Genomic DNA, 232,704 nt, shown 5'->3' with positions numbered 1-232,704 from the left:
CTGAACAAGTGTATGTAAGTGGCTCCCTTGCACCACGTGGGCTACAAACACGATGCACTTTAGGAATCTACCATTTATTATTCAGGTAGGCTAGGGTACTGATTTCATAGAAACAGGGTACTATTTTGATCACTGCTTCTTAACATGCCAGTAGTTCTGTGAAAGCCAGAAACAAACAGAACATCCAGCAATTCCATCATACAATATAATTTTTGTGGGGAAAAACAAATGATATTTTTTCTACTTATTCTGAAACAAATTATTTAAAAATAAAATCCCTGAATATCAAATGGTTGGATTATGCAAAACACTGAACCAAGTATTTCTCCCCTCTCGTCCAAGTCAAATAGTCCAACCTTGGCACATGCACATACATGGTAGTTACAGAGAAGAAAACCTGGACAAAACACGCCCAGGTGGTGTAATTGAGGAAGACCAGAGGGTGACCAAACAGCTGACAGACTGTTTGTCCGATGCCTGCTGTGTCTCTCATACGAGGTCCACCAATTGTAGAACATGGGGGTCGGCTGCCTTACTTGCTGGCTGAACGTTTCATACTTAGTCGTCCATCATCTTTGGACTACAAACTATTTTTGTGAACATAAATACATCTTTCAACCAAAGTTCACTTGAAAAGGTAACAGAAATATCAGGGAGTGATTGGTATTTGTGCAACGGTGAACAGTATTTCAGCTGTATCAAAGCATGTCAGCTTCTAGGATAGACTAGCCAAGACAATCTTTACTGGTCAAAATAGTCACCGACACAGTTGTGACAACAGAGGCTCTGTAACTTAATGTGAAGAAAGCATGTTAAACAAGGTGCCAGTGATTTTATGCACAAGTCACTCTGCAGAGTTGCCTCCCTTAACAATATGAGGATCATGTCAACTCCAGATTATACTATTTGAGCCAGCAAGCCCATCTTGGTAATATTTCGACCAACCAGTCTATCTGACTTGTGCTATATTTACCAACAAAACCATCTTGCCAGTACTGTTTTGACAAACCAGCCTGTGCTATTTGACCAACAAGCCTGACTGGCTTGTACTAGGACCAACAAGACCATCTTGCCAGTACTGTTTTGACAAACCAGCCTGTGCTATTTGACCAACAAGCCTGACTGGCTTGTACTAGGACCAACAAGACCATCTTGCCAGTACTGTTTTGACAAACCAGCCTGTGCTATTTGACCAACAAGCCTGACTGGCTTGTACTAGGACCAACAAGACCATCTTGCCAGTACTATTTTGACAAACCAGCCTGTGCTATTTGACCAACAAGCCTGACTGGCTTGTACTAGGACCAACAAGACCATCTTGCCAGTACTATTTTGACAAACCAGCCTGTGCTATTTGACCAACAAGCCCATCTTGCCAGTACTATTTTTACCAACAATTCTGTCGAGCTAGTACTCGTTTGACAGCAGGCCTGAACAACTTGTATTATTTTGACCATGAAGCTCATCTTACCAGTACTATTTTGACCACGACCATTTTTTTAGTACTAGTTTGACACCAGCAAGCCATCTTGCCAGTTCTAGTTTGACCAAGGTGAGCTTGTACCTTGTGTGGTACTGCAAAACTTCATGAAACCTTGATGTAGTGAAAAGCTCATCTTACCAGTACTATTTTGACCAAAACCATTCTTTTAGTACTAGTTTGACACCAGCAAGCCATCTTGCCAGTTCTAGTTTGACCAAGGTGAGAGTGTACCTTGTGTGGTACTGCAAAACTTCATGAAACCTTGATGTACTGAAAAGCTCATCTTACCAGTACTATTTTGACCAAAACCATTCTTTTAGTACAAGTTTGACACCAGCAAGCCATCTTGCCAGTTCTAGTTTGACCAAGGTGAGAGTGTACCTTGTGTGGTACTGCAGAACTTCATGAAACCTTGATGTAGTGAAAAGCTCATCTTACCAGTACTATTTTGACCAAAACCATTCTTTTAGTACTAGTTTGACACCAGCAAGCCATCTTGCCAGTTCTAGTTTGACCAAGGTGAGCTTGTACCTTGTGTGGTACTGCAAAACTTCATGAAACCTTGATGTAGTGAAAAGCTCATCTTACCAGTACTATTTTGACCACAACCATTCTTTTAGTACTAGTTTGACACCAGCAAGCCATCTTGCCAGTTCTAGTTTGACCAAGGTGAGAGTGTACCTTGTGTGGTACTGCAAAACTTCATGAAACCTTGATGTAGTGAAAAGCTCATCTTACCAGTACTATTTTGACCACAACCATTCTTTTAGTACTAGTTTGACACCAGCAAGCCATCTTGCCAGTTCTAGTTTGACCAAGGTGAGAGTGTACCTTGTGTGGTACTGCAAAACTTCATGAAACCTTGATGTAGTGAAAAGCTCATCTTACCAGTACTATTTTGACCACAACCATTCTTTTAGTACTAGTTTGACACCAGCAAGCCATCTTGCCAGTTCTAGTTTGACCAAGGTGAGCTTGTACCTTGTGTGGTACTGCAAAACTTCATGAAACCTTGATGTACTGAAATACTCTCACACGATGCATGATCCAAGTTGCTGAACAGATTTTCTGGTGTTTTCTGTTTGAAGTTGGTGACAAAATAATCTTTGTATAAATATTTATTAGGCAGATGTTCAAATGTTAAGCAGTTTGTCTGTGCATCGTTGAATCCTTCAGCTGTCTGTGGATTCATCCATTGTATCCTTGGTTTGTCAGCATCATACCGATGATTTAGAGTTTCACTAAAGTAGCAAACATCTGACCTGACCCGCTTGGCTTTCTTTGGTTGTGTAAATACGCTGTTGTAACTGAAAGACTGTTTTAAGTGACCTTTTGCAAAACTTATTTACCTACAACTATCCTACAGAAATATAACATACCCTCGAAAACCAAAGATGAGACATCCAAGCCTGCGACAATAGGCGACTTTGGTTTCTACTGTAGTCGGCAATATTACAGCTATCAATATTAATTACATGCTGGCACAAGGGCCTGTGTACAACCTCAAGAGGCCCACTGAGGTCTCTTGAGGCTTAATAACTTGTATGATGACAGCCAAAGATGAGGACATGAAGGGATCTCGAAGCATCGTTCTCTCTTTCTCAACTCTACAACACAATCTAAGAGTCTTGAGTGTTACTGTACTTACACCAAAACAGCACAAGGATCCCTCTGAGAAAGCGTGGCTTCTTGAAACTGATATCTTAACTTCAACAGCATCAGTACAGAACAGCTACATCAGCCCTGGCTGGAACACTTCCCATCAGCCATTGATCAACCGAGAGGGAAGATAACTATTGTCTATATAAACATGGCCAGATTGATCAGGACAGACGCTGCTTCACAATCATCAGTTGCTAGCCTATGTGCAAACAAACTATACATTATGTTTTTTGAGCCGAACCTTTTTGCAGGGATTGCCAGACTTCAGCACTATGTTGTCAAGCTTTGCATTCCTCTCTCGACAACACTGAGACACTGACAGTGTAGCATGCAGCACTACATTCACTACATTAACGATAAGGCTCCTTCTCGGGATTCATGCCCTTGCCATTACACATGCTTTCACCCGAAACAGTGCATTCTATATGCAGACAAACTGTGAACTGATACAACTAGTTGACATTACACGTCCTGGGGTATACAAATAAGTTTGTCTGTTGGAATAAAAAACAACAAATAAAAATCACATATTACATGTAACTGATAACTCTATTGTAAGAAGAACACCGAAGTTCGGGCATCACTGGTTGATTTTCTTTCATTTAACATTGAAATCACCATCTAAAAATAGGCTGAAACTTGAGCATGTGCAGTTCTATGAAACACATCAGTTAATACTTGTTGAAGTCAAGTGAAGCCTGCCACACAGCCAGCCAGCGTCCCCCCATGTTCATGTTCTGGCCCCCCACAAGTTATAACTGAGGCCCTTGGACTTGAAAATAGTCTTTGACATATAAGTATGGTTTTATCCCATTTGTATTAATAGTCCTTCTGTATGGGGAACACCAAGGACGTAGGGACGGGAAACTCGGCCGGGTGGGTCCTGAGTAGGACCCATGTCACCACAGGACTACCTGGACCCATGGTTAGTTATATGACATATTGTTTACTGACAAACATTCACTACAACTCCATGGTTCCACAACAAGCAAAAATGTTAGAATTTCTTTCTGACAATGCATGCATTCCTTCTGACTTCAATATGTTGAATAAAGATAAAGCTTCAATGTATGCATGACCAGATCATTTGATAATTGTATCTAAATACATTTTTCGCCAGGGCTGCAGTACCACTTCCCAATCAGTCATTTTGTCCCCAATTCTTGAGACCTACAGTGGGTACCCGGGTTGGGTCGGGTAATAGGGGGGTGGTGTACCCAGTAGTAAATATGGACTCGTCCCAGACCTACCACATTGTACCATGTGGGGAATTGAACCCAGATCCTTGTCACTTCAAGCAGTAGGTTAACCAGTCCCCTCCAGTGATACATACACTGCTTGGCATGTTGGTAAAGAAAGAAGTCTACACTGGTTCCAAAGGTTAGAATAATAAATATTTATGCCAGGTGTAAATAGTTTCCTATACTGTGTATAGCTGTAACCGACTCACGGGTATACAACAATAACCTTTCTTCATCTAAAAATTCATAATGATCTTTCCCTATATGACAGGTCAGTAGGTTAGCCTGGTGATAAAAGCATTCGCTCATCACGCCGAAGACCCGGGTTTGATTCCTCACATGGGTACAATGTGTGAAGCCCATTTCTGGTGTCACCCGTCATGATACTACTGAAATATTGGTAAAACGGCATAAAACCATACTCACTCACTCATCCATCTATATGAAGTACTCAACTTTCCCACTAGCATAACAAATTTCTTGTGTTGGTTGTTGGTTTAGAATAGCATCTTTTGTTTACCCTGCAACAGGAAAACAAACTGACAAGATGGAAGGTAGTGTAAAATTAAACATGAAATACTTTGTATCGCCCTGGCCTGTTCAACACCACAAAGCAGCTGGCATGAATGGGTACCATCACATCAATGAAATATATTACAAACTCCCTTCATTCATCAACCCTTTGTGTTGCCCGTGACAATAACGTCCACAGTCTGTGTGGGAGTTTGTAAAACGATCATCATTTTTAGAACATGGAAACAACAAAGGCTATGATCTTTTGAAATTCACAAAGAACTTTATCTGTTGTAAACATCTGATCATTGTCAATGCAAGCACTGCTTGTAATTACTCAAGTCAATGAAATTTAAATCATTTGAAGTTCGCAACATTGGTAATATAGTTTTTCAGACTGAAAACTGGTAAGAATTTTGCTTTGATTTTTAATTTACTGGATAAAAAAGTGTTCTGGAGTGTACTTAAATTATCAAAAATCTAATAATAAAAATAGAATGCTGACACAGTGTATCATATTTACTGATCATAACCAGAAAACAAATAGCAATAGCCACCAACTATCCATACAACAAATTAATTTATGCAGCAACCATATTACAAATACCAAATGGGATTTCAATCTCTTTATGTTAAACGATGAATTTGAAACATTATGCATACCAGCATGATAAAGATCTGTACCTAACATATATGCATCATGTATTTAATTACATCATTTTCTGATACCCCAAGAACAAATATCGAGTCTAAACCTTTTCAAAATAGTTACTAGGCATTTATATACCCCTTCAACACTGCTATTTTCTGCAAAAATATCTGCAATATACCCAAGAAATACGGACTAAGATGTAAATGTTCAGTTTTATTTGGGGGTGCTTATAAACATTACTTGAGATTCATCTAGAAGTGGATCAGGGTTTACGTCAAATACGGTAATAGAGTCAAAACGGAAGAAAGTCTTCCCACAACAGGAAAAAGTCTCCCTCAGCAGGGGAAAGTCTCCCACAACAGGGAAAAGTCTCCCACAACAGGGGAAAGTCTCCCACAACAGGAGAAAGTCTCCCACAACAGGGGAAAGTCTCCTACAACAGGAGAAAGTCTCCCACAACAGGGGAAAAGTCTCTCACAACAGGGGAAAAGTCTCCCACAACAGGAGAAAGTCTCCCTCAGCAGGGGAAAGTCTCCCACAACAGGGGAAAGAAAACGAGAAGATGACTATCAGCTCAGCTATTTTCACACATCCGACATTGCCAGCAGGGTAATCTAGCGAGTGATCGCCGAGTGATCTTGTGTGCTGTGGTGTAAACTACGGGAGTATACAACCACTGACTGAGATCAGATTTCTGCACTACCTGAGTGTACTCACATCATTAGGGGGTAAAGAAAAGGATTTTGCAGATGAATGTTAAATCTGAACTGCTGAAAATTACTAACCCAGAAAAGGCAGTGAAAGTTTTCGCTTACTCAGCAGTAACAGCGAGACACTGGCTGCAGCAGAGATCCAGCTTCAGACACAATATACATGTATTGCCATACAAGCTAAATACTTCACATGCTGGCCTCAAACTAGAAACGCTCAAGGCTATTTGTGATTTCTAAACATGAAAACCCACCCCTCCTAATATCTTTGTTTGTTTGTTGTTTAACGCCGAACTCAGCAATATTCCTGCTATATGACGGCGGTCTGTAAATAATTGAGTCTGGACCAGACAATCCAGTGATTAGCTTCGGAGCATTGATCCACGCAATTGAGATCGATGACATGCATCAACCAAGTCAGCGAGTCTGACCACCCGATCCAGTTAGTCGCCTCTTATGACAAGCATGGTTTGCTGTAGACCTATTTTACCCCGGATCTTCACGGGTGTAATAAAATGGAGATCAACGATCTAGTCACAGATATTAATACTTACAAGTATAGTCGCATGGGTTTCCTAATATCTGCAACAATGTGCTACAAATTCCCACTAACACCATGTTGTCTGCAAGTGAATTTGGAGATAAAACATCTTTTTTTTAATTATTAGATATGTTATGGTGATTTGATGCCTATAAACTGATTTGAAACCCTTAGGTTTATCTCTTTGAGAACTAATGTGACAAAGTGAGGTGAAGGTCATGAGTGAGATGACATTCCATTAAAATAAATAAATTAAAGTAAAATAATTAGAATAAGATCTAAGGGTTACCGGGAATCATGTTAAATAAAAGCCGTTTATCTTTATTCCATTACTAAAACCACTGTCATCGATAAACCTAAATGGTTAGAATTGGTCTTCAGCAACCCATGTTTGTCGTAAGAGGCAGCTATGCTTGTTCTAAATGGCGACTAATGGGATCAGGTGGTCAAGGCTGCTGACTTGGTTGATGCATGTCATCGTATCCCAGTTGCGTAGATCGATGCTCATGATGTCAATCACTGGATTTGTCTGGTCCAGACTCAATGATTTAAAGACCGCCATCATATAGCCAGAATATTGCTGAGTGTGGCTGATTGTAAACAAACTCGCCTAAATGAACCAATGAAAATATGCAAGTGAATGAGTACAAAGTTTTATGTTGTATTAGCAATGTTCCAGAATCACATACAAGAGCTTCACACATGATCAGCCTTGGTCTTCTGAGTGGGGAGCCAGACAATTATCCACTCAACTGCCTTACAGACCGCAAAAAATATGTGCCATAGCATCAGGTAATGCCTATGCAGCAACTGAACTCCCAACTCTTTTTACAAGTCACTGCTTTAGAAAACAGACCACAAACAAAATTACTTCATAAAAATACTTTTTTTTAAATTAGCAATAAATTGTGTTGATTTGCTGACTGTTGACACATTCCGTATGTTTGTAGCTGCTGGTTCAAGCTGTCAGGTATGTTGGTAACTGGTAACTTGTTGCACATTTCAAGGACACAGTAGAGCTGTTTACAATTTAGTCATCACTGCTGCTGCATCATGTCGGTGCTGCCAAGTGTGATGTCACAAGGGAAATACCATAGGTATGACTTGCAGGGGAAGCCATACATCCCCATGAATAGATGCACTCTCACAACATACAGCACACAGATAGGACTGGTAGGGGCAGCCATACATCCCCATGAATAGATGCACTCTCACAACAAACAGCACATAGAAATGACTTGCAGGGGCAGCCATGCATCCACATCAATAGATGCACTCTCACAACATACAGCACACTGAAATGACTTGCAGGGGCAGCCATACATCCACATCAATAGATGCACTCTCACAACATACAGCACACAGATAGGACTTGCAGGGGCAGCCATGCATCCACATGAATAGATGCACTCGCACAACATACAGCACACAGATAGGACTTGCAGGGGCTGCCATGCATCCACATCAATAGATGCACTCTCACAACATACAGCACATAGATAGGACTTGCAGGGGCAGCCATACATCCACATGAATAGATGCACTCTCACAACATACAGCACACAGATATGACTTGCAGGGGCAGCCATGCATCCACATCAATAGATGCACTCTCACAACATACAGCACACAGATAGGACTTGCAGGGGCAGCCATGCATCCACATGAATAGATGCACTCTCACAACATACAGCACAAAGATAGGACTTGCAGGGGCAGCCATGCATCCACATCAATAGATGCACTCTCATAACATACAGCACATAGATAGGACTTGCAGGGGCAGCCATGCATCCACATCAATAGATGCACTCTCACAACATACAGCACACAGATAGGACTTGCAGGGGCAGCCATGCATCCACATGAATAGATGCACTCTCACAACATACAGCACACAGATAGGACTTGCAGGGGCAGCCATGCATCCACATGAATAGATGCACTCTCACAACATACAGCACATAGATAGGACTTGCAGGGGCAGCCATGCATCCACATCAATAGATGCACTCTCACAACATACAGCACACAGAAATGACTTGCAGGGGCAGCCATGCATCCACATCAATAGATGCACTCTCACAACATACAGCACACAGATAGGACTTGCAGGGGCAGTCATGCATCCACATGAATAGATGCACTCTCACAACATACAGCACACAGATATGACTTGCAGGGGCAGCCATGCATCCACATGAATAGATGCACTCTCACAACATACAGCACATAGATATGACTTGCAGGGGCAGCCATGCATCCACATGAATAGATGCACTCTCACAACATACAGCACATAGATATGACTTGCAGGGGGAGCCATGCATCCCCATTAATAGATGCACTCTCACAACATACAGCACATAGATATGACTTGCAGGGGCAGCCATGCATCCACATCAATAGATGCACTCTCACAACATACAGCACACAGATAGGACTTGCAGGGGCAGCCATACATCCACATGAATAGATGCACTCTCACAACATACAGCACACAGATAGGACTTGCAGGGGAAGCCATGCATCCACATCAATAGATGCACTCTCACAATATACAGCACACAGATATGACTTGCAGGGCAGCCATGCACCCACATTAATAGATGCACTCTCACAACATACAGCACATAGATATGACTTGCAGGGGCAGCCATGCATCCACATCAATAGATGCACTCTCACAACATACAGCACACAGATAGGACTTGCAGGGGCAGCCATGCATCCACATCAATAGATGCACTCTCACAACATACAGCACACAGATAGGACTTGCAGGGGCAGCCATGCATCCACATGAATAGATGCACTCTCACAACATACAGCACATAGATATGACTTGCAGGGGCAGCCATGCATCCACATCAATAGATGCACTCTCACAACATACAGCACACAGATAGGACTTGCAGGGGCAGCCATGCATCCACATGAATAGATGCACTCGCACAACATACAGCACACAGATAGGACTTGCAGGGGCTGCCATGCATCCACATCAATAGATGCACTCTCACAACATACAGCACATATATAGGACTTGCAGGGGCAGCCATGCATCCACATGAATAGATGCACTCTCACAACATACAGCACAAAGATAGGACTTGCAGGGGCAGCCATGCATCCACATCAATAGATGCACTCTCATAACATACAGCACATAGATAGGACTTGCAGGGGCAGCCATGCATCCACATCAATAGATGCACTCTCACAACATACAGCACACAGATAGGACTTGCAGGGGCAGCCATGCATCCACATGAATAGATGCACTCTCACAACATACAGCACACAGATAGGACTTGCAGGGGCAGCCATGCATCCACATGAATAGATGCACTCTCACAACATACAGCACATAGATAGGACTTGCAGGGGCAGCCATGCATCCACATCAATAGATGCACTCTCACAACATACAGCACACAGAAATGACTTGCAGGGGCAGCCATGCATCCACATCAATAGATGCACTCTCACAACATACAGCACACAGATAGGACTTGCAGGGGCAGTCATGCATCCACATGAATAGATGCACTCTCACAACATACAGCACACAGATATGACTTGCAGGGGCAGCCATGCATCCACATCAATAGATGCACTCTCACAACATACAGCACACAGATATGACTTGCAGGGGCAGCCATGCATCCACATGAATAGATGCACTCTCACAACATACAGCACATAGATATGACTTGCAGGGGCAGCCATGCATCCCCATTAATAGATGCACTCTCACAACATACAGCACATAGATATGACTTGCAGGGGCAGCCATGCATCCACATCAATAGATGCACTCTCACAACATACAGCACACAGATAGGACTTGCAGGGGCAGCCATACATCCACATGAATAGATGCACTCTCACAACATACAGCACACAGATAGGACTTGCAGGGGAAGCCATGCATCCACATCAATAGATGCACTCTCACAACATACAGCACATAGATATGACTTGCAGGGGCTGCCATGGATCCACATCAATAGATGCACTCTCACAACATACAGCACACAGATAGGACTTGCAGGGGCAGCCATGCATCCACATGAAAAGATGCACTCTCACAAACATACAGCTCACAGATATGACTTGCAGGGGCAGCCATGCATCCACATCAATAGATGCACTCTCACAACATACAGCACACAGATATGACTTGCAGGGCAGCCATGCACCCACATTAATAGATGCACCCTCACAACATACAGCACATAGATATGACTTGCAGGGGCAGCCATGCATCCACATCAATAGATGCACTCTCACAACATACAGCACACAGATAGGACTTGCAGGGGCAGCCATGCATCCACATCAATAGATGCACTCTCACAACATACAGCACACAGATAGGACTTGCAGGGGCAGCCATGCATCCACATGAATAGATGCACTCTCACAACATACAGCACACAGATAGGACTTGCAGGGGCAGCCATGCATCCACATCAATAGATGCACTCTCACAACATACAGCACACAGATAGGACTTGCAGGGGCAGCCATGCATCCACATCAATAGATGCACTCTCACAACATACAGCACACAGAAATGACTTGCAGGGGCAGCCATGCATCCACATGAATAGATGCACTCTCACAAACATACAGCACACAGATAGGACTTGCAGGGGCAGTCATGCATCCACATGAATAGATGCACTCTCACAACATACAGCACACAGATATGACTTGCAGGGGCAGCCATGCATCCACATCAATAGATGCACTCTCACAACATACAGCACACAGATATGACTTGCAGGGGCAGCCATGCATCCACATGAATAGATGCACTCTCACAACATACAGCACATAGATATGACTTGCAGGGGGAGCCATGCATCCCCATTAATAGATGCACTCTCACAACATACAGCACATAGATATGACTTGCAGGGGCAGCCATGCATCCACATCAATAGATGCACTCTCACAACATACAGCACACAGATATGACTTGCAGGGGCAGCCATGCATCCACATCAATAGATGCACTCTCACAACATACAGCACACAGATAGGACTTGCAGGGGCAGCCATGCATCCACATGAAAAGATGCAATCTCACAAACATACAGCACACAGATATGACTTGCAGGGGCTGCCATGCATCTTCATCAATAGATGCACTCTCACAACATACAGCACACAGATAGGACTTGCAGGGGCAGCCATACATCCACATGAATAGATGCACTCTCACAACATACAGCACATAGATATGACTTGCAGGGGCAGCCATGCATCCACATGAATAGATGCACTCTCACAATATACAGCACACAGATATGACTTGCAGGGGCAGCCATGCACCCACATTAATAGATGCACTCTCACAACATACAGCACACAGATATGACTTGCAGGGGCAGCCATGCATCCACATCAATAGATGCACTCTCACAACATACAGCACACAGATAGGACTTGCAGGGGCAGCCATGCATCCACATGAAAAGATGCAATCTCACAAACATACAGCACACAGATATGACTTGCAGGGGCTGCCATGCATCTTCATCAATAGATGCACTCTCACAACATACAGCACACAGATAGGACTTGCAGGGGCAGCCATACATCCACATGAATAGATGCACTCTCACAACATACAGCACATAGATATGACTTGCAGGGGCAGCCATGCATCCACATCAATAGATGCACTCTCACAATATACAGCACACAGATATGACTTGCAGGGGCAGCCATGCACCCACATTAATAGATGCACTCTCACAACATACAGCACACAGATATGACTTGCAGGGGCAGCCATGCATCCACATGAATAGATGCACTCTCACAACATACAGCACACAGATATGACTTGCAGGGGCAGCCATGCATCCACATCAATAGATGCACTCTCACAATATACAGCACACAGATATGACTTGCAGGGGCAGCCATGCACCCACATTAATAGATGCACTCTCACAATATACAGCACACAGATATGACTTGCAGGGGCAGCCATGCATCCACATCAATAGATGCACTCTCACAATATACAGCACACAGATATGACTTGCAGGGGCAGCCATGCACCCACATTAATAGATGCACTCTCACAACATACAGCACACAGATAGGACTTGCAGGGGCAGCCATGCATCCACATTAATAAATGCACTCGCAAAACATACAACACATAGATATGACTTGCAGGGGCAGCCATGCATCCACATCAATAGATGCACTCTCACAACATACAGCACATAGATATGACTTGCAGGGGCAGCCATGCATCCACATTAATAAATGCACTCGCAAAACATACAGCACATAGATATGACTTGAAGGGGCAGCCATGCATCCACATCAATAGATGCAATCTCACAACATACAGCACATAGATATGACTTGCAGGGGCAGCCATGCATCCACATCAATAGATGCACTCGCAAAACATACAGCACACAGATAGGACTTGCAGGGGCAGCCATACATCCACATGAATAGATGCACTCTCACAACATACAGCACACAGATAGGACTTGCAGGGGCAGCCATGCATCCACATGAATAGATGCACTCTCACAACATACAGCACACAGATAGGACTTGCAGGGGCAGCCATACATCCACATGAATAGATGCACTCTCACAACATACAGCACACAGATAGGACTTGCAGGGGCAGCCATGCATCCACATCAATAGATGCACTCGCACAACATACAGCACACAGATAGGACTTGCAGGGGCAGCCATGCATCCACATGAAAAGATGCACTCTCACAAACATACAGCTCACAGATATGACTTGCAGGGGCAGCCATGCATCCACATCAATAGATGCACTCTCACAATATACAGCACACAGATATGACTTGCAGGGCAGCCATGCACCCACATTAATAGATGCACTCTCACAACATACAGCACATAGATATGACTTGCAGGGGCAGCCATGCATCCACATCAATAGATGCACTCTCACAACATACAGCACACAGATAGGACTTGCAGGGGCAGCCATGCATCCACATCAATAGATGCACTCTCACAACATACAGCACACAGATAGGACTTGCAGGGGCAGCCATGCATCCACATGAATAGATGCACTCTCACAACATACAGCACACAGATATGACTTGCAGGGGCAGCCATGCATCCACATGAATAGATGCACTCTCACAACATACAGCACACAGATAGGACTTGCAGGGGCAGCCATGCATCCACATCAATAGATGCACTCTCACAACATACAGCACATAGATATGACTTGCAGGGGCTGCCATGCATCCACATCAATAGATGCACTCTCACAACATACAGCACATAGATATGACTTGCAGGGGCAGCCATGCATCCACATTAATAGATGCACTCTCACAACATACAGCACACAGATATGACTTGCAGGGGCAGCCATGCATCCACATCAATAGATGCACTCTCACAACATACAGCTCACAGATATGACTTGCAGGGGTAGCCATGCATCCACATCAATAGATGCACTCTCACAACATACAGCACACAGATAGGACTTGCAGGGGCAGCCATGCATCCACATCAATAGATGCACTCTCACAACATACAGCACACAGATATGACTTGCAGGGGTAGCCATGCATCCACATCAATAGATGCACTCTCACAACATACAGCACACAGATAGGACTTGCAGGGGCAACAATGCATCCACATGAAAAGATGCACTCTCACAAACATACAGCACACAGATATGACTTGCAGGGGTAGCCATGCATCCACATCAATAGATGCACTCTCACAACATACAGCACACAGATAGGACTTGCAGGGGCAACAATGCATCCACATGAAAAGATGCACTCTCACAAACATACAGCACACAGATAGGACTTGCAGGGGCAGCCATGCATCCACATCAATGGATGCACTCTCACAATATACAGCACACAGATAGGACTTGCAGGGGCAGCCATGCATCCACATCAATAGATGCACTCTCACAATATACAGCACACAGATAGGACTTGCTTTTTTCTACATGATTATGACAGCTGATGTATTGTCAGTGAGTCAACTATTCCTTCTCCAGTTGACATATACCAGATTATAGATGGTCATTGTTGCCCAGTCACAAGAAATCCAACTTGACAAACCCTCCCAATCAACACCAGTCAGACGGCATAAAGACATTTATTGAAATGGACAAAAATAATTCACAATACATTTCATAGGGTAAAGGGGTAGATACCAATAATACCAGCACTCAGGATATTCACCCAAGCCAAGGAAGACTTCAGCCAGGATCTTCCACCAGGCTTGGTAGGATTTCAGCCAGGATCTCTGGCCAGGCCTGGGTTGACCTTCTTTTCCCCATTCTACACATATTGCATCAAAGAGGACACATGGTGTGACAGTGGCAATATTTTGGAGTTTCCACAATAACGTATCATGCTAAGTAAAGATTTTCTTAAACACAAAAGTATGTGTGATTAAAAGCTAAATACACCCATTCTCATTCAATAACAACAGCAACATTTACGAAGACACACAGAAATCTTAAACAGTAGCATAACCTTTACCTGTCCAAACACGTGTGTTGCATGCTGTACAGAAGGCTTCTCATACAGGCCAGTTACCAACACTCTTTACCGCCGTCATATAGCTGGAATATTGCTGAGTGCGGCGTAAAACAACAAACAAACAAACCAACACTCTTTACTCTGCAACATCCTTATCACTCTGGTGATGGAGTCACAACACATGCCATGACTCTTATTTCACCCATCTTGAATCTAGATTTCCCTTTCATCTACATTTCTGGTGGCCTCCTCTGTGTCACTGCTGTAGTATTGCTAAAAGTGGTGTTAAAAACCTATCCACGCTTTCGTCTTACATGAAATATATTTTACCCACAAGTAAAGTGTCACCTTGTGATCTGTTGTCACATATCTTGAACCCTTAATGACCCATCAGTCTTTGGTTCTTTTTTTCCCTAATCTAACAGATTGTCAATTTCAAAATAACAATTTCCTCAAACAAATTCATCCATACATGCCACATGCCACTCAGATGTCAGTGCACCCCATTGCCAAAGCCTGATTCATGAAGTTCACTGTGCAGTCCTTCACAAAAGTTCCCACAAAGCTTGGCTCCAACAGAGTAGTCCAGGAGTTACCTCCCCTCATCTGTTACTGCAGGCACTTTTACACAAGTCTCTAGCCAGTTTGACCAGTGTCTTCCCCTTCACTCCCAGGCCTTCCTCATCACTGAACTCCTGGGCTTTGGTCATCCAGTACTCACGCGTCCGCTCAAAGTAGTCGGAAACCGACTCACCCTCCGTCAGCGCTGGTGCATCATCGAAACATATATCCATGTCAGAATCTGAAGAGAAGATTGAAATTCAAAAAATAAATGTAATACTCGAGTTGGTCAAACTTCTGAACTTATTGAATATAAGGTTACAAATGTCTGCCCACTTCATATACTGTATGGATGTTTCAACGTTAGTGATATGATATTGATGCATATCAGTTAATCACACAGATAATGTGCATCAATGTGATCTTGAACTTTTTCACGTGACAATCCTTCTAAAAACACCATGTCTGAATACAAACCGAGAATACAAACAATCTACCTAGGGAATGCCAGGTTTAACAGATCTGCTGGACACGAGACCAAGCCAGCGACATATAATCTCAGCCTTCACAGGTAGCCACTGAGTGATCATTTCGAACAGCTAGAGTGGAGGTTTTGTGTAACAAACATAAAGGACACTACAATTTATATTTGAATAATTACAGTGTTGCAAGATATGTTCAATCAAGATGTTGTACTGCTGACGTCCTGAAATGGCGTTCCACTGTGACCTAAAGACAAGTGCACTTTGTAGAACTCCATGAGCATCTTCAAGTCCACACTGATGTCAGACCTACTGATGCTAAGGAACTCAGTGACTTCTGTAAGCTTTCCTTACTTTACAGTCAATGATATTTATTGAAAATATCTTACTCTTGCTCTATATATATTACAAATACTGTGCTTTGATATAGCCATTCTGTGTTTTCAAAAAGAACTTGGCATATAGTAACGGTTTCATTCTCCAAATTAGCTACACAATACTACACACTCAAAGCAATTGTTTGTTCAAGTTGGGAACAGAAGACTAAGATTGTGGTCTAATTTCTACAAAGGTATGTTCCTATTAATATATGTTTTTTTGTGTTTGTTTGTTTGTTTGTTGTTTCATGCCACACTCAGCAATATTTCGGCTATATGATGGCAGTCTGTAAAAAAATTGAGTTTGGACCAGACAATCCAGTGATTGACATCATGATCGTCGATCCACGCAATTGGCATCAACCAAGTCAGCGAGCCTTACCACCCGATCCTGTTAGTCGCCTCTTACGACAAGCATAGTCGCCTTTTAAGGCAAGCATGGGTTGCTAAAGACCTATTCTAACTCAGATCTTCATGGGTTGCTATTGAATATACCATCATCATCATCGTCATCATCGTCATCATCATCATCATCATCCTCTCCCCCACAGGCCTCATCCATCTTCGCATCATCCTCATCATCGGAAGAATCTGAGTCCTCCCACACCTGCAAATAAAGTAATCAGTGCACATTGACACAGTTGAACACTGAGCAATTATTGACGATCGGACGAGAGCAACTAAGTTTGTAATACTCACTCTGAACACCTCAAACATGAAAATCATTTGATGACACATGATTTGTTGGGGAGCACAGACCAACCAGCCATTGACACCCTACATTAAATGATTCACACAGCCAGACTTGTCCATGTTGTCTGTGTCCTCGGACTCGCCGTGTAAGTGACTTGCATCCCCTCTCAATGTGTGTTTAAGGGATACAATATTTTGCTACTAGCTGTAAGGGTACTGACATAACTGCTTTGTTGCTGTGTTGAACCAGCATTTGAAGTCAACTGAAACTGTTTATGGTTTGGAAATATTTTATGTCCGTTTCATCTACTTCTGTTTGCTGGAAACAACAACTTTACATCAGTTTGGTTTGTTTTTGCTTTTTTGTTGCTTAACGCCGCACTTAACAATATTCCAGCCATATGACAGCGGTTTGTAAATGATCGAGTCTGGACCAGACAATCCAGTGACTGACATCATGAGCATCGATCCACACAATTAGGATATGATGACATGCATCAACCAAGTCAGCAAGCCTGACCACCCGATCCCGTTAGTCGCCTCTTACAAGCATTGTCCCTTTTACAGCAAGCAGGGATTGCTGAAGACCTATTTTAACCCGGATCTTCACAGATCAACTTCACATAAAGGTCAGATATTTTGTATTCTTGGTTTACAGAAGCAATGGTGAAAACATCCTGTCCTGTAGATGAGAAAAATAATAAAATATGAATTATGTTTCAGAACTATTTTCTGTTGTTCTTGAAACTATTATCCAAATATGTCACCATGTGTGCAGTGTTAGTTAAGCTTGTCCCTTCTTGCAGCATGCACGACTGTTTTGTGGTGAATCAGGAAGAGTGCATTCAACAACAACAACAACAAAATAGTGCTTTTCAGATTTGATATATTTTCCACTATCATTATTTTAAGGTCAAATGAATCTGAAATTGTTTTGTTTCAAACAGCAGGGTTAAAAGTACCAATGATAGTTACAATCAGATTGGCACATTATGTTTTGTTTGTTTGTTTTGATTGTTGTTTAATACTGCACTCAGCAATATTCCAGCTATATGACGGACTAATCAAGTCAGGACCAGACAATCCAGTGATTGACAACCTGCCCATGCATCTACACATGCAGCAACCAAGTAGGCTACCCTGACCACCCATTCCCGTTAGTCGCCTCTTATGACAAGCATGGGTTGCTGAAGACCAATTCTAACTCGGATCTTCGTGGGTTGACTGGCATATTGAAATAACCTGAAGGGCACACTTGTAGTTTGTTTGTAACAAAGATACTTTTTGACAGGGCTCCTTATATGAAACAAGTGATAAACGTACTTTCACACAAAAAAACGAAACATTATTTTCATATGACCACAAGTTACACACATCAAGGAGGGGAGTCAGAAATGGAAATGGTTATCATGACTCTCAATGTAAAGGAAGGAGGCAAACTTTCTATATTAAACAGCTCATCGTGACATGACATTAACCAAGTTTGATGATGAACCTAAAGCATTCTTTTTGTTGATATATTTAAACTGTAAAAGGAATACCTGAACAAATTAACGAGTGCCCTGCGGCTAGCTTCCTAACAATAATATTTCCATAATCTTTACCATTCTTTCCCCAGCCAATACAGTACTGTTTGTATAGCTTCCTCTGATAATGCTTCAGAGAAAGGGTGTATCTGTGCCAGATATGCCTCCAAAACAAACATAGAAGCTATACCTCATTTGACCTCCAAATCCCCTGACCTCACCTGTAATTTCTTGTCCTCAGCAATGATGACCTTCCATTCATCGACCTTGTTCAGGTCCAAGGAGTAGAAGTCCGCTAGCGTCAGCTGTTTGTCTCCGTCCTCGTATATTCCCCCGTACATGTACAGCACACCGTTCTTGACAGTCATGAGAGGATTCATCCGCGGCGAGGGCTTGAACAGATCCACATCCATTCCACTCTCTATGGGCTCCCCATCTTCATCAACAGCGCCCCCTTGTGGGCCGATCGTCACTTTGAATATACCATCATCATACGTAGTCTCTGAAGCCTCGGCACCATTGTCCCCAGATTCATTCTTGAGTGACAAGTTCTCCAGACTTTCCTCTGCAACCTCCATCTCCTCCTCCCCCTCCATATCTTCCTCCCCCTTCTCCTTGCGGCGCTTCTTCTTCTCCCCCTCATCCTTCTTCCCCCTACAGGAACACAAGTGAGGAATGTTCATGCCCCAGTCACATCCTTGAGGATCCAGTGTATCATATCTCTATTCTATATAGATAAACACCCTCGACCTAGTCACCACCTTAGCTTTGTTTTAAGTCCAATTTGAAAGACATCCATCAAATAACCATCATCATAGTTAAGTAAGCAGCAGCATCACCAGTCCTTTGCCCATCTTGTTGCAACTTCCCTCCCTCTATCTTATACTCACGAAAACACTTTTTTCCAGCTATAGGATCATTAATAACAGTCTGCTAACTCAAATATATCTTTAGAGGTTCACTCATACACAATTTGTAATTAAGATCTAAACTCGAGTTCAAAAGAAAACTTTGATTGGTAACTGATTTCATTCTTATGAGCGAGAGAAATTCTGGGCTAAGTTGGTGATGAAAAAATGAGGTTCCAGGGCATTTATCGTTTGTTTGTTGTTTAACACCACACTCATCATTATTCCAGATATATGACGGCGGTCTGTAAATAACTGAGTCTGGACCAGGTAATCCAGTGACTGACATCATGAGCATTGATCTACACAATTGAGATAAGATGACATGCATCAACCAAGTCAGTGAGTCTGACCCTCCGATCCCGTTAGTCGCCTCTTACGACAAGTATGGTTTGCTGTAGACCTATTCTACCCCGGATCTTCACGGGTGTAATAAAATGGAGATCAACGATCTAGTCACAGATATTAATACTTACCCAGGTATAAGGGTTAAGTGTCTGAAACTCAGCAGAGTAAACTGAGAGCCTTAAGGGCCAGCACATTTCAAAAACTGTAGGCCCATTGGGACAACTGTAGGCCCAAACATTTTAGCTGAAGCAGGGCGACATACTCTTGCAACATAAATTACAACACACAACCAGTCAACCAGAAGCTTTTACTGCTATCACATCAAGTTCCCAGAGACTCCGTGGTGATAATGAAGCCAACATTCATCAGGAATTTGTCAACTTGTAAAACATCTTTGTGACTACATGTCATACACCATTTAAAAGGTCTAATCCTACTGTTTATAAATATAAAAGTTATGTTTATCACTTTATGCAAATAATGCTTAATAAATAATTACTTAAATAAACTGCAGGCTGTAAGGCATGTAAATTAAAAATATCAGCCTGAGAACAAATCTGTTGGCCTCTGACCTACGAGCTGATGTCTGTTTCGAACACTGTTAGGGTTGTCTGTTTGAGGTGAGTGAGTGGGTGGGGTGGGTGGGTTGGTGGGTGAGAGAGAGAGAGAGAGAGAGAGAGAGAGAGTGAGTGAGTGAGTGAGTGAGTGAGTGAGTGAGTGAGTGAGTGAGTGAGTGAGTGAGTGAGTGAGTGAGTGAGTGAGTGAGTGAGTGAGTGAGTGAGTGAGTGAGTGATCAACACTGCAGGTAGCAATATTCCAGCCATGTCACAGCAGCCTGTGTATAACGAGTGTGGAGCACACACACCTGACTAGAACCATGAGCAACAACATAAGCCACCAGAGCACGAGGACACCCAGTCAGGCATGTGATGGAGCAGGACCACCCAGTCCATAACAGTGCACTCCCACAACAAGCATCAGTCACTGAGGGCCCAGTCTATTACAGTGCACTCCCACAACAAGCATCAGTCACTGAGGGCCCAGTCTATTACAGTGCACTCCCATAACAAGCATCAGTCACTGAGGGCCCAGTCTATTACAGTGCACTCCCACAACAAGCATCGGTCACTGAGGGCCCAGGCTATTACAGTGCACTCCTACAACAAGCATCGGTCACTGAGGGCCCAGGCTATTACAGTGCACTCCCAAAACAAGCATCAGTCACTGAGGGCCCAGGCTATTACAGTGCACTCCTACAACAAGCATCAGTCACTGAGGGCCCAGGCTATTACAGTGCACTCCCAAAACAAGCATCAGTCACTGAGGGCCCAGGCTATTACAGTGCACTCCCACAACAAGCATCGGACACTGAGGGGCCAGTCTATTACAGTGCACTCCCATAAAAAGCATCAGTCACTGAGTGCCCAGTCTATTACAGTGCACTCCCACAACAAGCATCAGTCACTGAGGGCCCAGTCTATTACAGTGCACTCCCACAACAAGCATCAGTCACTGAGGGCCCAGTCTATTACAGTGCACTCCCACAACAAGCATCGGTCACTGAGGGCCCAGTCTATTACAGTGCACTCCCACAACAAGCATCGGTCACTGAGGGCCCAGTCTATTACAGTGCACTCCCACAACAAGCATCGGTCACTGAGGGCCCAGTCTATTACAGTGCACTCCCACAACAAGCATCAGTCACTGAGGGCCCAGTCTATTACAGTGCACTCCCACAACAAGCATCCGTCACTGAGGGCCCAGTCTATTACAGTGCACTCCCACAACAAGCATCAGTCACTGAGGGCCCAGTCTATTACAGTGCACTCCCATAACAAGCATCAGTCACTGAGGGCCCAGTCTATTACAGTGCACTCCCACAACAAGCATCAGTCACTGAGGGCCCAGTCTATTACAGTGCACTCCCATAACAAGCATCAGTCACTGAGGGCCCAGTCTATTACAGTGCACTCCCACAACAAGCATCGGTCACTGAGGGCCCAGGCTATTACAGTGCACTCCTACAACAAGCATCGGTCACTGAGGGCCCAGGCTATTACAGTGCACTCCCAAAACAAGCATCAGTCACTGAGGGCCCAGGCTATTACAGTGCACTCCTACAACAAGCATCAGTCACTGAGGGCCCAGGCTATTACAGTGCACTCCCAAAACAAGCATCAGTCACTGAGGGCCCAGGCTATTACAGTGCACTCCCACAACAAGCATCGGACACTGAGGGGCCAGTCTATTACAGTGCACTCCCATAAAAAGCATCAGTCACTGAGTGCCCAGTCTATTACAGTGCACTCCCACAACAAGCATCAGTCACTGAGGGCCCAGTCTATTACAGTGCACTCCCACAACAAGCATCAGTCACTGAGGGCCCAGTCTATTACAGTGCACTCCCACAACAAGCATCGGTCACTGAGGGCCCAGTCTATTACAGTGCACTCCCACAACAAGCATCGGTCACTGAGGGCCCAGTCTATTACAGTGCACTCCCACAACAAGCATCGGTCACTGAGGGCCCAGTCTATTACAGTGCACTCCCACAACAAGCATCAGTCACTGAGGGCCCAGTCTATTACAGTGCACTCCCACAACAAGCATCCGTCACTGAGGGCCCAGTCTATTACAGTGCACTCCCACAACAAGCATCAGTCACTGAGGGCCCAGTCTATTACAGTGCACTCCCACAACAAGCATCAGTCACTGAGGGCCCAGTCTATTACAGTGCACTCCCACAACAAGCATCAGTCACTGAGGGCCCAGTCCATTACAGTGCACTCCCACAACAAGCATCAGTCACTGAGGGCCCAGTCTATTACAGTGCACTCCTACAACAAGCATCGGTCACTGAGGGCCCAGTCTATTACAGTGCACTCCCACAACAAGCATCAGTCACTGAGGGCCCAGTCTATTACAGTGCACTCCCACAACAAGCATTGGTCACTGAGGGCCCAGTCTATTACATTATCGTGTGTTTAGTCCATGTGTGAATGTTGTGATGATATTACCAAATAGTTGAGAATATCTGTACTTGGAGGAAACCGGACCGCCGCTTTGTTGTGTACCGGGGTTACCTATGGTGCCACAGGAGTACAAGATAAATGTCCGAAGAACTCGATTCATGATGAGGATGCAACTTTCAGTTCTTGTCACAGATAGTTGTCTCAAAGTCACTATACCCTACACTGTCAACCATTGCAAAGTACACAAAATGAAACCCAAAGGTCAATGTATTCAGAACACTCTGTCTGATAACTACACAGACACAACTATCATTCTTTGCCCCTGATATCCACACATATCTGAGTGGAATGCTCTGCCAGATACCCACACATACCCAATTTTAATTCTGCGTCCCTGGTACCACAAATACCCAAGTGGAAAGCTGCACTAGGTGTACACACATACCCAAGTGCAATGCTGTGTTAGATACCCTCATGTACCTGAGTGCAATGCCTTTCTAGATACCCACACATACTCGAGTGCAATGCTGTGCAAGATACCCCTACGTACCGGAGTGCAATGCTGTGCCATCTTCCCTTCTCCACCTCCAGCAGGTACATATCATTGTAAAAGGCACTCTTCATTTGTTCATCACTTTCATCCTGGAATATTAAGTAGATATGAAAATATGTGATTACTCACAGAATACACAGACTTCATAAGCAGTTACCCATTCTCATTCAACCATACATATTGGCAGAAACAGTACTTGGGCACCAATAAATTCCTGTGCTTGCCTCATCAGTGTGTGATGTCTGAACTTCAGGCTCTGAAGAATGTACATTTGCCAATTGTTCCAAAATAACACTCGCGCTTTCTTATCTTAGTTGTTCTGTGTAAGCAATGTTAGCGGCAGTAGAAACTGTTGTAAATATATTTGTAGTAATTGTCAGTAGCAGTAAATGATTACTGGTAAAAATATATCAAGTTGATCTGCAGGCAACAGGGGCAGATAGAGCTTTCCAGAATTAGTGCAAACTGATTTCTGGGATACTTGAAAATCACCTCTTAACATTAGTAACAAAATCAAAGAGATACCTCATCGAAAACACCTCCAAACAAGACAGCTCTGTTACCAGGGGCAACAGTCAATGACAGGCCACATCTGGTGCTGGGGTGTTTTCCGCTCTGCTTGACTGTTGTCCACCGCCACTTGACTGGCACAGAGCCATCCTTGATACGCCCTACAACAAACCCCCATTTTCAGTCGGAGTCTAAATGTTGCCATGGAAACTAGATTTTTGTTGTTGTAAATCCCTAACTATTAAAAGGCACCACTAGACCTATCTACATAGAAAAGAAATATTTTACAATATTTTTCAATATCTGCTTCAGAATCGACATCTTGCATGGACCAACACACAGATGCACAAATGGAGAGTCCATTTTAATACCCCCCGCAAAATGTGTTGCGGGTATAAAAATATATTCTTACCCTGTATTGCAGAAAACAACCAATTATTTTTACAATATCAAAATCTCAAATTGCTTATCATCTGTGAGTGAGTGAATGAACGAAGATTTACAGTCCTTTTAGCACTACCACAGCAATATCATGACTGGGACAGATCGGTGGGCAAATGTCAAAATCAATCTGGTGTCTGTGGATGTAAAGCCAACACTCAAACCACTAGGCTACCCACCCAACAACAAATCACCTGTGAGTGAGGTAGTCAAGGTTATATGCTACTTTTAGCAGTATTCCAGCCTTATTGCCGCTGTGGACACCAGAAATTGGCTTCCCACTTTGTACCGATGCGATGAATCCAACCTGGACCGTCAGCATGAAACCCAACCCTTTAACCACAAAGCTACCTCACCCCCGTATTAAGTCTGATGTACTGTCAGTGCTATCTAAGTGAACTGGCATGCCTACCTTCCGGCATCAGGGCGAACATGTCCACGTGGGTCACCCCTCTGTCCACATCTCGCTTGACCTTCTCCTTGCTGTACCCTCCGTAAACAATGACCTTGGAGAGTTCAGGAACGGCAGCAATCACATGACCTGATCGAGGGGACGGGACAGTCCCCGACACTTCCAGCTTGGCCCATGTGTAAGTATCCATGTTGAAGGCATAGGCATCGTTGTAGTACTTGTAATCTCTGGTAAAATATTGGACTGACGTTACAACATGTCTCTTCACAACAATTTTCTAATAATATTCAATAAACATCCAGTGAATGTAATCCATGTGTAATGCCACAGCCATCAGTATTCCAGCAGCCAGTAAACAGTCAAGCCAGGACAGTCAAGCCGAGACAGTCAAACTAATACGGTCAAGCCAGGACAGTCAAACTAATACGGTCAAACCAGGACAGTCAAACCGGGACAGTCAAACCTGGACAGTTAGGGCAGGTAAACCAGGACGGTCAAGCCAGGACAGTCAAACCAGGACAGTCAAACTAATACGGTCAAACCAGGACAGGCAAACCAGGACGGTCAAGCCTGGACAGTCAAACCAGGACAGTCAAACTAATACGGTCAAACCAGGACAGGCAAACCAGGACGGTCAAGCCTGGACAGTCAAACCAGGACAGTAAAGCCAGGATGGTCAAACCAAAACGGTCAAACCAGGACGGTCAAATCAGGGCAGGCAAACCAAGGCAGTCAAACAAGGACAGTCAGGGCAGGCAAACCAGGACAGTCAACCAAGGACAGACAAACCAGGACAGACAAACCAGGACAGTCAACCCAAGACAGTCAAGCCAGGACAGTCAAACAAAGACAGTCAACCCAAGACAGTCAAGCCAGGACAGTCAACCCAAGACAGTCAAGCCAGGACAGTCAAGCCAGGACAGTCAAGCCAGGACAGTCAAACAAAGACAGTCAACCCAAGACAGTCAAGCCAGGACAGTCAAGCCAGGACAGTCAAGCCAAGACAGTCAAGCCAGGACAGTCAAGCCAGGACAGTCAAGCCAGGACAGACAAACCAGGACAGTCAACCCAAGACAGTCAAGCCAGGACAGTCAAGCCAGGACAGTCAAACCAGGACAGTCAAACAAAGACAGTCAGGACAGTCCGGACAGTGACTGTAAGCATGAGCAAGTATCTACAGCGCCTTGGCACAATCCCACTCAGGACACCCTCCCATGTAGCTGATGACCAGATGAGAGTGATTATCACCTTCTGTATTACAATTGTTGTCAACTGTCAAGGGGGTTTCTGATATCACCATAAAGCAAATTATTCTAATACCGTTAAACGAGTCTGGACTAGACAATCCAGTGATTGACACCACAAGCATCTATCCACGCAATTGGGATACGATGACATGCATCAACCAAGTCAGCGAGCCTGACAATCCGATCCCGTTAGTCGTCTTTTACAGCAAGCATATGAGTGAAAGTGTCCACAGTGGAATGTACAGGAGTTGATGATCTGAATGGCCCAAATTGTGACATATTTGTGTGTGACATTATGATCCATGGTGAGATGACCATAGGACTCCCAGTATGTTAACTCAAAGAGCAAACAGGCTCAATTGTGCTGGGACAGGCAAGAGTTGTCACATCAGACATAACTACATCATGATATTCGTATCAGCCAACTTGTGTGGGTTTTACAAGATGGCAGCTGTCCAATTACATAGCTACATTCTATAACGAGTCATCACAAAATGTTCTCCATGCTTCCTATGACACAAGCAGAGTGTTGTTCAGGGCCAACAGATGCGACATACCAGGGTGTTAATCTCTTGATAATGTCAGTTGAAAAAGCAGCTTACTTCCGCTTAGGCTAAACAAAATTAATAGTCTTGGTTCTCGGGCACCACCCTCATCATTATAAAGTCTGCCACACGTTTTGTTTTTATTTCCATTTTCAAAAAAATATAAAAATCCTAATACTTAAACACAATGCACACAAAAAATTGAAAATGGAAACAAAAACAAAATGTGCAATGAACTTTATGATGATGTGGACAGTGCCTGAGAACCAAGACTATTATTTTTTTAGCCTTATTAACGTAATGCTCATTAGTCTCACCTGGTGTTGTCATGGAAACCACCAAACACTATCAGCTGCCTCTTGACCGCAACCATTCTGTGACCGCTCCGAGATGTTGGACCCCCTGGGGAGCTGGGAGATAATGGACATTATCTTTCTGTCACCAAGTTACATTTCAGCTGCTGACACTGACTGTCTTGAATTAATCTTTACATTTACTGATTTCTTGAATTTTGTGAAATACAGATAACACAAGACTGGTTGAGTGCAATACCACTGTTGGTTTGAGTCATGACCAGGGGAGCTAACTCTATCCTAATATTATCCAACTAAATGAAAGGCCATACTTGTTTACTTTAATAACATGACATAATTTGGCCACACTTCTTTTATTTCTTGGTTGTCAGATTGTTTGGTAAAAGATCCTGGTCGGCAATCATGACATATGATCAGTGTGGAGTTCATCATGTTCATCACAAATAATTGCGAAAACCTCTGATTTTCCATTAATTCATCTGAATTTCCTGATATTTGGACTAAGTTTCAGAATTTGACCTCCAGAAACCTTAACCTTATATGGAGGTCAGCTAAATACTTAAGTTACCTTGTGCACATCTACAATCCGTCAACCATTATTTCAGCACCCACTTTTTCACCAATATTTTCCATTAACACACAATCATGCAACGAAAATTGGTTATTATGGTTAATGATCATTGACCTAACTAAAAAATTCCACTTTTGTAATATTTAATGACCAAATAAAATATTTTCTCCATTGTTATGTAATTTTGTGACATGGTCATACAAAAATGGTACACGTCTGCTGCATGCATGACCTAAGGTCACCTTAAAATCCAACCTGATGATGAGGGAATGTCTCAAAGACATGTTAATACACAAATATCAGTTTTAAAATAAAATATGATTTAAAATACCTTAGTATATAAAAGCTAAATATTATACAAGAATTGGGGATCAAAACATCTTCCGAGTAGCTGAACATCTGGACAGATGCACAGTTGTCGGAAAATGTGTGTTCAATGTCTGTGTCATCAAAGGTGGAATGACATCTCTCAATACCCGCTTGTCAAAACAATCCAGCTCTTCTATTTTCTTAGGATGTGGGATGACCCCCTTTGGTTTGACATCTGCATGTTTAACACCCCTAGTAGGGGAGATAATTCCGATTTAAGTCATCCCTGACATGCTAAATGCATGCAATGTTTTCTTTGAGAAACAACAAAGTAATATCAAGGGTGTTTCTCTATATGATTCACTTTTGAAAAAACAATACACCTTACAAATGATATCACGTTATCCTTTGACAACATGTCTCATTGTCACAGGAGATTTCTTGCCTACACCGATACTGTTGGTACAACCAGAGGTGTTGGGTGACCTACGGTCATGCATGCAGCAAGCATGTTAAAGACACACTATGTCATTGTTGTGAGACATTAAATCATCTGTTCTTACCCCCCCAAAACAAGGCCATGTCAACGATCACAAAATAACATGTTAACAATAAAGAAAATATCTGCAAAATGATGGTTGACGGACTATAGTTCACACTGAGTGACCTTGAACTTCAATGTCATCCAATCATATGTCAGAAAAATACCCCAGGGTTATATAGGAGGTATATATATCAGGTAAGAAGCTGCTAACATCTGTGGTTGAGAAAATTAATTGCTGTGGCTGTGTTGAAATGCGAACTAACACATTACACTTGATTCATTATGTTGTTATGTCAACAAATATCATGTAAACAACATGAAGAATGTAAACATGTGTTTAGTCATCATGCAAAATGAATACATTTGAAAGCAATATGGCCTTTGCATGCCACAATCGATAATACAGTTTCACACATTTATAGATACATGTTTTCTGTTTAAAAAAAAGATCCATCCTAGTTAAACTCTTATAAAAATGACAAATATGCTGCTTTGAGAAGCTCTCACTTGATCATTTCCCAGTGCTTGTTCTTGAGATGCAGCACCCACAGGTCTTTATAGTGGTAGAACTGGGACTGCGTGTGGCTGGAGAACTCCCCGCCGAACACCCACACCTGCCCCCCGCCCTGGTGGAGACTCACAGCCTGGAGGAGGAGGAGGAGGTCAGTCTATAGACAACTACATCAGTATTCACTGTCAATATCTGTACCATCAATACTTCACCGGTTTGTACATGTACATTCCCACGTCCCCCTGAATACATTGGGCTGACATGCTGGGTAGTGTGACATGTATCCCTGCCAGGGTGGTTGAACAGCTTGCTTTCTGCAGGTCCGCCATTTGGAACTGCATGCACTTTACTCAAAAGCAAACACAAGATACGGAGGCGGTCAGATACTTCAGTGCACTTCCTTCACCCTACATCTGTGCATGCATGCGCCTGTGGGTGTGTTGTCTAATGCTGCACTAACCAACATTCAAGCTATATGACAGCAGCCTGTAAATCATCGAGTTGCGAAATGAAATCTATTGACTTATTATTATGACCAATGAACCATGCCGTTGGGGTGCGCTGACTCCATTAAATCATCTCTTACAACCAGCATAGGTTGGTAAGGACCAGTAGGGACCGGAATCCCAATGGGTTCCCAAATTAGTCCCCTCTTACGACCAGCAAATGGGGTGCTGGGGATATACCAGTATTCTACCCTGGGTCCCCATGAGGCAGGTACAGTGAGTGAGTGCAGTGGGTTTAACACCCCTTTTTAAAAGTTTTCCAGTTACATCACAGCATGTCAGCTTGATGTGGGAGGATGAGGTACCTAGAAATGGAAAGGTGTTTTTCCATTATATATAGCGTGTATAGACCTTATTTCTTTGTTGTTTAACGCTGCACTCAGTAATACTCCAGCAATATGATGGCGGTCTGTAAATAATCAAGTCTGGACCAGACAATCCAGTGATTGACATCATGAGCATCAAACCACGCAATTGGAATATGGTGACATGCATGAACAAAGTCAGTGAGCCTGATCCCGTTAGAAGCCTTTTACGACAAGCAATGTCGCCTTTTATGGCAAGAATGGGTTGCTGAAGAGCTATTCTAACCCGGATCTTCATTGGTTCATTCCCTTATGCGTAGAACAAGTTATAGGTTAGGTCATTAGTTCGTGTTGATCCTCTACAACAGGAGTCTCACCTGATGGGCGCTGCGAGGAGGGGGCTGTTTGGGGGATGTCACCTTGTGCCAGTCATTCTTCCTGATGTTGTAGAAATACAAGTCATTGTACAAAAACATCTGAAACAAATAAGATTTTACAAAAAAAAATGAAAATAGTTAAAAGGATATTGATGAAGTGGTGATGAGAGAAAAATGCCTCAAACTGCATGTCCCTCAAGATTTACAAGCCATTTGACTGTGGAAATTGTGCTAGAAGTGCTCACTTTATTCTGTACATGGACATTGCTATTTGTTGTACATGCCCATCTTCCCGAGGCAAGGGAGTTAACTGACTATGAAAGCCCAGTTTCCACCCTTCCCCACTAGGCTGGAATTATGGAGTTTTATTTTGGCTGGACTAACAAGTCTGTGCATAGTCCAATCAATATCGAGTAACGAAATCGACATCTCGTTCATAAAACAGCCATGCAGATTTCCACCGATTGCAGGATTTGCAAAGCATGTGTACCAACAACTCAGCGTCAACAAATATTTTCCAAATCTTTTCATGTTTTTAATCAAGGAGCTCATGTGATTTGATGCACTATGCAAAGTAAGACCCGTATTATTACAATATAGATCTTGATTATCAATCAGATCATCTTGACTGGGCGCTGCCATTTTGTTTGAAGCAAATGCAAGTAATATGAGAAGTTGAATCTGATTGGCCTATAGGAGGGACTGAGAAGGGACAAAACTCATAATAGCCACTGGTGGAGTTATGATCGAGACCAGAAATTCCAGCCCAGTTCGGCAAGGGTAGAAACTAGACTTTTACAGTCTGTTAACTCCCTTGCCTCAGGAAGATGTTGTACATCTCTAAGACAGATAGATGACTTTCAATTATATATCCAGGTTAAAAGGGATAGGCTCATTGATAAACAATTGCAAGAACATAGGCTCAGTGATAAAAGTACTCACTTGATCTAATCCTTGGTACCAATAATATTCTTTATCATACCTCCATGTCAGAATGATGAGATCTGATTGGTCCACGCAATCATGATAAAACACTATGTATCCCGCCTTGGAGGAGAATACATTTCTCAGGAGGTGAATAAATCCCTTATACCCAACAACTGCTGCACGTGGATTTCTGAGAAGCAGAATAATCCTTTAAACCCCTCTTCTAATAAAAAAGCTGCATACTTTTTCCGAGTCATGCGACTGCACAAGCTAACCTCAACTAAAATCAAACAACTATTTTGAATTTGTTTTAATTCATTATAATTAAATTTTCGTTGTGTTCATGGAAATCCCTGCATTCTGATTAGCTGAATTGGTCACGTGTTATTGCATTCATTTCCCAATGAAATGTAAAAAATTAAGCCACGCCCACCGCGGCGCACTACTTTTATTACTGCGAAATGTCGGGGAATCCCAATATTACAGTCGAGGGAATTCCCTTTCTGCTCACGTGTATCGTCATGCACAGGACATTTAGCGACTTTCATGCATATTCATTGTCCAAACTACCCTTTGAAACTGAAGGCCGAGGATGAATGAAACAGCAAACGTGCAGGCTCGCTCGCCTGTTTTTTCCCCGCTCGCCTCGGTTCAACTTTCATGTCTTCGGGTTTCATTTCTAACTAGCATTTCTCCAACTGTGTTTTACCGTAATCAGGGAAGGAATGTTTGAATCACGCAGTAAATGACCATGTTATTTGAAACAGCCGCCTTCTCTCGGACATATTTCTTCCGGTTCGTTACAGTCTGACTGTTGCAAGTCTTTTCGCCTCTTGCCTTGATTGACAACATGAACATGAACATTCTTTTAACCCCACTCTCCGTTGATTGGCTACTGACTGTGTAAGCGTGTCAAGTTATGTGCATAAATTAAACGATCACCTGATTCATGTCACGCCACTGTATGTATTCCTACACCTGGAATGTTTATCAATGTCGTCATTTTTGTCTTTTTTGATGTATGCAACTGTTTTCTACTATTGTAGATAAAACATTTTTTACGTTGTCGAATTTAATTATAAGCATTGACTGTGTTGTTTTTTTCGGTTCATTGAGGTATGAATCGAAAAACCGATGTGCAAACTTTTGTAAGAATTCGCTACGCGGATTCATACAGTTTGCACATTGGTTTTTCGATTCATACCTCAATGAACCGAAAAAAATACACAGTCAATCCTTAATACAATGTCATATTAAAACATGTTGGGAGGATAAATTTGTCCAGCTTGTGGTATAAAACCCCATGTTCCCCTAGTGATCACGCTACAACTATGTATTAGAATTTGTATCAGAAGCTATTCCAAAACAAGAAATTAATTTTTGAATATAAGAGTGGTCATCAGGTATCAATCAGAAGGTGAGAGCTGAGAAGTTATAAAACCCCATGTTCCCCTAGTGATCACGCTACAACTATGTATTAGAATTTGTATCAGAAGCTATTCCAAAACAAGAAATTAATTTTTGAATATAAGAGTGGTCATCAGGTATCAGTCAGAAGGTGAGAGCTGAGAAGCGTTGCGGTCCCCTCAGTCCCATGGAGTGTAACTCATAAGAATCATTCTCCAACATTCATCATGTTCTGTGGCCCGGAGGCCCACAGGTAAGAAGTTACAATACCTGATGACAATGTGAACTTGTGAGACCAATTTGACTGTAGCGGGCTGATGTGAATGTCAACCATGGCTGCCATTTTAGCATGTTCATTTCATATTACAAAAATATTATTTAACTACACATACAACATTCATTTCAAAATCACAGTCTTAACATCATATATCTTAAATTTATTGTGGTTTTATCAACCAGTCAATCCTTAATACAATGTCATATTAAAACATGTTGGGAAGATAAATTTGTCCAGCTTGTGGTATAAAACCCCATGTTCCCCTGGTGATCTCACTACAACTATGTATTAGAATTTGTATCAGAAGCTATTCCAAAACAAGAAATTAATTTTTGAATATAAGAGTGGTCATCAGGTATCAGTCAGAAGGTGAGAGCTGAGAAGCGTTGCGGTCCCCTCTGTCCCATGGAGTGTAACTCATAAGAATCATTCTCCAACATTCATCATGTTCTGTGGCCCGGAGGCCCACAGGTAAGAAGTTACAATACCTGATGACAATGTGAACTTGTGAGACCAATTTGACTGTAGCGGACTGACGTGAATGTCAACCATGGCTGCCATTTTAGCATGTTCATTTCATATTACAAAAATATTATTTAACTACACATACAACATTCATTTCAAAATCACAGTCTTAACAACATATATCTTAAATTAATTGTGGTTTTATCAACCAGTCAATCCTTAATAATTAAATTTTCGTTGTGTTCATGGAAATCCCTGCATTCTGATTAGCTGAATTGGTCACGTGTTATTGCATTCATTTCCCAATGAATGTTAAAAATTAAGCCACGCCCACCGCGGGGCACTACTTTTATTACTGCTGAATGTCAGGGAATCCCAATATTACACTCGAGGGAATTCCCTTTCTGCTCACGTGTATTGTCATGCACAGGACATTTAGCGACTTTCATGCATATTCATTGTCTAAACTACCCTTTGAAACTGAAGGCCGAGAATGAATGAAACAGCAAACGTGCAGGCTCGCTCGCCTGTTTTTTCCCCGCTCGCCTCGGTTCAACTTTCATGTCTTCGGGTTTCATTGCTAACTAGCATTTCTCCAACTGTGTCTTACCGTAATCAGGGAAGGAATGTTTGAATCACGCAGTAAATGACCATGTTATTTGAAACAGCCGCCTTCTCTCGGACATATTTCTTCCGGTTCGTTACAGTCTGACTGTTGCAAGTCTTTTCGCCTCTTGCCTTGATTGACAGGTCCAATGAACATTGTTTTAATCCCACTCTCCGTTGATTGGCTACTGACTGTGTAGGCGTGTCAAGTTATGTGCATAAATTAAACGATCACCTGATTCATGTCATGCCACTGTATGTATTCCTACACCTGGAATGTTTATCAATGTCGTCATTTTTGTCTGTTTTGATATATGCAACTGTTTTCTACTATTGTAGATAAAACATGTTTTACGTTGTCGAATTTAATTATAAGCATTGACTGTATATTTTTTTTGATTCATTGAGGTATGAATCGAAAAACCGATGTGCAAACTTTTGTAAGAATCCGCTACGTGGATTCATACAGTTTGCACATTGGTTTTTCGATTCATACCTCAATGAACCGAAAAAAATACACAGTCAATCCTTAAATACAATGTCATATTAAAACATGTTGGGAAGATAAATTTGTCCAGCTTGTGGTATAAAACCCCATGTTCCCCTGGTGATCTCACTACAACCATGTATTAGAATTTGTATCAGAAGCTATTCCAAAACAAGATATTAATTTTTGAATATAAGAGTGGTCATCAGGTATCAGTCAGAAGGTGAGAGCTGAGAAGCGTTGCGGTCCCCTCAGTCCCATGGAGTGTAACTCATAAGAATCATTCTCCAACATTCATCATGTTCTGTGGCCCGAAGGCCCACAGGTAAGAAGTTACAATACCTGATGACAATGTGAACTTGTGAGACCAATTTGACTGTAGCGGACTGACGTGAATGTCAACCATGGCTGCCATTTTAGCATGTTCATTTTATATTACAAAAATATCATTTAACTACACATACAACATTCATTTCAAAATCACAGTCTTAACAACATATATCTTAAATTTATTGTGGTTTTATCAACCAAATAATTTGATGTTTGGTAAACAAGGAGACTTTGAAAACTTCTGAATTATTGTATATGGGCGGAGCTAATATTTACTTTTCTACACTCCAACTTCAATATAAGGCAAATGATAATATTTAACATATTTTGATCATGAAGGACCCTGACAAATCATCATATTGTGATTAGAGTAACGAAGTCTTAGTTAATGTAAAGAGAATTTATTTAAATGACTTATTCAACATTTCCCCTACATAGTGTTATAATGGGGCACATGGCCACCTCCCCACAAAATAAAGGAAGGTGCCACATTTCAACACTATCTCACATGCAAATCAACATACACCAGTTCACATATAATTAATCTAATCACTGTCTATCAAACATATCTCTGGTGAAATCCCCATATCAATGCTTTATTTGAAAAAAATTACAATTGGTGTTATTTCTAAGTTATGGTGACCTACTTCTGCACAAGTGGTTCATGCTGTGGAGTTATCTCCCTTGCACCATGTGTGGTTAGGTGCCCCTACAAACTATATACCTGCACATGCTAAAAGCCATGATGAATCATTACCTAGACTGAGAAATAGACACTGGATTTAGCATTTGCAGTGATTTATCAAGACCTCCCCAGAGGTTAATATTCCACCCCTAACCTGCAGCAAATGTCAGTAAATATTCCCCAATTAGATTTCATAATGTCTCCCTTTCATCATTGTTCAAGTTTATTGTAGATTCACAATTGATGTTTTGTGACTTGTTCTTCTCTGATAACAGGACCACTGAGAGACCTGAGTGCTTAGCTTTACATTACTGAATTGCATGCAATGTTTAAATACTTCTGAATTTAAGAAAATATTAACCTAAAACTAATGACTGTTCACAATTTACTTAGTTGGGAATCCTATATAAATCTCTGTTCTAGCTATCAGTGACATGTGGTTGTTGCAGCTATGACTACAGCCAGTGAACAGTGATCCTTCACTGAATTGTTCCTACAACAATTTCCTGTCTAGTTTAATGATCAAATCCTGATGGGGACGCGACTTCAGGGGACAGGAATCTTGATAGGGACTTGACTTCAGGGTACAGGGATCTTGATGGGGACGTGACTTCAGGGTACAGGGATCCTGATAGGGACGTGACTTCAGGGAACAGGGATCCTGATGGGGACGTGACTTCAGGGAACAGGGATCCTGATAGGGACGTGACTTCAGGGGACAGGGACCCAAATGGGGACTTGACTTCAGGGTACAGGAATCCTGATGGGGACATGACTTCAGGGGACAGGAATCCTGATGGGGACGTGACTTCAGGGGACAGGAATCCATGTGGGGGACGTGACTTCAGGGGACAGGAATCCATGTGGGGACGTGACTTCAGGGGACAGGAATCCTGATGGGGACGTGACTTCAGGGGACAGGAATCCTGATGGGGACGTGACTTCAGGGGAGAAGGAATCCTGATGGGGACATGACTTCAGAGGACAGGGACCCAAATGGGGACGTGACTTCAGGGTACAGGAATCCTGATGGGGACTTGACTTCAGGGTACAGGGATCTTGATGGGGACTTGACTTCAGGGTACAGGGATCTTGATGGGGACTTGACTTCAGGGTACAGGGATCTTGATGGGGACTTGACTTCAGGGTACAGGGATCTTGATGGGGACATGACTTCAGGGTACAGGGACCTAGATCGGGACTAGGGACACCATCAGGCTCATCCACAGCTCAATTCGGATAACTGTTTTAACCTAACTACATGTACATCATTGAATGTTTAAAGAAAAGACAACTAGACCCTCCAGAATTTTAAGTAGAATTGGGCGGACAGACGTTTGTCATTGTCTACCCTGGATGTATTTCTCTGCTCCTTACCTTATTCCCTGTGTAGTATTCCCCTCCAAACATGATAAGTTCATCCTTCTCTGGATGGGCCGTCAGTGACATATTGCATCTGAATATCAAGGTTCAAAGAATAGACTAAACCATGTTCAGAATCCACTACAAGTCAGACACTAGGTGCAAGAGATTCTTACAATTTGAGTCATCTGAGTCAACCGATCCAGATTCAACCTGAGGTAACCATTCATAACCTAGAGCAGTATCCAAAATGCATAAATGCAGCCTTAGATATAATACAGTATGGCAGTCCAGAGAGAAACACAACAGCCATGTGTATTGCCATAACACACAACCACATGAGGTTAACAAGTATTACACTGCTTGACAAAGCTGCCATTTTACCTTTTCTATTTAATGCATGTAAAATGACTTGAAAATTCAAAATAAAACATAGAACATCAAACATCAATCAAGCAAAATCATCATCAAAGATCCACTCATTCGAAAGTTTTTAAATATTCAATAATCAAAATTTAAATTTCCCTGATGCATATCAGAATACATATATACTATAAATACCTAGTTAGTTATATTCATTAAACTGCTGCTTTTGTTCATGATTGAACTGGGCGGTGGGGTAGCCTAGTGTTTCAAGCGTTTGCTCGTCACGCCGAAGACCCAGGTTTGATTCCCACAATGGGTACAATGTGTGAAGGCTATTTCTGGTGTCCCCCGCCGGGATATTACTAGAGGGTTGCTATAAGGGGCGTCAACCATACTCACTCACTCATGATTGAATCAACAAATGAAAGCAACAGCTTTAATGATGACATCACTCGGACACTGCTGACCAGAGTACTGTCCTCAGGGTTTCTGTGGGTATGAGCAGCTTAGGTCAACTGAAGTTGCACCTCAGTGACTTAACCTGTGCTAACACTGGTCAACCAAGGTTAACTTGGGTTATACACTGGTCAAGGCTGGTTCACCCGGGTCAACCAGGGTTTTGAAATCGAATGCAAGCACTGACGAAAAGTAAATGCTGGATGTCACATGACAGGCAGTGGCCTTTGACCCTGCAGGGATACCTGGTTAGAACTGGTCCACAGCAACCACTGCTTGAAATGGAATGGACCAGGTAGCCAGACTCAGTGATGGGTGTGGATGATATTACTCATAATATGAAACGCGAAACACAAACCAGTGGTCAACAGTGTGAACAAACAAACAACCAAACAAAATACACTCCATACAGAAACACTGCCTCAATCTACAACGCACCTTGGTGAAGGGGGACCACATTTTTCTTCTATGACTTGTGTGAGTTTCTTATCCTTTGACTGAAACTCTGCAATCAAACTCTCGATGTCCTCCTGTGAGATAACATGAAACCTGATTAGAAGCTGCATGTAAGTGACATGTATTATACTGACGGTATTTGGCTTTTCTTGTCAAATAAAATCTTTATGTTTCTATCTTTGACTGATGTGACAAAACATCTTCCCAAGGCAAGGGCGTTAACTGACTATAAAAGTCCAGTTTCCACCCTTGCCGAACTAGGCTGGAATTATGGAGTCATATTTTGGCTGGACTAACGAGTTTATCCATAGTCCAATCAAATTGCGTAACGATATCACCATCGGGTTCGTAAACAACATGGCAACTGCCGTTCAGATTTCGGTCAAGCAAGAGCAAGTGTACCATCAACAAGGCGTCGACAGATATTTTCCAAATCTTTTCATGTTTTTTATCAAGGTGCTCACATGATAATGAGGAATGAACCATTTTATTACAATAATCCAGTCTTGACTGGGCGCTTCCATTTTAGTTTGAAGTAAATACAAATGATATGAGAGGTGGAATCTTATTGGTCAATAGGAGGGACATAGAAGGGACATAACTTGTAATAGCAACTGTTGGAGCTACGATGAAGCCACGAAATTCCAGCCTTTTTGGCAAGGGTGGAAACTGGACTTTTACAGTCAGTTAACTCCCTTGCCTCGGAAAGATGATAACTATAACTATAAGTATTTCATCCCCAAAAAACACAACAAAATCCTCATATCTGAACTAACTTCAATAAAGGATTGTCATTGTATTTGTTGATGTTCATCAGCTGATGAAGACAGTTCCTCAAATGAGCAAATTTACCATGAAGCCCTTGAAATACAACTTCAATCCTTATATCAACAGATACATAAATCATAACAAAATAATCCATTAAACATCAAACTTTAATTATTACAAGCGAACTATATGAATGTGGAGAGTCTTGACGTCATCCGTCCCAAACATTCCATTTGGAGCGACATCCCTTGGTTTAACAAACGGCAGAAAATGGCGACTACAGCAATGTCATTCACTTGAAATAAAAGTAAAGTTAGTGTTGGAAAGAAATCCAGACCCTGTTGAAGCTGAAAATGGATTGATATTAAGGTTTCTGTGACCTTTGGGTGTGCGGTTGGATTTCCTAAAGCAATACACGACAGTGTGGAGCTCAGGGAGTTCTTTTGGTAAGTCGAGCATTCTCTGTTATAGCTTCAAATGGACGCTTCATTTTTGTGACACGACATACACATGATCTGTCTGGCTTCAAAGCCTGCATCATTCATAACCTGAATCGATGTCACTCTCAGTTTTCCCAAATGATTTTAATGTTATTTTTAGACATTTAGGAATCCCCCTAAAGTAGTTCTGTACGTCTCCGCTCGATTGACGAACGTAATCATGTGACATTCTGATGTTCATCGGGGAATGAACGACAGTCAGCTTGGTAGTGTTCACCTAGGCGAGGTCACCCGCTACTGTCAATATTTGAAAATATTCACAAATGTGTATCCAGCTGAATCGAGTTATATTTGATTAATTATCTGCATGATCATACATTTATCTTATCTGGTTTCTGGTTCATAGCTCTATGGGTCTTCTACATGATAAAAAAAGACATTTTTCAAAAAGTAATAAATCAGAAAAATACTGTATTTTAGAATTCAACAATAACAGTATAAGTACATTAATGCAACAGATTTATTTATGGCTTGTACTTTGGGATAGTTCTTTGTCAATATTAGACTTGTCAGATTTAGTGATTGCAACATATGAGAAGACTCAAAGATCTGTCTCCAGATTGGGTAAAACAAATATTTGTCTGCACACCTAGGTACACATGGTTTGCACTTACATCTAACATGTCTAGGTTTGCTAAGATGTCTAAATTACACTTTCAAGATTTTGACACCTGTTAGGTCCAGGTTGTAACTGATGCACAGTAACTATGCTTCTCTTAAGAGAAGACTAAATCAATTAGGTGGTCATGAGGGTGAGGGTCTTTAAACACGTAGTGAGTTATTTATTTTAGTAAGTGTATGGTCTTGTATCGATACAGAAAAAAAATATATCCTGTATCGTATTGTCACATGAAAACTCACGATACACTGATGTATAGTTTCACCCTTATCGAATGTAGCCTGGCTGATTTTCTTGGCCATTTTCTTACCTAGAAAAGTGCAATGACAACATAGATTGATGATCAGACTCTCTGACTGGACCCATATAGATCTTCAGCAACCCATGCTTATCGTAAGTAGCGGGGATCGGGTGGTCAGGCTCGCTGACTTGGTTGATGCTTGCAAGTCATTGTATCCCAGTTGTGTAGATCAATGGTTATGATGTCACTGGATCATTTACAGACCGCCATCATATAGATGGAATATTGCTGAATGCCACGTTAAACAACAAACAAACAAATATATTAATTCTGGCAAGACTGCAGTTAACCCTTAACAGTTTCAGCTTACTGGCCCTGGTGGCCGGCTGTTTCTCTTGTTTCAGTAACCTCCAATGACGCCGGTCCGATCCTTTGGGTTAGTTGTCTTGGGGTTAGGGTAGGATACTCCCTTCTACCGGGTGCAGGCTAAAACGGCACCTCAGCAAAACGTCAACAATTTCTCTGGCGAAAACGGCACCGCATTTGGCGAAAACGGCTACTATGTGATGTGACGGGCGAAAACGGCACCTCTGTTTTTAATAACGATAAGAACAATTTACGTTGTAGTATATCTGATTTATGTTATTTGTTACATATAATTTGATGTATTTACATATCATTTCCTGTTTTCCAATTGTTCACAGATAACTACATACATTCACATATACACAGTTCTTCACAGTTTTCATCTTCATCTCACGTTTACAATATCAGCCCATGTACCACCGAGCATTGCGATAGTAGCTGACTCAGGGGGCTAATTTCTAATGTAAACTTGTTTGAACTTTTCACAATTATTGGTGTTTGTAAGAGACGATGTAAGTTTAATTTCATTTATTTTACTTCAAAGCATATAATGTTTTCACAATAAGTTAGTTGCGCCTCCCAATCAGAGTCGGCGAGTAAATTGGAGTAGGGGGCTAATTTCTTATGTAAATTTGTTTTAACGTTTCACTATTATTGGTGTTTGTAAGAGACGAGTGAGTTTAATTTCATTTATATTACTTCAAGGCAATTTATGTTTTCACAATAAGTTGAGTTGTGTATAGGCTAAGTAGGAATATAGTTGGAGTAGAGGCTAATTTCTAATGTAAACTTGTTTTAACAGTTCACAATTATTGGTGTTTGCATGCGACCATGTAAGTTTAATCTCATTTATTTTACCAAGGTAAAAAAAAATAGGGTGCCGTTTTCGCCAGGCAATAGTAGACGTTTTCGCTTGAGGCGAGTTGACGTTTTCGCCAATCGGTGCCGTTTTCGCCAGGTGACGTTTTGCTGAGGTGCCGTTTTAGCTATAACCCCTTCTACCCCCAGCTTGTTATGAACTGTTATACAACTGTATGTTTGTGTGCTCCAGGTTCCCCAGGTCAGATTAGGTTTGATCATCAGTCTTGGAGTTACACCAATAAATCATCACCAATTCGTGCACGTACAATTCCTGACACATCGAACTCTCACAGCAGCCACAACCCCCCTTCCAATACCTACTCATGAAATGATCTTATTTACCTCTCCCTTCTCAGCAAGCTCTTTCTTGGCTCGTTTGTCTGCCTTTTTCTGCGTTTTCTGAGCAGTCTTCTCGATCCCCTTGCCCTTCTTTTCCTTTTTATTCTTTTTTCCCATGCTGTCACACAACTGTCAGTCCACGATCGTTCTAAACAGTCTAAACTTCGCTGTCACTACCCGATCGTTTCCAGATCCAACACGTGCACCTGAAAATACCCAAACACAGTTTTTATACGATTATCTTCGCGACACATTACTAATGGAAAGTGCATTGTGACCTACACTTCAAAATATTTAAAAAGAAAACAAAATTTAAACGGGAGTTATGAATGCATATTGTATTCATTATGTCCTGTCGGAAATGTATGTATGGTACTGGAACATGATATTCCTAAACGTAATAAATGTTTGAACGTGTATTGCCTGTAGTGAGGGAAATATGCTCTGCTTTCGGCTATGTTCGGTTGTCACCGGAAAATGGTTGACAGATAGACTGGGCACCCGGTGGCGACGTCGGATTCCAAGAGCGGTACCAGTTTGACAATATTAAATGATTTGATACCAATATTATATAACTAAGGGTGTTATTAACTGTAGTGAACACGAAATACATTGACATATCCGCATTTGACATCGCATTTGTCTGTTTCTGAAAACTATATTTATTTGGCATAAATAGATTCTACATTTCTTTCGTAAAATTGCTGACGCTGCAACAGTCCGCCTCAGACAGAGCCTTGCTATTTCCACTACTAAGATTGTCTTATGCAAGCTCTAGTGAATGTGAGTGTAGTATTGTGTAAAAATAAGTGAAACTCGACGTTCTTGAATAAGATATTAGTTTGTTCACATATAATACAACCCTTCTTGCATTATTTACTTGGAATATCACAATTCTTGCAGTATACAGTCATTATTTGAATTCTTTTACGTTCGTCCATCCAACGGTCTATCAATATCGAGTCACGATAACAAATTAATTTTGTGTCACAGGGAAAAGTTAGCATTCACGGAAGGTCGCAAATATACAATGCATGGGCGGATAAAGAGGGGTGGGGGTGGGGGGTGGGGGTGGGGGGGGGGGGGTGGGGGGTGGGGGGGGGTTGCGCCCCCCCCCTTTTATTTCGAAAAAAAACTTTATTTCTGTATAAATTACCACCAAAGACAATAAATAGATCTTAATTGTGCACACACACACACCCCACACCCCACACCCCACAACCCCCCCCACACCACCCTCACACCCTTTTCAAAAAAACTGTATCCGCCCATGCAATGTAGGGTAGCTCATCCTCGTGTATCCAGGGTATTATATCTCCATCTTATTAGGACAAATACCCTGGACCCATTTTTTGCTGCATTTTCTCGCTTCGTTTGGTACATGAAGCAGAATTTCTCTCGCTTATTACAGTCACTTGATTGTCCAGCTATTTTTAACATAATGTCAGTATAGCACTCGAAACTAGGGTAGCGAATATATTAGTCTGTCTCAGAGTCCCTGAAACATATTTTTTCCTTCTGCCCAGGCCTTTCTGTAATGCAAAAGCTCTGAATGAAGCAATTCTAGATTATCCCCAGATGAAGGTTCTGAATTTCCCATCTCACTGGGGCTTTTCAAGTTTCAAGTTCAAGTTTAGTTCAAGTCGAGAAGGATTTGATTTAGCATTGTTCTGAGCTCCATTTGTAATTTACTTCTTATTGTGTATAGATATATATATTTTATATTTGATAACTTTACTTCTGGGACTAAATGTTGGTCTAGAACGTTGCACCCTGTCTTACGTGTTTGGGTTGCAACCCCTCTGTAGCGGTTGCTTCGACGTTTACAGGACTATCTGAAAATATGTCGTGCACGTACTTGTCACTTTATTTGCACAAGCTGTTTGGAAATAATTATTAGTTTAAATCATAATTTCTACATTATATGAATAATAAGAACAAGTTGTCCCGACAAAAGACTGGCGTCCTAAGACTGTCCGCTTATCCAGACTTGCCTATTATAAGGACAATAGAATTACTACATATCAAGACGAGAGATTTCTTGAATTTTATTCACGCACGCACTAATTTTATGATACCAGATGAATTACAGGCAAATCTGTAGGAGCAATTTGTTGAGGAGTAAATTAACGTTCTGTGTAGCTGATTGGGGTGTTGTAGACTTAACACTGGTGTTGTGTATTCCAGCTACATGACAGCGGTCTGTAAATAATCGAGACTGGAGTAGACAACCTAGTGGTTGACATCATGAGCATCTATCCACGTGATTGGGATACGATGACATACATCAACCAAGTCAGCGAGCCTAACCCCGTTAATCGCCTCTCACAACACGCATAACCTCTCATATACGAGCTAGGCGGCTTGCTGAAGACCTATTCTAACCCGGATGTTCACGGGTGGTTCAGGTTAGGTGTTACTGTAGGTCTTCCAGCCTTTGAGTGTCGCTCCCTGGCTTCTTTTGTTCTACGGTTTGCCCTCGGCCCATTGATACATAATTATGCTTATTTTGGCGATGATCATGCAGACACAAACATCCGACGCCATTTGTGATGTGCTAGAACTGTAGCTCTTATATATTCCTATCTCACCTTGGAGTCCAATTTTCGTATTAGCTGTAGGCTAACATCTAGTCTCTGAAATGAACAAATTTTACAGAAAAAACCAGTTGTTAACTTATATTCATAAAAAAAAAGAAGGAGCCCAGAGACTCTCTTCATTGTCATTTCTGAAACTGCAGTAATCTAGATTTGCCCGCTATTATAGACATGCATGGACTGATTGGACATATTTGTTTCAGGGTCTGCAGTGTATGCCTGCGGTAATCTAGACCTGCCCACTATTATAGACTGTATTGGATATATTTGTTTTAGAGTCTGCAGTGTATGGCTGCAGTAATCTAGATTTGCCCACCATTATAGACTTGCATAGGCGGTCTTAGATATATTTGTTTCAGGGTCTGCAGTGTAACGCTGCAGTAATCTAGATTTGCCCACAATTGTAGACTTGCATAGGCTGTCTTAGATATATTTGTTTCGGGGTCTGCAGTGTATGGCTGCAGTAATCTAGATTTGCCCACTATTATAGACTTGCATAGGCGGTCTTAGATATATTTGTTTCGGGGTCTGTATGACCGACTATATAAGCTGCTACAACTGGAGTTGCATGTCACACATGTAAATGTGCAACATCTGTCAATATATAGGCCCACGCAATGTATTCCCCCATACAAGTCTGAAGTTAATATACTGGACTGCCATGATCATAGACCGTCTAGCAGATCATTTTTAGATCAAAGCGGTCTGTTGTTGGCCTCAACATAACTAAATGGTTGAGTGAGTTGGGTTTAACGTCGCTTTGAATATGTCGTGTCAGCTTAATGTGGCACGAAAGCCCACTTCGGTGAAACCCGCGAGCCCGGATACGGTGCTGACGAACCTAGAAACTAAATCAGGGCGAACCGTGATTAGAACCCACGATCACAGGTTTCTGGCGTGCACAAGGGACGCAACTCTGTCCAGCGAATTGCGGCGCCTCAGACCACCGGGCCAACCGTGTCCACAAGCAAATATAAACTGGGCGGCAAAAGAAAGTATAGGTCGAGTTCCATGATCGATAAAAAAAATAACAAGAAGAGGTTTTGTTGTGAATTATAATATAATCTAGGGAGGGGTAACAAATGATTGATCAACCACAGTTTGAATGAAATTGTGCAATCACAGGTAATGTGAGCTCAAGGTAAACAATGGTGGGTTAAGAAATTTCATTTTCAAAAGTTGTCTGAAATGTCACCAAAGAATTGTCAGACACACTACAAGTTCATTGTCGACACAGTTGCCTTCAATAGCATGTATGACCTCCAGCTGCCTCAATGCATGCTGTGATACGCCGCCTCATCGATGACGTCAGTCTTCTGATGACTGATGGACTGGAATCCGTTGCCACTCGTCTCTCAGGGCCTGCTGCAATTCTTGTCTGTTGACGGGAGGCCGATGGCGTGCTCTAATCTGTGTCAAGATGGTCCCACAGATGTTCCATAGGATTCATATCTGGTGAGTGGGCAGGCCAGGGCAAAACGTCAACGTTCTGCTGGTTTAGAAAGTTTCGAGTCAGTCTTGCAGTATGGGGCCTGGCATTGTCGTGTTGAAACAATGTCCCCTGCTGTTGGTTTTGTAAGGACGGAAGCACAAGTGGCTGCAAGACTTGGTCTCTGTACTGCACAGCGTTCAGGTTTCCCTGTATAATCACCAAATCAGTCTTCTGATCTCCACAAATACCGCCCCACACCATGACACCTCCCCCGCCGAATGGATGGACCTCTCGAATACACGCCGGAGCAAAACCTTTCCCTCTGCGTCGATAAACTTGTTCTCTGCCGTTATTTCGAAACAAGTTAAACCGACTTTCATCAGTAAACAGCACTCGACGCCAATTTCTTACTTGCCAGCGTCGTACCTGCCTCGCCCATCGCAGTCTCAGGCGTCGATGTTGAGCAGTCAGTACCATTCCTCGGAAAGGACGATACGCTCGGATTCCAGCAGCACGAAGTCGTCGTAGTACTGTACGTTGGCTAATGGGATGTCCTAACGCTGTTGCTGCCGTCGCCGTTACGAATCTGTTTCGCAGGTGAATGAGCCGTATCTGACCATCTTCCAGTGGTGTTGTCACTCGGGGTCGTCTGGTTCTAGACCTGTCCTGTGTCCTCCCTGTCTGCCTGTACCGTTGAATCAGCCTGGTTACTGACAATGGTGTACAACCAAACCTTCTGGCAATTTGGACCTGTGTTGCCCCCATTTCGGCTATACCGATGGCTCTCTCTCTCTCTCTCTGCTCCCGTGACAGTCGTGGCATTTCTTTTGTGTGCTTTCATCACGTGTGGTTATACCCTGCGGACGAACGCATTTATACAGCTAACATGCACGTGCAGTTTATGCCATAGGCGGGAAACCTGTTTCACCATTATTTTTGTCACCGCACGAGCGCCGTCAAAGGTGGCGCGTTCGGGTGAGGTGTTTTTTGGTAAATGTTCCTGGGCAGTCATATTCCCAATACCCACTTTCCACTAGTTATCGCTGTTTTTAGGAAAATTACACGCGTTGACCCTCAACGAGCCTCTTCAGGTCATACATAAGAGAAGAGTCTGGAGAGAAATACTAAATGGTGTTGAGCGAAGGGCGACGTGAGTTTTACGCAAGAGATATCGATCGTTGCATGCATTGGTATTTACTCATTCTGTTACCATCGGCTTATTCCCTACCGACATTATACTTCGGGTAGCAGTTGAGTTTATTGTATAATTACAGTGTTGACAGATCCCATCGCATATAGTTCGTACATGTTCGTAAAACTTTACCATTTGGAGTAAATAGAAATTAGGTTTACAATTTGCAATCAGACTGCCATCAGATTATGAATTTTTTTAAATGTCATAGTCACGTAAACTAATGAAACTAATAAATCCACATTCAATATGGATTCCTCCCAATGTCAGCTGAGATTACCTATGGGATTGGGGTGAGCTTCTAGCCACTCGTTGGCACTGACGTATTTCGCAACTTGGGGATTTTGTTTCGTTTCACAGTTTGTATACGGACAGCCAGCGAAGATTACCCTCCCCAATGTATGTCACTGTTTGGCAAGCTCCCCAATGTGATTGTCCATTAATTTCAAACCGCAATAGTAGTATTGTCAGAAGAAATATCACATGACATTTTATCACTGAAATACCTCACCAATGTATTTATTTTATTCACGAGCATTCCCTTGAACCTGTCACTTTTGTTACAAGTAACCGTTCTTGAAATAAAAATCTGCTTCTTCTTCAGGTGAAAACCTTCGATATGTGCTTGGAAATTAAATCAAAACGAACGGGAACGAATGTGTGGTAAATAATGTACACTTTCACGATTGTCTAATAAAGAATGTAATTAAGATCGATCTGTACTGGCGCTCTACCAGAAATGATTAACTCATGCTTTACGGGCTCCGTGATAAAACCTGTATAGTTATTACAGTATGCTACAATACTATGACTTGAGGGGGGTCGATTGCAATGAAGGCGTGGTTTGCCATTGTTGACAGAGGGGAAACCTCCTAATGATCAACCAGTCTAGATTACTTCGGAAGAAATATGAGCCTGAGGAGAGGGAATATGTGTTGTCTCTGACAAAGGCAGCTCTGAGATACTCTAGTCTAATAAACACATTTATTGTATTTGGTTTATGCCGCTTTGAACATTATTTCTGTTATATCAAGGCGATTCTGATTAAAATATCTGAGAAAAATTCAAAGTCACAAACGTTCACTATGTAGTTGAATGCCTACAGACCAAGGGTCCCCAACTCGGGACGAATCTACGAACAGCAGATCCTGGTACAGCTGAGGGATGCAACTGTGTATTTGACCAAGACGCGGCACCTTATTATACATGCAGCGGGCCTCGTCTACAAAGCCCTATAAACGTAGACACCAATCACACATTGTTTTTTTCATGACTGATAATGCACTTATGTAGGACCTGGGAATATCCGGGAAGAACAGGTCTTCAGCAACCCATGCTTGCCGTAAGGCGACTGTGCTTGTCGTGAGAGGCGACTAACGGGTTCGGGTTGATCAGACTCGCTGACTTGGTTGATGCATGTCATCATATTCCAAATTGATGCTCATGATGTCAGTGACTGGATTGTCTGATCCAGACTCGATTCTTTACAGACCGCCGTCATATAGCTGGAATATGGTGGCATTAAACAACAAACAAACAAATTTATGCAGCGACGTTCATGCACGTGTGATTCCGTGCACGTGTGTACGTGTGATTCCGGACTAATACCGGTTTTATAGTGCTAGCCTACTGAGGTACCATGCCGCAGTTTAACACGAATATCCCATTCAAACACAGTAAACTGACTCCGAGCCGACTCATCCCTGTTTTATCCTTAATGTCGAGCGCCAGGCAGTGTAACAACAACTACTACCTTTTGACGCCTATTGGTATATGACGCGGCCTGAGATCGAAGCCACGACCTTCCGCTCTCCGGGCAAACGCTCTATCCACTAGACCACGGAGGCGGTGTTCGTGCCGTTTCAATCACAATTAGACAGTCTTAAAGCAAAATGACTCCTCCCTCTAGTGTATTAGTATACTCAGGGAAATCTGCATTTTGCTGCACGTGACGAACGTCAAGTAGTTTCTCGCTTTATGCATTACGGCATCTTCCCGAGACATGGGAGTGAACTGACTCTAAAAGTCCAGTTTCAGTTGAAACTTTATCACCACCATATCGTGCTACGGGTTTCATAAAGTGAAAACTGGACTTTTACAGTCAGTTAACTCCCTTGCCTCGGAAAGATGACATCACGGTGTCACAAGACAGAAATGAACCTCTGGCAAAGCCTGCACAGCTGGCGACTTTGTCTCTAATGCGCTAAAAATACGTTCCAGGGAGCTGCGTGCATATCCATTATACAGACTTGTATACAGCCGTAAACACAGACCGATGTCGTAATTTCTCATCAGTTTAGCATTATGGACATTCAGAACGTCTTCCGGCGTGGAAATTGAGACATCTCCAGCCTGGTTCCCTGGGTATGCTGCGCTGGTGCAGTGTAGCGCCATGCAGCGCAGCATACCCAGGGAACCAGGCTGAGACATCTCCAACTGGAATGCCCCGAACTGGAATGTCCCGAACATGCATGCGCTGCAGAAACAGATCCGGAAATCTCACTGACATATACTGTGTCTGGATTTATTATTTATATAGTTTTTTATATAAGTATTCCTATGGTGACATTAATTATGTTGTAATAACTAAAGGGTATATTTCGGTGGGGGGATATCGCTATCTCAAATAGCGGAAAAGTTGTACACAGCATCTTAAAGATATCGTGTCAGTGAACCGTCAGTCGGGGAACAGTTGACATTAAAACAGGAAAAGCGGAAATATTTAATGCTATCAATAAATTAAGAAGGAAGCATATAGAAATCTAGACTTGCAAAGTATTGTAGACCTGCTTGGTATTTTTGTATCCTGGCCTATATGAGGGAGTATCGGGATTTTACGTTGTTGGGGAACCGATAGACTTATGCCTAGTCTCTGAAATTATAAAATTTTACAGAAAAAAAACTTGTTAAATTATCGTAATAAATATATAATAAAAAGGACCACAGAGACTCTCATCATTTTGAGCCTGAAACTGTAGTAATCTAGACTTACAAACTATTATAGACTTGCATGGACTGTATTCGAAATGTTTGTTTCAGGGTCTGTAGTTGACTTCGGGGTAAACACTTGTTCCATGCAGATGACAAGAAGTGTCATGTTGCATGAAAAATGTTATACGTCGTCATCACTTCGAATAACATGCATTCCCAAAAGGAAAGAGCACAGAGGGTTTCTGTCACAGTCATTTGTTGGATTCATAAACTACAACATTCTCGATATTATTGCCACGGCGGGGAACACCAGAACACCACCCGGGGCTTCGGCGTAACGAGCAAACGCTTTAACCACTGGGCTACCCAATCGACCCGGTACAGAACATGTCTTGTAACAAGTCAAAAGTTTACGTCATTACCTGCGTTCTGTTTGTGTCGGCAGTCTCCCATCTGTGAAGGGCTTCAGCTGTGACAGATCAGTCAGTGTCACCAGGTTCACTCATATACGTTTTATTGAATAGACGCTAGGGTTTTAATCACTACTTACTTACAGTATAAAACATGACTCATTAGAAAATAAGTAATATAATATATGAGTAAATATATGGAATTTTTTACGAGACGATGATTATGGTTTATATATCCCGAGTGTATTAATCATGTAAGGATCGAGCCGTGACGAGGGACTTTTCAACGTAAATGAAGAAAGAGCAGATAATCCGGCAAGTATCAATGCGAAGTTTAGTCGATATATTAGGCTATGCCGTATGCATCTCCTATATTTTTCTTCTTCTGAGAGAATGTAATGAAACATGTGTTTCCGCTCACAAATAGGGCCTTCGCGTTGTCTCGGCTCAGTCAACATATTGTTGAAACCATATCAGAAACCAACGTCAAGGACAATGGATGGCGTCTTTTTTCATTGGCCTTGGGTTGCAATGAACCGTTTCGCAAGCAATGAAGAAACGACCAATGGCGCGAAGTAGCTAATCAGCGAAACACAAATATGGGACTTGAAAATATAATGCTTTCACTGATATCCGTGCCTATATGGGTAATTGTACGAATATTTTTACGTACAATTTGCTTAATACTCATACATATGTATTACATGCACTGTATTCTGCGCCTAATACATATGCAACTATACCTTTGCCGAACATGCATGCCTTTAATTATCATTCAGATCTTGCGTTTATTCAGTCTGTGTGCATTATACTGTTTTCAGAATTATCCAAAATTCAAATCGTGCTTTAAAATATCTTAACATGAGGTACATTTGTAGGAGGTGATTGCGTGGCATAACTATACACAGTATCAATATGGCGAATGGAAAAAATATCGATTGATAGAGATTATAAATGTGTAATGAAATAGGTAGGTATTTGACAAACAATGCAAAAGGTCATTGTCAGGGCGAATCGCGGAGGCCTAAATCCCCGGAGCCTGGCACGTCTTAAGGACGCAACTGTGCACAACGAGATGCGAAGCCCCCTAAAAAACAGCACGCAGACTCGACGCCGGCCCGGTCGTTGAAATTCAAGCAAGTCAAGCAGCGGGAACCCGTTTTAACCTCCAGAAAGGGAATTCACCAACAATGTGTACAACTATTACGATGCCTAAATGTTATCGTGCATTAATAATGATATCAAACTTACAATAAACAATAGATGGGTCACCCATCACATCATTATATTACCAAAGGCCGAAACACGGAATTATTGCATGGAATAACACTTAATCTTCGTTTATTATTCACAGAATAAATAATAAATATATACTAAAACGGAAACCAAAAAATAGAGAATATATGCATCTAAAACGGTGGCAGATGTTGCAGCCTCGTTAGTGAAATGGGAAACGGACATGGTCACACTCAACAGCAGCTGAGAACCAGCCAGACACCAAACATACAACCAACCACAATGGAATTGAAACTATGACAATGTAACAAGCCACCCACTACAATGGACTTGAAACTATGCCAACGTTACAAGCCATCCACTACAATGGAGTGTAAATGTGACAACGTTACAAGCCACCCACTACAATGAAGTGTAAATGTTACGATATTACAAGCCACAAACTACAATGGACTTGAAACTATGACAATGTTACAAGCCATCAACTACAATGGACTTGAAACTATGACAATGTTACAAGCCACCAACTACAATGGACTTGAAACTATGACAATGTTACAAGCCACCAACTATAAGGGACTTGATTCTATGGCAACGTTACAAGCCATCCACAACAATGGAGTGTAAATGTGACAATGTCACAAGCCACCCACTACAATAGACTTGAAACTCTGGCAATGTTACAATCCACCCACTATAATGGACTTGAAACTGTGAGAATGTTACAAACCACCTATTTCAATGGAGAGTAAATGTGACGATATTACAAGCCACCAGCTACAATGGACTTGAAACTATGACAATGTTACAAGCCACCAACTACAAGAGACTTGAAACTATGACAATGTTACAAGCCATTCACAACAATGGAGTGTAAATGTGACAATGTCACAAGCCACCCACTACAATAGACTTGAAACTATGACAATGTTACAAGCCACACACTACAAGAGACTTGAAACTATGACAATGTTACAAGCCATTCACAACAATGGAGTGTAAATGTGACAATGTCACAAGCCACCCACTACAATAGACTTGAAACTCTGGCAATGTTACAATCCACCCACTATAATGGACTTGAAACTGTGAGAATGTTACAAACCACCTATTTCAATGGAGAGTAAATGTGACGATATTACAAGCCACCAACTACAATGGACTTGAAACTATGACAATGTTACAAGCCACCTACTACAAAGAAGTGTAAATGTGACAATGTTACAAGCCACCAGCTACAATGGACTTGAAACTATGACAATGTTACAAGCCACCAGCTACAATGGACTTGAAACTATGACAATGTTACAAGCCACCAACTACAATGGACTTGAAACTATGACAATTTTACAAGCCATCCACAACAATGGAGTGTAATTGTGACGATGGTACAAGCCACCAACTATAATGGACTTGAAACTGTGACAATGTTACAAGCCACCCACTACAAAGAAGTGTAAATGTTACGATATTACAAGCCGCCAACTACACTTCAATGGAGTGTAAATGTGACGATGGTACAAGCCACCAACTATAATGGACTTGAAACTATGATAATGTTACAAGCGACCCACTACAAGGAAGTGTAAATGTAACGATGTTACAAGCCATCCACTATAATGTACTTGAAACTATGACAATGTTACAAGCCACCAACTACAATGGACTTGAAACTATGACAACGTTACAAGCCCCCCACTACGTAACGATGTTACAAGCCACCCACTACAATGGACTTGAAACTATGACAATGTTACAAGCCACCAACTACAATGGACTTGAAACTATGACAATGTTACAAGCCACCAACTACAATGGACTTGAAACTGTGACAATGTTACAAGCCACCCACTACGTAACGATGTTACAAGCCACCCACTACAAGGGAGGGTAAATGTAACAATGTTACAAGCCACCCACTATAATGGACTTGAAACTATGACAATGTTACAAGCCATCGACTGTAATGGACTTGAAACTATGACAATGTTACAAGCCACCCACTACAAGGGAGGGTAAATGTAACGATGTTACAAGCCACCCACTATAATGGACTTGAAACTATGACAATGTTACAAGCCACAACTACAATGGACTTGAAACTATGACAATGTTACAAGCCACCAACTACAATGGACTTGAAACTATGACAATGTTACAAGCCACCAACTACAATGGACTTGAAACTATGACAATGTTACAAGCCACCCACTATAATGGACTTGAAACTATGACAATGTTACAAGCCACCAACTACAATGGACTTGAAACTATGACAATGTTACAAGCCACCAACTACAATGGACTTGAAACTATGACAATGTTACAAGCCACCCACTATAATGGACTTGAAACTATGACAATGTTACAAGCCACCAAATACAATGGACTTGTGACTGTATCAATGTTACAATGGACGTGTAAATGTTACAAGCTACCATCTGCAGTTGACTTACAAATATAACACGAATTGCAGTGAACCTATCAACATAACAATGCTAGATGTCACCAAATACACTGTACATGTAAACGTCACATTATGACATGACAATGACTACAGGCTTGGACACGATGGTGTCAATTTAACTCTACTACAATTTCGGGTCAATAAAATGAACTGCCAGGTAAAGACGTCTCTTCCGTATCCAGTTAGCCTCGAGAATATCGGGTCGAGACTGACCTTTACATTGACTGTCTGCAGTCATGAGGTTGGCACCCGTCGTCTCAGGTACCGCAATTTGCTGTGCAGTTGCGTCCCTTAAGGGTGCCAGAAACCTATGATTGTAAGTTCGAATAGTAGTTCGCCCTGATGTTTCTATGTTTGTAAGCACCATACCTGTGCTCTTTGGTTTCACCAAAGTGGTAGATGTCTGAGATCTGCATCACTTCGGGTGTTCCTCCTACAGTTGTCACGCCGTGATATAAATTAAATACTGTTCAAATCAGCCAAACCAAACTCACTTACACTTATGTATATATACATAAATTCCAGAGTAATTGCGCAGGACTAATATACGAGCAACCAATCGATTACTTACTGAAAGCCTGATTTGCAGACTGTCTTATTATATGTAGATAGTATATGTTAGTAACTATATATACATACCGCGTAACACCCATAAACTCACTCTTACACTCACATAGCTGACAAGCTGACAAAGATAAGAGAAAGTGTTTGCTCTTAATGAGAGCATGCGACAAGACCAAATTCCGTGTCAAACATTCATTATTAATACCATGCGACTCAAACGATTAAGGGCGGGAACTATATATTTATAAATGTCTGCATCTAAACAGTCATCGATAGTTCTTGATTATAAGACTCATAATTGACCTATGATTGTTTTACAAATGCAAAACCCTGGGAGACATGTATTTCAAAGGTAAATACGGTCATGCCATCTTTGTCAAGTGGGAGGTGGCCCTGAACGTCCTTGGCCCGGTTCCACAAACCTACATTAGCGCTAAGACTCCCATAGTTAACATGCATATCATGTACATATATATGTGGACTTATATTGGGAGCAACAAGGTGGCGGATATGCACGAAATGTATATTTACAATCCCCTTTATCAACAAGTTTCATTCAGCAAATTAGTTTGGTATTTATCTGTATATTCGTATGATGAAGCGATCGCCGGTCACGTCGAAGACCTGGGTTCGAATGTCCACACCTGTGCAATGTGTGAAGCCCATTTCTGGTGTCCCGTCGTGTTTTTTGTTGCAATATTGACAAAAGCGACGGAAAGCTATACTCACTCGTTAACTCATGTGAATGAGTATGGTTTAACGCCACTTTTAGCAATATTTCAGCAATATCATGGCGGGGGACACCAGAAATGGGCTTCACACGTTGTACCCATGTGGGGAATCGAACCCGGGTCTTCGACCTAGCGAGCGAACGCTTTAACCATTAGTCTACCCAACCGCTCCTAATTTACATGCAGTGCTCATGGTAAGTTGATGGAGTGGTGTGTGATGGAAGCGATTTCAAGACGAAATAACAGAGTACAAATGCAGTTTTAACAGTTTAATCTTTCATATTAATATAAGTTGTCATTAGGTTCACTTAAATGCATTTGATGTGGTTAATTGTGACGTTCGAAAAAAATCAAACACGCATTGTCGTAGTGCAGTTTGTATAAACACAAGCATGCTACATACATGCTGCCATATAGTTTCCGAGCTGTTCGTTGAACAGGTGACTACACGAAGACATGCACTCCGGCGAAGAATTGCCTTGTGTAGTAGACTTGCGGTTCCTTGTTATTTTGGAGAACCGAAGCATTCCTCTGACATATGCTGGCGTGAAACTGAGGAATTACAGAGCCACTCTTCTCTCTCACCACTAGGCACTATATTTACCTCAACCTTGCTCCTATTTAGGCTGAATTCACAACATGCTCTATCGGATGTGTTGCCAATGACCCAGATAAAAGGATTTTGACCCATTTGACTTTAGAAAGAGTTAAATTGTTTACATTTTAATGAGTGTAATTAAACAATTTTAGTCGGACGTTGCCATATGTGGAAGTTTAAGGTGTTAAACTGCATGTAGGATGAAACGTGATGGGATTTAAGCCTTTACGTAGCACTGATATCAGATATCTAAAACTTGGTGATGCTTATCTGGATATCATAGAATTACCAACGTATATATGTCATTATTTGTTACGTAGATTAATTCATTTTAAGTCTTCCTGTCTGTCCTTGGGTCCTGTAACGAACAGTTTTTATCAATTTCTATACGTATAAGTTCGCATATATGCAAAGTGATTCAAACAACATGTCATAATCGCACAGAAGATTTTCCGACACAAGTTGACAGTGATTGGCTACCTAACATGGTATTATACTAGTTTCTAGAAAACAATCAATTGTAAAGGATCAGTTACTGAAATTTATGTAATTTAATGTACAACATTATCACAGAAACGTTTCTTTATGTTTTGTAATATTATAATCTAGAAGCTAACATATTGTTCCAGTGTCTATTTTGCTCTATTTGCGTAAATACCTATTTTTCTTGGTGTTGTAAGTTAAAATATCGTTGTTTAAATATGATATTTAGATTGATTTAGTGTTGAATCTGTAACCACAACTTACTCGATATTTATATTTAAAAACAAGTAGCATTTTCTAAGGACAAAAAATCACAAACGCTCCTTTTTTACGATAAATAAAATGAGTACGGGTTAGGAATAAGTGTTTATTGTAGAATAGTTGTGTTGCAAGTACTCTACAAATCCAAAGTGCCCGTATGACCATTACTCGTACTGTTTCGGAGAATTTTACATGGCGACTTACTGAAAATTGTGATCTATTACGGCAAATTTAGGAAGTTATGAATAACTGATAGTCGCCTAATTGGAGGAGGACGTGCTTCAGACAGGCACCTCACTGTACGATGGTGTGTAAGGAGGAATTATGTAAATGGTTCAAGAATCTAAGGCCGCACCAGCGGATAGATTACATGTGTGGACTGCTACATATGTGCCTCCCACTGGAACTTCGGTTTCTCGGATCTGTGCTTGAAGACCATGGGAAGAAAAACTACAATTTCCTTCGTGATGCAGAATTAAAGGCAAACAATAGTGCAGAAATATCAAAGCTACAATCGGGAACGGATAAACAATTGCGTGCAACAGTCAGTGTTTATTTGTCGTTGTTACATTCGTCCAACACCCCGTGCGCTCAACTTCTCTTCGAAGTGTTGGAGAAAAATCTTGAAAGAGCTTTCACATTTGGAGCCGATCCCAATGACAATGAAGAAATCTTGATGGCTTTGACCCTGGCCATCAATCATCCTGCGTTTCAGTTTCACCAAAAGAACATTCTCTATGAGCATTATGCAAGATTCGATCCCGGGGCAAGTGACAGACGGAACAAGGTATGAGTTTCAATGGTTGACACTCGGTGCTGTTTATTCCAATATGGCGGACACCAGTTTTGAAATTCCATTTTTTGCCCAAAAAATGTTAATATTAGGACACAGAGTTACTTGAGAATGTGTGGTATTACTTACCTAATCAATTACGTATTCAGAACTGTGTTGTCATAAATGTATTCATAATTTTATTAGAGATAAACGGAAAACTCTGTTCTGTCAAAAACACGTTCTGTGTCCTTTGACAGTACAGATGTGTTGTAATTTCTGTAAACATTGAAATTTTCATGAAATACATATTAAAAATACAATCCACCAACACTGAGTTAAGACAGACTTAAATATGAATGAGTATCTCATCATTACTTCACATGGCGTGTGTACATAATGCCCTGTTAAAAGATGAGTTCCAATACTTAATATTGGAATCAAAAGAAGTACATGCCATAGATCCTTACTTATAAAAACGTTTGGTGTGTGTGCTAATAACCTTGGTGTCTATATGATTTTCAGAAGGTTTTCCTCTAAATGTACATGATGGGTAGGACCATGAAGATCTGGGTTATAATAGGTCTTCAGCAACCCATGGTCAATCCGGGTAGTCAGGCACACTGTTTTGGTTGATGCATGTCATTCATGATTGTATCCCAATTGTGTGGATCGATGCTCATGATATCAATTACTGGATTGTCTGGTTCAGACTTGACTATTTTCAGACTGCCGTCATAGCTGGAATACTTCTGGGTGCAGGAGTTTAACAACACACAAACAAAACATGATGTGTAGATTGTCATAAACAGTTTGCCATTTGGATTAGTAGTATCACTAACAACTGATTAAATAATTTGTAGACTGCTTGGCTTTATTTCCGAAATTGCTGTGAATGCATCACAATGTCAACAACACAAATGACATTCTTCTAAGGGAAATATTTACATGGGTTGGCTAAAGGTTCCAGTGGTTCATGGTATTGTTGTGAGTCAATTGAGTGTTGTATGATCTAGCAGTCCGCTGTAATCCAGCTATATCAGAAATCAACTTGTTCTGAAAGTAATCATGTCTGGATCAGGCAAACCACTGACTGAAAACACAAGCAGTGATGCACTTTATTGGAGCATCATCATGATACACAATCAGACGTGTCACATTTCAGTCAGTTCTTACAAAGAGTATGTGCTGACAGTCTCATTAACATGATTAAGCTCAGATATTTTACTCCAATAAGATCTGAGGACACCTCCACGGAAGGTCGTGTCGGGTGAACCCTGAGATAACTTTGACTGCCAAATCTAACTGAAGGCTGTGTAGGTTCTTGAGCCAATCACCTGTCAGCTTCCTAAAACGATAAGGTTTCATTTTTTTCACCAATGTTCATAATCAACTAGTTCTACGGGTCATTTTGGACTAGTGCCGAGATTGCTTTATATTCGGGAATCAACAAATAGTCCTCCTTGATTTTCACTAGCCTTTGACTAACTGACTGATCGTGTAGACATTTGTGTATGACATGTACAGGATGTATGAGATCATCTTTTGAAAGATTATTTGTGACTATAGCATTGATTGTATCAAAGCCATAATATTGTTTCAAACTGCTCATGGTGCCTACAAAACATTGTTTAACTGATCGTGCTTATCATTGTTTGACCTGACATTTAGTTGGATCCAAATAGGTTAATTATCATGATTATTGGTCTTCAACGTCTAAACATATATTTAGTTTACTTCACTGAAGTTTCCAATCTCATGTCTAATTGGTTCAAAACTGGCTGAATGCACATCTGTATAGCTTCACTAATCTAGTTGAAATTGATAATGATTTCAGGCAGTACACAAGAGTACTTTAACACTATCAGACTATAGCACTAATCAAGTGCTAATTGAGTAGAACTCATTAAAAATAATCCTGTAGTTCGGCGTACTGACATGTTGGACACATATAGTTGTATGCAAGTACATGTGTTTTACATGGATCAAAACAGGTCTTTCCTCGCGAAGTGCATCAAAACACGTGAGCACCTTGATTAAAAACGTTAAAAGATTTGGAAAATATCTATCAACGCCCAGTTGACAGTACACATCATTTGCAAATCCTGCAGTTGATCAAAATTTCCATGTTGAAATCAATGTTGTTTACAACATGTACAAACCATATGTCGATGTCAATTTTGATTGGACTATGCATAGACTTGTTAGTCCAGCCAAAATATCCTCCTTAGTTCCAGCCAAGTTTGGCGAGGGTGGAAACTGGACTTTTACAGTCAGTTAACTCCCTTGCCTTGTGAAGATGGATGTCTCACATCAGTTGTCCAAATTAGGCATAAAAGTCAAGAAGTCTTTGTCATGACCTCAGTGTTAAAATATTTAGGGGTCCCTCAGTTCACATACTACAACAGCAAATCTCAAGGACACCAGGACCCTCCTTAACTTTCAACACTGCACGATATTGTTATGTTCGTGGAATGGAAATTAACCAGAGTCTTCTTAGTGGTCAGATTCGCTGACTTGGTTGATGCATGGCGTGTTATCATATCCCAGTTTCGTAAATCGATGCGCATGATGTCAATCACTGGATTGTCTGGGCGACAAATGATTATTTACAGACTGCCATAATGTACCTGGAATATTCTGATTTCGGAGTTTAACATGTTAAACAACAAAACAAACAAATTATATTTTTTTTATTATTACAATGTCATTTCATATGTACCAAAGCTCCTTTTCTCGGGGTAATCTAACTGGATCTTGATATGTCCACTGTTAAACATACTATATCATCCAATAGTCCCTTATCTTGTATTCAATTTGACCAGAGGTAGCCCAGAAGTAGTGCTGTTTTCATGGCTGTCATCTCTTTGTAGTTGTTGAGTGGATAGTTTAGGGTATTGATGATGGTTAAATATCACCAGTTAATTAGCATATTGGTGGAAGGTCACCAGACAGGTGAAATATGTGTGAGATGCCTGTTAGTATTAAGTAGGTCCTTGCTTGCACTGCTTTGCTGTGTATACTAGTATAGCATGTTTCCAGGGGACAGTTGTCTATGTGCCGCAATTCACTGTGCAGAATTGCGTCCCTTTGGCGTGACAAACCTGTGATCGTGGGTTCAAATCCCGGTTTGCCCTAATTATGTTTCTAGGTTTGTCAGCACCATACACATGCTTGTGGGTTACCACAAAGTGGTAAATGTCACTTCAAGCTTTCTTCCCACATAAAGCTGACACGATATTACTGGAAAATGTCCAAAGTGGCGTTAAACCCAACTCACTCACTCCATTGTAGATGTCCCCCCCATTTAAAGTCATATGTTCAGTGCAGTTTCAATTTTCCTCCTCCTCCTCAGTTGTTATACAATCAGCAAATACCTGGTAATCAGTGAGTTTATTAGTTATTTAGACCATAATCTGCAGTAAGTGATCTTGGGAAAGTGGAGACACTAGTTATGCAATTAGTTATAATTTACAGAATAAAAAAACATTACTTTGTTCTTGGTTTGATTGATTATGCCTACAATTTTCAAAATTAAACAGGGCTTCTGGTGTCCTTGAGGTATTTCCAGGAATATATGTACACATTCTCAGAGGCCGATATGCGGCCAAACGGGAATGAAACATTTGCCATGTTTGCCAAGTCATGTTACCAGTATGATAGTAATACATGTAATAGATGTTATTGCTCTGCAGCAGTGACTTGCATTTCACTGATAACTGGGCCTTTAAACAAATATAGGGCACTAAGCAGTCAGAGATAATATTGTAAATAGTATTTCATTTAGGGATCCCAAAATCTTGAATATGTACCTTTAAATATTTGGTTGGCATGCTAAACCAAATATAGTAATTCTAGACAAGGGGTTTGGACTAGTGGCTGAAGTCCAACAGTTACTTTTGTGTTATTAAACCTGAATAAACTTTCAAGGCAGAAATATTTTAATAAAGAAGTAATGTCAGTGAAATGTTTCTGTTGTTAGTCATTGATACTGATAGCCTTCTTGGAAATGTCATAATCTACCTTTCCAATGAAATCTAAAAATATCATTAACGGAGAGTTAAACAGAAAGTAGAGACTTGTACACATGGTATATGGCTGTTTGGTTTGGGCCATGGATTTGATCTGTCGACAGGTTGTGTTGTTTGCTTGTATTTAGCCAGCGACTTCAACAATTGAAGGATTTTATTGTAATTTTCTGTGGCATTGGTGCCATTGCCTTCTTTGAAGTCTGCTCAAGGATGTTGTTTAAAGTTGCTTATTTGGTACTTGATGAACATCTGAGACCTACAACTTTGTTGTAGTTACTTCACCACCTCTCCCTGATTCTCTTCAAGTTTTGCACTATTGTTGGAATTAATAAATTGATGGTTGTAACTTGTGCAAAGAGTTCCATTAAGTACAATCAGGGAGTCAACAAATATGTATTTGTGTTTCTCAGCCTGAATTTTTTTCAGTCTGACAGGATGTCGCTGTGAACACCACTTTATTGTTGTTGACTGTCCAAGAACACAATACACATTCTCCTGTTCTCACCATCTCTCTTCCTTCATTTGTTCTTTGCATGCTAAATATTGTAAGTTCTCCTCCCATGTAATATGTGCTGAAAATGTTGGACATCTTTTTTAGCATAATATGAAATAAATTATTAACATGATTAATGAGGAGGATCTCTTCCATCATGATAGAAGATATTTGTGTAACTGTTCGTGAGCCACATGGCATCTGCACCTCAGGTCTTAGACCAGCACTCGGCACAGCTGTCAAGGTCAAATGTTGAAGTGATCTTTAACATTGATTATGTAAGTAAATATATCTGCAGTTGACTTCAACTCAAGCAAACTGTTGTTTGTCATAAGATGATAAATTGCTAACCTATAAAAATATTATGAACCTGCATGTATTTTCCTTCAGGTACTTCAGATAGTGTAAATGGAATAACTTAGCAATCAAATAGAAAATGGGAGGAGCAAGATGTCAGTGATAGTTTTATATATAAATGTTTGTTTTGCATTCCAGTATACAAAAGTTATACCATGTATACAGTGAGCGCAATAACATCATGATCATGCTAGCAGACATCCATCATTGTCCATAGGCAATAGATTCCTATTTTAGCCTTTCATAAGTTTGCACCCAAGATTTAGATAATGTAGTGTCGCTAAGCTTGTTAGGTACCTTGGAGATTCTAAATATTTTGGTGTTATATACATCATGTGCATTTAGAGTTCTCTAATCAACCACTGGGATCTCATTCTCACTAAAGTGATTGGATATCTTTACTGCTTGTACTGTTTGTAGTCATGTTTTCACTTTCTACTTTGGGTGTATGTGTCTAGCAACCATTAAAAGACACCAACCATGAACAGAATGGACATGATGGAGGTGGTCTGGTATATTTTATAGGTTTGACCCACCAGGGTTTTACGCGATGCACAAATCATTAATGTCCATCCAGTAATCACAAATGTTGAGATTGGGAGAATATTCTGCATCCCGAGGATGTACAATATATATTGTACCTATAGTGCATCAAGAGTAGTTATGGGTGTCATCCATCAGTCATGACCACGAGGGCTGGCTATCAATACAGATCATAAAGATCGATAATCGTTAACTATATATCGATCAATTATTGATGAATATCGGACAAGTAACTGAGCAAATATGCAATAAAGTCAGAAAGAAATCAACACACTTCATGCCATGGGTGAGTGGTGACACATTCAAGCATGGATTACTCTGTGGACAATTAAGTTATACATGTAACAAAAACAGTTGCGTTCCATCTTTGGCAATTGACATGACTGATCATAACAGTCTGTTTTGGTAAATTTTAACTTTCATCCCAGTTGTTTATGTAACGATTTTCAATTTGTTTTTCAACCCTAATGACCACTGTCCACATCATCATTGATTCATTCCAGGCTCTTACGGTAAATATCAAGATGTACAGTACACTACACCATTACATTACATTACATTACCTGCAAGGACCCTTAAAAGTATTATTACTTTTGTAAGTCAAGGTAAAATTCTGACCCACCCATTCCATTCTGGATGGTTTTGAAAATTATGACATAACTGAACTTTGCAGATGAACTCTGTTTAGGTTTAACTTTAGACATTAAAGAATTAAGCAATACCTGATGATATTGAATTGATAAAATTACTGGCCACTACATAATTTTTGATAATAAGGACAATGTTGTCTCTGACAGAAGTGAATGTTTGATGCCTATTGTCCTGGTTGTAAAACTACTACAGTTTAAGCAGATTAAACACTTGGAATATCATGCCTTAAAAAAGATAGAAAAATACACCAGGGTTAAAATTTAAATTATATCATGTTATATTTCACTTGTCCACAAAAATGACCTGCTGCAGAGTTACCATCTACCTGATGGTAAAAGTGGTAGTCTACAAGGAATGTCATATTCCTTCCTGGAGTTACTTATCTAGCAGCATACCTATTGATTTTGAACATTGAATACAGATATGTAGATCTGTTTATTTTGACCTACCTATCATGACTGTTTTAATGATAGTTGCAGAGTTCTGAAGAAAAATTCAATTAGAGGGAGGTAGTGGGGACACCTGGACATTATGTGAGGGGTGAACAAATCAACTGTGGAATGACAGGAATGAGGATACATGTATCACTCTGCGCCGTCAGCTACTAGTCCACTACTCCACTAGTCCATGCTCAGTCTAGTACATGTAGTAAGCTCAGCTAATAAGAGTTCATATAACAACACTACAAATCACCTACTGACAGCTAAGTTTGAGCAAGTAGACAAAAGTAGACTCAAAAGATATATTGTAAACAAACACATGCAGTATTCAATTTGACAGATGTCTTATTTCTATCATCATGTGCAGCCATTATTTGGAACACCTGGGGTTAGGCCTGACGTACCAGGCCCTTAATAGGACAAAGTCTGTAGTTAAGCTTGTGCAAACAAATACAATATAATGTTCGAAAACAATTGATTTGTTTGCATTTTGATTACATTGTTAGTTGTAATCAGGAAGTTAATTTTGAAATTGATCATAATATTTGTATAAATAACTATGATGTATCATGATTGACTATAGGAGATGGATGATTGATACCCCATTAACTTGTGTAACAAACGTAATGAAACGTTTCTGTTGCTCTTTAAATTTACTGATCATACTGATTATGGCTACCCATCATTAACTACATTCAGTCTCTTCATCATGTTTAAGGTATTCATTTTGTGATGGAGTTGACATGTCGTGTTAAGAATACAGTACATTGAGTATGTCACCACTACTCACTATACACTTCATTAATCTAAGTGGGTTTGGTGGATGTCAAATTCTAATTATTTCTTGATGAATGTTCTTGACCCATCAATGTTTGATCATTTGTAGCAAACTTAGACATGTTTGACATGATCCCTTTTAGTGATAGATTACAGTACATTAAAGATGTAGTAGTTTTGGATTAATTTGCATTTTGTGTGCACATGTAAAATGTGGCTTCATGTTACACCAGAATTTCAAACGCTCAAGAGATTGGTTCATGCTCTTAGCTTTTGGTGATGAACTGTAGGTATTCCTATCATTATGATAACATTTGATAAAGATGTACATGTTTCAAGTTATTTTCTTTTAACCATGATAACAGACAATGCTTAAATTTCTTCCAGAACACTGAAGCATGTGACCTCTTCGAAGAGCCAAGTTCAGTTGAAGCAGTTGAAGCAAGACTGAGGGAGCAGCAAGGTAACTCGACATGGAGATTCACTGCATGACATGTCAAAACCATATATTTACCTGAAAGTATTAACAACATGGATTCAACAAGCTTGACTCCCGACAGTTTCTAGGGATTTGGTCCTGTCCCACACATAAGCACATGTAACATGTGATGTCTCCTTCAGCAGATGTCTTTGAATGAAATATGCTTCTGTTCACCCGGCAGTAATTGGGTACTTGGTTGGGTGAGATGATAATCATGATAATGTTGCTGTTAACCTTCATTCGCCTCACAGGCAGCTTGGGTTTCATACTCCCCAGGTGTAATAATGGTGTGCTTCCAGCATGATATCTAGCAACGAAAAGTGCAACACTAATGGACTACTATAATAAGCAGATTTCTGGTGTATGACATTGATTAGTTGCTTGTAACATGAGGAATAGAGTGTGTATCTTCAATGGGAGGGGTACCTGAGGGGATATTTTGTTACATTATTATGAAATAACATTAAATCGTCTCTCAAATGATTCATTTATGACATTTTTTTACAGACTCCATTTGCAACGTAGAGGTGAAAGAGTTCTCCCCACGCAAGCAATCTGGAAAGAAATTTGAGTTTAAGGTCCATGTGAGTAGAATATGTTTTGCTTTTTCCTAATGCTTAGGTTATGAAATTAGTTCAATCTTAGGATGATTGTGACATTTTGTAATGTGTTTAGTTTACCTTATTTGATACCCCCATATGTTTGTAACTCATTAAGTAAGTGTTCTGATGTACCTACAGGTTACCTGGTCAAATGGCAGTGTGTTTGAACTCACCAAGACAATGCGGGAGATGCACGATTTTCACATTCGAGTAAGTATAGCGATTTCCACCCAAATGAAGTGTTCCATGTGGAACCATATCAGCCTAGGCGTGCCTACAGAGATCACAGGAGTGTCACAGATTGTCCATGTTGGGATATAGTTTAATATGTGTATCATGATTCATATATATTGATGCTATTTCTATATTCACCTAAATATAAGATACATGAATAACATGATACATCTACCTGTGCATTCATGTTATATTTCTGTATCAATTTTCCAAAAGTAATAACCTGCCTTAACAACTTCTATGGCTAGCATTACCTTACTTACTGTCATTGTTCAGAATGCTATCTGATTACATAATATTATTTGAATGAGACTAGATTAAGCAGGCCACATGGAACATGGGAATTTCAGTCAAAAATGAGGCAAATTACCAGCAGGTATTGCAAGACGTATCATATCATGACTCAAATATCACGATTTATGTCGAGTTTTGGGGCTACTAGTTAAGTGAAATTGCTATCTTTCTACAATATTTATATTGTCCAGAAAGGTTTGGAATATGATCTGTGTAATATCTGTTTTCACATTCTCTCCCCTTTGCAGTTGTTAAGACTTTTTCCTGATGAAGTTGAACTTCAAAAAAGAGAATGGAAATCCGCCTTTTCAAATCACTGTAAGTTGTGTAGCTAATCTTTCTTCTTATACTACAGCTTATTGCTGTGTAAAACAATAATCTATAAGCATTGTAGTTGCTTAGATGTTCTTTGCCCTGATTATGTTTCTAATATGTAGTCACTATATGGTCTTGTCTGTCTCACTCTGTATTTCATTTCTGGAGCAAAAGTTGAAAACCGTTAAAGATTTTTCATCTAAACCTGGTACATGTATTAACCAGGGGCTGAAGTGGTGCCTTTAGCTTTTGTTGGGACCGGGGGAGTTGTCATCTTCTGATGACTCTTGGTATCATTCGTATCTAAAGCATTACAATTTGCTGTTCAGAGTTGCATCATAAACCTATGATAGTGGGTTCAAGTCCCAGATTCACCTTGGTCATATTTCAGGTATCTCAGCACCCAACTGTTCATGGGTTTCGCTAAACTTGCAAATGTCTAAGACCTGCATCACTTTGGGCTTTCCTCCCACATCAATCTGACGCCACGATATGACTGAAATACTGTTCAGTGTGGCATTAGACCAAACTTGCTCCCTCACTTACAGATTCACATCCTACTGTTGTTATGACTGGAGTTAGATTATGCAAAATGTGAAGTGCAACCTCATTGCTGTTTCAGATAACCATCACTACCACCAACACAAGGAGGAGCTGGCCAGGACCCTGACAAACTACATCAGGTGTGCTAGTTAGCTTTGCTTTCACATCTTTTATATCACAGAGGATTTCAATCTTAGGACACTGGGCAACTTTACAAGTGTGATTCTCTGAACAATCCTGTGGATGTTCTAATGACTTTTGTAACTGCTTTCCAGAATGTGGGGGGGGCATTCGGGTAGGCTAGTGGTTAAAGCGTTCGCTTGTCACGCCAAAGACCCGGGTTCGATTCCCGACATGGGTACAATGTGAGACGCCCATTTATGGTGTCCCCAGCCGTGATATTGCTGGAACATTGCTAAAAGCGGCGTAAAACCATACTCACTCACTCCAGAATGTGGCTATTGTGTGACCTGGCTGTTAGTGTATCTCTCTGCGGTGCATCTTTACTCATGCTACCAGGTACCAACCCTGTGGTTTGGCTGATTCAGACTCAGTTATTTACAGCCACCTGACTGAGGCATTGTGGTGGATTCACTCAGTCAATTTAAATCCTAATACCTAGGACAGATTGGGCAGAGGGGTTAAATCAGTATGCCAGATTTGTCCGACCCTTGAAAATTAAGTGCCGGGCAGATGGGGAAAATATAATTTAGTTGCTAGTTGCCGTCGTATGAAAAGTATGGAAATTGGTGTTAATAACTTTGAAACTTTGAAGAAAACTTGGCTGGAAATGTACCTTACTCAATTGTATGCAAATGTTCCTGAATGATTTTCCCATCCCATTCAAAGATAGGATATTTATATAACATTCTGCAACTTCAGCCTTCTTTCTGTCCTGTAAGTCTCAGCTCACAATTGCCCACATATTGATGTTAAACTTTTTACAAATGCTGCCAAAAGATCAGTTTGGACTGGTAGACTCAAATGTTTTTGATATAAACTGATAATATGGGGTCTTTTTTTTCAGCCTTCTTGTCAGACAGTCTGCTATACTGAAGCATGATCAAGTTGTAGAGTTCTTCAAGGGAGGCAATCAGATTCAACAAGGTCAACAAGAGCAAGTTATCCCTCCTGCACCTCCTCGTGTAGGCTGTGGTGTAACCCTCTCCCCAATGTCTGTAACTACAGGTAATGGACGTTTCAACCAAGCAATGATATGGTTGAAATATATGTTTGTATTCAATGAAGCACTGCTGCTGTATTTGTAAGATGTTATTTTTGATGATCTGGATTAGTTTGCTGCACATATCCTTTCATACATTGCACACACAATAAGAACATTGACTTTCAACCAAGGGTGGATTCTGGTGGAGAAAAGACCTCGCCTCTCACATTTCTTGTAAGGGCATATAACATACTATAACAAGAATAGAGTGGTCAAAAGGGGACCAGCATAGAAGAATATGCTTCAGTTTTAACCTGGCTTATAGGTTGTCAGTGTACCCAGATATCATGGGTAGTGAAGGTATGTTTTATCCCACTGTCAGGCGGGACTTGTGGCCCAGTTGTCTCGAGTGCCACATTTTGCTGTGCAGAGTTGCATCCCTTAGGCGTGCCGGAAACCTGAGATCGTGGGTTCATATCCCGATTTGTCCTGCTTATATCTAGGTTTATGGTTCTTGTGGGTTTCACCAAAGTGATAGAGGTCTCTGACTTGCATCACTCCATGCATTCATCACTACATTTCCTCCCACTATAAGCTGACATGCCATGATAATTGAAATACTGTTCAAAGCAGTGTTAAACCCTTTGCACACACTCACACTATCAACCACTTCTTTGTCAGATTCAGATTGCATTTCTGCCGTGAAATAGCTGAAATATTGCAAACCAGGCAGCTGTTCTACAAAATGATGTTAGTGCTACGACTAGTGTAAGCCTATGTTAAATTATAGGGGTCATGATCTCCATAGCGCTGAGATTGCTTGGTGGAGCGGGCCACTGGACATAAACAAATTTCCAACTTCCCCCACCTTCACAGTCAAGTTCTTGTTTGTTGCACAGTTCTATTTAGTTCTATAAATGTTGTGAGGACTTCTTTTTGTTGTCTGCTAAAGTGTTCATTTCTATGATACTTGGTTCCATTGTTTTGTAGACGGGGAGCAGATGATACCTCCATTTCCACTGAAATCCTTGACAGTATGCAACTCGCAACTGCATCCTTTTCCTCAAAATTATCTTGGTAAGCCTCAGAGGGGGTATCTAACTATGAGGCTTTGGTGGTAGATTTTGTGAAGCGGGAAGGCATTTGTATTTGCAAGGGATTCTATTGCTTTTGTATTTGACTGTTAATTTTATGGTTTAATATCACTGCTAAGATACTTGTACTGTGTTTATTCTGTTATTCTTTAGAATATTTGTTGAATGTTGCTGAAATAAGTGTATGTGCAAAAAAAATAACCATTTTCTGGTTGCATGACGTTATATTTGGTAACATATTATTCTTTTAATTCTTTTGTGTGTTGTAGGAAATATGGTCTGGAGTAATAATTGTCAAATATTTCAGTAATCAAACCCATAACAGTTTTCAACCAGTAAATATCAAGCAGTAACTTCTGTAATATATTCAGAAAATACCAATTTTCTAGGAACATAAATATCAGTGAAATCAGTTGCAAGCTTTCATTCTGTTGGGTTCAGGCCTGATCTTTCCTTGCTGTCGTCATCTTTCTTTGTTTATGCTCTCTAGCGTTTTATATGTTCCATATGACATGTTAACATAATGAACATTTTGAATGAATACGTTGTGCATTTTGAATCTTTTATCAATATTTTAGTGCTAATTGCTGTTGATGTGAATGAAACTTTGTCTCGTATGTACATTAATCAATTTTGACATAAGGTTGTTTTGGTGTGGCTATTCCAGTTCCTATAGACCCGAGGTTGGCGAGATGTAACTCTGCAGACTATCTCCCTGTCCCTAACAACCAAAGGTAGGTACTGATGTTTGAACTAACTACCATAGTTCAGGATTAGATTACCTATATTTTTCATCTGGTGCATATTCTCCCAGTTTCTCTCACTGTTGAAGTCTCTAAATGAATTGGGTAATTTTTTTGTTGCACTTAGTATAGGAGAGATATGACGTATATCACTTAACTTCCTTATTTTAAATGAGTCTACATCACAGGGAGAATTATCAGGATTCATACAGACTTGAAAAGGCCTTGACATTTCATTTTAGGTCCCTCTTAAAATGCCTTGATTTTTAGTGTTAATCTTGAAAAACCATGAAAATCATCAACATAGCTTGAAAAGCCTTGAATTTGTACAAAAATGACATGTACTGGGTAGTAAAAATATTAAAGCACTCAAAAATATGAACAAAGTGATATCACAGTAATAGATTGTGTGCCAAAGACAATGAAGAATTCATGACAAACCTAATTTATTTTTTGGTTGGATGTGAAAGTAAATCTTTTTGGAAAATGTCTTATGGTCATACTGCTTTAAATAGTATCATTTAATGGTATGGCATGCTGGATTAAATAAAATATTGACAGACTAATAACCCAACTAAAAAGCCTTGAAAATGACAGTTGACAGCCTTGAAAAGGCCTTGAATTTTAGTGTTCCCTTTCTGTATGGACCTTGATTATAGATATTGTAAATATTAATCTGGCCCTGGGCTCACCATCTTCAAATAGAAAACTGGAATGTTGGAAAATCACTTACATATACTTAGGGGGGTTGTATTGTATGCAATGGCTGATTGCAATACTATTATTAAGACCCAATGCATTCACACCTACATGTCTAGAATCAAGAGGATATCCTGCATGCTCTTTATTGTGTAGTCAGTTATGTTTTGAAGAGACATGAGATTCTTTCTTTCACTTGTTACAGGCATATCTGTCCCCATGGAGTTGTCTCCCATCATGTAGACTCTCCCTCACACTCCTCCCCTTCCTCAACAAATGGGTCCCCCCTGAACAGCCGCTCCACATCCCCCAACCAAAGCTCTGATATGTGCATGGAGACTGTTCAGCTGCTGAAACTCCTCAACCTGGATCAGTACTCAGACCTACTTGGGAAACTCACCCTCAAACAGGTACTGCCATCAACTGTCTGCCCTATTTCTGTCTTTATTCTGATATAATACTTACTAGCCACCTTTATGTATGTTTTCATAACTGAAGGTTTGTTTTACATATAAATTGCTGTAAAGGCAGTCAGTCACTTTCACTGAAAAAGTGAAATCAAATAGAAATTCATTTTGTCATTTTTGTAGTTGCCCTTACTTTTGACTTCTGTAATAAAGGCAGTTCGTAATCATTCATTAACTCAATTGTTAAATTTAGCTGAAGTCCCAGTCTTCAGAAGACTTGACTAAAGCTGGTTTACCAAAGGATGCCCAGAACAACCTCAAGTCAAAACTGGAGACTATCAACAGGTAAATGTAATCAAATCATGTGAAACCACTCATCACATGTAAGATGTGAGAATGAAAGCTATGTTTTGTTACTCGAATAACACTACAAAAACTTTGAAGAAAATTTTGTACTTTGATCACAGACTTGCTGTCCCTTGGTGGAATCTGTCTGCAGTAACCTATTCTTGTTGTAATAGAAAAGAAGTATCAGTCATTTGCACTGTTTCAATGAATGTCATAATATTGTTTTGAATTTGGTTGAGCCAAGAAAGACCCTTACAATATGTAATTCTTAGTTATATACCAATTTCTATATGTACACAAAAAGTTGGAGGTTTTCTATGTGCAGTATGTTTTGCTCTTGTTCCAGAGAGAAAGGAAATCCTGCATTGAATGGTGTAGTAGATGGTTCCAGTGGGACATTGTCCCCTGCTTCTCCCAATAACATCCCCTGGCCCACAGCCCACGCTCCCCCTATTGTCCCCATCCCCTTCTTAACTGGCCCCATCTATGTCACCCATTCCCCTGCCCCTGTGGTACCCCCACCCCAGCCAGATGGGGTTGGGTCGGACTCCGAGGTATCAAGTGCACCTCCTAGTCCAACACAGATGTGTAATATGAGACAGAGACAGAAGACAGACAGCTCGGGATCAGATGATAATGACAAAGGTTGGTTATGTTATTATTGTCATGTTTTTGTCACTGTATTATATGTCAATCTTTAACTTCAATTACAATGTGCTTCAATCACCAGTAAATCATCTATTTCCTGAACTTACCACTTTGTAGAATGAAATGGCAGTCAATGACGTAGGCACCTTCTGTTTTTTTAATTACTTTTTTTCATTTTGAACTATGTTAAGTGTAAATTTATCTAATATTTATAAATGTCTTTGTACATATTTCCTTGAATGTATTTTGATCAGTGGTTTCTTTTTACAGACAAACCTAATGGTAGTGAGTTTGATAATCCGCGAACAGATGGTAAAAGAAGGTTGTATCCAAATCGCCCAGGATTACTTCCACCAAGGTCAGGAGGTCCTTATCCAGAAGAGGTGAAGGGTGGTTTGGTGAGACAGCCTTCCCCCCATAACGTCTACTCCGACACCAAGCCTGACCTGGCTCCTGTTGCAACTGCTGCTATGTCCACACACAACGGGTATCAGTCGGACCCTAATCCTAGTCCTGGGACATCGTCAGGCTTCGCACCGCGCCATGCCGTCTTTCCCTCCATCCTTCGTCCCTACGTGAAGCCAGCTCCAGCACACACAAACTTAGCTCTACACAACAAGAATGTCATCAACATGCCGCAAGAAGGTCACGTCAAGCAACAACCGCATATGATGATGTACTACCACGCCGTGCGCCAAGACATTCCCATGACCACTAGTGTGATGCCATTGAACCTGAACAACAATACAGTTACCAATCAAACATATAGTGCTAACAGTGAGGGTGTCAGTTCTCAAAGGATTATGCAGCCGTATAATATGTCATTGTGTCAACGAGGCCCGATGGTGCCTCTGCATGGCCCAAGATCTGTGCTTACCAATGTTAACAGTGCAACATCTGTGACTGTTTCACAAGGGGGGTCCCCACAGTCTATTCCGGCAGGCCACTCTGCCGGTCCAGCTAACCTCAGTGTGAAACCTGCTAATGGCGTCCCCGTTCCTATGCCCAACCCGTCTGGGACGCCACCAGAATCTGTTCATTCTGGCAGTGACTCTCCACTTCAGATGATTCACAATAGTCAGAGCGCTGCCTCCACCACTATCACATTCTCAACTGCAACGTCAACATTCTCGGCCGCTCCCCAGACAGTGTCCACTACCACTCATGCTCAGTGTAGTTCATGTGGCTGTAACTGTAACAGCGGCACCCCCTCCTCTACTAACTATCAGCCTCAGTACAATGTCATACCGCCATACCCGTACTACATGCAGGCAAGCATCTACCAAAATGGCATGATTCCACCCTTCTCCAACCTGCCCACGTACGGGCACCATGTCCCTCCGCCAGCCTATCCCAATGGACTAAATCATGAAATGTATGTGAACCATCCAGCTTTTCCACAAATGCATCCAGCCATGGCGGCCCCCCACTTGGTCCAGAGCTTGTATGGGAACCTCCACCATGGTCAAGGCAACCCCGGGGCCCATGTCAAACACAAACCTCAGGGCTGCTACAACTGTGGCTCATCCTCGCATAAAGCACAAGACTGCAAGGAAAATTCAATGGATGCTATGTCAGGTGAGCACAATTTATATGAGCAGTGCTTTATCCTAGTTTTTGTCTGTTCTCAGAGTGCCGTCAAGATGGATTAAGTGATCTTGATTTCTAAGGATAGGTTGACACTGATTATGATTGGTGATCCGTGAACACTATATCTGTGTACTGAGGTAGTTATCATCTAGGACCTGCATCACTTAGTACTTTCTCTCCTAGCCGAGGTGACATGCTGTGATATAATACGGAAAGTGTTCAAAGCAGCATTAAGAAGAACTCACTCACTCTATCTTGTGACTATATATGAGTAGTTTGAGGAAAGTTCTGTAATTGTTGGTCACAGTATTCCATATCTTGTTTAATAATGTTACAAAAAGACTAACAACTATGATAGATCATTGGCAGATTAAATCAGTTGTCTCTCAGTGATAATCGATAGTGATTTTTTTAGTAGTCTGTATTTGTATTCGCAAAAACATGGTTTCAGTTCTTCAGATGAGTACGATCAATTTCGCTTATACATTTCAAGGGTTGAAATTAAACATAAAAGTCAATGGTTCCTTATCATAATGATATAACAATACAGTAAATTATAGTTATGACGAACTTGAAGGAATCACTAATTTTAGTTTGTAATAACCGTAGTTCATTATAAGCTTTTATACAGCATCTATTCAACAAATGGTCGGGACTAAAAAATAAGGTTGTTATATCTGTCAGTTCGTTACAAGCGTGTTCGTTATAAACGTAGTTTACTGTATCAGATTTGGGTGGTCTGTATGTTCAGATACCAAAGATCTCAAGGACCCCCCCTTAATATCAAACTCTGAATTTAAGTAGAAATGTGTCCAGACCTATTTTGTTGCAGATATAATCAGTCTGAAGGTTGACTCTGTGTAAAGAATTATGCTTGTCCTGAGAAAAACTAACTTTGACATGTTTTCTGCAGGACACTACCACCTGGACTACAAACCCAAGTCCGACTCTGACTGACAACGACTCAGACCTGGTCGGTATGGACGATCAGGACTAGTGCGTGTCAGCTGTGTGGCTTCTCGGTGAACAAACCGTCAGCACAAGTTCATTGGCTGTCTTTCATGATGTTGAAGATACAAAGCTGACGATAGGCTGTGTGCAGTTTTCTGTTCAACCTTTTTGATGAAGTTTACACAGTTGACTTGAGTAGATGTTTCTGAAATGAAGTCCAAATGGCAAGCACTCAGATTAGACAGTCTGACTTTGTGCTGAATAACAATATTTGTCATGTTGTCAAGTTGATTTTGATACAATTCATCAAGGTTTTACGAGTATATACGAGCCATGTCAGTTAGTGATTGAAAACTGTAGAATTTGGACGCTTGTTGAGGTCGTGAGGTCACAGTGGTGTGTTGTGATACTGGTATGCTGACAATTACTCCCTAGCTTACAAACATTATCTGCCAAGTGCTGAAGCATCACAATTTTCCTTGGTGTTATTTCCTCTTTTAGTCCCTGTTCATTGATGTGAATGAGGATTTTTAATATCATATCTACCAGTCTTTGTACCTGTGCCCTATTTTCATTCTCCTATCATTTAAGTATTACTTCATCTTAAAATCAGTGAAGTCTTCTCAATGGTGTCATTTATCATACAGTATATTTCATATGTTTATGTTAATATTGAGAAGAATGGATATAAGATATAAAGCTAGATGACAATTTATAAAAATGCTTCGGATTAATCAGTTTTTGTCAGTTTGCAAGACAGTGGGCTTTAAGAAATTCCTGCTGCTTGGTTTTAAGGGCAGCAATGAAAGTAACAAAGTTTTTTTTTAGTTTACTTATCTGGCCATCAGTGTTTATCTAGGATGAGAATTAGCTCACAGTCATAACACAAATGATCACTGTATTCGTGTATTCTGTATGTCAATTGTGCACACTTCATGCCTCTGAGCATTTGTACTTAGCAAAAGCGACAGACAAAAGGATTGATGGCTTACCCTTCTCTAGCTGTCTGTCCTGCCTACGTGTTTGTGCAATGATGAGTTGGTAGTTGATGACTGTCAATCTGTAGCAGTGCTACAGGGTGCCATTTACTGTAGCCGTTTTACGTAGCTTCAGTCACACATAATTTCACCAGTAAATTATTTTAGCTATGGAGATATTGATTGTCAAGACATATCTAGCTAGCAATGATCTTATTGCCAATTCATATCTAACTGTTGAGAGAAGCTGTTGTATGTGGCTTATACAAGTTGGTCATATCTTTCACTGAGTAGCTGTTTAGATGATAGTATTTACTAGTGATATATTTTTAAGGAATTGAAATTAATTCTCGACAAAAATCACTGTTATCAACTTAGCGGTTTGCACTTTGATTGCAGACCTATTTCCAGTTGGAACTGGTTATTTCTGGTTTGTCTCATGTCACACTAGTCATGTCATACATCAAAACACTTCGCCCAAGTGCTTGTTTATCATTATGATATTTATTTTTATGAGTTTATTTTATGATGTATGTATATTTCCCAACGTATGTGCTCAAGTAGTGTGGTGTCCACTCCTGTATGTTTATGTATGTACCATTGTCTCTTCACTGCATTGCTATGACAGACTCACTCATGCAGGTATCAAGGTCACAGGACAGAAGTTACTGCAGCTGAAATTACATTTGAGAGGAAATTACCGGTATCCTTCTTGATGACAGGAAATTATCCTTCTTGATGAGAGGAAATTATCCTTCTTGATGCTTTGCATTTCTGTTTTGGTAGATTTTTTCCAAAGCAATGTGCAGTTGGTATTTGCATTTAAAACAATGTTTATCAGGTTGAAGGATGGACTGTGTGTAAAGTAGGCAAAGAAATAGACCTTAGACCTTTTCTTTCTGATCACTCATCATCATCATTGTCTTTGTGTACCATTCAAGTCAGTTTCAATTAATATCTCTATCCAATAACTCTAGTCTTGGATGTATACAGGTGAGGTTCATATGCAATATTTCATAAATTGTGTTTCAGTACCCAAATGTTTATCAAGTAGTTAAACCACATGGCGTTCCTGTTAAGCAGGTGTGTCACACTAATTTATTGTATGAAGGAAATATATTACAAACTTGCCACTAGGGTAACAGTATGACATGCAGACTTAAGTACCTGTTCTCGTGCCAATACATGAATGTTTATTTATATATGCTCATGAAGAAAGTATTAGCAATGTCATGGATATAAGTTATTGTTTTTCACAATTCAAGAGGCTGGTTCCACAAGCTGATCTTAATGCTATGACAATCGTAAGTCCTACTGAATAGATACTATGATAGGCATTGGCTTAAGATTTCCTTATAGAACAAGGCCCTGCTTTCTGGTCATAATGGTACCACGATGACCATAGCTTTAACATGTGTTGTTTGTATGGTTATCCTGATAACAGAAATGACCTTTTGGCAAAAATGAGGCATAGACTAATAGCTGTAAGTTGAAATGTTTGTCATATCCTGTTGCTACTGGAATGGAATTCTTGACAGATTGATCTCCATGTTAGTACATGTTTGTGTGTGACAAGGACAAGCTGACAACATTAACAAGGAGTGGACAGATGCTTAGGGTTTCAGTCTAATCAGACATTGTCCTCCCAGTTCCCATCTAAAATCACTGTACATATTTTTTGTATGTTAATTGGTTTGCTTTCAAGTGTGCTGTTTAAAAAATTGTGTGCCAAATGTTTTTGTTCAGAAGATTTAGAAAATCTTGGGTCATCCCCAAAGAAAGTCACCTGGCTTAATATTCCCCATCCCATTATCAACCCTTGGCAGTCAGAGATGAAGCTGTGACGTGTGAGCATCACTTGCAGCTGTTTAGCAGAACATGGGACCTGTAATACTGAGGACTGTCAAATATTGTCCCTGTGTGCAGCCACACTTGTATTGTATGGATTGCAGACTTTTTCACACCAATTAGCTTGGTTGTTAAAAATATGAATAAAATCGTAGCTCAATAGTTTTTTATGTTTGCCATGAAGATGTTTCAGTCAATCAGTTTTGACATAAAAAAAAGTAGAAACATGATACTGTTTAATGTGCAGAGTTTTTGGTATTTTACTGTAACATGTCCTGTATATAACTTCAGAGAAGGCTTTGTTCTCTTGACAGGCTTGCAAGGGCCAGAGATTTTTATCAAGCATTATTTGAAAAGTTAATAGTTTCTTTCCTTTTGAATTGTTTATATTGTTGTATTTTTAATGTTTCTTATCTGTCAAAATTAGAGTTGTCAGGGAAAATAAGACTAATATGATTACAAATATGAATAAAACATTTAAGCTGTTTTCATTTAAATTTTGGCGAATCTGTAAACCCAAGAATAAATATAAGTGGCCTTATTATTTGTATTATGTCAACATTGATGCTATGTTAGAACTTCAAAATGAAACCAATTGTTGTCCATTAAGGCTCAATTTATTACATGGACTTGTGTAACAAATTTAGTATGAAGGATAATGCATTGGGACATGGATAAAGTGCTGAAGCTATTGACACTGGTAATCTGACCTTCATTGTGAATCACATCCTTATTCATCAAAGCAATAACATTGACTGTCATAAGTTAAGATTTATCATTAAGACTCATGTTAGTTGAAGTTATTAGGTGGCTTTGTAGACCAGGATCCTTGCTATTAGTTGGCAGTAATCAGTTACTTGTTTCACAAAGCGATCCTAGTGCTAGGACGACAGTTGCAACTCCTATAATGTAAGATAGTCTTACGATAGTTGTAGGGCTACAATCATTGTATGAAATGAGCCCCAGGTCTTTGTTTGCTTTAGACATCAGCCCAGCAGTATATTCCACATCTTACTGACAATTGTACTCAAGTAGTCTGTTCATCTCTAGGATTCATATGAAATCTATGTCTTGTGTACCTTGAATTTTATTGATGAAGAGAAATATTTCTTTAAAAATACACATAGAACACTAGAGCATGTCATTCTAAATATCCATTTGTGCCAGATTTGCACATTGATGATAATTTACTGCCATTGTGCTCCCCACTTGTCTAACCTGTCTTGGCCTTGGTGGCTATAAGGTCTACTCTGCACAGCCAAAGATTTATTTTTCTATATTAGACATTTCTTCATTCAAATACATGACATCTTTTACTTAACCTGTGTGAGTGATTGACAGATAAAGGATGTTTTGCTTTAACCAAACATTTTGCAAGCACTGCTATGCAAAGGTGTAAATTTCTTTCTTGTATGTACATAAGTGGGTGAGAATGAATCTGAAACTTGTATCAAAATCAAGGGCTATATATATAAAACTGAAAAATTTTGTGATCAAATTAGCTTATGTGCATAAATAGCTGAGGTTAGCATGTTAGTATCTTACTATGTTTCATGACAGGGTGCAGTTCACATAGCAATCCTGGCGATCCATACCCCATTCACACTGACTCGTGGTAGTCATTAGACTAAGTTTGCTTTGAGTAATGGAGCCCTGGTCACCATGAATTTATTTCATTGGATAATTGTATATGTCTATCAGATAGGTACATTTTTTACATAATAATCAGTAGCTCTGTGATGCCAGTCACCATAAGATACTACAAGATGGATACAGTTTCATGAAATCCTTGACATTGACATTGAATCAATGTTGATTTTATGAGATACTGAGAATGAAATGTACATAATTTCTGTACAGTGTTATTTGCATGGGAATGAAGTGATATTTATTCTCTTGTAGAAAGTCACAAGTATGAGATCAGTCACAAATAGAAACAAGTACTGTGATGTCCCAATGCTGCCCTGCCCCTCCTTTCTGTAAATACAAGATCAAGTTGTGTATATTCGAGTTATATGCTTACTACAGCCAAAATAGTTTGTCTCATATTTCAAAGCATATCCGCCAGCCAGTTACTTTTTTGTCAACAAATAGAATTCTGATGTTTCACGTTTGGGTTAAAAAAGTATGCAGTATGATTTGAGGAATTTAGACCTTGCTTTAGCTGCATTTTATTGACAGAGTCCTTGTTTGCAAGTATAATCACTTGTTGAGGCATTGTTCTGACATATGGATCTTGTTTGAGTGCTTATTGTTGCGTATTGACATCCCGTTTGTGCTTTGTGCTGGAGTGAGGAGTTGTCTCAGCACTCAGTTTCCTTGTGGAGTTGATATGGAACTTCACCAAATCACCTTGACTTTCCTTGTGGTCAGAGTATAGCCTTATTGAGCAGCCTTGGATTGACTGAGAATCATGCCGAATAGTGACATGTTTCATCTATTAGAATTTACCTATTAATGCAGTTAAAACCTTTTATTGTATTTGACTCGATATTTGCAATTTTGTTCATAACTTATTTCAGATTAACAGTGCACAGTACTCTCAAAAGTAAGAATGTGATGTACCATGTATTGGGGGAGGGATGAGGTATTAGGCGACCCCCAAACTTGTCCCTTGAAATGACTATCTAAATGATATGCAGTGAGGAAAGACCAACTTCTACCAAGAGCAACATACAGATGATAACATACATCATACGTAGGCCATGTTTTGAAGCCAAGCTAGAAAGGCCTGGCCTGCTTGTCTTATCTTATAACTGAATGGGAAACTATGCTATATATATATTTGATGAACGAATAACATTATCTGTAGCAAGTTGATGTGTAGGCCTAGTGCAGGTGTACTGTCTGTCTGGTGTGGTGCCGTCATTCCTTATAAGTGCTGTTGTTGAGCATTGTTTATACACATACACATACACATACATCCTAGTGCATACATCTGTACATTGTTTGGCCCTTGGCTGTATCTGTTTTGCCAATCTCCAACACCCACCATTGTCAAGCTCATCACCTGTTCAGAAACATGTGTAAACTATGTCACCAGTATTTTTTTAAAGGTAAATGTATTTTTATTGAAATTCAGAGCAAGATGTTTTCTTTATGTACAGAGGATTATAAGCAACTGGTAGTTATTTTAGCCAAAGTGTGAGTGTGGAAAACGCCAAAAAGTGTGCGCGAGTGTTGCTGTGTGTAGACTTTTCATGAGTTTGGTGCCAATTTTACTGTTTTGTCTGCAGTTGTGCCATGAGAGTTAGTGTGTGGTATGGCGGTGACGATGGATCTTGTGTTGGAGGCTGTTGTCAGTGCAGTGTTAACATGGTTGATAATGAGTTGCTCCATTGAAAGTCATCAACATTGTATCAAGTGTTTCTTTTAAAGAATGGTTAATATATTTCCCTTTTTTGTTTCCTAAGGTATTATTGTATGTCATATTGATCAATTTGATATGAATTGTTAACAATTCATCTAAAATTCATATTCATATAAAAGTTGTTGTACATAAAAGTTTTGTGTGTCCAAATAATTAGGATATCTTAAATGCAATCAATATTCAGACTAGTTTAGTCATTTATCTTAACAGGTTCCCAAACATACATTTTTCATGGCGTTCTATATTTCAGTGTGGCATATTTTCATTTTTGTATGAGGTTTAAGCAATGTCTAAGCCTTCTCTGACCATGTTTAAAACACTCCACAAAACAAAGTACTGAAACCAAATGGGATGTTGCCAAATTGCTTCTTTCTTCCTATAATGTAGAAGAGAATCTGTGAAAACCTATAGAACATCATGTACTGGTGTGAGTATTTTGACAATGGCCAAGTACAACGGAAATTATGAACATGTAGCTTATGAAGAGGCCTAGTTTGAAATGTAAAAAAAGTGAATTATTATGTTTGTTACACTGAATTTGCAAGAAGATCCCTAAAGAACAGTTTTATCTTATGGTCACTTGTGAATTAGAAATAATGAATTTTAGATTGGTAGTGGAACATGGAATTAAGTTAATTTAATAGTATATTCATCTAAATTATTGTTTGAATACCATTCCCCATGTTATCAGTGTAACAGCATCCTTTTAACAGAATGAATGAGAAGCGTTTTATTGTGTGTGTCTGATGTTTGTTGATCAAAAGTGCAACACTTAATTCCCAATGTCCATTACAATGGAAACGAGATAAAAATGGTTTGGTCTGTTTCTTCACAACGTTATTCAATTCCAGTGACAAATGTGATGGCTTTTAGAATGGTTTTATAGGTGCTACTGTTATTCTATGGGATTTTATTTATTGGATCACTTGTTACAGATTCAAATTATTTTATGTTCTTTGATTTCCATTAATGTCATTACTTTTAGACAATCCAATGACATGGCTGTTTGACCATCCAATGACAGTTTGTATATTACGACACTACCGGATATTATTGTACTTTTATCTGATATTAGTTGACTTTATGGAAAGCAGAATTTCCACAAACACTGACTAGATTCGAAACCTTTAGGTAAGTGTCAAGTCTTGTTAGTAGGCAGAGAGTATTATCTTCACACATTTCACCAGTAGTCACATGTTAAAATTCTCCAGTTTGTCTTACCGTGTATACATAGGACTGTTGGTAGGTTGCTGTAGAGTAGGAGCTCTCAAGTATTCCATGTTTATTCCAGTTGTGAGAAAATGTTGAAATGTTCAGTGCGACTTATCGGACATTTGACACAATATGATGTATGCCTTGTTGAATAAAGAAAATATATATATTTTGTTAGATAATTTTCATATCTTCGCCAACTTCCTTGGCTAGATTTGTGGTATCGTTGCTCAAAGATACAACCCGATCTGTTCAAATGAGAACTTAACATTGTGAGTATCATTATACTAAATTTTGTGGATATTAATATAAACAGCTGTTTGCATATGGAAGTTGGTCTCCAAGACTGTTTGAAAGCTTGCTTGGAAAGTTGACTTTGTACATATTTATCAAATCACTGTGTTCCTGTACAGAGAAAGAATGGTTTTTAAGTTAATGTGTGTATGAAATGCCTCCTGTGTTGTTTATGTTGAAATATTTTTCATCAGCATGGGCTGATGCTGCAAGGTTGATATATTTGTAGCCATTGAACACGGAGGGAAGTGTCAATTGTATTTTATGCATCAAAATAACTGATCTTGTAATAGGAAATCATGACAAATAAAGCCAATAAAAATGGATAAAATGAACTCCACATTTTTGTTCTTGTCCTGTTTTAACACCCTGGATATTTTGCTTTGGTTGGTTGGTTTGTTGTTAAACGCCGCACTCGGCAATATTCCAGCTATATGATGGCGGTCTGTAAATAATCTAGTCTGGACCAGACAATCCAGTGATTGACGTTATGAGCATCGATCCACGCATTGGGATACGATAACATGCATCAAGCAAGTCAGCGAGCCTGACAACCCGATCCCGTTAGTCGCCTCTTACGACAGTGTCAATCTAATCATATAACACTCTTTCAAAATTTAAACAAATGGCGATGTTGCCAGTAATCGACTCGCTATATCTCAAGTACAACTTGAAACATCTTAGTTTAACGGAGCACAAGGACATCCATCTCCAGTCTTATCTGAGGATGAGTGTCTCGGTGGTCTTTTGGTTGAGCATCTGCCCAGAGTGGAAGGTCCGGGGTTTGATTCCCAGCAGTGTCATACCAAAAAACATTAAAAGATTGTTCTTTTTGTTACTGACCCGTAAAGATCTAGAGAATAGGTCTTCAGCAACTCATGCTTGCCCTAAAAGGTGCCTATGCTTGTCATAAGAGGCGACGGACAGGGACTGGGGGGGTCAGGCTCTCTGACTTGGTTGATGCATGTCATCGTATCGCAATTACCGGTATGTAGATCAATGCTCATGTTAATCACTGGATTGTCTGGTCCAGACTTGATTATTTACAGACCGCTGTCATATAGCTGGAATATTTAATAAGAATAAGAAACCTTAATAAAATTTAAGCTTCACGGGAGGGATCCGGAAATATTTTTTTGCCAATCAGACATTTGGCCACGCCCACCTCATATCTGAGGTGTTGAATGTTCATGCATGAATAAAAGAATAAACTCAAGTGCCTCTTACATAACATATATACATGATATACATACAATTTATTAACAATGCAATGACACAGATCTGATATATACAATTTCAACCTAAAGCTGTCGCTTTTGTCTAGCCTTCAAGCGTCGCATCTTTGGTGTTGGGTCAAAATCCGTCAACTTTGGTCCACAAAGCGATATACGCATAAGTTTGTCCAGTGTCTCCGTCGTTAGTCTACATCTCAGTCGCGTCTTAATGAGGTTTTGTTTAGAAAACCCCCTCTCACATTCTACACTGGACACGGGCAAAACACTACTGATCTCCATGAGTTTAACAATATTGGGGAGTTATCGGTCAATTTGGAAGCATGTGCTTTACTCAGTAGCTGTCCATATGTCAACCGTCTGTAGTTGTTGAAGATTAAAGGCCGAAATATTCCCCATTCTCGTTCCAATTGGTCTTTGTCGAATGGAGTATGTCCTTGTCGTCTGCTGCCAAAATGGATTCCTAACCTAGAAATACTCTCGTCCCCATACGTCGAAAGGTCACTAGCTTTGTCAGGGAAATTTGTCAGGTCAAAGGTTCCAAATGCAAAATACAATTCGTTGTCTGGAAACCTGTCGGTCACATTGTCAAACAGTATTCTTGCACATTGCCTAGCTCTGTCAGTCAGTGTCTTGTCGTGATGCGATCTCGTCATTGTCACATTTTAAAATTCGTCTGTATCGTCAGTTTCGGTCCGTATGTTGGTTTATCTGTCAAGTAATGTCCCTTAAGTCCGTCCAAGAAAGCAACAATTGTGTTCTTCATGTCCCCATAGTTCAAGTCACGAGTCTGTAGTGTCTTACTAACTATGCCTATCATACCAAATAGGTCCTGTAAAAACGCGGTCATTAATCTAAACTTGTATGTCGTCAACTGTCATAGTAGGGAGTCTGCCATGATGTCCGTGTCCCTATTCTCTTCTAAAATGGCAATAAGTGCCGGCAACGATTTTGCACAGTTGTCAATAGCTTTTGTCATTGACAGCCATCTAACCTTGTGGACCTCTGAAGGGCGCACATGGGGTTCATCTAGTAAGTCCTGCCACATTTGCAAACAAGATAGATTCTTGGGCAAGCGACTAAAATATGCTGACAAAGTGTTCAATATTGATTCATAGTAACTGACCTCTTTTACAGTCTTGGCAACATCCACACATGCTTATGCTAATCGGTGAGCCACACAATGCATCTCTACTAGATGAGGGCAAAAGTCTTTCATGTTTGCGGCCACCCCAGCACTTCTACCTAACATGACGGCGGCACCATCGGACCCCATTCCATATACTCTCCCCAAAGAAAGTCCAACACTCTTAAAATAGGCTAACAATGATGCAGTAATCGTCTGTGCATCCGCAGCATAGACACGAAGAACCTTAGCGAATTTAATTTTCAAATTTCCTTCAACTAAGTAAAAAAAATAGATGATCAAGTTCTTCTCACTAGACAAGTCAGTGCTTTCGTCTATGATGAAGGAAACTGCCGGGCTGGCAACAAGTTCTCTCACAATCTCATCCTCGATCTGCTCCGATATAAGTTCTATAAACTCGGAAGCGGCGGTGTCCTCTCTGTAGAGCTTAGAAGTTATTTTTGCCCCGTTAATTTCCGCCAAGACATTCAACGACTCATACTTGTCAATGGCAAGACACTCCTCTGAGATATAGTATACGTTCCGTAGAAGCGTACACACAGCGTCGTCTACTTGTATAACGCGTTCAGCGAAAATCTTTGGTTCTTCGTTGGACGATATCTCTGATGCAGTTGCCAACTTCAATATTGTTTATGAAGATAACAATATTTTTACTTCTTTCCACAACACACAAGTGCCTAGAATAACAAGTGAAACTGAAATCAGATAATATCACATTTTATTCAATCTGAATCAGGACATGCTATTTCCGTCTCCCTGTACTCTTCTTGACTCCAACTTGATGCCGCCTCCTGCCGCTCTGACCTTGGCGCATTATACCGAGTTGAGCAGCTCTACTTGTGACATCATTCCGACAGAAGGGTGATTCCGAAGCCATAAAGTCTGGGTCAAATACATCCATCGACTTGAGAGATTTCTTTGTAGGTCGCTGATGAGGAAACGGTTGGTCAGCCACAAGAAGGGGGTTTTGGGCGTGCTTACCTCCCTTTGGGGTTGGTAATGAATACTGTAAAGAAAGGACAAACGCATATGAATAGAGATAAAACAAAAACTTCATCCAAAAGGTGCTTGCGAGGTAACTCTAAAACTCAAGGGGACCCCTATAAATTTTGTCCATGTATGAATTTGGGTCCCAGGTCAGAAGCTTTGCTTGAATTCATTGCACATGCTCAGAAGCCTTTAGTCTACCATAAAGTGGAATTTCACTGTTAGACTGAAGAAACGTAACCTCTACACCCTGAACTTCAGTAATGTCGGTAATCTGTAACATACAAAATACAGTCTTCATAAATTCAGTTATTCAAATAGCTCACAGTACTCAAATGTCAATTTTGCATCCAGTTAAATTCTGAATATTAAGGTCAGGTTGACAAAGGAGCAATATAGTACAAAAGAAAATTGTGGATGACAAGACAGAGTTGTACCCTTAGTCCCCTTGTGGAGAGCTTCTTCCTCCTGGAGAAGAAGTACTTGACGGTGCCATCATCCTGCACAGTCATTGCGATACGCTTCAGTGTATGGTTGCCACACTGGGGACAAAACAATTTCTCCATTTTTGACGTAATCCTGGAGAAACAAAGTGAGGGTTACTTCACATAGATGCTCAAATTGACAGCAAGTACATCACAAATTGTTTACATAATAAATATGTTGTGCATTCTTACAGTCTTGAAAGCAAACATTTTGTTTTTGCTAACAATGTCTCCCTCCCCTCTACATATGAAAACATTGTACGCTATGGGCCCTTCCTCAAAGTGTTATATTTGAGCATATTTGATGGAAGCAGACAAAAGTTTGAACAGAAAAAAGTCCATGGTTACTGACGATAATATTGTTTGTTTTTTTGTTTGTTTGTTGTTTAACGCAGCACTCAGCAATATTCTAGCTATATGACGTCAGTCAGTAAATAATTGAGTCTGGACAGACAATCCAGTGATTGACATCATGGGCATCAATCCACGCAATTGTTTTTCTTATATTTCATTTAAGGTAATTCACTTGGCTATGGATTGGCTATGAATAATCGAAACAGAATCTACATTCAAAGCCTCCACAAGCATCATTACACAACCAAAACAAGACTCATATCGCGTTTATCTTCCCATTTTCCAAACTGCAACTGCTCAGCTATGTAAACTGCATTCCATACAGTTTATTTTCTGTAAATTTGGCTTTGTTATACTTAGGATTAAGTCAGTGATGACCTAAATAAGGTCAGCTAAATGTGCGAGGAAGTGTAACTAACCCAAGACCTAAGATGTTTACCACTACGGTGAACCAATGAGCAGGAGTGAGAGAGTGAGTAAGGTTTTGCGCTGCTTTTACCAATATTCCAGCAATGTCAAGGCGGGGGACACCAGAAATGGGCTTCACACATTGTACCCCTGTGGGGATTCAAACCCGGGTCTTCGGCATGATGTGCGAACGCTTTAACCACTAGGCTACCCCACCGCCCCCATAGAAGCAGGAGTATGGTGCCGACACAGTGATAGGCGAAGGATGTGAAACCCATGCAAAGCAGACCCTATCTAACTGAGGGATGCTGTCACTAAACACTAAGCCATCATGGCCCTGCAAATTGAACCAATTGCATTTTCAAAACTATTACATGCCATCTTCATATATACATATACTGTGCACATGAAATACACAAGGACGGAACGTACTTGAAGCAGGCAAAACACCGAAGTACATAACTCTTGGCTTTCTTGATAAGCATTCCATCAACTGAGACCACGTTCAAACCCATCTGGATTAACACATTCTGCAAGACAAGAAACACATTGTAAAAAAATAGTTAATAAACAAAAGATGTGACAAGGCTTCAAAATTGCCAAAAATATCAAATCATGTGTATCAAACAATGTGTTAAATCATTGTTATTTTCAGAATTTTCCTCTCTCATCTTTGATCACTGACAATTTGATGATGACTTCAATGTATTATGGATATGATGAAGTCACAACCCTAACTTCACCCACTGATAACACTTTTCTAAATATTTGGAATTAAAACTGTTGATTTTAATCATCAGCATTGTCTCATGGCAACAGGGGGTTCCTGAACATGGACAGCATCGAGACGTCAAATGACACGAAAAAATGCATGTTGATGTCTGTGGTAGTACTGACACGTTCCTGTTGCTTTCAATCTCATTAAAATCAGATCTTAGTTCTCACTACCGCTAAACAAAGATCTGAGGACATCCCATTACAGATCAGGTCAGAACAACCTTACATCTGACCAATCAGAGCGTTGCTTACCAGATCAGTAAAGTGATAGTCGGAATGAGTTTTCTAATTATGCAACCTGGAAAAGGTTAACACAAGGTATTCCAAACACTAGCTAAGGGCTGTACGCCGATCTCTCGCTTCAATGGGATAGCCTGTGTGGAGTTTTGTTGTTTGTTTGTTGTTTATTCCAGCTATATGACGGCAGTCTTTCAATAATCGAGTCTGGACCAGACAATCCAGTGATTGACATCATGATCCAGACAATTGGGATATGATGTCATGCATCAACTTAGACAGCGAGCCTGACCATGCAATCCCGTTAGTACTGCCATACAATATACAATAGCCATCTATTGGACATTAAGGGATTTTCTTTTGTTACGTTTTCAAATTTTGAAACAATATATTCGGATCGGAAATCACCAGTTGGAAACAAGTGCTGTAAAGCTAGAGAAAGCTGCTTTCTGATTGGCTAAAGTTGACTTCTTATCAGTCATTTCATTGGTCGGTCAAAGTTCGCGAAAGGTCATTCTGACCATAATCTGATGTCTTCACATCTTTGTTTCGCTGTAGCGAGAACTGAGATCTGATCTAAATGAGGGCTGTCATATAGCTTGAATATTGCTGAGTGCGGCGTTAAACAACAAACAAACAAATCTAAATGAGATTGCTGTGAATTTTATATTGTCATGCACATGCATATTGCACATGCTGCACCATCAACTCCACCTGGTGTTACTGGCAGCTCACCTGCATGGCAAAGTCTGTAGTCAGACATCCAACAGTGACTTCTGCCCTCTCAGCATCACCGCCACCCATCTGCTTCTTCACCTCCTTGATGTTGGACGGAGTTATCCACCCTTCTCCATCCTCCCCCTCACTTTCTTCTTCCTCCTCACTCTCCTCCTCCTCCTCCTCTTCACCTTCCACTTCCTCTTGAATCAAACTACTTGGCAGCACCTGCCCTTCCTTAAATACTCGAACTGCTGCAGGTTTCACCTGAACTTTGGCTTGTCCATCTTGGATTATTTTTGCATATGAAACTGTGTTTGTACCAGCACTGATGGACGTCTCTGACAGTGAATCAACCTGATTTGAGGATAATGAAGGATATTCACCTTCGTCAACCAAGGGCTGCTTGTCCTCACTCGAGTTATCCCTTACCTCAATAAACACTTGAGGGACTTCACTTGTCGCCTGACTATCTTTCAGCAAGCCGTTTGTGGCCCCTGTGTCACATATCACTTCTGAGTCATTACGGTAATGGCCACCAAGGTCCCGTGAGAGGCTGGGAAACTCCTCCTCATTCTCCAGCTTGTTCACAAGGCAGCCAGATGTGGAGTCATCCCGCACCTCGCTGTAGATGTGCTGGACAGACTTCGTTTCAATGGCAGTTCTCGGTTTTGTGTCTGAGGGGAGAGGATCTCTCGACAGAGCTGGGAAGTCACTCTTGTCAGTCTCCTGTGTGGGTTCAGAACATGCATCATTTACTGCAACACATGTCTTTTGTGCATGCGAAGTCACTTCACTGTGGGATGGAGATGAATGTTTGACATCAGACGGTACATCTGCAATGTTTTGTTTCTCCAGTGTTGCAGCCACATCATCGATGCTCTCCGATGTACTCCTAGACTGTGTCTCACTCTGAAATTGAAGACAATTAATTATATTTCCATTCTATTATAAATACCCTGGACCCATTTGCCCCAATAGCTTCATAGTGAGCCTCATTTGAATACTAGTGATGGAGGTGACTGCGTCACTGCTGACATGAAGGTAATTGGCGAATAGGTAAGGATATTTATTCATCATAGCATGGAGATATGAGGGTAAATAAAAAAGTTAGTGGCCTCACAAAGAATCATTTAGAATCAAAATTGTTCCCACATTATTTTCCTTTGATCTGTTGTCTTCAATACACTTGTTCCAGTGATACTCCAGTCTTGTTATACTTGCCTTATAGAAGTCTTCATCAAGGTCCCCTCAAAAGACCTTGGTGGACTGTAGTGACTCAAAACTGATCACAATAGTGTCAGTGAAATGATGAATTGGAACACATTGGAAGGCCATAACTATGTGGAGATCTAGGACAGCAATAAGTGTATGGGGATCTAGGACAGCCGTAACCGTGTGGGGATCTAGGACAGCCGTAACCATGTGGGCAATCTAGGACAGCTGTAACCGTGTGGGCGATCTAGGACAGCTGTAACCGTGTGGGCGATCTAGGACAGCCGTAACCGTGTGGGCGATCTAGGACAGCCGTAACCGTGTGGGGATCTAGGACAGCCGTAACCGTGTGGGGATCTAGGACAGCCATAACCGTGTGGGGGATTTAGGACAGCCATGTGTTAGGATCAAGGACAGTCGTAACTGTGTTGGGATCTAGGACAGCCGTAACCGTGTGGGGATCTAGGACAGTCGTAACTGTGTGGGGATCTAGGACAGCCGTAACCGTGTGGGGATCTAGGACAGCCGTAACCGTGTGGGGATCTAGGACAGCCGTAACCATGTTGGGATCTAGGACAGCCATAACCATGTGGGGGATTTAGGACAGCCATGTGTTAGGATCAAGGACAGTTGTAACTGTGTTGGGATCTAGGAAAGCCGTAACCGTGTGGGGATCTAGGACAGCCGTAACCGTGTGGGGATCTAGGACAGCCATAACCGTGTGGGGGATTTAGGACAGCCATGTGTTAGGATCAAGGACAGTCGTAACTGTGTTGGGATCTAGGACAGCCGTAACCGAGTTAGGGTCTAGGACAGTAGTAACTGTGTGGGGATCTAGGACAGCCGTAACCTTGTGGGGAATCTAGGACATGGTTACGGCTGTATACAGACTTATACGCATATACTAGACAATCAAGAATGAACATGAGCTGAGTTTCTAATGACCAACTGTTTTACTTGAGTGGTATGCAGGGTTTTGCACGATGCACAAATGTGCGTCCAGTATGCACAAATGTGCGTCCAGTATGCACAAAGGTTGAGAATGGACGCAGAAAAAGAATATACTGCATCCCTTGGGAGGCACAATAATATTCATTGAACCTACAGCACATCAAGAGCAGTTATTGGTGTCTGTCATGTCATCTATCAATCATGACCACTGTCCACATGATCATTGGTTCATTCCAGGCTCTCAAGTAATTATCTAAACGTACAGTACACTACACCATTTCATTACTTTACCGGACCTTCATATTGCTTTCAAGGGCCCTTAAAATAAACTATTGGGGGTCCCCTGGACCCCCACTTTTATAAGTCAAGGTAAAACCCTGGGTAAATGTTCTGATATGGCTAGTAAACGATGAAATGACACATGTACTTGCCTGTGTTCCAAGGTAGAAGCCAGCAATCTGTGCAGGCTCATTGGAAGCTGGAGTGGAGAGATTAATCTCCGTCTGAAACACAACACAGTTCACATACACTGGTGTACATAACTGTAACATGGTTCAACAGCCAACTAATCAGGTTCTACAACACTAATATCTGATGACATGACATACCAGTGTAGTTTATCTGGCACAGAAACTTGCCATTGAGAATGATATGGGATTTGCGGACATTTACCACTTTGGTGAAACCCACGAGTATGGTTATATTGCAGGCTAACCCAGAAACACTATCAGGGCGAACTGGAATCCAACACATGATCATAGCTTTCTGGCAGGCCTAAGGGATGCTGCTCTGCACAGCCATATTCCGGCACCTTAGACAACAGGGCTAACCATGGCCTGAAGTTTGTGGTAGAACGATTTCTCAGCAGAATTGGCAATCTTTTTGTAAATATAATCATATTTGTTTATAATATAAACAGTTCATGAATCAGACCAACAAACAAACACCTGATTGGATGTAACATTAACAACTTTTAAGGGGTCGTTTTAGCACGAATCCTGTTACCTAGGCCTCTTCTTAATGTAACATTGTTCACAATATCAACATGTTCACAGACAGAGACAGAGATAGACAAGCAGATGGACAGGCAGACATACACACAGACATACACACAGAGACAGATAGACAGACAGCCATAACAAGCAACCTTTGTGTCCGGTGATGTCTTGATGTGCGTCGTCCCCACATGTTCCTTCTCTAGCTGATAAGCGAGTGCAAGGACTCGGATGTCAACAGCTGACAAGCTCAGGTAATCTCCAGTCTTCTTGGAAAACTCTGTCACTGTAGGAAAAAACATCTAGTTTCTACTCTAGTTCACCTATAAAGGGTTTCTGGAAAACAGTTTATGCTAGGTGAGCTAAATATACTTAGCAGGGCTCGATTTAAGGAAGTTGACTTACACTTGCACCAGGCGCAAGTTGACATGAGAACCTACTTGCATCAGGCAAAACCAAGTTCCACCCTGGTCCCATTAATTTAGCCAAGTTCAAACAGATGGATAGATGCATAAACTAGTCTAAACAAATAAAATCTCAGATCTCTGAAGACTGTCATGAGTTTCCAAAAATTAATAGCATATTGCTCAAAAACATATTACATGTAGTAACAAGTGCACATAATCTGGAAGCCCAAGAAAAATCATGACAAATTACACACAACACAGGGATAAGTGATGTAGTATGGTACATAAAGCGGAGAGGTACTGAGTGTGTTCCAAGATCATAGATGTGTGGAAAAGTAAGGGTTTGTCAGTTAGAAATTTATAAATTTTACAATAAATTGAATATTTATAACACTTATCCTATCTCACTCTATGCATTTCATACTTCTTCTTCCGATCCCTTGGGTGGAAACATCCTTGAACAAAGTTTCTAGCCTCTAAGCTCTATTCGCCCAAACACCCCTGGCATCACCATGACGACCACTCCAGCAATCACATCATGCACCCGATTCTCACGCAGCTTGCTGTCCTCGATCTGGTCACCAGATACCCTCTGCCTCATCATTCTCTTTCTTGGAGCTGACAGGCTAGTGTAACTGTGATGTGGGGTAGGATGGGCGGCCATAGATCGTGTGAAATAGGATAAGTATTATAAATATACAATTCATTGTAAAATTTACAAATCTTTAAACTTATCCTAACTCACTCTATGCATTTATCCCACGGTAGGACGGTGGGTCGCAGATTATCAAAGTATGTATTCGTCTTGTAACCAGGAGATGCACATGAGGAAGCTGGTGCTTAACATGCTTCAATCCTAGGACTGTCACACATCTGGAGATATTACTAGGACATAGCGTCATGCCAACGGGTATAACGTGCTTGTGTGTTTTCGCATAGGACATCGTACTATGATGATAGTGTGGTTTTGAATTAAGCTATTCAACCACGACTTGTAGCCAATTCAGAAAGGGTCTCAAGTCAATCAGTTCTACAAAACAACCTATCCGTATGCTCTAATGACGCAGGTCTTATTTGTTTGGCATCCCATTTTACACTTTGCCAAGGCAGGGGTGGGCTGATAATGGAATTGGGACACCGTCGAAACGGCTGCACCTTGCATTCACGAAAAAGTGGTGTATTGGTAGAAAGGGTCAGGGGAACTCCTGAGCAGACGTTCATTCTGATGTTCGTTCTAACCACCATTGTAGAAGGCCGTACAGGTGCAATGGGAGCTGAATCGGGAGCAGGCAATCGTCAATCTGAAGATGCGGTCTCTCTGGGTGAGGGCTTGTGCCGACGTCAATAGACCGAGCAGCTGCTGCCATTGTTGAAGATGTGGCGACTGCCTGAGTGCTAATGGGACGAGTCGTTGTTTCTTCTTCTATCCGTTCGGAGGAACGAACCTCTTTCCGAGATCGATGTGCTGCGATGTGCTGCAGATGAATTGCAGTTGCCGTTTTACGACTTTTCTGTGTTGCCCAGCCAACCGAGCTGATGGAGTAATTTCTGCACGAGGGTGAGATGTTTACTAGGACATTTCGGTCGGCATGGACTTGAATAGACTTGAGGATAATCCCTCTGACTTGCAGGAACTTCGTGATGGGCTTGGTAAGTCGGGTAAAGAGCCACGGGGCCAAAGAACTTCCAATTGACACTGAGTGACAAAGTGTAATTAAGGTAATAAAATGTGAGGGATACTATATTTTATCATACACAAGCTGGCTGACAATGTGTGGAAGTGACTAAAAGAAATATGCCTCCTTCTGGTTTTTGTTCCTTGTTGGGCTGCAAAAATAACTACATCATAAAACTATTACGAGCTACGCATACTGGCAGCTTTCGCAGTACTTTCCTGATCTAAAACAATTCCAGATTTACAGTATATATACAACACTGTGGCTGGTTACCTATTTTCACGGATTCAGCAGATGGTTCCCTGTACTCGAGCTTGTAGGGAAGAAACTGTAGGCGCTGTTTGGTGGCTTTATCCTTAATTTCTCCGACAACATCAGGCAGGCTGTAAATCTGTTCACCAATGTCCTAAGAAATGATGAAAACATGAATTCATTAGTAATTTAATTTAAATTGCTGAGATAAAAGTGGACATTTTTATAGTGTCACAAACTTCAGGTATCCATTAATTGGAAATCTCGTCTCATGCAAACCACTGCATCACCCATTAAGTAGCCTTCTTTCATATTACACGGACAGGTTCTGCACGTCTTTTTCATTCTGTTTGTTATTAAACACCACACTGAGCAACAGTACGCGGTTTGCGAGTTGGTTCAACTTATCATGGATTACAAGTAATTACAGTTATCTTATTGTAAATAACAGTTTGGACCAGACAATCCAGTAATTAATACCATGAACAATGACACACAATCAACCAATCACCGAGCCTGAAAACCTGATCCATTTAGTGAGGTGAGGTGAGGTGAGGCGAGGTGAGGTGAGGTGAGGTGAGGTGAGGTGAGGTTTAACGTTGCGTCCAAACTTATTGCAGTTATATAGCGACGTGCATGCACGTGTGTGTGTGGCTGCTTGTACCAGTGTGTACTAGTCCGGACTGATGCCGATTTATAGTGCTAACGCACTGAGATATCATGTCGCAGTGTAACATGGATAGCCCACTCAGACACAGTAAACTGCTATGAGCCAACCAGTCCTTTATTTAGCACCTTAAAGCCGAGCGCCAGACAGGGTAACAACAAGTACCATCTTTTAACATGTTTTAGTACAGCGTAGCCGGGGATTGAACCCAGAACCTTCTCCTCTCCAGGCAGGCGCCCTACCACTAGACCACGGAGGCGGTCAGATCCATTTTGTTTGACACAGTCAGTATTGGTTGCAGCAGACCTTGCCCAGATAACCACTGGACTTCCATATTTCATCACTACCAAAGTTATCACAACCTATTGTGGGAACAGTGACATTTATTTGACCAGATAATAACTTTTATTGAAACAAATAAATTACAAGTTTTATAACAATTGATCCAAGTATTAGCATGTGCAGAACTTTGTGCCACAAATCAACCACAGTATTGTTAGTTCATGTATCAATACGTCCCACGAAGATCCGGGTAAGAAAAGGTTTTCAGCAACCTACGCTTGCCGTAAAGAGCGACTATGCTTGTCATAAGAGGCAACTAATTGGATCAGGTGGTCAGACTTGTTGACTTGGTTGATGCATGTCATCGCATCCCAATTGTGCCAGACTCGATTATTTATAGTCCGCAGTCATATGGCTGATATATTGCTAGGTGCAGTGTTAAACAACAAACAACAAGCAACAAATCATGTGTATATACAAACTGTTGCAGGGGTAAAAACATATTCTCACTCAAGTATGCCACAGGGGACTCACAAAGATGTTTACTTTTGCCCTTGGGAAATATGGATATTGGCCCATATTTTGCTGCACATTTTTTATCTGTTTCATCATGATTACTGAGAGGATAAAACTGCTCTCTATATTCATATCTTAAAGGTAAATATTTATATACTCTTCAAAAAAAGAAACTTGACATAGATGTAAAACCACTTATTGCCAAATATCTAAAATAATTACATTAAATGAGAACCAAATAAGTCAAACAGAAAGATGATGTGTCTATAATTCGCGAAAACACATGCAAAGCACATAAACGTAGCGTTTGGGAATCAATTTTACAGCTTCATCCAAACTCAACCGCCTGTAAAAAACGTGCAGCACAGGATCCTGCATTTAGGCATGCAGGCCCCCCTGCTGAATGGGTATAAATATCCACATCAACGGCAGTAGAGGCGACAGAATGCCAAGACTGAATGCAGCTCAACGGAACAACGCCATTGGGAGATTACAAGCTGGAGCAACTCAGCAAGAAGTGGCCAGGCACTTTGGCGTATCCAGACAGACAATCTCCGCACTGTGGACCCGATACAACATCACCAACAGAGTTGACGACAGACCAAGGTCAGGAAGACCAAGGGTGACAACCCAAGCACAAGATCGATACATCCTGCTGCGACACCTCCGAGACCACACTACCACAGCCACGTCTACAACCACACAGATCCTTGGGGTACGCAGAATATCAGATCAAACGATACGCAACAGACTGAGGGAGGCTGGACTTTTTGCACGAAGACCTGTTCGACGTCATGTATTGACCCCACATCATCTGGCGGACCGTCTGCTTTGGTGCCAACAAAGGGTTAGATGGACACGTGCAAGGTGGAGAAATGTACTGTTTACTGACGAGTCCCGTTTCCTACTCACACATGCTGATGGGCGCGCACGTGTCTACAGACGTCGGGGTGAATGTTACGCCCCCAACTGTGTGCAGCAGGTTGTCCCATTTGGCGGCGGGAGTGTCATTGTATGGGCCGGAATTCATCACGGTGGTAGGACGCCTCTCGTGCATGTGGCAGGTGCATTAACAGGTGTGCGTTACAGAGACTTGATCCTACAGCCTTATGTTCTTCCTCACGTCAACGTTCATGGCGGACAGTTCCAGCAGGACAACGCTCGACCGCATATTGCACGTTTGTCAGGACTTCTTACAGCACAACAACATCCAGACATAACCTTGGCCAGCCCGGTCACCAGAAATTGTCCCCGACTGAGCATCTGTGGGACGAGTTGGATCGACGAGTTCGCAGAAGGAATCCACCGCCCCAAACACTTCCGGCGCTTCTTGATGCACTTCAGCATGAATGGCAGCACATCCAACAGCGTGTTATTGACAACTTGATTGCATCTATTGGTCGTCGGTGTCAAGCGGTGATTGATGCACGTGGTGGGCACAACCGATACAGGCATTTTCTGTACCCCTGTGACATTACCTGTGTCTGTCTAGATGACACGATTAATGTTTTGAACATTGTGTACATTGATCTTCAAACAATGTTTCAATTATGGTTTCTGTGTCCTATTTTGAAACAATCGCATTATATTACATTTTAAAAGTCAGTGTCAAGTTTCTTTTTTTGAAGAGTATATAATGACTGAATGGCCAAAATATCTTGAAATTTTTTACAAACCTGTAGAGGTTATGAATTCTCTGATGAAATCCTCCTTGGGGCACTTATTGCATTTTCCTGGCTCAAGAAAATCTACATGACATAGTTGTAACCATTTTCCTTAATAAAAATTGTTACCACACAAAAAACTTTGTTTTTGTATGATATACGTCCACCCTTATGGTGCCTCACCCTCCACGGCGCGTCACGCCAAGGGAAGCAACTCTCACCCAAATCACTTTCCATATGTCTAATGCTGAGGGAATGTGGGGAGGCGGGTGGCCGTGCCCCAAGGAGGATTTCATCAGAGAATTCATAACCTCTACAGGTTTGTAAAATTCTCTTTCAGATTAAATCCTCCTTGGGGCACTTATTGCATCAAGATAGACTCCTAAAGATAATCTAGGAAGTGGCATCCGTCAGCAACAAGCGTGCATAAAATACATCGTATTTTGATTATTTCAATGAATAAACAAGAGTTCAATAAATGGAACCAACCTTATCGTGAGGCACCACCGTCGAAAGGCGGGGGCTGGAGACAGGGCGTTATCGACCATACACAATGAAAAGAGCCATTCTTTGTGGCTCATCATATCGAGAACTCGAGACACACACACCCCCCACCCCACCCACTTTTTTGAACAAGTGATATTGGGGGCACAGATCACGAGAGACTATAAACCCGCACAGAGCTAGGCCAGAGGGTCCCCGTAATCGAAGGAGTGCATGTGCAATTACGATGATTATCGACTAGTAATGGCTGGTATTGTATCGACCGTAGAAGATAAAATCCGGACCGTTACTGAGCAGTGTTATAACCGGTCCGGGCGGTCTAAAATCTCGAAGGCTCAATCGGCTAGAGATGTAGAACTTTGCCCAGTTCGGAGCACGCTCGCTTGAGTGTTTGTCGAGTTGGTAATGTTTGATGAACGTGCTCGGCTGGCTCCAAATAGCCGCGGAGCAGATCTCCTCAATGGGCAGAGCCGCAGCATACACTTGTGTCGTAGCCACTGCTCTAACCGAATGAGCCTTCAACTTGGTAGGGGGGTCCCTGCCTTGAAGCGTGTACGCCGTATCCACCGCGAGATAGTTTGTTTGCTCGCAGGTGAGCCAGCCTTCCTACCGCCATAACAGCAAAATAGTTGATTATCCTTACGGATACCCTTAGTTCTGCTGATATAGGACTTAAGGGTCCTGCGGACATCCAAGACATGAGCATGTCTTGTAGTGGTCCCCGACGAGGAAGGCTGTGAAAGAGCAGGTAGCTCAATAGGAGCCGTCACGTGGAAGGCGTGTGCGACCTTAGGACGGTAAGAGTCCGGCAGGCGAATACTGACCCTGTCCCGGTGAAAGACAGTTAGTTCGGGATCGGCTGACATTGCGTGAATGTCGCCTACCCGTCTGCCGGACGTTACCGCCACAAGGAACGCCGTCTTCCAGCTCAACAGCTGAAGAGAGAGAGACGACAGATCCCGAAAAGAAGGACCGGACAGCCAATCAAGAACGATTGACAATTCCCAAGGGGGACTGATCCGCCGGACAGGCGGTCGGATCCTGTCCACACCTGCTAAAAAACGCTGCACTAATGGGTGCGCACCCAAAAGTGCCCCGTCGACGGGGACGTGAAAGGCAGCGATAGCTGTAGAGTACCCCCGGACTGTCGATGCGGCCAGGCCGACATCTAGTCGCGACTGGAGGAACTCAAGTACGGCTACGAGATCTGCAGAAAAGGGATCTGCAATCCTTCTATCGACACACCAGCGCGCATAGCAGGCCCATCTATCCTCGTACTGAACGTTTGTCGAATCCCTCCGCGAAGCCAGTATTGTGTCTGCAACTCGTGCAGGAATACCGCTCTCCTGGAGGCGATTCCGGACAGTGGCCAAGCCACCCACTGAATCCTGGGATTCGGGTGGAGGGCCTCATTCTGGGATAGGAGGTCCGGTCGTAAAGGTAATAGAACAGGAGGCTGAGCCAGAAACCTGAGTATGACTGGAAACCAACTCTGCGCCGACCAAAGGGGTGCCAGGAGCACAAGTAGTCGCGCAGGCTGAGTGGCTAGCTGAGACAGGACCTTGGAAATCAGAGGTACTGGGGGGAATGCCCACAGTATTCTGTCCGTCCAATCTAGCTGGAAGGCGTCCGGTGCCACCGACCTCGGGTCGGGGACTCGGGAGCAGAACGTTGGTGTCTGGTGATTCACCCCAGACGCAAACAGATCCACCTGGAACGACCCGTATAACTGGGAGATAATCCAGAATATCCCCGGGTCGAGCCTCCACTCGTGAGGAGCGAGGATCCGGCGAGACAGAGCGTCCGCACGGACGTTGTCTACCCCCGGGAGATAAACAGGTAGCACCCTGATAACGTGTGAGTCGCACCATAGGAGGAACTGCCACGTCTCTTGGAGAAGCGACGGAGACACCGTTCCCCCCTGCTTCCGGATGTAAGTCATCGCCGTTTGGTTGTCCATCTCTAGACGCACCACTTGGCCACGAAGCAGATCCAGGAAGCGTTGGAACACCAACCTGACCGCTCTCAGTTCTAGCACATTGATATGCATTTTGATCTCCTGCTGTGACCATAGTCCCGAGGCAGTGTGATCGTTCAGAACGCCTCCCCAGCCAGAGAGTGACGCGTCTGTTTGAACTGTGAGAGACGGCACGGGAGTGTCGAGGGGGAGCCCCCGGGACAGATTCCCGACCTCGGTCCACCACTGAAGGTGTGCATTGAGCCACTGCGGAGTCTCGAGAACAGTCTCGAGATCTTTCGAGTTCACCCAAAGTCGACGGAGCGCTTGTTGAATGGGTCTCATTCTCAAGCGCGCCCGCCAAACCACATCCACTGTCGCCGCCATGTTGCCCAGTAACTGGAGCCATGTACGAGCAGTGTGACTGGCTGACAGAAGGAACTGGGAAGTAACACTTCTGACCTTGGTAATGCGATCTTGTGACAGAGATACAAGTCCGCTCACCGTGTTGAAATTCGCCCCTAGGAAGACTAGATTCTGAGTAGGGCTCAGATCTGACTTCTTGAGATTGACTATCCACCCTAGAGTGATCAGAATATCTATCACTTGTTGTGTAGCTATCTGACTCAGGGATTGCGATAGAGCTCTTAGTAGCCAGTCGTCGAGGTACGGATGGCAGAACCGACCTTTTGACCTGGCCACTTGGGCGGGAATCAACATCAGCTTGGTGAACACCCTCGGGGCCGTAGCGATCCCGAATGGTAGAACCCTGAACTGATAACACCTCCCGTCGAAAGAAAACCTGAGGTATTTCTTGAACTCGGGGTGTATGGGTACGTGGAGATAGGCGTCTTTTAGGTCTATTGACGTTAGCCATTCTCCGGTCTCGACAGCTGAGATCACCGAGCGCAGTGTCTCCATCCTGAAGGACGGTACCTCTATAAGTTTGTTCAGCCTTCTCAGATTGAGAATAGGCCTGAACCCTCCGTCTTTTTTGGTGACTAGGAAATATGTCGAGTAGAAGCCCTCGCTTTCCTGTCCCACGGGAACCGGTTCGATCGCAGCCTTCATAAGAAGTGCGTCGACCTCGGCACGGAGGAATTCCGCCCTCTCCAGGGTAGCAGGCACCGGAGTGTGCTTTATCCCGGAGAAGGGGGGCGGATGATGTTTCCACCGAGGCAAATGGCCATCCCTTAGAGTGGACAGGGTCCAGGGATTGGATGTGACTGTCTCCCATTCCTGCAGGAATAGAGCCAGTCGGCCGCCTACGGGGACATCCGGCTTGAGGCAGCGGACCCCGGCTGTCGGCAGTTCGAAAACATGCGACCGTGGGTCCGCCCGGGGCGCTTCGGGCGCTAATGGGAACCCGATGGGTTCCCGGCCCTGCGAAAAGGCTGCTGGCCTCGACCAGCTGCCCTGCCCCGGCCCCTGCCTCTCTTGCTCCTCCCGGCGCCCTTACCTGAAGGAAGCGGCTGCTTCCAAGCAGGTGCAGACTTCTGACCCGGCGCGTCAGCGTAGGAGGAAGCAAGTGGAGAGGTCCGCTTACGCGGTTTAACGCATGGTACCTCCAACAAGGCCTTAGAATCCTTGATGGAGGCATACAACTGTGCGGCCTCTCGGACCACCTGCTGAGCCCCAGGGAAAGCAAAGGCAAAGCAAGTAGATCCTGGCGTGTGGAAGCCGAGTATTTGGATACCGACATCCACAGCCTGCGCATGCCCATGACTGCGCACATCATCTGCGAGGCACAGCTACGAATAGCGTCCCTCGCAAGATGACTATGTACCTCCGTAAGTTGCGCGGCCAACTCCGAAGAGTCGGCCGGCCCCTCTCCCGCTAACTCCCTCTGTACGGCCGACAGATAAGCGGAGTGTACGGACACCCGGAGCTGCTGACATGCGTTACGATATTGCTCCTCGAAGCAAACGTAAGCAGCCTTCAGCTCCGTACCGCACGCGGGAAAGGGTGGCAACCGCCGGCCCTGCTTGACCTTAGCCAAGTTGGGGGTCGAAGACCCCCCCAGGGTAACGGAGGTCCAGACGCATTCGTCCACCACCGGTACCTCAAAATCACCATCCTCTGCTAACGGGTACCGCTTAATAAGTTCGGGCAGGTCGAACTTCCTGCGGGCACCCGACAACAGAGGGTTGATGACTTCATGCACCAATGAAGACAGAATACGGAGCCGCACCTGGGGTGCCTTGCTTGGAGCAAAAGCGTCCCCCGGAAGGCGGAACTCAGTCGGATCCGACTGGGGCATGGGCGCAGCCACCTGAGGCAGTACCTGGACAATCTTGTCCCGTACATGCCTCAACGAGGAAACGAAGGAAAATATTCCCGAGGTCTCCGAGTCGTCTCCCCCCTCCTCCATCCACTCCTCCTCTCTCGATTCCGAGCCGAAATTAATCGACTCTTCCCCGAGAGAAGAGGCAGACGAAGTCGGAAGGGGACGCCCGAAGGCCTGGGCCTTCGCATCCCCGGGCTGCACCCGGCCCGAAGCCGAGTCCCGGTCCCGAGGTGCCGGGGGTTCAAGGGAACCCACCTGGCTCTGGGCTAGAAATCCGCTAGAGGAAGCCTCGGCCTCGGAAGAGGCGTCTGGCTCCGCTAGGGAGAACTGTGCGTCGGTAGTGAACGGGCCAGTGCCCGCCACCCCTCCGCTGGGGAGCGACCTCGAGCCGGCGCCGAAGCCCGGTCTGAGTTCGTCCCTGAGACCAAGTGGCCTGCCTCGGCCGACGCCGGGCATATCACAAGGTCTCGAAGCCGCGTCCGGCGCCGACAACGGGGAAGGCTCGGTCCGCAACTCCTCCATCATCGACGCCATCTGCGACCTCAACAAGGCAGAGATGTCTGCCAAAGACGGTGCAGGAGAGGGTGCAGTGATTGTGACGGGGACCCTAGAGCCTTCTCCCCCGGCCCCCGGGGAGGGAGCGGAGGAGACAGTCTCAGCTGCCTTTTTACCCTTTCTTACTTTTTTTGAGGGGGGCGGGGCGGTCTTTGCCGATCTAATGTCCACCCCCGCCTTCAATAGACCCTTAAAGTGTAAGAGGTCCACATTTCTCTTTTTCTGCGCCCGTGGTGTGAATGCAACACAGATCGGGCATGACCCATCGTCATGCCCGTCTTCGGCCAAACACTTTATGCAAGTATCATGCCTGTCTTGGGGGGGAATCGAAGCCGAGCACCCCGTACACAGTTTGAAGGTCTGTAAAAAAGACCGTAATTTTTGAGTTTGGCGGGAAGGGTAATAAAGTGTATCAGTGCGATTGAAAGATCGGAAAGATACGTGCATAAATTGTGTAACTAGAAGCAAAGGCGTAATTTAGAATGCGATTGGTAACGCGATACTAATAGCCAATGTCGTAGTATAATTATAACACCAAAGTGGGCGTGTTACGCGCGAAGGTGTAGAAAACCCGTAAAAAAGGTAAGTGTAATTTAAAATAATTAACACACCACCTTGGGTTTATTTAAAGGAAAAGATTGTAGGCTAAAGCCCGATGATATAGATTAAAAAACCGAAGCCGTTTTTGATGGCCCTGGTGTTACATATATCATACGTGGCACTACAAAATGGACGCTACGACGGCCTTCATTTCAAAGGTATCGTACACGTGTCACATAATTACAACTTTATAACTTTACAATGCGAGGTATTACGCCTTTGCATGAAAGAAATGTACCATACATACAGTTTGGTCTGCCATGGTTCTTGTACGAACGATTATCTTGTCTTTATTTTGTCTTGAAAAAAACAGCACGTCTGTCTTTGTCAGATGACATAAGGAAAGTGATTTGGGTGAGAGTTGCTTCCCTTGGCGTGACGCGCCGTGGAGGGTGAGGCACCATAAGGGTGGACGTATATCATACAAAAACAAAGTTTTTTGTGTGGTAACAATTTTTATTAAGGAAAATGGTTACAACTATGTCATGTAGATTTTCTTGAGCCAGGAAAATGCAATAAGTGCCCCAAGGAGGATTTAATCTGAAAGAGAAAACTGAATGTGTAATCCAATTGATAATTTCACCTTGTGTAGCCAACAAAAGTGTACTTGATTTGATTATCTTTATGCTTATATAATGTTACATACTTGATATTTTGACATGATTTACTAGGGCTGGGATGACACACCAACTGTGAGATGTGATGTGTATCACAATACTTGCATGAGCTCTTATCTGTGGTGTGTAAGCCATCTTTTACATAGACAGGATGGCAAAATACCTGGCACACTAATGATTTACAGTTGGCAGTGCCCAGTATGGTGCAATGGATGAAAATCTTTACATTTTCACTAGAAATTATAGTTTTGTGTAACATTTATAAAAGAATATATTTAAGGTAAGAATCAAAACTTTTTACTTATGTGTGCGATTGTGATCGATACGTATATTGTGAAGTAAAATATCGCGATCGACTGATGTTGTCATGGTTATAGTCTTTGTGTCACATTTGCGCTACCTCTTACTCAAGAGGAGAGTTGAGTGCATGAATTATAATGATGTAATTTGCAAGCTGGCATATTTGTGTCATCTGCTACAGTAGCTGTAGTAATTAAGGCACCAGGGGATGGAGCATTTTACTGGCAGCTTTTGCACATTCCAGTTAGTGCTCACTGTGACGGACCTGCAGTGTTTAGCCAATTAACAAACCTCTGATACTTCCACACGTTTGCAACCTAAAGCCACCCACAATAAACACAATCAACATAATTTGTGTATAGGTGACGTCAGTCTTTCCATGCATATTCCTGGAAATCATTGTTCAGGTACAGCATGTTCAAGCAATCATATTTCCATGTACCCCTCCCCTGACATGTTATGACTCATATGAGCCAAAGGGAAAGTCTTTTTATATTCAAGATACATGTGTGAAAATGCTGCACCTAATAATCAGATCACTCCCAGAGAAAAATTCTGTAAATACTCTAACCCAAACCATCCATATCCCTAAGGACAGAAAAGATAGCTTTGACAGCAAAGATGGCCCAAGGACTAAAGATTGCCAAGAAGGTTTTGACAATCAAGATACAGCAGGTGACTGGTCAGTGAAGCATGAGCCAGAGTCAGAGTGCCAGCAGATAGGCTTGGGCTCAACTTACATCTTGCCAGGCAAAATATTGCTCAGGGTAAATATGAAATGAATCAGTAAGACTACAGTTTACATCTCCGTCTGTGGCTCTCACTACCTGGATCACAGATACCTCTTTGATCCCTAGGGTTGGTTATGTTACCCTAAGGGTGGTAACCCAATTACTTAAGACCTAGGATCCCCTTTCTGATCCTTAGAGGTAGTTATGAGCAATGGTTAAAGATAATTAGCCTCAAATCAATCATATGTAATCCAAATTAACTTTACAATATGTACATGGTTTGAGTTTCAGGGAATTAAAAAAGTGTTTTTCATGCATATGCATCAATGTTAAAAATTGGATGCTGATATAATTAGGAAAATGAGGAGTTGTGCACTTTACTGGGTTATTTTTTTTAATTTCATGTGGTACGTCTAAAGTTTAAAGTTTAATATTTAAAGTTGTCTAGATTAGCTAACTTCAAGAAATGTCATGTTTCCTACGCAATTATTCCTCTATGAATTCATGTGACGCTGAGCGGGATCAGAAAAGTGCGCCCGGTAAAGTGGAGCATCTCCCTTCCAATGACACGTTTGTTACCGTTTGTTGTGTTTGATGAGGAACATGACATGTCAATTATTTATATATGGACGGACATTGACAACACATTATATACCGGCTACCACTTATAAGACATACGTGACTCAATGTGGTGCAACACTGTTACGGATTGGCTGTTACAACAGAGAATCAGATTGATTATCCACATAGTAAGTCAATAAATATGTTTAAGATACAGCCATACATCCATCTAAAACATCAATTAGCATCAAACACAATCAACATACACGGAGTGGCGCGTTCCGAATAAACGCTCCCGTGTCAGCAACAACGTGCTTCACTTTCCTGGAGGTCGCCATGTTTAAGTCACGTGATTTGATTTGACAGATTTTCTTGTGTCTTGTTTATATTTGAATTCGTGTCCCATATCAACACCAAACTCACAATTGATATATGAAAATGTATTCTTTTCCTTATTTCTGTTTTTTTCTTAAAATCTTGAAAAATCTCGTTACTTCGGGATAAGGTGCTTGTGACGTAAGTGGTCACATGATCAGTGATGGTGGTCAACAGGAGTATTATTGAGAAAGTGTACGACGAGAAATTTTACCGTAATATTCCGTGTGTTTAAGAGGTATGTCAATTTAGATACGGTATAGATCTAGTCTAAGTATTCAAGAACATGAATACATATATGGCGATAAGAGATGTTGAAATAAATTCATACTGATCGTCAATTTTGTGCGAAATATTTTCGTGCAATCTCTGTCTTCCTAGTAGCTCCTATCAGTCACGCACATTTGACAGGTATATTAAAGACACTTCATCAGTGTATGTGTAGTTATTTATTTAAACATAAGTTCTGTTGAAGTGAGTTGATTCATCATAAGACAGAACACAATATTTTTTATTAATTAGGTTTGTTTACATAACCATCCATATACAAAACATTCTGTGAAGGTCAGGGATGAAATTGCAAAATATGGATAACCGATCTTGTGATTCTGACTTTGTTTACATACAGATGGATATGTCCCTACACTTTTGCTATTATGATTTTATGTTTGAAAATGTAGTTCACTGCCTTCTTTTCATTAAAGATTACCACATGTCACTCTAATTTTGATATTATGTTGTCCTGGTTTCATTGGTTGTTTTTTTTCTTAATTAATGAATTCTTGCTAGTTAAAGATGGTGTTTTTTGTTACACTATTCTGTGCTGTGACATGAACCTCAGTTATTTTGTGGTTGAGTTTATTTTATGATTTATATATGCAAAGGTTAATGTTTTGATTTAGTTTGTTTTACACTTAACATGTTTTGAAACATTTTTCACATGTCATCATGGTCATTGTGTAAGAAACAGAGTAGATGTTGTGTTTGATGTTCTCTCTCTTTCAGTAATAATCCTCATCTTTTTCATTAATTATTGATATTTAATGTAGCCTGTTTGAAGAGAATATCAGGCCAATTTACAACTGTCCCTACATCATGTACACACACACACACACACACACAATACAAGCAGTTAATCTTTAATTTTAGTTAGTTATGCATATGTGATGTCTCATCATGATTGTATTTGTGAATTTGTGACATATTTTTGTGTTAAGTTGTCGGTGCCAAAAATGTTAGTGTGCACTAGCCCAAACATGGAGCTTAATTTTCAGAAATTTTCTAGATTTCAATTAGAATCTAAAAGACTATAATCAGTTAGCTTACTGTTTGGCAAGCTTATTAATCTTGGTAAAAGACCCAAATATATTTCACAAGATCCAGACTTTGGAAGTTGTGGCTAATGATCCAGATTGGAAGCACCTGCCATCAACAAATGAAAAGAATGGCTATTTATAACATGTACATGAGGGCGTTCATTTGATTAATGTATGTTGATAAAATGATTAATTCAGCTCCTTCAAAAGATATATATTGCATTTTTCCTTGTGTTCATCGTATTAGTACCATTTTGTTTGTGAAAGGCCACAAAAGCCTTTGTTTTGGACAACCTACTTCCCCGAGCAATATATCCAAGATTGATTAAATTGTTTTGATAGCTTTTTTTTCAAAACACTTGCCAAAGTAGCATGTCTGTCTGTCAATTTTAGTATTTATTCAATGATTTAGATGGAAAAAAAGCAACCAAAACACCTTCCTATGGTCAACCTACTTCATATAAACTAGGTCATGTTGCCCAAACAGAGATACTTTCAATGCTGACCCCAATTAACACCAGGTGCTCTCCAGATTTATCGTTCTGTATTATGGGGGCCTGAAAATAATCAAGACTGGACCAGGAAAACTACTTCAATATTGCTAGTGTATGGTAATCTGCATCAGCAATGGTCCATGTTGTTGTTGAACATATACTCAGTGACATAATCATCTCCGTATGACTGCCCCCATTAACATGTTACTAGAATATGAGCACCTGCCTCCCTGTCTTATCCTGTCAGAAGAATGCATTTGACATCATTGTTGATTGTCAACAAGAAAAACGTGTGACAATCAGTTTTCGAAATAAGCACCTGTTCGTAGGTCTATGGCAGGTAGATCTATTGTCAGGCCTGCAGTTTCAAATTTGTATGGGTCCTTATGGCCTGTGGTAAATTTATTTGTCACAATATGCTGCTGGTTTTTATGAGGGCCTGAAAAAGTTTAGTCATGGCATGCAGCTTCTCAAATCTGAGGGTCTTGCAGGCCTGGCATATTTTTCTTATTGTCTAACACTGATTATGATAGAGTAACTGTAAGTTCAACATTATTTCACTCTGAACAATATCCTTACGAAGGTCCACATCATTGTATCCCATTTAGCACCACTTTGGTTTGTTTAACACCCAGGATATTAACAGCATTGATTACGGTAATATATCATTAAGTCGCATGCTTGTTATGAATATTGTGTTGTGGATATGTTCTGAACATCATGCACATGAGTAAGTTGAATTCTAGCAGCGATTTCATAAAATGGCCAATACAATAGTCAAACACTGGATATTGATCTGTGCTGATGTACATGTAAATGATACCTATTGTGTCACATTTTAGCTCACGTGACCGAAGGTGATGTTGTGGGAATTTGTCAGTCATGGTGGCTATATTGAAAATGTAGTTTTTGCTCATTACTCTGCTCATTATATATGCAGAATAACATATACCGTATTCAACCTAATAAGCGCCCCGCCCTAATAAGCAACCACGGCGATATTTGCTAATATATTTGCTAGTGAACAATATCAATTAGCACCCTTCCAATTGATCAATGTACTCAAGACTTATTTATTCGTGTATAATACACACTAGTGTGTATGCACCCTTAATTACTGGGAATTAAATTCTGGAAAAATATATCTTGTGTATAATACGTACAGACTTTTCTTTTGTATCATTTCAGGCTGTCAGCATAAACCACAAAACTCTTTCACCAAAATTATATTCTAATAAGAGCCCCCTATTTCTAATTTTGAGAGCACCCTGGGCGCTTATTACGTCATATACGGTAGTACATTTTGTGAATATTTTGAATGATTGTTTTATCAATATGTGACCTTGACCTCAACCATGTAAAAATACAGTTTTCCTTGTATCCACTGGAAATACAAGGCCTATGGAGTCTAAACTTTGTATGAATTTTCCCAGCTGTGGTGTCTAAAAAAGGTATCACAGAAATCTGATCCAATATTAAGGGGCTAGTACGTCAACTGTTTTGAAACATTGTTTGGAAACAACACTTGATAACCCCAGAGCTTATCCCGCGGAGAGGTTTCTGTGGGCGTGGTCTTATCACATGACCAGACTTTTCTCTTGTTTGTTAACAAGCCTTTCTGTGCACTTTACATATAGTGATATACAACAAATTTTCTCCAAAACTATTTTAAGTCAGTGAAATGAAATTTTACACACTAATGTTACTGGTCATGATCTCAAATGAGTTCGGAAATTGGCGTCGTAAATTCATTTTTTTACACAGTTATGGCCCTTTTTCTGTGCCTTTCAACTTAGTACATACTGCATGAAAACTGAAGTTACATGAATGAAAGTTCTTATTTGCTACCTACCGAACTGGATTGACCTCTGTGGTCTCTGTCATAACACTAATGTTAAAAGATTAAAAGTTTTGAGGGCCTTAGATTTAAATACAAAAGCAGCAAATCTCAGCCTTTTCAAGGACAGCAGGTCCCCCTTCATTTCAAACACTGAATAGATATGAACATGTTCACAGAAATCAGAACCTCCATTACTTTTAAATTTTCAGGAATATGTTTGCCTGTCAGCATGTTCAGTTGACATGAATGTTATATGTTAATTTCTAATGCTTAATATGTTAGCATTACAAACGCCATGACTGGTTTAGTGCAACAGACAAAGCCTACAATGTTCTGATTTTTCATGACTATCACAACACCTTGTTACCATGGGTACATCACAACTCATGAGAATCATGATGAGGGCGGCAGTGTTTTCAATGATATGTCACTGCACACTGTACACATGCTGAAACAGCAAGGTATTCAAGTACAGACCAACAGTGGCAATGTTTGTCAAATGACTGAGAAATGTTTACAGAATCAATTATTTTCTTGTGAAATAGGGTGGTAGATGTAATAAATGTCATCTATTTCATTTCCTGTTTCAAACAGAAGATTCAGATGGTGGACTACCAATTTAATTACCCTCAGTATTTTCAAGGCCGATCACTAACTGGGTTAATAGATGAAATTATCATTATTATTATTATTATTATTATTATTATTATTATTATTATTAAACACCTAAACTTGGTTGAACAGTTCCATGACACATGAATAATGAAGCAATAGTTATCTTCAGAAGAAATCGGAGATGTGCAATAAGTCCTGAGACAGGTCACTGTCACATGATCACATGTCATGTTCAGCTGAAGTGATTACATCTTGATAACAGTGTAAACACATAATAACTAGTTAATGACGAATGCTGAAGATTGTAGTCATTATCACAACACAAGTATTGACTAATTGAGTCAAAATCTTTTGTGCTTACTGACCAGAATTAGTTGTTTTGTATTGTTAATTTGTATTGTTTCTGTCGATTTTTTGTGAATGAATAGGCTACAAGATGCTGTAGAAGTGTTGACCCTGGCTACTGGCTAACAGGAGTAATGTAGCAGGCTGTTCACTAGTAGAATCTACCTTGTCTCATGTTATTGGCTTGTGAAGACCTGGTCCTCAGCAACCCATGCTTGTCACAAGAGGCGACTATGCTTTTCGTAAAAGGCGACTAACAGGATCGAGTTGTCAGATTTACTGACTTGGTTGATGCATGCCATCATATCCCAATTGCATGGATCGATGCTCATGACATCAATCACTGGATTGTCTGGTCCAGACTCGATTATTTACAGACCGCCATCTTAATGCTGGAATATTGCTGAGTGCGGCATTAAACAACAAACAAACATACAAACATGTGACTTGATTGGATGACTGTTCGGGTTGTTTCCTTTGATTTGAGGAAACAGGCCTTCGACAAACAAAGTGGGGGTTTGGGGGACCAATAAATAATTCAAAGGGTCCTTGCAGGCAATATGAGGGGCCTGTAAAGTAATGAAATGGTATAGTGTACTGTACATTTTGATAATTACTTTAGAGCCTGGAATGAATCAATAATCATGTGGACAGTGGTTATGGATGAAATAACAGTCACTCGTAACTGCTCTTGATGTGCTGTTGTTACAACGAATATTATTGAGAGTCTTTCGGGACATATATTTTTTTCTGTCCATTCTCTACATTTGTGCATACTGGACACATTTTTGTGTGTCTCTTATAAAACCCTGAGGAAAATGGAGTATATTGAATCACAGCAATCTTCCCAATAATTGCTAGTCTCCCACTGTGTGAATGTTTTGAAGTTTATCATGTTTAGAGTGTAATTTCCAGCATAATGTCAGAGTGTCATTATCTCTGTTGTGTAGCTATGCACTTTTGATGATGGGAGAAGCGGCCGGTGCTGCAGCCTCAAGTACACCCCAGTTGTCCCAGCTTCAGGTTACCAGTAAGTCTTGCTCTCAATCAGCATTCCTCGTATCATTCTTCTATAATATGTTCTTTCTGGAGTTTCTTTGTTTAACACGTGAGACATTTGCCATGAGTATGTCCTGATTTGACATGCAGTGTTTGTCAGCACTGTGACTCAGTAGAGGGTTGTTAATCATTGTGCATGATCTCCTCAACACACCCATGTCACTTGTCTAGTTGCTGCCTGCTTTTCTGTTGGGGTGATCACAGTTAAATAAGCCAACAAGATTTACTTGTTGTCAGAACGAATTTTGTTTTAAAGTGTGTTTGGGGCGAGGTCTTTTATTTCCAGAAAGTACCAACTGATCAGAAGCAGTCACTTTTTGTCAGGGTGATTATTTATTTTCCAACTAGTGCAGGCTGCAGTTTACAACTGACTTGCATAACAGATAAACTGGTAGCACCACATACTTCTTTTTACTCATGTCAATTGATATATCATGATATAATTAAAGGGTGTATTTCATTACTTAACATTGCTTAAGATTACATAGCATTGCTAAAGAAAACAAAGGATATACAGTGTGGACACAAGCAGTAATAATAAGTCTTAATGGTCACCACGTTTAAGATACTTCTTGAAACCCAATGAGTTACAGCTAAGTAGGTCACACAGATTAGACTATTTTGCCAAGAATTTTTCAACCAGATAAATGTTGTTGTTTTCAAAATTTGGATAAAAGAGTTTAGTTTTTCCTGCAATACTAGAAGTATGGATATCTTTTACTTAAAATAATAACATGATAAATTAATTTTGAGTTTTTGTCATTGATGGCCAGTAGTATCTGGTTTTTATCAAATTTATTTTCAAAAGGAAAACTATTATTAAGATAGTTCTCTAGTTGTGTCCAAAATGGTTTAATTAGTGGCATTCTATATAACCAAACATCAAGGATTCTGGTTCCTTCTCACAAAAGGAGCAAATGTTAACATCAACAATATTCATCGTATACAATTCTGTTTTTGTATTAATAATTCTATATACAAATCTATATTGGAAGTCTTAACAGCTTAATGCCTTTTGTACATCTTCTGTATTGTAAAAATACTTCTTCCCAAGAAATGTCAATCTTGATAATTTGGTACCATTTGTTACATACTCACAAATATGTGAAAGAGTTTTGAGCCTTTTTTCATTAAACATTTTAAAGGACACAAAATAGCAATAAGATACTGCATTCTTGTACATTTGTATATGTTGTAGAAGTCTTAATTATTTTGTTCAGAATACAAACATTTTGCATTAAAATCAAATTATAAATTTCATTTTCTTTTTGACATGTTTGAGGTGAAGTCATTTTCTGTTTTCTCTGCATGTTTCAACAATGAGGTGGATGTATTTCAGTTGTTTCTGCCAAGCTAAATGGTAGTGGGGGTGTATTTTCATCCAAGCCAGACCCTTACCTAGAGCTCAGTGTTGACGGGCAGCCACCGAAGAAAACTGATGTCTCCAAGAAAACTACAACTCCAAAGTGGGATGAACACTTCACTGTGTAAGTTGGCAATTGGGATTAGTTTTCGTGGTGTAAATGTCTTTTTATGAGCATTCTTCAGGTAGTAGTAGTAGTAGTAGTAGTAGTAGTAGTAGTAGTAGTTAGGGATTGAGGTCACATGACCATGATGACAATGTTGACAGCATGTAAAAGGGATGTTGTGATTGAAGGGTTTAGAATTGTGATATGTGTTATAGAGCAGACTGGGTATTTCCCTAGCCTGTAAGATCTCAGCATCATGATAATGGAAATAATTCCTTTGATGTATTGTATGAGGTAATTTTCTGTCATGTTATATCGCAGGAACTGAACTATGTGTACAGGGTAATTCTTAATAAGTGTGTTAGGTGGTAATTCATTGTGCAGAATGATCTCGCTGCTATATGGATGAAATAATGTTGATGCGAAGTTCAATTCTCTCACTCACTCACTCACTCACTCACTCACTCACTCACTCACTCACTCACTCACTCACTCACTCACTCACTCACTCACTCACTCACTCACAATGATACATGTAAATGTCAAACTTACAAATAGTTTATGTGTATGTAATGATACTTTCCACCCATAAATAACAATCTGTAAAGACATACAGGTACACCATCTGTAAAGACATACAGGTACACCATAAGACATACAGGTACACCATCTGTAAAGACATACCCGTACACCATCTGTAAAGACATACAGGTACACCATCTGTAAAGACATACAGGTACACCATCTGTAAAGGCATACAGGTACATCATCTGTCAAGACATTTAGGTACACCATCTGTAAAGACATACAGGTACACCATCTGTCAAGACAGGTAATGACATACAGGTACACCATCTGTCAAGACAGGTAATGACATACAGGTACACCATCTGTAAAGACATCTTGTCTGGAAAATTGCTGAGTGTGGTGCTAAACAACAAACAAACAAACAGCATTGTAAATTACACACAGTGTCATTACACTTTTCAGTTTTAGAATATGTTCATAAGTATTTGTATGTACTAGCAACTCAAAATTGTGTTATGGTTTATGGTACATATTTTGTGCAGCTTATCTGCTATCAGCTTATCGGCTATATTATGTAAAAACGTTTCTAGTTAATATTTTATCATAAGTTCAGATTGATAAACAAGTCAAAATTGCGGCTGTACATACTCTTCATAGTTAAGGGGGGCGCGGGTGGCCCAGTCGTCTAAGGCGCCGCAATTCGCTGTGCAGAGTTGCGTCCTTTGGGTACGCCAGAAACCTCTGATTGTGGGTTCGAATCCCGGTTTGCCCCGATTATGTTTCTAGGTTTGTCAGCACCATACTCGTGCTCGTGGGTTTCACCGAAGTGATAAACGTCTGAGACCTGCATCACTTTGGGCTTTCCTCCCACATTAAGCTGACACGCCGTGATATAACTGGAATACTGTTAAAAGCGGCATTAAACCCAACTCACTCACTCACTTCATAGTTACGAGGCTTCAGTTTATTTGGTTTCATGTTCAGCAGCTCCATAGCAAACCATTTTATGGTCAATAATTACTTACAGATTCTTGTGATTTTCTGTGTACTTGCGTCATTGTAATATTCCGTATATGTCCGCAGATAAGCTGAATTTTGAGGACCAGAAAAAAGATTCTGTAGGTTGGCTTAACCACGGGATACACTTTCATGATAGTATTTTTCAGATCGTGATCTGTAAGAAACATCCCCGAATGGCGGTCCGATAGATTACAGCTTCCCGAAAGTTTGGAAGTTGCCACGACTAGAGCCATTATTGTTATAAATTATCATAAAGTTATTATTATACACCAATGTTGTCATTATTAAAAAAATGTTATGCATGTTACTACTTCCGATAATAAGTTTTCAATTGAATGTTCAAAGTTTATCGTTCTTCATAAACTCCACAATCTTTACATGTAACAATATATGTAATCCACAGCTATAATATATAATCCACAGATGAAATCGCCAATAGCTATTGCAAAGTTCATAAATTGATAGTGAACAAGTATCTACCTTTATTGAAAGAGGCAAATAAACAACTGTAACGGCGAGTTATTCTGTTCACCATTTGCAAAAACATGTGATCAGCTGTTTCCTGTGACGTCACAAACAGTAACCACTGTGATTGCTTCCTGTTGTTTAAAAAAGCAACACGGTACACAAGGAAATGAGCACTGATAATAAAGGGGCCGTTTGGTATTGTTAATGTTTACACAAACACTTTCAAGTTGTGGGTGCATAGCGATCGTGTTGGGAGTAGGGGCTTAATTTCTTTGTTTTCGAGAGATTAGTTTAATAAACTGGAGAAGTCTGTGAGTAAGTGATGGTCATTCAATGTGTTCATAGTTTATTTAATTCAATTGGATTAACATACAATAGTGGTATAAAGGGGGGTTATAAAGATTGGTATATTTTTACTGACTGACATTCTCATCATGACAAATGAAAACGCCATGCTTACGATGCTGCATTCAAACTGCGAGTCTTCGCTCTAGCTGATATATTTTCTCACCGGTTCATAATTCTATATACACCGATTCACAAAATGGCGCTTCACTTTCACTTCCGGGTTCGGCTTATCTACGGGTCATATAATTTTCTTTCGTATTTCAAAGGTCAAGTTAATACCTCGGCTTATCTACGGGGCCGGCTTATCTGCAGTCATATACGGTACAGCTTTTGGAAGCTGGGTATGTTTGTTCAGAACTGTAACAAGTAGCCCCAAATGTCTACGGGTAACTTCAGTTTCCTTCTCAGTCTGATTGTACATCAAGAAGAATGGTTTGTATTGCAGGCTTGTGACTCCATACTCGAAGCTAGACTTTAGGGTGCTGAGCCAAAACAGCATACGTACAGACACTCTACTTGGCCAAACAGTAGTTGACCTCCACGCCTTACTGGAGGAAAACCAAGGAAAATGTGAGTAGAGGCGCTAATTTGAACATATCCTAGAATAAAGCATTTTCAAGCTGTTCTAAGGAATAGTTCAACTATTTTTTAATGAGAGTTATGTAAAGGCCTCAGTGACTCTCAACCTCAATGTTGAATATAAACCATAATTAAGAAATGGAGTTTTGGAGCATTTAGAAGGAGTGGAATTAAGAGATGCCCATCTTGACGCATGCTTCAATGATTTATTTTCTATTTTCAGTCAATGAATTGCGGAAGGTGTTTGAACTGAAGTTAGAGGGGAAGGGGAAAGTGGGCGACTCAACTGTTGTGTTTAATGGTATGGAAGTGAACATGAAGAACTTTCCCAAGAAGACCGCTGCAGGTGGGTAGTGTAATCACAGATATATGTTCCATGTAATGTACCTTGGTCATTGTAAGATTCTGTAGATATGTTAAAGTTTACTCCTTATGATAATTATATTGTGATGGAATAGATCCCAAGTATCCCATGCATGTCATAAGAACTGACTGGTTACCTTGTTGTTTGAGTATCATTGTTCACCTGATTGCTGCTGGATGCAGATTCACTAAAATACAGGCCGCCATGATATAGCTGTTGCCTACTGTAAGAGAACTTACTCTTCCACTTATAAGAGATTAATATGATTACTTCTGGTTTCTAACAGGATCCAAAGTTCAAAATGGAAGTACATCAAGAAGTAACCGCCACAGCAACCCAGAAGGAAGGACACCTAGCCGATTGCCTCGGAGCAACAGTTCCTCCAACCAGTCCAATGTAGCACGTGCTGCCCCTCCTCGCCCTGCTAACCCCCCAGGGGGGAGCTCATCAGCACCAACCACTCCGTCATCAAACGCCACTACTCCTGTTGCCAGTACCCCCCCAGCAGGGGCTGCAAACACGCCGCCAGCTGTCGGTGAGGAATTTAGTTTGCAGGCTTCTTTAAAGGGAACAGATGTATTATGTTGTATTATGTTGAGTTTGTGTTATTTTCTTGACCACTACAGAGATTGTATACTGTCATGTTGATTATTAATTCCTTTCTGTGATTGTTTTATAAATAGTTAACTGGCAATGGGGTAACCTTTGGTTAAAGCATTCGCCTGTCACACCAAAGACCTGGGTCGATTCCCCACATAGGTAAAATGTGTGAAGCCCATTTCTGGTGTCCCCCGCTGTGATCTTGTTGGAATGTTGCTAAAAGTGGCATAAAGCTATACTCACTCACTCACTCACTCATGCATTTTGTATAGTTAATGATGCAAAGACTTTAATGATCATGTAAACGCCAACACAAGCAAGCATCCTCCTAAAATTTCGCACGGTTTTGATAGAAGTCATAGTCAGCATTGTCTACATGTGAAGTGTTGTGTATTTATCAAGATGTATGTTCTGCAGTACCTGGCACACCAACTGCCCATCAGAATGGTGCAGTGGTAGGAGCAGCAGGGACCCCTGGTGGGCCACCGCCGCCACTGCCGCCACCAACTACTGGCACCACTGATGCTCCACCTGGAAACCCATCAGCAGCAGAAACAGCCATGAATGCAAACACTGAGCCTTTACCCCCAGGGTACGGAACACTGCTGTAGACACTGTTGATTGGACAACCCAAGCCAACTTGATCAATAGCTGAGGCAGCAATATATTTTTTCTTCCAAAAATCAAATGTTTTGGATGGTTTATGGCTAAAGAATTGCTCATATGAAACTTCAACTCTCATAGTTTGATCATCCTTGGTTATCCAGTGTATTTTGTCGCCATATTGTGACTCTTGATGCATTCACCACCATAGCTTTGTTTTGAGTCTGATTAGAAGTACATAATGCTGAAAAGCAATCAATAACACTCAAGAATGTCTGAAATCCTTTTCGATGTTAATGAAGAAATTGACATAGGGATGTCGTCTCTAAAACAAAGCTATGGCTGTGCTCCAAGGTGTTGATCATATGAATAGAATGAGGCTATAGTATCAATACTGAGGATGTAGTTGTAAAGATACTGAATGTAGTTGAAAAGATGGTTAAGATCCGGGGTAGAATAGATTTTCAGCAACCCATGTTTTCCCTAAAAGGCGACTATACTTGTCGTAAGAGGCGACTAACAGGATCAGGTGGTCAGGCCCTCTGACTTGGTTGATGCATGTCATCGTATCCCAATTGGTAGGATCAATGCTCATGATGTCAATCACTGGATTGTCAGGTCCACACAGACCGCCCACATATAGCTGGAATATTGCTTAGTGTGGCTTTAACCAACAAACAAGCAAGCAAACAAACATAGATGGTGAACATTTGCGAAGGTGTATTTTGCGAACTAAAAGGCAAATTAGTTTCACTGTTACATATATGATTTTGTTTGGTCATTGCCTTATTAGACATGTGAATCCCTGACAATGTTATGAATTGCTGTGCACTTTTTCCCAATATTTTGTTTCTGTTATTGTTTTGCATTGGTTGAAAATATCCAACAGTTGCTTGTATATCTACGTCTTTACTTTGTGTATTGTTTGTGTATATTTAGTTGAGGTGTCTGCATTATTAAGTTAATGATCTACTTGTTTGTTTTCAGATGGGAGATGCGTCTTGATCAGCACAACCGCCCATACTATGTTGACCACAACACCCGCACAACAACGTGGGAACGACCGCAGCCTTTACCACCAGGGTCAGTTATGTTGATGATTTTTCAATAATTAGTCAATCTTTACAAAGGATTGAAATGTCTTTAATTATTTGGCAACCCTGGCTTTGATTTGAATCTTCCTTGAAAAGCACTGAAAATTCAATTAAATGCCTTGAGAGACTCCTCTGTTGCATAAACCATAAGTTCAGTTGCTTGAGCATTTTCGTTCATCAGATGGTTTTCTTCATGCTTGAAACTTGGCTTCATACAAATTGATTGTGAGCTGTCTGAAGTATTGTTTTATGTTTGCAGCTGGGAGAGGCGAGTTGACAACAGAGGCAGGGCGTACTATGTCGATCATAACTCTCGGACAACATCATGGCAACGTCCAAACACTGACATGGTACAGAACTGGCAGAACTGGCAGGAATGGAGGAACAATCGTACATTTGAGCAACTCCAGCGCCGCTTCCTGTTCCCCCAGTTCACCCAGCAGGACACCAGTGACCCCCTCGGACCTCTCCCAGAAGGATGGGGTAAGCAGTCCACCAATGTTACCTGTTCCTGTAAGATGTAGATCTGGCCTTGTCTTACGAGCATCGCAGGCCAATATTTGATGTCATTGTATTTGGCAAAGTGTGATAGAGGATGATTAAGTACCTCCTAACTAAATACCAAAAATCGAAGAGTGAGTTTATGAGCTTGTTACTTTTAATACAAGCAGTAAGAAATACCATTCCTGCAAAGAACAGGATAAGGATGCATAAACTACTTTGCAACATGATGTATTGGATGTGTGGTTTGTGATACGGAGATGACTTTTGGGGAAAGGAGGTTTAAATATACAACAAATACAGGTAGTGCCCTGGAGAAAGTAGGATGATTATACTTTACCATTTTTTCTGCAGAGAAACGGGTTGATGCAAATGGGCGTGTTTACTTTGTTAATCACAAGAACAGGACGACACAGTGGGAGGATCCTAGAACACAGGGGTATGTATTCTACACAACATTCTGTGGCTTCTAATATTATCTGGATCATCATCAAGTGTAGTTTAAGCATTATTGGTTTTGATTACAACCTTTGAGATGTCTTGAAATCAGATTCTTGTTGTGAAGCGAAAGTCATACTAATGTAGCAATATGATTTCTGTGTGAGAGTTTTAACATTGTTTACATATATTTGTAGCATAGTGCAAGAGGATCCCCTGCCGGAGGGCTGGGAGATGCGCTACACTGGTGAGGGTGTACGTTATTTCGTTGACCACAATACCAGAACAACTACATTCCAGGACCCGAGGGGAGGGCCGTCCAAGGGGTGAGTTCAACCTTAGGTCATCATATTTCCTAATTCTGCATAAATCATGATACCTTGGTCACAGTTGGTGTTCTACTGAATCTCAAATGCAGGCACATGTCCTTGAAGTTGGGGCATCAAAGACATGAATTATTCCTTTCTGGTTTTGAAGTGGGACTAACTGTGGGAAGACTGGCCTTTAAGTCTAACTTTGCTTGTTTTCTGAGTAAAAAGGGTTGAAATCAGTAATTATGGGGGTAACAATCTGTTCAATATACTACAGAACAGAAAAAGGCAAGTGGATTAAAAAAGCTTTCACTATGAAAATGAGGGTGGTGTTGAAAAACTTTTTGCCAGCAACAATTTAAGAGTTAACATATTTAGACTGCAGTGGAATCATTTAAAACTGGATTCTGACTACCGTATTTTCTTGAATATAGTGTGCATTATAAATCAGGATTCAGCTGAACACACGTTTTCTTGGAATCTACCGATGATTCGGTCAAGACACACCCAATGATATAACTTTACAGGATTTTAATGCAAGGATCGGCTTAAATTGTATCTGAAACTATTTTTTATCAGGAATAATATATTCCAAATTTTTAAACTTATCCTAGCTCACACTTTGCATTTCTCCCTTCTTCTTCGATCCTATGTGGGAACGTGCTTGAATCATGTTTCCAGCTTCTAAAACTAAAAATAGCCACCCAAGCCCCCCTGCATCTCCATGGTTACGTCCAAAAGCTAGGTCAGTAACGTGCTTCTCGTGCACACAGTGCCTACTTGAACTGACCATGTGTGCGCCTCTACCAATTCATTCTCTTTCTCATAGCCACTGTGTGGCAACGTGTTTGAAAACATCACAGAATCATTGTCCTTTGCCAGGTTATTCGAGTATCCTAAATAAATATGGGAAAGAAGGACAATCAACGTCCTACTTGTAAAGAATGCAGACATACCTATTCCACGTCGGATGCCCACTTATTATGTTCCGACTGTCAGGGGACAGTGCATCCTGAGCTCCCGATGTGCAGAATGTCATTCCCTAACTAACTCGGATTTTAAACTTTACCTGCAACGTTGTCGTCGTCGTATTGCTGATCGCCGTTCCAAAGCAAGGGATTCCAAAGCTACTACCAGCTCATCACGCCTTAAAGACAATCCTGTCAAACCTGTAATTTCTATCACAGACGACACCCTCTCAGACAGCTTCCTTACAGACGACTTTACCTCTCGCAACCTGTCTACATCTCCACAAGAATATGCAGGTCGATGTGCGCTCGACCGTCTGACCAACCCGGGTCCTGCTCTCGTTATACCAACGACAGATTGCTCAAGTCCTTTCAAAGTCCCGCTCTTGGATTCGGCTTGCTCTGCACCCCCCTGGGGGCTAGAGATACAGTCGTCGATGTGACTTCATCTCGGGTCGTTTAACATCGCCACACTTCGGTACAACGTTCTCCTCCCAAGGCGACAGATCGGCATTCCCACTCCCATGATCGGCGCTTTCGTTCCAAGGATTGGCATTCCCGCTCCCGGAATTGGTGCTCTCACTCACAGGATCGGCACTCCCGCTCCAAGGATCGGCGTTCCCGCTCCTGTGATCAGCGCTCTCTCTCACTGGTTCGACGTTCGTGCTCGCAGGATCGGCATTCTCGATCGAGTTTACATGAGCGTCATCGTTCCCGCTCACGATCGTCTTCGACTAACGGTAGAGACCAGTCATCCATCATTGACTACTACCATAGCGGCTACCCTCACGGGAATGTGTCGGCGGTGGATACCTACGCGCTCATAGAGGATGGGATACCTTCCCGATCTACCATGACTTTTTATTACCAGCGTCCCGGATACCCATACTCACAGTTTCATGACTACCGCTCTTCTGCCGGCTACGCCTACCCACCTCACAGTTCAAAGGATTGGTGTTTCGTTGTCGTATAAAGGACGTGATCGTCAAAGTCATTCTCGGAGCACGATTTTTGTCGGCGCACAGATCGCCGGAGCGTAATCCTTCTAGGTCGGCTCCTCCCGACCCTTGTCCACCTATCCTACCCACGTGTTGGGATCACAGGGATCAACAACAGACTTCGGAACCATCGTTTAATTGTCTTGTGAAAGCAATATCCACTGTCCTCCTTCACTGTTCGGATCCTTCATCGACTCCTCAACCTACTGTTCCTGTTCCGGTTCCAGTTGTCTCCTGTTTGACCCCTCCCGGCTCGGGTGGTTAGGCCTCTACTTCGGCCGATCCCAATATCCAGCCTCAACCAACTGACAGTTCATGCGTCAGTTGTTCTTGACGATCCTGCATCAAAGCCTTTCCTCTGTTGGGAGTTATGAACCAGCGGACCCTGAATCAGTCTTGCATTGGATAGCTGATAAACTGCAGTTACAGCGGACGACTTCGGCTGCGGATAGGTTCTCTGGATTCGCAGTTCCATCGGCTAGTTCGTCCAAGATCACGCTCCTCCAAGACCGGTCTTACTGGACATTAACTCTAACCTAGACACGGCTTTCGCGTCCTTTCGTTGAGCCCCACGCTCTTCGTCGCTGTGGTGTGCTACAACATTTTTCCTGGGATGACCAATTATGGCCAAACTGTATCAGCAAACCTGGTCTTCTCCCACCTTGTTTGCTGATGCGATACAACAGGTTGCACAGGACGTGCAGAGAGATTCTAGCCTTCAGGTCACGGTGGACCTTCTACATCTCCAGAAAAGACAATTGGAGAATCAACAGGAAAAGGGTCGCCAATATCCCAAATTTGTTCCTGCCCAGCACGATTTACGTGAGCTTATTTCGTCCCGGCCTAATCCCTTTCGAGGGCATGGCAGAGGATGAAGAGGTCAACAGGGCTCGAAGCCCTCCTCGGCTCGATCGGTCGCCTTTACCGGACCCAAGAGCACAGGCAAACCTTCCCAAGGGGGAGGTTCAGCAGGAACTTGACTCCTTTGCAAATCGGCACGACTGGGAACTTCTGCCCTCAGTCGTTCCCGTTACAGCACTCCGGTAGGCAGAAGACTCCAGATCTTTGCGAGCAATTGGACCATGCTCTCTACCGCTCAATTTCCACCAGGCGCCTTTATAAGTTGGCGGTTTTTGAGACTTATTGTCGCGCTCGTGATATTTCTACTCCTACCTCGGCTTCGCCTCAACAGATAGACGAATATTTAATCACCTGCGTTCGACTTGGAAACTTCGAGGGTCCACGTTGGCAACCTACCTCGCGGGTATTAACTCTGTCATCGCCACCACTTCCGGTGCGAAGGTTTCAACGATTATGGAACTACAATTGCTCCTCCGTTCCTACAAATTAGCCAACCAGCTGCTGTTTTCGGCCTCCTTCGTGGGATCTTAACGTTATTCTTCAACACCTGGTTTCCGGTGATTACGAACCACTGACAGAGAAGGATTTCGAGACAGTTACGCTGAAGACTGTTTTTTGTTGACTTTGGCCACTGCCGCACTGGTTAGTGAATTCATGCTTTGGATGTCACTAGGGTCCAGTTTGACAGATTCGGAAAGTGGCAAAGCGTTTCTGGGGCTTTGTTGGGATTTTGTGACAAAGAACCAACTTCCCGGACAACCGGAACGGCTATTTACGATTCCTAGCTCTCGGTTATTTTAGGATCGAACGACCATGAAGACCTTACTTTGTGCCCGGTTCGGGCGCTTCAAATATATCGCGATGCATCCACAGACATTCCCGGGAGAGAGACTTTTCATCCCATTGTCAACAGCGTCTACATCAGTAATTTCTCGGACGACGCTATCGTTCTGGCTCCGCTCCATCATTCTGCGAGTGTATACTTTCGCCGGGCTGCCCCAACTACAACGTCAAATCCTCACGAGACTCGTGCGGTTGCTTCCACCATGGCCCTCCACAGTAACTGCACCCTCTCAACCATCATGGAAGGGTGCTTTTGGAAGTCTGTGTCTCATACTGTGTTTGTGACCCACTACCTTTGCGACATTTCAGTCACAGACGTACAAGGGCTCCACAAGTTTCGGTCCATTGGTATTGGCTCAACAGTTATCTCGCCCCAGTTCACGCAGATAATAAACACTTATACTACATGGGTTACAAGTGTATAAACAGAATAAATCATTGAACATTTACATGGTATTACGTGTTCGATTTTTCCCGGATCGAGTCCCTTTTGGAGGGTGGATTAGCTCGTCAGAAGAGACCTATTCGTCTAATTTACGAAGTGACCAATCGGTGCAGCCGATCGTATACATTCAGTCACAATTGTACAAGGGCTCAACAAGTTTGGTTTGCCCCAGTTCACGCAGAAAATAAACTGTTATACTTCGTAATCCTACAGGTAACAATTGTATATACAGAATAAATCATTAAACATTTACGTGGTATTACATGTTTTTTCATTGTTCAGGTTTCCCAGATTGAGTCCCTTTTGGAGGGTGGATTAGCTAATCTGTAGAGACTTTTTAGTTGCTGTTAATAACGAAGGGTTGTGCGATCTTCTGATCGCTTCACACACAATTTCGCCTAAATTTATTAAAGCAGTATTAAAAGGAACTGTTAATAAAATTTATGTTAGTTACAAACATAAGTTCAGATATACATAGAACACTTTTTATAGCCAGACTGTAATTACATGATTAATTTGCGTATCTTAGTATGGATTTGTTGACATGGTATTTCCGGTGTTACGTGCTCACGGTAATGTCTTTCTGTTGGGGGGAAAAAACATCAAAACTCATTATTGCGTGTATAATGCGCACCCCCTTCTACACAGCTGTGTTTTTTGGAAAAAAAGTGAGCACTATACTCAAGAAAATACGGTACTCTGGATCTCTGTCAATAATGTACACCTTTGGGTCCCGAATTTTCTATACTGAATGAAAATAGTTAGGGATATATTTTATGAAATTGTGTACTCAGTCTTCACTACAAAAATATATCCTCCAAAATATTCATGTTCCTGAGCAATTTTTTCAGTTTCTTTTAATTTATCACCAAGTAAAATTTGTCTGTCCTGGATTTGTTCACTCCTGATTCCAGATTCCAGATCAACATGTCATGTAAATTATCCTTTCTATTTTGGATTAACTGTTCAGTTTCAAACATGTATTTCTTTTCAACCATAGCTTTATTCTGATAATTCAGCATAAATAATCAACACTCCACAACAAGCATTGCGAAGCACTGTGTTTCCATTGCGTTTACAACACACAACAAAGACACTGTTCTGAGATAATTCTTAAGTTTTGACAAAGAAAAAAAAAGATTTGTGAATGATACTTCTGTTAGATAATTTGTAAACTGCATAGTTCTTGGGAACTGACCCTTGTATAAGTAAATAGATAGTGTCTGCCTCGGCTATGACAGGGTTGTCTGTTCGTGATCAGTAGTAGCAATTTATAGCCAGGTTGACCTCATTTTGAGCTGTAGTTTATGCAATACTTCCTGGTATGAGTGCACTCTTGTTACTTGATCGTTTACATATAATGTGATAAGGATCCTTGTAGCTATGTCCTCAAGCTTAGCTGATAGGGAGGGATTCCATATTCTTTGCCTTTAAAGATTGTATTTTTGTACGCTGTTACAGTAATTGTGTGAGTCCTTATTGATACATGTTTACACGTCGTTGCCATGGCAGTGTTCATTGGCATGATATTTGATATGCATTCCATAAGTGGGAACAGTTGCTGACATTTGATATTAGATTACATGGGGAAGATAACTTTATCTTCTGTAGTGTTTAGACTTGGAGTTTTGACACACGTATTAAGCACCCTGATCCAATAAACACCCTGGTCAACTTCCAGAACAATCAGAAAGTAATATAAGTGTCCCCACTCCCTCTCTTTTGTAATTTGTCTAAGCGCCCAGCACATATTACGTTGATTATTGTAGTATCACTGTCCAAATTGCATAGGTCCTTGATCATGTTGACATTGTTGTTTAATATTTTAACATATAATTAAAATTGTCCCACAATTTCTACTTTCATTTGATACAGTTTACTATCCACGAGGAATAATGGAGAAGCTTGCTCACATGATATTCGGATTTGATATGGACTGAAGTATATTTCCAAAAGTATCAGAAGAATATATGTTGAAACCAGTATCAATGCAAATAGCTAATAGTATGCATCCTGCTTTATCCTTGTTAAATATTTGTGTTGAATGAATTATAACGTGAACTATAAACAAATGTGTCAGACCAAAAATATACATGGTATTTGATGTTTATTCGATCTTGGACCTTGTGATAGGTATTTGAGTTGGTGGTAAAGTAAACACCATTGATCCTATGAGTAAAAGTATTTGTTTACAATTCTGGAATGAATTATCGTTAACTTAGTGTTGCAATCATGCCAGGATGGTATTTGAGTTTAGAAGGGTACAAATATATATTTTTTTTGTAAAATAGTGTTACAGGTTACACACAACCAAATGTTTTCCCATAGACTTCTATAGTAACGTTATATTTTTTTTTTAAATAACTAAGCATTCAACAGCTATTACCTGTACGTTTGTGCACAGTTTGGCCTTAGAGCAGCAATAAAAAAATAATAAATGACTAGCTTAGTCAGCTCCTTTTCTGAGTACCGGAAGCTAAACACAACACCCCCAGTTTCGCACCAAATGTCACCTACTTGAAAATAGCTGTGGTCACATTCAGCATGAGTCATCATGTTGAAAAAGACAGTACTAAATATAGAAAAACATGGTCAGTTTTACTAACTGGATGGATGTACATTTGAAAGACATAAAAATCTTACAGAATATCCTCCAATCACAGCCTGCAGATATCTCTCGATCTGTACTGAAGACTCCCTACGAAAACCGCACTCTCCAAACTGGTACTGATTTGGTGTAGTAGAACCTGTAGACAAATCAGAATATATTTACACTTGTCAAATCTGTGACCGCCGTGTTGTGACAGCAACTACATTTGTGTGACAGTTTAGCCTTAAATTGGATTGCCCACTAATTAAGAATACAAACTTCACTTGTGGTTCTCTTTTATTGCATGCATGCGCTTCTAAGATCAAAGGATGTATAGTGTGAAAAGTTAACTAGTTGAACAATCGTATTTCCGGGACTTGCCGCGGATATTTTCAAACAGATTATTAGAACTCCATTCAGCGATAAACCGTTGATTATGCAATGAGAAGCGTTAGGTGCAAATAAACAACGAACAACAATACAATCATGTCTGTGTAAAACTCTCAGTATTAAAAGTGTACATAAATTTTGGGAGCCATGCGTTACCGCGCGTAATAACCGAAGTAGCGCTTTATCGAAGAGCGCAATAGCGAGCGATCACTGTATATGTAGCTTCTCAGAAAAAAGATGGAAATTGGATTAAACTTCACTACTTGTTCCTATCCAGCATGTCTATGTGGCACCAGAATATATAGTTTTGATGCACAGAAAGAGTTGTGAGAGTTTAATGATGTACACTTCATCAATGTTTTACAAAAGGTATTTCTGTATTAATAAAGAAGTTTTTACCTTCATGCACTGACCATGGGAGTTCATTTATATTTCATAAAAGATGGGGGTCAGGGGTCAATTCTATAAATGATTGAGGCTGCATCGATCATATCACCCTAAAATATTTTTTCGACTAAAAAAATTGAACAAATCTTTAAACCTCAAAACCAGTTACAATACATATTTAAAATTGAGTAGTGGTCTGTTGTTTGCCTTCCTTTGCTGACATCATCAGAACATAGCAGAGTCTGCTACATTCATGGAATATGGTTTTGACACTCATGACATGATGCGATTGATATTGTTTGAGATTGCTTGAACTTACACCATCCATTGTTTATATAATTAAACACTCAAATGGCTGTCAGCATTTGGTAAATCATCTATGGAGGGGCTATCACAAATGTTTGTGCTTTCATATACTCCAAAAATCAAAAGTATAATCACCTATGATATAGGCTGGTGACCTAAGTACACATGGAAAGGAATCAGAAAAAAATCTCAAAATTGGACAGAGAGCATGGAAATAAGGCCAACAATAAGCAAGGGACACATTAAGCAGCTTTAAAGTCATCATATATGTAAGGCTGGATAATGAACTTTACCAGAAAATAGGAAGTAAAGGGGTGCATTGTTAACAGCAATCTCAAACACTGACCAGTGAACCATACCGCCTATTAAAGCCGAGAAATTGAAATGGACCCTCAAGTAGAAAAAAGCTTTTTGAAACCACAACATGGAAGGAAATTACACTTAACTCTATTGATTTATTTAGTTAAGACTTTAAAATACTCACAGGACATCAAACATTCTTACTGTTTAATGTTTCAAGGTGGCTAAACTTGCTTATTTCAGTTATTTGCCAGTTTCAATGAAACAAAGTTAAAATTCCATATGATTTTGAAAATGTACAGCTTATCCTGACATAAATGTAATTCTTTTTATTCACAATTAACAGTGTCATGCAATACCAGCTTAAAATAGTGTTTCCCTCCAATAATTAATGGGTTTATAGGGGAATGAAAGATACAATGCATTTTACTAAACAGGGGAGATAATTTAGTTTTGTCGAACACTATCACATTCTTTACAGATGATTTCAGGACCATAATGTTACATTCCAAAAGAGCCAGTGGGTATATATTTTCATCTAAGCAGGTTCTGGGACTGGTGTATAGCCCTTACTTCATGTTTGCAAACTAAAAAACTGCACAGTGAGGCATTAAGGGAGCACTGTCAGAAATGTCTAGTGCATGAGGGTGATCTTATTATGGCACTTGATAGTGAGCAACAGATGGGCCTCAAGTGGACTGGGGTTCTTAAATGTACTTACTGTACCTACATGTCCAAGTTCCACAACTTCTACACGGTAATAGAGCGCAGCGAGGCAAAACAAGGGTTGTCGATCACACACTGCCAACACCGGACTTCGGATCAGCTTCTCCAAATGCCAAATTGGATGTGAAAACTTCTACTTCTTCTGCATGAGTGCACATATACCTCCCAAGTCAACATCAGGCATGCTAAAAGCTGAAAAATGTGTTCAGACAATATCAAATGGCAAACCAGTTTGGATATAACAGCCAGGAGTCAGTTCTTGAGGGGACAAAATAATGATTTGAAAGTCATATGAGTGAAAAATAAGTCTGTTTTAAGAAACTTAACAGAAAAATAGCATCTTTCATTCACACAAAAGCACCAAATAGAAAGATATATTGGTATGCTACATTGTTTACTATAAATAAGGGGATTTGTGACATATTCTGCTGTCAGCAGTGTACATGCTTCATACTCAAGATAACGGCATCGCGTAACTTGACCGGCAAGCGATTTACACAAGGCAGAAATTGTTGTGGCAGTGGTGACTTTATCCTAATTTGTTGTCAAATTCATCAGTTTCAACAAATTCAGAAGGCAGGAGGAGGGCTTGATGGACAGAGCTACCCTGGGGGGTTTCATGCTGAGTTCGACCACAATACGAAGCAACAATTATTTCCAGGCCATCCAAATGCTCCATTCAACCCAAAATGTCCCCAACTTCACTGTCATTATTTTTAAATTTGCTTCCATGGTGTATCCATGGTGAAATATAAACAGGAAAGCATGTAAAGTATGAATTACTGAAATGTGCACTCACCCAACAGGTTACACACAACCAAATGTTTTCCCATAGACTTCTATAGTAACGTTATATTTTTTTTTTAAATAACTAAGCATTCAACAGCTCATACCTGTACGTGTGTGCACAGTTTGGCCTTAGAGCAGCAATAAAAAAATAAAACATGACTAGCTTAGTCAGCTCCTTTTCCTCCAGATTGACCATGTCACTCTCCCCCCCCCCCCCCCCCCCCCCCCCCCCCCACACACACACACACACACACATTGACCATGTTTACTGAAGAAACTGTCCTCATGTAATAATGTTCACATTGACCATGTCCCCACAGACCCAAAGGTGCCTATGGTGTGCCAATCCAGTATGAGAGAAGTTTCCGCTGGAAGCTGGGTCAATTCCGATACCTCTGTCACTCCAACTCCCTCCCAGGACATGTCAAGATCACTGTGTCCAGAGACAACATGTTTGAGGACTCCTTTGCACAGGTAAAACGATACGCCATAAATGATGCAGTCGACCAATTATTATTGATCATGTACGTGACTGAACTGTTTCTAGTTCACTGTTCTGATTTTAATTATATTGCTCTGGAAATGACCATGTTTCCTGCAAGAATAGTTCCAACCAGGACAGAAATTTGACATTTTGATGAATAGTTGTAGAATTGATTTCACACGATGTGCTTATACCATGTGTCCTGCAGATCATGAGATTACAACCCTATGACTTGAGGCGGAGGCTGTACATCATCTTCAAGGGAGAGGAGGGACTTGACTATGGTGGTTTGGCCAGGTAAAGAGTTTATATTTGGGCTTTTCATTTTATTGTATTATTTGAATGTTTTTTGTTAAATGTAGTTAAAAAATTTTGATAGTCATACAGATTCAAAAGATTTCTCAGATTTTAATTTCTTCAGTTTCTTTTGTGGTCATGTCCATTAGCTTGTGCATATTTCTTACCATGAATTATTTTATCACTTTGCAGAGAGTGGTTCTTCCACCTGTCTCACGATGTTCTCAACCCCATGTATTGCCTGTTTGAGTATGCTAGCAACAGCAACTACTGTCTACAGATCAACCCAGCCTCCAGTGTCAACCCTGACCACCTGCTCTACTTCAGGTTCATTGGCAGGTTCATTGCCATGGTAAGTCAAGGGAGGAGAGCACATGCAGCATCCTTTCATTTTTAAATGGAACTGAATAATCATAAGCATGTAAACATGTGAATTCTCAGCCATCAGTCTAATCTCTTACCCTTTTTTCTCACCATCTTAGTTACCTTTGAATGACCATAAGAAATAATGTCCTCTATATTATACCCTTTGAAATTAAGAATATTATGTTCTATATGATCATTATAAGAAGCTCACATCAGCCTATACCCTTTGAAATTAAGAATACAGTGGTCCCTCGCTACAATGCTACCAATGGGGTCCAAATAATTGGTGGGCGTTATAGACGATGAGCCGTTTAACCGAGGCCGAGGCGGGGGAGCTTGCTCGGCCAATCTCACGATCTTCGCCTTGTCTCGCACATTGCAATGATACAAGTTGTTTACCGTTCATAGTGTAAAAATATATATCCATTATGTTTTCGCCGTTTGTTATTATTTACAAGCCTTAACTGTCACATTCAATGTGAATGTAGTCTACTTACATGAAAATATCGATCGATAATGGTAGTAACAGACGCTATGAGTGAAGAGCCAATCACAATTCATTACACAAGTACAGAGTGATTCAGTGGCATTGATTGGTCATGTTGCTTAAAATATGGAAAACGAGAGTTTTGACCAGCACTACGCCCATTCATACACATTCATGCAAATATAGATACACATTCAAGCCAGATTAATTGGTTTGATACGGTTACTTGATCCGAATCAAAAGGAATGATCACCGTGTTGTGACAGCAACTACATGTGAGTTGACAGTGTCGCCTCAAATTGGATTGCCCACTAAGTAAGAAAATAAACTTCACTTGTGGTTCTCTTTTATTGCATGCACGCGCTTCTAAGATCAAAGGATGTATAGTGTGAAAAGTTAACTAGAAGAACAATCGTATTTCCGGGACTTGCCGCGGATGTTTTCAAACAGATTATTAGAACTCCATTCAGCGATAAACGGTTGATTATGCAATGAGAAGCGCTATGTGCAAATGAACAACGAACAACAATACAATCACGGCTGTGTAAAACTCTCAGTATTAAAAGTGTACATAAATTTTGGGAGCCATGCAATATCGCGCGTAGTAACCGAGGTAGCGCTTTATCGAAGAGCCCAATAGCGAGGGATCACTGTATTATGTTCTATATGATCATTATAAGAAGCTCACATCAGCATTTGAAGTTACTGAGAGTGCTGGGGCCCTTAAAGGGTTTTCCTATGGTATGTGTTTTAAAGGACCCGTGTATCTTTCAGACTTTCGACATTAGGTTTATGACAAGAGCCCCTTTAATTTGATGATTAATTTCAAACACTGTTACTGTGTACGTGATGTATATACTGTTTGTGGCTTGCAGGCTCTGTATCATGGGAAGTTCATTGATAGCGGCTTCACTATGCCTTTCTACAAGAGGATGTTGAACAAGAAACTCACAGTCAAAGATATTGAATCTGTAGATTCTGAGTTCTACACATCGATCCTGTGGATCAAGTAAGTTTGACTCAGGAAACCTTTCATATTAATGGTTTCAAGGGAGACAACTGCTTTTTCTTATCCCAATTTTCCTATGTCGGGATTTTTTCAAAGTAATGATCTAAACTATTCTTCTCAAAAGTGTTGCTTTTAGGACTGTAACATTAAGGATTTGTTGTGATATGATACATTTTTCTATTGTAAGGTTGTGATCAATGAAAAGTCAAAACTTACCATGAGAGGAGACATATTCCATCAAGAGGAATGAGACCCTATGAATTCATATTAAGTATTTTTCAGCTATTAATGAAAGAGTGGACGCCAAATGTACAGAAAATGGTATTCTACAATAAGTTTCATTCAATTTTGTCGCCCATGACTATGCTTGTATTGTTTTGTATTGATACATGTCCTCATAATACGATAATTGTATCCTAGCAAGGAGTATCATGATGCACCAAATGTGAGGTGAATCGTCAAACCCCTATTGTTATGTAGTAATGTGTTGCCACGTAAGTCCATCTGGCTAACCTTGGACTGTGTTCCTACAGAGACAACAACATTGATGAGTGTGGCCTGGAGCTGTACTTCCAGGCTGACTTTGAAGTACTGGGTAAGATTGAACAGCATGATCTCAAGGAGGGCGGCGGAGACATCAAAGTAACAGAGGAGAACAAGGAGGAGTACATCAAGTAAGCATAAAAACAATTCTTGGAAACAAGTTGACTTGGTTTACTGCATGTCATTCTACCCCAACTTAGTGGATTGTAGCTCTTGTTATCACTAAGATGTGTGGAAATATGGAACTTGTGAAGTTGTCCCTTGACAAGTAAACAGTAAGAATTCACTTGTCCAGATACAAAGTCTTCTGGTCCAGATAGTAGATAAAATAATGGTGTGTTGTCCCCCCAAAATTTGTCCATTTTGACACCGTAGTCAAACAAAAATGGTTTTGGCATCCAGTATAGCTTTTTACAGTAAGTGGGATAAGAGAGTGATTGGCTTCATCAGAGGAGGTATCCTAAAGCATTTAAAGTATGGTCGAATTCAGAGCTGTAAGCAATAGACTGCCATCAGTGGGATTGTTTGGTCATACTCACAATGTTCAGATGTTTTCATAGTTGTATATGGTACAAGTATTTGCTCAAACTTGACTAAATGTCTGGTAAACTTATAGGTTGTCCGCAGAGATCTGAAGCTGATACATTTGTCTGTCCAGTGATCTGGATGAGTGGACATAACGAGTTGGGCATTAATTTTCCACACCCATTTTAATCACTGGTTTGTCTGGTCCATACTATTTACCAGCTAGCGTCATATAGCTGGAATCTTGCAGAGTGCAGTGTTAAACAGTTGATCATTCAAGAGGTTTTTTTAGACGAGAATGTGAGCCAAAGAACTAGATAGTAACCTGATACTCTGCAACTGAGGTATATGTTGTATTTCAGCTTGATGGTGAACTGGCGCTTCACTCGAGGAGTTGAGGAGCAGAGCAAGGCGTTCCTGGAGGGCTTTAACGAGGTGGTGCCTCTGCAATGGTTGCAGTACTTCGATGAGAGGGAGCTGGAGGTCAGTCCTAGTGTCTGGCATTAATAACAGCAGTTGTATCACAGTATTGCTCACAAGCACTAGCACAACAGCAGCATCACAGTACAGCTTACAAGCACTAGCACAACAACAAAGTACGGCTCATGAGCACTAGAGCAACAGCAGTATCACAGTACGGCTTACAAGCACTAGCGAAACAGCAGCATCACAGTATGGCTCACAAGCACTAGCACAAAAGCAGCATCACATTACGTCTCACAAGCACTAGCACAACAGCAGCATCACAGTACAGCTCACAAGCACTAGCACAACAGCATCACAGTACGGCTCACAAGCATGGCTTACACGCACTAGCACAACAGCAGCATCACAGAACAGCTCACAAGCACTAGCACAACAGCATCACAGTACGGCTCACAAGCACTAGAGTAACAGCAGCATCACAGTACGGCTCACAAGCACTAGCACAACAGCATCACAGTACAGCTCACAAATACTAGCACAACAGCATCACGGTACGGCTCACAAGCACTAGCACAACAGCAGCATCACAGTATGGGTCACAAGCACAAGAGCAACAGCATCACAGTACAGCACAACAGTAGCACAGTAGCATTACAGTATTTCTACTGAACACTTACCATAAGAATAGATAAAGTTCATGTGGGGTTTGGCATGCACTGCATAATCAGACACTTAGTGTAAAAGGAAGATGTGGTCCATATGAATAGTGCTATGCTCACATTTAGGATCAGTCTGAATTCTGATGCTGTCTATTGATGATGTATCACATGTGCTGGATATATATTGTGTGTTAACTACTCCTATTAGCAGTGATTAGCTGACGATAATTAACAGAATGAGAACACCATTGCTTGTCATGGTCCTATTTTGTGGCCAGTGTGAAATTCTTGTACCATATACATGTAACTTTGTGTTTCAGTTGATGCTGTGTGGTATGCAGGAGATTGATGTGGATGACTGGGAACGTAGTACCATTTACAGGCACTACCAGAGAAACAGCAAGCAAATCGTTTGGTTCTGGAAGGTATACAGTCGGGTCTGATGATCCCTTGATAAATTGTTTTATAGGCATCACTTAGAAGTGGATAACTTCATTAATAATGTAAAAAGCGATATTACATTAAGTAATACGTTACCACTTGTTATACCGAGGCTGTTGTCTCCCACAACTGCTCTTATAGCGAAATCTAACACAGAGATCTCAATTACCTCATGCAGCAAGTGCGTAGCCACCTCAGCTGCCATGTGACTCCCCACTCTTGTCTCTTTGCTTGCTCCAGCAAGACGTATATTGACTGCTCTGAAGCTTTCCTGTTTTTCCAACCTTTGGTGATATTTATTACTGTTTATTGACTCATATAAACTGTTTTCGGGGCGTTTTCTGTAACTACGCTTGGAATTTTTTTTCCTGCCCAAAGGAAATTTTTTCCTGCCCTTTCTTCTATATACTTGCGGGGTGTCTCGTATGCACGTTGCGTCTTACGTTCCCCTGTTATAGTATGTCTTGGGGGTTTACATAACCTATTTCTCTATATACTACATAAGTATGTTCTATATTCACAATGCTCGTTCATTTTCTTGTGAAAATGTCCGTTTGTGAATATTGGTGGTGTGTGTGTTGTAACCATGTTTTACTCTTTGTTCATAGTAAACAATGTCAGACACGAAAGTCTCGCCGTCCTCCACCCCCTCTACCCCTGTGCCGTAAATTCCTCTCTTCTCGGGATCCCCGAGATTGTTGCCCGCGGTGCAGGGCTCCTTGCGGGGACACCCGGTGCGCCCTGTGCGAGGGTCTGGGGCCTGAGGCGTTCGAGCGCTACAGGCTGTACGTGAAGTCTGTTTCCATCCCTGTGGTGGCCGGCTAATCCGGTCGGGATCCCCTTGAGGGTACCACCTCCACGGCTGCGGCGGATCCCTTGGCAGCCCTTCGGCTGTCCAGGGATTCCGTCACAGCGTTACTTTCTCAACTTGTGGACTCCAAGCTGGTGGCCTTATCTCAGGATGGCCGCTGGCTGTTCCGTCCCCAGGCTCATCAGTGGCCGCGGTTTAGGACGTGGGGTCCACCGGTACGGCGACGGCTTCCGTGGTCACTGGTCCTTCCCCTGAACTGTTGCTTCCGCTGTCGGTTAAGGACCGCGTGGCTATGGTATATGACCTCTTTGAGGACATGCCTAAGCCCCTGCCGGTACCGCAGGGAATCCACGGCTCTGTGGGTTCCGCCGAGGTATTCGAGGAGTCGTCCGAAAAGACTTTCCCCGCATCAACCTTGTTGCGCGGGATCAAGCCTTCCTTGGAGAAAGTCTTCGCGGCGGCCTCCGGTCGGGGTCTCCCGTTGCCTCCCCCGTCATGGAGAAAGGATTCATTCCCGGTTCATGACCTTGCCTTTCCCGAGGCTGGTCCTACCGCAGAGGCCCATGTTGAGCGGTTGGGTGTCCGTGGCCCACCGGCTGCTATGGTAACGCAGGCTACCTTGCACCAGCTGGACATCCTCACTCGGCGCTCCATGCTTGCAATGTCTCATGGAGACAGGTACTTGGCTGCAGCAGCCAGTCTGGTCGAAGGTTCTCCCACGGATCGAGACCAGCGCATTTACAACTGCTTGCTCGGTTTAAATGCTTCCCTTGAGTACGTTGCCGGGGCTTCGGCCTTTCTTTCGGCACGTGCCATTTTCTGAGTCACCAAGCGTATCTTGCCGCCTCAGGGTTGGACGCTGCCAACCAGGAAATGCTCCTTTCGCGGCCTTGGTCTGCACGGACCCTTTATAACAACAAGATCCCTGGGGTCCTGAAAGAACAACAGGCTTCTTCGTCTGCCGAAGCCTCTCGGCCAACACTCGATCTTGTTTGGTCCCTGCATAGACGCCTGGGTGCTGCCCCTAAGCGGAGTGCCCCCCAGGATGCTGCGGCCGGCAAGTCTAAGGGGTTGGGTCCTTCTTCTTCCGGGAAGAAGCCCCGCCCTGAGGACTCCGGTAAGGGCAATCAGCAGCCCTTTCGCCAGAAGAAGGGGAACTGGGGGATGTCCTAGCCGTCTAGGTGACTCTCACTGGAGGGGTTCTTATGCCGACAGCATCATCTTCGGTTTGGCCCGTAGGCGAACCTGAGTCACTCGGCCCTGGACAGTTGCGCCTGCCACAGCCTGTCAGGCCCCCCTCTCCTTCCCCGGTGGGAGCCAGACTCCAGACTTACTGGGAGAACTGAGAACAAGTTTTCGAATCCGTGGGTGGTACAATCCGGTACTGCTATCGGCTAGATCTCAGTGCGGATCCGCCGCTCACCGTTGCCCCGTTGGAAGGTTTTTATTCGGAAACCAATCTTCCCATCCTGGCCGATGCCATCGGCAGGTTGGTGGAGAAGAGGGCGGTATGGGAGTTAGCCCTACCAGAAATAACACCGGGGTTTTACTCCAGGATATTTCTCGTTCCCAAGAAAGACAGTGCCGAACTCAGAATGATTCACAATCTGAAGTCATTCAACGAGTTTTACCTGCACAAGCCGCCCAAGTTCAGAATGTTGACCTTGGCAGACCTGAAAGCTCTGATCATGCCCGCCGACTGGCTAGCATCGATCGACCTGAAGGATGCTTATCTTAACCGATCCATCCGGACCATCACAAGTATCTCAGGTTTGTCTTTCAAGGCAGGCATTACGAGTGGGTAGCACTCCCATTCGGCCTATCGTCATCTCCCTGGCTGTTCACCCGGTTAACCACCCCCATAGTGGGGTTCCTCCACAAGAGGGGCATCAGGTACTTTGCGTACCGGGACGACTCGCTAGTGGCGAATCGGATGACGGACGTGCTGTCTCGTCAACTCGATTTCGCACTTCGGCACTTGGAGCAATTGGGGTGGATTGTCAATCTCCCCAAGAGCGAGTTAACCCCCTCACAGAACTTGAAGTTCTTTGGAGGTCGGTTCGACACGGTGACTCATCGCCTTTTTGTCCCCCCCAGACCAGTGGCACAAAATTCAGGTGATGATTGCCTAAGTCTTAGCGGTGCAACAGACAGTTCACTTTTGGGATCAGATGTTGGCTACTTGTGTCAGCCCAGGACTGCACCGAACGGGGTCCTCCCAAACACCGCCTGCTGCAACGGTTTCTAATCCAGTTGTTAGCACAGGAGGAGAACAGTGCATCCGTTGCCCTCCCAGATCGGCTCCGACCGCATCTGGAGTGGTGGACGGTCCCTTGCAACGTCTTATCAGGAGTCTCTATGCGGCCCTTACAGGCCACTTTGAACCTGTATACAGACGCCTCTCTAGTGGGTTGGGGCGCCCATCTAGAGGGAGAGGTGAGCTCGGGGCTGTAGTGCGTAGACGAACTAGATCTTCACATCAATTGCCTCGAGTTCAAGGCAGTGATCAATGCAGTCAATCACTGGAAGCATTGTCTTGTCCATGCCTGGCTCATGCTGGCGACCGACAACAGGACGGTAGCGTCTTATGTGAACAAACTGGGGGGAACCCACAGTCACTCGCTACTCGATCTCACATCGAGTTTAACGCTCTGGTGGACAGTATCCCGTGCCAGGTACGCGCCCGTCACATTCCCGGTGTGCGGATCGTACTGGCAGACACTCTGTCGAGGCCTCGGGATCCGAGCCCCATGGAGTGGATGCTCAATCCAGTAGTGTTTCAGTGGCTGTCCGATGGTCGACCTGTTCGCAACCAGGTTCAACAATCAACGCCCGTTGTTTGTATCACCAGGGCCCGAGGGCCATTGATCACGATGCTCTCGCGTTAGACTTGACGGTAATGGACGCTTATGCTTACCTGCCGACGGTGTTAATACCACTCATTCTAAGCCGGCTCCGAGGAGTTCGCTGTCGAATGTTGCTGATCGCGCCCATGTGGCTGAACAGATCGTGGTACCCCGACTTGCTGGCCCAGGTCACGCAGTCGCCACTCCCACTGCCTGTGAGACCGGATCTACCGATCCACCCTCACACCTGTAAACTTCATCCAAACGCAGGGCAGTTCAATCTGCACGCGTGGATGTTGTCACCGAGCGACTGAGGAGTAAAGGTTTTTTCTCGTCGGTCTTCTCGGGCATACATTAGTATGCATCGTGATTCAACCCAGAAGGTGTAAAATGCATGCTAGGCTATTTTCACGAAGTGGAGTTGCAAACATCACATTCATTCGCCAGTGAGGGTATCTGTGCAGGACGTTGCTCGTTTCATGTCTCACTTACGAGAGACCCAGAAACTCTCTGGGGGTTCCATTGCCAACTATGTCTCTTCCGTTGTTACGGTACGGGACGTTGCTATGGGTACCAGTCTCTCAAAAGACCTGGTGATTTGGGGTATTATCAATGGTTTCAAACAGCAAGATCTTAAGAAAGGCCGTCTTCACTTACGGAAGCTCCGTATGAACCCTTGAGTAGTGCATCGTTTCGGCATGTGACTTGAAAAACAGCATTTCTCCGGAGAGAGAATTCACTGTGAGATCACTCAAGGAAATCTTACATCCTGCTGATACTGAGGACAGATCACTGTGTCCGGTTAGGGCCCTTAAGTATTATCTTAAGGCCTCAAATGAACGCAGACAAGGGCGTGACCATCTGTTCATATCGTGTAACCCTAATTGGACTGCTGACATAACTCGCAACTCGATTGCGTTATGGCTTCGTTCTGTCATCAATCTGGCATACCGGTCTCGGGGGATACCGGTTGCCGGGTCAAACCCGCACGAGATCAGGGCGCTAGCAGCAACATTTGCCCTACACTCCAATATCACTGTTCACAGAATATTGAGAGGTTGTTTCTGGCGTTCTGACTTGGTTTTTGCCAATCATTACCTCAGAAAGGTTTCTGATGACGACGTGGAGGGTGTGCACCGTCTTGGGCCGCTGATTGCGGCACAAGCAGTCATCTAAGGGGTGTTTCCTAGCGCAGTTCCAAACTCCTCAGGCTTCAGACTTTTGCACGGTGGTCAATCTGGGTCGACTCCAATGTTCCCACTGCCGTGGGTACAGGAGTAGGGGTCCCGCAAACCAGCGCACTCACACCACAGGTGAGGGCGGCTTTTTGTGTGTTTTGTCCTTATTTGTATTTTGACAATTATGTATTTAATTGTCTGTCGTGTATTCCAACCTTGTGATGCATGCTTACAAATACTGGAATTAGGTCACGCACCTAATGCACACTTGAAGTAGGCTTGCTCTGGGATATATGGTCCGAATGAAATTGATTTCCCTCTTTCCGACTGTTTAACCTGATCTAAGATTTAGCTCACACTGATACTGTGTTCTCCTCCGCTGCGGCGATGAAATACCTATCCAGTGGGGCCGTTTGGAGTCACCAATTGATTGGCAAAGACGATTGAGCCTTATGGTATGCGCTTCAGGGTGCTTTGGTATTCCTATAGGGTAACGCCAAGCTGGGAGCATGCGCATCGTGTGCTTCCGCCTTGTTGTTTACTTCCGCTGGTCGGAAGGAACACGAGCAGTCAGGTTCGGGTTGTAGGCTCCCCACCGCCTACTGTGGTAATCAGCCTCGGTATAACAAGTGGTAACGTCTTACTTAATGTAATTTGTAGAATATTCCTATTCGGAATATTCTATAGTAATACGTTACCACTTTGGCTGATGCCCCCCCGACCATGTGAAGGGTGTCACATGGCAGCTGAGGTGGCTACGCACGTGCTGCATGAGGTAATTGAGATCTCTGTGGTAGATTTCGCTATAAGAGCAGTTGAGGGAGACAACAGCCTCGGTATAACAAGTGGTAACGTATTACTATAGAATATTCCGAATAGGAAAATTCTACAAGCTTCGGTATAGAGCCTTATACCGTTGTCAAGCAAGACTGAATGCTTGACAACGGTATAAGGATCTATACCGAAACGTCGCCTTTTACAGTATTAAAGAAGTTGTTATCCATAAAATTGTGTCTATCAAGACTGAATGAGGGACATAGTACAGAATATATATAGTAGGTGGAGGATTAACAGTAACAATTTCATACATGAGTGGGATAACATAGGTAGGTGTTGACAACAAAGGGATAATAGTGTCACAACATGATAGACAGAACACATAGGTAGAAGCCAATGGGACATGAAGCCAATTAAGCAGGATAGGTGATTATTGCTTGATGAGTTCATAGTAGGTGGATGGGATGAAATAACCTTGATCTCTGTTGATTGATGGCTTGTGGTGGCGAATGTGGACTGCTTCTGTTAGTCTTCTTTTAGTGAAATCATGGAGGTTGTTAGAGAGGATTTGGACGTTGTCCCAGTTGATGTTGTGATTAGGACAGTTGCTGATATGGTCCGAGATCCCTTGATATGTACACAGCGTAACCTTCAATTAGTGATAGCATTGAAAACATCATGTACCTTTAATTTAAATATGGTCCGAAAATCCCACAATAGGTACACAGTGTAACCCTTCAATCAAATCCCACGCTTTTAACACTGTGTGACCATCAGTCAGTGATTTATATGAGTGTAAATTCTTTCTTTCAGTTTGTGCGTGAGATTGACAATGAGAAGAGAACGCGTCTCCTTCAGTTTGTGACAGGGACCTGTCGACTGCCAGTTGGAGGATTTGCAGAACTCATGGGTAATACTTTACTACATCAAAATTGTTTTCTATTCAGTGGCTTTGACCAAGAAATTCTTCTGATTTGTACAGTTTCAGAAAAATGTTTACCATTCTCTCTGTTCCTAAAATTGACATTCTGTAGCCAGCCTCTTTGTTAGGTGTGCACAGTGATTCAGATTGGTGTCATCTGTCAGTCACCTGTAAAGTATCTAAATGACAGATACATTTATTTCATGTAACTGTTTATAAAAAAATGAATGTCCTTGAAACAGTTGTTTGAATTTGCTACATGTGGCATCTGTTGGAAGAGATAATTTTGAGTATTATTAGTGGCTAGTTGACCTGCTGTAATGTCTAAAATATGAACAAGAAAGGACAATACACAACTCTGAGTTTGTGTGAAAGTATCACTCTGTGGACTATAGTTGACATCTTTTTTTTATCAATTCCATCTAAATTGTACCCCACATACAATCTCATTAAAATCAAATCTTAGTTCTTTCTGAAAAAAGATCTGAGGACATCCCATTACGTGTCATGTCAGAACGACGTTTCATCCGACCAATTAAAGCATTGCTTACCAATTAAGGAAAGTGACAATCGGAATGTGTTTTCTAATCATGCAACCTTGAAAATTTTAACATGGGGATATTCCGAACTACAGTTACGGGCTGTTTGATTGGCATTTTCCAGTAACAGACTGAACAACTGATTCCGTCAAAATTATTGTCTTTCTCTTGCTTCAATGGGATGAACATTTGAACGGAAGACACTTTGCATATTTCGTTAGAAGTACTGCCATACAGTTTCTGCCTTCTATTGTACATTCCTGAACATTCTTTTGTTCAAATTTTGAATGGTGAACGTAGTCTAAATTTGTAGTCACCAGTTTATTGAAGTCATTTCATTGGTGGGTCAAAGTTCACAATTGGTCTTTCTGTCTTGACCTGTAATGGGATGTCTTCATATCCTTTTTAGCGGTAGTGAGAACTTAGATCTGACTTTAATGAGTTTTAATTTTCAGCAACATAGTCAGAAAATTTACGGCTTACAAATAAAGAAAGCCACAATTATGATCGAAACTCAAGCCTTATGAAGCTGAGAATTCATGGATATGCACAGGATGGCCATTTCTATCTGCTGTATGTCTATTTGATACTCAAAATGAGACTGATCTATTCAAGCTACATGTATTTACCAACTGATTATGACTGTCTGAAATATTAGGGCAAAACAAAATGTCAACATAAATTTCCTCATAGGTTCTTGTTTTATAGATTGATGGAAAAGTATTGTTGCTTCCATTTAAATTTGAATATTCTGATTGTCATTTTAGGGAGCAATGGACCTCAGAGATTCTGTATAGAGAAGGTTGGCAAAGAGACATGGCTGCCAAGGAGTCACACATGTTTCAACAGACTTGACCTCCCACCATACCGTAGCTACGAACAACTTGTAGAGAAACTCAACTATGCCATTGAAGAAACAGAAGGCTTTGGCCAGGAATAATGAAAGGCATTTCCTAGATGTCACATCTTTTCTATGTACAAAGACAAATATGTCAAGATAGTATGACATCTGTAATCTGACGTTGATGACGCAGACTGAGATGATGATAATCTGTATATTACAGCTGGAACTTGTGATTTAACCCTGGGACTGTACCAGAGATTGTATATACACTGACATTCTTATCAGTGGATGTATATAGAAGTGATCCCTGGGAACAACAGGGGTTTAGACTTACACCATTTCTTTGAGCATCTTAACCTTTCAGTGATGGATGCCATGGATGCCTGGGAAGGATTGGACACTCTGTGGAAGTTGAAACAAGCTCCTCACAGCGATAGCCTGTTTGCAGAGCTCTCTATACTATCGCTGCCACCAGTCAAAGCTCCCCACTGTGATAGGTGGCCTTTTGGAGTTGAACTTGCAACCGACTGACTGTTATGTTTACAATCAAGTGATGACTCCCTTGAAGCTGAATACTCTTACCCCTGCTAAATTAATTTCTTTGTTTGTCAATTTGAATTTCATTTCAACTACCATGTAAGAATGTAAGGGGGGAAAATTGGTTGATTTTCCTTTTGTCTACAATCTCAAACCAATCTGATCAAACAAACAAAAAGGTAAATTCATCTGTGAAATCTGGTCAGTCGTAAACCTTTTCAAAATTCACTATGATGGCATTCCCAAAGATATAAGCAAAATTATAAACGTGACTACATTTGGGGTTAGAGGGCAAATTTCAAGATTCTTGTACTGGCTACTTGCACACTGACGGCAGTGATGTTACTGAGTTTGTAACGAAGGTGTCACACGTGGGAAGGAGCTGTCTGATGAAAGGGTGAAGGGAGATAACTCTAAGAGTACACATCAAAGAAGGGTTAAGCTATTCATTACTCTGGTAGGATTTAATGATGTTGCCCAAGTTGTAAGCTATTCCTGAGTCTTGCTTGAGTTTGCTAAATGCAGTTTATGAGAACATTTCATATTGTATCTATATTATACAATGTTATATAAACGGTTTGTGTTAATTACCTTTCAGGCAGTGTTACTAATTTATTATGTAAATATTACTAACAGAGCTGAATTTGTGGATAGCTTGCATCAAGTCCATAATAATATGCAGAAATGATGTGAGCTACTAGGATGTAACTTATTGATATCAACACAGATGTGATGTTTAAACAATGAATTTGTAGACCATCTTCAGTATGATTGACAAGTTCCTGTCGTGTTTAGGCTTGGTATTAGATGTCACTTGGCAGTGATAGTCATGAATATGATTGTCAGTAAACCAGAGATATCTGAAATCTGTTGTATGTTTTCTTACTATTTATTTTTGATTAATGTTTTGGTTTTTTTGTTATGTTCAATTAATGACGACTGTTGGTTTGGTATTTCTGTATCTGTATATTATAATCTGAAGAAAATGTCCCTTTGAATCTGGGAACAAAATATTCGTATTATGAGTGGTATCATGCCTATTGTGTGGCAGTGATGCTTTGTCGCTAGGAGAAAAAGCAGAATCTGCACTTACTTGGGATTACAAACTAAACACCAGAGCATCGGTTCATGCAAAGAGGAGAAACCAACTTTTTCTGTTGGGCATATTTGTGGTTATTATTGATACTCAGTGCATGCATCATTTTACTGTGATTTATCCTGTTTATTTATTGTGATTCTGTTGATAATTGTTCTCCTTTCTTTTTCAAATTTTCACCAACAATCAACAATCATTTTGGTAAATTCAGGGCTTTGAGAGATAAATTAGAGGAATGCATTTTCTTATTGTGATGACATTTATGATATCTGCACAACAACCAGTGTATAACGATATCAGCAAAGGATTACATATTACCTGCTTTCCCTATTGCCCAGTTGAAATGAGGAGTCACTGAACGACATGCCTCATTCTAGAGTGACCTTCACCTTAGTACCAGTATGTACAGTCTTATATGTACTATAGCTTGTATACAGGATTGTATTGTATAAAAGTCAAATGTCTTTTTCTATATTTTTTATTGATTTCATGTATGTTACTACAATAACACTGGGTGTTTTGTTGCTCATGCAATAAACATGAATGCTAATCAGTTTTGTATGAAACCGTATAGAAGTAGATCCTGAAATCATCGGATTATACAGAATAGAGTAACTTTTTTTCTGCTGTCCAAATGTATAAAAATGAACATTTGAACCTTATAAATGTAAATAATATATTAAAACAAAACAAAATCAGAAGATTTATCAATGCTGGTGTATTCACAGGGAACAAGAAATTGAGACTGAAAAATCTCTCATTATAATAAAAGATTACATGAAAGTGTCACCCTGTCTTGCCAGTTGCGATTCTGTAAATACTTGCACGTTCTGAAATTATCATGTTGTGGATGTCAGACCTATGCCTGTTATGCAGTTGGTAATCTACGACACTAGTTACTATCTCATACTAAGTTTATTTTTCTCATTGCTACGAGGCATGGTGTTGCTCTCTACTGATGATTCTATACTGGAAGTCCTGTACACTGTCATGTCTTATAAGATTGGAGTTGTAGAGAAGCATCACATCAATGTGACGTTGGTTTGAGTGGCTGGGTGATGGGTAACCCAGTGTGTGATTGGTTTGGCCAGACTCAGGTTTTTTGGCTGTTGTTATCCAATCTCCACACCCGTTCCTGCTCTGTATCAGGTTTTCCATTTATCACAATTGGGGCTACATACAGTCCCATAAGAAATGTTTACCGATGTCCATTGTAGGATTTACAACACACTTCTAAATCTTCGATAGGCTACAAATCATGAAATACAGACATACACTGTTGTATCGAAGTTGACGGAACCTACGTAATTACTTCGAGTTACCCGAGGCTCAACACAACCAAAATGATGAATAAAGAAGGAATATGCAGGGACCATATTTACTTCGAGACAAGTGTCAGTTTGACACATCAAAGTTGACACAACAGTGTTTAACTGTATGTTTAGGATCTATATACCATTCTCATCCTTTAGCACTAAACATTGACTGGTACAGGTTTAGGAAAACAATCTGGACTTTTCTTATGGGACCATCTGTAGCCTCCAGTAGTTACAAATAGAACACTGATATTAAACAAGGAATGTATGAGGGGATACGGTAAATGTAGCCAGCTAGGGTCATGTCTGCCTTCTCACATGTTGAGCCTTATCACTTATTTGAGATCTCAGATGTTTTGAAGACTCAAATGTGATACTGCATCACAAACAGCATATGGTCTTATTTGAGAAATTAGACTTGAAAACTTATGAGACATCCCCTGAATGTCATATTGCTGGTTCAATGTGATAATTGGGTAAATAATTCATGCCAATAACTCATTTAGCCAATTTAGTCCGAACAAAAGTGGTTGATGATACAGATTTACTTACGAACTACTTCAGGACTTTGGACAAGATATGCTCATGTTTGAGGTATAACAGAATGCTTTCGGGAAGTTGTCGGGTCCTGTGTGTGTCCCCTGCGATTCAACTTTTGGTATTATGGTTTGAACTGTTTGGCTCGTACTTCATGTTACAGTCTTGGGAATGGTTGCAACTACATGTTCACACACTTTAGTAGCTCTACAGTCTATGCATGATTCCATCATAACATGGTAATCCCACACTTACCACTGTGTTCATGGTTATTTGCCTAAGTTATTATACCGAATAGTCCTTCCTTTGTGAAAAGTAATAAGCTTTCTCCATACACTCATGCTTCTTTTTTATACACTATACCATATGTTGCAATAAACCAAAGACAAGTTTCCTTTGTTCCAGAGTCTGCACGATGATATGGGTGTATATTTCTGAATTGTCTTTCTCTGTACTGTATATTGGTCTCCTTCACACTAGCTGATATTGTCTTTTGTTATATTGGTGGTAGAACTTCATTCATTTAGACGTCTGATTGAATAAACTATACTGAAGAAAACTTTGAGATTAGCATGTATTTTAACAGAACATTACCAACAGTCACCCTTTTCTAAAATGTTCTGTGAACCTTGAAAGTAATCACATGTGGTTGTGCAGTACAGCATTGTTTTCTTGTTGGTTCACACCAAGGACACGCTAATGATTCAAATACCTGGGCATGATATTATTCTATGAGATTTCTTTGGATGTCCTGACTAACAGAAAATGTGTAAATTATATCATATCATGTGGGTGTATTTTATTCATATCATTAATAAGATAATTTACTTGAATGTTCTTCAAACATGCTGTATACTGGTCAGCGATACAGTATAAGGAATATAAATGTCCTTCGTTTCCTGTGTTCCACTTGTCAGAAACATACATAACAACTGGCAACATAACAAATTGGGTTCTATGAATGCCATTGAACTCTGCAGATAGTTTGTACAGTTGTCTTTAATCTAATTAAGGCCATACCATTTGCTTCCTTGTTGTATGGATGAATGTATCGTAACTGATCAAAAATGAAATAGACAATAGGAATTGTATATTAACTTTTGGTTCAAGACCGAGTTTTGTGAAGATAAGACGTCATCATTTTCTAAGTTAGCATAAAACTGATCCTTTGTATATTTTGTGTTTGTTTTGGCTGTTGGCAAATCTACAAAATCAAATAATTAAATTGGTCTTGCACAATGCAAAAATTCACCAGTACATGACAAAACAGCTATAAGTCACATTTTATGCTGTTTCTTTTAGAATTTTATTTTAGTATATTTCTAAGTGAGCGCTTCAGTCATAGTCCATCAGTTTTTTCATGCAGATGGAGTGGTGTGTAGTGGTACATTAATTTTTAATTGTCCAGTCATTGGTTATTTTATCAAATGTAAATACATGTTTATCTTGTAAATTTTGTTCTGGCTTAACCAGATTACGACTACAGATAAAATTAATCAAATCTCTCCGTAACCTTATTCCTATTTTGTATCATATCAAAGCATTATAGTTGTTTATGTGTTTCATTGTGATTTTGTTTCCAAGTATACAAGTGTGAGTCATTGCATATTCCTATCTATGCACATCAGATTATTCAGTTCACAAGAAATGACACAAGATGACTTAAAATATCTTGTGTCTGAAAGAAAATGTCTAAAATCTCCAGCAAAATGTTTGATTTTATATTTGAATTTCTGATTGCATATCAGAAAGTCCTAGCTTGTGTCGATGTTTCTGTTAGGTCTCGTTTCACACAATGTAATATAGGTAAAGATTATGATATATGTAATCTTGATATGTAACTAATGTACATATTAAATCAGGAACTCCCTGTGACGTGCACACTCTGCAGGTAATACTGGTATGTATTGAGTGTGTACTAGGAAACTGTCAACACTTGTTGAAGCCTATGTTAAGCAGACACCAACAATGTCTGGTGTACAGATTTCAGCCCTGTCAAAGTTGATTTTGAAATTGTAACCCTACTTTAATTATTTTGGAATCAATTGTGCTGTGAATAAACTGTTGGCTGAATAGACTTTGCTTTATAGTTTGTTTTATTGACTGGATTAATGCATGTTCCTAAAGTTTGTCAATTTTCCAAAGGTCACAGACCGATGCTTATTTTACTGACTGGTCACAGCAAAACAATTTGCTCAGATTTTTGGTGTCCCCGACCACATGGTTGGTATCTGCTAACAACAGCATAAAACTATACTTCCTCTCTCAGTCAATTTCCCACATCTCAGTGTAGGATCACGTTGCCAGGTGGGTTGAGATGAGGTTCCACGTAAGATATAAGTACTCCGCAAATATTAGGGAGGTACGCTCACGGATGCAATGAATCTTTCAAAGACAGAGACCAAAAAGCATGGTATTAAACTAATTATTCCATGCTGGATAATAGTTCAACAATATTGGGATTGTTTTCTTAAAGGCATTTTCTCTATCAAACGTTAGATTTTGAATACTGTCTCCTATTTAGACTTTAAGTTTTATTGATATCCTTTACTCCAAGAATGATGGGCATTGAAATCACAATCTGGTACCAATGCTACGTTGTTCACACAAATAAGAAGACCTCTAGGAAAAGAAGGTCTGTAAATAATCGAGTTTGGACCAGACAATCCAGTGATTGACATCATGAGCATAGATCTACACAACTTAGATACGATGACATGCATCAACTAAGTCAGCAGGCCTGACTACCCGATCCCATTTGTTGCCTCTTATGACAAGCATAGTCACCTCTTACATGAAGCATGGGTTGCTAAAGACCTATTCTAACCCAAATCTTCATGGGTGGATGAGACTATGAAAGGAACAAGACCTTGAACATCTGGTAAAAGGTGATCTTTACAAACTAACATCTCTCAACCTTGCACCAAATTTGACAAGAACATACATACGTATATAAATACATAGATCACATGTTCCCACACTTGCCAGCTCAAACTTAAACATGTTAAAGTGTTGGATAGCTATATATATATTAAATATTAACTACAAACATGATTCATTGTATTCACTCATACCACACTGTGCATCACTGATGTATACAATGTGTAATTAAATCCACCAGTCCAATGCCGTGTCTAGTACAAATCTGTCTGGCCAAGTTGAGTTGGTAACCTCTGCTAATAACGGTATATATATATATATCATAACAAATAAAATGTACTAAATATGATGCTAATATAGACATATTAGTGCTATTAGATTCAACAGTTTTTTTGTCACTGAGTGTGTACACATATGTGTTATATATCATTTATCATTTATCATTTGCACAGTACATGCACGCTTGTAAATGTGAAACATTATATCCACCACTGCAGTTGCGTTAACTTCTGTAACAACCTATTGAGAAAATTAATATCGAAAAGACATAGTTATTATGGATGTATTAATATGTTCACAGCATCGGCAGAAAAATGTCATTTTCAATTTGATACATGAAGCTAATTAATGTCACTGCAGACGACTATTTCCGGAAATACTACTGTTATAAATGCGCATGTCGGGTGAGCGAGTTGACATGTCGTACACCTGTAAGAATCATGACAACACACATGTTTATTGTCAGACATGGCCACACACAAACTACGCAAATCAAACAAATGTGTTCTTTAGTAAAATGCAGTCCATTACTAGCAAGCAGCTCCCATCAATTCCTGCACGGGCATGTTGCGACACGGGTCGCGGAGTAACAAAAGGACGCCAAAATGGCCGTGCTGTGTCGCCACAGAGCTTCACAAAGGTGAAAAAACACAAGTATTCAGGGCAGATAACAGCCAAATATTCCTGCATTTCTCACTTGATCTGGCCCTGATTATCAATTTTACATCTCCCTGCCTCTACCTGGCGGCAGTGTCAGCGGACACCGTCAGCGGACACCGAACCGCACACCTGTTCAGAAAGTGGGTCGTCGGCACACGAGTGAACTAAGAAATATACGGCTAAGAGATTGACATGTCTGGATCAGCCGTGGACGTGTTGTTGTTTTGATAGGTGGACGTGATTGATTTAATGAGTGTTTGTCACAGTCAAGATGCCGCCTAGTAGGCCCTCTAAGGACCGGGATACAAACTCTGCCCGTGTCCTCGCCAACAGATATGAAGTTGTGAAGAAACTGGGCAGTGGGAACTTTGGAACGGCCTTTCTGTGCAAGGATCTGCGCAATAACAATGAACTGTAAGTGGGATTTTATCAGGATTATGACATATTTTATTTTTATTTTTATAACAAATTTCATAATATTGTAAGGATTTAATTTTTACTACATAAAGTACAATTTTTTTTTAATTATGCATGATACACATCATTATGTTCACATTAACCAACTTCATGAGAGAATTTTTAATTTTTTCTTGATTCATAATCTTAAAAAACATGATGTTGTATATGTGAACAGTGTACAATGCCTGTTTGAAGATGTGTCACTTAAATTTGACATTACATCTCTATTTGACATTTTAGTTTTGTATGATCAGACCGCCTCCGTGGTGTAGAGGTAGAGCGTCTGCCTGGGGAGCGGATGGTCCGGGGTTCGATCCCTGGCCGCGTCATACCATAAATGTTAAAAGATGGTACTTGTTGTTACCCTGTTTGGCACTTGGCATTTAGGGGCTAAAACAAGGACTGGTCAGCTCGGAGTCAGTATACTGTTTTTGAGTGGGGTATTTATGTTAAACTGCAGCAATGTATCTCGGGGAGCTAGCACTATAAATCGGCATCAGTCCGGACTAGTACAAGCAGCCACACACACACACACACACGTGCATGCACGTCGCTATATAAGTGCAATAATCTTGGACGTGACGTTAAACCCAATTTCACCTCACCTCACCTTGTATGATCATGATGGTAACTATAAGCAGCTTTTAGTATTATTATCCCTTAAAGAAATATTGTTTATTTTGATGCCAAATATGACATATAACAAAAACTCTTCCAATTCTCATGATTCTTTGCACAAATGTATTTAACCTTCCTGCGAAATGTGAACAAAACAAATGGCTGAGTGCCAAACATCTAAGCCACTTGTAAATGGTAGTCTTTGTACCTGACTATGCCTCATTGACTGAATATATCAAAAATACTTTGTAATCAGCAGTTAAGACTGTGATTCTTAATACTTACAGTTCTAAGTATTGTCCAGTGTTAGAAATGAAGGTGGATTCTTGATCATAGTTGAATCAAGACATGATTTGTCTCTTAGTTTTTGTGATTTTTCAATGTGTCTGTACTGTGTACATTGTCTGTACCATGTGTCTGTGCTGTGTACTGTGTCTGTACCATGTGTCTGTACAGCATCTGTACTGTGTATACTGTGTCTGTACTGTGTACCATGTGTCTGTGCTGTGTACTGTGTCTGTACCACGTGTCTGTACTGTGTACAGTGTCTGTACTGTGTACCATGTGTCTGTACCATGTGTCTGTACTGTGTACTGTCTGTACTGTGTACTGTGTACAGTGTCTGTACTGTGTCTGTACTGTGTACCATGTCTGGATCATGTGTCTGTACAGTGTCTGTACTGTGTACTGTGTACAGTGTCTGTACTGTGTACTGTGTCTGTATCACGTGTCCGTACAGTGTCTACTGTGTACAGTGTCTGTACTGTATACTGTGTCTGTATCACGTGTCTGTACAGTGTCTGTACTGTGTACTGTCTGTACTGTGTACCATGTCTGTATCACGTGTCTGTACTGTGTACTGTGTCTGTACTGTGTACCATGTCTGGATCACGTATCTGTACAGTGTCTGTACTGTGTACTGTGTACAGTGTCTGTACTGTGTACTGTGTCTGTATCACGTGTCTGTGCAGTGTCTACTGTGTACTGTGTACAGTGTCTGTACTGTATACTGTGTCTGTACTGTGTACCATGTCTGGATCACGTGTCTGTACAGTGTCTACTGTGTACTGTGTACAGTGTCTGTACTGTGTACTGTGTCTGTACTGTGTACCATGTCTGGATCACGTGTCTGTACAGTGTCTGTACTGTGTACTGTGTCTGTACTGTGTACCATGTCTGGATCACGTGTCTGTACAGTGTCTGTACTGTGTACTGTGTCTGTACTGTGTACTGTGTCTGTATCATGTCTCTGTACAGTGTCTGTACTGTGTACTGTGTCTGTACTGTGTACCATGTCTGGATCACGTATCTGTACAGTGTCTGTACTGTGTACTGTGTACTGTGTACAGTGTCTGTACTGTGTACCATGTCTGTATCACGTGTCTGTACTGTGTACTGTCTGTACTGTGTACCATGTCTGTATCACGTGTCTGTACAGTGTCTGTACTGTGTACTGTGTCTGTACTGTGTCCCATGTGTCTGAACCACGTGTCTGTACAGTGTCTGTAGTGTGTACCATGTGTCTGAACCACGTGTCTGTACAGTGTCTGTAGTGTGTACCAGGTGTCTGAACCACGTGTCTGTACAGTGTACTGTGTCTGTACTGTGTACCATGTGTCTGTACAGTGTCTTTACTCTGTACTGTGTATCACGTGTCTGTACAGTGTCCCTACTGTGTACCATGTGTCTGAACCACATGTCTGTACAGTGTCTGTACTGTGTCTGTTCTGTGTTCAAAAAGTGTACCATGTGTGTGTACCATGTGTCTGTACTGTGTCTGTACTGTGTCTCTGTTTGTGCAGGAAAGTGTTTTAGGAGATCTCGGTGGGAGATCTGCAGCCAGATGAGACGGTGGATGCATGTGTGTACCATGTGTGTGTACCCAGTGTCTGTACTGTGTCTGTACTGTGTCTGTACTGTGTCTCTGTTTGTGCAGGAAAGTGTTGAAGGAGATCTCGGTGGGGGATTTGCAGCCGGATGAGACGGTGGACGCCATGCATGAGGCTCGACTGCTGTCCAAGCTGGACCATCCCAGCATCGTCAAGTTCCACGACAGCTTCATCGACGGGGAGTTCTTCTGCATCATCACGGAATACTGTGATGTGAGTGAGACTGGAAGATAAACAATTGTAGGGAAACCATTTGATGAATACATCAGTTAGATGATATCATCATGCTTATGGTTTTAATGTATAAATAAGAGGTATCTACTCTACAGTGGGACTACGTCAAATTTCAAAACACAGTAGGTTTATCTCCCATCTACCATGACGACAACAGCACTTTGAAAACAATGCTCTCTTGCAATGCATAAAACACAAGATACAAAGGTCTGCTATCTTAGAACATTCTATAAAGTGGTCACAGGTAGTTATATATGTAACAAATACTATATTAGTTCTACATTAAATCACCCATATGCTTGACTAGTTCAAAATAAGTGTTCAAAACACATAGTTTTTCAAAAAGAAGTTGACAAAGAACTCTCCAAACTTGGTCCAAAGATGTATGGTTTAATTTCATCGCAACCTATTGGGCACTGTTTGACTTGTAATAGAGACCAAGCATGTAATAGAGGAAATATCAATACATTTTTCAGTTCCTTTGGGTGATCGATCAGCAGCCATTTTTTATAAATCGATATGTCGGTTATCAATATTTTCATTCACAAGTTTTTTTTGTGAAAAGGCTTTAATATATTTAAAAGGGGTTTCAACCAATCAGAATCATGCATTCTTCAATGTCATTGTAAATTATTATTCTCAATATTCATTTTTGATATGTAGACCTTTTCTTGTATCAGAAATGTTATTTTCAAGACTTATTTGTTTAAACACTGTCCTGTTTCTTAGAAAAAAAAGATGAAGCATGATAAGTCATGAATGTTCATATGCAACTGTACGAAGTGCTTTCCATTTTTGCCTGTTTATAATTGATTGCATTCCTACATTCAATTTCTTTTCTTTTCACCAGGGTGGAGACCTTGACATTAAGATAGGTGATTGTAAGAAGTCCAAGACAACATTTGATGAGAAGAGCATTCTTGATTGGCTGGTGCAGCTGTTGTTGGCGGTGCAGTACATGCACAGTAGACGTGTTCTACATCGGGACCTCAAGACAAGGTCAGTAGCTTCATTCAGTGGTTACTGATGGCTCTGGGGCAACGAGTGGCCAGTCGTCTAAAGTACTGCAATTTGCTGTGCACAGTTGCTTCCCTTGGGCATGCCAGAAACCAGTGACCATTGGTTTGAATCCCAGTTTTTTCATGTACATATGAATAAAGATACACATGATAAAGTACCTACATTTGACTTATCCTGCATTAGATATTGCGCATTGCTCTTACAAACAAAGTTCTAACTGGAAATGAATGACAATCTAGTAGCATCTTCAGTACTCTTTTGTCAAACATGACCTCCGTGACATCCAGTGTTTGCCTCCGCAGACTCGAGTATTCAGCTTTTTCTACGCGTGGTATTTGGCACGAATGTTTCATGTCACCGAGACCCATATTTGATATGAATGTTTGTCACTTTTGTTATGGTTTTCCTTCATATTATCGTTTAATTAAGCTTATTTGCCAAGTGAAATATATTTTTACTTGCTCAATGCTTTTGACTGTGATTCCACAGCACAGTTTAAATGGCTAGACTCGAGCTGGCTTTTATGATGTTTATTGGGTTTCGCCTGTATTCCCAGTCTACCGATGTTTGCTGCCAGATCAATTTCTGTAAAGGCAAGAATTGGAGAAGGACCCTTATGTACGCTGACCAGATTGCCAGACTCAGTGTATCCCATCCAGCAAATGTCCTCCCGTTTGCGTCTATCTTTCTGACTCAGACTTCCTTACTTATCTCAGAGTAGTGAACAAAAGGAAACAACAATAGGCCTGTTGCAGGATGTCTGACCTTTCCTCTGCTGCTTCATTGCCTCGAAATGATAGCATGGTCAAGCCCAAGACTGAGACTCCCAAGTCCGACAAGTAGTGACGCTTCCAGTGAGGCCTCAAGTTGAGGCGCTTCCTTGTTCGAGTGCGCAGTATTCGCCTCCCGCTTGGGCGCTTGACATCATCGGAAAATGAGGTAGTAGCACAGTCACTCCCGTCAGGCACTCACTTGGATCCTATAGATCATCGCCTCAAAGCACCTCAACCTCAAGGCAGCGGTCAGGGGGTAATCCCTTTCTACTTCACGTCAGGAGAGTGAACTATCTTCGGATCTAGACTATGACAAAGAGGAACCTGATGGTTCCTCAGTTTTTCAGAAGTCGTACCATGGATAGCTGGTTTTCTGGTCAGCTGCATCACTCCAGGGTGCAGACCCCAGAAGGCTTGTCACGAGGGTGGGTGCCTGGAGTCCATTACTCTGCCACCATATGCATTCATTCAAGAGGCAAAGATTTCTTGGGGTTAAACAGTCATTCCACTTCCGACCACCTAAGCATGCCAAGAAGCAACCGGTACATGGCCAGGCATATGCGGAAAGTCGCCAAAGACTTGTCTAGAAGGACTGGCTCCTCCTGAGTTGGATCCTCCAAGATCACAGATCCCCAGATCTCATTCCTAGATGGGGAATTATGGAAGACACTTACCCACCTGTCGGCTTTGACATCATCCTTAGCAGCCATGGACGCGCGTTTGGGTGAATACCCTACTGATGAGAAACAGCAATTCCAGCCTGTACTGTCCTGGCAGCTGAAGCACTTGGGGACCCTGAGGACCACATTCTTCACACATTGGCATCACCGACTTTAGTAAGTAGATAGGGCCTCCAAGTGTTAAAGCAATATGGTTCCACCAACTATGGACATCGTCAACTCCCTTTAACAACGCGATAGTCCCAGTGGATGAGCAAGTGGAGAGAACAGAGGACAGACGAGCTGTTTGAGAGGAGGGCAACAGGAATACTCCCCAGAAGGCAGACACGACTGGGACCTTCCCAACCACACCCAACCCAGCCGTTACTGTCCATGCCTCACCAGTAGGGAGAAGACTGCCTCAATTTTGGCAGAACTGGACTCTCCTTGGGGACTTGTTTGTATTAAATATATTAAAAATATATTAAATTTTCCTCCGCCAGCATCAACAATTGCTGGAAAAGAAGGCCATAGAGGAACTGGACCAACAAGAGCTAACCCTAGAGTTCTACTACCCAGTGTTTTTAGTCCCCAAGAAGTATCAACAAAGCTTCGCATAATTCACAACATGAAGGTGTTCAACCAGTGCTATTTTTATTTACAACCTGCACCATAAAGAATGACCATGCTGCCGCTGCTGCACGTTGGCTAGTCCAGATGACCACTTCCTATCACTGGATTTCCAAGACGCCTACCTCCACATCCGATCCACCTGGCGTGCAGGAAGTACCTGAGATTCATTGTTAACAGCCGCCACTACCAATCGGCCGTTCTTCCATTTGGAATTTCAATGGCCCCATGGTTATTCACACATATTACGAAGCCGATAGTCTCCCACCTACACCTGAGGGGGATCGGCTTCATGTCATACAAAGACGACTGCCTCATGAATCCCCAAGAGAGGCAACTACATCTGTAATTTACGATGCGCCTGCTTCACCAACTGAGTTGGCTCATCAACGCCAAGAAATCTTTGATACCACCAACGGCCTCTCAGACTGATGGGACAAGATAGTCGCATTTGTCCCTCTAGCTCTGGCAGGCCCCCAATCAGTCCACCAGTGGCAAGTTCTACTAAGCCTTGTCACATCAGCACAAGACCTCACAGGCAGGGGACGGCTCAACGGCAGACCGCTACAACTGTTTGTGGCACCTTACATAAGGAGCTAGCAATTACAGAGCCTAGTTACGTTGCCAAACCATCTACACCAATACCACCACTGGTGGTTGGTCGAACGCCTTAGAAGACCTCTCCTTGACAGAGTTTAAGGCATCCAATGACCTCTTGTAGACACCTCACTCCAAGGGTGGGGAGTCCACTTTTTAGATCAGGCCGGCAGGGCTCGTGTCTCCAGAACAAACTTAGTGGCTCATCAACAATCTGGAACTAGAAGCCACCACCCTGGCAGTACAACATTGGGCTCACCAATTGATTAACAGCAGGTTGATGATTGCCACGGACAATAAAACGGTTGTCTGGTTTATCAACAAGCAGGGATTAACCCACTTGACCTCCCTTTTGAACCAGACATTCCGTTTTTACCCCCTAATAGATGGGATTCCGTGAGAGCCCAGAGCGAGACACATTCCAGGGTGCGGGAACGTCCTAGCCGATGTGCTATCACCACCGGACCGCCCGTCTCCCAACTGCTATGCATAAACGTCAATGTCTTTGCCACAAGACACAACAAGCAGCTGCTGACGTTCACCAATGCCAGAGCCTCAGTCCTTGGATGTCGGTGCTCTAGCCATAGACTGGGAGGGGTGCCTATGTGTACCCCCAGCTGGCACACCTGCCCAAGGAACCAACAACTTCTTTCTGATTCTTTTGGCACTGCAGTGGCCAGCAAGAAGCTGGTGCCCGGACCTGTGATGCATCGCCAGCCAACCAGCTCCATGGCTGCCAGTGGTCCAGTCTACTGCAGGACCCTCACAGCCACCACCTCCATCTGACCCCAGAGCAGTTCCAACTTGACGCCTAGACCATCCACCAGGGGACAAATGGGCTTCCTTTGAGATCTTCTATAGGCAAAAAGACGTGACACCAAGGGATGCAACGGCACATTTCGTAGCGGACTACTTGCTCCATGTAAGAGTAAAGAAACATCTCAGTGCTGAAGCTGTCCACGATACAGGTTTGAGGTTGGAGGACCAGAAGTTGAAGTTCTGTCCTGAGCCTACATAAGAAGCAGCAAGGCCCCGTTCACTTGTAAAGTTGCCCTTCTGGCTAAGAGCCACAAACCTACAGGCCTATGACGCAGCAGGATTGGAGCACCCCAGGGCCAGCAACCCCCACAAGATCCGGGCTCTGGCTTCAACCACTGCTCTTCACTGAAATCCTATTTTTGCAGGGATGCTTCTGGATGGGTGCTTCTGGAGCTCTAGCACTGTATTAGCGAGCCATTACCTCCATGATGTGTCCCTGGAAGACCAGGATGGCATACATGGTTTTTGGCCCTTGGTGGTGGTTCAGCAGATTGTCAGCCACAAGAAATGTCGGTAGCCTGCAATGCAGCCTACCCTCATGCCCCTTTGGTCAGACCATTCCCAGGTTTGAGGAGGGGAGGAGTTGTAGTAAGCATTCCCAGCTTATCTAAACTCTTATCTAAACTCCCATTTACTAGGTTCGCCATTACAGCACGAAGAGTAGCAGAGACTCACCACCTCTGGCAAGCCCAACGTCGCTATATAAGTGCAATACTCTTGGACGCGACGTTAAACCCCATTTCACCTCACCTCTGGCAAGCCCAACCTACATGACTACTCTACGGGATGCCATGACACGTGACAGCTATCCTAGCACTGGACTCAAGGTATGCAGCACCACTTACCATCGGATAAAGTGCAATATGTAATGCAGGATAAGTTAAAAATGTTACTTAATCCGAGTATTATGTGTATTTTATACTTATCCCGCATTACCCAATGGCCCTCCTCTCAGTGACGTCTTCCTCCCCGCTGTACCATCAGTCCTGAGGGAAGTATGTGAAGACAATAATGACATGTAAGGCATGTGTCTTCTGACACTGGGTGTAACGGAGGTCACGGAGGTCATGTTGTTCGGATGTAACGGAGGTCATGTTGTTCAAAAGTGAGTGAGTGAGTGAGTGTATTTTGCTGAAATTTCTTGCATTTATCTATATTGTGTTGATTCTGTCTGTTTCAGGAATATATTCATTAGAAACAACATGGTAAAGATTGGCGACTTTGGCATTTCTCGTATATTGATGGGCACCACCGACATGGCGTCCACGTTCACAGGCACGCCTTATTACATGAGCCCAGAAGTACTCAAACATGAAGGCTACAATTCCAAGTCGGATGTATGGTGAGACCACAAACAGAACAGGGACCAGCCATGAAATATTCTGAGAGGGAAGCTCTACTTCAAGTTATGCCATTCATTTCTTGGAAAGAAGGAACTGAATATTTTGGGGGTCCAATATTTAAAAAAGAATAATTCCAGTCCCTCCCAGAGTGTGAAATGGTCAGTCCCTAAGAACATTTGACATACAGATATTGTGTATTAGTGTATTATTATTAAAGTGTCACAATTTAAACATATTACCATATGAATCTGATAATCATCTGTTCAGGATCATTATTAATCAGCATGTAGCCAAGATTAGACAGTCATGACCACCGTATATTAGTAGCTGTAATCTTAGACTTTGTGTCAACTTTCTCTGCCAGTGTGCAGCACTAACACCATCTCCCTGGGGCAAGGGAGTTATCTGACTGTAAAAGTCTAATTTCCACCCTTGCCGAACTAGGCAGGAATTGTGGAGTTTTATTTTGGCTGAACTATCAAAATCGCGGAACGAAATGGACATTGGCTTAAAAAAAAATTGGTGACTGCTGTGCAGATTTCGGTCAATTGCAGGATTTGCAGAGCATGTGTACTGTCAACTGGGTGTTGACAGATGTTATTCAACTGTTTTCATGTCCTAATGAAAGTGCTCAAGTGATTTTATGTACTTCATGAGGTAAGACCCATTTTATTCCAATAAAGATCTTGATTATCAATCAGATCGTCTGGACTGGGCCCCGCCACTTTGTTTGTAGAATAGCAAGTGAAAGGAGAGATGGAATCTGATTTGTCATTAGGAGGAACATAGAAGCGACATAACTTGTAAATGCCACAATGCGCTACCATCGAGCCACGGATTTCCCGCCTTTAATAGTCAGTTTATTCCCTTGCCTTGTTAAGATGCACTAACACTACCATGCATTTGTTTGCCTGGTTCAGAATATAGCTACAACAGTGCAGCAGTATTAAGCAAGATTTCTGTCGCTCTCTTCCATTATTTGGGGGCAGGAGTCATGGCTCACATGTCCAATCTTAGTTTAGAGTTGCATCCCTTAGGCATCCCATCAACCTCAGATCATGGGTTTGTATTCCGGTTCGCCCTGATTATACATTTCTAGCTTTGTCAGCACCATGTCTGCGGTTGTAGGTTTCACCAAGGTGATAAACGTCTTAACACCAGCGTCACGACAGGCGTTCCTTCCACATCAAGCTGACACACCATGATATAACTGGAAATTATTAAACTTATCCTGTCTCACACTATGCATCTCTTCTTTCTTCTTCGATCTTATGTAGAAACGAGCTTGAACAAGGTTTCCAGTTTCTAAAAAAACAGTTCTTCCAAACACATCCCAGCTTCCTTACGGTCACTACCCAAATACATAAGTACTCCCGTGCATAGCGATCTACTCGACCTAATCATGTGATTAACCTGCCACATCATTCTCTTTTTCATCGCCACTCAGTGGAGATGTGTGTTTGAATATTTAGAGAATACAGTTTTGATTTTTGACCGGGTTCCCCTCTAAATCGTCTTGAATGTGCTTCAAGTTAAGGATAAGATGAGCAATGACCTTGCTCCTCACCCTGTTTGTCAGGAGTTCAGTACAACTTTTTCTGCCTCTGACCTTCATGAGACTTGCTGTGTCTGGCAGGGACGATGCCGTTTCTTCAAGCTTTGTTCTGAGTGTGATGACATGACATGCTTGGTAGCCATCCTGGACGATTCCTTCGTCTCGCTCGCTGACTGCGGATCCACCAATGACGTTCACACCGCATCACCAACTGTATCCTGATAGCCAGTTTCCAATCCTCCAGGAGACCATTGTTAGGTTGCTCTCAAAACATCCTATAGAATGTTTCAGTCTGGTTACTGCGACCCCTGGGTTCTACTTTTTTCAATTTTTCTCGTGCCCAGGAATGACAGCTTCAAACTTCGGCTAACTTCCAAAATGAAGGCATTCAACGCGTTATACGTCAATTGCGCTTCTTCGTAAATCCCCGGCTGCGTTCGATCCCCAAAAGACGTTAAACTAATGTCTGACTAACGTATCAGGATCGTATCTCCAGCCTTGATGTGTTTTTCCCTCTCATAAGTTATTGTCCATAAGACAGTGTTTTAGATATTTTGTTAAATTCATTGTTTAGCACCAGCTTCCCCGTGTATGGCTCCCGGTTGTAGTCTATTACAGGCAGGGTATCTGAGCCCCTCCATCCCACCGTTGTATAAGTGCATAGTGTAAGATAGGATAAGTTGTATATTTCTATACTTATCTTATCTCACACATTATATGCCCTCCCAACCATCCCCGCATCACAACTGTTGAGTAGTCGTAAGGCAAACACTATATTGTTAGTTCATGCGCAGTAGGGATCCGAAATTGACATCCGGCAAGAGCACATGGCAACAGACAAATATGTTGAACTATCACTTCAATGTCATGTTGTGACTGGGATATGGTCACGTCAACAACAACTCTAGCCTGTTAACTCTGATGAAAGAGAATGCTGTGGCAGGGGAAATCATGTGATTAAGTTGTGTAGGTCACTATGCACAGGAGTATAGTGCATGACCTGTTTGTATGAGTGGTGACCATGGTGATGCTGGGATGTGTTTGGGTGAATTGTTTAGAAACTGAAAACTCTGTTCAAACACGTTTCCACATAGGTTCGAAGAAGAAAGAAGAGATGCATAGTGTGAGATAGGATAAGTATATTAATATGCAATACAATTTCCAATATTGTTCAAAGTGGCATTATACCCAACATACTCACTCTTCCATGTTTACCACAGGTCCATAGGCTGTATACTGTTCGAGCTGTGCGCACTGGAGCATGCATTTAATGGCCAGGGTCTGATGGGAGTCATGTACAAAATAGTGGAAGGAAAACCACCGGATCTGCCAAAGAAGTATTCGCGAGAACTAAATACAGTCTTTCAAAAGTAAGAACCAACTATTTTTGTGTGATGAATTACCTTTTACTTAGACTGGTCCCAGCAACCTTTGCTTCTCATGCAAGGTGACTAAATGGATTGGGTAGTCAGGCTGACTTGCTTGATTGTGTGTGATCATACCCGAATAGTTTGGGATATTGTTCATAATATCAATCACTGTTTTGTCGGGTCCAGACTTGATTTATTACAGGCCACTATGATATAGCTTGAATGTTGCTGAATGCAGCAATAAGCAATAGACAGACAAACAAATCTGACTGATAAGATTGTTTGTGTGAAATTAGTTTCGCATTTAGACAATATTTTCTATAAACGGGTCGACTATGATGTTGAAAATGCAACCTACCTTCAGGAAATTAAATGCATGATTTAATTACTTGATTGTTGTGAAAGTTGTGTGTCTGTTTCAGAATGTTAGTAAAAAATCCTGATGAAAGACCATCAGCATCTGAAGTCGTGAAACTACCTTTCATAGCGAATCACATGACCGTGAGTATTGAAAATATCAACACCTACTCACTGATAAAATCTAAACACTACAGAATCTGCTTTTTTCCTCTTCTTGCAATTTCAAGACACTATTCAAGATGCTATGTTGAAATTTCAAGATACACAAGTTTTCTTGAAATTTCAAGATTATGTGCTACCTTTAGAGTTCTTGTATATAGTGTACATGTTTTTTTAGTTCATTACACTGTGAACAAGTAGCAGTGGTGACAAAATGTCGACTTATCAGACTTGAAGTTCATTATCTTGAAACTTGGTACCTTGAATTTCAAGTTAAAAAGAAAAAAGCAAATGGCTGTAAAAGGCTTAATTTATGACTGACGTAGAACACTCACAAGTAGATGTTCTCTGTTCAGACAGAGCCCTTTGGGGGGAATCCACGGTAGATCAGGTCCCCAGGGGCCATGCTTACTGTAAGAGCTGTGGGGATTAGATGACAGCATGTATGACCTGCCTGGTTTTGTGTCTTTGGCTCTGACAGTGGGGATGTCAGGCACTGGTTTGTCTGGCCCAGGGGCGCAGGTCTGACAAGTCATCATGATGCAGCAACCAGTGAAGATCCGGGTAACAATAGGTCTTCAGCAACCCATGCTTGCTGTAAAAGGTGCCGATGCTTGTAAGAGGCGACTAATGGGATCGGGTGGTCAGGCTCACTGACTTAGTTGATGCATGTCATTGTATCCCAATTGCATGGATCGATGCTCATGATGTCAATCACTGGATTGTCTGGTCCAGACTCGATTATTTTACAGACCGCCGTCATATAGCTGGAATATTGCTGAGTGCGGCAGTAAACAACAAACAAACAAATCATGATGCAACTAGAATACTGCTGAATCAGTAGGTCACAATGCACTCCTAGCATGCCCATATTAGGCATCAAAAATATGTTTAGATTCTGCTTAAATTTAGTATGTTGGAGTAATGCTAATAAAGATGTTTTGTTGCATGAACTTAACTTAAAGGCAATTATTTTTACATGTGATATTAGGTGACTTCAGTTTGATGACTTCACTTATTCAAGATGAGTTGTGTGACTGACTGTAAGATGCTTTTTCAGAAAATGAAGGACACTTTGTCCGACGAGTACAAGATGAAACACTTCAGCAGTCAGCATCATGCAGACAGGGATGCAGAAGAGATTGCTCAGCTGCTGTAAGTCAGAAGGGGTGTGATGGGATAGGCCATCAATGTTGTTTGTTGTTAAACGCTGCACTCAGTAATATTCCAGCTATGTGACAGCGGTCTGTAAATAATCAAATCTTGACCAGACATTCCGGTGATTGACATCATGAGCATGGATCCATGCAGTTGGGATACGATGACATGCATCAACCAAGTAAGCAGGCCTGACCATCTGATCCTGTTAGTCACCTCTTATGACAAGCATGGGTTGCTGAAGCCCTATTCTACCCCAGATCTTCATGGGGAGAGACAAGCATGGGTTTCTAAAGACCTACTCTTCCCCAGATCTTCATGGGGAGAGAAACTACCCCAGATCTTCATGGGGAGAGACACTACCCCAGATCTTCATGGGGAGAGACACTACCCCAGATCTTCATGGGGAGAGACACTACCCTCAGATCTTCACGGGTCAGGACATGAACATATGTCAGTAGAAATAAGCAGTAATAATCCCAACATAACTGAACACATATTCTACAAAGACAGCACACATCCAACCTTTGTTTCAGCATGTGCTATTGTTTGATATTACAAGCAGAAATACCCTGACTCTATTGGCTTTATATAATTTTGTTTAAAGACATTTTATTGAACATGTTGTTTTTTTGTAAAGACGTGAGAAGTCGCATCTGGATGACTTGCGTAAGTCGGAGGTCAAGACGACCCCGGTGAACACCAAGTACATGTCTCCCCGGGAGAGGATGAGATTACGCAAGATGGAGGAGGCTGACAAGAAGGGGAAGATGTTGAAGTGAGAGTTCGCGACATAAGACCAACTGTTAATGTCCACTGGGAATATTGGACTGAATCTCACAATGTCTGCTTTATCGTAACATAGTCCACCAGTGTGGATCAGCAGTTGAGGCAGTTTTAATGAAACAGTGATGTGTTTGAAGAGGAGAGTAGATAGGTTTCACTTGTTAAGTCAGTTGTGATTAAGCATATTTGTCGAGGCTATAATGAGGGGAAACTAGTTCACAGCTCCAGGATAATGTTGGGCTGCTACTCACATCTCACTTTGTCAAAATTTGACCTCGCTGTTGTCAAATGAGACTTTTTGTTTCTCAACTTATTTTTTGTTCATGATGATTTTTGTTTCAGTAAACATGCGAAAGTGCAATTACAAGAGAACAATATAAGACGGTCAGCAATCAAAGAATCTCTCAGCAAAACTTCAGTAAGTCTCTGATCGGAACAAGGTGTTTGAAAGATATCATGTTCTCCAGACTGTTTATCTGAAGAGGCCTTAAGACCCTTGCTTCCATATGAAACATCTTGATATTAAAGACTTCATAAGGCATCAAGCCAGCAACCCATTCCTTCAAAGATATGATTCTCTTGTATGATGTATCTACCAAACATTTCTGCTTCATGTGAATCATATCAACGGACATTTAATGTACACAGATGTCTTGAACAGTTTAAGTAAAATATCTTCCTCACATTTTTAAGTAATTTAAGTAATAAGTATGAAAAAGTATTAAAATCTAATGATTAACTAAAAGGCCTGACCCTTGGTGTGCGTGTCTCATGTCATGCAGGGAGCAGGACAACTGCTTCCCCAGCTCCGGCAGAGGCGTTGACCACCCTTGGTGTGCGTGTCTCACGTCATGCAGGGAGCAGGACAACTGCTTCCCCAGCTCCGGCAGAGGCGTTGACCACCCTTGGTGTGCGTGTCTCACGTCATGCAGGGAGCAGGACAACTGCTTCCCCAGCTCTGGCAGAGGCGTTGACCACCCTTGGTGTGCGTGTCTCACGTCATGCAGGAAGCAGGACAACTGCTTCCCCAGCTCTGGCAGAGGGGTTGACCACCCTTGGTGTGCGTATCTCACGTCATGCAGGGAGCAGGACAACTGCTTCCCCAGCTCTGGCAGAGGGGTTGACCACCCTTGGTGTGCGTGTCTCACGTCATGCAGGGAGCAGGACAACTGCTCCCCCAGCTCCGGCAGAGGGGTTGACCACCCTTGGTGTGCGTGTCTCATGTCGTGCAGGGAGCAGGACAACTGCTTCCCCAGCTCCAGCAGGGTTGACCACCCTTGGACTGGAATTCAGAATAGTGTTGTTGTGCTGCAGGTACCTGTGTGGGCGGGAGGAGACGGGGAGGGGCCGAAAGTGAGGAGAGCTTTGTCGAAGAGTGCAGAACACGCTGGCACACTGGACTCCAATTACTCCGGCCGGGCGTTACGGATGCACACTGTCCCAGGTGAGAGTTGATATGAGGTTCATCTCACTCACTCACTCACTCACTCGCAGAGTACCTACTAACAGCCATGCAGACCACCTTAGTGTAGATGTAGTTGACATGCTTTGTAGGGGGAGAATGGGAAGTGGATTATTAGATGTTGAAGCATGTGTGCAGTGGTGGAGAGAATTGATGGCACTGGGATCAAAGTAGGTTTGTAATTATGTTTGTCATATACATATAACAGTATAATGTAAACAAACACTCAACTGTGTTTCAAACACAAATATCCCTCTCTGCTCTTGGTGAGTGAGTGAGTGTGGTTTTATGCAGTTTTTAGCATGCTCCAATAACATAAGGTGAGAGAGACCTGGCCTACACATTGTACCCATGAAGGGAAGTTTCTAAAGCTGGAGTGCAAAAATAACAAATACAGCTAATATAGATATACTGTTTTAAGATGTGTGACTCACATGTTTTGGATGGAATGATGTGTAGAATTATTTCCCCTGTATGCTGTGGATTGGGTAGTCAGTATGGTGGAGCATGAGAAGAGTCTGACATACACCTTGCGTTACTGACAATGGACACGGAACTGATGACTGGGGGAGTGATTGCAAGGACATGTCACATTGGAGTGTCATGACACACCTGCCTCAATACCATACCTCACAATACATAATTAGCACCTCCATCTTCCATGTCACTCAGCTGACAAGGGGGCACGGGTGGCCCAGTCATCTAAAGCGCTGCGATTCGCTGTGCAGAGTTGTGTCAATTGGACAGGCCAGAAACCTATGATTGTGGGTTCTAATCCTGGTCGCCCCGATTATGTTTCTATGCTTGTCATACCATACCCATGCTCGTGAATTTCACCGAAGTGGTAAATGTGTGAGACCTGCATCACTTCAGGCTTTCCTCACACATTAAGCTGACACGCCGTCATATAACTGGAATACTGTTAAAAGTGGCGTTAAACCCAATTCACCCACTCACTCAGCTGACAAAAGGTTGTTGCTATCAGCCAGTTTGTGTTTAACTTGTACGACTTTTAAATTTAGACTCTTCTCATAGTATTTATTATGCAATCAAATTTAACAGGTGGTAACCTAGTTAATGCTAGCTTAGGTAGTTTTCAGGCCAGGTTATTGCAAAACTTTTTGAAAAACGACAGAAAATTAAACTATGAATTGACACCGGGGTAGGCATATCATACATCATATGTTTAGGTGTAAACTAGCTATGAATCAATGTATCAGTGAATACCTCCAGTTAATGTCTTTCGCCAATGTCAATGCCAAATCTCATCTTGTCCATATCACATGTTCGGCTGTCATCTTACAATCGTGTTGACAAAAGCCACCTCTCCAGCTCTGATCAGGATTCCAGCAAAGTGTATGAAAGGTCACTGTGAGCATTGCATGGGTAAAATCGGGTTATATTAACAACTACTTTATACTTTAAAAATATTCTGTATGATTGTTCATATTTCTCTGGGGCGGTCGGGTAGCCTAGTGGTTAAAGCGTTCGCTCATCACGCCGAAGATCCGGGTTCGATTCCCGACATGGGTACAATGTGTGAAGCCTATTTCTGGTGTCCCCCGCTGTGATATTGCTGGAATATTGCTAAAAGCGGCGTAAAACCATATTCACTCACTCACTCATATTTCTCTACATGGGCCTGTACAAAAGGCCTTCTACAGTCTTGTATTTCTGTCTGTTTATGCACACAGGATTCACCCATGTCACATATCTAATCTATACGAGTAAACCTGATTCCAGGGTACCACGTGCCCTCATTGCCACACTCCCTGCGGTACAAAGCCCATGGTGATGTTCTCGTGTGGATCTGACACACTTTGTATGGAATACGCAAAAAGGTGGAATCTGGCTCTAAAGACAAAATTTGACTTGAAAAGTTCTTTAAGTGCTTTAAAAAGAAAACAAAAAACATCATGGTCTGGAGCCATTTTGTGTGTGGGCAGGTGATGAGACACAAGAGTTGAGGCTGGCAACCCTCTTTTTGGTACGCAGGATTCAGGGGTCTGTATAGAGAGTATTCGGGAATCGGAAGCATGGTACGCAGCATGCAAGTAAAATTGTATTTGTTTTTAAAAAAATAGTGGTGTATGTAAAACGTTTCTTTATATACTTTATCATTTTCAGTAATTTAACCTCAAATCGCTCCCTTTTCTCAATACTTTTGAGATTTGTGTTAAATAGTATTCAGGGATGAGCAATGAGACTCAGAGTGAGGAGGGGGGTGAGGAGGGGGTTGGCACCCTCATAACTTGGTACAGCTACCTCATTACCGGGGTAATAAGACTTGGTGGGGTAAGTTTACCAAGACTTAAGTAGTGTGGCGTTGCCCTGCTGTAGTGAGCCTACTTAGCTGCATGTCTTTACTCACAGAGTTTTCCTTTCCCAATAAGCACATGGTTACCACTTCGAGGAGGAGGAAGATGATTTTCAGACAGTAATTCCACGGCAAGTGAGGACAATGGGGTTTTCCTCCTCTCTACATTCACCCTTTGAGGAGGATAGGCCAATCACACCCTTACGAGATACAATGGTTTATGATGTCAAAAACTCATCGTTAGATTTTAAAGATGGTGGGTATTCTCAGTGTTGAATATGTATATCGTTTTCTTTCTTTTTTTGTGTTGATTTTGTATTATATATTTTGAGTTGTTTAACAAGTGTGTGCATGGTCCTACACAACACCTACTTACAATCTTTCACTCAAACATTTCTGCTTCACAGTCGACTCTGTCTAAACTGGCACAAATATAGAATACAAGTGTTCTTCTTGTCATGGAGATAGAAGATAACAATCTGTAGACACCAGGATGTTTTGTTAAACTGGTATGACAAGCACGGCTTGGATATACATCAAAGTTATTTCTTTCAGGGTCATTTCACCATTAGAATCAATATATGAAACTTTGCCCAGTGGCATCTTTCATAGCCTGGAGTAGTCATGTCTGGGGAAGTGCCCATATCATACTGACGTGTGTAAGCAGTATTGTTAGACAAATTGTCCAAGGCTCTCAATTGTTATATGCTGGAAATGCCATCTTGTTAGAACAGAGTCAACTATAGAGGTGTGTTGCTATTTCGATTTGTTGCAATTCTTCTGAATTAATCATGTTTCTATTTATGTATTTTGCATGTAACATTATCTTCAGCCTCTTTAAAATCAGATTTTAGTGCTCGCTACCACTGCACAAAGATCTCAGGACATCCCAATACAGGTCATGACAGAACGATTTTTTCATGAAATTTGACCAACTAATGAAATGTCAAACAAGAAGTGGACATTTGCCAGTCAGAAAGCAACTTTTTCCAGCTTTAAAGCACTAGGTTTAACTGGGAACTTCCATTCCAGACTACACTTTGAAAAATGTTGATTAGTTTGAAAACTGAACAAAAGGAATATTCTGGAATGTCTAATAAAGGGCCAAGATTGTATGGCAGTAAATCCCACGGGCTGTGGAAGGTCTCTCCCGTTTCAAAGGTTTAGTCCATTGAATAGAGGTAGACACTGTACAGCTCATAGCTATCGTTCAGAATACCCCGTCTTAACCTTTTCGAGGTTGCATAATTAGAAAACACATTCTGGTTGTCACTTTCCCGATCTGGTAAGCGATGCTGTGATTGGTTGGATGAAAGATTGTTCTGACATGACCTGTAATAGGATGTCCTCAGATTTTTGTTAGCGTTAGCAGGAACCAAAATCTGATTTTGATGAGATTGCATTATTTTCTGCTTCCCAATCCTTTATCTTGTCAGTAGTGATGTTCTTTTGACATCTTTTGCATGAGTTGTACAGAGGATATTTCTTATACAATATCTGACATGATTATAATTTTACGTGTTCATTGATATCACTTATTTCATCATGTTGGCTTTGAACATGTTTATTGTACAAAAATTTCATACTGTAAATACTTTGAAAGAGGCTTGGTGGAAGATTTTTATGTTTAATTGCACAGCCAACCTTCTAATCAGTATGACAATTTACATGTGTATAAAAGCATATTTCTCCCTGAAATCAGTTTGTGATTTGGAATAGTACTGCCCGAGTCGAGCGGAGTGGTGTGTGGTACCTGCTGACCAGCTGTTGTCTCTTGTGCAGGCATTCCTGACAACCCCCGGCTGGCCGAGACTTACTACTCACAGTTTGAGGGAGACTTTGATGATGATGAAGATGACAATGCTGACGATGGTATTGGTGATGATGAGCCTGAAGATTATGATGATGATGATGACATTATGATGGATGAAGAGCGCACCCTGGTGGCAGAGGAGGAAACTCACAACGATGTAGAGGATTTTATACAATGTCTGGAGGGTGCCTTGGATAAACCTGAGGGTAAGCCTGTGTATGGTAAACTCACAGCAATGTAGAGGACTTTATACAATAATTGGAGTGTGCCTTGGATAAACCTGGGGGTAAGCCTGTGTATGGTTAACTCACAGCAATGTAGAGGACTTTATACAATGTTTGGAGGGTGCCTTGGATAAACTGAGGGTAAGCCTGTGTACGGTAAACTCACAGCAATGTAGAGGACTTTATACAATGTCTGGAGTGATGAGGGTTGGATAAACTGAGGGTAAGCCTGTGTATGGTTAACTCACAGCAATGTAGAGGACTTTATACAATGTCTGGAGTGTGCCTTGGATAAACCTGAGGGTAAGCCTGTGTACGGTAAACTCGCAGCAATGTAGAGGACTTTATACAATGTCTGGAGTGTGCCTTGGATAAACCTGAGGGTAAGCCTGTGTACGGTAAACTCACAGCAATGTAGAGGACTTTATACAATGTCTGGAGTGTGCCTTGGATAAACTGAGGGTAAGCCTGTGTATGGTTAACTCACAGCAATGTAGAGGACTTTATACAATGTTTGGAGGGTGCCTTGGATAAACTGAGGGTAAGCCTGTGTACGGTAAACTCACAGCAATGTAGAGGACTTTATACAATGTTTGGAGGGTGCCTTGGATAAACTGAGGGTAAGCCTGTGTACGGTAAACTCACAGCAATGTAGAGGACTTTATACAATGTCTGGAGTGTGCCTTGGATAAATCGGAGTGTAGGTCTGTGTATGGTAAACTCAGATGATGGATAAATGTTTGGTAGGACTATGTATGTGGTGTATTCCATTTAGTGATGAAAGAAGGGAACACACGTGTTAATTTTCTCCCTCTGTGGGTACTTAGATGGACAATACATAGAAAGATGTGGAGGGGTGTTTGTGAAAATCTAATCATTAAGTTATTATGGCCTTGTAATTTTTTTGAATATCTAGGGGGGTGTTTGTTGCAATGTTCCAGCTTTTCAATAGTGGCCTGTAAGTATCAGGATCAGATCAGATGATGTGAAATATTAATAGGGTTGGCCCATCCATAATAAAGGGACTGAACCTTAGTAAGAATATGGTTCTGTCTGTGATATTGCAGCTAGTGATTCAATTGTATATTGTTTTCCAGAGCAAACCATTACTGTAGCAGATGACACGGTCTCAGGAGCATTTGGCCCACATGCCAGGGGGGTGAAGATTAAGAATCTCCGAGCGTATCCTTGATCAGTTGTCTCTCACTCACATATTCCACTTTGCTATCATTGTGCAGTTGAAAATGTGTCAGTATATGTTTAGGCTTTAAAACATTGAACCTCTTTGTGGATGTTGTGAACCTTTGTAAAATAGGAATTGTGTGTGGTAGTTTATAAGTGCACCTAGCTCAATAGATTGCACACAAGCATGTAAATTTGACCATCCAGATTTAATCATTCTTAAAAAATGTGACATATATGTACTCTGACTACAGACCAGTGATTACCCTTAACTGTCTGCAGTCAGTGCGAGAGTGTGCTGGGTAAGGAGACATTTGAGAAGGCGTACAGCTACCTGCGTGGAGCCCGCTACGAGAAGGAGGGTGCCAATAAAAGTGAGAAAGACATTATGCAGGGCCTGCGAGAGCTTGTGAAGAATCCGTCCGACTGTTTCCTGGTGGACCAGCTACTGTTTCTTGAGGAACAAGCCAAATACCATGAAAACAGCTAGCAACTCAGTCACTGTGGACACCATTTTGCTCAAGTGGGGAAGCTATTTACAAAATTCTGCAAATATGTACTAGGAACACAAAGGATGTGAGATGTATATAGAATTATAGATTTCCTTCTATTTAATGGCGTTCTACATGAACTATGATCTGATTGAAAATCTAGAATTGTTTTGTAGCTTTACGATGTTTTACTGTCATACATTATTTTGAAAACTTGTGATAGTTAAAGGTATTGCTTTGTGAATATCAAGGGTCATCAACTGTAAATAAAGTGGCCAAGGGAGAACACTGTCACCTCCCTGTCGGATTGTACCAAGGGAGAGCACTGTCACCTCCCTGTCAGATTGTACCAAGGGAGAGCACTGTCACCTCCCTGGTGGATTCAAGCTCCTTCCCAGCGAGTGACACCTTCGTTACACTCTCGGTAACATCGCTGCCACCAGTGTGGGCGCGGCCATTACAAGAATCTTGAAATTTGCCCTCAAACCCCATATGTAGTAACGTTTATACTTTTGTTTATGTCTTTGGGAATGCCATCATATTTCAATTTGAAAAGGTTTACGACTGACCATGTTTTCCAGACGAATTTACTTTGTTGTTTTGATAATCAGATTGGTTCGAGATTGCAGACTAACGGAAAATTAACCAACTTCTCCCTTAGATTCTTACTATATCAATAACACGATAGTTTTAATGAAACAGAAATTCAAATTGACAAACGAAGAAAGTAATTTAGCAGCGATAAGTGTATTTGGCGTCACAACAGTCGTCACTTGTTTGTAAACATAACGGTCATTCTGCTGCGAGTTCAACTCCAAGCATGGTTGTGGCCACCTATTCACAGTGGGGAGTTTTGACTGGTGGCAGCGATAGTATAGAGAGCTCCGGGAACGTACTATCGCTGTGAGGAGCTTGTGTCGGATTGTACCAAGGGAGAGCACTGTCACCTCCTTGTCGGATTGTACCAAGGGAGAACACTGTCACCTCCCTGTCGGATTGTACCAAGGGAGAGCACTGTCACCTCCCTGTCAGATTGTACCAAGGGAGAGCACTGTCACCTTCCTGTCAGATATTAGCCAGGGAGAGCACTGTCACCTCCCTGTCAGATATTACCAAGGGAGAGCATTGTCTTCTCCCTGTCAGATTGTACCAAGGGAGAGCACTATCACCTCCCTTTCAGATTCAAGCTCCTTCACAGCTTGTGACACCTTTGTGAAATTTAGAAATTTGCCCTCAAACCCCAAATGTAGTTAATATTTGTTTATTTCTCTGGGAATGCCACCATCGCAAATTTTGAAAAGGTTTATGACTGACCGGATTTCACAGATGAATTTACCTTTTGTTCGAGATTGCAGATGAACTGAAAATCAACCAACTTCCTTCTTAAATTCTTAATATACCAATTACATGATAGTTGAAATGAAATAGAAATCCAAATGACAAACAAACAAAATAATTTAGCTAGGGTAAGAGTAATGGGTGTTATGACTGCCATCACTTGTTTGTAAATGTAAGGTCAGTCAGTTGTGACTTGAACTCCATGCATGGTTGTGGCCACCCATCACACTAGGGAGCCTTGACTGGTGGCAGTGATAGTATAGAGAGCTTGGCAAACCGGCTATGGCTGTGAGGAGCTTGTGTCAGATTGTACCAAGGGAGAGCACTCTCTTCCATGGAAGATTCAAGCTCCTCACAGCGATATCCCGACTATCATGTAATTGATAAAGTAAGAATGTAAGGGAGAGGTTGGTTGATTTTCCATTAGTTTACAATCTTGAACCAATCTGATTATACAAACAACAAAGTAAATTCATCTGGAAAACATGGTCAGTCGTAAACCTTTTCAAAATGAACTATGATGCCATTCCCAAAGACATAAAAAAAAAGTATGAACATGGCTACATTTGGGGTTAGGGGAGGGCAAATTTCAAGATTCTTGTAATGGCTGTGCCCACACTGGTAGCAGAAATGTTACCAAGTGTGTAACGAAGGTGTCACGCGCTGGGAAGGAACTTGTGGAAGATTGTACCAAGGGAGAGCACTCTCTCTTCCCTGTCAGATTGTACCAGAAGTATTCACAGATATGACACCCAGCAATATATCTGAACTTTCAGAGTAGCTTTAATATATCAAATTATACTGACTGCAAATTATGATCAGAATATCAGTTTCTATTTATTTATTTTCAACTTCTACAAATCAAGTACCATTGAGGTGAATTTGAAATTTAGACTTTCAACATGTTCATGGAAACAAGTTGGGAGTTATTTATGTCTCTGAAACATGACACAAAAACAGTCAATATTATTTTCTTGTAGGGTCTGGGGGCTATTTGATTTCCAGACGATTCTGCTCTTCAGCTGTTTTCTGAACCTCTAAACATCCCTTCCTTAGATGCATAATATACTTGTTACATATAGGACTTGTCGTCTCCTGAAACAAGTTTGTAAACAGAACAGATGTTCCTGTTGTGAGGTAAACTGCTGATTGTGATGGAAGTGATGCATAATGTATGATATTACACATCTGTGACCCATCATGTAGAGTCTAGCTATCAGCTAGCTGTTTTTCATGCTCTCTCATCATATCCTAATTTCATTTTCATATCTAAATAGGTCATCAAAAACAAAATAAGAAATTGCTTGTTTCCTCTCGTGCTTTACACATTTTATTTGTTCATGTTCAATTTTTAACTAGGATAGCAAAGCTACATTGGAGTTGCTATTGCCAGTCAAACTGCATTGTCTGAAACTGTATCTGATAATATACAATATATAGCTGCACACTATCAATCCATCAGTACATGGGGGGAGATTCACCATAGAATCACTTATATGAATATAGAATCACATGATGGCAACATATTGTTAATACTGTGTTTCAAGAGTTGAAGGCTCATCATATAAAAGTAATGTATAAAAATACATATCTTTGAACCATTGAACTGTAAGGTCAGTTATATTTATTGTAATCCTAGTGTCCTATTGCTAATAACACTGAATTGTACCACAACCTAGTATCTGAGTATAAAGTGGCCCCTTTTGGGTTGTGCCTTGGTTAATTCATTTCTTACAGTATTGATGATGTAACCAGTGTGTTACTCCAGAAACCTGCTGCCTGGAAGAGTTCAGGTAGTCACAACATGATCACTCCTAAAGCACTGTTATGTATGTATGTGGAGACCCCTACCCCCAAATCAAATGACTGAAATGACCTGATCATCAACGTTCCACATTAAATGCAGACTAACCTAGACACCGTAGCAACTTGTGAGTCATGTGCTTGTGTACCTGGACAGTGGTGTTGAAGCTGCATTAAATGCTTTGTATTTGTGTTGTACAAGTCAGAAAGTAGGAAGTTACTTGTGTATATATTATGCCAAAATCTCTGTAAACCTGTACATGTTGTGATAGTATCTCTGTTTCAGGTGTTCACTTTTTAATGTGGAAGTATATATATTTATGTGGTTATTTCTAGCCTTATTTCTATGTTTTACCACTGTTTCATTTGGTTTTAACAAAACTCGTTTTACTAAATTTCTAGGCCAGTGTACAAAGATAACACTTGGACATATTGATGTGAATAACAATTGTAAAATGAATGGGAGTGTGTGGTGCAATCGGATTGGTTGACAAACAAATTGGATTGTAACTGGAAATCTTTCAAAAAGCTTATGAGTACTTTCCCAAATTTGAAAAGAAAAAGTTTAGCAAAATGGATACCACACATACGCAATGATCAATATTTAGCACACCGACCTTGATATAGTTTTGCCAAGGTGAGTACTTACCAGATGAGTTCAGTGATCACAGAAGCGTATGACCTCATCCATTGGATCATCATATAATGACATTCCAGAGTGACGTCTGGTCTGTCTCACTATGGAGTGAGTTCACGGCTAAATCTGTCAGTTCCAAATGAGATTTCTTGGCATGGCATACTCAATAACACACTCACATCTGAAAACATTTAACTCCTAAGGAACAAGAAACACAGATCCAATTTCATTGAAAATAACATTTGTGTGAAGACATATAACATTCATAACAATTTCTTAAACCTTTGATGAATTCTTAAAATTAGGCAGATCCTGTTGGCCAAAAAGGGCCCATCCTAACTTGTCCTTTGCATTGTTTAGGCAGGCTTGATTAAAGCAAGTGAAAATATTGGTCTGGGCAGTTCCACAAAGCAGTCTTAGCACTAAGATGGTCAAACTTACTATACTTTAATGATGACTTGCAACAATCATAGTGTTAAGATCACTTCATGGATAGGGGCCTAGACCTAATACTATGCTGGTGGGTCATGTGTTTATAACTATATGCAAGCTTTGCTTCATTGACATCATGGCTAAATCATGAAATATGCATTTTTTGTTTTCTGTTGTTCAGAGTGGTAAAAATAACTTACATGCTTCACTTTGGATGAGAACGTTGGTACAGTTTATCCAGACTGTATACACTTCTCTGAGAAAGCTTTGCAACTCTTCAGTGGTAAAACCCTGATGCCTAATTCTATCCCGACTCTGACCAGCTATACGATGTAGAAATATGGTGGCTTGTGATACATACATTGTATATTGGAGTAGATGTACTTGTAGCAGGTCCGTCCATTAACATTGAAAAAGTCATCCGCCCATTTTCAGAGTATCCTTTTACTTACTGTTCCGTCCTCTGATTCCAGCTAATATTTTATTTATCCTGGAACTCGTACTTCCCACATTCTTAATGAATGACCATGGATATTGGTCTGGTTTAATCTGTTGTATAATTTATGCATTCCACTGTGACTGTTTTAGTAAATTTACATATTTATCACGTTTTTTGTGTACTTTGTTTTTGTGTGTGAATGGTCTTGTAGACCCAACTGTATAAAAGCAATGAAAAGGCCTATGGCATTTACCAGGATTTAATGAAAGATGCAGGCAACATCTGACACTGAAGATTGAGAGTTACATGGGAGACCTTATTTCATAAGTCTGTAAATTATTCAAGTGTACATTTGATAGGTTATTAATATTTCTTGCAGATACTTGCACTCTAGTGCCTAATATTAATAAGCTCGTGACTTATTATTCTAATTTCTACAAAACTTTACACAGCGGCAAAAGATATTTGAAGGAGAATGGTCTCAACATCAGTATTATACCAACCTTGTGTTTTACTGTTAAGATTTCACTTGAAGTCATGCATTCATCAGATGTTGACTGCTCTTAATATTTCCAAATAAAAAAAGTCCAAGAAATGAATTTGTTGGTCCTTATTCCATATTGGTTGAAATTTGCTCTAATCTTGGTGATATACTGTTCTTAATGGCTTTAGTTCAAGGGCAGCTGGTAGAAAGATGGCAATATTCGGAGCTGCATGGTTATGTTCAATGTTATTTCTCGCTGATCAAAATGTTCATTGACGACAGCCTACTGGTCCAGGATAAGTTGAATCAACTCACAAAACATGTTTGAGAAAAGTAGGCGGTGCACAGAATTTGGGCAAACATATTTGGATTGTGACAAGAGAGACTTTAAGACTATTAAGAGGTCGGTGCGACAAATCGATACCAGAATTCTCTAAAAGTCTGACCTGAGGATCAGATACAACAACCGTTTCAGAATGTGGAGACTATTATTATGACTATCCAGTTATCTCAACATAAATCCACTTTGCAATATTCCATTAACTGTCTGCTGAAACCCCATAAACAATCACATGGGATTAAGGAGTATGTCATTGAGTTAATACAATCATTTGATGAATGACATGACACTATTTATTATAGTTATCTGGGGTACAAAAAGTATTCCCTTTTTACAGCAAATGAATTCCCTTCATTGTCACAATACTTCTCAATTGTTGTCTATGCAAATTTTCTGTCATCGTTTTCAGTCATCAGGTACCTCACATTAGCACGTACTATTATGTGCTGTGGAACTCGCCACTGAAACTGTTAGCCAAGACATGTCAATCGTATTGTCACGGACCACCATTACCCCGTTTTTCACAATGGTATGCGCCAGTGGGTGGATGTCAGGTGACAACTCAGGTTTCAGGTGACAACTCAACTTATCCTGTCTTACCAGTAGGTCGAGCATACAAACGCGTTGAACCAAGGTAGTGATCCTACCTCAGTATATGTATTGCAACAGCGTGATTCATTCAGGTAAGCCACAGGCATGCATTCAGCAACTGCATCAGGCAAAGTAATTTTACTAATTTAAACTCTAAGTATTTGATTGTGATACCTCAATCTTTATGTGTCATATGGGGAAAAAAATATGTTAATAGGTTGTATCACCATTGATCGTTCTGCTAAAGAGGGACATTTCAATCCAAAATTGTCTTTAGATATTACTTCCAAGTTTTTATAAATATCTGTCCTTAAATCTGATTTTGAAATTTCTAAAATGTAAGTCAATATTTCAGGACATCTCAGCTTCACACTAATAAACAGGAAAGACTGCAAAGTGAATATCTGTACAAATTTTCATTAACACTAACAGTGGTGAGCTACAGAACAGATTATATGACTCGAAAGCAACATTGTGTGAAATGCCAATTCATGATTTAGCATGGGCCACCAGCATGGAGTGATTGAGTTGGGTTTAACTCTGCTTTTAACATTATTCCAGTTATATCACGGCGTGTCAGCTTAATGTGGTAGGAAAGCCCGAAGTGATGCAGGTCTCGGATGTTGACCACTTTGGTGAAACCCACATGTAAGGGTATGGTGCTGACAAAGCTAGAAACATAATTGGTGCGAACCAGGATTCGAACCCACAATCACAGGGTTATGGCGTGCCCAAGGGACGCAACTCTGCACAGTGAATTGCGGCGCCTTAGACGACTGGGCCACCCGTGCCCCCCACCATGGAAGTACTGCATGAAAACATCAGTACTGGTAACATACATGCAAGTTATGATGTACCTTCAAGTCGATTAACTGTGATGTTGATACATTCATAGCATGATCATTATCTAGGTGGTCAACTGCAAAATAGCCACTAAAAATCCATCCTGATGTTCATAGGGCCCAACGTTGTCTATATCCTGACGATTGTATGAAACATGGCTAAATGAGTGCAGCATCACAAATATGAACATAACCTCCACCTTGTTTTCTCTTAAGGAGCAAGAGTCCCCCCAACAGTGGAAACACCACCAGATGAAAAAACATCTTGTCTGCCAAAGCACTTGCCATGTCAACTGGACCAATCCACATTCTAGTATTTGAAGGGATGACGATTATTTCATAATTGCAGGCAACCATTCCAGATGCACCAACTGCTCGATACCCAATGGTGACTACTGACATTCTCGTCCCACTTTGTGCTGGTATCATGAAACCAAAGAAAACTTCTGACCTTGGTTGATATATTACTGATCATAAAAAACAAGACATCATAAACCAGTGAATGACAAATGTTTTATTTTATTTGTCTCGTAACTGCCCAATCATTGGACATCGATTTACAATTCTGATACTGATCTCTTGACCAAAATGATATATTACTAAAGCAGCACCTCAAATGTGTAAAAGAGCAAAACAGATGTCTAACTTTGATAACTAAAGCACTTTTAATCAAAAGGAAAATACGTCAACTTGAGTTTTTTCGCCAATAAATTAGCTGTCAAATAATCCTTTTTTTTGTGAACAATATTCAAAGGTTACTGTCATGGTAGAATCAATACATTAGAAATCTGCACATTTTCTACCTCAAGGGTTTAAGAAATTCATTTGTTCTAATCTCTTAAAGTTTGCAGCTAACACGGGAAATAATGAGATTAAATGCTAACCGAAAGTGCAAAACCATGCAGCCATAATGTATTTAGTGAATGCTGCCCCTCTTGCAAACAGCAGTAGCACCATCATTTGGTGGCTACACTGACAGAAGATTGTCACTCTTACTAAAATGGCTTATTCAGGTGACAAGTTCTGGCATTAACAGTCAAAAACAAATTTGTGCTGGCTCGGACCAGGCTGGTCAAATGGCTTGGTTTGAGATCGGTCACTCACAAACAGGTCCCCTTGTCTCTCATCCAATCACAAAAACATCTCAACACAATGACACTGTAGTCTGCATCAGCCACATAGCACAGAAGAGTCTTATCAATCATCTCGTTTTTACAGCAATGTACTCAATTTTGAGGGAATTGTCCATGGCTCCAGAATTTCCAACCAGGATATGTTTGTAGAAAATAATGTGGATGAAGACTTGATGAAAATGACTGGTCGGTGACTGACTGTCTCTCTTGTTGACAAGGAAGGTACGGTAGGTTTGATGAACAAGTCAATCCCTGGAGTAGCAATAATGCATTTTCCCAATGTTTTATGTTTCCTCAGGGAGCAATACACCTGCACCAAGCTAGAGCCATGTTGGTTTCGTTATCGCATGCGTCATTTGGGATTTCACAAAACTAAGACTGCACACCCACTCGCTGAAAACAGAAAATGGTTGATTTCTCATAAGGAACTTTCAACAAGATTTTTTACAGTAAATATAACACACAATGTTAAATATTTGTATCAACAGCAGCTTCTGTTCAATCTTTTTTTCCAAAAGATTTGTAACCAACATACCCTGTTTGTCTGGCCTCTGCGATCCATGGATGCATTGTAGTCATACTCAACCCACCCTTGATTTCTTCGACCACCCCTGGCATATCCTCTTCCACCTACAAAATAATCATAGTTTTAACAGAACAGACACCAAAATTGTCTTACTCCACACCTAATGCCATATGAAATATTAAGACTGAATACATCCAAATAGCAAACCTTTCATTATCTTAAGTCTCGGTGTAAAAAGCATATCTCACCTCCATAACCGCCACCTCCTCCGTATCCTCCATAACCGCCACCTCGGCCTCTGCCACGAGGACCCCCACGGAAACCACCCCTGAACCCGCCACGGCCACGCCAGTTTCGACGGAAGTTTTCAGAAACTCCAAACGTCTCAGCATTGAGTTTTCTCTCCTCTCTCCAACTCATTCTGGCATTACTGCAGATAAGAACCAAAGCTTGCAGAAAATTATTGAAATAACATAAGTCTGCAATTTTAGCCCAAGGTTCAAAGCCAGGCACAGACTTATTTACGACATTTTAGACGGAACTGAATTCATTACTTAAACCGTCATTATTTTTCAAACAGATTCAGAAAGCAATTTAAGACGTAACACATACCCTTTAGCTCTCTCTGTTGCTTCACAACTGATGTTATCAAAGAAGGATTTTGTCTTATCATAAAAGACAGCCTCATCTTCCTCAATCACTTCACCAGGCTCTTCAGCACCTTCTTCCTTCTTTTCTTCTTTGTTGTCACCATTCACTACCTTCTCATCAGCTGGAACAAAGAAACACAGGTGGGAGTGTTAATGTGGATATGTTTCTACAACCTAATGAGGCTTACATTATTTGTTACTTCAGACTGTGATAAAATATTAGCCTTCATTATAGCTTTTGCAGTAAGTAAGCTTAACACATATCAGTAATATATTGGCCATAAAATATTGTTTATTCAACATCAGGTACAAAGTAATTACAGTATACCTGATTTAACTGATGGCCCATTGGCCTGTGGGCAGTTAATATTACAAAGGACTTGCCGAAACGTAAAGTACATGACTGGCTAGTCAAAATTTCACCCCTTCTGTGTATGTTAAATTTATTTTTTTTATTGCTCGTGAATCATTTAATTTCGATGAGAAAATATTTAATAGGGTGAATGAGGTCAAATGGTTAACTCAAAGAAAGATATGTCAATCATCTCAGGAGAATGACAACTGACCACCATATTGTAATGCTGTGTAACATCTTTATTTGCCCATAAATAACCACAAAAATGAGGCAAATGGAAGCAAAGGCATTCTAGGCATTCTAGGCATTCTAGGGGTGAGGAGTTCTAAATTTTCAGGGCCCCACTAGGTGGCTCTGTGACCTCAGGTTCGGCCTCTTTGTGGCCTCCACCATTTAGTTGTTGGCCGGTAAGTTCGGAGAAAGGCCAGTAACTTTTAAAAGGAGCAATCCCTGCTGGCTACATACAAATCTGTTACCTGAGTAGACACCCTTATGTGACACCTTTTTAAATGTATCACTGATGTGGAATTTACATATTGTCTTACATATTGTCAACTTTTTCTTAAGTTCTTCCTCAATCTTGTCCTTGTCAAACTGTGCATTGGCACTCTCAAAATCGTATTCCGCATCAAACTTGAGTGGTGTTTTAGGCTGGCCAGGTCTTCCTCTGTTTCCACCAGTGCCCCTCGGTGCTCCCCTTGGTCCACCTCTTGGCCCACCGCCTGCACCCCGGTATGGCGGACCATTCGCTTGTCCTCTTGGTGGACCACTGCCACCTAAATAGGTCAGTAGGAGTTTCACTCACAAATCATGCAAGAAAGTGTGTGTGCCTAAAGATGAGAATTACTTTTCAGAATTTGAATATTTTTCTAAAGCATTTACATTGTTTTCCATAACAATGTATTTATACAAATATAATATGACAGCTTGACCAAAGTTTAATGGAAACAAGGCAAAAAATGAGCAGGGTTCTCTAATACCCCCAACTTCGACTCCCAACACATATCTATTGTTTGTTTCATTCTGTTTAATGCTGCACTCAACAATATTCAAGCTATATGACGGTGGTCTGTAAACAATCAAGTCTGGACCAGACAATCCAGTGATTGAGCATCAATCCACACAACCAAGTCAGCGACCCTGACCACCAAATCCTGTCTATATATCTTATTGAAATCACACTTTGCACTGCACCTCTCCTATTTGTATAGAAACTGTACCCACAATTGGAAAAAGTCTGTGAAGTAGTTTTCAAGTTATAGGTTGCACAAATGTTGATCTACCTTACTACGTTAAGGAGTAATGCAGGAAAAGTAAAAAAATAAAAATAAAATTTGGACAGAATTATGACAAGGTTTAACATGTATTTAAAGAATTTTATTGTAAATAAATAACCCTAAATAACATTTTCTTTGGATATGCTTATTGAACATTGCATTTTGTGCAATAGACAGTTTCATGTCTCGGAGCTCACTTTGTTGCATTCCCAGAATAAATGTATAACATTTACCCTCTACGTACACCATTTTAATAAAAGAGCTTAACATATTGTTATTTTTGTACTCACCTCTGTTGCCTCGTCCCCTGGAGTAAGTAGCTGAAACAGGTTTATTTTGATAGTTGCCATCGGCCTCTCGATCTCTTCCACCACCACCACCACCTCCACCCCTACCTCGCCTATTATCATAGCGATGTTCATAGCGGTGGTCATTCCGATGCTCGTTTTGTTCACGTGATTTGTGCTGATTCTGTTGAGGAGCTGATACTGGCACTTTATCAATACTTGATACACTTCCAGTTGTGGACGACACTTGTGTTCCTTGGTCCGATGTTGGGGACTTGCGGTTTGGAGGAGGAGTTGGTCCACGAGAACCTAGAACATCAAATCAATGTAGATGTATAATAACAGTTGGATTTTAGCCTCTCATCCCAAGCCTGAGTTAAGTAAAAGTTAAGTAAAAGTAAAAGTTCAGTCGTGATAGCTCAGCTAGTAATAAGTAATAATCCATATACTAACACTAAAATCTACTAAAATGGTGTCAAGAAACAAGCTCGGGATAGTTGACTCAAACATTAATGCATAAACTGCAATAAACCTATTGTCACATATAGGACAGACTTAATAAAATAGACATTGAATAGAATATGATGTATGCAATGAGGACATTTTTCAATTCACAAATGTGCAAGAACTTAAATATGAAATATGTATCAAAGCTTTACATTTAGTACATCTTTGCAATTCTGACATTTAACATGGTGATAAGAGTATGATGAATTTGTACAAAAATTAAAAATTTCAAATTTCATGTACTTATATTCCCAGAACTCATGCACTTGTTACATATAATCAAGACATGTTCGACCACAACCATTATTGACAACCAGCAAATATAAACAGGGGGTAAATTTTAGGTCAAACCTTTGTAAACACGGATCAGTGCATATTGGCATTATCATATACAGGTGAGGCATGCAATGATCTTCATCAATAACTTAGTAAACTGGAAACAGTTGAATCATTATTGGAACTGTGCTTGTTGCAGTGAAATTTTTTATTGATCATTATTAAATTTGCATAACAGTAGTAATAAAGTATGTTACGTGCAGATAGCTATTAAACATTAAATACGGATTTCAGCTTGCAGACATAGCCTTAATACAATCCAGCAGAGACAATTCAATTAATTAAATAGAATAGAAATTATATACAAAGTTATATTAAGTTAAATTTTGATGAAACTGTTATAGAAAATTGCAGTACAAAACATTTTCCTTTACTTAGGTAAATAGAAAAAATTCAATTTACTCAAGTAATAAAAGAGCTGTAAATATTTTTTTTAAATATGAATGTGTACTCCATAAATATCATTCATTTGTATTCATAAGATTTATATAAAAAAGCACAACATATTTTAAGATGATGAAAACTGCATCTGGTTAATTGCTGTGATATATAGGAACTGTATATTGCAAGCATGACAAGGTACTGATATCGAGCACGATTGGGTGGGCAGCTCAAACAGGAACTGTTAGTGGAGTTACCAGATTTCCTGACAGGCTGCCAAGGGCTTACTTGAACCCCCTGATCCATAGTTGGGGACACTCGGTTAAGAGTAGGAGTGGGCCCACGGGAACCTGACAAAACCACAACGTCGCCATAACTTCACACACATTTCTTGAAAGTTTCACAAAAAAGAAACAACTATGTCACATTTGAATTAACAAGTTCCATGTTGAAGGGTGTTAAAGGAACATAACAAATCCCTCAGGGCTGTCTGTCAACTCAATATCATGTAACTTCTATCAATGTGTTACGGCACCATATTCTTTTGAACATATTTTACATGTAATTCATATGGCTCCAATAGTATGAAGAAATTTTTACAAACCTGTAGAGGTTATGAATTCTCTGATAAAATCCTCCTTGGGGCACCTATTGCATTTTCCTTGCTCAAGAAAATCTACATGACATAGTTGTAAACATTTTCCTTAATAAAAAATGTTATCACACAAAAATCTTCGTTTCTGTATGATATACGACCACTCTTACGGGGCCTCACCCTCCACGGCGGGTCACGCCAGGGGGAGCAACTCTCACCCAAATCACTTTCCATATGTCTAATGCTGACGGAATGTGGGGAGGTGGGTGGCCTTGCCCCAAGGAGGATTTCATCAGAGAATTCATAACCTCTACAGGTTTGTAAAATTCTCTTTCAGATTAAATCCTCCTTGGGGCACCTATTGCATCAAGATAGACTCCTAAAGATAATTATAGGAAGTGGCATCCGTCAGCAACAGGCGTAAACAAATACATCGTATTTGATTATTCAACAGAATAAAATAGAGTTCAATAAATGGAACCAACCTTATCGTGAGGCACCACCGTCGAGAGGCGGGGCTAGAGACAGGATGATATAGGGGCGTAGATCATGAGAGACTATAACCTGCGCTGAGCTAGGCCAGGGAGTCCCCGAGGATCGAAGGAGTGCGTGTGCAAATACAAGTATTATCGAGTAGTAAGGACTGATATTTATCAACTGCAGAAGATAAAGTCCGGACCATTACTGAGCAGTATAACCGGAGGACGGTCTAAAATCTCGAAGGCTCAATCGGCTAGAGATGTAGAACTTTGCCCAGTTCGGAGAACTGCTCTAACCGAATGAGCCTTCAACCTGGTAGGGGGGTCCCTGCCTTGAAGCGTGTACACAGTACAAATGGTTGACACTATCCACCTTGAGATAGATTGTTTGCTCACAGGTGAGCCAGCCTTCCTACCGCTGTAACAGCAAAATAGTTGGTTATCCTTACGGATACCCTTAGTTCTGCTGATATAGGCCTTGAGGGTCCTGCGGACATCCAAGACATGAGCATGTCTTGCAGTGGTCCCCGACAAGGAAGGCTGTGAAAGAGCAGGTAGCTCAATAGGAGCCGTCACGTGGAAGGCGTGTGCGACCTTAGGACGGTAAGAGTCAGGCAGCTGAATACTGACCCTGTCCAAGACAGTTAGTTCGGGATCGGCTGACATTGCATGAATGTCTCCTACCCGTCTGCCGGACGTTTCCGCCACAAGGAACGCTGTCTTCCAGCTCAACAGCTGAAGAGAGAGAGACGACAGATCCCGAAAGGAAGGACCGGACAGCAAATCAAGAACGATTGACAAGTCCCAAGGGGGACTGATCCGCCGGACAGGCGGTCGGATCCTGTCCACACCTGCTAAAAAGCGCTGCACTAATGGGTGTGCACCCAGAAGTGCCCCGTCTACAGGGACGTGAAAAGCTGCGATAGCTGTAGAGTACCCCCGGACTGTCGATGCGGCCAGGCCGTCATCTTGTTGTGACTGGAGGAACTCAAGCACGGCTACGAGATCTGCAGAAAAGGGATCTGCAATCCCTCTATCGACACACCAGTGCACATAGCAGGCCCATCTATCCTCGTACTGAACGTTTGTCGAATCCCTCCGCGAAGCTAGTATTGTGTCTGCAACTCATGCAGGAATACCGCTCTTCTGGGATTCGGGTGGAGTGCCCCGTTCTGGGATAGGAGGTCTGGTCGTAAAGGTAATAGAACAGGAGGCTGAGCCAGAAACCTGAGAATTACTGGAAACCAACTCTGCGCCGACCAAAGGGGTGCCAGGAGCACAAACATCCGCGCAGGCTGAGTGGCTAGCTGAGACAGGACCTTGGAAATCAGAGGTACTGGTGGGAATGCCCACAGAACTCTGTCCGTCCAATCTAGCTGGAAGGCGTCCGGTGCCACCGACCTCGGGTCGGGAGGTCGGGGACTCCGGAGCAGAACGTTGGTCTCTGGTGATTCCCCCCCCAGACGCAAACAGATCCACCTGGAACGACCCGTATAACAGGGAGATAATCCAGAATATCCCCGGGTCGAGCCTCCACTCGTGAGGAGCAAGGATCTGGCGAGACAGAGCGTCCGCACGGACGTTGTCCACTCCCGGGAGATAAACAGGTAGCACCCTGAAATCGGGAGAGTCGCACCATAGTAGGAACTGCCACGTCTCTTGGAGATTCTGAGTTTGGCTCAGAAATGATTTCTTGAGATTGACTATCCACCCTAGAGTGATCAGAATGTCTATGTCTTCTTGTGTAGCTATCTGACTCAGGGATTGCAATAGAGCTCTTAGTAACCAGTCGTCGAGGTACTGATGGCAGAACCGACCTTTCGACCTGGCCACTTGGGCAGGAATCAACATCAGCTTGGTGAACACCCTTGGGGCCGTGGAGATCCCGAATGGTAGAATCCTAAACTGACAACACCTCCCGTCGAAAGAAAACCTCAGGTATTTCTTGAACTCGGGGTGTATGGGTATTGATGTTAGCCATTCTCCTCTCGACAGCTGAAATCACTGAAGGACAGTACCTCTATAAGTTTGTTCAGCCTTCTCAGATTGAGAATAGGCCTGAACCCTCAGGCTGTATGATATAACAAAACCCAAAGCCGTTTCTAATGGCCTTGGTGTTACATGTATCAGACCGTGGAACTACAATATGGACGCCATTACGGTCATTTGAATTCAAATGTACCGTACATGTGGCGTATAATTACAACTCTAACTTTACAATGCCAGGTATTACGCCTTTGCAATGAAAGAAAAGTACCATACATACAGTTTGGTCAGCCATGGTTCTTGTCGAACGATAGATACTCTTATTTATCTTGTGTTGAAAAAACAGCACGTCTGTCTTATACAGATGACATGAGGAAAGTGATTTGGGTGAGAGTTGCTCCACCTGGCGTGACGCGCCGTGGAGGGTGAGGCCCCGTAAGGGTGGTCGTATATCATACAAAAACGAAGTTTTTTGTGTGGTAACATTTTTTATTAAGGAAAATGGTTAGAACTATGTCATGTAGATTTTCTTGAGCAAGGAAAATGCAATAGGTGCCCCAAGGAGGATTTAATCTGAAAGAGAATTTTGGATCCCAGACAACGACTTTTGAATGAACACTGCCGGTTGGCTTAATATTGTTAAAAAGTACAGTCTGCCTGTGGGACATACATGTAGCTTCCTATCTCTTGGTGTAATGGTAACATCTAAATGCTTTCATGCAGGGATTAGGTACTGATGGGAGAGGGACGGCAATCAGTTTTCAGCCCTAAAAATGTAAATACCTATTTCAATTCATTCTTTAAGACTATCATCTATGTAGTGCAGTACATGATTAGAAAAAGAAAGAGGAGTGCATGCTGACTAGGCTACATTCTAAATCTACATCTGAAGATATGGATCTTTCGACCATAAGAAAACACCAGGTCATCACAGGATGTTCAAAGGCTTCATCAAGAACTTTTGCTGACCACTGATCAAACAGAAATGAGGTTGATTAATAATAGTCACTATCATCCCCTACTAATCTTGAATGTCACAATGATGAAGGTTGGCAAGATCATTGAAAAGATCTTAAATCAAGCCTTGAGCATGTTGATGAAATGACCGAATGAATGTCACAAAAATAATTATATTACCTGGGCCCCCTGACTGGGACAGTCCTCCAAAGCCCTGACTAGCTGCACTACTTTGTTGACCATATTGCCCATACAGTTGGGGACCACCAAAGGGTTGATAGGTTGGCGCACCAAAACACGTCTGTGCATGTGAACCGCCCCCTGCAGGCTGTGAAGACTGAAATGTATGTTATTAAACACATAAGTTTGACAAGAGTTTAATCAATGAATATAATGAAAACTGAATGGTTAAAAAGAAATCCCATATAGTAATGAAAGACCACCTCCCATGTAGTAACTGTTAAGAATGACCATAAACAAAAAAGTCGAGCAAGTAAATATTACTCTTAAAGACAGGACAAAACATAACATAGAAGCCGTAGTAGCAATAACGACAGGATTAGCTAAAAGAAAATTTACGCGATTGTGTCTTCATACAAGCCCATGATTCAATCATGAATTCCATGAATGTTAATTTGGATGATTTGCCAAGTAAAGACTTTCTGGAGATTCAAACAAAGGATATAAATTCTGTCAAACAATTTTATGTCCATGATATCTACAAACCTTTACAATAGCTGGATCCTGTGGTAACCCTTGTGAAAGTGGTTTAGGTGGTTCACAAACATGAAGATCCTTGATATCACTTCCTCGAAAAATAATGTACTCAAAAATTTCATCCCGCGGAGGAACCGGTCTATCAGTTGGTCTATCTTCTGTTCCAAAAGACCTCACTGAAAAAGACAAGCCAAGCCATCAATCAATCGATATCACGAGTTTTCCTCAAGAGTGCATGGTAATCTACTTATCAAGTCATTATTTAATCTATTGTTTAAACATTATAAACACATTACCCTGTACTCACTCTCCTATAACAACTGGCATGTCCACCAGCTCCCTCTTAATTATGCATATCAATCTTGTCACAATTGGCTTAATTTTGAATGATATACTTCATTTGTAGGCATATATGTCACGTACTCCCACTCGTCATTCACTTGATGAGTGAGTTGGGTTTAACGCCGCTTTTAACAATTTTCAAGTTATATCACAGCGTATCAGCTTCATGTGGGAGGAATGCCCGAAGTGATGCAAGTCTCAGACTTTTACCACATCGGTGAAAGCCACGAGCACGGGTATGGTGCTGACAAACCTAGAAACAAAATTGGGGCAAACCGGAATTCGAACCCACAATCATAGGTTTCTGGCGTGCCCAAGGGACGCAACTCTGCACAGCAAATAGCAGTGCCCCGTGCCCCCGGAAGGGACAAGAAGTAGCCCTGAAACAGTTTGTATGTATCATAACAAAGTTGTTGTCCATAATACTCCATGTCATCAGGATTTTACACAAAGAAATATGCATCCAGTACTAATAAATGGATGCAGAAACAAAATATAGTGTGTCCCTTGGGACGCACAGTAATATTAATCGTACCAAATTCTTGGGTCAGGTAATTCATATAACAAAGTCATCAACTGCCACTAGGTTCTTAGCCTGGACTTGCAGATTGGATAAGACTTCTGCTCATATCCCACCTCAAAAATATAGATTATTTAAAGGATTGAATGGCACTATTGACATATACAACTTTTGGAGGGGGGCAGAAGTCTTTCTGCAGATTGTACAGCTTAGGAACTCAGGGCAAATTCAGTGAGTCCGTTAGCTGGAGCTCTTTCCCCCCCACTCCCAATCTTTTCAGTACAATTTAGTCATTACATATGGACTGTCATACATTAGTCATATGAGTTCTGCTAGTACAAGACTTGACTCCTGCTTCTTGTTTTAAATAGGCCAGCATTATTTGTGTATCCTTGCTCATTGTCTTTCTGCAAATAATTGAATAATGTTCATAATCAAAATACATCATTGCCAAATCAAAAGTAATCAATGGATTCTGGCCTTTCAGATGCGAAATCAAAAGACTAGACTATATATTTACATCACAATAAAATATGTCTGAAGCAATACAATTTACAGTGACTAGTATGAAAACAAGATCTGGCCACATGATACTAATGCGTAGCGTTAAAGTGCATCCATCTGATTCAATACCTGTTAGAACCAGAACCTTCAAACCATACAACTTTGTCTTTTGCAACCTGCAGGAGATAATTTGACATTTCGACATTGTTTCTTTAATTTGTATCGTAAGAAACAAACATGGCATGTATTTTGTACAATGATATTCAGCTAATGCCACTACTCCTTTGCACACGTAGAAGTGCATCCATAATACATCTAAATACTGATAAATATGATAACAATGTATGATGTAAACAAAAGTCAAAACTGACATCTCCCGAAGTATGCTAACTAGACCATACGCTTTCGGAAAATAAAAGTGACAATGTATTTAACGTACGAACCATTTCCATTAGAAACATACTGAGAATGTTATACACATAACATACCAAAATAACATCACGAAATAGTGTTTATTTCACTTCGGTTCTCACCTTTGGCAAGTGCAACCGTAGACTCGTTGGGATCAATAGTATACAAAATACCCTCATAGCGTATTTCTGCTTTCGAAATTAGGCTTATTCTACTGCCTAAGTATGGTATTCCCCCACTCATGGTGAATACCTCTACAAAGGCTTGGCGATTAGGAGGATGGCTACTGATTCGAACACCACTGTGATTGTTTAGTGGTTCTTCTGAAAAAGATGGCGTTAATATTTTGAATCCACCAGAGGGCGCCAGGAGTGTACTACTTCCGCTGTAAACCGGAAATATGTTTTTGCAGTACTTCTCTTTTCGCTCACATGGGTTGCGTATTTGTTTGATGAAAATCAGTGGTTAAAAGGGTAATCCAACATTTTCAAACTAACCTGGTTTTTTTTATGATTCTCTTCCTGAATATTTTATAGAGTGATAATCAAGTCCATAGAAAAATATTAATAAGTAGATCTACGTAAAATACAAATGAAAATGTAAATAAATTTGCTGTTTACTTATAAATAATGATCGATTTATCTTCGTGTATACAACCTGTTTCTGACAGGTCTTTTTATTGCTAGTTGTGAGTGAATATCCATGCTATTCAAATTATCAATAATAGAAATTCCTTGTGTAATCTCTACATTTTAAGAATAATACATAAATGTAAACAAATTTCAAGTACTGTTTGGAAAACAAATATGTCGTAGTTTACGCTATTTTCACCAAAGATAGAGACACACTTTCTAAATATAGGTACTGGATATGGTGAGCAATGATCCTCGAAGAAAGTATATTCAAGATCGTAAACTCCTTAATCCATTCTAAAGACCTAGGGTACAAAAACACATTATATAATCCAGCTGTGTTATGTAGGGATCACGATCAGTGTATTGTAGCAGCCAGTATGTGCATGTCACTCCATCCAACAGATCACACCCTGTCTATTATCTTGCTGTGTATTCACAGGGCTCTTTTGATCCTTAATTTCAGCTCAAGTTGTGGTGATTTAAAAGCTCGGCCCGGATCCATATAGAGTGTCTAATGATTGGTGTAGTTAGATGGCAATTGAAATTATGCAGGTTCTACTAAAACCCACAATGTGTGTGTATATCCAATAGCCTGATAGTTGATTGGTTTGGTCAGTGAGTAAACTGCATGGTGTATTGATCGGGACCGTATACTCAATAACCTGATTGTTGATTGGTTTTGTTAGTGTAAACTGCATAGTAAGTAGAGCTGTGCGACGTCTTTGTATATCACGACAGGGGTCATGATAGACATTGGATTCATACATTGTACTCATGAGAGGAATCGAACCGAGGTAGTCAGCCTGACGAGCGAACTCTTTAACCAGTTGGCTTCACCAACTTCCCTTAAGAGTGAATGTTTAGAGGACATATTAGCAGTCTTGTCACAAGGTTGGTGCTCTATACATACATAAAAACATGACACTGTGGCACGAGCCCCATGGTAAATTCAACCGCTGTGTCAACCTCGACATACAAGTTATGTGTAAAGTTTCATGTTATCAGATTCACATAGTCGTTATGTAAATACTTTACAGGGATGAATCTGAAAATACATGACCAATAAAATACACGTTCGGACGCTGCATTCCGTCTATAGTTTGAAAATATCCCGTTGTCCAGTGCCATGATAAAGTGCTCACGTTTTCAATTAACAGTTAAAACATTTGGAGCTACCTCGCGGTACATGGAAGCTGACATTGTTTACCCATCCAAGATGCTGGAGAACAGAACCCTGATATATTACTTTGATGCATCAGAGTGCTATATATCTTATAAAACATGGATGACAGGCTGTGGACATTGTTATGTTTTATAAAATGCGTGTATAGTTTCAAGAGTGTCGGAGCTACAAAGTAAGTTTTCTCAGGTCAGGAGATGAGATGAAGATGTTATCTGACAAAAAAGACAAATGTTGTGTTTATTATGTATTTTCTACCCGAACTCCACAATCTTACTTTGAAAATCGTTGTGTCACTGAATCACTGAAGTAGTTAAAATGAGATATCAGTTGTATTTTGTTCAAGTAAATTCAGTATTCTTTCACTAATACATGCGGACATTGTGATACGCTCAGCTTATCAGCACGACATCAATACAGACGACAAACGCCTTCACGGTACGGCCTATCCTAGACAGTATGGATAATAATGGTCTTAATACATAAATGTTTCTCACTGAAACCCATATAATTTCTGGTCAGAAAAGATTCAAAGTCATCGAGATGTATGTCGTACGACGCGAATAAACTAATCTGAAAGTCAGTGACTTGGTGGATTGTGTGTCGTCATACTCTGACGGCGTGTGTTGTGGTTAAAGCGTTCGCTCGCAACCGAAGGCCCGGGTTCGATTTCCCAACTGGGCAAATATAGTGAGAAGCCCATTTCTGGTGTCCCCTGTCGTGATATTGCTGGAATATTGCTAAAAGTGGCGTACAACACAATGGAAGGATGGTCCTAACTATGCAATTGTAAAGAGGTGGGATGCAAATGATGGAAGTTTAAGCGTGGCAGGGATAGCCGAGAGGACGACCCCCATCCCGGAAGGCCTATGACGTCAGCAACACCAGACATGATCCAGAGAATCCACCATGTGGTGATAACGGGCCAGCGAATGACTGAGCGTCATATTGCTAGTAGGCATTTCACTGGAGAGTGTACATTCGATTAACACAGAAACTTTGACAATAAAGAAAGTATCAGCTCGTTGGCTTCCAACCTTCTAGCATCTGATATAAAAATCGCACCAGACACATGTCTCGTGATAATCTGGCTCTGTTTGACGCTGACACAGAAAGGTTCTTGCAATGATTTGTGACTGTGGATGAAACCTTGGTTTACCATTTGCCACTTCCAGCCTGAGTCCAAACAACAATCAAAACAGTGGAAGCACTTGGCACCACCAACAAAGAGGGAAAAGACTGCCACATCAGCTGGAAAAGTTATGATCCCCGTGCTCCAGGATGCCGCAGGTGTCATCTTTGTGGGACTATCTTCCAAAAGTCGAGACAATACACGGAGCATATTATGTTGCACTTTTGAGGTAATTACGTGATGAAATTAAGACATAGAGACTCGGGCAACCGAGAATGGTGTGCTCTTTCACCCGGACAATGCGCCAGTGCACAAATTAGTCATCGCTATGGCTACGATCCACGAGTGACTTTAAACTCCTACAGCACCGACCTGAGTCTCCTGATCTGACTCCATCTATTCCCGAACATGAAGAGTTCTAGTCGGAACCAATTTCGATTCCAGCGATGACGTAAAAGCAGCTGTGGAGAAACTGTTTGAATAGTTGCTTGGTTGGTTTGTTTGTTTGTTGTTTTACGCCGCACTCAGCAATATTCCAGCTATATGACGGCGGTCTGTAAATAATCGAGTCTGGACCAGAAAATCCAGTGATTGACATTATGAGCATCGATCCACACGAATGGGATACGATGACATGCATCAACCAAGTCAGCGATCGCGGATGAGTTGGGCGTTGCTCAGTCGATGTCTGCTAAATCAGCCAAAGGTTTGTCTCACTCGATTATAGGTCCAGGGTTCGATTCCCGGCCGCGTCATACCAAAAGACTTTAAAAGATCGTTCTTGTTGTTACCCTGCGTGGTGCTCGGCATTAAGGGGCTTAAACAAGGACTGGTCGGCTCGGAGTCAGTATACTGTGTCTGAGTAGGGTATTCGTGTTAAACTGCGGCATGGTACCTTAGTGGGCTGGCACTATAAAATCCGTATTAGTCTGGACTAGTATAAGCAGACACACACACACACACACACACACACACGCGCGCGCGCGCGCGCGCACACACACACACGTGCATGCGCGTATCTATATAAGTACAATAATTTGAACGCGGTGTTAAAACCCATTTCTCTACACCAACCTACACGCAGGAATCCATGATTCCGTGATATAGCTTGAGTCGATAACGCCTCTGTGGCGTTAAACAACATTAGATTACTTATACAGCCCATGAATTTCGGGTCAGAATATGTATGACCATTATCCAGTGGTAGAAACTAACAGTTTTAGCCTACTAGTCCTTATAATGATAACATATAGCAAATCCCTTAAAAATGGGAAATTTCTACTAGTCCTTGTGATATCTTAACTACTGGGCAGTTTGGCAAGGACTAGAGGACTAGTGCCAATTTCTATCGCTGATTTATCGTTCTCAAAGAGCCAGTTAACGTTGATTGGATGGTTACAATACCCGCTCTGGCTGGCTGTGCTTGTGTCACCCTACCATACATTGGTCATGCACTCAACCACTGGTTTACCTGGTCCAAAGTCGATTATGTACATGCCGTCGTGACATAGTTGGAGTATGGCTAACTGTGGCAAAATAAAAATCGCCCAGTGAAGATCCGGGTAGAGAATAGGCGACAATGCTTTTCGTAAGAGGCGGCTAACGCGATCGGGTTGTCAGGCTCGCTGACATAGTTGATGCATGTCATCACATCCCAATTGCGTGGATCGATAATCATGATGTCAGTCACTGGATTGTCTGGTCCAGACTAGATTATTTACAGACAGTCGTCATATAGCTTGAATATTGCTGAGTGCGGCATTAAACTGCAAACAAACAAAATTGTCAGTGAGTGAGTGAGTATGGTTTTACGCCGCTTTTAGTAATATTCCAGCAATATCACGGCGGTGGACACCAGAAATTGGCTTCACATTTTGTATCCATGACGGGAAATCGAACCCGGGCCTCGGCGTGACGAGCGAACGGTTCAACCACTAGGCTGCCCGACCGCCCCTCGTCAATGAAAGAGTGATTGAATGGTAGCTGTTGAAAACGACAGAAATTACGAAATGACTTTTTCATATCATAGAGATTATGAGACAAAAGCATAACTGTGCAAGTGCAAGTAAACTGTTGACAAAATGCCTGGGAGAGTTATTCATGCAACCTGAGGACTGCCCCGTCGTCATGGGAGTTGGTATATGTTACTGTACACCTGTGGTCATCATTTGTGGGAATAAATATTAATAGATCATTGCTCATGCAGTCAACCACTTGTTTGTCCAGACGATTGTCTCCAATCGCCGTGATATCGCTTGAATATTGGTGAGTGTGACGTAAAACAACATCACACAATAACCAGTATGTTAGCTCTTACTGATCTGTCTGAAACAAGGGTGATGGAATAGTCTAGTGGTTAAAACCTCCGATCGTCACTCACTCACTCACACTTGAACAAATACTGCCATCGCCGTGGACTGAAACCAATATTGTCACTGCGGTGGACTGAAACCAATACTGTCACTGCGATGGACTGAAACCAATACTGTCATCGCGGTGGACTGAAACCAATACTGTCATCGCGGTGGACTGAAACCAACACTGTCATCGCGGTGGACTGAAACTAATACTGTCGCCGCGGTGGACTGAAATCTCAGAGTATTTATCATAATATAATAGAGATATAATACACTGGTATTCTATCACTGCAAATGCATATATAATAAACGCGCCAGATCTTGATATGTCACTCTTCGTATGGCATAGACACGACGCATTGTATTGTTCAGGTCAGTTAAAACCATATTGTTCCTGACCTTTTTCAATACTGACCGGAGTATTATATTTTTTTATTTGTTTGTGTGTTGTTTAACGTCGCGATCAGCAATATTCCAGCTATATGACTGCGGTTTGTAAGTCGTGAGTGGGTGTGTTTTAATTTACGCCGCTTTTAGCAATATTCCAGCAAAATCACAGCGGGGGACACCAGAAATGGGCTTAACACATTGTACCCATGACGGGAATCGAACCCGGGTCTTCGGCGTGACGAGCGGACGCTGTAACCACTAGGCTACCCGACCACCCCGCGGTTTATAAGTAATCGAGTCTGGACCAGACAACCCAATGACTGACATCATGAGCATCGATCCACTCAAATAGGATACGATGACATGCATCATCCAAGTCAGTGAGCCTGACCACCCGATCCCGTTTATCGGCTCTTTCGACAAGCGTGGGTTGCTGAAGACAGTTCTTACCTGGAACTCCACCTTTTTCTTACCTGTGTTGTTTTTAGGGCCACCAAACTAAGCACCACGACAGACCGTCTTCATATAGATGGAATATTGCTGAGTGAAACAACAAACAAACAAATTAAATTCTCCCTGAATGATTGAACCTTTAAACTAACAAGTCAATTAATCAATAATGCATCACAGAATAAGCAGCATTAAAATTAATTTGTGGTATCTTACCATGCTATGTCAATCAATGAATGATTAAGTATTTATTTCTCTCTGTCTCTCTCTCTCTCTCTCTCTCTCTCTCTCTCTCTCTTTCACACACACACACACACACAAACACACACACACAGAGGCGCGCGCACGTACGGAGGTACAAATCGCATTTCTCACCACTATCTAGCCATTAGTTTGCAACGATTATCACTTCAGCTCTCTTTTTGATACAAAGTACAATTTTTAACGCCCTAGATGTTTGGCGGGTCGGTTATGGTAAGACCTTCTTCGGATTCTGGCCAATTTTGATTATCGGGTAGTAGTAGTAGTAGTAGTAGTAGTAGTTCGATGAAACATGTTCGGGAAGTATGAATAATATATTTGATAACTACTGTCATACGAGGGATGACAAAGTATCAGCAGTTCTATATTTCTATTCAGGGCAAAATTTGAGAAAAAAACGCCTGAAATATCCTTCCTTAGAAAGTTTGTGCCAACGGAGAACCGCTGCTTCTAAAAATAACCATAGCTTGTTGTTAGTTGTACTGCAAGCAGTCTCCGTCTTCGCTTTACTAACATATCCCGGCAGTCTCTGCTTTACGCATGCGCTGTTTCAGTCTAAAATTTGGCGAGCTGGGGAAATGGCGGACCCAGGTTCTATTGATGACTTGCTATCATCTGAAATCGATGAAACAGCAGTGAGCGCGTTAGTTGGGTCCCTAGAATCCCAGTTAGCTTCACCAACAAATAAGGAACCACCGAAGACAATATCAGACGCCTCCGTCAACAATAATCATATTGGTACATCATCCACCAATGTAACTTCCACAAACCCCAGTTTTGTAGCAAACTCGACGACAAGTGCCGGACAGAAAGGTTTGCCAATTCATAACAACACTGCCCTGAATGCTTCCTTTGGTCCCACTTCAAAATCGAATCTTTCAGAAAATCAGATTCTTGGAATTGCCTCTATTATAAACTCCTCCCCAGTCCCTGCAACCACTGGAGGGGTTTCCCTGCTGAATGTAAACACTGTCAATAGCAAGGCTGCTAATCCGTCTCATATACGGATTATCACACAACCCCAAAATAATGCAATCAACCCAACAAACACAACTGTTGTACATATACCTGCTTCTCATACAGGATCGTTTATGAATAGTATAGGCAACAGCAATGTCAATTCTATTACTACAAGTGTACATGGAACAAGTGGCTTGAGTGCCACCAGAGACAACTCTGCAGCTAGCAATGCTATTTACAATTTAGCCACAATTGCTGCTGAACAGAAGCCTATTTCAGTAGCTCAAAATGGGAGTCCTCATCAACAGACTGTTCAGAACATCCACAGAGGTAAAGATTCATCTGTGTCATCATCTCAGCCTTTCTTAATGAAACAAGAGCCAGGAAATGGTGCAGTGAAACAGGAAAACAATCCAAACTCACCATATATAATAAAACAGGAGGTGAAACAGGAGTCTATGAACATGCAGACTATTCATTTGAATGTACCAGGTACACATTCAGACAGTTCCATGCTCCCTGGAGGAGCCCATTTAAGTGGTGCAGGTGGTAATATGCACAATGTGTCGATTTCAAATATTAAGGGCAATGCTAGTCCAAGTGTGATCACAGTGCGGACGCAACCTCAACCCCATCAACATGTGACGGTAGTTCGACCGTCTGTGGTGTCCACTCAAGGGACAAGTGGGGGACCTGTACAAATTGTGAATGTTAATGCGTCAGGTACTCGCACTACGGGCATGTCTAAAGGGGGGCAAAGGATGTCCAATCCTATCCGAATCGCAGCACAACAACCCCAGCAGATTAGCATTGCTCCTCGGCAGCAATCAGCGGTGAGTACAGTAATGATGTAAAGCATGTTGGTCAGACTATTTGTTTAATGTATTAATATTCTGTTAGCATTGTTAATGATGAACATCTGTACTTAGATACTCGTGATCATGAAGGCCATGAACATACAAAAACTGATATAAAAATGCTCTGTAAAACAATTGTGTCATCATATCTCATTAATGTTGAACTTTTATTCAACAAGTCCAGGCAGGGGATGGACATTGTTTAGCACAACTCAAACACTTGGATATATTTTGATATATATACATAAGTAAGTTACAATATATCAATTTCCCTTTAATGTGATTAAGCACAATAGATCAACCCACTATCTCATGAGTGGATTAATAACATGGTAGGCCCAAATATTGCAAAAAATACAATCATTTTAAGGATTTTTTATGAAGAATTAATGGTTTTGCCTTGGTGGGGGCAGTTGGGTAGCGGAGCGGTTAGAGCATTCACTAGACATGGGTGAAGTTTTGTTTTCAATTCCCCTCATTTGTTCAAGGTGTTATGATGCCCATTCTTGGTGTCCTCTGGCAAGATATGGCTGGAATATTGCTAAAAATAGTGTAAAACAAAAGACTCTTAATTGAGAAATTTTTCTTATGTCATTACCTTATGAAATTATGCACAGTTATCAAGAAACTGGTGAAGAGTTTCTGTGTGGCTTTGTATGGATGCTTACTACACAGCAAACTACTTGACAAGTTTGGGTACATATTGGGAATTCAAGATCAGTGTTTATCCCAGAATATGATAGATACTTGTGTTTCTGCTTTGTCAACATTAATATTTGATGTTACCTGTTTCAAGGGTTACATGAGGATGTTGTCTGACTTTTCTGAACATAAGTATTGATAACAATACTTATCATTTGATAAAATCTATTGTTAGCAAAACATTTACCTGAATTAGGGAATGCAGATGGATTACAAATATCTGACTTTCATAATGTTTTTGGAAGTGTCATATGACCTAATTAGTAAATAATCATGAAGGTAATCAATATTCTATACTTCTTTCTTTTTGACATTTAATGTTAACACTACTACCATATACATCTACATGACTTATTTTTGTGTTTTATTATTAAGGTCAGTAACCATAGTAACAGTTCTAACATATGTTTGAGAAGTACAAATAGTTCTAATTTTGTGCACCAGATACCAGCAACATCAGTTTCTCAAAGTAAGTTTGTTGAAACACAATCAGCATTATATACAGTAAAACAAAATTATCAAAAGACGCTAACAGTTTGTCCCATCAGCAGACTTTTTTTCACATACCTCCAAGAAAGCTTGGTAGTTTCACGGTACAGTGCTTCAGAAGAAGTAAAATAAGATCACTCTAAATTTCTGTTTCTCTTTGTCATGTTTATTACAATACATGTACATAGAATATGGGCGTTTGTTTAACCTTGCCCATAACCCTGATCATCATTTTTCAGTAGCGGTGAAACAATACATCAGTGCACCAGGGCATTGTGAGATTTCATGGGGCAATACGTTACATGTAGGGCTGGGACGATACACCAACTGTGCGATGTGATACATATCACGATACCTTACTCACGATCCAATATGTATCACGATACTTCCATGTGCTCTTATTATCTGTCGACTATGCTTGTTGTAAGAGGCGACTAACGGGATCAGGAGGTCAGGCTCCCTGACTTGGTTGATGCATGACATTGTATCCCCATTACGTGGATCGATGCTCATAACGTCAATCACTGGATTGTCTGGTCCAGACTCGATTATTTTCAGACTGCTGAGTACGGCGTTAAACTACAATCAAACAAAATCTTATTATCTGTGGTGCGTAAAGCCATCATTTTCATAGAGAGGATGGCCAAATACCTGGCACACTGATGATTTACAGTTGGCAGTGTGAAGTATAGCACAACAAATGAAAATATTTGTTTTCACTCTTAACTTGAACTACTGATTAGTGTTTAATGGAACAGTTATTAAATCACACCTTTAAGGTCAGAACCAATATTTTATACTTAGTGCGTGACTGTGATCGATACTTGTATTGAGAAGTCTCACCACTAGTTACAAGATACATTTTTTCTGTATTGATACAAGATGATACACAAGCTATTAATAGTCATTTGCAGTTAGAATTGTGAAACTATCAATATTCATAGTGTCATAATTAGATGAATTCACTTTAGAATAGTCATAGAAAGACACTGAATCCACAGTTTGTAAGTCTATCAATGACGTAATCTGCTTGTTCTTCGTCATCAATAATCTTGTCGCTGTCAAACAAAACGGAACATACCCAGTATTGCATGGTAGATATTTTGAATGTTTTGATATCAAAAACAGCTAACTGGCGATGGAACAGTTTCAGTAATACAAGTAAACGGCTCCAAATGTTTAAAACTGTAACATCACTAATTCATGAAACATAACATCATGAGTATTAGCATGATTAGAGATGTGTTTGACTGTTTGTTTGGACAGAACTTGTTTGCTTCTATTAGTCATTGGTAGAATTGAAGTTTGATCTTGGGGAGAAATATGACCATGAAATTATATCTATTACTAGCAGTATTGGTCATGATTTTTTATCAGTATTCAAAAAGTCCAATGAAGCATTTAGATACTTAAAATATTTCCATGATAATATTAGCACCATTCAATGGCTGAAATAATAACCAAATGTCAGAGAACTTAGTGATCCAGTGTTGGATTTAAGAATGAAAGTCAAGGGATCTTTGTAAGTATATCAAAAGTTTTTTAGTGTCCATAACAGTTTATACCACTGAATGAAACAGTTCCCATTTACTATGTTTACTGTGAAATAAAAGTGATCTAATTGTTAGAAAATGACATATGTAATCATGTTACATGCTCTTTCTTTTTGTAATTGACATATGATTTTGTTTTTAAATGAATTTTTTTAGGTAAATTGTAATTAAGGGTGTTTTCATAATATCCTATAATATATCCTATAATATTTTCATAGTGAAGACTGGATGAGCAATTTCATAAAAAATATCCTAAAAATGTTTATGATCCCTAACCTTATTTGTTCAGCATAGTAATGAGGCTGCATTGTAATGATACATTGGTAAATGGTTTAACATGACTTGTCCCCTAATTAGATCTATGTTATAATGTACATAGTACATAGCAGCGATAAAAATTGGCACTAGTCCTCTAGTCCTTGCCAAACTGCACAATAGTTAAGGTATCATAAGGACTAGTAGAAATTTCCCATTTTTAAGGGATTTGCTATATGTTATCATTATAAGGACTAGTAGGCTAAAACTGTTAGTTTCTAACGCTGCATAGTCATTGATTTGTTGTCTTATTTAGTCAACAGCACCATGTTTGTTTAGACAGCATGACATAATCATGATAATAGGGTTGATAACTCCCTTATTGATTATGGTAAAAGAAATATTACACCAGTGGGTTATATGAATTCAGATAAGGAATGATGTTTTGCATTTTACCTATTACCTGTCAGAGTTAGAAATTGGCACTAGTCCTATAGTCCTTGCCAAACTGCCCAATGGTAAAGGTATCATAAGGACTAGTAGAAATTTGCGCTTTTTGAGGGTATTGCTATATATTATCATTATACATGTTATAAGGACCAGTGGCCGAAAACTGTTAGTTTCTAACCCTGCCTGTTATACTGGTGGATATACACTAACTTGATTACAACAGCATGTTATATACATGGTATGAGAAAAGATAAACCTAGCGGGACTAGTTTCTATTTAATATATTGCTACGTATACATTATTGATTATAAGTGATGGAAATTGTTTGAAATTTAAATATTGTTTTCGTTTGAAACGCAATGATCATCGTTCATGAATGAAAATAGAAAAAGCGTACAATTAGGGCAGTCTTTCTCCAATCCTTTGTGCTAATGTGTCCATGTACAAAATAGCAAAATTCAATGGTCTGCATTCAGGCTTGATTGAAGAAACATGATTTGACTTGCATCAGGTGCATGTTGACATGAAAAGCTAGTTGCACCAGACAACCGGCTTGCGTCCTGGTCCATAAATTTATCCAAGATAAAACATAGTCTAAATATATAAAATGTCCAATTTCTGAATTACACATAACACAGCAATTAGTGATGTAGTATGGTAAACAAGGCAAAAAGTGAGCCGACCCCCTACTTCGACTCCAACATATTTCTAAGTTCAAAACATGGAAAAAGCAATACTTTCTCAGAAAATCCACTTATCAAAATCAAACTTTGCACTGCACCTCTCCTATTGGTATAAAAACTATACCCCTAATTGGAAAAGTATCCATGAACTAGTTTTCAAGTTGTAGGTCACATAAATGTTGAAGTAACTTCTAAGTTCAAAACATGTAAAAGTTCACATTTTCTCAGAAAATACACATATCAAAGTCAAACTTTGCACTGCACCCCTCCTATTGGTATAGAAAGTTTTCACCAAGTTTGAAATAGATTTTATGCAGTTGTTTTCAAGTTATAGGTTGCACACAAAAATGTCTACAGATGGATGTAGTTCCTTCGTATAACTATATACCCATGGCCTTATAAGTCGGAGGTATAACAAAGCACCAGGTTGCATTTTCAGTAATAGGTTGTATTGGTGCATGTTTTATATATCTAAATTGAGTCCTGTTTGGTATTTGTTTAATCATTAATGATTTAATCGTTAATCTGTCAGCAAGATTAGCTGTCTAAATGAAAAGTGATGTGCTTTCTATTTCGCTCTGTCAACTTTATATCTAATGCACCAAATACACACTAAACTAATAGGTATGAAGGGAAATAAAACACTGCAGTAACATTTTCTTTTGTAAGTATAACCAATAGTAAGTAACTAGTATTGAACTTTTTTTGAAATAGTTTAACCGCATAAAGGAAACGTCACAATTTCAAAGTGTTAGCAGTGGTTAGCCTGGTTTTTAGAACTAGTTTTTGACCCAATAGATTAATATATTCACTTTTTAAAACATGTATCTCCATATTTACAAAACTGTAATTCTTTGATTAATGTTTCCTGTGCTCCTCCTATGAATATTGCTGAAAGTTCCGTAAAACCGTAATCACTCAGTCAGTGTGGAGCTACACCTATTTACCTACAATTGGTCCTACTATTTACAACTTGTCGTAAAATGGGAATTAACTCACTTTCTGTTTCTGTTTGATATATAACATTGTCTTTTATTAAAACTGTGATGCTTAAAACAACACACTGATACATGTCATTCTTTAATATTATTATTATTTCAAAATTTAGTGAAATCACTGATATAATTGGAAAATAATCCATCACAGATTTCATCCTATGCTCCTTATTCCTAACTGAAACCAGCCAGTAGTAAATGAAATTGATAAACAATGCTTTTTACTTTATCCTACATCATATCAGGGTGTGTATGTATTGATGCAGAATGGTCTCGTCTCTGTGAGATTAATAATTGTTTTGTTTTTTATCCTCCCCATTTTACTCTTGGAACCACCAAAGAATACACAGCCAACATCTGTGAAAACATTGTTTCCACTCAATCACTTTTAAAAACACTAGGCGAAATAGACATTTGACAATCTTGCCAAGGTTGAAGTCATCCGTCTTCATTTTAAAAAAATGATTTGCTTATATCATTTTCGGTAATACTTTGTACATGTTGTAAAACAAATTCAAAATAAAAAACATGCTTGTGATTTTATCATATATGTCTACCTAATATGTCTAGGTATGAAATATATTTTATGTTTTTTTTGTGTTTTCTTTTGTGATTTGATTTGCTAAAGAGATATGTTATATTATATCAGCATATGACAGGCAAATCATTTACGCACAATTTTCCCACTGTCTGCTAATAAGATAATTTCTAGGGCATCTTTTCCATTCAATTTTGTAAACAATTCATTATAACAGTTCTGAGGTTAGACATCAATATGATTAATGGATTAGACATGTTAGAATTAAGCTCCTAGTTGACATTTGACTATTTTTCAAGTTTTTTAGTGATTAATATGATTAACAACCTTTAAACCAGCTGAATCTACAAAATAAAGTACTTATGGGTTCAATAGTAGACCATGAATTAATCTTTGAAGGGAGTAGTGTCATTAATAAATAAATGGATGAAGTCTTTTCCTCTTTGCAAAATCAGTGAGCTGATAGAGAGAAAGATACTTCAGTGATATTCCTGCAATTTGCTGAGACCTGCTGTGAAATTTTGCTTAGTTATAAAGTTAATCAGCCACATTTATTTGAATTGAGATCAAGTTCGCTACCTCTGTTTTTGTTTGTTGTTTAACGGAGCTTTCTGCAATATGTGATGTCAGTCTGTAAATAATCGAGTCTGGACCAGATGATCCAGAGATTCATATCACGAGAACAACCTCCATAATTGGGACATGATGACATCCATCAGCAACACTGACTTGGATGATGCATGTCACTGTATCCCAATTGTGTAGGTCGATGCTGTGTAGTAGGATGTCGTGTAGCTGGAATACTGTTAGGCTTGAAACATGTTAAACCTTCGTGACTTTTAGGTTATAAGACAATATTTTGTGACGCATCTTTCTTGATAAAGTTATCTAAAGGTTAATGAATTTGTGTACTAACAAAGAAAATAAAAGCCAAAGAGTGTGTCAATAAACTGCGCAGTAGTCTCCTCTGACCAAGCTGAGTACATGTCAAAGTTGTTCACATCAAGAATTGCTTTTCCTAGTGGTACTTTGTGTTTTACATCTAAACTCCAAGTGAAATTGTAAATAAAAAAAAAGCATGATCTTGTTTCCTAAACCATGTAAACAAATACTTCAGTTTCATTTGTATATTTGTAGTTATTGTTTACTCATGTGAATTGATTATTTTATGATGATCTTGTTATGATATTTGCCATGATTACAGTCAAAAGGAATTGAAATGGTTCAGTTTTCACAATACTGCTCCCAGGGTTGACTCTAGGAATTTTCTGACATGGGCTTCATTTGTGAAAATTTCAAATATTCCAGAGGTATGCCCATTGAGCACAATGTTAAAATTGTGTTTGAAAATGTGGGCCTTTTTTTCAAATTTAGGGGCAAAAGCACATGGCCCCACCCTAGAATTATCCCTGCTGCTTCCCAGTTTCTCAGTGAACATTTCTTGTCCTTCAGGCTTCAGGGTTTCCTAGATGCACAGTCAGTTCTAACCAAATTCCACTTTCTGATTCTATCACTTAACAACTTTTAACTCATTCAGTGTTAGAAATTTGGGAATGACAGGGTTTCAAGGAATTTGCTATTGTTATGAATTTTATTCCAAATCATCCAGCCTTGTCAACAGGGAAGTCATGTCGATGATGACCCTGTAATTTTCATCCCTGATTTCAAACACTGATATAGCAGTAATGAACTGAACCCTTCATATTTCTGCATGTAATAATTGCTAGTTGACTAGACTAGCCTTTAGACATGATAGTGACTGCTTGTCTGTGTGTATATGTGTGACGTCAAAGTTGACTTATTGCTCGTTGCCTGCCACTAGTGGCATTGCCTGCATGGCTGCATGGGTGTTGTACTTAACACTGGGTAACTCCTACTGCAGCTGTCAGATGAGAGATGAGTGACTTTGGTGTTTGCAGAATACAATAACATTACAGCCTGGTGGATTCCAACTGCAGCCAGGGACGCTCCTGGTGAAGAATGAACAGGGCCAGCTCATGTTGATGTCCACGACGGGGCAGGGGGCTGTGCCGGGGTCGCAGTCCATCGTCACCACAGTACCAACATCAGCCAATAAGTTGCAGAATGTCAGGGTAAGAACTGCTATTTGGAAATACATTAAGTTTGTTGACAAGTTTCCTTAGATGCCCCAGAAACCTGTGACTGTGGGTTCAAATCCCGGTTCGCCCTGGTTATGTTTCTTGGTTTGTCAGCACCATGCCAATGCTCGTGGTTTCACCAAAGTGGTGAACGTGTAAGATCAGCATCACTTTGGGCTTTCCTACCACATTAAGCTGACACGTTGTACGTGATATTACTGAAAAACTGTTGAAGGTGGTGTTAAAACCAACCTCACTTGTTTAAATGTCTTGAAATGTTCATAGTTTTATGGTTTCTTGACAAGTTGAAATTTGTTTCAGAATTTTTGGAAGATGTTGTGAAAAGTGTCATAGTGTCAGAATAGAAGCATGAAATTCAAGGGGTCCTTGTCATAGCTCCAATGGTGAATGTTTCTTATCAAAGATTTAGAGGTTACCTACAATAACATAGTACAGCAGTGAACATCAAGAACCCCAGGACCCCTTGTTTGGAATGCTGCGTCATATTTGTTTCAGGATAGGAGTGTTTCATATGGGATGTCATGGTATTACCAGATGCAAGATGAGATGGGCTTTTTGTAGGAATATTCCAAAATATATAGGTCATTCTTCTTTATCACTGCCAAATTCTTCCACACATTTTGGATGACCATCAGTCAATGTCCTAGAAAATGAACTGAAACAGTGACATGGTTATGCTGACCAAAAGCAAGTTTAATTCTAAAGTTAACTATGTGGATGTTATTGACTTTTATTGGATGAGATCCTTTTTTGTCAGGTTTGGTCAAGGTTAGTCAAAGGTCAAAGTCATCATTTAGGTTGTTGTAAGACATGGTTATGTCATGATCTGTTTCTGAGGCATGGTACCCTAACATGCACGGAACTTTATATGTGCCTGTGTCTTACCTACTAAAGGCCATCTTCCCAAGGCAATCGTCTCCACGGCCTATATCAAAAACTAGTTTCTACCCTTGCCACATCAAACCCACTTTACTTGGCTTGATCGTGGCGCTACTTCTTGTAGATTATGAGTGCTGTATGGCAGCGACCATGTTTTCGAAAACCCAGATGTTGAATTTATGAAACATTCTCTGACTGGACTAGATATGTGCTATAGTCCAATCATATTTAACCCCGGAAAGTGGGCTTGATGTGGCCAGGGTCGAAACTAGACTAGTGGACGCTCTTGCCTCGGGAAGATGACTTTTATCTTTGAAGTTCATGTGAAAAATGGTTGTATCAATCATTGACAGGTACTGTTGTACCGTGAGACTGGTTTGCTGGCATATCTTAAGCGTTGTCTTGATTAACATGAATCAGATCAAGGTTACTGTCACGATGTCTGCAATAATATGGGTGATTGGTTAGGGCTATGTGATTTAGATATTTATATTTTTTTGTCAAACAGTGATGTCAGGCTAGTATCGGTTCATTTTAGTGGTACTACATGAAGTTGTTGATGCATTCTTTACCATGTCAAACAGAAGCCCACACAACATCCTTTGAAATAAACTAGACGCATGGGACTATCTTCTTTGAGAACTGTAAGTGACATTATCAGGGTCATGGTTGTGGTTTGCATATAACTTTTTATGAAGCTAGTTAGAGGCATATGGAAAGACTTTTTGATTTAAAGGTATCCAACAGGAGGCATTTGTTTTCTTGGACCAGAAGTAATGTCATTAGATAGGAAGTTAATACATTTCCTTATTATGCTAACTGGAGGCAAGGGACTTCCTGGTTTTTCACAAATATGACAGCAAGGTTTTCAGATTTGAAATACATGGTGGTATCATACTGGTACGAGGGGTGTTCATTAAAGATTTCCCCTGACCCACTCCCGATGGACTTAGTGGAATGAAACTTGGCATAGTATTAGTCTTTCTCCACATAGGAACCACCAAGAGTTACACACTTCTCCCATCGTTTTATACAACTATGGAGACCTCGCTTGTAAAAGCCCTCATTTTGCGTCTCAAACCAGGACTTGACTTCAGAAATCAGTGTTTCATAATCTGTGAAACGTTTTCCCTTCAAAAATGACTTCATGGTTGGTAAGAGGTGGAAGTCAGAAAGTGCAAGGTCAGGAGAGTAAGGAGGATGTGGAAGGATTTCATAGCCACAGGACCGTGCTTCTGTCTGGGCAACATGAGAGTTGTGTACTGGAGCATTGTCTTGCAGGAGACGGACACCCTTGGTCAGCATGCCACGCCTCTTAAGCTTGATAGCGTCCCGCAATTTCCGCAGCAGTGAAGCATAATAAGCTCCTGTAATTGTGGTACCCTTTGCCATGAAATCCATCATCACTACTCCGTGCTGGTCCCCAAACAGCGTGAGCATGACCTTGCCTGCAGAGGGTTGGACATGTGCCTTCTTTGGGGGTGGTGACTCCACATGCTTCCATTGCATCGACTAAACTTTAGTCTCAGGATCATAGTGATGGACCCATTTTTCATCCTGTGTGATAAGTCTGTCAAAAACGTTTGCCTGGTTTTTTTGGCACATGTCCAAAAGATCCTTTAAGCAATTGACTCGTTCCTGCTTTTGGAAAGGTGTGAGCAACCTGGGAATCCATCGTGCAGACACCTTATGCATGTTCAAATTGTCATGGATGATTTTTTCCACAGACCCTACACTGATCTTGACATCTTGTGCTAACTGGCGAACAGTTATACGTCTGTCTGCCAAAACTGCGCTCTCCACTTGATGGATAGTGTCCTCATCAATGGCTGAATGGGGGCGACCAGGAATGGCAGCTGTTCAACAGATGTCCGACCACACTTGAACTGGCGATGCCAGTGTTTAACAACGTCATATGATGGGGCATCTTCCCCATAAGTTGCTTTCATTTCATCGAAAGTTTCTTTTGGTGTGCGACCTTTCAAATGTAAAAACCTAATCACTACTCGTCAGGGGTCCGGAAAATTTAAAATCCCAATCGGACATTTGCATTTAGGCCACGCCCCTTCAAATAGCGTATTTTAGTACGACTTTTCACACACATTACAAGTTGTTACGTATTCATAATATGATGAATTATGAATTGTTTCAATTTAAATTGTTTAATTCACCGGACAATTAATAACAAATAATATCATTTTAGATGTACATGGAAAAAATACGTTTGTTTCTGTTATAATAACGATCTGTTAACGTAGTGAACAGTCTAATTAATATTCATGAGTTATATTCATGAGTCTGCTCAAGTGTACACGTTGTAACATTTGCATCGAGACTATTATCCCATATTTGGTTATCACATGACCTCATGGGAAAAGGTTTTTTTTAAACTAAAGATTATTTAAAAACAAGACAGATAATATAATCACAAATACTAAAATATTGTTGATAGCAATAGTTATTTGAATACTTTTTTCATCTGTACTTAATTATTGACCATAAAAAAATTTGATATCGATCGTCACAGAAAGCAAAATGGCGGTCAATCAAGATTCAATATACGACTAGCTACTGAAAACAATAAAATCTGCAAATCCTCATTGTATGTCAACCAAGTGAAAGTCGTTAGCCACGACTTACAAAATGATCGTCCAGACTTTGAGGGTTTGGCAGATCCGCTCGACTGATCTGCATTGGTCGACTGGCTGTCGTCACGCTTTCGCTTCTTGTCTGAGGTTACGTATCGTAACATTGTGAGGATAATGAGGTACATTGATGATGCAAGGTATTTATGTACAGTTGTAAACACCTTTCACTCAAATTATCAAGATGTTTCTCAGTAATTAATCCTTGATTAATCAGTGGCAACTCAGTTTATTGCCTATTACAGTGATTGACCGCTTGGACTATCATGTAGGTACGATGTATTTACAGCAATCAAAACAAACAGCTTGTCAGTGTAGATAATCTTCATTGTGTTACAACTGCAGACAGAAACTGCTCAGTCCTAACTGTTGATCATGTCCGGTCAAAATTTAAGAATGTCCGGACAATACTTTTTAAAATGTCCGGACAGAAAAATTTAAATGTCCGGTAAGCAATATTTTAAACCGGACATTTGAGATTCCCAATCAGACATGTGCGGCGCATATGACGGTTTCTGGACCCCTGCTACTCGGTATTCTACTGGCTCCATTGTCACTTCCTACTCGATCATAACACCTGTAATAGTGATTAGATTAATAGTTCGGTGCCGCAAATTCAGACATAACCCATAGATACATGTATCATTACACATGTGAAATGTCAACCAAATATGATAACCCTAAGTGGTTTAGGGGAAATCTTTAATGAACACCCCTTGTATGTAAGGGCTTTTGAGGAAATGGTGGCAAAGAGCCTGCTTCTGTACTTGCAACACCTCTTGTTCGAAACTAAATGTGAACTTCAATGTTTCAGCCTATATCAACACAGGGACGTTCTGGTACTGTTCAAACGTACGTTACAATCCAGCCACCTGTAGGTCAAGGTCGTGGGCAGCCTACTGTCCTCCAGCAGACTGGAGCCACTATGCCCGTAGTCAACACTCATCTTCCCAGTACGGCCCCCAATACAGTACAGGTTCCAGGGTCAATCGGGCAGCCACAAGCAGCAGTTGCCGGGGCTGGGGCGGCAGCACAGGGGGTGGCCCCACATGGTAAGTAGGAATTTAACAATAATGATTCTACCAGTGAAAATGGATTGGTGTCTTATATGATCTCTGAGGTGGGGTTTCTATTGGGTGACCTCTGTAAGGTCAAGGACACTAGAGATCAAATATGAAACATGGTTCAAAGTTTGACGAAATTTCAGATTAATTCATGAGAAATTTAAGCATTTTCCAATCACCTATGATTGACTCTCAATAATTAACTCAATGCCTGTCATTTGTCACAGTTGTGTGAAATGTTAAGGTCAGTGCTGAAGGGCACTCAAGAAATAGTTTCATTCAGATATTATTGGAAGTTTGATATGGAGACTTCATATTTGTAACACCAAATAGGATTAACAAAAGTAATGTTCAGCATGTGATTGGATGACTTTGCAGGTCAAGGTCACACAATGTTAGATTGATGTCATTATCAAAAAGGCTTGGTGTACAAGATAACTTCATGATAGCATGACTATTAGTCATTGGAATTTGAAACTCGCAACACATGATCTCTCTTGAGATCAAATTATGAAACATTGTTCGAATTTCAGGAAATTGCAAATTAATCCGTGAAGATCCAGGTTATAACTGTTCTTCAGCAACCCATGCTTGTCGTAACAGGCGTCTTTGCTTGTCGTAGGAGGCAACTAACGGGATTGGGTGGTCAGGCTTGCTGTCTTGGTTGATGCATGTTATCGTGTTAAGGATTGACTGTATTTTTTTGGGTTCATTGAGGTATGAATCGAAAAAAACGATATGCAAACTGTATGAATCCACGCAGCCGATTCTTACAAAAGTAGGAAAAATGCTAGTCAGAAATGAAAGACATGAAAGTTGAACCGAGGCGAGTTGAAAAAAAACAGGCGAGCGAGCCTGCATGTTTGCTGTTTCATTCATTCTCGGCCTTCGGTTTCAAAGGGTAGTTTGGACAATGAATATGCATGAAAGTCGCTGACTGTCCTGTGCATGACGATACACGTGGTCAGAAAGGGAATTCCCCGACATTCTGCAGTAATAAAAGTAATGTGCCGCAGGGGCATGGCTTAATTTTTTACATTCATTGGGAAATGAATGCAATAACACGTGACCAATTCAGCTAATCAGAATGCAGGAATTTCAATGAACACAATGAAAATTTAATTATTCTCGATTGTGTAGATCGATGCTCATGATATCAATCACTGGATTGTCAGGTCAAGGCCGCCTTGATTTACAGACTGCCGTCATATATATTTGGAATATTGCTGAGTGCATTGTTTAAAAGCAAATAAACAAAAAAGAATCCAACTTTTTGTGTGAACTTAAATGTCTATAAAGATGTTGCAGGCCAACGTCAGTCGATGGGAAGTAGACGTGATCAAAAGCTTGTGTATACACAATGACTTGTGAATTTATTATTGCAATTTGGCGAAACTTTATATGTATACATGATCTGTAGGCAGTTCATGGTTAAGGTTGAAGTTCAAGGTCATTAATCTGGAAGTGCTTATGACTTTGTCATAAAGGTAGCTCGAGGCATATGACTTTGTTTCAAAGTTTTACTGAATGGGGCATGTGTTTTCCCACAACAGAAGTGACATTATTGAACCGAAAGTGCTTATTTCTTTGTTATTAAAGTATTAGATCATTTACCTGGAGATTTTGTGTTTAGCTCAGCTTGTTGATATTCCGAAAAAACTCTTCTATCCAAAATATATTTTTTTAAGTGTTTTTACATGGTGATCATGGTGATATGGTGTTGGGTTGAAGCACTAACTTTGACTGGATCTATCTTGCTTGTACAGGTCCAGCGTCTCAACCTATGGAAAATGTGAAGAAATGTAAAAACTTCCTGTCAACCCTCATCAAACTGGCCTCCAGTCAGCCACCACAGACGGTCCGGAATGTCCGGGAACTTATTCAAGGGCTCATTGTAAGTCAGATGTATGGCAGATATTAGTTCTGTTTGAGAGGGGCATGGGTGGCCCAGTTGCCTAAGGTGATGCAATTTGACTGTACAAAAGCCTATGATTGAGGGTTTGAAACCAGGATGTGCGTTGATTATGTTTCAAGCATTGTCAGCACTATACCTGTGCTTGTGGGGTTTCACCAAAGTGTTAAATGTGTTAGACCTGAATCACTTGGTGTCTTCCTCCCACATCACATGATACAGCTGACACACTGTCGTTCAATGTTAAACCAAACTCACTTCCATATGTTGAAGATGTAATAAGAACTACCTGCCTGCTGCCATATCTTCAAGAGTACTGGTAACTGTTCAAAGTACTCTTTCAAATTTCACTTAAAACTAAAGTTGTAAGATAAACATACACATTTACTCCAAACGCATCTGCAAAAGGTCACTTCACTGTAATTTGAAGGAATTTTATCAGAATATGTTCTAGTATGTAGGATATCACCATCCTAGCACTGAGAATAAAAGTTAAACATGCCCAAGAGTTAAGAAAGTAATGGGTAAGAAGACGGAATAAGAAATAAAATGGAGAGTGGCCTTAATAATGAACGACCCTCATCATCATGACATCAAAGCAGGAATGACATGTGTTAATGTCACCGTCTTGTCAGTCTGCTCCAGATTGGAGATCTGCCTTTGATCCAAGTCCTTTGTATACTCAGTGTTCATACAGTGTTCAGTGTCTGAAATAACTGCCGGCCCGCCGCTGGTAACTTATCTGTCAGGCTGCATGAAATTTTCCTCCACCAGCCCAACTGTCTGGCAGATAATTTTATGACTACTTACATTTACAGATTTTTGTAGATTTTCAATTAATTGTTTGCATTATTTCAACTGAAACGAGACACGAGTTATCACTTGTTTTTCTTGATTTTCTCGATTTTCTCGATACTGTCATCGGCGATCCATTTTTGTTGGTGGATTAATGGAAATAACTTTTGTAACCTACTCTTTCATTGGTCAGGTAACTTTGAAGATGGGCAGGCAACGTTTATGGGTCACCTGCCCCATCGTCTCAATGGGATGAGTTCAAACACTGCATACAGCTGTATTACACTTCTTTTGTTTCCAGGACGATAGGGTACAGCCAGAAATGTTCACAGCAAGGTTACAGGAAGAGTTGAAATCTTCACCACAGCCGTACCTTATTCCATTTTTGAAAGTAAGTCCAACATGGTGACTGTAAGTGTCGTGGTTATATTTGAACCTCATCTAGGACAACACAAGGCTTTTCATTATAGTTGTTGCACACAACTGAAGATAAATGATTAATTTCTGTATGAAATAGCAAATATGTGAAATATCAATATTTGCCAAAGTTTGTCCCCAAGAATTGGGGGTATGCATAATACAACAGAAAATGTGGTATTCCATTTTTTCTTTGGGTATATTTTATTTTTGGGTCCAATCTAATGTTAAGCTTAAAGTGGTGTTTCAGATAAAGGCCTCAATAAGTTTTGCTATGTTTACACATTCTGGTTGTATAAGCTGCTTGTGGTACAAACATTTGCACCAGGCGATGTTTGCTAGTCATGCAACATGCACTTCAAGATCACTACAGCAAAAAATGTCTTAGGTCTTTGAAAGGCATTTAGAAGTGATAAACATAAGGAAGAGAATATATGGATGTTAACTTCTTTATTATGAGGAACACTGAGTTCCTCATAATAAAGAAGTTGACATCCATATATTCTCTTCCCTAACAAATGTCTTAATTATAATAAATGAGAGTCTTTTGCATCATTCACTGCAGTAGAGTTTATGTATGTGATGCCTGCATTCGAATAAAGAGCAATAAAGAAAAGCATTGTCATCTGGAGAATATCATGTCAATAGGTGCAATTCTAGTTTATTATCAAATGTAGATTGTAAGCAGAACAATTTTTATTAGATCATATGTGATTGTGATTGTGATTGACACTTTCAGATGGACAAGTTTATTTGTATATTTTTCACAAAACACTTATGAAAAAAAGAAGATTAATTGAAGTGCTGTGCTGGTTGATTACAGAAAAGTCTCCCACTGTTGCGTCAGTGTCTTATATCCAACAAGATGACAATAGAAGGAGTGACAGCGCCTAAAGGCAAAGCCATGCAGCAGCACGTACCAGCAGTACAAGTTCAACAAGCCATACAACCCAATCTGCCAGTCCAGCATCTGCAGGTCAGTCAGTTGTGCTTCAAGTATCCACTATCATATATATACAACAGATAGACAGTAGTCAAGGGTCAAGGTTAGAGCACACTGGGGGTGTCTTTGATTGGAAATTTTAGTATAGATGTACCGACTCAAACTTGGCTCTTAAAGTCTACACCATCATCTGAGACTAAGAGACCGTTGAGCGTACACTACACTACACTACACTACACTACACTACACTACACTACACTACACTACACTACACTACACTACACTACACTACACTACACTACACTACACTACACTACACTACACTACACTACACTACACTACACTACACTACACTACACCACTACACTACACTACACCACTACACTACACTACACTACACTACACTACACTACACTACACTACACTACACTACACTACACTACACTACACTACACTACACTACACTACACTACACTACACTACACTACACTACACTACACCACTACACTACACTACACCACTACACTACACTACACTACACTACACTACACTACACTACACTACACTACACTACACTACACTACACTACACTACACTACACTACACTCCACTCCACTCCTCTCCTCTCCTCTCCTCTCCTCTCCTCTCCTCTCCTCTCCTCTCCCCCCCCCCCTTTTAGATGAAGAAATGGGGTTTAAATTAGAAGAAGATGAGGTTCTTTCATCACAGATGCATGCCATCACAAAGGCTCTCATCTCCCTAAAGACAAAGTTATCATCCACAAATCCTCCCTTCTTTGGGGGGAAGAACACCTGGACACAATTTTTGCACCTTCTTGCGGCATCAGATATTTGCCAAATATTCGGCAATGTCACAGGCTCAGCCCTTTGTGCAGGCACAGACCGCGCACCCCCAACCTTCACGCAACAGTCTGCCTTCATGCAATGCAATCAAACACTGACTTGGTCACAAGGCTTACGCAATATGTCCTCTTATCCATGCAACAGCATGAACCTTCGAGCATCCCCCACCACGCATTCTTATGAAGGGATTTCTCAGTCGTCGTGATTAGTGGTATGTAACAATTTATGATTTGAGAATATTGTGATTTGACTCCAGGATTCATGGTAATAAAGGGTAGTTATTGTCGTATATAGATATTGTGCTATGTGTCAGACGAGGCTTGCATCACAAGACATGATACATATCGCTACTAATAATACTTTTCTTTCCTCTTGCTACAGCACCAAGCCTCGAATACTCTTGGATATGGGGGAGGAACACCTCAAAGTCCTAATGTCCAGTTCCGGTTGTCAAATAAAGGTCCTCCTCTACATGCACTGCCCCAGCCTGTTCAGTCATTAGTCCGCAACAAGCAGGGGTACACCTCCTCCGCCCCTGGAGCCATGCCAACCACTGTCAGTGCCTTGCAGGCTCACATGGGAGCAAGCAAGAGTGAACCTTCACATAAAGAGAAGAGAAAGTTTGAATCTCTCAAGTATGTCGTAGCTAGTTACAAGATTCAAACGTTTTACACATGTTGATGGTAATGTAGAGTACAATTTTAAACTCCCTGCTGTGGAGGATCTTTGTGATTGGTGCACTGCTTGCCTCTAATTTACTCTGCAGTTATGCCAGGATGCAATGAATACCAGATTTGCCCAGATTGTACATAATCCTTGATTTGTCGGCATCATTCCTGTGGTCGTTGGTTCTCCCCAAGAAGTAAATGTCAAGGACCGTTGGAAACTTCAGGCTTTCCTCTCAAACTAATCTTGCATTAAAATAGGGCTCCTTTGTCTTTGACTGGGCCTTAACTAACTCAATTGTTGTTAAACACCACCTGGAAGTGATGGAATTTTTTATGTGTAAAAATGCGTGTCACCAGTGGGATTAAAACCCACGACGGCTGCACTGAAGCCTAACCACTCAAGTCTTCTGCTATGGTGACTTCATGAAATTAACAACTGAATACTTACTTAAATCAGGACTAATAGTTAATCTGTTTATAAATGGTGAAATATGTGTTTTATGCATTGTATGTAAGTGTGATTTGGTTCCTTTTTGTTCAAAGAAACAAACAGATAGAAAAGACATTACTCTTATCTTGATCAGGGCTATGTTTGCTCATAATAAGCCTATCAACTTGGGCAAGTTATATTTAAGTGATTGTAAAATGTGCTCGAGTTGGTCCTATATGAATTGTATATTTGCCCTGGGACGTGCATTTCATTGTCCAAGTCTCCAAAGAACATCACGGATGGGAAACTCACAGTTTAGCATAGAGTTCTTGAATATCTTTAAAAATATGGTTATCAAACACTAGTTCGAGTCTGAGGCGTTCCTCGCCACTAACCTTAAATTACCATTTCAACGATTACCCACCAGGTCCTTATGCTAAAAGCATTATATTTATCACTCAGTTGCCATTAGGGCTGCATCGAATACACTTGAGGCAAGTATGATACGTATCACGAAATATAGGGTAATGAATACGAATATTTATTCACAAATACAATAACAAGTTACTTCCGGAGTTACATGCTCATGGTAATCAGCTGGTATTGTTTTTGTGTTGGGGGGAAAACATCCTGTCTGTGTGAAACTTGAGTTTATAAAAAAAGGAAAAAAATGTACGTCATGTTATGATTCAGGTTGAGATATTTCAGTGATATTACATTAAGTAATACGTTACCACTGTTATACCGAGGCTGTTGTCCCCCACAACTGCTCTTATAGGGAAATCTTCCACAGAGATCTCAATCAACTCATGCAGCACATGCGTAGCCACCTAGCTGCCATGTGACACCCTTCACTCTTGTCTCTTTGCTTGCCTTCGCACGACGTATATATCGACTGCTTTGCGTTCTACCAGCCTCCTGCTATCCTTGGTGATATTTATTACCGTTTCTTAGTCCTAAGTAAACTGTAATTTACGGGGCTTTCGTTATACAGCGCTTAGAAAATTCCCCGCCTAAATTTTCGCGCCTTTTTTCGCTACTAACGGGGTGCGGCGTCGGCACTTTGTGTTTTCCGTCCACCTTTAGTGGTATATCGTGGGGTGTTTTTTGCATCACCTATTAATATATATATGTATATCTGTAATATATGTATTTTATGTATTCGCTATTATCGTTGGTTTTTCTTCGGAAAATCTACATTTGTGAATATGTTTGGTGTGTGTGTTGTAACCATGATTGCTTTTGGTTCAAAGAACAATGTCTGACATGGAGATGGATTTGTCCAGCACCCCGTCTACTCCTATTACCAGGCGCTGTGGCGCCTGTCAGAGGTTTTTGTCGTCCCGGGATCCCCACGATCGTTGCCCGTGGTGCAGGGTCCCTTGCGAGGACACCCGGTGCACCCTGTGCGAGGGTCTGGGGCCTGAGGATTTTGCACGATACAGGCGCTACGTGCGTTCTGCTATCATCCCTGAGGTGGCTGGTTCGTCCGGTCGGGCGCCCATTGCGGGCACTACCTCCTCAGCGGCGGATCCCTTGGAAGCCCTTGGGCTGTCTGGGGATTCCGTCGCTGCTTTGTTGTCTAAACAGGTGGACTCCAAACTAGCGGCCTTATCTCAGGATAAGGCCCTGGTTGTTCCGTCCCCGGCCCCTTCGGTGGCTGCGGGTTCGGACGCGGGGTCCATGGGTACGGCGGCGGCTACCATTGTCACCTGTCCTTCCCCCGAGCCGATACTCCCGTTATCGACTAAGGACCGTGTGGCCATGGTGTATGACCTCTTTGAGGACATGCCAAGGCCCCAGCTGGTACCCCGGGGAATCCACAGCTCGGTGGGCTCCTCCGAGGTTTTCGACGAGTCTGCCAACAAGGCTTTTCCCGCGTCAACTTTGTTGTGCGGGATCAAGCCGTCTTTGGAGAAAGCCTTCGCGGCGGCCTCCGGTCGGGGACTCCCGTTATCTCCTCCGTCATGGAGAAAGGGTTCGTTCCCGGTGCATGACCTGGCCTTCCCCGAGGCAGGTCCCACCGCGGAGGCCCATGTGGAGAGGTTGGGTGTCCGTTCCCCACCTGCTGCTACAGTCACTCAAGCGACTTTACAGCAAATGGACACCCTCTCTCGGCACTCCATGCTCGCTATGTCACATGGCGACACCTACTTGGCTGCGGCGGCCAGTCTGGTCGAAGGTTCCCCCACGGACCGAGACCAGCGCATTTATAACTGTTTAATCGGTTTGAATGCAACCCTTGAGTACGTTGCCGGGGCTTCGGCCTTTCTTTCCGGCACATGCCATTTCTTGAGGCGGCAAGCGTACCTTGCCGCCTCTGGGTTGGACGCCGCCAACCAAGAGGTGTTACTTTCGCAGCCTTGGTCTGCGCAGACCCTGTTCAATAATCGGATCCCTGGTGTTCTAAAAGAACAGCAGTCTGCTTCGTCTGACGCGTCGTCGTGGCATACGTTGGATCTGGTTGGGTCTCTGCACAGACGCCTGGGTGGTGCCCCTAAACGGAGTGCCTCTCAGGATGCTGTGGCCGGGAAGTCCAAGGGGTCGGTGTCTTCTTCCTCCGGGAAGAGGTCCCGCCCTGAGGGCCCCGGTAAGGGCAACATGACGCCCTTTCGGGGGAAGAAGGGACACTGGGGGAAGCCTAAGCCGTCTCGGGACGGTAAGGGCTCCTCCAAATGACTCTCGCTTGCAGGGTTCGTGTGCCGACAACACCAGCTTCGGTTGGCCCATCGGCGAACCTGAGTCACTTGGCCCTGGACAGTTGCACCTGCCGCAGCCTGTCAGGCCCCCCTCTCCTTCCCCAGTGGGAGCCAGACTCCAGACTTACTGGGAGAATTCGGTACGGCTATCGGCTCGATCTCAAAGCGAATCCGCCGCTCACCGTTGCCCCGTCGGAAGGTTTCTATTCGGAAACCGATCTTCCCATCCTCGCCGATGCCATCAGCAGGTTGGTGGAGAAGAGGGCACTTCGTGAGTTAGCTCTACCAGAAATAACACCGGGGTTTTACTCCAGGATATTTCTAGTTCCCAAGAAGGACAGTGCCGAACTCAGAATGATTCACAACTTGAAATCGTTCAAGGAGTTCTACCTGCACAAGCCGCCCAGGTTCAGAATATTGAGCTTGGCGGACCTGAAAGCTCTGATCATGCCGGCCGACTGGCTCGCTTCGATCGACCTGAAGGATGCTTATCTGCATGTTCCGATTCACTCGGATCATCACAAGTATCTCAGGTTTGTCTTTCAAGGCAGGCACTATGAGTGGGTTGTACTCCCATTCGGTCTTTCATCCGCTCCCTGGCTGTTCACCCGGTTAACCACCACCATAGTTGGGTTCCTCCACCGGAGGGGTGTCCGGTACTTCGCGTACCTGGACGACTCGCTAGTAGCAAATCGAATGACAGACATGCTGTCTTGGCAGCTCGATTTTGCACTTCGGCTCTTGGAGCAATTGGGGTGGATTGTCAATCTCCCTTTTTAATCCAGTTGTTAGCACAGGAGGAGAAGAGTGCGACCGTCGCCCTCCCGGATCGGCTCAGACCGTATCTGGAGTGGTGGACGGTCCCTTACAATGTCTTATCAGGAGTCTCTATGCGGCCCTACCGGGCCACGTTGAACCTGTATATAGACACCTCTCTAGTGGCCTGGGGCTCCCATCTAGAGGGGGAGGTGAGCAGTCAATCACTGGAAGCATTGTCTCGTCGACGCCCGGCTCATGCTGGCGACCGACAACACGACGGTAGTGTCCTATGTGAACAAACTGGGGGGAACCCACAGTCACTTGCTACTCGATCTCACGTTCGTGTTTTACGCTCTGGTGGACAGTGTCCCGTGCCAGATATGCGCCCGTCACATCCCAGGTGTGCGGAACGTACTGGCCGACGCTCTATCGAGGCCTCAGGATCCGAGCCCCACAGAGTGGATGCTGAACCTAGTAGTGTTTCAGTGGCTGTGCGAACGTTTGGGTCGTGCGATGGTCGACCTGTTCGCAACACGGTTCAACAATCAACTCCCGTTGTTTGTATCACCAGTCCCAGACCCGAGGGCCATCGATCACGATGCTCTTGCGTTAGACTGGACGGGCTTGGACGCTTATGCTAACCCGCGGACAGCGTTGATACCACACATTCTAAGCCGGCTCCGAGGAGTTCGCTGTCGAATGTTACTGATCGCGCCCATGTGGCCGAACAGATCGTGGTATCCCGACTTGCTGACCTAGGTCACGCAGTCGCCACTTCCACTGCCTGTGAGACCGGATCTCTTGATCCACCCTCACACCCGTCAGCTTCATCCAAACGCAGGGCAGTTCAATCTGCACGCGTGGATGTTGTCACCGAGCGTCTGAGGAGTAAAGGTTTTTCTCGTAGGGCGTCTCGGGCATACGTTAGTATGCATCATGATTCTACCCAGAAGGTGTATAATGCACGTTGGGTTATTTTCACGAAGTAGTGTTGTAAACATCACACTCATTCTCCAGATAAGGTATCTGTGCAGGATATTACTCATTTCATGACTCACTTGCGAGAGACCCGGAAACTCTCCGGGGGTTCCATTGCCAACTATGTCTCGTCCGTTGCTATGGTATGGGACGTTGCTATGGGTACCAGTCTCTCCAAAGAGCCAGTGATACGGGGTATTATCAATGGTTTCAAACAGCACGATCTTAAGAAGGGCCGCCTTCGGGCACCGGCCTGTGATATTTCCCTAGTGTTGCAATCACTTACGGAAGCTCCGTATGAACCCTTGCATGTGACTTGGAAAACAGCATTTCTCCTCTCCTTTGCCACGGCGGCACGTGTATCCGAAATTCATGCACTCGATGTCGCCAAGGTACGATTCGATAGGGGTGACGAAGGAGCAGTCCGCCTTGGCCTGCTCATGGGCTTCATCGCTAAGAATCAGAGAATCGGGCAAACGGAGAGAGAATTCACTGTAAGATCACTCAAAGAAATCTTACATCCTGCTGATACTGAGGACAGAGCGCTGTGTCCGGTTAGGGCCCTTAAGTATTATCTTAAGGCTTCGAATGAACGAAGACAAGGGCGTGACCGTCTGTTCATTTCGTGTAACCCTAATCGCACGGTTGACATAACTCGCAACTCGATTGCGTTGTGGTTTCGTTCTGTCATCAATCTGGCGTACCGGTCTCGGGGGTTACCGGTAGTGGGGTCAAACCCGCACGAGATCAGGGCGCTAGCGGCAACATTTGCCCTACACTCGAATATCTCTGTTCACAGAATATTACGAGGTTGTTACTGGCGTTCTGACTCGGTTTTTGCCAATCATTACCTCAGAAAGGTTTCTGATGAAGACGTGGAGGGGGTGCACCGTCTTGGGCCGCTGATCGCGGCACAAGGGGTCATCTAAGGGGTGTGTCCAGCGCAATTCCAAACTCCGCAGTCGTCAGTCCATGCACGGTGGTCAATCTGTGTCGTCTCCAATGTTCCCACGCCGTGGGTACAGGAGTGGGGGTCCTGCAAACCAGCGCACTCACACCACAGGTGAGACGGCTTTTTGTGTGTTTTGTCCTTATTTGTATTTTGACAATTATGCATTTAATTGTCTGTCGTGTTTTCCAACCTTGTGATGCATGCTTACGAATACTGGAATTAGGTCACGCGCCTATTACATACGTTAAGTACGGTCTGAATGAAATTAATTTCCCTCTTTCAACAGTTTAACCTGATCTAAGATTTAGCTCACGCAGATACAGTGTTCTTATCCGCTGCGGCGATGAAATACCTATCCAGTGGGGCCGTTTGGAGTCACCAATCATTTTGGCAATGACAATTGAGCCTTACGGTATGCGCTTGACAGTGCTTTGGTATTCCTATAGGGTAACGCCTAGCTAGGTGCATGCGCATCGAGTGCTTCCGCCTTGGTGTTTACTTCCGCACGTGCTGCATGAGGTAATTGAGATCTCTGTGGTAGATTTCGCTATAGCAGCAGTTGTGGGAGACAACAGCCTCGGTATAACAGTGGTAACGTATTACTTATAGAATATTCCGAATAGGAAAATTCTACAAAACAACACTCTTTACAAAAAAATCGTACATATTCGATTCTATTGACCACGAATAACTAATTCAATTCATAAAGGGATACAGTTTGATTCATCGAATGCGCGAGTGAATCGTAACAGCCCTTGTTGCCATATATTTGTTGTCACCTCCAAACCTTCCACAATATTCCTATCTTACTGGTTAGAGGTATGTCATCAATCTTCAGTATAGAGATGCAGAATTATTGATTTCGATTATTTTAAAGTTGCAAGTGTTTCTGTGTATATGTTAATGGTGACACTTACAGTTATTCATTTTTGTATGACTCTTTGTTTCAGAGATGATGATGACATCAATGATGTGGCTACCATGGGTGGCGTCAACTTAACAGAAGAATCCAAAAATATATTAGCAACCAATGCAGAATTTATCGGAACACAAATAAGATCATGTAAAGATGAAACATTTCTTTATCATGGGCCATTACTCAGTAGGATACATGCAATAGGTAAGTGTGATGTCCAGCCAGCTACTTCAGAACTCATTTCCTCTTTAGGGTCCTGTGGGATTCAAGACCAGAATCACACTCTGGCACAGTGGTCACTTAGCATAGCAACACTGTCAGAGGCTAATTCTCTTGTTTGTAAACAAACACGCTTATTCTAAAATCAGAATAGCCTGGCCTAATGCAAGCCTTTCGGTGCGCTTTACATATTGTTAAATTGCATAACTATAAAGATATGCTACTACACCTGAGACAATGAGGTGCATGACAATATATCTTTAGATTACAGAGTGACTGTAGCATTTGCTCTCCATATGGCTTAAATGACAGCACCTGAAGCCGTACAACCAATGTAAACAAAGGATAACTATGCAAATAGTTTTTCACGTTTTAGGATATTTTCTCAATTAATATAAACCATTCTATGACATATGTTTATCTAAATGTGTAGGACTTGTCAAAAATGAAACACATGAAAATCATGCAATATGTTGAATGGACTGTGTAAGATGTGATACATGGCACTAGCCTGTGGCAGAGGTACTATCTGGCCTCTTGGAACCCTGGGTAGGAGAGTGGTCCAGCCAGATACCTCATAGTTCATTTCCTCTTTAGGGGCCTTGAGGGATTCAAGGTCAGAATGCTTGTTGTGAGTCATTGGTTGCCCCTTTCACTATGACCAAGAATATCCCGAATCACCCCGAATTGGAAACTTTCGAAATTCGTGATGATTTGGCCAATAATGCAAACTTTCGTGGAGAATCGGTAGGAGGTATGAAGCAATTACGACAAATGTATGACAGAGTTACGAAAACTCGTGGCTAATCGGGTTGAAAAATATGAAGAATGCCATGAATACCCATGCTTGTTGGTTTCATGGAAGCAGTAAAAGTCTTAGGACTTTCATCACTTCCTCCAACTTGATGCTGACATGCTGTAAAACAACCATTACTGTTCAAAATGGTATTATACTAAATTTTATTATGAATTTTGAAATTATTTGGTCTGATTGATCAATCAGAGATATAAAATCACAGTAGTTAGCCAAGTCTGTTTGAAACAGCCAATTTGACAGATGCATCACTGCAGCAAGTACATTTTTTTATTAGGAGCTAATCCTTTTTTCGAAGGAGCAAGACATATGTTCATTTAGGACATATGTTCGCAGGGGCTTCATTGTGTATTGATGTACCAGGTTATGTATTATTATGTATTCATCATTGGACTTAGTCAATGATATTTGCAATTACTATCTGTTTATGTCTTAAACAGAGATTGTCGCTGGTTATGTTTACATTTAGGTAGCCAAGTGGCGAGCAGTAGATAAATGTAGGCCGCCAGTCTTAGCTATAAGTCGCATTTGGCCACCAAAATGGTCACTACTTAGAGGGCTGCTGCAGGAGTTAATATTTACAGAAAAGTATTTCATTCTCAGTCATTGTAGGTAGGTGTTTAGATGATATGTACAATTGCAGGTTACAAAATACAGAGTTGCAGTTACTTCAGTGATCAAAGGGCAGTCGGGTAGCCTAGTGGTTAAAGCGTTCGCTCGTCACGCCAAAGACCCAGGTTCGATTCCCGACATGGGTACAATGTGTGAAGCCCATTTCTGGTGTCCCCCGCCGTGATATTGCTGGAATATTGCTAAAAGCGGCGTAAAACCATACTCACTCACTCAGTAATCAAAGTATGTGTGTCAATACATTTGGAGCCGAAAAAAGATCAACAACCAAATTATATTTAACTTTTCATGACAAAAGACCACTTGTAATTTGGCTTTTTTCTATATACAACTGTGACGTCATGTCTTTTAGATTACAATGCGCTGTGTGACATGATGATATTAATGTGTGGTGAGGAACAAAACTTTGCAATGCTTACTTAGTTTTCTATAGGGGTGCCCACTTCATTTTGGCTATGAAGTTGTTGTGCTACATGCTTTCAATGCCTGTCATGTTCAAGTGTAGTATCACAGTGTAAAAAAGCACCATATTTGTTTTCAAGGCTGTTGTTAGTGTTTCCTTAATTCGGATCAACAAACAACACACAACATTGGTCTCGACCCATGCCACGATACAAACATGTGGTAAAAGTGTCATCTCAGACTTGTTCATAACTAATATTTTCATTTGAAGTGCTAAGACTGCCTTTTTCACTCACTTCAGCCTCATCTGTGTATTTGACCGTGTCAGAAGTCCAAAACTTGCAAGTTGAAGAAAGAAAAAGGGCTGCTTGTCAGCTGTTTGAACATTTATGATAATCTTCAAACAAATGTTTCAGTTTTCTGCATCTTATCCTCCCCTTCCTTTAACATAAAAAACCTCACACTGCATGTTTGGTTCCATATGCTGACTTGTGATATAACTGAACTCACGTACCCAGATCACTGAGGGCCGCCCTCCCCCTCCCAGAGAGGGGAAGGTCAGAGTTTTTATCCCCGACTGTGTCATACCAAAACACGTTGCAAGATGGTACTTGTTGTTACCTTGTCTGGTGCTCACCATTAAGGGGCTAAAACAAGGACTGGTTGGTTTGGATTCAGTATACTGTGTCTGAGTGGGGTATTCATGTTAAATTGTTGCATGGTATCCCAGTGGGCTAGCACTATAAAAAGGCCTTAGTCCTGACTAGTACAAGCAGCCACACACATGCCAGCACGTCGCTATATAAGTGCAACAATCCATTTCACCTCACGTGATCACTGAGAACCAGTTAGATTGATGTAGAATATATTCATCAGTGTCTTAGATATGTTACTAACAGTTCCCCCTTTCTTTTCAGCTAAAAAACATGGTGTGGAAGAAATTGCATCAGATGTAGTTAATATTATTTCCCATGCAACACAAGAAAGACTTAGGAATATGGTAGAACGGTTGTCCACAATAGCAGAACATAGAATAGAAATTTACAAGGTAAGATATTGAAGCTTTGCGTTTAACATGTGTTACATATATAAGCCATGTAGTCTGTAATGTTTAGTTGTGAGGCAGCTTACCAAAATGAAAGTAACTAAGTTTAACAAAAAACTGAATTAATTATCCAATCTTTGAAAGAATGTTGTCTCATCTACCGCTGGTGTCTTGTCTTGCCAGTTAACGACCAGTGTAGGTGTTAATTGAGAATAATCATCCCTTTCTTGTCAGGGCCGTGTTCGTCATACTGAAGGCCGAGTTCGATTGTACCCCATGTGGGTACAATGTGTGAAGCCAACTTCACACCATGGTATTGATGGAATAATGCTAAATGTGGCATAAAATCATTCTCACTCATTCACTAGCATGAAAGTCAAGGGCTCCATAATATTGCCCAAATGCTAAAAGTTATAGATTATCAGAGTCTGTGGATTCAGTTACTATGGCAGCAAACCTTAAGACTCTAAGACCCCCCCCCCCCCTTAATTTCGAATGCTGCTTATGTCATGGTGATATTCCTTTTAGAGGCTTGTTGCTTGTGTAAAGAGATCTTGTCAAAGATAAACTATCATGGTGTTTGATGCAGATTGCATGTAATGTCAGATGAACATGTCACTGACTGTCTGAGTGTATGTGTTTCAGATGGACCCAAGGTACGAGGTTACAAAAGATATAAAAACTCAGTTAAATTTTTTACAAGAATTAGACAAGTTAGAAAAAAAGCGTCACGAAGAGCAAGAAAGAGAGATACTGTTAAGAGCAATAAAGGTGAGTTTGTGGGGAGAAATGAACTGGGAGATCCCTGTGTTGTGATGTTATATAAGATCTTCATCTGTTGCAGTAGGTTGCAACTTCATCATCATGCTTTAGTCTTTGTTTTGGCATCACATACTTTTGATGCACATACATGGAGCCTTGCAAGTACTACATTTTTAAATATCTTTTAATTTGTAGGTGACAGTAAAAAATGTGCCTTGTTTGAAATAATAAGAATAAATGAAATCTACTACTTCTATATCATACTGTAGTTTTCACAGGTTATTGCAATTTATTGTATTGTGTCTTAGGTTTATATATGCCAATATTAAGATTTGACCTTGAATATTATGAGCTGATAATTTTATCGAGACTTTTTAACGTAATATTCATGTCTCTTTCAGAGTCGGTCCAAAAATGAAGATCCAGAGCAGATGAAATTGAAACAAAAAGCCAAAGAGGTTTGTTCCGACTTGTGACTGTTTTATGTAACAGGTAATTTCAGTGACAAGTTGATGCATAGTAACTATAGACAACTTGATCGTGAGATGAACATGAGCCATTTTGCCATGCTGTAAACATGGGAGCTCAGATGTATTGTTTCTGAATGTCTTCTGTTTGGTGACAGTTTCAGCTACAGGAGATCGAGGCCATGAGGCAGAAGGAAGCCAACCAGACCGCTCTACTTGCCATCGGTCCACGCAAGAAGCGGAAAACGGAATCGGCCGATCAGGGGCAAGGGGTATGGAACTTCAGTACTCCAGGACAGCTTAGGCTTGTAATATTATAAGAGAATGAGTTATGAAGAATTACGCATTATCTGTTCTGAGTGAATTATTCTAAAGCCATGACCATGTTTTTATTTTGTGTGAAAATTAGAAACATTTGGGTTGTTTGATAACAAATGGAGACACCATTTGTTTGTTTTATTTAATAATGTCACTTTTAATCATGAGGTGTCATGAACAATGGTAGTCTGTTCCAAATAAAATTACTGGCGTTCAGTACAAACTGAAAAGACTTGTTCCTCTCCAACTGGTTACCTTGTGAAGGCCGTCTGTGATTTGTATTGTGTTGTTGTTTCAGGCGGGTTCCAGCAGCAGCTCTCTCAGCAACGGTTTAGGTTCTTCGTCAGTAAGGCCTTCAGTAAGTCTCATAACCTTACTGCAGAGATCAGTGTTTGTTTGTCAGTGCTTTGCACAGTACACTTAAAGCAATTGTCAGATCTCTGTGTACATGATTATGTAACCATCCTATGGAAGTGCATACAGTTTCTGCTCTTAGGGCACATCATTTAAAGTAGTTAAATGGAATTTTAATATTTGACTAAATTTGCCAACAAACTCCAGCAGCTTAAGAGATGGTGTAAACTCCTGCTGGGGTCCATGCAGGTAGCAGAAGTACCCCCATGGGCCCCAGTATGGTGATCCCAACCTTTGGTTGCTGTCGATCTATAGCCTGGGTGTTATATTGTCCTGTCAAATAATAGTGAAAACTTTGTAATGTTCTAACACTTGTAATAAATAAAGGCTGTGATAGACTAGTAATGATACTGTCAATCCGATGGGTACGGGTGACCTATTTCGTCTGAGGTGACGCAATTCACTGTGCAGAGTTGCGTCCCTTGTGCACTCCTGAAACATATGATCATCGGTTCAAATCCCTATTCGCCCCGTTAACATTTCTAGGTTATTCAGCACCATACTTGTGCCCGTGGGTTTCACCAAAGTGGTAAATGTCTGAGACCTACATCACTTTGGTCTTTCTTACTGGAAAACTGTCCAAAGTGGCATGAAATACAACTCACTACTGTCCATTGTCGACTGGTTTTTTGATTTTGTTAGTGTACATCTTGTGCTAGTTACAATATGGCTGAAATACTGCTGATGTGAGTTAAACTTTTAAGTCCCTCACTCTCACTCTTCAGTTAGCTCCCTTTGAGGCATGGATGGCCTACTGGTTAACTGTGCCACAATTTGTACTACAGAGTTGCACCCTTATCTGCCAGGATCTGTGATCTTGAGGTGGAATCCAAGATTTGGTCCTATTGTGATTCTTGGTTGTCAATCATGCACATGGGTTTCACCAAAGTGGCCACTTTAGGCTTTTCTTCCACATAAGCCTGACCCAACTATAACTCACTCTCCACTATTGATTTCTGTGCTGAGAATTGCAGCAAGCGACATGCTTCCGAACTCACTGATAAATAACCCACTCATTGTTCCCCTGTGATCCCTAGCTTTTTGTGATCGTGATTTGATATTTTTATCATGTTTCTCAAATTCCATCTCCAGATGTCAAGGCCCAGAATAAAACGAGTGAATCTCAGGGACTTGATGTTCTTGTTGGAGCAGGAGCGATCGTCCACTAAGTCCAACATCCTCTATAAAGCATTCCTAAAGTGAGTCTGTCCCTGGAGGGCTGACTGGACTAACTTATTGGCTGTGATCCTGTGGGAGTTGTCTCCCCCTGCTTGTGACACTGCAGTTTCACCTGCAACATGACCTCAGTAGTGCTATGCCGCGGGAGCGGGCGGGCAGGCGGGGCCCTGACAGTCACCACTATGTGATAAAGGTGGGACATGATTCAAGGGAATCGACCATGAACTCCAAGAACAGGAGGCAGTGTTTACGGAACGGTTAATCAGACTTGAATCTGACACCCGGGACAAAGCAGTGATTGAAGCTCTGTGGAGACTTGTTGTTTTCTGGGAGTGATATTGTGACCACTGTTCTTTCCATGTTTATTGGCAGACAGAAATGTATGTAAAGATGTTTGACACTTTGAGTGGAGGTGAAAAACTTTGATATGTAGAACTGTTGCTGAGCAACCTAGAGACCAAAATGTCTGCATTCACAGTGTCTTTAAGGAAGGATTAAATCATGGGCAGTGCAAAAGTAACTGGAAACTCTTCATTGACCGTGGCACAACTACCACTAGGATGATACGTTAATATGACTATCAAATGGTGGTAGCCTAGCACCGAGCATGGTGTGACAGCAACCACTGTAAGTTTATAAAGGCAGCATCAGTGTCAGCTAGCATCCACCTGAATAACCTCTGCCTCATGTGGTGAACTGTAGGCAGTGGTGGGCCTAGAATCAGTCCCACATTCAGTATTGTGAGTAGATAGGCAGTGAAGAAGGAGCATACACGAGAATCATAATATCCGACTCATTCACTGACACCCATACACAGCCTTGAGAGACACACACTGTGTGGAATAAGATCTGGATACAAGTGCTGTATTGTCACTGCCAATTACATTGAATCACATCAATTCATTTATCATGTTCCTTCATGAAGAAAATGTCTGAGACTCTTCAGTTTGGTTGCTGTGTAACCAATCGGGAACAGCAGGTTAGGATTTCGTTGATTAGAAGTCTCATCTGTGCTCAGGTCGTCATTCTCGACCTGAAGTCTTTCTGATCAACATCTCTAAATAAGCTTTTACGAGAAACAAGACTACTTTACCTTTACTTCTGTTCAGATTTTCATCAATATATGTTAATGTTATAAGGTCGGAGACAGAGCATATCTGAACTCTCTTGGAAATTATTTTTAGGATCATTGCATGCAGAGCCTGCTATGACTAATCAGGAGACTGACTATGACATGGGATTTGGTACCGCTGTGTGTTGAGTAACTATGGTGACAGAGGTGACTGGTTCTCGGTGAGCTCTACATGTGACTCGGAAGATGACATCAAGCAATACTGACATTATCACACCTACTGTGCATGGGCACATCTATCACATTGTGATACATTGATTGTATGTTTCAATTAATTTATTTTCCTTCTGTTGGCTGGAGTATTATCGTTGGACATAATAGTGATGGAAGGAGCTGGTATGCTTTAGTTTAGAGACTGGATTGGATGAAATTAATATTCATTGTGCATCTAGGGCTGGTTTTGGTGAATCTCTTCTCATAAGTTATATGATGATCTGTTAAAATGAGATGAGTATTGTGGTATGGAGTCATGTTTTTGTTTTTTTTAATATGTAATAAAAAAATCCAAATCACAATTAACTGAACAGTTGTCAAATGACTATTGGTATTTTTGGCGGATTTGTTTTGTTTTTGTTTTTTTGGCCTTTTGGAATGAGTTCAATATTTAACTGGGATAAAACAAACATGCTGTTCACATTCAGTACCAGGATTAAGAAAATATTATATCGCTACTGATATTTGGGTCTCTAGTTGCGATACTGCAGAGATGGCTGTATCAAGAACCAAACTAAAGGATGGATGCATACAGGTTAAGCAATGTACTGTTACAGTCAAAGCATTGTCGGTTAAGTATATGCACTTAATGAATGTTTTGGGTCGATAATGCTTAATAGTTCTTATTGGTAAATGAAGTGTTTGTATTAAACAGATAAAGCTATGATACAAAAACATAAGTACTTTCTCTCTCTAACCTTGGTTACTCTTTGTAGTCATGGTAACCATATCGAGAGTCATATTTGACATAATTATGATGAATATATTTACTCAGAATAGACAAATTCTGTTTATGTTTTATAGTATATCCAAGTTTGAAGTATAGCTATCGGCATGGAGACAGGAACAGAGAAGAGCGATTGTGAATTGATGTATTTTATTTCAGTGACTTTCAATATTGATTACACTACATTAACCATGATATCATGCATATTAGATTTTCTTTATTTGTTTGATCTGATTCAGATGCATTCATGTTGCACAATTAACTGCTAAATCATAGATAATTTGATATTTTGTATTTAGGAATTCCGTATTTAAGCTTTCAATATGTCAGCAGTAAAAAAATGTTTTGAATGGTTCTTTGATGCAGAAAAATGTTTTTTAGTCATCACAGTCTCTTTTGCTATTTTACAACTTACAGAAATTTGCAATATTGTTTCATGGAAGTCATTTGGGAGTCCTGTCCTTCAACCATCACATTGACC

At 41.2% G+C, this 232,704-nt stretch overlaps 7 protein-coding genes and 3 non-coding genes across 14 annotated transcripts; 4 read left to right on the top strand and 6 right to left on the bottom strand.

Moving 5' to 3' along the window:
- Nucleotides 1-14,961: 14,961 nt before the first annotated feature.
- Nucleotides 14,962-42,134, bottom strand: LOC124113027 (kelch domain-containing protein 4-like). The gene is made up of 12 exons (XM_046473268.2): nt 41,900-42,134; nt 38,185-38,276; nt 36,940-37,018; nt 30,379-30,477; nt 29,187-29,323; nt 27,259-27,351; nt 25,150-25,376; nt 24,312-24,457; nt 23,784-23,875; nt 19,227-19,659; nt 17,282-17,393; nt 14,962-16,168 (listed from the first exon to the last, which is right to left on the bottom strand). The coding sequence occupies exons 1-12, from the start codon at nt 42,011-42,013 to the stop codon at nt 15,969-15,971; spliced, it is 1,824 nt and encodes a 607-aa protein (XP_046329224.2). The 5' UTR covers nt 42,014-42,134; the 3' UTR covers nt 14,962-15,968.
- Nucleotides 32,856-32,989, bottom strand: LOC124113052. The gene has a single exon (XR_006857716.2). It is a non-coding gene; the product is annotated as a U8 small nucleolar RNA (small nucleolar RNA).
- On the bottom strand, nt 33,351-33,484 carry LOC124113051. Its single transcript, XR_006857714.2, has one exon. It is a non-coding gene; the product is annotated as a U8 small nucleolar RNA (small nucleolar RNA).
- Nucleotides 34,763-34,896, bottom strand: LOC124113050. The gene has a single exon (XR_006857713.2). It is a non-coding gene; the product is annotated as a U8 small nucleolar RNA (small nucleolar RNA).
- Nucleotides 42,135-56,962: 14,828 nt separating the features above from the next.
- Nucleotides 56,963-83,017, top strand: LOC124113026 (zinc finger CCHC domain-containing protein 2-like). Of its 2 annotated transcripts, XM_046473266.2 has the most exons (14): nt 56,963-57,585; nt 65,250-65,325; nt 65,851-65,927; nt 66,084-66,155; nt 66,722-66,791; nt 67,411-67,471; nt 68,359-68,519; nt 69,487-69,573; nt 70,258-70,324; nt 71,238-71,442; nt 71,693-71,784; nt 72,134-72,432; nt 72,706-74,013; nt 74,939-83,017. In XM_046473266.2, the coding sequence occupies exons 1-14, from the start codon at nt 57,103-57,105 to the stop codon at nt 74,980-74,982; spliced, it is 3,102 nt and encodes a 1,033-aa protein (XP_046329222.1). In that variant the 5' UTR covers nt 56,963-57,102; the 3' UTR covers nt 74,983-83,017. The 2 variants fall into 2 exon arrangements, with proteins under 2 accessions (XP_046329222.1, XP_046329223.1); XM_046473267.2 differs by lacking the exon at nt 69,487-69,573.
- Nucleotides 83,018-85,757: 2,740 nt separating this feature from the next.
- LOC124113024 (RNA-binding protein NOB1-like) lies at nt 85,758-106,102 on the bottom strand. Its single transcript, XM_046473265.1, has 8 exons — nt 106,025-106,102; nt 94,539-94,671; nt 92,335-92,468; nt 91,619-91,690; nt 89,040-89,933; nt 87,723-87,820; nt 86,481-86,622; nt 85,758-86,062 (listed from the first exon to the last, which is right to left on the bottom strand). Exons 1-8 carry the CDS (start codon nt 106,094-106,096, stop codon nt 85,799-85,801), a joined length of 1,809 nt encoding a protein of 602 aa, XP_046329221.1. The 5' UTR covers nt 106,097-106,102; the 3' UTR covers nt 85,758-85,798.
- Nucleotides 106,103-106,274: 172 nt separating this feature from the next.
- LOC124113023 (E3 ubiquitin-protein ligase Su(dx)-like) lies at nt 106,275-148,445 on the top strand. The gene is made up of 20 exons (XM_046473264.2): nt 106,275-106,371; nt 111,694-111,773; nt 113,142-113,289; nt 116,081-116,205; nt 116,438-116,560; nt 116,865-117,113; nt 117,596-117,770; nt 118,769-118,864; nt 119,135-119,358; nt 119,731-119,815; nt 120,012-120,140; nt 130,049-130,202; nt 130,421-130,509; nt 130,702-130,861; nt 132,238-132,371; nt 132,905-133,045; nt 133,802-133,922; nt 134,845-134,949; nt 141,391-141,487; nt 142,806-148,445. Exons 2-20 carry the CDS (start codon nt 111,707-111,709, stop codon nt 142,976-142,978), a joined length of 2,595 nt encoding a protein of 864 aa, XP_046329220.1. The 5' UTR covers nt 106,275-106,371; nt 111,694-111,706; the 3' UTR covers nt 142,979-148,445.
- Nucleotides 148,446-149,976: 1,531 nt separating this feature from the next.
- LOC124113022 (serine/threonine-protein kinase Nek11-like) lies at nt 149,977-172,607 on the top strand. 2 transcript variants are annotated; one of them, XM_046473262.2, is made up of 14 exons: nt 149,977-150,601; nt 153,201-153,366; nt 154,238-154,386; nt 159,066-159,227; nt 162,004-162,153; nt 162,576-162,654; nt 163,733-163,827; nt 164,471-164,608; nt 164,959-165,034; nt 165,931-166,060; nt 168,472-168,651; nt 170,178-170,414; nt 171,530-171,614; nt 171,897-172,607. In XM_046473262.2, the coding sequence occupies exons 1-14, from the start codon at nt 150,459-150,461 to the stop codon at nt 172,102-172,104; spliced, it is 1,998 nt and encodes a 665-aa protein (XP_046329218.2). In that variant the 5' UTR covers nt 149,977-150,458; the 3' UTR covers nt 172,105-172,607. The 2 variants fall into 2 exon arrangements, with proteins under 2 accessions (XP_046329218.2, XP_046329219.2); XM_046473263.2 differs by lacking the exon at nt 168,472-168,651.
- A 6,897-nt stretch (nt 172,608-179,504) lies between these two features.
- Nucleotides 179,505-191,348, bottom strand: LOC124113021 (protein LSM14 homolog B-like). Of its 2 annotated transcripts, XM_046473258.2 has the most exons (10): nt 191,097-191,348; nt 189,207-189,373; nt 188,661-188,817; nt 184,721-184,813; nt 183,243-183,548; nt 182,221-182,451; nt 181,283-181,442; nt 180,919-181,100; nt 180,680-180,774; nt 179,505-180,537 (listed from the first exon to the last, which is right to left on the bottom strand). In XM_046473258.2, the coding sequence occupies exons 1-10, from the start codon at nt 191,215-191,217 to the stop codon at nt 180,517-180,519; spliced, it is 1,533 nt and encodes a 510-aa protein (XP_046329214.1). In that variant the 5' UTR covers nt 191,218-191,348; the 3' UTR covers nt 179,505-180,516. The 2 variants fall into 2 exon arrangements, with proteins under 2 accessions (XP_046329214.1, XP_046329215.1); XM_046473259.2 differs by lacking the exon at nt 184,721-184,813 and having other exon boundaries at nt 191,097-191,347.
- A 6,592-nt stretch (nt 191,349-197,940) lies between these two features.
- LOC124113019 (transcription initiation factor TFIID subunit 4-like) lies at nt 197,941-232,152 on the top strand. 2 transcript variants are annotated; one of them, XM_048398786.1, is made up of 14 exons: nt 197,941-199,172; nt 206,799-206,954; nt 211,320-211,557; nt 213,336-213,463; nt 214,578-214,667; nt 215,517-215,669; nt 216,881-217,134; nt 223,936-224,105; nt 226,884-227,014; nt 227,657-227,782; nt 228,175-228,231; nt 228,399-228,512; nt 228,857-228,916; nt 230,065-232,152. In XM_048398786.1, the coding sequence occupies exons 1-14, from the start codon at nt 197,958-197,960 to the stop codon at nt 230,173-230,175; spliced, it is 3,003 nt and encodes a 1,000-aa protein (XP_048254743.1). In that variant the 5' UTR covers nt 197,941-197,957; the 3' UTR covers nt 230,176-232,152. The 2 variants fall into 2 exon arrangements, with proteins under 2 accessions (XP_048254743.1, XP_048254742.1); XM_048398785.1 differs by having other exon boundaries at nt 206,781-206,954.
- The last annotated feature ends 552 nt before the right edge of the window (nt 232,153-232,704 follow it).

This window comes from Haliotis rufescens, unplaced genomic scaffold (genome assembly GCF_023055435.1).
Source record: "Haliotis rufescens isolate VD_foot unplaced genomic scaffold, xgHalRufe1.0.p SCAF_19, whole genome shotgun sequence".
NCBI lineage: Eukaryota > Metazoa > Mollusca > Gastropoda > Lepetellida > Haliotidae > Haliotis > Haliotis rufescens.
Note: the sequence above shows the minus strand (reverse complement) of the source record. Positions and strands in the feature narration are given on the sequence as shown.

Excerpts from the sequence above, each read along its gene's own strand:
- LOC124113022 (XM_046473262.2), top strand. The coding sequence starts at position 150,459 with ATGCCGCCTAGTAGGCCCTCTAAGGACCGGGATACAAACTCTGCCCGT. Across the intron at positions 162,655-163,732 it reads TCATAGCGAATCACATGACC|AAAATGAAGGACACTTTGTC; the intron begins GTGAGTATTGAA and ends ATGCTTTTTCAG. Across the intron at positions 165,035-165,930 it reads AATCTCTCAGCAAAACTTCA|GTACCTGTGTGGGCGGGAGG; the intron begins GTAAGTCTCTGA and ends GTTGTGCTGCAG.
- LOC124113027 (XM_046473268.2), bottom strand. The coding sequence starts at position 42,013 with ATGGGAAAAAAGAATAAAAAGGAAAAGAAGGGCAAGGGGATCGAGAAG. Across the intron at positions 30,478-36,939 it reads AATACTACACAGGGAATAAG|ATGTTTTTGTACAATGACTT; the intron begins GTAAGGAGCAGA and ends TATTTGTTTCAG. Across the intron at positions 27,352-29,186 it reads AAGCACTGGGAAATGATCAA|CTCCCCAGGGGGTCCAACAT; the intron begins GTGAGAGCTTCT and ends ATTATCTCCCAG.
- LOC124113019 (XM_048398785.1), top strand. The coding sequence starts at position 197,958 with ATGGCGGACCCAGGTTCTATTGATGACTTGCTATCATCTGAAATCGAT. Across the intron at positions 217,135-223,935 it reads AGAAAGTTTGAATCTCTCAA|AGATGATGATGACATCAATG; the intron begins GTATGTCGTAGC and ends TCTTTGTTTCAG. Across the intron at positions 228,513-228,856 it reads CGGCCGATCAGGGGCAAGGG|GCGGGTTCCAGCAGCAGCTC; the intron begins GTATGGAACTTC and ends TTGTTGTTTCAG.
- LOC124113021 (XM_046473258.2), bottom strand. The coding sequence starts at position 191,217 with ATGAGTGGGGGAATACCATACTTAGGCAGTAGAATAAGCCTAATTTCG. Across the intron at positions 184,814-188,660 it reads GTCCCAGTCAGGGGGCCCAG|GTTCCCGTGGGCCCACTCCT; the intron begins GTAATATAATTA and ends TGGTTTTGTCAG. Across the intron at positions 180,775-180,918 it reads AGGAGGTGGCGGTTATGGAG|GTGGAAGAGGATATGCCAGG; the intron begins GTGAGATATGCT and ends ATTATTTTGTAG.
- LOC124113024 (XM_046473265.1), bottom strand. The coding sequence starts at position 106,096 with ATGGCGACCTCCAGGAAAGTGAAGCACGTTGTTGCTGACACGGGAGCG. Across the intron at positions 87,821-89,039 it reads CTACAGACTTTGCCATGCAG|AATGTGTTAATCCAGATGGG; the intron begins GTGAGCTGCCAG and ends CTTGTCTTGCAG. Across the intron at positions 86,623-87,722 it reads CGGTGTTTTGCCTGCTTCAA|GATTACGTCAAAAATGGAGA; the intron begins GTACGTTCCGTC and ends TTGTTTCTCCAG.
- LOC124113023 (XM_046473264.2), top strand. The coding sequence starts at position 111,707 with ATGATGGGAGAAGCGGCCGGTGCTGCAGCCTCAAGTACACCCCAGTTG. Across the intron at positions 119,816-120,011 it reads GAGGATCCTAGAACACAGGG|CATAGTGCAAGAGGATCCCC; the intron begins GTATGTATTCTA and ends ATATATTTGTAG. Across the intron at positions 132,372-132,904 it reads ACATCGATCCTGTGGATCAA|AGACAACAACATTGATGAGT; the intron begins GTAAGTTTGACT and ends GTGTTCCTACAG.
- LOC124113026 (XM_046473266.2), top strand. The coding sequence starts at position 57,103 with ATGGTGTGTAAGGAGGAATTATGTAAATGGTTCAAGAATCTAAGGCCG. Across the intron at positions 68,520-69,486 it reads CCCAATGTCTGTAACTACAG|ACGGGGAGCAGATGATACCT; the intron begins GTAATGGACGTT and ends ATTGTTTTGTAG. Across the intron at positions 69,574-70,257 it reads TTTTCCTCAAAATTATCTTG|TTCCTATAGACCCGAGGTTG; the intron begins GTAAGCCTCAGA and ends TGGCTATTCCAG.